The 288,358-nt window shown below is 35.2% G+C and overlaps 1 protein-coding gene and 2 long non-coding RNA genes across 11 annotated transcripts; 2 read left to right on the top strand and 1 right to left on the bottom strand.

Annotated features, from left to right (window-relative positions):
- Positions 1-72,943: 72,943 nt before the first annotated feature.
- LOC141573348 (uncharacterized) lies at positions 72,944-94,770 on the bottom strand. Its single transcript, XR_012499025.1, has 2 exons — positions 94,473-94,770; positions 72,944-73,123 (listed from the first exon to the last, which is right to left on the bottom strand). It is a non-coding gene; the product is annotated as an uncharacterized LOC141573348 (long non-coding RNA).
- On the top strand, positions 89,266-90,432 carry LOC141579367 (uncharacterized). The gene is made up of 3 exons (XR_012510573.1): positions 89,266-89,439; positions 89,871-89,935; positions 90,024-90,432. It is a non-coding gene; the product is annotated as an uncharacterized LOC141579367 (long non-coding RNA).
- Positions 94,066-269,714, top strand: BLTP1 (bridge-like lipid transfer protein family member 1). 9 transcript variants are annotated; one of them, XM_045514969.2, is made up of 89 exons: positions 94,066-94,325; positions 95,826-95,912; positions 103,189-103,241; positions 106,011-106,138; positions 111,913-112,029; positions 113,019-113,097; positions 114,228-114,292; positions 124,393-124,579; positions 126,275-126,356; positions 126,715-126,908; positions 128,920-128,999; positions 130,850-131,000; positions 135,233-135,389; positions 135,764-135,842; positions 137,955-138,046; positions 139,369-139,486; positions 145,084-145,239; positions 145,512-145,609; positions 146,576-146,754; positions 146,915-147,021; positions 148,009-148,214; positions 153,705-153,932; positions 154,743-154,880; positions 158,943-159,119; positions 161,921-162,049; positions 164,116-164,235; positions 164,935-165,215; positions 168,256-168,506; positions 171,095-171,353; positions 172,536-173,370; positions 175,004-175,074; positions 175,618-175,791; positions 176,289-176,409; positions 177,441-177,587; positions 177,982-178,109; positions 178,442-178,641; positions 180,907-181,104; positions 181,796-182,007; positions 185,081-185,232; positions 185,653-185,803; positions 185,976-186,128; positions 187,775-188,015; positions 189,024-189,166; positions 192,782-193,001; positions 193,433-193,591; positions 195,204-195,379; positions 198,083-198,258; positions 198,572-199,278; positions 199,714-199,959; positions 200,463-200,556; positions 202,436-202,486; positions 205,950-206,156; positions 207,625-207,863; positions 212,227-212,471; positions 214,607-214,712; positions 221,137-221,234; positions 221,950-222,135; positions 223,119-223,287; positions 224,845-225,056; positions 226,145-226,343; positions 229,817-229,876; positions 231,672-231,898; positions 232,654-232,854; positions 233,048-233,178; positions 234,439-234,562; positions 236,440-236,549; positions 237,198-237,288; positions 237,843-237,905; positions 239,995-240,248; positions 240,798-241,013; positions 242,214-242,394; positions 242,914-243,115; positions 244,839-245,000; positions 245,531-245,670; positions 247,082-247,283; positions 250,920-251,120; positions 251,876-252,055; positions 254,255-254,392; positions 255,094-255,351; positions 256,258-256,408; positions 256,810-256,967; positions 257,085-257,277; positions 257,488-257,705; positions 260,689-260,940; positions 261,623-261,826; positions 263,109-263,303; positions 263,746-263,880; positions 266,363-266,528; positions 268,991-269,714. In XM_045514969.2, exons 4-89 carry the CDS (start codon positions 106,042-106,044, stop codon positions 269,205-269,207), a joined length of 15,273 nt encoding a protein of 5,090 aa, XP_045370925.1. In that variant the 5' UTR covers positions 94,066-94,325; positions 95,826-95,912; positions 103,189-103,241; positions 106,011-106,041; the 3' UTR covers positions 269,208-269,714. The 9 variants fall into 9 exon arrangements, with proteins under 9 accessions (XP_045370925.1, XP_045370928.1, XP_045370922.1 ...); XM_045514972.2 differs by having other exon boundaries at positions 158,940-159,119; positions 242,914-243,010; XM_045514966.2 differs by having other exon boundaries at positions 158,940-159,119.
- Positions 269,715-288,358: the final 18,644 nt, after the last annotated feature.

The following is a 288,358-nucleotide window of genomic DNA, read 5'->3' as shown; positions in this document are numbered from 1 at the left end:
TCATACACTCTACTGTAGGAGTCCCCAAAGCATTGAGCTTGACATCTGTCCACTTTCTCCCCATCATACACCACCCTGAAAGTGGAGAGACTTTCCTAAGAGGGAGGAGATCACAGGCTACACCTCTCCCCATCCTATTTCTCAGCAATTTTACAACCACCCTTCTCCCAGCACACACACACACACACACACACACACACACACACACACACACACCTCCATGCTATTGTTAATCATAAGAATTGGGGAAGATAAAAGATTTTTGTCCAGATTGGTACTTATTTTTTGTACAATACTCAAATTATGTAAGTATAAAGGTTAGGGAAAAAATACTTAAATGTGTTAGGTAGCCTCAAAGACAGGATAATTTTCTCATATACTTTTTATTTTCAAGGAATAGTATGGAAGTCACTTTCCTCATTAAGATGGACCCCAGTTTTTCCAGAGTGGCTAAGGATGATAATCTGAGAAGCCATTCCCCAATCATATGCTTCAATGTAAGGTACTAAAAATCCTGACTTCTCTGGGCTAAAGGATTCAGGAATACAGTTACTTTATGGCTTTAAAGCTTATTTAATGTCAAGAGATTATTTTTTAATGTGTGGCACACCTAGACAGAAATAAATTGTTAATCACAATATTGACTATGATATAGGAGGCACCCTTCCTGAGTACTGACTCGTAACAATATCAGAAAGATATTTGTATCCATAATTGAGACCTATATGGGAACAACCAAATGACTATTGAGAATGAATGAACTGACTCTGGGGTGAGAACCAGATACTTTTGACCATATAGTTAATTTGGATTAAAATATTCACAATGATATGCATCCCATACAGTGGGTTTCTATAGTGTGGGCTCCTTTGACAGCAGAGCCTATGACAAGAATTCTGGTCTTGGTGGTTTATTTCCTCACCCCAGGAAAAAGAGGTGAGGAACAAGAGAGTAAGACAAGGAAAAAAGGAGAACCCAATATAGATGGTATTGTAGAAGTCACTGCTATGAGCAATAAGAGACCGGATTCCACCAGCAAGTCCACAGAATGTCTTGAAGACTGGAGGCTGGAACATTTATCCACCAGCTTGTGTCCCATATTGTTTGAGGGTTGTGTCTAGGGCTACTAATGCCCCCACACTCTGGGGCTTGTATGTACATGAGGTCAGAGGATGTCACCTCCGACAGACCAGGCCCCAGGGCAGAATGTGACAGGAGGGGTGAGTGAACTGTCCACTGAAGCTGCCGCTTGACATTGGAAGCAGGCCAAGGGGATGTGACCCAAGCACTGGAAAGATCTGCTGCAGGGGTTCTGTGAGCCGTTGATGGCTCTGCCTCACTGAGCAGTGGGTGACAGCCGTTAGACACCACAGCTGACAGCTGAGTCTCTTCTCCTCTGCTGTGCACACCTTTTCTTTGGATGTCCCACAGTAGCCACAGTGAGATGTTCACTACGTACTTCTGGCCTCTGCTTATGCCCTTCTCAAAAAACAAAAACAAAAACAAAAACTTTGATTTCTGACTTTTTGTTGACTAATGTGGACGAAAGTCTTGAGCTTCTTTCAAAGTGTTCTGTAAAATACTAGTTTCTTACTTATGGCTAGAGGTGGGGAGGGTATAGCTCAGTGGTAGAGTCCGTGCTTAGCATGGTTGAGGTTCTGAATTCAATCCCCAGTACCTCCTTATTTAAAAAGTAGTAAAATAAGTTTTATTTTTTTAAAAAAATTCTAAAAGATGTGCAGGACTCCATATCCAGCCCTCTCTACTCTGAGAATATCCCCAACAGTGTGTCAGCTGTGTTCTTTTTGCTGCAATCAGCCCACTCCATGCCCTGGAAGTGCAGCTATATAGGGATAGGGTTTTAAATTCCTTCAGGAGAGAATGGTAACTCTCCAGTAGGGATTCAAGCTGAGAATGGATTTAACTCTTTGAGAAGCACCAAAACAATATTTTATGCTCTGATAAGATACAACCTAAGCACATTACTATTTAACTATTTCATGTCTATCACTGTGTGGGCTACAGTTGCCTAAAGCTAATGTGAACAAATTTCTAATAGCAATGACTTCTGTGAACCTCATAAGATTTATATAATTAACACCATTCTTTGACTGTTTGGTGATCTTGAGTAAGGCACAGAATTTTGCTTTTTAGACATCAAGTCCATTGGTTCTCACTGGAGGTAATGTTGCTCCCCTCTCCAAGAGGCTTTTGACAAGCTCTGGAGACGTTTTTGATTGTCATGATGACATCTGGTGGGTAGAGGCCAGGGATATAGGTGAGGAAAAAGTGATTTTCCTTCTCTCCTTCTAAGTTCTCTCGGGGCCGCATAACAAAACACAGGTTAACAGAAAAAACAAAGTCAGTTAACATGTATACCTCATGTATATACAGAAAATGCCCAGGGAAAAATGAGTAACTCTCAGAGGTTTAAATTCAGGCTTAAATTCTATCTTCAGCTAAAGACAAAAGAGAGATGGTTGTGGGGAAAGCCAGTTATGGGGAGGTGACCAGGAAACCAGGGTAAACGAGAGTAAGGTTTGTTAGATTTAAGTCTGTGCCTTCTCCATGCATAAGAGATTCTGGTGATTTAGTCGTCTGGTGCAGAGAGGGAGACACCTTCCATGTGGGGATTTCCTTTGTAAATATATCCTTACAAAAGGGTAATCTTCTCTGTCTTCATAGTTTCTCCTGTGTCTGCTGTTTATCAAAATAATCAGCTCAAAATAATTATGCCAAAGAGGTGCGTTTTAGAGTGGCATGTTCCGCCCTCCTTCACTGCTAACGTTCTACAGCTCACAGGACAGCACCCACAACAAGGAATGGTCAGGTCCCCAAGGTCCACATTGCAGAGGCTGAGAAACTTCAGTCTAGAAACATTCAAATTTTACTTCTATTGATTTTTCGAAGATTAATACAAATCTCCTTTGTGACTTTACTGACGCCGTTTCACCTTTCGGGGCCTCGGTTTTTTGTGTCGGTGAGAACGTTGTACTAGATGAGCTCTAAGGTCACCTCCAACCCTGACAATGGGTGATGTTCTGAGTCTGCTCCGTCCATTGCTACGTTGGTCTCCTTAAGTCTTGACATCCTAAGATTAGCCTGTTATTGGAAAAGTGGAATGTAAATTAGAATTGATTGTTTAACATTTACTCTCAGCCGTAGAAAATTAATTATTGAGTTGCTGTTGAGATCACAGTATTACTGATTTAACTCTGTGTGTGATGAATTTTAAAATATGTAAAAGATTAAAGTCACAGCACATTTAAGACAAGTAAGAAATCATTTTTACTTTCCCAACCTCGTTACCCTTTGGCTGTGCATATCAGTGTGCTCTGTGCATGGTACCAAGACATAGATTCAGAAGGTGCTAGCATGGAACGGAAGCAGGCTTGGGAGGGCATTGCTCCTGGAGTCTTCGGAACAGCATCCTGGTGGTCTATGTGCACGTATTATGGTGCATTTAGCAAGAAGGGACCCTGACAAAGCTCAGTGGATCATTTTCCTTCTACCTCACGATGATGCATGTTCCTCAAAAGGAGAAAGAAAACCTGTCCCAGGAAGTGCCATTCAATTACTGTAACTAATAGTGTACTAATAGTGTAAATGCAGAGCTTATTTCCTTCTGTTAGAAAACCCTCCAATGAACAAGATCACCTAAGAAAGTGTCCTTGTAGTTCTTGTTGATAAGATCCAAAATATAGAAGACATAGTAACAAGCCTCATTAAGTCTGTGAATTAGTCCAATATAAGGAAGAACTAAGAAATAGGACAAATGGCAGGTCGGAATTGTCTAGCCTGGGATAGCTTCCTTCAATAGCCAAATTCCTCATCATCACACTTACCAGGCTCATGGGGAAGGAAGACCCAGTGCCTGTATTGCCTTTCCGTTTTCCAAGTCATCATTTCCCCTGCTCCTATGAAGGCCCTTGGAAGTGATGAATGCTCTTGTTGGTGGTTACAGTTTTCACTCCAACAGTCCTAGCAATGGACCACCACACAAGGAAGTAGCCACTCTGGGTTAACCCAGCCCTGGAGGCACTGCTGCACCTGTGCTGCGCGCTCCTGACTCATGCTGGTTTCATAATGCCCGCAGATGAGCTTTAAACTCTCAAGCTGCAGTGTCATGTCTGTGAAATTCTAAGATTCCAAAAAGTTTTGACAGAGCCTAATGCCAAGCCAAAACTCTTAAGATAAATTTTAACAGAGATGAATGTGAAATCTTGCATTTGGACCACCACCACCAGCAACAAAAACCTGACCACATAGAGAATGGAGCTCCAGTTTTATGGCAAAACATATGAAAAAGGCATGGACTTGAATCTTAATGTGTCCAAAAAATATGATGAAACAGATTAAAATTCATGCATTAGGCAGTATAATTAGAAAAATAACTCTCAATATAATGGAGATCAAGAACCTACTGGTCAGATTCACGTCCTGTTCAAGGATTTTCATTTTAATAGGAAGATTGGAAAAAGGAGAGGTCTTAATACAATATGAAAAGAAGAATTGTAAAGATACTGGGAGGTTTATCCTATAAAGTAGGGGACTATGGGGAGGTATGACAGCTGTCCCCCATTAGCAGATGCTTCCAGGGGGACACTTGGAAGGGGAACAGCCTATCTGGTTTTGCTTCAGAGAGCAGAACTCTCGACATTAGAAAGGTATAGAGACGTAGACTTTTTGTCTTAAAATGAATTTTCTAACGATTAAAACTTCTCAGTTATATACTTAATTACTTCACAGAGTGGAAATTCCCTGTTACTAGAACAGAATAAACAAAGATATTAGCAGAATAAGCAGTCACATATAATATACACAAAGCTCATAAGAACTAATTATAAAGAAACACGGTGATTGTTAGCGTTCACCTGTAATTATGACTGCCCCACTTAGAGAACGAATAATAGGGATTAGCTCAGGCTCTGGGGTCAGACTGTGTGGCTTCTAATTCCTCAAGACCCCCTTTAATAATTGGATGAGCTTGGAAAAGTTATCTTACCTCTCTGAACTTCAGTTTCCTCATCAGTGACGTGGAGATACCCAAAGTACTTATCTCATAGAGTAGTTTGAAAATTGATTTAGTTAATATCTATAAGTACATAGAGCTATGCCTGGCACAAATTAATGTTGTATAAGAATAACTATTAGAACATATGACTGAATCCTCTAGGACAAGCGGATGGATTGCTCAACCATGTCTGTGTGGAGTATCTCTCACCAATTTTCAGGCTGGTTGGAGGAATTCCACCTGCATCTTCATCTGTTTTTCCACAGCATGACAGATGGCATTCAGATGGAATTCCCTTTTTTTCCTGGGCCAAATTGTAGAATGTGTACTAAATGTTTTCTTGTCCAATTACACAAATTTACTGCCTTATTGGCAGTCAAATCCTTGAGGGGTAAGAGCTACTTGGGGCCATGTACATTTTTAGTTAGATTACCAGGTCATAGGACCTCTGGGCAGTGGTCACCAATTCTGTCTGTTCTGACGGCTAACTGTTTAGAATGCTGTCTCTGACTTAGCAGATCTATATGTTCTTTCAAAATTCGCTAAAATAGTATGAAACAAAATAGGCTAAGGATAAAGCCCTCATTCTGTTGTTAGTTAATTCAAAGCGATAGAGCTGATAAAATAGTGATGATTTACAAGTAGCTAAAGATGTCTTGTCTGTACAGCAAACCATAAATTTATTCCTGTAAGAGCCAATTAAGGTGTATTTTTAACTTTTAAGTACCCTACTGGCATTTCCCATTCACTTAAGTCTTCTCTGTCTTTGTTGGGTCAGCTCTTCTCTTTTAAGGTACAGATTTTCTTATGAATTATTCTACTCCATTATTCAGCTATATCAATAATACTTAAAAGCTGCATATATCCCACAATATTTATTTCCTTTACCCTGAGATACTAAAACACCGAGATTCTGATGCAGCTCTCTTTTATCATCTCTCCAAATGAGGTGACATTATTGACACTTCATTTGGACTTTGTTAGTAAATGTTCCCCCAAACATGATGGATGAACAGGAGATGCTGAATCAAGAGGCTGCTGAAGGCTAAGCTGCCAAAAGTATCAGACCTTATTGGCAGTTGGCACCTGATATAGTGAGGGTGGAGGTGATGGACTGAATGGGACCAGGCATAAGCTTTCTAAGCTATTTGTAAACAAGTTGATCAGTGTCATCTCCCTAACTTCTTTGAATCTTTGTGACTTACAGGTAATCTTGAAGCAAAAAAAAAAAAAAAAAATGTGGCTATAACCTTGCACCAATGTTTTGTCAGTGTTAATCATTAACCTTCCCACTTAGAATCTCAGGAGAGTTTTTATAAAAGACTATATATTAAATTGGGACAAAAGCAGATATCAGTCCAGTGGTATGCTAGTAAATGTTTAGCAACCAGCTCTTTGAGAAAAACAATTTTTGAGAAGCCCTGACTTCTAGCTTTTGCTGGTTGCTGTGATAAATACTCCCATGATGGCGGATTTCAAGCTACATGACATGACTGAATATGGAGTTGGGAAGAGGTGTTGCCCAGTCAGCCCTGGTGAGCTGTATCAACAGCTGAAAAATGCAAGTCATTGGGTATCATTCCAGGTCTTATCAGGAAACATTAAACATTATTTGGGGACCAGTGAGACATACTTTCAAATTATGACTTTAAGTCAAAATAATAATTTTCCTAATATATGGTATCATGTCTGAATAGATAAGCCACTATATCAGATTAATATCAGGTTGCTAAAGGCTCTGGAGTAAGATGGCCTAGGGTTTGGGTCCTGGCTTTATTGCCTGCTAGTGTGTAATCTTGAGTAAGTCACTCAACCTCTCTAAGACTAGTTTAAACATAATTATTATGGACTTAGCACAGCACACAAGTAAGCAGTTGGAAGAATGTATTTTGTGCAGGATGTATTGGTCAGGGTTCTCCAGAGAAATAGAACCAATAAGATATATGTGCATAGATACATTATGAGAAGATTTATTATAGGATTTGACTCACAGAATTATGGAGGCTGAAAGGTCCCATGATCTGCCTTCTGCAAGCTGGAGAACCAAGAGAGCTGGTAGTATCATTTAGTCCAAATCCAAAGGCCTGAGAATTGGGGGAGTTGGAGGTGATGGCTTAAGTGCTGGTCTGGGTCCCAAAGACTGAGAAGCAAGAGCACAGATGTCTGAGGACAGGAGAAGATGGATGTTCCAGCCCAAGCAGAGAGAGGGCATTTGTCCTCCTTTTTGTTCTGTTTGGGCCCTCAACCGATTGGATGATGCCCACCTGCGCTGGTGAGGTTCATCTTCTTCCCTCAGTCTGATTTAGTGATACAACCAGAAATGATGTTTTATCAGCTGTCTGGGCATCCCTTAGCCCAGTTAAATTGACACGTAAAATTAATCATCACAGAGGACCAGTCTGAGACTATTTCAAGTTTACAAAACTCATCTTGAAAAAATTGACAGCTCTAGGCTCTGTCCTTCCTAATCTCTCTTCTCTGTCTGTTCTAGGATCCTTTCCTAGAAATATTCCTCAAATCATCCACTCTACTCCAACTCTGAGTCTTTCTCCAAAATAGTCAATCAAAAACCTTACAAGTTTAAAAGTGTTTAAATTCCATAAATGCATTTCCTGAAAGTTTTCATGCTACTTCTATTGTTGTATTACTATAATCACACTGTAGTCATAAGAACAAATGATTTTTCTTCATGTGCCTTTCCCCTAGTTTGTTACATTACCATAAATTACTCATGGTTATAGTAAAAAATGAACCCTCTTTATTTTTTAATTCTTAATTATTTTTCCACTTTTTTTGAGAAATAACTGACATACATCACTGTAAAATTTAAGGTGTACAGCCCAATGGTTTGACTTCCATGTATTGTGAAATGATTATAGCAATAGATTCAGCTAACATCCATCATCTCATAGATACAATATAAAGAAAAGAAAGAAGAAAAGAAAAAAACCTTTTCTTCTTGTGATGAGAACTCAGGATCTATTCTCTTATCAATTCCCCTATATATTATACAATAGTTTTAACTATAGTCATTATGTTGCACATTACATCCCTATAATGTACTGTAAGTACTTATTTATCTTATAACTGGAAATTTGTACCTTTTGACCACCTTTCTCCAATTCTCCCTTCCCCACCTTCCATCTGTGGTAATCTGCTGTCTTTTCCTATGAGTTTGTTTGTCTTTTTGTTTGTTTGTTTTTAGATTCCACATTTAAGCAAGATCATACAGTATTTGTTTTTCTCTAACTTATTTCACTTAGCATAATACTTTCAAGATCTATCCATGTTGTTGAAAATGATAGGACTTTCTCATTTTTTGTGGCTGAATAATTTTTCATTAAAAATATGTATACCACATCTTCTTTATTTATTCATCCATCAATACATACTTAGGTTGTTTCCATGTTTTGGCTATTATAAATAATGCTGCTATGAACATGGGGATGCAGATATCTTTTCCAGTTACTGTTTTTGTTTCCTTTGGATACATTCCCAGAAGTAGAAGTAGAATTGCTGGATCCTATGTATGAATCATATGATATTTCGTTGTGTTTTTTTGAGGTTTTTTTTTTATATAGTATTTCTATTTTTAATTTTTTGACAATCCTCCAAACTGTTTTCCATAGTGGCTGTACCAATTTACAGTCCTACAAAGAGTGCACAAAAACTCCCTTTTCGTCACATCCATGCTAGCATAAGTTATCCCATTTTTTTTTTTTTTTAATGATGGCCATTCTAACAGGCATGAGGTGATACCTCATTGTGGTAATTTGCACTTCCCTAGTAGTCATGCTATTGGGTTTTATGTGTTCTTCATATACTTTGGTATTAACCTCTCATCAGACATATGGTTTGAAAATATTTTTTTCCCATTTCATAGGTTCTTTTCTCACTTTGTTGATGGTTTCTTTTGCTGTGCAAAGCTTTTAGTTTGATGTAGTCCCACTTGTTTAATTTTGGTTACTTGTGCTTTAGGTGTCATATCTAAAATATAATTTCCAAGGCCTAAGTCAAGGAGCTTTATTACTATATTTTCTTCTAGAAGTTTCATGGTTTCAGGTCTTATATTTAAGTCTTTAGCATAGTTTAAGCTTAATTTTTTGTGAATGATATAAGATAGGGGCCAGTTTCATTCTTTTATATGTGAATATTCCAATTATCCCATCACCATTTATTGAAGAGATTGTCTTTTTTCCACTGAGTATTCTTGGCTCTCTAGTCAAATATTAGTTAACTGTATAAGCTTGGGTTTATTTCCAGGCTCTTGATTCTTTTCCATTGGCTTATTTGTCTGTTTTTATGCCAGTACCACACTGTTTTGATGACTATAGCGTTATAATATCATTTGAAATCAGGAAATGTGATGCCTCCTGCTTTCTTCTTTCTCAGGATTTCTTTGGCTATTCAGGGTCTTTTGTGTTTCCATACATTAAATTTTGGAGTGTTTTTTTCCTCCTTCTGTAAAAAATGCCAATGGAATTGTCATAGGGATTTTATTGAATCTATAGATGGCTTTTGATAATATTGACATTTTAACAATATTATGTCTTCCAATGCATGAGTAAGAGTTACCTTTCCATTTATTTTTTATTAATTTCTTTCACAATGTCTTGAAGTTTTTGGAGTAGAGATCTTTCACCTCTTTGGTCAAATTTATTTCTAAGTATTTTTACTGTTTTTGATGCTATTGTAAACGGTATCAATTTATTTATTTTTCAGAAAATTCATTGCTTGTGTAAAGAAATGGTACTGATTTTTGTATGTTAATTTTGTATCCTACAACTTTACTGAATTCACTGGTTAAATCTAACTGTATTTTGGGTGAGTCTAGGTTTTTCTATGTATAAAATCTTGTCACCTGCAAATATAGTCAGTTTTACTTCTTCCTATCTAATTCTGATATTCTTTTTTTTTTTTTTTTTTTTTTGGCCTGGTTGCTCTAGCTAGGACTTTCAGTGCTCTATTGAATAGGAGTGATGCAAATGGGCACACTTGTCTTGTTCCTGATCTTAGAGGAAAAGCTTTCAACTTTTCCCCGTTAATTATGATGTTAGCTATGAGTTTGTCATATATGTCCTTTATTATGTTGAGATGTAGTTCTTCTATGCCTAATTTATTAAAAGTTTTTATTATAAATGGATGTTGAATTCTGTCAAAGCTTTTTCTGTGTCTATTGAGATGATCATATGATTCTTTTATTTCATTCTATTAATATGATGTATTACATTGATTGATTTGTATATGTTGAATCATCCTTGCATCCCAGGGATACATGTCACTTGATCATGGTGAATGATTTTTAATGTGCTGCTGAATTCTATTTGCTAGCATTTTATTGAGGATATCTGCATCTATATTCATCATTGATATTGACCTGCAGTTTTCTTTCCTAGTAGTGTCCTTTTATGGTTTTGGTATCAGGATAATGTTAACCTCATAAAATGAGTTTGAGAGTATTTCCTCTTTTTTGATTTTTTGGGAGCGCTTGAGAAGGATTGGTGTTAATTCTTCTTTAAATACTTGGTAAAATTCACCAGTGAACCTATTTGGCCCTGGGCTTTTCTTTGTTGGGAAATTTTTGAATCTCCTTACTAGTAATTGGTCTTTTCCAATTTTCTATTTCTTTCTGATTCAGTCTTGGTAAGTTGTATGTTTCTAAGACTCTTTTAATTTCTTCCAGGTTGTCTGAAATGCCTTTATTTAAGCATGCATCTCTTTAAGAAAACCCAATACAGATAATTAAAATTAAATAAATTTGAGTGATTATTTGCTGTACAAAATATATTCATTTTAATGAAACTGGTTCTTTAAATATCTAGCTTATTCATTAAGTAAACAATTATTGAGTACTGTTAGTGTCAGCCATTATTCTTATGCTACAAAAAGTGTTGAATGAGAAAAACATGGTTCCTACCCTCATGGAATATACTATCTAAACTTTATGTGCATTTAAAATAAAACTTACTTAAAAAGAAATTACTTCAGGAACGTATCTATTGAAAAAACCCAAAATATATAGTGGATATAAACCTTAGGCCACAAATTCAATTGTGCAAGACTTTGACTGTATTTAGTTTCAATTATTCAACCAACTTTCTATTTTAACCCTTAATTCCACTTAGATAGCAGCACGTTAACCTTGTCAACTCATTGTTCCCCATACCCCCTTCACAAGAGGAGGGGTGGTCTCAGTTTGAGGGCCTTCACAATGCCAGGACATGGGAGATGGCACAATCTGGGACATCCAGGTCACCACTGAAATGCTTTCTTCATTTCCTGTTCCCCTGAAAAATTATCAGGACCATCAGATGCTAAATCACACTAGATAACACTAGATAACAATTTGAAGATGCAGAAATATTTCTGCTGCTGTGTTGCCATGTGAGGCATGGAAGTTTCTATAAAGCTGTCCATGACCCATGAACCTGGAAGCTCATGCATTCATTCCTTATCTGGGTTTTTCTGCTGCAACCCTGGACTCTGCCCTAGAAGGAAATGGATCTTTTTTTTGGCCTATATTCTAGTCTATGATACTCTCCCTCCTCCCTTCTTCCCCAAACATACACATATTCACACACTTGGCAAGGAAAATATGATCTTCTTGAAAATGAGATAATACCTCAAAAGGGAAAAAAATTTAGCTAATATCACAAAACTATTTTCCCATATATAGTATCCAAACATATATAGTGCCTATGATAAAATTATTGTGAAGCAAAATGCTTGTGTGTACATCACTTTGAAAAATGATCTGCATAAGCTAAAACTTAAAAAGAGATGTGTAATAAATAAACATGCCCATAACTCTTCTTCACTGCCCTCTACTTTACTCATAAATAACAATACTCATAAAATTTCATCATGAGGAATTACAAACATTCCTAAAGAACTATCATAAAGCACATTTCAAAAAAAGCAAGGCATCAAAATAAAATGAAAAATGTACTCCTCCACACAGTGAATCTCAAATAAAAAAATAGAAAACAAAGTCTAAAAATGTAATATTAAAAACAATAGACAGGGGGAGGGTATAGCTCAGTGGCAGAACTCATGCCTAGCATGCGCAAGGTGTTGGGTTCAATCCCTGGTATTTCCATTAAATAAATACATACATAAATGTATTTACTTACTCCTCCCCTGCCAAAAACCCCAAAACAAACAAACAAAAGAAGACAAAAAGGGGGGAAAACCCATGAGACAAAACTATTTCAAAATGCTGCTCTGTGTGAGTGTAATTTATCAACGCCACCTCTTCCCATGGGCCGCCACCAGTGATTTTTTTTTTAAGGCAACCAAAGGGTCTATGTAAGGCCTTCGTGTGATTCTAAATATATTCAAAACTCAGGAGGAAAAATCTTTCTAAAAATGGTATCAACTCCAGAAAAAAGGTACAGCAGAATTTTTTTTTTTTTTTTAGCTCTCAGGCCTTATTGTAGTTATAGACTGTGATCCCAGCCTAGCCTGCACTGAGGAAAGCAGACACTAGACTCTAAGGCCAGAGCTGCTCTCAGGGTCTCGAGTGCTGTGTGTAAAATCAGAGTCTGACCCATTTTATGTCAGACTCTGAGCTCTCAGTCACTGCCTCTTATATTCCTCCTAGCTCACCCTGTCACCATCAGTCTGCTCCAGTTAAGCAAAATGCAATAATTGCACATTCTGTATAGGACTACACTTAATAATCCAAGAATAAACAGAACAGTATTACTATAGTTGTACCAGAATAATTTGATTAAACGTGAGGCTAACAGGAGGGAGATAGAAATTCATGAAGCGGCAAGTGTGGTGGGGGATAGCCCCAAGGCCTTTCTGGGACCGGGTGAATCCTGACCATGGATGCCAGGTCAGGCTGGATAGTTCAGCCTTTTGTCTAGTGAAATAAAAAACAAAGCAGCATATGTAAATATCTCTTTTGTAATCATTAGGAAACTCAATGATTTTAGGAGTCTGCTCCTAGCTAATTTGACCTCATGGTAAATGGACTCTGGGACAAAAATGGCTTTTCTAAAACGGCGGGAAAATTGCCTCCCCTTGTGCCCTGGATTAAAGCAGGATCTGTGTCTAGTGTGTCTTTGGGGTGGACTCCTTGGTTTCAGGAGGGAGCTCTTTAGGGATGTGATCCTCTGTGAGGACCTTGGGGTGGTCCTATTAGGGGTGATCTCTGCCCAAATAACCTCACACCAGGCTCTCAGGCTGTGAGTATCTGTTCAATAATATGAAAGGTATGGTTGGGATAGGGGAGCGGGATGTGAGTGTACAGAAAAGTTTTGGGTTGTTTTCCCTCCACTGGTCCCTCCGTGCCTCACCCATGCTGGTAGTTAAGTTCTTGGGGGAGGACTCTGACAGCTCTGACCAGTCCCAAGGTATCTGTTTAGGCAAAGTGAGAGCAAGGCCTGAGGGAGGCAGCAAGGGTTACTCTCGCCTCATCCATTTCTCTTGCTTCTATTGGAAGGGCATTTTTCTGCTCCCCTCCTAACAAGGAACCCCAGGTCTCCATCCTTCTGTGTCTCTTAGGAAGTGCCGAACTCCCGGTCATCTCTGCGCTCAGGGGACAAAGGAGAACAAAAGGGAAATCGCCATTCTAATAGGAGCTCAAGTTCATTTGACACTTACTACGTGCCACACGCTGTGCAGGGGACTTCTGCATTTGTACCTTGTTTCCTCACATCCTGTTGAATGGACAGGCTAGTGACTATCCTATTTCATTCTTGCAAAGAAGGAAAATGAGGTTTCCCAGACAGGTTAGGTAACTTTTCCAGGGTCACACAGTTCACAAGTGGTTGGCTGTGACTTGAACCTGGCACTGTGGCCCGAGAGTCCCCCTCCTAACCACACATGCTGTTGCTGACTCCTTGTTAGGAAATGAGGAGGGGGAGGAGGCTCCTGGGATTACCAGGGACATTTGCTGACCCCTTCATTTTCTCTTTTATCATTTGCTTTATTTTTATTTTTGGGAGGATGGGGAGATAATTAGATTGATTGATTGATTGATTGATTGATTGGAAGTACTGGGGATTGAATGAGAACCTCATGCGTGCTAAGCAGGCACTCTACCATTGAGCTATACCCTCCCTCTATCATTTGCTTAAGTTCACAAACCATTATTGAGCTCTGTGTGAGACACTGTGCTAGGCTCTTGAGGTATAGAAATGACAATGTAATTTATTTCTCTATATATGAATATAAAATGCTTTCATGTTTCCTTTTTACAGTTTATAAAGAGGTGAAGTAAGGCTAACAGAGGATAATATACCATTAAAAAATAGAATCCTAATTACATAATAATAATAGATTACTAATTACAGTCTAAAAAACAACTATTCATCAAAATTAAATTAGTTCTTTAGAGCCTTCATTACTTTTTTAAAGATTTGATTTATTGAGGAATAACATACAAACAGTGAAATGCACAGACATTAATTGTAACTTGGGTGCATTTTAACAAATTGCATACATCTGTCATGACTATTTTTTAATACAGAATAAAATATGAAGTGCATAAAACATGGATGCCCTCATTAATTAATTCTTTTATCCAGAAATATTCATTGAGTTCCTACTATGTGTTAGGCACTCAAAGGAATAGAGCAGTGAATAACAGTCACTGCCATTACAGCTGTGACACTGTAATTACATTCTACACAATGGAAAAAAAAATAAGCAAATGCAAAATATGTCAAGAACTGGTAAGCACAACAAAGAAAAATAAAGGGAACAGAGTGTTATAGGATTGGGGGAGGTTGTGCTATTTTAGATAGGATACTTGGAAAGGTCTCATTGGCAAAGAGACATTTGAGCAAAGCCTGAAGGCCATGAGGCATGCAGATGTCTGGGGATGACAGCATCGGGCAGAGGAGACAGCAGTACAAAGGCTCTGTGCTTCATGCCCAGTATGGCCAAGGACCTGCAGGGAGGCCTGTGTGGCTTACAGAGTAAAGACCCAAGAGGCGGTTAAAGGCCAGACCCTCTCCAGCCTTGTAGGATTTGATCCTAAGTGAGACAGAAAGCTTCTAGACTGTATTAAGGAGAAACGTGTTTTACAAATCTGACATGTTTTACAAAGGTCACTCTGACTATTGTATTTAGTGAATCAACTGAAGGGGAGGTGGGGAGAATGCAGGGAGGAAACTAGTGAAATAGTCCCTGCAGGAGATGATGGTTGCCTGGACTAGGGTGGCAGCAGGGGATGAAAAGTAGTGGATTCTGGCATGTTTTTAAAGCTGAAGTCAACAGGATTTGCTGATGGAGGAGATGTGCTGTAAGAGAGCCTCCAAGGCCATTCCTGCAGCTTTTGGTTGCAAATCATAATAAATCCAATTAAAAAGGGCTTAAACAATTAGAATATTTATTACCTTAATTACAGTAGGAGAACCCATTTTTTTCCATCTTCCTACTCAGCTATCCTCATGTCTACTAGCTTTCTTCGTGATCAGAGATGGACTCACCAGAAGCAGAAAAAGCCTTTTTCATCATTGTGAATCTTTGTCAGCAAAGAAGCCAGAAGTAATCACCATCAGATTCCTCCCATGGTTCATTTGCCAGAATTGTGTCATATTCCACCTCTAAGCCAATCATTGGCAAAGGAATAGACCCCCATGATGACTGGCTTAATCAATAAAGATTATTTAATACACATTACTATATATAAAATAGATAAACAAGGATCTACTATATATGTAGCACAGGGAACCATGTGCAATTTCTTGTGTTGAGCTATAATAGAAAATAATCTGAAAAAATATATATACATAGTATGTATATGCATAACTGAATTGCTTTGCTGTACACCTGAAACTAACATTGTAAATCGACTACTCTTCAATAAAAAATAAGAATTAAAAGGATAAGGATTATTTACCCAAATCGTGTGGGAAAGGTGTTATCAGAAAAAAAATGTTAAGTCAAAATAAAAGGTAGGGGGAATAGCTGTTTGTTGGAAAACCAACAAAATCTAATACTGAGTGATAACAATTCCAATCAACACAGTAGCGAACTACACTACCAGTTAGTCATATGTGTAAAGGAAAGAACACAAGATGGCAAATCAGAAGCTCTCTGTTACTACCAACTAGCTGGAGACCCTGGGAAACCATAGATGTTTTCTACATCTTTATTTCTTCATCTACAAAGTGAGGGTGTTTGACTGAATGCAAAGACTCCATTCTATGTTTTTAGCCTAGCACTTTGGACTATTAGAAACATAGTAAACAGAGTGGCTTACAGATGCAGTAGGAATTCAGAGAACAGAAAAATAGAATAAACTGTAAGGGTGCAGGGAAAAGAGGCAAGAACACAGGGTGGGTATGGGAGGGGTGGAAGACGGGGTAAAACTGGCCAGAAATAACAAACACAGAAATAGGTGCTGGAGGAAAAGCGAAGCGAGGGTACTGATCTAGAGAGGAGGCTGAGTATTGGATAATGGTGTCCAAACATACTGAGTGTGGTTGTATTTTTTGGAGCGTTTTGAAAAGCTGGCTGACTTGGTTCAAAATTTTCTAAGGGCAGAGACATGATAATATCTTTAAGAAGATTAATCTGACACTGAGCATTAGATATACCAATTGCATTATAAAGGAGAAAAAACTAGAGACAGGAAAAGCAACAGAAAGAAAGATGCATAATCCAAGAGTGAAATGGTGAATTCATGGTATTTCAGAAGAAGAGAAGAGCTAGAACATGTCAAGTCTGATTTTCAGTTGAAAGTTACCCTAAAAGACAATAAATGGTTGAGAATCCAGGCTCAGGAGTCAAATGGACCCAGATTAGAACTCCCGCACACCTCTCCCTGGCTGCTTACAAACTTTGGCAGATAACTTGAACTCTGTGCTCTGATTTTCTTGTCTGAAAAATTGTAATACTAATATTACAATACTAACCCATGGGGTTATTGGGAGGATTAAGTGAAAAATGACTACATAGCACTAGTACTATGTTTTGGAAATAATATATACTCAGTAAATAACGATGATTTTCATGAATATCGTTATTATTAGTGTGGGTGTTGTTTTTATCATTATTATTATTCAGCAGCAAAATTCTGGACACATTATTAAATTGAGAGCTTGTGAACTCCTAGAAAAAGTCACTGTAAGCCAATTTTTTTTAGGTTTGTTTGTTTGTTTACATTGAAATATAGTCAGTTTACAATGTTGTGTTAGTTTCTGGTATACACCATAGTGATTCAGTTATACATATATATTCCTTTTCACATTTGTTTTCATTATAGGCTATTATAAGGTGTTGAACACAGTTCCTGTGCTACAAGTAGGACCTTGTTTATCTGTTTTATGTATAGTAGTTAGTATCTGCAAATCCTGAAATCCCACTTTATCCCTCTGTTACCCACTTTCTCCCCTGGTAACCATAAGGATTTTTTCTATGTCTGTGAGTCTATTTCTGTTTTGTAAATAAGTTCATTTGTATCCTTTTTTTAGATTTCACATATGAGGGATGTCATGTGGTATTTTTCTTTCTCTGTCTGACTTACTTCACTTAGTATGATCATCTCCAGATCCATCCATGTTGCTGCAAATGGCATTATTTTATCCTTTTTTATGGCTGAGTAGTATTCTAGTGTGTGTGTGTGTGTGTGTGTGTGTGTGTGTGTGTGTGTGTGTATCTTACAACTTCTTTATCCAGTCATCTGTCAATGGACATTTAGGTTCCTTCCATGTTTTAAGCCAATGTGTTTTTCATTTCTTCCTTTGGTGTTTTTTATATTCATCATGCTGTACATTACATCCCTAGTACTTATTTATTTTATAACTGAATGTTTGTGCCTTTTTGCTGCCTGCATCCAATTCCTCCCTGCCCCACCACTTCTGGTAACCACAAATCTGATCTCTTTTTCTATGAGTTTGCTTGTTTTTGTTGTTGTTGTTGTTGTTTGTTTGTTTTTGAAGTATAATTCAAAACTATATTACTTCCTGGTATAGAAATACTGAATCCTAGTGATTCAATACTTCTGTACATTTCAAAATGATCACCATGATAAGTCTAGTTACCTTCTGTTACCATACAAAGCCCACACTGTATACTTCATACCTATGATTCATTCACTTTGCAACTGGAAGTTTGTACCTCAAAAACTCCTTCATCTCTTTGGCCACACCTGGATCTCATTCACCTCTCCTTGTCAGGACTCCCATCGTGTTTACCCTTCCCTTGTATTTCCACCACAGTTTTACCATAAATGTATACATCTCTAAACAACATTTTATTTAATTTTGCTTGTTTTTGTACTTTATTAGAATGAGGTTATACCATATGTAATTTTCTGTGACTTACTGTTTTTTACCATTTTTTTTTTGCAAAGGGTTGCAATTTATTCATTTTTTTCATTGTTTACAATATATCCTGTTGTATGACTATGCCTCACTTTATTTATACATTTCTCTACTGCTGGACATTTGGGTTGTCCCTCCCTTTTTTCTTTTTTTTTTTTTTTCTATTAATAACAGTGGTGCTGTGAACATTTTTGTATGTCTACTGGTGTGTATATGCAAGAGATTCCCCCTAAGGTATATATACCTACAGCTGGCACTCTGGGCTTATGATGCTCTGCAACCTTAGATAGCACCAATGTTTTTCCTGAGGGGTTGTACCAATTCAGACCGCTACAGCAATGTATAAAAGTTTTCACTATTCCATATTTTCTCCAACTTTGTGTTATCAGACTCTGATTTTCCCCTAATTTGTGGGATATAAAATATATCTCTTACGGTTTCAATTTGCATTTTCTTTTATTACTCAAGAGATTGGACATCTTTTCATATATTTTAATAGTTTTCATGTTTCCTCTTCTTTTGAAATGCTTATTCATGGCTTTTTCCCTTTTTTCTTATATTTGATTTCTTGTTTCTTTCATCATGATTTGTGACAAATCTTTGGATATCAATCTTTTATTCATTATATGTGAATTTGCTGTATTTTATATGCATAAATACAGTTGATGGATTTTTAAAAACTTCATGATTTTTTAATAAAAAGAAATTCTTAATGTTATCATAGTCAAATTTATCAATCTCACCTTTTATGGTTAATGCTTTTTTCATCTTGTTTGAAAAAATCTTCTCTACTCTGAGAGTTTAATGATATACTCCTTTATTTTCTTCTAAAACTTCTGTGTCGTATCTTTGGATCTCTTACTGTTTTTTGTGTATTGTGTAATATAGAAAATTCTATTTCACTTTTTCCCATGTGGATTACTTATTGTTTCAGCATTTATTGAATACTCTTTCCTTTCCTCAGTATATACAATGCCGTCTCTTCCATATTTCAAGCTTCTATGAAGTGTGAATCTGTTTCTGGGCGTTCTACACTGTTTCAGTGGTCATCTTGACTCTCTCTGCACCTAGGCACATAATCCATTACTATCACTTCATAGCATATCTGCACATCAAGTGGACTTTGTTCTTATTCAGGAGTCTCTTGGCTAATTTTTAGGACCTCATGGTTGCTTATAAGATAATTGAGCTACTTAAAAAGAAATTATTGAGGTCATGAATGAAATCTCATTGAATCTATAGATTAAATTGGAATTAATTAACAGTTTTGCAGTTGCAAGTTTCTTTTCCAAGATTTTTCATGATATATTTCAACAAAGTTGAAATTTTTCTCCATAAAAGGCCTTGCACATTTATTCTTACATTTATTCCTAAATATCTTATTTTTTGCTGCTGTTATGAATGGTATGTGTTTTTAAAAATTATTTATATTATTTTTCTGTGTATTGCTGGAGTATAGAAATCCAATTAATTTTTGTATACTTGATCTTATAGTCAGCCACCTTTCTAAACTCTGTTATTAATTTCAAGATATAAATTCTTTGGGATTTTCTGTGTCGCCACTCATCTCTCTGAATAAAGACATTTTTCCCCCTTCTTCCACCTTTCTAATATCTTTCACTTCTTTTTTTGTCCTATTGACCTAAAATATAATGTTGAGAACAAGCAGTGATGGTGATGTTTGTCTTATTTCTGATTTTAGAAGTTACATGTCCAGCATTTTATCATTTAGGTTAGTATTTCTTATAGGTTTCTGTTTTATACTTTTTTTTCCTGATCAAAGAAGTTCCTTTTTATTCCTGTTTTGCTAAAAATTCAAACATTAGTTACTTTTAATTTGTTAAAAGTTTTCCTTATCTATTAAAAAATCAAATAGTGCCTTTTCCTTTAATAAAATAATATAGTGAATTACATTTATTGATTTTTAATGTAAAATAATTCTTGCATTCCTAGGATAATTCAATTTGTTTGTAATACATTATTTTGATTTGGTTTGGTAGTATTTTTCCTTACAATTTTTTGCATCTGTGTTCATAAATATAATTGGCCTTTATTTTCCTTTTTTATGCTGTTTTTATCTGGGTTTGTATCAAGATGATTAATTGTCTCATAAAGTGTTTCACTATCACCTTCCATCTAATGTTGCTGATGAGAAATCTTACACTAGTCTTTTAGTTCCTCTTTCCACTCCAGAAGTTGTTAGGGTTTTCTCTTATTTGTTGATGCTCTAAAATTTTATAGTATGTCTAGATATAAAGAGTTTGTTCTTGGAGGTGGTAGTGTTTTGTGTTATATTTGGAATTTAAAAAAAAAACTCTTACTTGGCACTTGATGTGTTCTTTTAGCACAAGCACACAAGTCTTCCTTCATACTGGAAATTCTGTACTTATATGTAATAATATCAGAAGAGGCCTTAACATTTTTCTTTTCGTTCAGATTTACCATCTTTTTATCCTTTTGCTGCATTCTAGAAGAATTTCTTGTCTTGATCTTAAACTCATTAATTCATTCTTCAGTTATAGCTATTTTGCTACTCAAGCCATCTAGTCTTTTCTGTTTAAAGTCTTTAAAAATATGTAACCTCTAATTAATTCTTTCATGTAAATATGTAGTCTCAGTTTTTCTGACAGTTTCAAATGTATGAGCAAAAATTTGGATCAGACAAATCTAAATACAATAAGAGGCAAAAAAGAAAAAAGTTGGGGGAAATAACCAACTAGAAATTGTGCAAAGTACAAAGCATGGAAAAAAATTGGAGAAACGATTCTCAACATAATCAGTAAATCACAATGTGAATGTAACTAGCTTGTTAAAGAGACCAAAACTCTATGAAGTAAATTCAGCTACAAGCTGTTTATAAGAGAGATATTTATAAAAATAATTCAGGAAGTTTGAAAATAAAGATATAAAATAGATCTCACATGCTGTGAAAATAGAAAATTGTAATTACCATTTATTTTTATTTCATTCTTGATTAAATGGCAATTTAGTGAAGAACCTTGAAAGTAAGGAAGACTATTAACAAATGCTATGAAAATGAATGCAAATTGCTGAACTGAACAAAGCCTACTGTAATATGAATAAATGTAAAAATTTAAAGTAATTTCAAGACATTTACTTTAAGGGCACTAAGAAAATAAATATTGGTCAAGTTAAGGTGAACATCCTTTCTTGTCAGGTTTATGCTTACTGTACATCTTGCCCAGGTAAAACAGTTTCTGAGGCAGGGTGGGTAACTCAGTGGTAGGGCATGTGCTTAGCGTGCATGAGGTCTTAGGTTCAATTCCCAGTACCACTAATAAATAAATAAATAAATAAATAAATAAATAAATAAATAAATAAATAAATAAATAAAAACAAATAATGAAATTGAGTCTTTTTCTAAGACCATTTACAACAAGAGGCAAAGAGCTGTCTGATAATGTTGAGCAGTTTGTTTTAAACACCTCAGAGATGGTTGAGCTATGACCTTGAGACCATGAGAACTACTGTATTTGCTATAGGAACAGACTTGTCAACATGTTAGTCATAGAAAACCATGCTTGCTCACCTAATACTGTGAACTCTGGTTTAGGCATAAATTTTAGTACTAATCTTGTAATAAATAGCCCACTATTGGTATCTCATTGTTGCTGCTGAAACTAACAACGATTATAATAAAGACTGTGCAGATTTTCTCAGGATTAAGAAGAGAAATAAAAGCAGTGCTTTTTTCTTTCTTTCTTTTTTTTTTTACAGGTAAAGTAAATAAGTAACGTTTTTAAAAAATAAGTAAAAGCCTATTTTCATAAGTAAATAAGTGACTCAGGTTAACTTTTAAAATATTTTTAATTAAAAAGTTTTAATAGATAGTACATATACAGGGTTCCACTTTTATTAGTTTTGTATGTGGATGCATCAGGGTTTGCCTTGGGCTTCAGTATTCAGCCAACATGATTTTCAGCTTTTGCTTGGGCCTCAGTATTGTGGAGACTGAGCAACCAAATACCTATTTCTATGTCATTTATTATTCTATCCTAGGGAGGTTTCTGAAATTGGTGTGCATAAAGGGATAACTGACATGAGTTGGAAAGTCAGAGGTAATTTTATTATCTTGAAAGACATTTTTGAAGTTCGAATGCTACATCTCTGGATTCAAAATTGAATGATAAATTTTGTCTCAATTGAGTATATTAAGAATAAAAAATATAAGTAAAGGTAACAATCTGAAGTCTGTATATAGACTTTGTGGGACTGCTTCGCTGTGAATCCATCATTACCATTGACCAAATCTCCAAGTCCAGGAGTTGAAGAGAAGCTGTCTTCATCTTAGTTGCATCAGGGAAGAAGGCGAAATTAATACAACAGTGGCAATAGCATCATTTGCAGGACCTTACACTGCCAGAGCTGGCCAGGAAGGTCTCTTGCTCCCACATTCACTTCAGTTGAAAGAATGGAACTGGTATTAAAGATGTCCAGTATAATTTCCCATAGCTGCTGACTGTGCTGAAAAAGAATTATTGCCTCTGCACTATGATGTCAACTGGTAAAATGTGACTAATAAATTTTAATAATAAAATTGTAATTATAACATAAGTTCAATTATATTTCATATACTTATATCCCAAAAGGTCATTCTGCGATGATAATATTTGGTGTTGGCTGTGCGCTTAGTCACCTATTGATTTTTAACATGCAGCCATTCAGCATTTGGCCAAAATGAGTAGTCAGTGCCTCCCTATTTTCGTCTGTACTCTTCTAATATTTTTAAATGCAAATTCAAGCAAATTTTAGTATATATTCTTATTTTTCCCTTTCTAACATATGTACCACTCTGCACTTTAATATACTAGTTTCAAAATACAATCCAGAATCATAATTTTCCATGACAAAGGCAAATACTAACTAAAAGAAAGCTGTAGTAGAATACACATCATGTCAGACATAGTAGAATTCAGTGTGCAAAGTCTTAAAAGGGCAGAAAAAGAGATGTTTTATATTGGCAAAAAGCATAATAACCCATAAGGAAATAGCCATGAATTTTTATGCTTCTCTAACAACATGGCTTCAAAATATGCTAAATAAGAGTTGGCAGAGCTACCAGGAATAAGAGACACAGACACGGTCCTACCATGAGGTTCTTGCATACCTCTCCCAGAAAAGAACAGATGAAGTAAATGAAACATAAACAAGAATACAGAGAATTTGGATGACCCAATTACCAAATTTGCTTTAGTAGACATGTAGGGAAAAAGCATTGTACCCAACAAAGAAAGGATACACATTCTTTTCCAATACACTTGGAGCAGTCCCCAAAATTGCCAATGTATTGACAAAGAAAATATCAACAAATTCCAAACGTTTATATTACCTAAGCCCCATTTACAGACCACAATGCAATACCATTGAGATTCATAACAAAAATATATTCAGAAAATCCACATCTCTAAATTAAAAGAATAAAAACACTTCTAAATAAGTATTAACTGAAAGAGGAAATCAAAATGAAAAATTCAAATGATTCAGAACAGAACAAAACTAAAAGCTCTAAATATTAAAAGTAATATATAAAATCAATGAATTAAGCTTTCAGCTCAAGACACGAATACATGCAAAAGGTAAGAAGAAATTAATGAAAGAAAATTAAAAGTCACTAATAATTAAAATAAACTAAAAGAAATAACAAAAAGAACAAAAATGAGAAGTGACTACAGATATAGGGAAACATTTTTAATTATAAGAGAATATACTTTTATGCCAGTAATTAAAAAACCTAAATGGAGAGTTCTTATAATTTTTTAGGAAAATATAAACTTCTAAAATTGGCTCAAAAAGATATAGAAAACCTGAGTATTTTGAAATAATAGCCTCTCTTCCCCTGCTTTCCCACTGGTGGCACCAGGCCCAGGTAATTTTAGGTCGTTTCTACCAGGCCTCTAAGGAACAGACAGTTCTTTTCTTCCCCAGCAGTTTTAGAGCACAGGTAAACAGGGGAAGCCACATAACTCATTTCATGAGGTATAACCCTGATAAAAACAGCCCTCAAAGAAACAATAAGCAAATAGTATCCCATATGGATATAAATTAAAAATATGTAAAAATATTAATAAATTAAATCATATAAAGTATTAAAAATGGGATTTGTGTCTCTTAAAAATAGGACAAGTAGCATTTGTTCCAGGAATGCTAATAAGGTTCAGCATTAGACAAGATTTGAACCAATGTAATTCATTTCAGAAGAGATTAAAAGAGGAATTCATACAAACTTCTCAAGAGAAGCTGAAAAAGCTTTTGATTCAATTCAACATCCATTTATGAAATAAACTTTTGTAAAAGCAAGAAACAACCTTAACCTAATAAAGATTAGTGCAAAAACCCAACAGCAAACACCATACTTAATTTTGAAATTGGGCGGGGGTTAGGAAAAGGCAAGTGAGGCTTTCACCTCAGGCACAGAATTTAAGTGGGCACCAATAATCTCAGTAAACAAGATGAATAGTATTTTAATGCAATTTGAAAAAAATCAATGTTAATACAAAAAAAATCCATGATGGTTTTAGACTATGAAAATTTTCAATGAAGACAAGGGCAGTACCAAGACATGCTGGAGTCTGAGGTGAAAGGAGAACTATGTGCCCCTATATAAATGCATTTATGTGTTGTTTTTTCAGTGATTAATTTTTTTCTCCAGAACAGTAAATTTTGAAAAAAATCAAAAATTGAAAAGTAGATGTATTAAAACTCACAGTATTATTTTGTTTAAATATTTTATTTACACCAAAACCAGAATCCCATAATTTTCCTTTTCTAGCTTTAAAAGAAATCAGCATATTAATAATATTTTAAACTCCTTTGCTTTGCTTCTCTCATTTTCATTTGAGAGAATTGCCATTTTTGACAATTCTTCTTAGCCAAGTGGCAATCTTAAATAACCACTATTAGGATAAAAAAAAATTGGATGCAGAATTCCTAAATTAATAGAAAGGGGAAAATGTTCAAGAAAAAATTGAATCTTCACAGAAAACTCAGAAAAGAAGGAAAAAGGAGAATACCAAAAAAAAAAAGGCATCAAATAAGATAACAAGAATCAGAGTTAACATACTAATTCTGTAACAACTGTAAAATGGCTAATTTCTTGATTAGCAAAGATTACCAGGTTGAGTAAAAAAGGCATCTGTATGTACTGTTTGCAAATACTCATAACTAAAAGATTCCAGAACATCGTCAATTGATTGATAAAGAATATCAATAAGTGTAAGAAAACAAGATAGCAGGGTGGCAATAATAAAGTGAGAAGAAGTAGAGTTCAAAGTAAAATGCATCAAATGGGACAAAAATAAAATCTAAAAGGAAACTATAATAGCATTTAGCTTTTATTCAACTAACACAGATGTGAAACATTAAGCAAAATATTTCTTAAAAGGAGCAAAGGGAAATTTCACACAAGTCACAATTACAGTGGGAGACTAGCACACTTCTTTTAGACTTTGGTGGATGAAGTAAACCAAAATATTTTAAAATATAGAACTATTAAATAATACAACTAAGAAGCTTGAAATATATTCTACTCAAAGCCTATAATATATTTAACTCTACAGAGGATATATATTCTACTCAAAGCCCATAAAACACTTACAATAGTCAATAGTTCAATAAATTCTCAAACCAAACAGGACACATTCTCTAACACAATATAGTAAAACTAGAAATTTACAATAAAAAATTAACAAGCACACAAGACAGAGACTTTAGCAATATTGTGCTCTTCTAAATAACTCTTGGATTAGAGAAAAAAAATCAAACGTAAAATCACACACTGTTACACACAACTTTGGGTACCGTGTGCCAAGCACTCTTGTGGGTGCTGGGAGTTCAGCAGTGAACAGAGTTCCTCAGGGGTTTTTATAGTCTCCTGAGGAAGACAAACAATAAGCAAATAAGCCAATATTTTTATGTGAAAGATAAATGAAGGAAAGTTCCATGAAGGAAAATAAAACCAAGTACGAGTAGACAGGAATGGTGGTCAAGGAAGGCCTCTTTGAGGAGTTAACAACTGACCAGGGACCCAGGAATGTGCAGGAGCAAGTCGTAGACCTATATGGTGAGGGCACTCCAAGAGAAGGAAGCAGCCAGTGACCATCCTAATTGGGGACCAGCTGGACTAGGGTGCCGGGTTAGCACAAATGAACATGGGGAGAACGGCTGGAGAGGAGACAAAGGGCAGCGCATAGCCCCTTGTGGGAGCTCGGGTTTTATTCTAAATGTGACAGGAAACTATTGATGGATGTGATATGGGGAGGAATGTGATACGTACACATTTTTTCAGTTTTGTTTTGTTTTTTTACTTTATTTATTCTAATCGAGGTAACACTGGTTTATAACATTCTATAAGTTTCATATGTACAACATTATATTTTCACTTCTGTATACCCTCACAGGATGCTCACCACCAAAAATTTAGTTTCCGTATGACTGCCCCTTCCCTTTACCCATTTCACTCCCCATCGCCACCCCTTCCTCTCTGGTAATCACTACTCCTTTCTCTATGTTTACCTGTTGTTTTTGTTTAGTTTGGTTTGTCCATTTATTTTGTTTTGTTTTTTTATATTCTACATACGAGTGAAATCATAACATGACCTGTATTTTTAAAGAGCTTTTTCCGTCGGTATGGAAAACAAACCACAGTGCAATCGCCGTTGCAATTGCTGGGGTTGACGATGGTTTGGACTATGGTGAGAACAGTGGAGAGCGTGAGTGGGCGGGTTCAGGCTGTGTTTGGAAGGTAGAGGTAACATGGACTGGGTTAACTGGTGAGAACGAGGACTATTAAGGAGGAGCTCTATGTTTGTGATTTAAGTAACTGAATGAAGAGTAGTACTGTTCACTAAATTAAAAAATTAAAAATTTTAAAAGGAGAGTGGGGAGGGGACCGAGGGGAAAAAGAAGCAGTAAACTGAGAGTGATGTTTTTATTTATATCCCTTTGGAATTTTTTTTTTCCTCAGTGTGAGGCTCTTCATTACCGCTTTAGTGATGACCATGAAAAAACATGAATGTGCCTCAGATATCACCCAAGAAGGAAGAGTGGGTTTGAAAAATAAATAAGAAAATAAATAAAGAAAAATAAATCATTTACCTAGAAAGCAAGGACTAAGCCCTGAGTCACTTCAGCAGTTAGAGGGTGAGAAGATGAACAGGAGTCAGTAAAGAAGTTGCCAAGCAGTAGGAAAATTAGGAAAAGTGATATCTTGAAAGCCAGTGAAGGAAAGTTTCAGGATGGGCAGGGGTGATCGAATTCTGCTTCATCACAGGTGAGGACTAAAAATAAATGACCCTTGGATTTAGCAAAATGAAAATCACTGGTGATTCTGATAAAGGTAGTTTCAGCGTAGTGGTGGGCTAAAAAGCCTGACTACAAGAGAGAATGAAAGGTGAATAATTGGAAACAATAAATATGGACAACTATTTTGAGGAATATTGCTATAAATGAAAGCAGAAAAATGGTGAGGTCACTGAGTATATAAGGCCAAGAACTTCATTTAACATAGGAGATACTACAGCATGTTTATCTTGCTGTGTTATGTTACTTGGGAATGTAGTTAGGACAAAAATTGATGAAGTTATTTTAAAATAGTAATAATGAAATTGCAGTATATCAAATTCTGTGGGATTGGGATAAAGCAGAACTCAGAAGAAAATACTTTAGTATTTGAAGAGTTATTATTAAACATAAACAAGAAACAGTGAAATGAATTAAGTACTGAACACAAAAAGCTAAAAAAAAACAAAAATAAATAAGCTGAGGGAAAGGAGCAGAGAATTACTGAAGATAAATTGAAATACTGATTAATTTAAAAAGAACCAATAGATTAAATTCAAGAGCTGGTTCTTTGAAAAGACCAAGGAAATAAACAAGCATTTGCTAAATGTTCCAATAAGTGAGGAGAAATATACCATATTCAGAATTAAGAAGGAATAGAATCACAGATATAAAGGAAGTTGTAAAAATCATGGACAAATAATAATACAAAATACAAAATATCACTTGCCATAAGCTAGACACTGTTTAAATCTTACAACAACCCTGTGAGGTAAGTATTTTCCCAGTCCAATATTAAGATAAATTGAGCTGGGAAGAGGTTAAGAAATTAGCCCAAGATCACCTACCTGGTAACTGAGAGGCTGAGATTCAAATCTGTCTTGTGCTTTCTACACTAAAGCATGTATGTATGTATGTAGGCAGAAGCTTATGCCAACAAATAGGAAAATACAGATTTCTCAGGAAAATAAAGTACTAAAATTAATTAGAGAAAAGGTAGAAAATCCCAAAAGACCAATAACCTGGGAAGAAATTGAAAAGTCAGGCAGTTTTGATGATGATATGGCTGTTACTTCTTTTTGGGGAGGGTTTGATATTTGTTAGGCCTTTTGTCTATTCTGATAAAGGAAGCAGCCATGGAATGGTAGTCTTCCAAAGTAATATTTTTAGAATTTCATGATCCATTCCTTTTACTAACCAACTCACAGCTTCTCCGACCCTCTCCCTCAGCTCCAGCTCCTAACTCAGACATCAGTTGTTGGTGGGATGATTAAAGTTTCCAGATTTAGCAAATAAAAATACTGAATGGATGTCCAATTAGATTTATATTTCAGATAAGCAATGAATTTTTTAAGTATGTGTCCTGAAATACTTTGGACATACTTATCCTGAAAAGTATTTATTATCGGAAATTCCAATTTAACTGGGTATCCATTCAGTATTTTATCTAACAGAACTAAGGCTGATCCCAGGTTTTAACTTTGCATTGTGTCTTTCTTAAGTCATGGCTAGTCACAAAACTGGAGACTTTTCAGTGCCAATTTTTCCTGTCTTACTCACATTTCATCTATAAATTCCAGTTACACAGTGAATCTAAGATATCTGGTTTTATCCACTCATATATGGATCTAAGTTCTTAAATATAGACATGGATATAATTAAATTTTATTTTATTCCTGTCCATCAACTAATAGAGAAATCTATGAGTGTTTAACTGGAACAAGTAGACAAATAGGTTTTTTTCCAGAGGCATGAATAAGAAAGACAGAATTACAGCAGATGCATTTTCTGTATAGGCACCAATAACAGGGCCCAGAGAGCAGGAAGTGCTCCTTTTTAAAAGACTTGTTGAGTATGAAGTTAGGAAATGTGTCCTTAGGTGGTGCAAAGTGTTTTTGTCCTTACCATCCCATTTTAAAGGCTTGAGTTTCCCAGGACTCTCATGTAGAAATTCCACTGATTTGAAAAAAAAAAAAAGTCTTATTGGTACACAAACCTAGTTATGCAAATAGACTCTGAGGTTTAAGAGAAAGAACACGGCCTTTCATTGCAGTAAGGCCTGAATTCAAACCCAGGTTTGACTACTTACTAGCAGTATAATATTTTTTTAATATGTTTTTTTTATTTCAAAATTTTTCAAACCCACAGAAAAGTTGAAAGAATGGAACAAAAAAAACTCATATACTCTCATCTATATTCACTAAGTGTCAACATCTTTCCTCTGCACACAGACAACACACACACACCCACATTCCTCCCTTTTGCCAAGTCTTTTCATTGTAGACTACAGACATCATGACATTTCATCTCTAGACACCTCAGTATGCATCTCCCAAGAACAAGAACATTCTAGTAACCAGCCACAACACTATAATCACACCTAAGAAAATCAACATTAGTTCAATGACATAATTCAACATACAGCCCATACTCAGATTTCCCCGATTATCAAGAAAGTGTCAAATTATAGCTCTGCACTCCACCCTGTTCGGTATCAGTCAAGGTTCATGTATTGAATTGGCTCTTTTTGTCTTATTATGCTCCCTCAATCCAGAACAGTTCTCTGCTTCGCTTGGTTTTTTCCACAACATTGAATTCTTTGAAGAGTTCAGGTCATCTGTTCCAAGTAATTGTACCACATTCTTTTTTGGGGGGGTGTGTGTTGCGGGGTGGTAATTAGAGTTTGTCTATATGGAGGTACTGGGGATTGAACCCAGGACCTCGTGCATGCTAAGCACACGCTCTACCACTGAGCTTTACCCTCCCCCCAGTACCACATTCTTGATTGTTCTGATTCTTTATGAAAACTTTCCAGCGTGAGTACAGTGAGGAGAAGTCTAGTATCTCTTACCACATCGTGTCAGGAGGCACAGATACCATGGTGTCAGGCTTTCCATTATTGGCACTTTTCACTTGTAAAGGAATATTTTCCCTTTGGTGATGAGTAAGTAATTTGTGGGGTAATCATTTGAGATCATGTAAACATCCTTGTCTCAATAAATTTGTGCCCCCATGACTTAACTATTCATTAATAATTCATGTCTGACTCAGCTGTTATATTGTGTGTTATAAAATGGTGATTTTCTCATCTTATCACTCCTTCTACATTATTAGCTGTCATTGTACTATAACGGAGAACTATCCCTTTCTCTCTTCCTCTCCTTTTTTTCTCATATTACCGTAAATTTGTGATCCCTCTCTTTTTCAAAATTCACTGTGTTATAATGTATTACCATCATTTTTCTTTTTGATGCTGAAATTGTCCCCAATTTGGTCAGTGGGTGGCACTTCATGCTGGCTGCTGGGTCCTTTAGACACATCCCCATTAATCTTTGAGCACTTCGGTGCTTTCTGGCACAAGATGTTCCAGGCTCATCTTGTATTTGTACTTTCCTTGCCTCATACCTGGAACCTTCCGTTTCTCCAAGGAGACCTGGTTCCTTTTAATAGGAAGTAAGTTTTAGAAATCAAGACCTGGATTCTGGATACAATTATAACAGGATGTTAATTTTCTAGGCTCCTTCACCGAAAAAAAATGTATATGTGTGTGTGTGTGTGTGTGTGTGTGTGTGTATCTTAAAGTCATGATTTCATATTAATATGTACAATTGAAATCTAATACTATAGGATCCTTCTTCTTTATTGTTTTCTTTGTATCTGCTTGTTCCTGAGTAAAAATCCACTGAGGTTTCCAAGAACATCAAAATATTTACTCATTAGTTCTACCCAACATACACACAAAACAGAATTACAACAATACTACCACCAATAACAAACCTAATAAGTAGAATTGTAAAATAATTTGCAATGCCCTATGTATGTGACAAAAGTACACAATCTAGAGTATGCTTAAAATTTACTTGAATTACTTTTTTGTCTATATGGATATGGTATTAATTTCACATACTGCTGAAATCATTTGTTTCTATTTGTATTTCATTTTAGTGCTTGATTTTTCACACTTTTTAATTTAGTTTTATTTTTTAAAAAATATATAACATTAACTGAATCACTTTGCTGTACACCTGAAACTAACACTGTAAAACTACACTTCAATAAAAAATTAAAAAAAAATTTTAATATATAACATTGACATGTTTGACAATCAAAACTATACACAAAGCTATGCCCTTCACTAAGTCTCTCCAGGTCTCCTCAACCTTGTTCCCACCATAGACAGACAGATAGACGACAGACAGACAGACAGATAGATATTCATGTGTATTAGATCATCTTCTCTCCTGCACAAAAGGTAGCATACTCTATACATTCTTTTGTCTTTTGTTTTTTTCACTTAACATTATATTCTGGAAATGGTTCCATGTCAGTTTATAGAGGTCTTTCTCATTCTTTCCATAGCTAGTATGTATGTATGTATGTATGTATGTATGTATGTATGTATGTATGTATTAAATCATTATTTATTTAACCAATCTTTTATGAATTGGCATTTAGATTGTTATCATATTTTGCTATTACAAATAGTGCCACTGAATAAACTTGTGCATATGTTCTGAATCTGTGGACGTGTATATTAAGGGTAGATTCCTAGGAGTGAAGTTTCTGAGGCTTAAAGCAAATACCTGTTTAATTTTATTAGATGCTGCCAAGTTTTCCTTCATAGGGGTTATAACATTTTGCATTCCCACCAGCAATGGATGAAAGTTCCCTTTTTCCTACTGCCTGGCCAGTGGAGTGTGTTGTCAAGTTGCCCAATCTTGCAAGTGAAAAATGATAAATTTAAAGATGTTTTAAATTTAGAAGTGTAATCATAAGCAAGTTATTGAGCTTCTTTGAGCTTTAATTTCCTAGTTAAGATAAAAATGCCAATCTTCAAAGTTTGGTTTGATGACTAAGAGTCCATAGTAGATTTATGGATACATTAAAAAATCTATGACTTGGTACATAATAAATACTCAATAAGTGTTATTTATTATGTATTACTCTGTATTTAGTAGGCAGTAAATTTTGAAGTAACTTATTTATCTTAGTAAATAAGTCTTGGTGACTAATATGGAAAACTATCATTCTTATGATGGTAGAGAAAATAGAATCAGAGGTCTTAAACATCATTAGAGGCAAATAGTTATGTCATCTTCTTTAATTGCTTGTTAGTGACTTCTAGAGTGTTACATTAATAAGGATTACGATGACAAATCTTTGTTTAGCAGGTAAGAATACTTGATTGATAAGTTTTACCTCTTATGGGTATGAGTGTGAGGAGTGCACACACGTTTCCTATCACTAATTTGGTTAAATTCATTGATTTTTATAGTGAGGAACTGAGGGCAAATAGATTGGGATATGTTACAGATGATACAGCAAGTTAATATCAAAGTCAAGATTAAAAAATAAAATTCATAACTTCTAGTGTCATGCTTTTACCATTGTACTATAGCACCCTTCCTCCCTCCTTTTTCTCCCCCCTCCACCTTTCTCCTTTGGTCTGTCTCCCTCCCTCCCTCCCTCCCTCTCTCTCTCTCTCTCTCTCTCTCTCTCTCTCTCTCACACACACACACACACACACACAGAAATACCCTCAAGGTTTTTTTTGTTTACACAGTTGAGCTCTCTTTTTCTGGAGTAAAACCCTAGACTAAGAGTGTGTATGGATTTTATATTTATAAAACTTTGCCATAATATGGTTTAGGCTGGGGTTTGCCTTGTGGTGGTTAAATTGTGGGAAATCGTTGGCAGTTTGCACAGGGAGGTCCTTCCATGTTTGTATGGCATGATCACTCACCAGTCAAGTTCCTGTCCCTGGAAATGAGGAGACAAGCCATGGAGTCAAGGAAGGGAAAACGGTTCTCAAGTTCATGTTTGGGTGATGTAATGTGAATGGAAAACTGAAAGGTAAACAGCTTTTCAAATGGATAAAACTGATCATAACAGGCATCTTACAGGCCACTGAAGCATTGATTCTGTTCATTTTTACTTTTCCAAAGCACGAGGTCTGTTTGTAAGCAGAGGCAGTAAGTTGACATTCACTGTGTGAAAAGCAATATACTGGGCGGTGAAGGGTTACATGAAGAGTAGTCCAGCTGCAGAGGCAGAAAGTGAAAAACAAAATGACAAACATTTCTACCAAGCAATACATCAAGTGCAAGTTAATACACAGTTACGCCTTATCAAGCCATCACTTATCTGCCGATCTCAACTCTGCAACACAGCCTTAGATCCTGAATATGCAAAACAATTTCTGCTCAAATGAAAATACATGTTAGAAAATGTATGCACTTTGCCAGAACCAGCTTATTTAATCACAATTCAGAGTACTGTAAGGACTTTGGCTTTTATTCTGGGGTAAAGAAGACATTGCAGGGTTTGGAGCCGAGGATTAATATGACTGCCTTTGACAGATCACTCTGCCTGCCATGTTGAGAAGAGACCATGTGTAGAAGGGGTCAGGGTAGAAGTGAGGAAAGCAGGAGGTTATTGCAACCATCCAGGGAAAGATGATGGAGGCTTGGATTCACATGCAAAGAGTAGAGTTGGTAAGAACTGATTAAATTCTGGATATATATTGGAGATAGGGCCAACAGGATTTACTATTAGAATGCATGTAGGAAGTGAGAGACGGGGACATATGAAGGATGACTCCAGATTTTTTTGCTGCGCAAATATAAATATGGTGTTCTAATTAGAAAAAATGGGAAAGACTGTGGGAGGAGCAGTTTTGACAGAAAGATGATGGCTTTCCAATGATGGTGCCTTGGCATGAAGATGAGATTAATTTATATTCAATAGGCGTGGTTATACAAGGCATAACAAATAAGTGGTATATCATTACAGAAAATTTACCTTTAAAAAAGAATTTAGGTAACTAACCATTGGCAGTCAAAGAGATAAGCTTATGCCTGTGAAATGTTTCCCTCGTGTAGAACAGATCATCCCCTCACAAAGCCAGAAAAGTGAAAATGTTTTCATTACTAAGAACTGAGAGGACACAAAGTAAAGGAATAATCAGATTTAATTGGGCTAATTCAGGGAAAGTCTCCTGGAGTAGGTATTGTTTAACCTAGAAGAAAGATTTCTCAGAAGAAAGAAAGACAGAGGAATCTTAGAGATGGAGTGATTCTCCAGCTTGGAGAACTCAAGAAGCCTCCAGCTAAAAACTAAGACTATTGATTCAGGGAGGTGAGAGAGAAAATGGGTCCATGAGAGGCTCTGAGAGAAGGAGGTAGATTGAACTGATGAGACACAAGAAAGAAAAAAGAATAAATAGGCATCAGAAGTGACTTGTTGGGCAAATGCCCACTTCCTCTCCAGAAGGGTTGACCAAATTGTGTCAAAGTCACCTTCATGCCTCAATTAAAATTCTATCATTTTAAATGAGACTTCCTCTTCAAGCCTAGGAAGGGGTCATTATTCAGAAGGTATGAACCAACTGTTCATCACCTCCCATAAGGACCGGATGTGAGGAAAAAGAAGGATAAGAATTTCTTGCCTGTTATTAAATCTCAGAATGAGGTCCTGAGAACAATCTGCCACCAGATTAATCTTCTTAAGCACCATTTTGTGTCACTGGCCTTTGCCAAACTCCCATGGTTTCTGATTGCTACCAACTTGAGTCTCACCTGCTCAGACCTCTGTGGTTTGGCCCCAAAGTGTCTGGGCAGACTCGACGTCCGCCCCTCCTATCCACATGCCTAAAGGTCCAGCCAGTCTGGCTGCCAGTCTTGCAACATACGGCTTTGCTCATGGTGGTACAGTCTCTCCTTCTCCTGGCCTGTCTCCCATCCCAGCTTTTCCTTCTTCCATTCCTTTCAAGACCTAGCAATGCCTTTCCTTGTAATGCCTTTTCAGGGAGAAATGATATATATACATATGCGTATACATACACACACACACACACACACACACACACACACACACACACACACTATTTACTATATATAGCATTTATATCCTGCCTTGTGGCTTTATTGCCTGAACATATTCATTGATTCATTGACTGTCTCTGGTACACCTAATGTATCCCTCACAGCATCAAGGAGCCATAAACAAATGGATGATATTCTCTTGATACTTTCAGAAAATAAGGCAGAATGGTTTCACATTGGTTTGGAATAATATAAAGTCCTGATTAAGAGGCAAGGAAAAGATGAAAAATATTACACCCAATTAATGTTCACCAGTTTTTCCAGTTTGATATGCATGTTCAGTCTTTCTGTCAAGTGCCCAAGGACAGGTTTTATGGTGTGATATGTGCTGATTAACTCCAGATACCAATTTTGATAGAGAGTGTTTTTGTTTGTAGTACAGAAAACCAGCCGAGATGAAAAAAAAATCAGATGCACAAGATATATTCTTTTAGGTTATCTATGAATTCTCATCACCAAATACTGCATCTACAATATACCAAACAAATGAGGATGATTTGTATTAATAAATCAGCTGAAATTGGGAAGTGAGGAGGAAAGAAGGGGAGAGTAGGGAAGGGCTGGAGAGGGAGGGAAGAGTCACGTGAGGCTTCCTGGAACACAGGAGAGAAATGATTTAGTGCCTGATGAGAACTGAAGGCCTCCTACTTTATAAACCACAGTTTAAAGCATGAATATATTCCTCAAGCTTTAAGAAACGTTTGATTAAATGTTGAAAAAGTGCTCTTGTTTCACTCTGGGAAGTAAGAGGGAGATGACTCTGGTAGCGATGGCAACAAACCTGTACGTCATTAGTGAATAGTAACAAAATATGAAGACACAGAATTTCAAATCTGTCCAGTGGGCAGAGTGATTCAGTTTATTGATTGTAGCAATATGTGCCTAACTCTGCATGGCAGTAAAGTGTATTAAATTAAATTCCATTGGCTTACGATGTGAGATCCCTACACCAAAAGATTTCTCGTCTAACTAACCACTTGAGCATTTTGCATTTCCTCAGCGCTGGATGTTTTATAGCCAATCTGTGTTAACTGTGGTCATTTACTGTTGTGTTTTATTTATGATAATTCATTCAGGATGAATGGTCACTTGGTAAAATCATCTCGTTGGAAAAAACACTGACATTAATCACCTGATTCAATGCAGAGGAAAACGGTGCTATCATAAACATATACTGGCACTCCTTTCTTCTCATCGAGTTTTGAATTCCTAACTCTATGGCTAAGACCCTATATTTAAAAAGGAGAAAAAAAGAGGAGAAAAATAGTCATATGTGACAGTTTTTTTAAAAAATGCTGTGAATTTCTATCATTTCTGTCTTGAAACTAGTCTAGAACATTCTCATCATTTTTAAGAAGCTCTAAATCCCTACTTAGGTAAAAGTTTTTATTTTTATTTTCTTCCTTTTTCTTCCCAGAGTTTCAAACCATTAAGTTAACTAATTGACAAAATGTAATGTTTTATCATGGAAAATAATAGGATCAGTAATGGAGTAAGGGAAAAACCTAAAATATTCCATTTCAAAAAATCAGTCTACCTTCTGTATGGTTGTTATTCTTATGAGGATTTTTTTATCCTTAAGAGAGAGATCGTGTATGTGTTTAGATTAATTTTGCATTTTTGATGTTGTTTAATCTTCAGACCAGATGATTATCTTTGTTATCTGATGGGGTATTAATAGAACTGTTTGGTGACTACACTATAAATACTGGACCATAAACATGCTAATCTCACAAAGACGATTTAACGTGCAAATAACATGAATGACTAAGTAAAAACAGTGCCTGTATTAGATTTTGCACTAATTATAAAATAATTTAGTATCAGATCAGAATTAACTTTTCCCTGAATTAAATTCCCATGGCACTTAGTTGTCCATGGGTATGTATTACTGGCTGTCTCATTTCCTAGCAATTTGGAGAGCCCTGGGAAAGGCTGGAGCCCTACTGCTAAGCCAGCTGAATAACCACTCAGCCTAGAGCGAGTTCAGTTGGGCTGGAGAGGTGAGGAGAACTAAGTTAGTAGTTGTCTTCCTCATAACAAAAAGGAGAAGAAGAAATGGTGAAGAGAAATTCTCACCTAGCCACAGAGGCTGACAGTGAACATGCCAGCTAAGCAGGGCTGGCCACACAAAGCCTTGCCTATATAGAGGGGTAAGACCTGGAGGGAGGGCAGGACTTAAAGGAAAGCTAAGCAAAGATGTTAAGAGAGAATGGGGTGGACAGACAATGAGAAGAGGACCTAGAGAAGTGTGTTCTTACCATTCATGTTTAATCCAAACTATATGTGTATTAATTCATTTAGTTCTGTGAATAAGCTGAAAGTGATTAAAGAACGAAAAAAAAAAGTTCCTAGGCAGTTATGGGTTCCCTTGGCCATTTAGATAGCTTTAATTTCATATGATTTTAAATTGCCATTTAGACAAATATTTGTAGAATTGGAAGAACCAAATTTAAAAACTCTTATGTTCAACCTACTTAAAGCTGAATATGTGTGGTGCTGGCTTAGCCCAGTTGAGAACCCTTAATTAGTAAGCTTGATATTTGGTTTCCTCTGTTCAGTGTGTCACTTTTATCTCTTGAGCCTCGCTTGGAAGCTGGGACGCCAGAACCTAGGGTGAATCTGCCTTCAAGAATCAAGGCTTTCAGTCTCCTAAATCACTATATCCAGGCTCTGTCTGCTTAATCTGCTTGGTTGTTACTGATCTTTGTTCTCTCCACCTAAAACTTAATTAATAGAGTGAACACCTGCCCAGTAAGATGCGTCTTCCTCATAGTGAAAACCTGATTCAGTTTCTCCTCATAACAGTTTAATGTATATTCTGTTACATCCTGTGACTTAGCAGGAACATGAAAATTAAGAGTAGCAGGATGGGATAGAAGGAGAGATACTGATAGAAATTAAGGAGTCAAGGTGCAAGCAGGGAAGCAGATCCAACTTCAAATGGCAGGAAACTCCACCAGGTGCCACTGCGCTGCATCCAGAGAGCACAGTCCTGGCAGGCACTGGCTGTCCTCAAGAGAAGGAAGACCCAAGGAAGGGAGGGAGAGGGAGGCCATTGATGTATCTAGAACATTTCATTTCTCATAAAGGGAAAAAAGATGTAGTATAAATACAACAAAATGTAGCTATTTGTTAAGTCTGGGTGGTGGAGGCACGTGTATATAATAAGCCAGTGGTTCTCAAGATATGGTCCCCAGACCAGCAACGTCAGCATCGCTTGGAAATGGATTAGAAATGCGAATTCCCAGCCTCCACCCGAGACCTACTGAATCAGAAACTCTGCGAATGGAACCCAACAACCAGTGTTTTCACAGGTCCCCCAGGTGATTCTGGTGCATGCTAAACCTTGAGAACCAACGTAATGGAGTATTCTCTGTACCTGTCTATATGTTGTTTTAAATGTCACAGTGATGATGGGGGAGCCCTGACAGGGGTGCTGGTGGAGGGCAGCTGTGGGGAGAGGTCAAACTGGTCTGGTCGTAGGGCAGAGTTTCAGGAATGGGATCCTGGTGCCCTGCAGAGTAGGGGATGAGTGGTGGGCAAGGCTTGGTTTAGAACAAAAGTAAAAGGCAAGACGGTCACTTACAAGGAATGTTTGTTTAAAAAAAAAAAGGGATGGTGCTGGGCAGGTTAAGCAAGACAAAGTCTTAGGTACCGGATAAGGCAACGACCTTGTTAGCAGAGGTGCTAGCAAGCGGGGCCCCTTCAGCACTGGACTGCTTAGCTGCAGCAAAGCCGACTTGGTGCTTTAATGCCCAGGCTGCTAAACTCCCCTCCTCCCTCCCCTTCTCTTCTCCCTGGTTTCCTTCCCACCCAGGCCAGACCACAGGCAAACCTGCAGGTGGGGGCCCAGGGGCTTTGCAGCAATTGAGGGGCTAGGCTGGCCAAGGTAAGTCAAATGGATGCGTTTAGGTAAAACGTCTCTCTGTAACAAAACTCCCCTCTTTCCTTGCTTGTTCCAGACCTGAACAAAAAGAGCAAAGTTAATTTAAACAAAACAAAACAAAACAAAACAAAACACAACCCTGTAAAAATATTATTTCAACTGTGTAAAATATAAGTTTTAAAATGCACAGAATCAAAGTTTTCCAACCATCAAGGCCATGAATTAAATTTTCACAAAGCCTCCAAGTCTTCAGATTTGGCCTGAATTAACCTGGATGTTTTTTCTCATCCTTGGAGTTTCTCTTAAGAGTTGCTCCTCTCGTACGTACTCCCTCTTTCATCCCAGAAAGTTCTTAAAGCTCTTGGAGTTCAAATAAATATGCTGACCTAACACTCCCTGCCAAGACATTAGTACTAATGGCCTGGTCTGAAGAGGTTGCTGTATTAAGACACCAGAGCTTGCTGCTTCAGTCGTATTTACCTTGGTGAAGAATCCCTTACTGTTTGCCTCAGACAGTGGATGCTGAGAAGGAAAAAAATGCAGGGAGCTTGACTTTTTTTTTTTTTTTTGACAATGTCTAAACCTGATTTATTTAGATACTTGGTTTTAAAGGCTGTCACATTTGGAAAAGGTATCACACAAGGATGAGTACATCAGAGTGGAGCAAGTGCATCAGGTGGTGCTTACTGAACACTGCTATTTTTTATTTCTCAATTAATTCCATACACCAATCATATAAAGGCACATCATGCACATACAGCATACTTGATAGTTTGATATACCAAGAATTAATCTATATAGATAAGATTAATCAAACTTATTTTTTTTTCCTATTTTAGATAAGATAAAAATAAATTTAATAGATGTTCTGTTACTTTCTTCCGTGACTCAGTTGATTATTATATGTGCCCTTTGCGGTTCATACACAATATACCCATAGAATTTACGTGACATTTTTGAAAGTCCTTGCATTGTAGAAACAAAGTGTATAGTTTTCCCATAAAATGTAATAGAGTATAACAGAAAAATGGAAATCATTTGCAGACCTTTACTGGTACTACAAAACAATGAAAGTCATTTTTTAAAATTATTTTTAACGGAGTATAGTGGATGTAAAAATTACAAAGTTTCAGGTGTGCAACATAGTAATTCACAATTTTTAAAGGTTACATTCCATTTATAGTTATTATAAAATACTGGCTATATTCCAAATGTTGTACAATATATTCTTGTAGCTTATTTATTTTATGTATAATAGTTTGTACCTCTTAATCTCCTACCCCAGCTTGCCCCTCCCACTTCCCTTTCCCATCTGGTACTAGTTGATTCTCTGTATCTGTAAGTCTGTTTCTTTTTTGCTATATTCACTAGTTAGTTTTATTTTTTAGAGTCTAACTTCTTAAAATTACTTTTGAATTGATCACAAATGGCACATCATTGACAACTCACTATTTCTTCTAACAGACATACACCACACACTGAAGTTGGTAGAACCTGGTTGAATTAAGTGTTTTATTCCCTCACAGAGGTTGATTTAGCACACCCCAGAAATGTTTGTGTTGCAATTCTGTCATTTACAAAAGTATAGGAATAATATCATATCCCCTGACAGGGATGTCTAAAACCTCTGAGATCTACTACAAGGCAAGTGACTATCATTATACTGTATTAGAGTTATAATCAAGAACTGGTACTCATTTCTCTTTAACACATCAGTAAAAACAAAATTCCCAGGAAGCATGTCATATAAAGTTAGAAAATCCAGGGGAGATGAAAACATTCCAAAGTGAAAATCCTAATTTTGTAGCAATAAAAATTATTCTGAACATAAACTTATTGTTATGTTTGGTACGCAGAATAATGTCCCTGCAAAGATGCCCACATCCTAATCTCTAGAATCTGTGAATATGTTAGGTTACAGGGAAAGGGGATTGAAGGATGTTGATAAGTGGATCTTAAAATAGGGAAGTTATCATAGATTATCCACGTGGGTCCAATTTAATCACAACATCCTTAAAAGGGGGCAGGGAGATGGGGAAGGCAGAAGAATGAAAACCAGTGAGAAGGCAGCATGAGGGCTCAGCTTGAGGCTGCTGTCTTTGAAGCTGGGAAGGGTCCACAAGCCAAGGACAGTAGGTGGCCTCTAGAACCTAGAAAAGGCAAGGTAATGGATTTTCCCCTCAAGCCTCCAGGAAGAACACAGCCTTGCCAACACCTCAATTATAGCCCAGTGAAATGCATTTCAGACTTCCAGCCTCCAGAACTGTAAGATAAATTCGTGTTGTTTGAAGCCAGTAAATTTCTGGTAATTAGTTACAGCAACAGTAGGGAGCTAATAAGAGCTGGTTTCTGGGAGATACGGTGGGAAAATCAGAATCCCCATTATCTAAGACTGACTTTGGAAACTCACGCATCTTGCACACTGCTGAGGCAGAAGGGGAGTGGGTGGGCTCTCTGGGGTTATGCTGGCCATGTTCTTCTCTCAGTCTCCCTCATTGTGAGTCTTCTCCTTCTAGAGAAAATTCTGCAGGAGAGAAGAGCTGGGTTGGGGGTTGAAGTCTGAACCCTGACTTCTTAATTTGTAAATGAGGAGATGAGATCAGATCATCTCAAGGGAAAACCAAAACCTCTGAAATGCCCCAGTTCTGATAATGAGGAGATATGGATACGTAACTACATCCATCACTTCAAGTACAGAAGCCTTAAAACTTAAATCTGTATGTTGTCTGATTCCAAAGAGTGAGGATTTTGGATATGCTGCTCCATTTCACTATGTCTGAAAAGCCTGTGTTTTCTATATTAGAAAATAGCTCCTGTGGTTGATGTATAATTCCTCAGACTTGGGGTTAAAGTATAACTGAAGTGAAGCTCAGCAGGATGAGACTGTGTGGCTGGCAGTCACGTGCAGGGGGCGGGATATCTTCACGCAGATGGAGTTCTGGTCTCTAGCAGCGCCTCAAGTGATTCTGCTCCTGCAGATCTCCCTGTGCCCCAGCCACTGTACTTACTGAAGAATGAATGAATGAGTGAGTGAGAGAGTGAATGAATGAATATGCTGGCTTTTTGCTGCTTGCCTTATTTACCCCAGTGTCCATACGACCCATAAGGGAAATGGGAAAACACAGTGGCTGCCTTTGGCCCAACACACTCCTGATTTGCTTTCCTCTAGCCATGTTTTTTCTATCATATAGTTGTCCTTTAAAAAGAGACTTACATATTGCTTTAAAAAATATCATTCTAAACAAATTGCTTTAAAAATACCATTCTCATATGAATGAGATGAAGTAGAAAGTCATAAATCTATTTGAGTCTTACATCTAAAACAAATGAACATTTTTAAGAAATAAGGATTGAAAAAAATCAACCAAAAGAATTCTGCCCCAGACTTTCTACCTCAGACTAAGTTATAACAGCATGAAAAACTGACTCAGATGATCTGCATTCTCACACTTGCATTCTCTCTCTTCTCTTGCTAAGTGCATTTTCCACTTAATCTTCTATTCGTATAATTATCTGCATTCTGAATATTGACTCATGTGTCATGATTTTTTTCAGTGGCCTTTTGTTTGAGTAAATTGAGATTGGCTAGCTAAAATGCATTGGCTAATACCATAAAGCATATTTTTATTTTCCCCCACCATGTGAAACTAATATTACATCATCAGTTGGCCTTGGTGGATAACCAGAAAGAATAATGAGAAAAGAAAGCAGAGAACTGATTTTCAGATATCAGTTATTAGAGGATTCATTTCTTCCCCCCAAAGGACTGAGGAATTTTAATGTAAAATTTTTCTAAAACAGAATGAAAATTATTCGTGGAATATGACTAACAATATATAGTGTAAAAATTCTACCTCCTAGTTCAGTTTAGATCACTTGACTATCCTCCCAAAGTAAAATACAGCCTTAGGAAGAGCTCATTCTTTTTTTCCTATCTTGAAAGTTGCAGCCAAGTTAAGTGGAATCATACATTTCCTACTTTCCATTTCCCATGATGCTGGACTATTACCCAGGAAATAAACATGATTGAGTCTGTTTGTTTCCTAAAACCATGAGAAAAATGTGAACTGCTTGGAAAGTTACACTCAAGGGAAAAGACTCATGCTGAGATCATTGATGTTGTGAACGTGTTTGGTTACTTTTCTCAAGAGTCCACTTCTCATCACCAGATTGGGAAGCCTGCAGCTCATAGAGAAATAGCCCCTCCTGTCCAAGGTCAACAATTGAGGAAAAGGACCAAGTTTAATAGATCTCTTCAGTGCCCAAGGATGTTGACTGTGACAGAAATATTGCATCGATCTTCCACCTCTGTCAGCTTTACAGGGCATGAATTTTGATATTTTAAGTTTAATTTACTTGATGCCTTCAAACCAAATCAGACTTGGATTAAATTTCTTCTACTCCTCAAGCCGCCTTTGATTACAGCTATGGCCCAGCTCTTGTAGAGTTAATTCTTTGCTCAGCTTGCAGTCAAATGTATAAGTAAAGTGGCAGGCCATAAAGGGTTTTTTGGATAACTGCCATCTTGAGGAGAGGGAGTTGACAAAGAGGAAGAGAGGCGTTAGCAGCCTGTAGGGCAGTAGACAGAACAGGGGAACGATGTGGGAAGGAGAAAGGATTGGAGAGCTCAGTGTCTGAGACGTGTCTTAGGAGAACACGAGGTAGGTGAGGGAAATCCACAACCAATACAGTCAAGATGTAGAGCTCTCGCAAGGCACAGTGGAAGAGGCAGGGTATCTTGCTGGATTATTTTATAAACATGGCTCGCTGGACTAAAAGTGGAAACTGGCTGAGATGTTAGCTGGTTGAGAAGGCAGAAGCTGGGGAAGATCCTGACAGTTCAAACGAGACCTCAGCATTATATTTCACTATAGCTCATACTTCAGCGTAGATGCTATAGGCCTTGAAATGAAAAATGAGTGGCAGTAAAGAAGGGTTAAAAGAAATACTTTACATGTTGACTCGGGAAAAAAAAAAACTTCTTGAATCTTCTTCCTTCTCTTGAGAAAGATTTGTTAGCTCCTTCCTTGCGGTTTCCCTGCTTCTCGTGACGCATGGCTTTCTGAGTCTGGCTTTGCTTATTCGGAGCTTTCCAGCTCCAGCTGAGACTGCTGTAGCTCTCCGGGGCCCGAGTCCCTTTCTCGTGAATGTTGACTATCTCATATCTCCCTGTTACCTTGATCAGGTATCCTCCACCTGTTACTGGCTATTTTCTATTTCATAGAAAATTTCATAAAGGTAGAATCATGGTGCGTCGTATTCACTTAACCACTCATGATGTTACAACAGCTCTAGAACACAGTTTAGGGATATCTAAGTAACTAGTTAATTCCCTCAATAACTGTTGAAAATGCTAAAGCCCCTTGGTCTCCTTTCCATTTTATCATTGTCCAGAGTTCTTTTTAATATTTTTTATCATAAAATGGAGGTGAAGGGGTCCAGAATAAGCCACTGCGGCGTAAGAATTAATGTGCTGAAGGCATTTGAGAATCGGTTTTTCCTGAACTTTCTTATCTGCTTAAAAGCAGAGCCTTCCAGAGGGACTTCATTGTCTTAAGTCTTCTCCCTGGGAGGTTCCCAACCAAGGAAGTTTGGCCCTGATCTCTGGGGAGAAGTCACACACTATACACCACACCTAAGCAGACAGTGTCCTTAACAATCACTGTCCCCGTCTGCTCTGCTGAGGGCCCACTTATCTTTCCTAAAAGTCATTTGTTTTCTCTTCTCTTCTCCCTTTCCTCTGTTAAGATGATATGTGAGTCCCATATTCTCCCCACCTCCTTGATTCAGATTTTTCTGTGAACTCTCATACTTAGATGAGTAAATTTTGCCTTTTCTCTTGCTAATTTCTTTTGTCAGTTTTATTTGCAGGTCCCCTAATATGAACCTAAGACGGTAGTTTTTCTGTATCCTTTAACTGTCCCTTGTCATGGGGGTGGGGGTGAGTGTCCAATGTCAGCTAAACAAATCTGCCTGCTATTTGTTATGAGCACACTGATTTCCTACCTCTATTCCTTTCTGTTTTTACTCAGGAATTGTCCATCTCTTCTCTCTTCTCCTTTTCATTCTCTTCTGAATTCCAAATTCAGCCAAAGTGCTGTCTTAACATGAAACCTTTCATAAGCGTTTATCTAGCAATGACATTGTGTTTGAACCTCGATACACAAGGATTTGAACTTCCTACCCATTAACTAGGTGGATTTGAAAAGCTTAGTTGTCATCTCAGACTGTTTCCCTGTATGTCTAACGGAGGTAACACCTACCTAATAGGGTTGTTGTAAGGATTAAATGAGGTAATTGCTTATGTAAAAACATCTGGCATTTAGCAGTTAGTAAATAAACATAGGTTAAATTTCTTTTATTCCTCTACCTTCATACTAGATATTTGCATATGAGTTTTACCACTTACTGGATTTGTTGAAGTCAAGACTTATGATACGTGTGTGTGCATATATATATATGCATACATAAATACATACACCTGTGTGTATATGTGTATTTTACATGTATGTATACATATATACACAGATGTGTGTACATGGAAAGTATTTTTTGTTCAGTAAATGTCCAAACTAAGACCCAGAGAGAGGTTACGACTTTAACCTAGCTAATTTGTTGATTAAAGTTGCTCCCTTTTCTTTCACTTGAATAAAGCTGTTGTATATATGTATCCATATATAACCTATACCCTGAAGATATACATATAATGTGTTGATTGAACACCAAGGCCAGGAAGTTGGTACCATACTGGCACAAACTCTTGCTTCAAGTGTATGGACACACCACCAAGCCCACACTGTGGTCTGCCCGTTGGCTTCAGCTGGGCTGGCTCCGCGCTGCTGCTGGCCTGGGTCCAAATAAATGATATGGGCACTGGGGCAGAGCAGAGCACCTAGGTTAACCTGGGAAACCTAGGTAGGGGTAAACATGGTTTGAATCCTCATTCTCCCATTTCCAAAATAAGGACTTTGACAAAAGTGCTTAAGTTCCCTGTGCTTTGGTTTTGTCATCTGAAAACGAAGTAATAACAGTGCCTACTTCATAGGGTTACTGTGAGTGTTAAATGAGCCAGCACTTTAAGACCCTAACCTGGTATATAGTAAGCACTTAATGTTAGCTGTCAGCATGGTCACCATCATCATCATCATCATCTACTAGGTGATTGCACTTTAGGATTCGAAAGTTTGCTCAGGGTAAGGGTTTGATGTATTATCTTCTAGGCAGATACTCTTATTTAATGAATTTATTTTAATCATCATTTGGCCTTTCATCCAAGAAATATTAAATCTAAAGTCATGAGAGCTGTTATCTTCTCACAGAGCAAATTTTGTTTCATCACTTTGACTAACCAAATCTTAATTCATTTATATATTAAAAGTATTTTCCCCAAACGTCTGCTGTATATCACATAACCTCCGAAAGCAATGTTGCTGAATCTTTGACTTCAATTCTATAAAAAATTTCTGTGTATTACCTAGAGCCATAGATATCGTGGACCTAGTAAACAAAAGTAAAAATGTGACATGAGGTTTAGAAAAAGATTCTTGTTGGAAATACAGCATCCTGTTAACATGTAGCGCTTATGTGTTTTAAATGGACTCTCGCAAACACTCTCATTTGATCATCACATGAAGAGGAAAATATGCTATAATTTTTACTTATTACAAATAAGGATGACACCTGCACCCCAATGCTCATAGCAGCACTATTTACAATAGCCAAAACATGGAAACAGCCTAAATGTCCATCAACAGGTGACTGGATAAAGAAGATGTGGTATATTTATACAATGGAATACTACTCAGCCATAAAAACCGACAACATAATGCCATTTGCAGCAACATGGATGCTCCTGGAGAATGTCATTCTAAGTGAAGTAAGCCAGAAAGAGAAAGAAAAATACCATATGAGATCGCTCATATGTGGAATCTAAAAAACAAAAACAAACAAACAAACAAAAACAAAGCATAAATACAGGACAGAAATAGACTCACAGACAGAGAATACAGACTTGTGGTTACCAGGGGGGTGGAGGGTGGGAAGGGATAGACTGGGATTTCAAAATTGTAGAATAGACTACACTGTATAGCACAGGGAAATATACACAAAATGTTACGATAACTCACAGAGAAAAAAATGTGACAATGAGTGTGTATATGTCCATGAATGACTGAAAAATTGTGCTGACCACTGGAATTTGACACAACATTGTAAAATGATTATAAATCAATAAAAATGTTAAAAAAACAAAAAAACAAATAAGGACAGTGAAGGTCTAAGACAGTGGTCAGCAACTTCAGCCTACTTCCTGCTTTTCTGCAGCCTGCGAGCTGAGAAAGTTTTTCACATTAAAATGATTGTGGAAAAAAATTTTTTTAAAGTATATTTCATAACATGTGAAAACTATGTGAAATTCAAGTTTCAGTGTTCATTAGTAAAGTTTTATTGGAAGACCATTCTGCTCACTTATTAAATATTGTCCATGGCTGCATTCACACTACAACAGTGCAGCTGAGCAGTCGCAACAGAGACTCGATGTCCTGCAAAGCTGAAAACATTTACCAACTGTCCCTTTACAGAAGAAGTTTGCTGACCCCTGCTCTAAGAGCTTAAATGACTTGCTCCAAATCGCACAGCTTGTCAGTGATGTTAACAACTTGAACCCAGATCCTTTAGCTATCTCAGAAAATAGGCTCACTGACTAGATGTCTGTCTGCTTTTTAGACAGGGAAAAAAAGAAAAACAGGAAGCCAGGCTTCTTAGCTTCAATTTCAATTCTAAAATGCTTCAATTACGGAAGCACAGTAAGCGCAAGACCCCCAGAAGCAGCCTCTTGAGTGCCCCTGACAGGAGCGCCTCCTCCTCGCCACTAATCAGACAGCTCCCCTCCTCCGCCCCACGCGCTGCTCAAAGCTGAGGTGTGTCACCTGCAGGATGCTGATCTCGTCCCGCAGCACCATGGTGAGACTTACTCTTAGCCTGACCGCAGCCGTAATACTCGTCGCGTATTACACCCCTTGGTGCTCTCGTGACTAAGGAAAATCTACATAACGTATTATCAGTTGGAAAAAAGAAATATCATCAGCATATCATACCTTGATAGTGGCCTCTCTTTAGAAACTTTTTGGTTTTTACTGACAGTATCTGCCCTGCTTACTGTACATACAGAGAATGCTTTAGAAACTCAACTACTCACCTTTTCTGCTTCAAAACAGGATTTAACGGTAAGCTGACAATAACCTGAAAGACAGACTGGTGTTCTCAACAGGAAGCAGACCGTCAAAAGGATTTAAACAGGGGTAAGATGGCCAATCTGAGCACTTTCCCAAATTACTGTGTTAGGCCGTGGTATCCATTATTTTCTTTTTCTGTATGAATTCTCAGAAAATTGACAGCCATATCCCAATATAAATATATAAACTTATTAAAAACCCCAGTTAATTTTTGGATCACCCTAAATTTTGAAATAAGGCCAGTTCCACCCTCTTGGTGTCAGTGCTGATAGCCAAGAATTGATCTACTTTAGTGTTAGAAAACATGGTATGTAATTTCTTTCCCAAGTATTACACGGAATACTAAGACCAATCATCCATTAGGCTTCCATGTGCTATAATTTCTCAAGTATATTAATTATTAATGAATTTGTCAAGAAAAAAAGGCAAAACACACATACACTACAATAAGATCTCTAAGTCATAACAGCTATAAGGCAATTTATTTCATTATCATCATTAATAATAAAAGCCTATTAGAAAGACACTGGGCTTGATTTTCTACTAAGCTATCAGGGAAATTTCTGCCAAGGTAGTAATTAATAGCAGAGAGAATCCGTATGACAGAGATTGTTTACCTGCCTTAGTTAAACTTTGCGCCAGGTCATGAAGCCTTCCTAATATGTACAAAGCGTCCTGTGATTTATCTACCACTACAGATTCTGTTTTTAGGTTTTAATTTTGAAATAATTTAAGATTTATAGAAAAGTTACAGAAATACTGCAAAGACAAAAAAATGTCTACATACCCTTTACCCAGATTCCTTACAAGTTAACATTTTACATTTACTTTATCAGTTTTTGTAAATAAAGATAGATGGGTAAAATCATGTTTTTTTAAACTGAAGTATAGTCAGTTACAATGTATCGATTTCTGATGTACAGCACAATTTCCCAGTCACCCGTGTACATACATATATTCATTTTCATATTGTTCACCACTTGAGAATAAGTTATAGACACAGTGCTCCTTTGTCCCTAAGTGCTTCAGTGTGTACCTCCTGGAACCAAGGGCATTCTCTGTATAAACCCAGTACAGTTATCAAAATCAGGAAATTAACTTTGATACAGTTAAATTGGGAAATTAACTTTGATTTACAGATCTCATTCAAATTTTGTTTGTCTTACAAACATCCTTTATAGGAAAAGAAAAAAAAAAAGATCTGGTTTGAGAGTCAATGTAGGAGGCCAAATTGTGTTTGGTTTCCTTCCCTGTTTTGATCCCCTTTAACCTGAAATCTTCAGTCTAATGACTTGACACTTTTGAAGAGTCCAGGCCATTTATTTTGAGGAACATCCATTTGTAGATTCTGGCATTTCCTCATGATTAGATTCACACTGTTTTGAGGTGCAGGAATACCACAGAGTGAGGTTTGGCCCCATCTCAGTGCATTATATCAAGGAGATACATGATACCTATCTGTCCAATTATGGATATCAACCTTGAACTCTTAGTAAGGTAGTATCCACTGAGTTTTTCCATTGTAAATTTTCTATATTTTCTTTGTCTTGTGTGGAGTTACATTGAGACTATATAGCATCCTCTTTCTCATCAAACTTTCAACCAGTCATTTCTTGCCAGAAACAATTATTAATATAGAGATTGCCAAATGGTGATTTTCTAATTTCATAATTCCTTCTGCATATATTACTGTATGGAAGAGCCTTTCTCTCCTTGCACATTTATTTATCCGTTTACATTAGAAGCAGCAAGGACTCTTATTTTATTCAATGACTTATAAACCATTATTATCATTGCTTATTCTGATGAATAAACTGTTCTAGTCTTGGCTAGTGGAAACCTTTCTGCAACTTTTTGAAGTGAGCAATAAGGTCATCTAAACTACTTATAGTAATTCTGGCAGCACGTAAAGGGTGGCTCGGAAATATGAGATAGGAGTTGGAGATAAACTATGAGAAATGAGGGGAGCATTGGGTATGGAAATGATTGGATGGATTTTAGTATCTCTGGGGAGGGGAGTCAACAGGATTTGGAAACTGGGTGCAGAGGTAAAGGAAAAAGAGTTTTGGGTCTAGATAACTGGGAAGGCAGTGGTGCCACAGGCAGAAGCAGAGGATACAGAAGCAGAGGGGTTGCAATGAAGACAAGTTTAGCTTTCAACTTGTCGAGCTCAAGTCTACAAGGTTATATCCATGTGAAAATGCCCAGCACTTGAAAATAGAGACCCAGAGCTCAAAAGAGAAATAATCATAGAGGAGTAGACTTGGGAATTGTCAGAGACTGAGGCTTTGGAAGTTAATGAGCTCATGTAGTAGGAGGGTAAAGCCAAAACAGAAGTGAAGAGGGCCAATTTTAGGGGATGCCTACAATTAACAAGTCAGTGGTGGAGTAAGGGAAACACACTACAGAAAGTAAGCCTATCAAAGAGCGCTTTTTGATATACCATTAAAACCTAGATAAAAAACAATTTCCAAAAGGATGGAGTAGTTCATGGAGCCAAATTCTGAGATTGAATAAAGGATGAGGCCCAAAACTTGACACAGTGTCATCTTTAAGAGATCGCAATAGATCATTGTGGATAGAAACCAATTTACAGGTGAGTAAGGTGAGGTGAGGAACTAAAACAGTAAATATAATCTATAATTTTAAAATGTTTGGCTGTAAAAAGAAGATAGTGTCTTGGATGAAGCAAGAGGAAGAGGATTTTTCTTAGGATGGAGAATGTAACCATTGTTTTAGTCTAAATGACATAAAAGGGCACAAGATCAAGAATACAAGGGTTTATATTTGGAAAGCAGAAAGATGGGTGGATGGATAGGTAGATAGGTAGATAGAAAGATAGAAAAGATTTAGTATACGAAATTAATTCATGTGATTATGGAGACTGAGAAAACCAAGACCTACAGTCAGCAAACTGGAAAGGAGACTCAAGAGAGCCAATGGTGTAAATTCTAGTCTGAGTTCAAAGGCAGAAGACTGGTGTTGCAGATCAAGGACAGTCAGGCAGAGGGAAAGAATTTTTTCTTACTCAGCCTTTTATTCTATTCAGGCCTTCAGTGGATGGATGAAGCCCACCCACATTGGGGATGGCAATATGCTTTACTCAGTCAACTGACTCAGATGTTAATCTCATCCAGAAACACCCTCACAGAGACACCCAGAAATGTGTAACCAAACATTTGGGCACACTACGGTCCATCCAAGTTAACACATAAAATTAACTATTATGGTTGTCGATTAAAAATCTGAGAGCATAAATCTCTATGAATAAAATATTTGAACAAGCAGCACTTTCTTAGACTCTTCCTATGAAGATAATTTCCTCTTAGGTGGCTTTAACACAGATGGAAATAAAAATTAGACTTGGATAATTTACACGTCTTCAGAATTACAAGGTTACCTAAATAAGACCATTAATAAAGGCAAGACTGTGAAAAAGACAGTACTTCCCATAATACTCAGTGTCCTTAATGTATGTAAAAGACATGAAGAGTTCAGTGACAGGCAGCAACCTCCTGTGTCAGAAGAATCACCTCGGTTCTGATTATATGTCATCATCCATCAATGTATGAGCAAGTGGACAGAGACAAGAGACGTCCATTTTCAGCTACTAGGTTTTGACATTTTAAAATATATTCAATTTTTTTCTAACTCGCTGTTGGACTTTTAAATTTATTGCTCTAAACTCAGTCCTGTTAGGCAATTTTTATGTACTCAACAACTTTTGAGCAGTAGACAAGCAGGAACCATCAAACAGCTACCCTATGCCTTGTCCATGCTCTGTACAGGGTCATGTTCAAAGAAGCACAGCCCTAACCATCCCACCTCCGATCACTTCCCAAGTGTCGGATTTTTATGTTTTTAGCAAGTGGGTACAAAATTCATTTGAAACTCTCCTTTTGGAAAACGTTTAGTCTTCATTTAGAAAATTCTGTTTTCACGTGTTTTAAGTAGGCAGTTATGAGATTTTCTTAACAAGACAACAGTCACCTTATTTCTGGTTCTAAAGATAATGTAAGTGGTGATATTTCTTCATATCTGTTTTCAAAATGTCTCTGAGAAGTTCTTTTCTGATTCATTTTTTTCAAACATCACGTTTCCTTTGGCACAGATGGATTAGACTTTTTTTTAAGTAAGTGCTACAGTCAGTATGATTAGATGTGGTTATTTTAACCTCTTCAAGTGGCCCAGGGAAGCCTGTGCTACGAGTGAAGGATTTCTCTCTGACGTTTTGGTTTCATTCACTTGTGCTTGCTATATGGATTATTTCTATCTTTGATCTGAGGCTTCTCTACATGAATATTTTTGTGGCCACCTGTCCATTTTATGAAGACTAGTTAAAACTAGAGGATACAATCTATAAAGCCACTCATTTGGGCACACAGAAAACTAAACTTTGCATGTGCTGCAAACAAGTATGGGAGAATACCAAGTTGTAGCCTTTCTCCCTGCCCCTCCTCAAATGATCCTACCCTCTCCTCAGGATATAACCTATACCAGACCTGACATAGAGCCATCTGACAGAGAACCAGAGACAATCTCCATGCTAAATGGTAGAATCGCTTATTGTTTTCATCCCCTGCCCCTCGCTGGGAATTTAGCTTCATCTTGGAGTCATTGGTGGATCGATCCCTGTGAGGCCAAGGAAAATTCCAACTATAAATCACAGCAGAGACACTTATCTGTCACACCCTTCAGAGTGAAGCAATATCAGGGCCAACAAGCCGTCCTTTGTCTAATGTTGCCATCCTCTCATAACTGATGCACGATTTTGCAGTGGAACCTCTGTCTCTTTATTCTGCCTTACCCGGAGCTCTCTGCCTACATAGGAGTGGGTGGTAGGAAATAAGGGACTCAAGGAAAAGGGAAAAGAAAATCCTGTCCTACCACATCATCAAGGCCCAGCGTTTAGCATGTGCTCCACATTAAGTTGTCATAGTGATGTGCTGTTGACCTTTTTTGTGATCTTATTGAATGTTAGGTCCCTCTTAGTCTGTGGCAGGCACAGAATCAAATTTGGCCTGAAAGACCCCCCTCCAGCCCTGACATCCCTTGATGCTATGAATTTGCGTCCTTGGTGAACGCTGCCCCCGCTTGCCTGCAGTACTGTTCCTGGGTGACGTGCATGGGTCCAAGTCCTCACTTGCCCCCATGTCTCACTCTATCTTTAGTGGAATACAATAAGCACTTCAAAAGATGAGCCTGAAAATGGATATTCGTGAGAATTAGAAACAAATCACTGCAGGGAACTAACAACATAAAAAGACTTCAGACTGTGAGGAACTGAAGCAACAGTTCCTGTTGTGATGTACACAATGGACACAGCATGTGAGCAGCTATAAAAAACACTGGAGGAAAAGAAGTGTATCTATGAAAAACAACTTAAAAAATAACCACAGAGCTCTCAAATGCCTCATGTGCAGAGAGTGTAACTACTGCAGAAAAGTCTCGGGTCAAGAGAGGGAATCTGTAGCATACGCTTAAAGTTGGAGCCCAGAGTAAGCTTTGCAGGGCCTTGCCTGTCTCATGGTGTCCACAGATCCCTCTCAGTGAGACCAGAGGTCTTCTTGCTTCTGTCAACCCCCGAGAACTACATGGCCAAGGTTTCCACATCCATCCCAATGTCATTTAATTATAGAAAACTGGATGAGGAGGATGAGTAATCCAGACTGAGTCCTCCATCTAAAATAAGGCGTTTAGATTTGCAGATACTAACTAAGATACAAAAAATAGATAAACAACAAGTTTATATTGTATAGCACAGGGAACCATACTCAATATCTTTATAGTAACCTATGGTGAAAAAGAATATGAAAACGAATATATGTATGTTCCTATATGATTGAAGCATTGTGCTATACACCAGAAATTGACACAACATTGTAAACTGACTATACTTCAATAAAAATATATTATAAATAAATAAATAAATAAATAAATAAATAAATAAATAAAGCGTTTATTTCTAGACTAGTGTGTTAACAAAGTCAAAGTTGTGACATTATGCATAGGGGTGATTAATAAATCATTACATTGTTGCCATATTATTTTTCAAATGTAAACCTACATTGATATCCTAAAACAAGATTACTCTGAATTGAATGAAGAATGGAAATAAAAGTATAAGCCTAGAATCATCATTTAATATCATGTATGCCAATCCTTGCTATAAAGTGGCAGGGAACTTGGCTGAATTCCGTTCTTGTGTTTTGTGGAAGATAGAACTTGTGAGTGATGAATTTGGATATTTATCACAGGAGAGTTTTTAAAATTTTTAATTAAAAAAAAATTGGGGGTGGGGGGAGGCAGTTAGGTTTACCTTTATTTTTTTAAAGAAGGTACTGGGGATTGAACCCAGGACCTTATGCATGCCAAGCAGGCACTCTACCACTGGGCTATAACCTCCCCACCATTACAGATAATTTCTAAGCAAAGTACTGAAGGTGGGGCTTGAGCTTCCTTTAAAAACAAATTAGTTATATATGCCAAAAAGGGGTTATTTTAATTAAGGATCACATTCCTCTTGGGAAAAACTTTTTTTAAAAGTCACATTTAACAGATAAATCTGATAGTGATCCAGAACTTCCTTTTGATATTGAAAGAATAGCTCTTCCCAATTGGCTAACTAATGAGAAGTTTATTACACTGTGAGCTGGCCTTGAGATGAGTTAAGGCCGTGGGACCCAAGGCCACAGTCAGAGCCTTGAGATGAGTTAAGACTGTGGGACCCAAGGCCTCAACTACAGAACATGTTTGTAGTATGCAGTAAATAATTGCTCCATGCATGCGTCAATTATATAAGATTTAAAACAAAGAAAATAGAAGTACGCATGTGCTAGAGATATTCTGTAAGCCTAATGAACAAAGAAACTCAGACCACGCGTGTGCTGACAGAAAACAGGTAGAAGCAGGACAGGTGCATCATAGGTGCGCACCTCCCTGTGGCAATAAAGTGTTGTTAACCCCATGGTGTCTCCGGCTGAAGTCTGTCTGGCAGTATGGCAACTCCTCGTGCATTTTTTTCGTTTGGGCTGCTCACCTCCTAGAACCCCACGTCAGCCTCCCTAGGCTGACATACACTTAGTCTGTTTTATAATCATTGTAATCATGACCTCTAGATTGTAAAGTCCTCGAGGGCAGTGCCTGCACATTTTGTTCAGTGATTTAACAACGTTCGGCTGTTACAGTATTAAATAAGCTGGTATAGTATTAAATAAGCAAGGAATTTTTATATCACTTAGAATGTTTTCAGCTGGATTTAGTAGAAAGCTCATCTCAACCTGCTCAAGCATTAGAGATATGTATTATCTTACATAACAAGTAGTCCAGAGTTAAGGAAAGTTATCAAGTGTCTCAGTCACATTATCAAAGACCCACGTTCTTTCTTACTGTCCTCAGAATGTCAGCTTTTACTCAAAGGCCAGCTCCCTTCATGGTTGTAAGATGGCTACCAAGTCCCAGGCATCATGTGTAGATCAAAGTCTGATAGATAATGTGGCCATGTCTTCCCATGTATCTCTTTCTTAGAAAGAGAGGCATTTTTCCAGGAGTCTCTGTGTTACTACAAACCAGCCAAATATCAGCCCAGACTCAGGAATCTCAACACTTGGCAGCTGGGCTGAGAGAGGAATGGCCAAATGTAGTGCAGATCTGAATCACCTCAAGTCTGGATCTGCTTGAGACCATCACCATGGATTTGAGCACTTTTACGACAACTCAGCCCCGGGAGCTAGGGACAGTGAGCACTCTGCTTACCAGTGTATCCCTCATGTTCCCTCGTCTGTTGAATGCACAGTACCTTTTTGGTTTTTACCAGTTTGCCATTTTTCTCCATTCTGTCATTCCTGGAATGCCTACGTTCCACCTGTTCCCAGGTGTCTTTGTTCACTGCTGAGTCCGTGTTGCCTGGAATGGTGCTGGCCAAGTAGGAGAGGCTCAGTGATTGGGTCACTGTGGCTTCCAAGAAAGAGGAGAAGTAGCTTATGCAGAGAAATGAAGTGAGGGGAAATCTGAAGGGACATCACTGGGATTCTGATGCTATCCTGAGGGAAGGCATTCCTTGTACGGAAATCGGCTCTAGAGGACAGCACCCCGGGGGGTCCCATTCTCTTCTCAAATGGCAAGATTGTGCAAGTCAAAGAGAATCTTAAATAGCCAGGTGTGGTAAGAAAAGGGCAGTGGGTGACTCATGCTTTTGCATTCGCCTCAGTTTTATCTGTAAACAACAGTCGGTTCTTTTTGACAGAGGAAGGAAATTGCCCAGCTCCTAGATAAAGCAGACTGCCTTATTCTCGTCCCCAACCGTTTCCTCAGCTCTGCCAGTGTGAACAAGAACCCCTCCCCTACAACCCTAGCATGTGCTTCTCTTACTCCGTCCTCGCCAAGTGCACTTGTCCTTGGACTGACAACTTACTGAATCATGTATTGCTTTAATGCTTTTATTCTGCTCTATGTCCTCATCCAACTGTCTCAGATTCTAAATCCCAGGAAAGCAAGAAATGAGTCTACATAGCTGTCATCTTAAACAGCCATGCAAACACTAGGTACAGTTATGCACTTGCACAGGGTTTTAAAAATGATGGTGATGAACACTGAAATCTGAAGCATAAGGTCATAATAATAATCACTTCTCTAAACAGGGATTCTTTATCAGGGATTCATAAACTTGAGTGGGAAAAAAATTACATTTTTTTTACTATCTCTAACTGAAATCTATTAATTTCTGCAATTAATAATGCAGGGAACAAGTCCCAGAAGAATCAGCTGTACATGTGACTTTGTCTCCAATAGAGATGACAGATACTTTCACATCACATTACAGTTACTATAGCTAGTTCAAAATAATGTTTGCGCATCACTACTTTCAGAATGCCAGTGGAATCCATATTTTACCAAAATGAAAAGATTTCAGTAGTTATTAGGCTTGCCACTAAATCTTGCTATTTGATGTGTTAATAGAGAAGTATATGCATTATAAATTAGTTTTTTAAATATAGTTTGATAGCTATGTTTACTATCATTGAATATTTCCTTAGAAATTCTATGTATTCTGTTTTTCAAAACATATTTTGAGAAGCAGTTTATAAGCTTGGACTGTCAAAGTGTCCATGGCACACACACACCAGAAGGGAAGCTTCCCTTGATCTAAGCAATGTGCTTTACATAACTATTGAATCCTTAAAATAACCTTGTGAGCTAGAGATTATCATTCACCATAGTACAGGTTATGACACCAACCCTTAGAGCGATTGGTAATGTACCCAAAGTCAAAACACACACCCAAAAGGCAGCAAAGTAGGAATTAATCAGTTTAAGTCCAAAACCCATGCCTTAATCACCACACTATATCATATTTTCTGGGTATGGTGAGATTTGTATGCAAACAATTATCTTATTAATTAAGAGAGTGTTAATTTCTGGTGTGAAGGGAGAGCTTAAACATACTATCATCAGTATAAAAAATGACTTGTTATTACTGAGACTTAAAAGTTACATTTCAGATTACAGAAGTGATATAGGGATGAAGTGGTAGAACAAAGCAGGACCACAGAATCTTGCTCCTCTAATATCTAATTAAATGAATTAAAAATCAGTCTAAGAGTCAGGCAGTAATACTCATCTCTTGTTATGTAGCAGATACTGGTCTAGGCTCTGGGGCTATGGCAGTAAAACCAGAGTCCCTGCTCTCATTTCACACCAGCCCCAAATTCGACCGGCAGCAAGTGAACAGGGAAAGAGGAATAACCTCATGGAACAAGCTGGCTCTCCAGGAAAGAAGATCCTGCTAGAATGAGGTTCATTCAGACTCCAGACCCTGTGCCCACCCCCTAGAAGTAGTGCTCAGCACAGAGGATGAGGGTTCTCCTTAAATGGTGGCTGGAAGGTTGAGCAGGCAGGTCTGGGAAGTCCAAGAAAAGACCTGGTGACCTTGGCTCCTACGTACCATCACAGGACCTCTAACTGGCACTGGGGTTCACCATTTTTCAGGGCACAAAAAAATGCTTGAGTTGAGGTTTTTGCTGCTTCCTTTGACAAATATTTCTAAAACACAGACCCAAATGATAAGCCATTTATTCTAGGATCAGACAGCAGAGGTTTTAGGCTGGGGAAACAGGAAGTGCAAGAACAGATTTGAAGCATATGATGGTTAATTTTATGTATCAGCTTGGCTGGGCTCTTGGCTGGGCTGTAGTACCTGATTATTTAATCAGACACTAATTTACATGTTGCTGTGAAGGTATTTGGCAGATGTGATTAACATCTGCAATCACTTAACTTGAAGTAAAGGAGATTACCCTGGAAAACGTGGGTGGGTCTCATCCAAGCAGTTTGAAGTCTGGAAGAACAAAAACAGGTTTCCTAGGAAAGAAAGAATTTTGCCTCAAGACTACAGTATTAACTTCTGCTTATGTTTCCTGCCTGCCCTATGGATTTTGGACATGTCAGCTCAGTTGTATGAATCAGTTCCTTAAAATATATATGAACTGAGAGATTCAGAGACAGAGAAAGTAAGAGAAGTGTTAAAACATGTTTATAAATACATATACATACACAGACACACACTCCATCTGAGCATCAACCCAGCACTTGAAGAACCCACCCTGTAAGAGTTGCTGCCAAGAGGTAGCATATCATATTGATTGTTTCTCTGCAGAACGCTGACTGATACAGAGGGTTTGAGGAACAGAAGGAAGGCCATTGTTCCTGGGGCACAGTGAAAGTGGAGTGGGGGTTGTTGTGGGACACAAGGAGCAGCCCACACAGGGACATGGTGGTGCACACAGGTTAGTAAAAGAATTTACCAGAGATAAAGTATGGGAATAGAAAGGAGTCTATTAGGGTGCACTGTCATAGACAACAGAGGGTCACACAGATGTGAGGTGTCTGTATGAGCACCAAGGCGAAGAGCAAGGGAAAATTTCCATAGTTACGCTGCTGTAGGCAACAGCAGGCCACACAGGTGAGGGGTGCCTGCATGCACACCAAGGGCCGGTTGATGGGGTGTTTTGTAAGGTCGGGTCACAAGGTGCCTGATCGGCTTGTGCACAAGTCTGACTGGTTGCAGGTGAGGTAGAAGTTTAGTGTCTGTGAAGGGTGGTGGGGTTTTGACTGATAAAGTAGGCTGAAACAAGCCAGCCTGAGCATTACCTAGGGCTATTAGTTTGTTAGGGGAAACATGCCCAGTAAAGAATGTTCTTTATCTGTTGAGGGATCACAGGCAGATATCTGAGAGCCCAGAAATGGGGGTTGTTGGACTTTGAAGGACATCAGTGGGCCCAACAGGGTGTTACCCCAAAAGGTAAAGACCTCTGTTCTTGTCATACCTCAAGGACAAGTTTACAGTCGGGAGATGGTACGTTGTGTAGTGAAAGGTTTTAAAAGATTTATTTAAGAAAAGGAAAAGTACATGTCCAAGGACCAGAGGCAGGCTGATGCAAGGGAGGAAAAGCAGTGGGTTTTGTCTCCCCTTTCTCTTACACCCTCGCTTAGAGGTGGTCTATTGATAGATTGACGGCTCTTATCCCTGGAGTGCTTAGTCATGCTTAACCCCTTTGTGCGTGTCCTTACCCGTGGTGTACACAGAAAACCCAAAGGGGAAGCCTAAATTGCATTATAATACAATGAGCATTGGGTCCTGTCCGGTTAAGCCCTTTCTGCCACCATGCAGTCGTGGCGGTCACATTCTAACCGGTTTCTTGCTGGCACTTGTTGAGAAGTTAAGTCCCTTTATGCTGGAGGCGGGCATAACGCCATCTTCCGGACCATCCTCCCTCTCCTTCACCTATCTGCCCGGTGCCCCCACGTATCTAACTACCTAATAGCGTAATGGCTTGGTGGGAGAGTGATCTGCGATGACGAAAGGGAGGTAGGGAGCGGGGCCAGACTACCTCAGGCCTTGTAGATTCCACAAAACAGCAATCACAGGAGAGAGAATGAACAACAGGATAAGTGAGGAAAGAAATCAGACTTTTACAGGTCTGATAATTAAATCAGGTTTCTTGCCAACAGTCCAAAGGTTGACAACCCACTTTGTTGGTGAGGCTGTGTGAAAAGGAGCACTTTCACACATTTCAGGTGGTAGGGAGTGTGAGCCTATCTTACAAAACTGCATGTGTATTTATCCCTTGATCAAGCACTCCCAGTTGAAGGAGCTTACCCTGAAGACAAACCTTCATAAATATGCAAAACATAAATTATTTGCAGCATTATTTTTTGTATATATACTTTTTTATTGAAATATATTCAGTTTACAATGTGTGTCAACTTCTGGTGTACAGCATATCCTTCAGTCATAAACAAACATACATATATTCATTTTCATATTCTTTTTCACCATAAGTTACTACAAGATATTGAATATAGTTCCCTGTGCTATACAGTAGAAACTCGTTGCTTATGTATTTTATATATATTAGTTAGTATCTGCAAATCTCAAACTACCGATTTATCCCTTCCTACCCCCTCTCCCTCCCCCGTAACCATAAGTTTGTTGAGTTTGTTTCTGTTTGTAAATAAGTTCGTTTGTCTTTTTTTTTAGATTCCATATATAAGTGATTATTGTTTCTAATAGCATTATTTTTAATAGCAAAATATTGGAAGCAACCTCAAGGCCTATCTTAGGAGGTTGGTGTATAAACTAGTACATGCACACAGTAGAGTTCTATGCAGCTGTTAAAAAAAAAAGGAAGATTTCTATATATTGATATGGACTGATTTCTAGGTTACTTTGTTAAGTGAAAAGCAAAGGACAAATGAATATAGATAGAATGCTGCCTTTTGAATAAGAAGGAAGATAAGAGTGTATGTGTGAATTTGTTAATTTTTGCCCAAAAATGCAGGCAAAAAAAGCAGGAACTAAGAAAATACATATATATTTTTAATGGAGTTAAAGGGATAGAGATGGGAATAAGACTTCCTTGAGTATAAATTTTTACATGGCTTTGACTTTAAATTATGTAAATATTTTAAATAATCCCAAACATAAAATTAAAACAATGTGGTAAATACTGAAATATGCCCCCTAGATCTTCTTTCAAGGAATCACGGCTGCCCAGCTGTGGGGAATGCAGACCACAGACAGCCTCCAGCTGTCAGTTCCTTCAGGGTTTGCCTCAGCTGCAGATGAACCGCCAGTCACACCCTTCCTGGGCAACCACATCCTGTGACTGAGCCACAGGGGATGCGGGTGAAATGTTAAAGGTACAGAGCTCCCCCCCCTCCCCCAAAGCTGAGGCTTTATTTGGCTTGCATCACAGTTTGTCTTCTCACTTTTCCTAAATCCTGTTTCCTCTCCCTTCTCTTCACAGGTATTGATCTCTAATAAACACCCTGCACCCTAAACTCCATCTCAGCGTCTGTTTCCCAAGAACCCAGCCTGCAATTGTTGCAGCCAAGAGCTGGCTGGTAACAAGGACCCCTTCACTGGTGGCAGGTGGAGTGCAGCAGCCCCTGGCACAAGGCAGTGGTCCAATTGTTCACTGGTGATGAGTGGGAGGGGTGTACAGTGGAAGGAAATGCACTAACAGGTGTTCTGGATCTCCTCTGAGAAGCATAGAGGAGACAGTAGCTCTGAGGATTGCAGTACTGGGTGGTATTGTGAGCTCCACTGATGCTCAACAGAAAGACAGTGAAGAGCTGAGGGCCAGTTAAAGATTTAAAAAGCCTCTAGAAGCCCAGAGGCCTCTTTGTTTACATACAGATAAGCTCAACTCCTATAGGGAGAGCAGAGAAAGTTGAGGGTCGTGTTCAGACTTTGCAGTCTGAGTGGCTGAATTTCAAAGTTAATGTCCAACAATGTCTGTTACATCAAAGTCAGGGCTCTGGTGGGGAAAACTTGGGCAACTGACTCTGAGATGGAGACATCTGGGCTAATGCTTCTAAAGATTTTGACTCCCCTGAACCTTCTGAGCCTGTTGAATGTCCCCACTCCTCCCTATTAAAATCTAGCACTGCAGCCACTCTGGAAGAAATCACAGAGGCCTCTCTCCCACAAGGCAACAAGCACCCCCTCGAGATCTGCCCCCATCTCTGCTTCTGGCCTGTAGGCCTATAATTAGGGTTAAATCACAAACTAATACAGCTGGGAATGAGCTGGGCCTGATAAGGGAGGCCAGAAATGATACCCTAAAGGAGCTGCAAGACCATTCTAGCAGGTATTGGGAACTGGGAGGATATGTATTGACTGGATTCTGAACATGCTGACCAAAGGAAGAGTGTACTGACCAGGGAACACTCTGCGAAGATACAGTATCTAATAGCCTTCAAAGGCCCCGGAGATGGTGTAAGCTTACTCCTAAAATGACTCCTAGAGCCATAGAAAAACCTGCCCACCTGATACCCACATCATGGGCCACACTGAGCAGAGTTAAAATCCAGAGTCACTGTGGTAGACAGGAGAGGAAGGGACTAAAAAGATTGGGGAGGTGAGCATGCTTGGATGGATTTAGTATGATAATGAGAAGTCTTGGCAAATGATTATGTTCCACAGGGAGGTCCAGAGGACATGCCATTTACTAAGGCTGTGGAAGGAACTGGTGAGAGGGCCACCAGCATCCACAAAAATTTTAATGGAGGAACCTCCTTGTAGGTCAGGGCTGCTGGTTGTTATAGAACTTAGCTCACTGATAGGAATGAGGATGATAGAATCCCAAAAGAATAGAAGGCAGGGGGTGGCACTTAAGAGCCAGAGGACAGCAATTATTGTAATGGCGAGCAAGGTCAGGTTGGAAGTCAAGGGAAGTTAGAGATTATTAATAGAATCAAACACCCCCAGGGGTAAACTATGTAGCTTATACCAGCAGAAGCAATGAAGGATAGATGACCAAAGGCTGAGCAATATGATTACTTGCCCGGTTCTGCACTTGAGCCAGGTTTCAGATGAAAAACTAAGAGGTGTCAGGGTCCCTGGGAGAAAGGACCCTGTAACACAATGGCAAATAAACGTGGTGACGATTTCCCCAGTCTTTCCCTGAAGAGACTTGTGGCCATTTGTTTGGGTAACTAGGCACTTAGGAAAAGAAAATGTCCAGGTATTCAAGGTGTCTAGGTGACATTGTAATCTGGAGTGCTGAAGCATCATCATGGTCCCCTGTTAGGGTTGGAAAAATATTAGGGACAGTTAATGAAGTCCCGGTCAAGACCAGGCTTACACTGCGTTCTCTGAGTCCCATTGGTCCCAATGGTTCACACTCATTGGTCATTTCCCCAGTCCCTGAATTGAGATTGATATACTTGGCAGTTGGTTTAACCCTCACATTGGCTTCTTGATCCGCAGAGAAGGATAGAGAAGACCAAGTGGAAGCCTCTAAATTACCACCCCGCTACTGAGATCACAGAGGTAAAACACAGTATTGCTTCCAAGGGCAGCAGAAATTAGTGCTGCCTTTAAGACTCTAAATGATGTGGCAGTGGTGGTCCCCATCCATTTAATTCACCAGTCTGCCCTGCAGAAACAAGACTAGTGCTGGAGGATAATTATAAACTACTGTAAGCTCAACCAACTAGTATCCCCAATCACAGCCACCATGCCAGATGCAATAATCTTTACTGGAGAAGATTAATATTGCCTCATATATATTGATTTAGTGAATGTATTCTTCTCTATCCCAGTCAAGAAAGAGGATCATATGGAACAGTTTTACCCCAGACCTCTGTGAACTCTCTTACCCTCTATCATAATAAAGCCTGAAGAGATTTAGACCACACAGACATTCCACAGGACATCACATTGATCCATTACATTGATGGCATTATATTGATAAAACTACATAAACAAGAAGTGGCTAGTATGCTGGAAGCCCACGTGTCCCAGAGGGTGGATGATAAGCAGTATGCAGTTTCAGGGGCATATTATAGCTGTAAAATGTTTAAAATTTCAGTGGTCAGGATTATGTTGGAATATCCCCTCTAAAATAAAAGTCAAAATATTGCGCTTGTACCTCCTTCCATGAAAAAAGAAGTGCTAGGAGGCTTTGTGTTCTAAAGGTGAGATTTCCCTGGCCCTTACACTGAGTGATGAATGGCTGCCAGCTTTGAATACAGCTGGGAGCAAGAACGGGCTCTGCAGCAGACCCAAGTTGCTATGCAAGCAGTTCAACCACTGAGGCCACGTGATCTGCAGAACCTATGGTGTGAGGATATTAATGGTAGGAAAGGATGCTGTGTGGAGTTTGTAGCAAGTCCCAGTAAGGAAATCACAAAGCAGGGCCCATGGAGTTTTAGAGCAAGGCCATGCCATCTGTAGCAGAAAGTTATGTACCTGGACTGAAACATGGGCCTTATAGAGGTGAAATGCCTGACCATGGGGAACCAAGTGACCACACATCAGGAATTGCCTCTCACGAGAACTTACGAATGCGTAAGATTGAGCAGGCCAGCACAATCTCTTGTAAGATGGAAGCGGTACATTCAGCACTATTGAGCACAGTCAGGGCCAGAGGGTACAAAGCAAGCTGCATGTTCAAGTAAGCCAGACTTTTATGACACCCACCACTTCTCATCTCTCAGATGAAGGAGGAGGGAAAAAAAAATCTGATCTTGGTTTATGTATGGGTCAGCTCTACGTGTGAATGCAAACTAAGATGGAAGACAGTTGCACTAGAGCTCGACAGTTTTGAGGGAAAATTATCTCAATGGGCAGAGGCCTCAAGAACAATGCCTTGGCCAAGACAATCAGTGACAAGGAGGTCTGGGTTAGAAGCATATAGGTAGACATTTGGAAGTGTACACAAAGTGAAGAGTTTTATATCACATCTTAATGCCCCCCAGAGAGCTTCCTCTAGTAGACAAAGCGATTTGGCCAGTCAGTGTTGTCCAGTGAGTGCCCACCTAAGTACTGGTGTGAGAAGCACAGTATCAGTATGATATAAGACATATCAGTATGATATAAGACATATCAGTATGATATGTCTGTTTCCTGTCACTAACCGCTGAAATGACCTAGAAGCAATAATCCTGCAGTAGCAATGAATACATCTAATTCTCAGATCTTGGTTTTTAAAATACTGGTATCTATTAAAAAGGAAGCAGGAATCCTTGGAGAAATGGTTGACTCCAAACCTGAGACAGCAAAGGTAGAAGGTGAACCTGGAATATTTTTTCATACCAAAAAAGCAAGACTGCTCAAAAGGTCACAGGAGCCAGCCTGAAGGAGCTCCCACTGACTAAACTTGGGACAATCGAACGTCAAATTGAAAAATTATGCTAATGAATTATAACACATTGAATAAATGACAATCATAAGTCCATAGTATTCTTTTCTATATATGAGGGAGAGGAGAGGAAAAAGGGAAAATATTTTTATCTACCAAAAACCACAAGACAATAGATGCAGTAGAAATGGTAAGCAGGAAAATCACCATTTGCAGCCACTGCTTGACACAGGTAGGAATCAGTCGTGGATGCTAAAATTCATAGGTAAAAAGTTATTGGGGAATAGGATATTCACACAGTTTTCAAATATCATGCCACAGATTACTTATAAATTAAAAAGAGAGAAAAAAAAGATGTAATTTTATAATGGAGAGATCTGGTGGACACCAGGATAACCAAGTAATGTGTAACTGCCTCATCAGTAATGGAGTAGCTGATATTTTTGCCTCTTGTTGTGGTGTACTGAGAAAAATACAGCATCACTTATGCTATGCTCTTGCCAGAATGTTTTGTTTCATTTTATTTTATTTTATTTTTAATTTTATTTTATTGAGTTATAGTCACTTTACAATATTGTGTCAATTTCCAGTGTAGAGCACAATTTTTCAATCATACATGCACATACATATATTCATTGTCACATTCTTTTTCACCATGAGCTACCACTAGATCTTGTATATATTTCCCTGTGCTATACAGTATAAACTTGTTTATCTATTCTATGTATACCTGTCAATATCTACAAATTTCGAACTCCCAGTCTGTCCCTTATCCGCCCCTTCCCCCCCTTTGCCAGAATGTTTTATCTGAATACAACCATGAGGAAACAAATCTATTCAATCCAGATTATGGGACAATTTTACAATAGAACAGGCCTTCCAAAATGTCAATGATTAAAAGAAAAAAAAGTGCAGTATCTCTTCTATGTTAAAGATGATTAAACTCTTCTATAGTAAAGAAATGCAATACATGATCTTTGATTAGATCCTGGATCAAAACCAAAAAAACAACTGGAAGGCATATTTTGGAGACAATTGGAGAAACTTGAGTGATTGGACAGTGTATTAGATTAAAATGCTGTGTTGGTGTTAAATTTCTTTGGCATGAGGATGGTATTGTGACTATGTAACAGAATGTACTTATTCATAAGAGATACTGACTGAAGCATTTGGGGAGGAAGTATCCTGAGAGATAAAGGGAATGTGGCAAAATGCTAACAATGGGTAAATTAGACTGAAGGATAAAATAAGTGTTAATTTCATATTTGACTTCTCTGTTGGTTTGGAATTTTTTTCAAAATAAGCAGCTGGGGAAGGTGCCAAATTTTCAATGGTAGTGTGATGTATTCAAACACCGCAGAACTGATTTTGTGCTATTGGTACACAAAACAAAGCAATTTTAAAAGATAAAAAATAATTATGAACAGCAGTGCACAGTGGAGACAAGGCTGAAAAACAAATGACTGACATGGAGGAGAAGTTTCCATCAGTCCCGGTGATACAGGGGAGAAACACGGAGGTAGACAGGGAGACGCTGCCTGTGTGGTGCAATAGAACTTTCTGCAGCTAGAAGGAAAGTGATTTAAAAAAAAAAAAAAGAAGAAGAAGAAAAGTGATTCACAGAAATTATATGAACAGGACTCCCCCTGAAACTTAGACCATCTTCCCAGGCAGAGCAGGGCAAGAGGATGAGGATAACGGAGGGGAAGGGGAAGGGAAAGGCAGAATGAAGTAGTATGTGACCATCACTACCAACATTCTCTGCTCCCCTCAGTAGTTTGTGTAATTGCAGAGAAATGGTGCACAGACTCACTCATACTCATAAACCCTTTGTACATCCTTGGGAAAGGAGTGTGACCCTGAGGTCATCTTGGGACCTCAGTTGTCTTGGATTTTCCTAAATAACTCATCACTCCAACCATATTGCCACTAGATGTTCTAGAATTATCCTTTTCTCTTAAAGTTGTATCATGGTCCTTCCTCCACAAGCCCTGAAGATAAGCTCTGAAATATAAGCAGTGCATGCATTGGATATTGGAGATAAATTATTGAAAAGCCAGCATTTCCTGAGCCATTATAACTATGGAATTAAGCTTTAGAAACACGTAGAGCTTTCTCTTGACAGGAAAGAAAATTGGACACAGAAAGAAAATATACAACTTTATTCCTGTTGCATAAACATTTTCTTGTTATTAATATTTCTATCTCAATAAATCAAGGTGGAGTCAATAATGTAAACCTCTTACTATATATAAAATAGATAAACAACGAGGGCCTACTGCATAGCACAGGGGCCTATATTTAATTTCTTGTAATGAGCCATAATGGAAAAGAAACTGAAACTTTATGTATGTATGTATATGTATAACTGAATCGTTTTGCTATACACCTGAAACTAACATAAATCAGCTACACTTCAATAAAAAATAAGAATTAAAAAAAATTAATGTAAACCTCTATGTTTACCTGCTCTGGGGACAGTCATGGATTCCACTGTTGGTCTTCCATACTGAGGAGACTAACTCTTTCTAAAGAAAATGAAATTTTGTTTTCAAATTAGCAACCATGTCATTTTTTTGTGCTTTTCCTTGTGAATATGTTTACATATTTACACACTGGCTCTGGTAATTGCAATTATTTTCCTTTAATGTTGTGCATAACATTTCTCCACCACTGCAGAGAAAAAGAGTGTTGTTGGTCAGGTCTGTGGAATACGCGTGGCAAATACCACTAGCTCAGCAGTCCTTCTCCTTAAGGAGTTTCACCTCAAGTTTTAGGTGGGCTCATGTCTTCAGATACTTCCCCATACATTACACTTCATACCTGGGATGATAAAGGATGCTGGACTTCTCACTGAAATGAAAAAATAGATCCCGTCTTTTACGTGCTGTTTGAATGGTTGTAACATCACGCGTCCTTCCTCTTTTACGTTTCTTTCTACTCCCTCTCCTTTCACCCTCTGCATCACCCCATTTCTAAGGAAAGACGAGTCAGAGCTTTGGAAAGCAAGCGGTTCCAAATTGCATCCTATGGTTCTATTGCAGTCATGCTTGAAATGTTTCGTTCTAAATGGAATCTTAACTTACGCTAGTGAAGGTATTAAACATGAGTGATAAAACTCTTATTTTTTTCTTCAACAAGAATAAACCACAATTAGGCAGGAAAAGATTTTGTAATTAAGGTTGCCAACAGTTGTCTGTAGGATGGGGGCAAAAATCACCACTTTTGTCTCACATTTACATATACTAATTACCGTTTTAGCAAAATGTTTTGTTGCCATCTAGAGAATGTCTGACTTTTTAAAAAGTATGTTTTGATTCCATTCAGAAAAAACATCCAAGTGAGTTATTCTTTTTAAATTGATTTTTCTCACTGGAGCACAGAACAGAACTATGGAGGCTGAAACTCAGAGGAAGAATATCAAGGTCATAAGATGTTAGAGCTACAGCGGCCCTGGAGGTCGTTCAAAGCAGCCCTTTTTTGGTTCATGAAACCTGTACACAAGAGCCTCAGTGAGGTCAAGAACTGAATTGAAAATCCATCCTACAAAAATGGTACTAGAGAGTACTTGTTTTGCAGAGGTCTTGAGCTAGAAACTTGCAATTCTCTTTTGAAAACTATGGAACAGGGGAAGGGTATAGCTCAGTATTAGAGTGCATGCCTAGCATGTATGAGGTCCTAGGTTCAATCCTCAGTACTTCCACTAAAAAACAAATAGACAAACTTAATTATCCACCCCCACAAAAAAGAGTATATATCTATATATCTATATAGTATATATATAGATATATATTTTTTTAAACTATGAAACTGAGTCTGAAAACAGTCATCTGGGACAGTATTAACAAAGACAGCACTAAGAAGCCAAATTCCTTTTTTAAAACAAAGTAATTTTCTTTCTTAGTTAGTCTAATAGACCTGTTAGACCTTGCAAAACAGCCAGAAAATGCTTTTATTAGAAGAGCAATGCAACTCTTATACATAAGAATGAAATACTCCTATGTCTGCTGTGCATTTATAGTATTTGTTTTTATTTATTTTTCGGATGCCTAGGGGGCAGGGAGTTGAGCTAATCTTACTCCTCATTTCTTAGCACATTATCAGTATCTGTCCATATCCTTATATTCTTCTCTCACTTTAGGTCCCCATTCTAATTAAAGACATTACTAGGACAAGTGTTTGTATATTTATCCTTGTAAAATATATGGTACTAGATGCAGTGCTATTTTGATGTGTATAGCATTGTGCTATAAATCTCATTCTTTCTTTAACTCTTTTTATTATTTTTGATACCTATAAATTTGCTTTACATAAGAATAACTTCTATCTGATGTGTATTGAACCATGGTATGCATCTATCATATTTCACATATCCATTCTTCCAGCTCCCCACAATCACTAGCAATGCCACTATGAATATCTTCAGTAATACCCCATTAAGGACTTGTGAAAAGACTTTTCTGGGATGCACCAGAATGAGATCACTGGGCCACAGGTTGTACACGTACCAAATTACTTTGAGCACAATCAGATTGTTTCCAGAATGACCAGCACCAGCTTTGCACCATTACTCACCAAACCTCAGTATCATTCATCTTTCAATAACATGATAGTTTAGCACAGCTTATTTTTAAAAATTTCCATTTCTCTGGTTACTAGTAAATTCGGGATTCTTTTGTTATGCTTGTTGGACATTGGGCTTCCTCTTCTGTGTTTCTTCATGTCCTATGCCCATCTCCCCCTTACAATCAAACTTCAAATTATACCTTCACTTGGTTTTTATGGTCCCTTGTTTTGCTTTTTATCTTGATGACTAGTTGATTTTCAAATATCGCAAATATCTTTTCTTAGGCACTTGTCTACTGAAGTTACCTGTGGTGTCTTACCCTGAACAGAAATTGTTAATGTTTTCTTTAATTTCGATGTAGTCAGCATCCGTTTTTCAACTTATTGTTTGCCTTCAGGGTCTTGTTTAGAAAGCCTGTTCCCAGCCAAATATCATAAATACATCCTCCTATATTTTCTTCCATAAGCTCTATTGTTTACCTAGAGTCTACCTATTTGTATAGATAAGGTAGAAATACAGTTATTTCTTGATATAATGAACTACCTATCCCAACACTCCTGAAAATAGGCACTTTCATTTCTCCATTATTTTGGGGTGTGAATTTCATATGTTAGTTTAAACACACACACACACACACACACACACAAACACACACACACACACACACACACACACAATCTATTCTGTTTCACTGGCCTATTTATTTGTTCCTGTTCCAGTATTGCTTTGTTTTTACTAATAAGGCTTTGATTTAGTCAATACCTAGTAAGACATGTGCCTGCTCTTTCCTCTTGTTTATTGAAATTGACTTGGGCATTTTGGGTATTCTTTTCATCAATATAAAATTTATAATGAGTTTGGTGAGTTCCTCATACTGTCAGCCGTGTTTATTGTGGAGCAGGGGGAATTGCATTGAATTTATATATTAAATATAATTCATACTACGCTAAATGAAAACATGAGCATAGCTATCTCTTCACTCACTCAGATCTTTTATATCCTTTAAAATTTTGTTCACAAAGGTTTATGCAGTCTTTAATGCCTCGTTCTGTTAATGGTCTTGTTAATGGTGTCCTATTTTCTGTATTTCTAGTTGGAATTGTTTAATGTAGATATATTATAATATTTATATGTTGTGAAAAACCAAGACCACTGCTTTCAAAAGGAAACTAATTTTTATAGTAAATTCATGTTTGTAAAGTGAAGACACTTTAAAGCCATTGTGTGTGTAGGTGTCTGTCTCCTTCCATGGGAAATCCCACACCCAATTCTAATCTCCAATTCTACTCTGCTTAGGATCTCCATTCTAGCTTTTTTTTCCCTCAGTATTAAACATGCCCTTTAAAGAAACTAAAATGATATAAAGTCTTGCATAACCTCCATATTCACATACTTTTAAAGGTTTTCTTTCATTTGGATTCTTCTTACATCTGATCCTTTTCCTAACTCAAAAGAGAGGGGCTTTCAAAGTGCTTTTGGACCCAAAAGCATAAAACCTGATTTTACTATCTACCAATATTTGTGTCAGCTGCTAGGGAGACAATTAGTTTATGTAAACTGAGATGAATCATGTTATAAATTGTTGGGTTTTGTAAGAATTACTATTATACTTCAGGGAAAAAGTGGCAATGGACTGCTTCTGATAGCTGTATGAATGGGGTGATGATTCAATTATATGTTATTGAAGTGAGAGTTTATGGAAGAGGAAATATGATTAGCATTCAATAAAAGTGTACATTAGAGAATACATCCTTGGTGTATAGTAACAAGTAAACAAATGACTGTACTTAGTTCTAATGAAAATGTGACACTGATTTGTGACCTTGGCATTACTTAGTATGTTCCATAAAAATTGCTTTTGAGAATTATAGCTATTGCTGAGAAGTTTTCAATGGTAAGATGGGCAACATTTAAACTTAATGGGGACAGAGGAAAATTTTTAATTCCATTGTAATACTAACTGAAATATACATTTCCTGTGCCATTAATAAAGTCAAGAGTGTAACTTTTGCTGTTACTCACCTTTGCTATTACTCAGAACTTTGATTCTGCTAAGGAGAAATGATAGAAAACTCAAGTCAAATTTAGGAGATTCATAATTTTAGTTTGTCTATTTGTTAACTCAGCAAAAATAGAGTCAATGCTATAGGTTTTCTGTCTAGACAAGCTCTCTCCTAAGGTTTCTGTCTCAAAATGTCTATTCTCTAAATAACTTACACTTTCTCACAGATAAATTGTACTCATATTCCCCCTACCTCATTTTGTTACAGATGAAAAAGTTCATCATTCAGTTGCAATTGCATTTTTTCAGTCTATGGAACATATCCCCATTTTGAAACATTAACCTCTCTTGGCTTCCTTGAGAAGTGGTCTCCTTCTCACCCTCTTTGCCTCTTTGTCCCTTTGTCCCATTTTGTCTGAGTCTTCTTTCTCTGTCCCTGTGATGAATTCTAGAGAGTGGTACAGCTCAGTCCTGAGCTACCCTTTAATTTCATGCCCTACTTCCTTCCAGGGTGATCCAATGTACTTTCTTGTCTTTAGTTATTAATGATATGCAAATGACTACCACAGGTATATCCCTAGTTAGATGTAGAAGATCACCTTAAAAATGAAAACGCATCGAATAAACTAAAGAGTCAGATTTTTATTTAAAGACACAAAGAAGTATGAATGAACTAAGTTCAGAGAGGGACAAGCCCTTATGAATGAGCAGAAACCTGGTGCTTCTTCTTCCATCCTGGGAGATGTTTGCTGAGCCTTGAGGCGCGGGAGGGTGGAGGAACAAGTTTTCCATAGTCAGGAATCTGCTGGGACAAGGAGAAACCAGTTTTTAAATTTGTTTTTTCAAGTTGTTTTATTAAGAAGAAATCAGTACTATTTGTCCATTCAAAATACGTGATTCAGTGGTTTTTGATATACTTACAGGGTTGTGCAGTCATCATCACACTCTAATTTTAAAACGTATTTGTGGTCCCCACAAGAAACTCCATTCCTGTCAGAAGTGAATCCCCATCCCCCTCCAGCCATAAAAACCACAAATCTATTTTCTTTATCTATGAATTTGCCTATTCTAGATATTTCATATGAGAGCTTTGGTAGTTTGATCCAGTTCATATAAATTATCAAATTTCTGGGCATAAAACTGTTTGTAATACTTTTTGTTATCCATTTAATATACAATGGATCAGTAGTTATGACCCCTCTTTGATTTTTGATACTGGTAAGTGTATCTTGTCTCTTTTTTTCTTAGTTAGCCTGGCTCAGTCGAGGTTTATGAAATTTATTGATCTTGTCAAAGAACCAGTTTTTGGTTTTGGTTATTTTCTCTAATGTTTTTCTTGTTTCAATTTTATTGTGTTCTGTTCTAATTTTAGTATTTACCTATTTCTGCTTGCTTCCAGATTAAATTGCCCTTCTTTTTCTAATGTCATAAGGTGGAAGCTTAGATTATTGAGTCTAGATATTCCTTTTTGCTAATATTGTTTCAATGCTATAAGATTCCTTCTAGTCACTGCTTTTATTGCATCTCACAAATTTGATAAATTATATTTTCATTTTTACTAAGTTCAAAATATTTTAAAATTTTTCTTAGGGCTTCTTTTTTGACCCATGTGTTATTTGGAAGTGTGTTGCTTAATTTTCAAATGGGGTTGGAAAAATTTTCCAGCTATCTTACTGATTTCTAGTTTACTTCTAGTATGGTTTGAGAGCACACATTGTATGATTTCTGCCCAGGATTGGATCTATCTTGGTGAATATTCCATGTGAGCTTGAGAAGAATGTGTATTCTCCTGTTGTTGGATAGAAAATTCTATAAATATCAATATGATCAAGTTTATTTGTCATGCTGTTTGGTTAATTGTATCTGTACTGATTTTCTGCCTGCTTGGTATATCAAGTAATGAAAGAGAGTTCTTGAAGTCTCCCTTGAGTTCTTTGAGTTTTATCTCAATTTATTCTCCTACTGTTTTCAGGGGTTTATACAGATTTAAGATTGTTATGTCTTCTGGAGAATTGACCCTTTTATCACTCTAATGTCCCTTTAATCCCTGATAATTTTCCTCATTCTGAAATCTGCCTTGCCTGAACTTAATGTACCTGCTCCAGCTTTCTCTTGATTTGTGTTAGTGTAGGATGTCTTTCCTCATCTCTTTACTTTTAATGATTCCAAGTGTTCATATTTAAAGTGAATTTCTTATAGACAAGAAGTTGGGTCCTTTTTTTTTTTTTTAAATCTACTCTGACGCTGCATTTCTTTTCTGTATTTTCACTGGTGTGTTAAGACCATTCACGTTTAAAGTGATTATTGCTATAGTTGGACTAATAACCATCATGTTAGTAACTTTTTTATATTAATTGAATTTGTTCTTTATTTACCCCCTTCTTTTTCTGCTTTCTTTGGTTTTAATTAAGCACTTCATATACTTCCATTTGATCTCCTCTCCTATCATATCAATTATACTTTAAAATATGAGTGGTTTCCCCAGAGTTTCTAATATACATTTTAAACTATTCTAAGTCCACCTTCAACTAATACTACATCACTTCACACATAGTGCAAGTACTTTATAAAAGTATTTCTGATTTCTCATCCTACTTTTATGACATTACTGTCATTTTTCACTTATTTATGCATATGCTATATTACTGAACACACAGTTCCTATTGTTGCTTTAAACAAGGTATCTTTTAGATCAATTAAGAATAAAAAAATGTAATGCTTAAATTTACCTTAATTTATTCCTTCTTCAGTGCTCTTCTTTTCTTTATGTAAATCCAAGGTTTTGGTCTACATAATTTTCCTTTCCCCTGAAGAACTTCTTTTAATATTATTTGTAGAGCAGCTCTGCCAGCAATGAGTTCCTTGTTTTTGTTTGTCTGCAAGAGTCTTTTTCTTTCACTTTTGAAGTTTAATTTTCCCTGTATATATAATTCTAGGTCGGGGGCTTTTTCCTTTAAACATTTAAAATATTTCAGTCCACTCTTTTTTTGTTTACATGGTTTCTGATAAGAAGTCTGTTGTAATTCTTATACTTTTTCCATTTAAAGATAAAGTGTTTTTTTCTCTGACTTTTTCCTAGGTCTTCTCTTTACTTTAAGTTTTCTGTAGTTTGAATATGATATGCCTGTGTGTGTGTGTTTATTTGTTTTTGGTATTTATCCTGCTTGTTGGTGTTGTCTGAACTCCCTGGGTCTGTGTTTCGGTGTCTGTTATTAATTGTGGGAAATTCTTAGCCATCATTATTTCAAATATTTCTTCTGCTCCATTTTCTTTTTTTTTTATATTGCAAATACATCTATCTTATACCTTAACCATTTTTTTGGTTTTTTTTTTTTTAACTCTTTGATGTTTTGTCCTATTTGTTTCTTTCCTTTCTCTCTTTGCATTTCAGTTTGAGAAGGTTCTATTTACACATCTTCAGGCTCACTGATTCTTTCCGTGACTACTTCCACTTTACTGATGGGTCCATCAAAGGCATTTTTCATTTCTGTTAGTGTTTTGGGTTTCTAGAACTTAAAAAATTTTTTTTCTTAGAGTTCCTATCTCTCTGCTTGTAGTATCCATATTGTAATATAATGTTGCTTCATGTTGCCTACTTTTTCCATTAGAGCCCTTAACATATTAATCATAAGTATTTAAAATTCCCTGTCTGACATTCCCAACACCTGTGTCAGCCCTGTGTTGCCGGGCCTGCGTGCGTGGTGGAGAATGATTTCAAGTCGGCCTCATGTCTTGCTCTGATTGCTCCTAAGTAGGTGCAGCACAGTTGATGTACACATACCTTCCCGACCCCAGAGTTGTCTGTGATCTCAAGAAGGCTCTTCTTATCTGCCTCTTTCTCTGGCTCTTTCAATTAAACTTCTGGCTGCTGTGCTATTTTGCTTATACAAAGATGAACTGCCTTTTCTTAATTGTTCTCCACCAAAATCTCAGTTTTCAATAATGGCCTTAGGCATGGAGTTCTCCTCTCTCCTCCCAACAACGTTCCTTCAGGCAGAGCTGCAGAGCTCTTTGCCCTCAGGGACTGCCTTCTCCCCCAGGCAGAACCCCTGCAGCATTGCAGTAAAACTATAGGCAGGAAATTGCTCACACCCACCACTGGGGTGGGGGCAGGCCCTGGTTTTCTCAGCCTGCTCCTCCCAGTGTGGGCCCTCTTCCCCACAGCCAGCAAGGGCTGGATAGGTCAGAGACTTCATGTTTTCAGAGTACCTTACCTGAGTTAGGGTTTCTGTCTTTGAGGGGAAACTGTGTCTGGGAAGACAGATCCCGTCTGCTACTCCTGCCTGGAGTAGAGCTCCCATGGTGGGTCTGGGAAGGAGAAGAAGCACCAGCTGCTTGACCTCCTTGTGGTCACCATAGCCCCAGACTGGGAGCAAGGGAGAGAGGAATCTCACTCTTGGTTGCAAATGCCTGTGGTAGTGCTTTTATAATATGGAACTGAGGGTGTGTAGGTAACAGAGCAGATCATGGTTCATATATCCCAGGTTCTCACTGTTCTTACCCAAGATTTAGTGTAGTTTCTTGAGTGAATGTTTATTTGCTGTATGTCCTTGGCACCATTTCCAGAGACTTAGAATGATTGGTTTTTATAGTTGTCACCAGTTAAATCATTGTTTGGTTGGAGAAGGGGTCTTCTGAGTTCCTTACTTCATCATTCTGTAAGTCCTGCCCTAGCCATCCCATGGCCCCCCCTTTTTTTTAACTGGGGCAGGCATCCAGTGTGGTAAATTGAGGAGCCACAATAAAGGATTAGTCCTTACTACCAGGCAGGAGCCAAAGAAAACTGCTTCCCCATTTTCTCTTCCAGATGGATGGTCCCAAGGCACATTTCTTATAGCAGTCGTCAGGGATAGCCAGCTTTTGTATCTGCTCCATTTCTCTCCTTGCCTGTCTTCTCCTTTACTTCCTGATCCAGTGCTTGTTCTTAAGCCTCTGCCTTTGGTTCTGTTAAAACATATGCCATGCATTTTATCTTATTTCCTGCTTGATAAATTACATAGTTTCGGCTAACCATTGCATTGCATTATTATAAGTTAACGAAAACTAGCAAAAAATTATTGTTTGGCTTATAGATTATTATTAGGATGAAAAACATTTATATTAAACTATATGGTTTTAATCTTGATGGCTTTACTCTATTGGTATTATCCCTCAAAATGCATATGAACACACTCATTTGAATTAAAAATTAAGACTTTTACTTTTTTAACAGGAAGTCAGTCTGAGTTGGCTAACTGGGATAATAATGAAGCCTAACTTCACTAATTAGGTTCAGAGTAGACATTTTCTAAACAAGCTTAATCTGAAGCTCTAAGGTTTTGGCAAAACATATTTGAAGCACATAGCGTGATAAAACATTTTATCAAACATATTATATGGAAAATGTGCTGATGTTAATATTTCAATTTTCTCTTTTTTTGAATATAATGGGTTAAGCAAGGTGACTACATGAAAAAATATATAGTTAATATCATTTGAGTAATTTTGGTAAATTCCTTTTGGAATAAATGACTAATAACTAGAAAACACATCGTTTTGCAACTCAAGAGGTTTGTGATTGGTTTTTAATTCTAATTCATAATCAAAGAAATAATTTCTGATAATAGACTATAATTTTTTTTGGCACGTAACTCTGAAGAATTTCAAAGAATTAAGTGATATTGATGTAATAAAACTTCTTTCATCCCTATTTCCCTCTTCCTATCAGCAAGGTTTCTCAGAGCCTACATGAAAAAAAATAGGAATAATCAGGTCTCCTTCAAGCAATCAGTAAGCTTCACCCACAGATGTACTAATTGAGGAAAAACCACATTTTTCAACAATAACAGATACATTTTCAATACATTTTACTTCTTGTGTAATAAATTTTGTCAAAGTTTATAAAATAGTTGTTTTGGTTAAATGACTTTCACTAATTGAAATTATAATTCAATCCAGAAGAAAAAAATTAACTCTTACAGCTTTTGTCACATGAAATTTTAGGAATTAAATTTATATTTATTTTGTTGCAGAAAAGAAAGGTGTTCAAGAAAAGACTATTAAGCATTAAATATATATTATATTAGATAACATTCAGCAGGGGAAGTTGGTGAAATTACAAGTTCAGAAAGAAAAAAATGATGTAAAACTTTTAACTGTTAAAGAATTTGTCCATTTTTATTTTTAAGTGAATGATAGTGGGTGTAAATGACTATAGTATTTAGATCCCATTGAATACATTTTAAAGAGTGGTATAGTTTTATTTTTAAATGTCAGTATTTATGCTAGTCTGGAAAATTGCATCCTTTGCAAATATCTAAGCTTACAATGAAAAATTTAAGATGTTATGGTGTGAAGGGGTATGTTGCTTATGAAATCTTTTGGGAACACAAGAGCAAGAACATTTGAAGACCATTGACCTGGACCTAGCTGACCCGACCTACTTCACCACTTGGAATTAAGTGCCAAAGAGAAGGCATAGGACAAAAAGCCCCAAACCTGCAAAGTGACCTAGAACCTTGAAACAACCTTCTTTCTAAATAACTCCTGGAGGAGACAGGAAATAGCCTGAACCAAGATACATAGTGAGCCTTATAGAGATTGAAATACAGTATAAAACCAATTGGATTACAACTCTTTTTCAAGTCCTTCAATGGCTTCCCACTGAATTTAGCATAAATTCCAAAAACCTGATCACACACTACAACCTTGATACTCAGCTTTGTTGCATGGAACAGCAGCAGCAGTATCACCTAGGAGACTGTTGAAAATGTAGAATCTCAGATTCCACCCCAAACCTTAAAGCAGAATCTGTATTTTAAAAGGATCCCCAGGTAATTTGTATGTATATTAATGTATAAGGGGCACTGGTATACATGATCATAATGTGTTATAATTTAGACAATTAGAGATAGGTCCTCTTCCTCTCCTACATAGGCTTTATCACAAAGTATACGTTATTTATTAATTTTAAATTTTTTATATTGAAATAATTTGACTCGCAAGAAGTTGCAAAAACAGTACAGGAAGCTCTGTTCATCTCTAACCCAGCTTTCCCCACTGACATCTTACATAACCATATTACACTTTTAAAACCAGGAAATGACATTGAGACAGCAACTTATAAGTTTTTATCTGCTTATTTTGTCTCTTGATCGCACCATTTAAAGTTAAACCCAGTCATTCTGTATCACATTTGCTTGTTTGATTTCCTTCTTTGTACTCATATCTTCTACTCACTGTCTAGAACTATCTAATTTCTTTGTTTACTTGGGTGTTGTCTGTCTCCACTCCTAGGACACTGAAGGCAAGTAATTTGTTCAACACTGTATAACCAGCACTCACAACAGTGTTATGATTGTTAAGCGAAAGCACAGTAATTGCTTAATAAATATTGATTTGATAAATGAATGGATGGAGGGAGAGATCCAATTCCAAATATCATGGTTGATCTGTATGTTAGTAGTTGAGGAACAAACATGTTACAGCAATTAATTGTATGCAACCAGTAGACAAAAAGTTCTAGAGATCTAATTATAGCCAACAATACTGTATTACATGCTTCAAAATTGCAAAGAGACTAGATCTTAAAAGTTCTCACCACAAAAAAGAAATGATAATTATATGATGTGATAGAGGTGTTAGCTAAAGCTATGGTGGTAATCGTGTTGTATTATATAAATGTATCAAATCAACAAGTTGTATACTCTAAACTTATAGAATGTTGTATGTCAATTGATGATACCAAAAAAAAATTATAGAATTTATCAATTCTGATGACCACATTTTATTGTCGTCATATGTGAAATAGTGGGAAGGAAACATATAACTTCTGTTTCTTTGTCTACAAGACAGGAAAATACAGTAATTCGGACTTTGAAAACTCTTTTCTCAAGTCTATAATATTATCCTTTGTTGACATATTGTGATTAAATATGTGCAAAATGTCTTTAGGAGGAGGATAGCATACACTCATAAAGAAGTTTTTTCCAGGAGATAATTTTCAGTTCTGCCTCTTTTTAACTGGACATGGGCAGCTACTTTTTGAAATTGTATCAGAAAGTTGCTTTTTTCAGACAAGGAGGAAATGACACTGATAGGGAAGAAAAAGCATTTCAAGGAAAGTAAATTATGGTCATTATGCTAGTTAATATTGAAAATAGTGACTTTTACTGGCTTTGATTTTTACTGCTACCAGAGGAATCTGGTGTCTCTGCAAAGATGAATATTTTTGTTTACATCTTTATTTTCATAAATCTTGATACAATGTCTGCACTTTGGATTTCATGATAAGTCTGACTGCATTATAAACATTTTCTACTTAAGGCTTCATTTGAAAACTCCTTAACGAAACCAGTTTTCAATAGCTAAATACCAGGGCATATGTAGGTGTCAGTTTTGCACTACTTTTTATATTGTTTTTGAAAGACATCTGCTTTTATCTCTCTGCTATCCTAATTGTAGATTGCCATATCTTCTTGTGAGGAACAAATGAATTAATGTGTATAAAGAGCTTAGGAAAAAGATATTGGCACATGCTAAGTGCTCAATATGTAATATGAAAATTAATCAAAGTAAACCTCACTAAAATGTTATCAGGAGGCCAGAAGGGGGAGCTCTCACACACATACCACTTGACATCAATGCACATGGCAACAAGAAGGGACTTATTTTGCATCTCTGGCAGGAAGTGACACTACTTTGCTACCACCAGTAGGAATTAAAAAGACTTTGTCCTTGTCTGGCATCATCTCAGCCAATGAGAGACTGTCACAATTCAGCCATGAAAAGCCATTATACTTGGAACTCCCAGTTTCCCCTCATACACTGTTTAAATTCTTCTCTATGAAATAGTTTCCTCTCTGCTTTATCAGACTTATATGTGCTTCACCACTGTTGCATACATTGAACTGCAATTCTTTGCTGCTCCTAAATAAATCCGTTTTGCTGGTAAAAATAACTGGCTGTTGTATTGTTTTAGGTTAACATGGAGATCTGACCAAGATCCAGAGAAGAGCCACAGTGGGTACAGGTGTCGGTACCCACAGAGTCCAGTGAGTCCATTGCTTACTTGCTGACCCTGGAATTTGAGGGTGAGTTCTTCTGGATTTGAGCTCTGATCTTTTTGAGTTTTGAAGTCCTCCAGGCTTTAATTGGAATCTGTTTAATGGTGTTGTCCTTTTTTGTTAAGGCCTTGTTTTGTCTGTGACCACTCATTTGACATTTCAACCTGACTCTTTTGAATCAGGCTGGGACTGTGCTAACTTTCAGTCCAACTCCTTTTGGAACTAGGCTATTCCTGTTAGAACTGCGCTGTTCAGCCTTTGGCCTGACTCTTTAGGGATCAGGTTGCTCCTATTGGAAGTGTGCTGGTGTTTGACCTGCAAGCTGTTTAAGAATTATTATTTTGCTCTAGAGAAAAACCTATGAAAGATGGGATCCTAGTTATCTAAATGTTTTGAGGGTGCACTCCTTGCCCCCTTCAGGGAACCAGGTCAATTTTATGTTTAAAAACTGTGGTACCTCCTCTTGTGCATTTCTAACTAAATGGACCAACTTAACCAAAAGTGATTTAGAGCATCAATGGCCATCATGGGGAGCTTTGAACTCTCCAAATTTACCTTTCATAAAACTGTGTTCATTTGACAGCTATAGTTCTGAAATCCTCAAAACTGAATTGGACAACTATTTTGATTGGTATTTTGAGGCTTCCAAATGTTATCAGGTCTAAATTTGCCTCTCTGTAACATACAGCGGTTAAATTACCTGAGGTAAACAAACAATTAAAGAAGGACAAAATGGCTTCCAAAGCCTCATGTTTGTCTCCCCAGGCTTCTTTGTCTCAGGCCCTGTCTCCAGGCCATCCTCCTCCTCCTCTGACTCTATCAGAACCTTCCCCTTTAATGTTAAATCTTCTAAATAAAGCCCAAGTTTCTTTTTTTCAAATTAAATCCAAATAAAGCCCAAATTTTTTTTTAATTGAAGTATAGTCAATTACAATGTGTCATTTTCTGATGTACAGTGTAATGACCCAGTCATGAATATATATGTTCATTTTCATATTCTTCGTCATTATAGGTTACTACAAGATATTGAATATAGTTCCCAGTGCTATACAGAAAAAATTGTTTTTTTAATCTATTTTATATATAGTAGTTAATATTTGCAGAGCTACAGTAATCAAACTCCCAATTTATTCCTTCCCACCCTGTTTCTCTCCAGTAACCATAAGTTTGTTTACTATGTCTGTGATTCTCTTTCTGATTTGTAGATAAGTTCATTAGTGTCTTCTTTTTTCTTTTTTTTTTCCAGATTCCACATATGAGTGACATTATATGGTATTTTTTCTTTCTCTTTCTGTCTTACTTCACTTAGAATAACTATCTCCAGATCCATCCATGTTGCTGTAAATGGAATTATTTTATTCTTTTTTATGGCTAAGTAGTATTCCATTGTATAAATATACCACAGCTTTTTAATCCAGTCATCTGTCCATGGACATTTAGGTTGCTTCCATGTCTTGGCTATTGTATACAGTGCTGCTGTGAACATTGAGGTGCATGTATCTTTTCAAATTAGAACTTCCTCTGGATATATGCCCAGGAGTGGGATTGCTGGATTATATGATAAGTCTATTTTTAGTTTTTTAAGGAATCACCATACTGTTTTCAATAATGGCTGCACCAAACTACATTCCCACCAATAGTGTAGAAGGGTTCCCTTTTCTCCACACCCTCTCTAGCATTTATCATTTGTCGACTTTTGAATGATGGCCATTCTGACTGGTGTGAGGTGATATCTCATAGTAGTTTTGATTTGCATTTCTCCGATAATTAGCGATATTGAATATTTTTTCATGTGCCTGTTGGCCATTTGTATGTCTTCATTGGAGAACTGCTTGTTTAGGTCTTCTGCCCATTTTTGGATTTGGTTGTTTGGGTTTTTTGTTGTTGTTGTTGTTATTAAGTTGTATGAGCTGTTTATATATTCTGGAAATTAAGCCCGTGTAGTCTCATCTTTTGCAAAAATTTTCTCCCATTCTGTAGGTTGTCATTTTGTTTTACTTATGGTTTCCTTTGTTGTGCAAAAGCTTATAAGTTTAATTAGGTCCCATTTTTAAATTTTTGCTTTTATTTCTATTGCCTGGGTAGCCTGTCCTAGGAGAACATTGATAAGATTTATGTCAGAAAATGTTTTGCCTATGTTTTCTTTGAAGAGATTTATTGTGTCTTGTCTTATATTTAAGTCTTTAAGCCATTTTGCGTTTATTTTTGTGTATGACATAAGGGAGTGTTCTAACTTCATTGATTTACATTCAGCTGTCCAGTTTTCCCAACACTACTTGCTGAAGAGACTGTCTTTTCTCCATTGTACATTCTTGCCTCCTTTGTCGAAGATTAATTGACCATAAGTCTGTGGGTTTATTTCTGGGCTCTCTATTTTGTTCTATTGATTCATATGTCTGTTTTTGTGCCAATACCATGCTGTTTTGATTACTGTAGCTCTGTATTGTCTAAAGTCTGGGAGGGTTGTTCCTCTAGCTTCATTGTTTTTCTTCAGTATTGCTTTGACAATTCTGGGTCTTTTGTGATTCCATATGAATTTTATGATTATTTGTTCTGGTTCTGTGAAAAATGTCATGGGTAATTTGATAGGGGTCACATTTGATCTGTTGATTGCTTTGGGTAGTATGGCCATTTTAACAATATTAATTCTTCTAATCTAAGAGCATGGGATATCTTTCCATTTCTTTAATTTATCTTTAATTTCCTTAATCAGTGTTTTGTAGTTCTCCATGTATAAGTGTTTCACCTCCTTGGTAAGATTTATTCTTAAGTATCTGTTTTGGATGCAATTTTAAAAGGGAATGTTTCTTTACTTTCTTTTCCTGATATTTCATTGTTAGTGTAAAGAAATGCAACTGATTTTTGTATGTTAATCTTGTATCCTCTACCTTGCCAAATTCTTTTTTATCAGCTCTAGTAGTTTTTGTGTGGAGTAAAGCCCAAATTTCTTATGTTTCCTGAACTAAGGCCAATTTGTGAGCCATAATTAAAGCACTTCCTAAAGTAACTGAAGACTCCCTTAGGTTTGCTGAAAGCCTTTAATATAGTTATTTAAACCTACTAACCTGGTTTCTCAGATTTATATCACTTGGTGCACATGCTTGTTGGTGAAGGTTAAGCCAAACATTGGGTGAAACTAGCCCTATGGGAACATCCTGGAGGGGATTAGAAAAGCAAACCCCTACTGAAAACCTCATCAGCCAAGTATAGTAGCCTTTCCTAAGCCTGTTATGGGAACAAAATTCAGGCTTGCACACAAAATTCTGATGAAACTGTCCATGACTATTGTAATCAACTTCAGATTATCTTTAAAGAAAATTCTGGTCTTCCTTCAGTGGTTGGTTCCACTAGGGTAGCTTTTAACTCCATATTTATTAACAGGGTGAAGAGGGATGTTTCTCTTTTAGTTAAAAGGACCAGGATGAAATAGGAAACTATTTAGTTAATTTGGCAAATCAGGTCACTCACACCTTAGCTGAGTCACCAAAAAGAAAGACTACTAAAATTCTTAATTTTCAGCTTGGTCATTAGAGGTCCCTAAATAAAACCCCAAACCTTCTAGTTTCTGCCTGTTGCAAAGAGCCAGGACATTGGAAAAAAGATTGTTACAAATTTAAGTGTTTCATGCCCTCTAACTAGCCTTTGCAATGTTCTCTTAATTCCCAATGAGAGTGCCCTAAGGAACTACAGGGGCTCTACCCAATCCTCCCTGTTAATCAGCTCAGAGAAATAACTCTCCATATTAGGAATGAGTTTCTCTCTGTCCTAATTGACACCAGAGCCACACTCTTGGTGCTCAACCCCACTGCTATAAAACATCCCCTGCCTTGGAGTATTAAAGGAGTTCAAATAGCGGGGGGTGGGGGGGGTGGGGGGGGTGTCTCTAATAAAACTCAGCTGGTTCTTATCTCTGACTCTATTCCCTTTTGTTTAGTCCCTTTGACAATAGGCATCAAAATAGCCAACCAGGTGGATTAAACAACACTCACATCTTTTAATTGCTCTGTCTTTGATGGTGCTGGAGCTGATTCCGGAAACACGGATCATTTGTCCCTGTTGAATCAGCTATCACTCTCCTTATGGGCAACATCTCAAACTGATGTTGGCAAAAGTCACAGTGCACCTCCCATCAAGATTCAAGTCGATCCCTCAAAATCTCTTCCCAGAATTAATCAATATCCTGTAAATAAAGATGCCCTTTGAGATATAAGGCCCATAATAGAAAGTGTCAAGGCTCAGGGACTCATCGTGCACTAGTTCCTGTAATACTCCTATTTTACCTGTGGGAAAACCCAAGGGTGGAGGATGGAACTTTGTCCAGGACCTCCAAGGAATAAACAAAACTGTTATCCCTCAATGCCCAGTTGTTGCTAACCTCCACATGCCGCTAACATCCATTCCCCACTGGAAGCAAATTTTTCACTGTAATTGATCTGTGCAGTACATTTTCAGTATTCCAGTTGATAAGGCTGACCAGTGTCTTTTGCCTTCACCTGGGAAGGGTGACAGTATATGTGGACAGTAATGCCCCAGGGCTTCACAGAAAGCCCATCACAAATCTTGAGAGCTGATTTGGATGTAAAAAGTTTTCTGTAGGTTCAACTTTGTTACGATATGTAGATGATTTGCTTCTATGGCCTTCTTCTCAAACCTCCTCACAGGAAGACATTCATCCACCTGCTAAAACTGTGGCCCTACAGGGACATTAAAGTCTCCAAAGAAAAACGGCAGTTTGCTCAAACTCAGGTGCACTAGTTCTGATCTCAGAACAAGGATTATATTTGGATCCAGGTAGGCTTCATGGCATCCTGAACTTCCCCAAACCAAAACTAAGTGCTGATTATGAGATTTTTCTTGGGCTAACTGGCTACTGTTGAAACTGGATTTCACACTTCTCTCTTATGGCTCAGCCTCTATATGCTTTATTAAAAACCAGCAAACCTGACCCCATTAATTTGGGAGATCAAGATGACATAGCTTTTGAAGCCTTAAAGAAAAGCTTCATGAAACCACTTTTCCTTGGACATCCTAATTAGCAGCTTCCCTTTATCCTTTTTGTATACGAGACGGCAAAGAAAGCCCTTGAGGCCCATGGGGACCATCATTGACCCATCGGGCTGACAGCTGAACCCTGTGGCCCGGGGACATTCGTCTTTCCTCAGAGCCATTCCTGCCATTGCCCTTCTGGTAAAGGCCACTGAAGAGATAATCATGGGATCCCCTTTAACCATCTTTATACCCCATGCAGTAGAAGCCCTTCTAAATTTTTGTCACACTTAATACTTTCAGTCCATCACCTCACCTCTTATGAAATCCTTTTGCTAACTTCTCCTCATACAACTCTTTCACATTGCGATAACTGCCACTCTTCTCCTTCAAGGATGAAACCCCTCATGACTACCTAACACTGACGGATCACCTTTTCACTCCCTATAGTAATTTATTTACAGGAGATTCCTCTAACCAGTGCAGATTTTTCATCATGATTTTTCATGGTGATTCTTACCTAAAGGGAGAAAATGGTAAATATTGTGCTCGCATGCTATTGCAGGTCCTTTTGGTATCACTGAGGCAGCACGGTTACCTATATGGTTGAATTATATGCTTTTACTCAGGCCTGTATGTTAGCCAAGGTCAAGATGACAATCATTTATCTTGATAGTCAGCATGCCTTTGGAGTAGCCTATGACTTTGGGATGCTATGGAAACAATGAGATTTCCTTACCTCTAAGGGGGAAAAGATTAAAAATGGCTCTTATAACCAAAATCTGTTAGATGCCATAAACTTACCAGATGCCTTGGCTATTATTAGGATCTCTGGACATTCCAAGCTTGAATCCCTAGAGGCTAAAGGAAACCACCTCACTGATATTTCCACCAAAAACACTGCTGTCAAAGAAACCAATGGCCAAACTGCTTTCATGGTCCAAAGGGATGCTCCCTAAAATAACAATCTAGAAAAATTGATAGAAATGCCTCATAATTGGCCCCCTAAAAGGAAAAGTATATTGGAGATCTAGTAACTGTTGGTCTGATAAAAAGAGAACTCTGGTTCAGGCCAAATAACAAATTGGTCCTACTAGGAATTCTAAGATTTCCACTTCTTACCACTGTACATGCATTGAACCATTGGTCCACTGACAGAATGATAGCATTCATAAACCAATAGCAGTGGGAAGATATTAATAAGGCTGCAAAAGTGCCTGCTTTTCTTGTCCCACGTGGCCAGAATATAACCCAGAGACACCTGTTCATACTTCTCCCTGACATTGTAAACTGCCTAATGTACCATTTGAAGTTTGGCAAATGAATTTCATACAGCTGCCCCATCTCATGGACATAAATATGTTTCAGTCATGGTGTGTATGTTTTCTCACTGGGCAGAGGCTTTCCCCTGTAGGCAGGTCACAGCTTCTTCAGTGGTGAAAACTTTGTTAGAAAAGGTTATCCCTACCTGGGGAACACCTTCCAAACTTCATAGTGATTGAGGAACCCATTTTGCTGGTCAGCTACTTTGACAAGTCTGTGCTGTTTGGCCAGTTTTGCAACATTTTCACTGTGCTTACCATCTCCAATCCGTAGGGTTAGTCTAATATACTAACTGTATTAATAAGACCCAATTGGCAAAACTCATAGAGATCCACCAAATACTCTCCTTCGAAATCTCAGATTTATGCCTTTCAGAACTTGTAAATTCTAACCCTTTGAGATAGTCACTGGACACCCAGTGCACCTGACCTTTGTCTCTTTTAATCTGCAGCTGATTAAAGGAGATATATGTCAACATTGTAAAGGCCTAATTGCTTCTTTTGAAAATAACCATTCTCTGGTAGAGCAACCTTTTTACAATGTGCTCTTTGGAGAGGAAGACCTTAAGCATCAAGTCTACCTTGATTATTTCTGCATATCTAGGGCCTAGTCCAGTGTCTGGCATACCAGATATGAAATATTTCTTCACTGAAGTGAAGAAAAATAGAGACATGAAAAACCAAAATAAAGAAGACTTTGAAATAATTCTTCACGTTGTGACCTGAGGAACTGAGAGATGGTGATGGGTGGTTAATAGACTGTGGATAGGCTGTAGCTACAAAGGCAATAGGAAGAATTGATTAGAGAGATCAGCTAAGAGAGGAGGGAAAAACCTCCCACCCTTCAGCCTTCTCCAGAACACACACAAAATCAAGAGATAACTTACAAAAATTTTTAAAACTTTATACTTAAAAAAAAAAGAATGCTAAGAGAAGTGAACAAGAAAACAAAATACAAAATAAGGATAGCAAAAATTCTAGAATAAGGTATGTGGAGTGCGTAATTCAAAAGAGTGAAAATGAGACTAGTTCTAGGAAAAGATCAAATTTGTCAAGTGTTACGGGCTGAACTGTGTTCCCTCAAAATTCACGTGTTGACATCTTCACCCGCAGTACTCAGAATGTGACTGTATTTGAGACAGGGCTTTAAAGAGGCAATTAAGTTAAAATGAGGTCACTATTAGTGGTCTCACTAATAGTGAGATTAGCACAAAGAGAGACATCAAGGTCCTGCTTATGCAGAGAAAGGACCACATGAGGACACAGTGAGAAGGTGGCCATCTCATGTATGCATATGTATACATGTTATTTTACAGAATGTACCATTGACTGGAAATTTTACCTTTTGCCCTATTTAGTCTTTCGACCAATATGTTTTGAAAATCAATTTATTGGTTTTGTTTTATTTACTTATTGATTACTTTTCACATGTACACATATTTTTTGCTCTTCACCTTCTTTATAATATACATTGTAGATTAGCTCATACCAGTGCATCTAGAGCTATCACATTTTTAAAATTACTTTACAGATGTTTTTTGGCTAGTCTTCTAGAACTGCATATTTTTAGGAAGTTAATCTTTTACTTTTATAAACAACATAGTGATGGAAAGCTTGTACATTTTGGTCATGTGTGAAGCTGTCTGTATGATTCATTTCTAGAAGCGGAATTGCTGGGTCAAAAATTGCAACACTTAAAGTTTTAAAAAGATATTGCTGTGTTGTTCTCCACTGAGGCTAAATTAATTCATATGCCCACCGTCAAGGTAAGGGAGTGTCTGTTTCTTCAAATCCTTTCTAATACTGAATTATCAATTTTTGAGCTTTTTCTATTGACAAATAAATGAAATGGTACCTCAACTGTAGCTTTAACTAGCCTATTTCATTTTATGATAATGAGGACTGTCTTTTCTAGTGTTTTAGGTCAAATTTTATTTCTTTTTATGCAAACTCTATGTTTATGTCTTTTGCTCATCAGGCTATTGGTTTGCTTATTGTTTGTAGGACATTATATGCTATTTTAAAGTTCAAATCATTATTAGAAAACTGGCTTTTTTTATTATATCAAAAGATGTACAAACTTCCTCTTTCAAAATACATGTTCAGTTCCTCTCACTTTTTTATCAGCTTTATAGTGGGTAAAGGTGGTTTTCTTAAAATATATTTGACTTAAATATCATTACTTGATTTGTTCTAGCAATGGTGACTCCTGGGACACTGTGGCATGACAGAAGCTTGAATTGTGGACTGCATTGGCTGGGGGTAAGTGAAATGAAAGAAATTGGCAGGTTTATTGGGAAATAATATTGGAAACCATTAAAATTTTTTCTCTTTTTTTTTGTTTTTATAGACTTATTGATGTTACTAATTTTGTGCGTGCATGTGTGAGAGAGAGAAGGAACTTCATCTGGTATCCTGGTGTTATGAAAAGTATATAACAACTTGAGGAACACTCAGGTATGTACATAAAGAAATTGTGATTTTAAGAAATTATTAAATGAGAGTGAAATAAAAATCTGAACTAAGCATTCAAAACAACTTTAACATATTGAACTTGGCGGTATTAAATTTCTTTATGCATTAAAATACAGATAATATACTGCTTTGACATCATTGTTTTTAAATTATCTGTAAAGTAGTTGTGGTTTTACATTATTTGTTGTAGTACTACAATTGGAGAATTTTTTTTTTTTTAACATGGATCTAGTGTGGAGTAGTGAAAAATAATGGGTATTGGAGTGAGACTCTCTTGAATTCAGGTTCTGGTTTCACTTTCTAGCTTTAGTGACCTTGGGCAAGTTACTTAACTTTTCTAAAATTTCTCATCCACAAGTAGTATCTACACAGTGGGTTTGTATGAATTAAATGAAATAATATATATCAGGTATTAGCCAGTTGCCTGGCACTTACTATATATTTAACTTAAAAAATTTTCTTAGTATATACTTAATTTAGTTTTTGAAGCACATTTTATTTTACCCTAGAGTAAAGTATTTTCATGATAAAAGTATCAATGATTAGCAATCAACTAAATTTGGTTAATTTGGTGGCTATCTCTGTTGATTATTTTCAAAGAATTCCCTTTTATCTTTAAATAATCCTTTTACTATGCCTGGAATTACACCATTAGAGATTTATTCCATTCAAGCTCTTTAAACTTGAAGATATTTCTTGTTTTTAAAGTTTTTATAGAAAAATGAAATAACCCCCAAAAGGAGATGAGGAGGATAATTTCAGGCAGACCATGAAAGCCTGATTTAATCTGACTCAGAGGCTGGCCTTTGTATGGGAGCCTAGAGTAGCAAATGAGAGTAACCAAGGGGACAAAGTTGAAAGAGATATAGTTCACCTTGGCCCTGGCTTAAGGAAACAGCCCTCTGCAATGGGCCAAAAGAAATGAAGACAAAGAAAATTTCATACCTTTTTCTTCTTTAAACCATTAGACCACAAAGAAAATCTATACACAATTATTCACAGTAGCTTCATTTGTAATAGCCCCAAATGGGAAACAACCAAAATGTGCCTCAGTAGGTAAATGGTTAATCTGACTGGAACATCATACCTGGAATACTACTCAGCAATAAAAAGAACAAACTACCGATCTATGCAACAACTTGGATAAGTCTCAAAGGCATTGTGCTGAGTGAAAAAAAAAAATCAGTGTTTAAAGGTTATGTAGTGAATGGTTTCATTTATATGATATTCTTTAAAAATTTTTTATACAATTTTTAAAGGTTACTTCCATTTACAGTTATTACAAAATATTGGCTATTTTCTCTGTGTTGTAAAGTGTCTCTTTAAGCTTATCTTACACCCAATAGTTTGTACCTCTCATCCTCCTACCCTTATGTTGTGGTAAATATAAATTCTCATTTATATAATATTCTTGAAATGGTGAAATTATAGAGATGGGAGACAGATTAGCGCCTGCCAGAGCTAGGCGTAGTACAGGAAGGGGAGTAAGTGTGACTCAGGTAGGGGAAGGGGTAGCTTGAGGAGATACCTTTGTTGTGATAGAATAGCTCTTATTTTGTTTGCAGTGATGGTTACATGACTTTACATGTGATAAAATGACATGATCTATATATACACATGCCAATGTCAACTTTCTGGTTTTCATGTTGTACTATAATCATATAAGATTTAACCACTGGAGGAAACAAGGGAAAGGGTACACAAAACCACTCTATACTACCTTTGCAATTTCCTGTAATTATTTCAAAGTAAAAATTTTTTAAAAAGAAGCAAAAAGAAATCATTAGAGGGCTTCCACCATTAGTACAATTCTTATTGAAGTCTGTGGATGGAGACAGTTGCTGTTGTACCATTATTCTGGTGGCATGTTGGTGAAAAGTGAAAGTAGTTGGTAGACAAGTGAAGGGAGTAAGCCTCGTCATGAAAATTAGTGAGTCAAATGAAATGTCAGAGAGACTACTAATCATGACAACATTAAACACTTTTAGAATAGAAAGGCTTATAAAAGAAACACTTCATTTTTTATGATGCTGTCTAATGCATATCTGTAGTAACAGGGTGGGTCCTGGTCCTGGGGATGAAAGGAGGTACAATCAGAAACTTTGAGATTCCAACCATGCACTCAGTGAATTTCACCTCCCTCTCCCCTCATTCCTCTTAACTCTTTTCCTTAGCTCCAGGGAAATTTAGTTTCAGTTTAGTTTTTGATTTGAGGAACTTGAATGACATCTTGGTAATTTCTAGTCTGGAAAACTTGTGCTCAGACAATTTCCCTCTGGGAAAAGTTTCCTGTTTGACTGTAGCAAACGAATCTTTGTGGGGATCCTGGAGCCTTAGTAGGGAGTAAGGATTAAGAATGATTGAGATTCTTCCAAACTTTGCAAAAGACTACTGAAATTAGTTTCTCTGTGATGCAGAAATACACTCTAAAGAGTTAATTCAAGTAAGGGAGGTAGGTGTGTCCTGGTGGCAGGTGGAAGTAACTAAGATAGGTGTATGCTTTTCTTTTTTGGCTTTCATCCAGTCCTTTCATCAACCACTCCTGCTTGGGCCTCCATTTCCTTATATGCAATAAAAGTTAGTACAATTGTTCATGTATTTAACTTTTTCTGGCTTTATTTTATATTTGGCTTCACAGGTGTTCCTTTTGAGGAAAAAGTGGAATTCCCACACAAAAATGTTAGATGTGGTATTTCAGCCCAAGAAGGAAGTCAGAACTAGATTTTTAGGCACTTAGAATTTAAGAGGCAGTCTACTGTAATTTATACAGATAAATTAGAGTTTGGGATTCACACACACACACTACAATATATAAAATTGATTAAAAAACAAACAAACAAGGACCTGCTGTATAACACAGAGAACTATATTCAATATCTCGTAATAACCTAAAAAGGAAAAGTAATCTGAAAAAGAATGTATGTATCTGTATAACTGAATCACTTAGCTGTACACCTGAAATTGACACAACATTGTAAATCAACTATACTTCAATTAAAAAATGTAAAAGAAAACAAATAATAACAAAAAACAAGACAAAACCAAACCAGTAATGCTTAAGCGTATGAACTTTGGAGTCACACACTGCTTGGGTTCAAACCCTAGCTCTACAGTTTGGCAAGTTATTTAACCACTCTGTACCTTAGTTTTTCAGTTGTGAAATGGAAATAAACGGGAGTATTTACCTCACAGGGTTTTGGGAGGATTAAATGCGTCAATAAATATAAAGTGCTTAGAACAGTGCCCGGCTCATGCTTGACACTGTGTTAGCTACTGCTAGTATATTACCGTTTGCATTTCTAGTTGTCTTACGTGCATATTCCACAACTGCCCCAAGCAATCCGAAACCTTTCAGAGCTAAGACTGTTTTCCACTTTTCCTATTACAACTTGTACATAAGAAGTGTGCAAAATATTTGCAGTAAGTCTGTAACTCTAGGAAGTTGTTTGCTTTGGTTCACTCGCTAATAATATGAAGAGCCTTTCTCTTTAAAAGTGGTGAGCATCAAACCACTTTTCATCAATATAACAACAACAGACTTAGTTGAGCGATTCACTGTAGCAGCATTTCACACAATCAGGCTCCTTTTATTGAGAGAGTCATAAAAGTATTGCTCTCTATTCTGAGTGGATTCACTTCAAACCATAGCACTGGTCTGATTCTCCTTTTTGTTGGTGATCTGTCTATACCCGTGCTCGTCTGTCTCCTGGCCTCAAGAAGGCCATTCACTAACATTACTTGCGTGGGTAACAAAAAGGTTTTTCAAATAACGCCCCTAACCCATACCTCGAGGTCCAGATTCTGCTCCCAGCCCGGGAGGGGGGGAAGGGGCGGGGCGACCCAACTCCTGGGCGGGGCTCGAGTGGCGTGCCTCGAGGCGCCGGCCCCGTGACGTATGACGTTACCAGTTGACGCAGCCGCAGTGCCACCCGGCTCCAACTCGGACCCCTCCCATCCTCCTCCGCCCCTCTGCGTGTCAGTGCCTGGGGTCCCCTGGCCAGACTTCGGGCGGCGGGCCGGGGTGGCGGGGCAAGAGGGTGTGGATGCGGGCAGCGCTAGGCAGGCCGTGTCCGGCTCGGCGCTGCAGCTGCCTTCGCCGCCGCCGCCGCCGCTCAAGGCCCTCGGCGTCCCCGGAGAGAAATCGGAGCGGTTCTGGGCCGCCCCGGCGCTCGCCCAGGTGAGGGGACGAGTCGGGCTGATCAAGGATTGGGTGGGCAGCACTTTCCCCAGCGTCTCTGGACCTCGGCCTGGTCGGAGAGGTTTGGCTTCGTGGCGGCAGCCTGCTGCGGCGTCGACACATCTCTAATTCTTTTGCCATCCTTACCTGCATCAGGGCGACTTGTACACCGGGTGTCAGAGGTCAGTGAGAAGGCCTGGAAAGGCCGTGGCAGCCAGATGATTGGGGTCTCTAATGCAGGAGGAGCTGGTCCTGTGAATGATGATCAGGTGGGTGGGCGAGGCCCACCTGCCGTTGTGTGGGAAGGACTGCACCTGCAAGCGCAGGCTTCAGCCTTGTTAGCAGCACGGGGCTGCAGGAGATCCCATACTGCTTAACGCAGGATCGATTTTGGACCAAGGGCAGTGGAGCCTTAAAAACCTTCCCTTTGCTCCCCAGGCGTGGTGTGTTTTGCATTCTGAATTGGTGCTTGCTGAGTCTGTGCTATGGAAGAGTACATTTCAGCGGAAACATCTTTTGACTAAAGGAAGGTGAAGGGAAGTTGATTTTCCTTCAGCAGAATTGTCCCCCTCCTGCCCCTCTTGCCTTTAGTTTTGACAGTAGCAACTTAGGGACGCTTGTTAAAGGGAAAGAGTTCTTGTAAATTTCCTCTGTAAGGAAATCGTTGTTTTCCATGACTGTCCAAGAGTCTAAGTTTCAACTGGTTTCATGTTGCTGCTTTCAACTCTGTGTATAGCAATGAGCCTGATTTATTTTAAGTTAACTGGATACATGAAGTATAAAAATAGACGAATTAACCCGAATATTTATCTTATAGAACTAATGTGTGGTACATGCTTTATGTGTGTATATTATGTCATTTAATCATCGTAACAATCCTATCACGTAAGGCCTATTATTACTTTTATTTTATAGATGAGAGAACTAAATCCCACAGCCCTAAAAAACAAAACAAAACAAAAACTTGTCTAAAGTCGGAGCTGTGATTTAGATCAGATAACTGGACTCCAGTTTACAGTCCCCTAATCAGTGTGCTTTGCCACTCCCAAGAATCTTGAGAAATTATAAGGTGGTTTTCATTGATTAAAACTGTGCTGGGTGCTGGAAACAGGAAGGAAACAGAAGTACCATTCTTGCCAGCAAGGACCCAATAGTTTGAGAGGACAACTTTTTTAAGGTGACGCTTGGAGTATGTTTTAAAGGTAGGGTTTGACCTGTGGAATCCTCTGACTACAAAATCATGCTCTTTGCATAAGTACAGTCAGTGGTTTTGAAATCTTTAGAAGACTTTGGAAATTGTGGTCATATTCTAGTTTTAGGAGTATTGTTTATTTGGAAACTTTAAAGAAGGAAATGTAATACTGGAGTAATGTTAAAGATTTTCCTTGTGTGTGTGCGTGTGCAAGTGCGTGTGTAATCAAATCATTTGATTTGAAATGGTGAAACTGCTGATAAAGCCAGAATATCTTGTATAATTAGTTAAAATGGTGTTCTTTTCAGGTTTGTTAAGATGCAATACTGCAGGCAGGCCTTCTGAAGATCAAGAAAAGGAAAAACAACATTACAGACTTTGGAAAAAAAACTTGGGTAAATATTTTGGGTTTTCAATTCAAGCTCAGATAGAGGAAATCTGACTTTCTGCTTCAGTTGTCGTTTAACCGGCTTAAATGGTCTAGGAGTGGGGGTGGGGTGGTGTATAACATGACCTGTCATTTTACCTGACTTTTGAATTATGCTATGTGACTGATAGTTGAGTCATGTGCTTAGCTTGTGTATTGGCAGGAGAAAGCCAAAGGAAGCATTAGCTTGATTCTCTATCAGGTGTCAACTTTCTTTTTCTCTTTTGCTTGCTCATTAATCTGCCCATTTTATAAAGGATTTTAAAAAGAAATGAAGAAAATTAGTTGACTTTTGGTTTGTTCTTCATAGAATATTGTGTATGGTTGAACTTAAGTATGCTTTTCACTATGAGTCCTATGGAGAATAGTGGAAGACATGGTTAAACATGATTAAGAAAATCTTAGTTCATTTTATAAATATTCATCGAGTACCATGCATCAGCCATTTTTTCAGGCTTCTAGTAAGAATAGTGATCATCAGAGTCCTGGAGGGTACTAGAGTAGTGAATTTTTTTCTGGGAGGTAATTGTGAACCTGTACTTCTTTAAAAAAAGTTTTATATACAAGGATGTTTTTGGTTTATATAAAAGACTAAGAAAACAGCACTACTCATATGGTAAATATTTTCATTTGTAATAAACCTTTCATGTTATTTTAGTTAATAAAAGAGAATTTGAAGATAGAGGAATGAGGGAGAAGAATTGGTGAAGCATCATCATTGACCAAGTTGGAAGGGATGGAATACAAGGATGCAGGTCAAGGGTGCTATAGATGGACCTCTGTGGAGATAGGAGAGAGGAGGTGGTGATGGTTATGGATATGGATAAATTTGAAAGAAGTAGAGTAGAGTTTGTGCCACAAAGTTCTTACAAGACACTCCCACTTATGATAGAAAGAGGATATGTTTCACTCACGTGATTGGAGTTTTCTTGGTGTGGTATTGACTGACTCCTCATTTAGCTTAAGATGGCAGGTATGAACCATCAGGATAGAGATACCTGTGGATATCTTAAAAAATTACCTTTCTTCTACACTTATCTATTGCAGAGTAAGAAATTATCCCAAAACTTAGTGGCTTAAAACATTTATTATCTCAGTGTTTCTGTGGGTCGGGAATTTGGGAGTAACTAAACTGGTTGTTTCTGGCTTTGGGTCTTTCTGAGGTTGTAGCCAAGATCTTGGCTGGGACTTCAGTCACCTAGTACTCATTTGGGGCTGGAGGATTTGCTTCCCTAATGGCTCATTCACATGGCTGTTGGCCGGAGGCCTCAACGCCTCAACACATGGACCTCTCTGGGGCTTCTTAAGTGTCCTAACAAGGCAGCTGTCTTCCCCTAGAGCAGATGATCCAAGAGAGAGAGCAAGGAGGAAGCTATGATGCCATTTTTGACCTAGTCATACACCATTGCTTTGCCATATTCTTTAGAATTGAATCACTGAGTCCAGCCCACACTTGGGAGGGGAATGAATTAAGCTCTACCTCTTGAAGGGAGGAATATCAAATAATTTTTGGACATATTTAAAAACTGCCGCACACCTTCTATCAATTGTCAGTTTCTTTAGGGGGCAAATAAGCTCTTTAAAAATATGTAGTTACAGCATTTCTGACCAGGTGAAAGAGAAGTACAGAAAAGTGGGGAGGTGGTTCAGTCAGATATGGCCCACTTTACAATATGGCCTCCTTTGCAGCTAATTAGGCTCAATAACTTGATGTGTTGCCTCTTTGTAGTTAATTTTAAAAAGTGATTGCTGACCTTTGATTTAGTAGAGGAGTCTTTTAGGGGAAAAAAAGCCATAGTGGGCAAAATATGAATTTTTTTATATCAAAATATGGATTTTGGTAACATTCAATATTAGCTCCTAAACTAGAATTTAGAGCTGGAGGGTAGGAACTTATTTTTCATAGTAAAGAAATTGAGGACTAAAAGATAATTACAGGCTGATTTCTATGAACATATATAAGAGGCAATATAACACTAAACTCTGACTCTAAAACCAGGCTGTCTAGATTCAAATCCCAAATCTGCCATGTCTTAGCTGTATTTGTGCCTAGCTTCTCACTTCTCACTGTCACAATTTTCTCATCTGTAAAATGGGGAATTGTAAATAGGTAGTTACTGTTATTTCTGATGATTAGATGAGTAAATACACGAAAAGTGCCTGGCACATAGTGAGCAGTGAGTTAGTGTTAGCCATTTTGTGATAGATGTATCTCATCATTATAATGGTGAGTTAATACTGTGGAATGAACATTTTAAAGACTAAGATAGCATTGTCCAAAATGTTTACAGTCTAAACTTTAGACTATTGACCTTATTGTATTTTGTTACTTTTTATGTAAATGTAAAATATGTTTCTATCCAGCTCCATATCCATTTAAAATACTGTGTCAGATGTCACCAGTAGTATTGTATAAGGCCATATCTGCTTAAAACTCCCTGAAGCAGCCTCTTTTTGTTATAGTATGTACATGAAGGTTGAATTTCAATTGTAGCAATGTTCTCAGCTCACAGGAATTGGCTGTTAAACGGATCTGTTGGGCTCTCTGCATAGCACCAGGCTAATAAAAAATATTGTATTTGAACTTAATATGATGGGTGTTGGTAAAAACACATGTCCAGTTTCTTCCTCCCTCTCTCTCCGTATTTTTAGTGGGTGAGTAGTTTGAATATGTGTTGGGTGGGGTTTTTTGATGTATGTGACTTAAGGCAGAAGGTAACAGAAGATTAAGGGCCAGATAAGAAAGTGGAAATACTAGTTTTATTACAAGGAACCTTCTTTAGGATTTTACTCTGCTGATGCCAGCCTTTTAAAAGTTTTATGCCTTCTGGTGTATCAAGATGGAAGGGACATACAGAATTCTTGATTAAAAGAATTAACAGAAACTTGGAGATTGTGTTCACCAGCCATTACAAAAAGTGAAAACAAAACTCCACAACTCATTAATTTATGGGATATAGAAGTGGGAGGATTAAGCTTTTCACTCATGGCAATTTCTGTTGATGTCTTTGTATACCGGCCACATTGAAGAATGCACTGAAGGTAGTAATTACTTCTGGTGGAATATTTAGAGGTGGGTGATATTTAGAAATCATGATTTCCTGTTGGAGAGGTTGAAGTTAGCTCTTCTGGCCCCATTATTAGTAGATATGCTTTGTACAGCTTTTAGAGTTTTGTTTTGTTTTGTTTTTTGTACTTTTTATGAGTGTTTAGGTGAACCAGCATACATTTCTGTCTATGTAAGTGAGGACTGCTAAAGTGCAATATTTTTGTTGGATGTTATGTCTTCTTGGACATTAAAAATTCTTCTGTATGTAACGTGAAGTTACATTTGCTCAGTTTGCTAATTCATACTGTTTAAATCGTTGGTCACCATATCTGAGTTAATACTTCAGCAGTGGTTGCCTGGTGACCAGTATGCTTCGGTATTTGATCTGCTTTTAAGAATCTCAATGGTATTTGTAGAACTATGTTATTCATATTAACTTAGTACATTTTTGATTGTCATTTATGTCAACTAATTTCTTTTGGTTATAAATTTCTGTTATTTAGTTAAATATATCTTTTTCTCTTTTATAAGAAATGAGACACATTTTAGTCATTGTTTGCTGGTATGCTTTTTTTTTTTTAGCTTTCACCTTGTGTTGAACTGATTTTTTAAAAAAGAACATTAACGGTAGCTTAGTTACCACTGAGAGTGTGTTTCTTGTTAAGCACTTTGCTATGAGTTTTATGTTTGCTCTCTTAGGAAGAGAGGACCATTTTACCACTTGGAAACAGGCTCAGTGAGATTCAGCAACTTGCTCAGGTTATCTCACAGCTAAGGAAGGGGTGGAGGGAGCTTTCCATTTCAAATCTGCTTTAAAGCCTACTCTGCCAGGATAGCAGAGGACTTCTGTTATTTCTGATTGAGTGTTATTTTACCACCTAATTCTGTTGGGCTTTAGAGTTAGCTAATTAGGTGAACTTGTGTTTGTTGCATGTAGAATTCTGGGGCTGAAAGGGACCTGGAATGACTAGCTAGAGAAAAGAAATACCTAATATGTTTGACTTAAGAGGGTAATTGTCTATTTTGTTTGTTTAAACGAACAAAATAGGACATTATGTAATTTTACTTTATGTACACAGAGCTGCCGACCCTGGCCAAATTTGTTAAGGAAGCTAAGTTTGCTTTTTTGGCTCACCATTTCCTTTTTAAGGTTTTCCCCATCTTGGGAGATCTTGGGCCTTTTGTGATATTCCTGGATCCTGTTTGTTAATGAGAAAAGTAATTTAATGAATTAATTTTACTAATAACTCATGATAATAATTAATGATGGCTATTATTGAGATACTGTAAAGATATCTTTGCATTTAAAAAGGAAATATTGGTTGGTACTCTATTTGAAGAAATAGATGGTAAGATTTAGGGCCTTGTATCCTGATGAGCAAAATTTTTTAGGTATAGAGGGCCCTTCAAATCACTGTATGCTCAGTCAGTAATACCAACCTTTTTATACATTCCAGTGCTATCTTAAATGTAAACATTTACGCATGTCTTTTATGTGAGATGTTCAATTGCAGGTACTTCTGTTTTGTATGTTTTATTTGTGTGACATCATAGAATTGGAAGGAGCATCACAAAGTCATTTGTTTCAGGCCCTCTGCCTTTAGATTGGTGAGTGCTCGGACTACTTGAGCCATTGTAGAAACAGTTCAGATGAATTAAACACTCTTGAAAATTCACTTTGTATAAAAATGTTGTAATCTGATTTATATTTTACTTTTGCTTTGGGGATGTCATTATGCCATAGGAAAGGTGAGCCATCTGTCTAGGCAGTTCCTTTGGTATTTAATGAGACCGTTGGGTCAATTATCTGGCTTCTTAATTGTTAAAGAAGACTTAAATGACTTTGAAATTGGGACCCCTACACAAGTATCTTAAAATAATTTCTTATGTATGTGCAGAAACCAAACTGACAAGTTTTCAAGTAGGTACATATTTTGTACCAGTAAGTATAAATCAGTCAAGTTTGGCCCATGGATAAACAATGCAGAAATGTGTACAAAGTACATACTTCACAGAATTTCTGGTATACAGAATGCTGCTATGTGCTAATAGGTATTCAAGCTTGATGATGAAGAGAATATGAATGTTGATGAAGTTCAAAAGAGAGCTATAAAGCTGATTTATTTTCTAACTTTTAAAACCCATGTAGTTTCCTTTATGGAAAAGGAACTGTGATTAAATTCAGAGAACTTTAATGTAATTGTCTGAAGATCTGTGAATGCCTTTTGTACAAATAATTATGACTTTATTGTTGTAAGAGGGATTTGAGTATGATTAATTTTTCTCCTTCATTTTTGTTATATTTGGAATTAGGTTATCAAAGTGTTGAATATCCTCTTAAACTCAAGCAAATGAAAACTAAATTTTCTTGAGTGTGGAAGAGATCACTTAGGAATCTCTTTGGCCTTGAATACAGTGGAAATACTTCCTTATCTTTGGCAATAACTCATAATTATGTACTTTTTATAATGATGCATTTTTTTCATTCATTTATGAAACAAGTATTTATTGAGAGACTACTGCATATCAGGAACTTCTCAGATATTGCACATTTAAGTGAGTAGGGCAAAGACATTGGTAAAGAGTAGTTAGCTGTCCAGTGGGAGAGACAGACGTCTAAATTGATAGTTACAATGCAGTGTGATAACTGCTATAATTACCACTGTGGGCATCTGGAGCTCACTACCACTGGGGAACTCTGGGAGACCAAATAAAATATGCCTCAGGGTTATCCCAAGCCAAGAGCAGGGAAGCTGCAGGTGTTTACCCACCAACTTCCTAGCCATCGTTGACATTAACTCTGGCATTTCTGGCTCACTGTGAGGACAAACTGAGCATGTTCATGCAGTCAGAAAGCCTCCCACAGTAGGGTGTTACAGGTGTTCAGAATGAATAATCTTCCTGTGTAGAGGTGAATGTCAGCAGTATATGGGCAAGACGCCAGTGGCATTGGTTACCAGTATCAGGCATTTAAACAGAATATTACCTACTACATGCCCAGCGTTGTTTTAAATGCTTTGCATATCTGAATGCATCCATTCTCACTATATAACAGTGAGGTAGGTACTATTAGTGACCTCATTTTACAGATGAAGACGTAGAACGCAGAGAGCTTAGATAACTTGCCCGTGTTCAAGTTACCTAACCTCTGTAATGTCAGAACTGGTATTTGAGCCCAAGTGGTCTGGTGGAGTCCATGCTGTCAGTCCGTATAATGGTCTGCTTTTGGAACAATCCAGTATGAAGCAGGACCTTTTGATTGTACTGTTTTCTCTTGATAACTACTTCCTCTTTCTCCCTCCCTACGGTGCCTTTCCTTTTAGTGTTCTTTACTTCCTTCCTTGTTTGTAGCTTACCCCTCCCGCTTTTCTAGAGCAGTACAGCTAGTCTTCCTTCCATTCTTACACACTCAAGGCTATCAAATCGAATAATTCTTGCTAAGATGTTAAGTGATCTTTCTGATGTTTTGATGGAGGCTTTGAGTTTGATATTGCTTGGTATTTCCACTTTAATTTTTAAAAAGACAAGGATTTAAGAACTATAGAAAGACATGATGGTGGAATGACAGATGATCAAGTTGATACTTTTGGGTTGGGAGTCACCTGTTCCTTGGCCATAGTTACAAGGAGAGGCTAAAGATGCAAGAAAAGCCCCTTTCTCGCCTGTTGTGTCCTGTCTTCCAGCCACCACCTTCCCTTTTTCTTTTTAAATTATGAAAGTATTACATGTCAGTTTTAAAACATTTAAATAATACTTAGTTATTGAGAGTATAAGTGAAAGTCCTTCTTTATTCTTCTTCCCCCAAATCTCCCATTGCTTCTTAGAGGTAACCACTAACATCTTTGCTAATGTTTTTGCCAATTAATAAAACTATGTACATATATACACACCATATATATGTACATGTATACGTACTGTATGTATATATATACATATGTGGTATATATGTGATACACAGAATGGATAGTCTTTTTTTTAAACATAAGTAGAATACTATACGTCTTGTTCAACTTGCTTTTCCCCTGCTAACATTACATATATTCTGGACATTTCTCTGTATTATCCCCTATTGAGCTATTTTATTCTTTTAAAAAGGCTTCATATCATTTCACATGGTAAGAGTATTTCATACGGTAAAAGTTTTATTTATTTAACAGTTTTCCTATTAATTGAAATTTTTTTTCTATTTTCTCAGTTTGACATATAATGCTGCAGTGATTGTCCTTGAAAAAACATCTTGGTGTCTGAGTAAGTATTTCTGAGAAATAGAGCCTTAGAACTGAAATGCCCAAGTCAAAGCATCTACATTTTCATAGGTTCTGATAATTGTTCTTCTCAAAGGCGGTTTACTCCCATCAACTGTGTCTGAGTGCTCCCACCAGCGTTTGCCCATACTTCTGCCAATATAGTTGTTTGTAATCTTTCTAATTTTCGCTTATATGACTACTGGGTAATAAATTGTGATTGTCCCCAATTGCAAGTGGTATTCTCTTTCTCTGTGAATTGCCTGTTTGTATATTTTCTCATTAAAAAAAAATCAGATTATTTGTATTTTTTGTATTGATTTGTAGAATGACCTATTCCTGTAGGACCAAATCAAGATGTGGAGTTCTATCTTTAATAGTCTGTTGATGCAAGTGTATTTTCGTTCCTTTATGCTAGTGGGAGAGAAAATAGGTTGAATGTAGTATTTGAAAAGACTTTACAGGTAATTCATTTTGAAAAGTAGTCTTTTTTGGAAAGCCTATTTCTAGAAATGGTGGCATTAAATTAGGAACTTCGATAAATCTCTAGTTGGTGCTGTGTTTGATTAAACTATATAACATTTTCATACTTTTCTTGAAATATCACTAAAGTAATAATTGCCACACTTTGTTTTCTAATGTGGACAGCAGTTTTGAAATGAGCACCATGGATTTCAGGAAGAATGAAGAGAGTAGAGATGAATCATGAAAATATTGAGAGGACACATCTGAAAACATGTAGATCAGTGTTACTTTCTTATCTAATAGATAAAAGTACCATTTAAAATGATATGATAGTTGAAAACAGTGGCTTTGTTCAAGGATGTCACTGGTACTGTGAATACAAAGATGAATTAAACAGTCTCTATTGGTCATTATCAGGAGAGAGGCAAGATAGATTTAATTCAGGTTATGCGTCTTTGGCAGGGATGCCATGGAAATGACGCTGTTTTCTTCTATTAAGAAGTGTACAATTTTGATTTATCCCTGTATTGATGGTGTTTACTTTGATCACCTAATTAATTGCCAGCTTTCTCAGAGTTCCTCTTTTCTCCTTTGTCATTAATAATTATTTTGGCAGTTATTTGAGACAATTTGAGTATCCTGTTACTCATCAAAATTTAATTGATTGTATTTGTATGGACTCATAGATTTGTTTTTATTAAGTGGGTTGTAATTTACTACTCTTATTTATTCTGATGATTAAATTATCTCAGTTTTGCCAGTGGGACCCTCTTCAGGATGGTTTCTGTTTCCTTTTGACATGTTCCAATCATTCTTTGAACATTTCTTTCCTTTCTGGAAAACAAGGTTCGCCTTGACTTACCCTGCCTTAGCTGTGGAACCAGCCATTTCTTCAAGGAGCCCTCTTAATAGAAAATGGTTTTTAGAAGCCAAATTATCTCCTCATTTTTACTGGTGTTGCTGCTCTCAGGGCTTGTTAATAAACATATGCATATGTAAATTTACAACTATATTTATTTCTATATCCATTTGTATTGAAAGCCACACCTCCAGTTCTTATCCAACACCACAGGGTTAATTCTAATTTTCTCCCTTTATGTGTCCTCTAACAGTGAGAAACTTGACTCCCATTTTTCCTGTTATGTTTACTTACTTGGTTAATCCCTTTGTTCACACACTGCATGGGCTGTCTCCCAGGTGTTTGCCCTCCTTATCCTGCTCCTGCATCAACTCATCACTCCTGAGCCCTCTTGCATGGAAGCCCTACTTGTCCCTTTGGGGTCTGATGCCTTCCTCCTGGGTTCTGACCCCCTGCACCAGGCAATCTCCCTGTGCACTCTCACCTGGGCCTTGACACCTTGAGCTGGACTGTTTCTCCTACCCCTGTCCCTCCGTCTGGATGCCCTCTTCCTCCCACTCAGGCCCCAGCACCCTGCGCCTGACCTCTTCCCTGCAAGTATGATCTCCTCAAACTACTATGGTATTGATACCCTGAAATACTGCCACCGTTCCACTAGCCTCTTCACCACACAGGTGGATATTTAATTTACCCCTACTGGACTCTGACATCCCACTCTAGGCCAGAGGTTCCTGTCCCTCTCTCCCCATGTGCAGATGCCTGCTTTGCCCTGCTTCACCTTATGGCTTTTAGACTGAACTGTTCAGGAAGGGAAGAGGAAAGGGAACAACCAGTTTATTTTTTATTCCATCTTTCACTTCATGAAGATTATGCAGTAGGTTCTTACATGCATACATTTTTCATGTCTGGTCACACTTTGACAGTATATTGTAATTTATCCTGAGCATCTGGTAACAGGAGATCTGCTTACTGTCCATACTATCCAGAGTGAATCCAAATTAGGAAGATTGTTTCCCCATGGAATAATGAGAATACATAGCTCATGGGGGTTAAGAAGGCTTATTATAACTTAAATATGAATATATTACTAATGGCAGCCCTTGGGACAAGTCTAGAAGAGTTTGTCTAATGTAGATGATCAATACTTCCTCCTTACTATTGTAATAAATATCTTTGATTAGGTTTAAGAACAGTCGTGTCCCTCTTATTTTAAGCCAGAGTATAGTAACTGAACCTGAGTCTATTCAGACCTAGAATGGTGAAATCAGGTTATTGAAATATGATATATTGTTTTATATTTTATGTAGAAATGTGGACATGTTTGTTATATTTTTGTCTTATCACTGAAGAAACAAGAATGTGATTTAATAAACTTTCACATTTGTTAAATTCACCTTTTTTCTCCCTTATATAGATTAAATTCTAAATTTAACCTTTCAACTCTTTCAGGCCTTTAGATGCTTCTGGAAAAACTTCAGTAATGGATCAAAGGAAGAATGAGAGTATTGTTCCTAGTATCACTCAATTAGAAGATTTTCTTACAGAACACAATTCCAATGTTGTTTGGCTCCTTGTTGGTAAGTAGAATATAGTTTTTTGTACTTTACTGTTTTTTATGTGTGGATTAATAATTGCCAAGTTTTAATCAGTGGTTGATTGAAGCCAGAATGCTTACATTACCCTTAGTTTATTTTTTGGAAAGAAGGTTTTATTCTATATTTCTGTGAATATTTGCTCTGAAAACTGCTCTGGAAGGCTCTTTTCCTTAGATTGTCTCCTTGTCTGATTTAGGGAAGGTGGGATGAGAAGAAAGACACTGCACGTGTCAACTTATCTTTCCTGCTTCAGGTCTACTCCTCCATTCCCCATCCCAACACATACACACAAACACTTTTAGTTGTTTTATTATAAAAGTGATAAATCCTCATGGTAAATACGGTTTTGCCTAATTAATCTCTTCCCTCACTCCTTACACACTTAGCAATGGGCTTTTCCAATATAATTTTTTTGTCTTATATTCTAGGTCTTTTCTAGGTATATACTAATAATAAAAAAGAGTGTATCATTAAATTGCAGACAGAGGGAAGGAATATGAGTGAATAAGTGAATATGAACAAATGAGAAGGAGAAATACAAATATAATACCAAGGAAAGGAGAGCTTACTAAAGGCTGTTACTGCCCAGGAAGTTTTTGTGGAAGAAATGTATTTTGAACATTATATTGATTTGAATTCCAGCATAGGAATTAGAAAGGTATAGAGAGGAAAGTAGGAAGGGTAAGATGGGGGAAGAGAGGAAAGGGAAAGTGATGATACGTACTGAGCATCTTCTGTGTGCCCCGTACTGCGGGCATTCTGAGTATGTTGTCTCGCTTAACGCTCACAGCAGACTTAGGAAGGTAGGTGTCATTTTCTTAATAGCATGTTGGGGAATTGAGGCCCATGGGGATTAAACAACCTGTACAGCTGTGTTTTTCTGAGTGCAGGCTTATGCTTTTTTCATGACACTACAGGATGTGTAGAAAGGATACGGATTCACTTTAGAGGTGAAGTATATGTAAGAGGAATTATAACGATTCGTGATTTATAGGTAGGATCAGGTTACCATTTAAACTTCAAATTACATTTTTTCTGATTGATGAAAGTGAACTATTGAAAATTATCATTAATGAAAACTCAACATTAAATGCAATGCAAAACACTTGTATGAAGTATAACTTCATAAAAGCAGCATTGAAAATTGCCTTTTAGTTTAATTACAGGCAGAATTCTTTATTTCCTATGTGTCTCCTGTCACCTAGAATTTCTCTGACTTTTTCACATTGTATACAGCTCCTTTCTTTAAGGCAAAAACACAGTAATGACCAGAAAAACACTGAGGGATTGTTTAATCCTTCTGTTTTACTAATGGCCTTAAGAGTTTTAAGGGGGTGGGAGGACGTGATACAATAAAAAGGCCACAATTCTCAGGTACTGCTTGGAAACTTACTCTCTCAGCAAATACTTTTTGCCTTTCTGAAGGGCCCATAATAACCTGCTATTCACAGAGTGATTGACAGTAAAAATTAATACAAAATGAGTTTAAACGTAAAACATAATGTCGTATCATCAAAACAACTGTTCAAAAGAATTGTTGTAGAAATATTTTTTATGGGCAAATCATAGCACTTGCTACATCAAAGCTATTATCAATCTCAGCTACCTTGAGGAATGTTGTATTTTGACTCTCAGGGACTGCTGCGTTTTATCTGTTAAATAGTTTTTAAATTAAAAAATTTTTTTTCTTTTTTTAATTTAAATAGTAGTTTACAATGTGTCAATTTCTGATGTACAACATAATATTTCAGTCATCCATATACATACATATATTCCTTTCCATATTCTTTTTCATTATAGGTTACTACAAGATATTGAATATAGTTCCCTGTGCTATGCAGTATAAACTTCTTGTTTATCTCTTTTATGTATAGTAGTTAGTATCTGCAAATCTCGAACTCCCAATTTATCCCTTCCCACTCCCTTTCCCCTCTGGTAACCATGAGTTTGTTTTCTATCTGTAAATCTGTTTCTGTTTCGTAAATAAGTTTATTTGTGTCTTTTTTTTTTTTTTAAGTTATGGAGTTAATGTGATGTTGCTGAAAGGTTACACATGTTTAATTAAATTACTTTGTTCTAATCTAGAAAACAGTTATACTTTTTAAATGAATAAGTAGAAAATTTATCAAAAAATGCTTTCTTGTGTTTTGCCTTTGTATATTCATGAACTAGGTTTTTTGGGGAATATTATAAATTTTATACATGACTATAAACTTTCCATGAAAAACAGTCAAATTTAGAATATCGTTTACTGTAGTATATTTAGTGGCATTCTTTAAAAGTAGGTAATTGTCTTATCAGTTACAGCAAAATAGTATAGGTGGTCTATTTAATACAGAGATATGCCTTTAAGTACAATAAAGTTCTTTTTTCAATAGTTTTTTCAAAGCAGAGACTGTTGATTTAAAAAAAATAGTTACACTATTTATAAAGTAGATAAACAAAAAGGACCTACTGTATAGCACAGGGAACTATATTCAATATCTTGTAATAACCTATAATGAAAAAGAATCTGAAAAAGGAAAAATAAACAGTGACTTTTCTCTGATGTGAAAAAATCAGTTTTCTTTCTTTCTAAGTGACTGTAGCCTTTAGGAAATAGCTTGGGATTAAGCTTTTCACCTAATAAAGGTAGATTTTTTTCAGAATATTCAGAAATATGGGTAATTTGATAGGTATTGCATTAAATCTGTAGATTGCCTTGGGCAGTATGACCATTTTAACAATATTGATTCTTCCAATCAAGGAGCATTGTATATCTTTTCATTTTTTAAAGTCCTCTTTAATTTCCTTAATCAGTGTTTTATAGTTTTCCGTGTATGTCTTTCACCTCCTTGGTTAGATTTACTCCTAGGTATTTTATTACTTTGGGTGATATTTTAAAAGGGATTGTTTCTTTGCTTCCTTTTCCTGTTAATTCATCATTAGTGTAAAAAAATGCAACTGATTTTTGTACGTTAATCTTGTAACCTGCTACCTTGCTGAATTTTATTAGTTCTAGTAGTTTTTGTGTGGACCTTTTAGGGTTTTCTATATATAGTATCATGTCTTCTGCATATAGTGACACTTTTACCTCTTCTTTTCCAATTTAAATCCCTTTTATTTTTCTCTCTTGCTTGACTGCTGTGGCTAGGACTTCCGAGACTATGTTGAATAGGAGTGGTGATAGTAGGCAGCCTTGTCTTGTTCCACATTTTAGTGGGAAGTTTTTGATTTTTTCACCGTTGAGTACTATGCTGGCTGTAGATTTGTAATATATGGCTTTTATTATATTGAGATATGTTCTCTCTATACCCACTTTGGTGAGAGTTTTTATCATAAATGGGTGTTGAATTTTATCAAATGCTTTTTCTGCATCTGTTGAGATGATCATGTGGTTTTTGTCCTTTCTCTTGTTGATGTGGTGTATCACATGGATTCATTTGTGTATGTTGAACCATCCTTATGTCCCTAGGATGAATCCAACTTGATTGTGGTGTATAATCTTTTTAATTTGCTGTTGGATTCTGTTTACTAATATTTTGTTAAGGATTTTTGCATCTGTGTTCATCAGTGATATTGGTCTGTAATTCTCTTTTTTGGTAGTGTCTTTGTCTGGTTTTGGTATCAGGGTGATGGTAGTTTGATAGAATGAGTTTGGGAGTATTCCCTCCTATTCAGTCTTCTGAAAGAGTTTGAGAAGGACTGGTATGAGTTCTTCTTTCACAGAACTAGAACAAATCATAATAAAATTTATATGGAATTACAAAAGACCCCAAATTGCCAAAGCATTACCGAAGAAAAAGAAAGAGGCTGAAGGAATAACCTTCCCAGACTTCAGACAATACTACAGAGCTACATTAATCAAAACAGCATGGTACTGGTACAAAAACAGACATATGGATCAATGGAACAAAATAGAGAGCCCAGAAATGAACCCACAGACTTTTGATCAATTAATCTTTGACAAAGGAGGCAAGAACAGACCATGGAATAAAGATGGTTTCTTCAGCAAATGGTGCTGGGAAAACTGGACAGCAGCATGTAAATCAGTGAAGCTAAAACACTCCCTTACACCATACACAAAAAAAAAACTCTAAATGGATCAAAGACTTAAACATAGGAAAATAAACGTCCTAAAAGAAAACATAGGCAAAACATTATCTGACATACATCTCAGCAATGTTCTCCTAGGGCAGTCTACCCAAGCAATAGAAATAAAAGCAAGAATAAACAAATGGGGCCTAATTAAACTTACAAGTTTTTGCACAGCAAAGGGAACCATAAGTAAAACAAAATGACAACCTGTGAAATGGGAGCAAATGTTTGCAAAAAATGAAACTGACAAATGCTTGATCTCCAGAATATATAAAAGCAGCTCATATGACTTAATAAGAAAGAAAACTAACAACCCAATCCAAAAATGGGCAGAAGACCTAAACAAGCAATTCTCCAAGGAGGACATATGAATGATCAATAGGCACATGAAAAAATGTTCAGTATCACTAATTATCAGAGAAATGCAAATCAGAACTACAGTGAGGTATCACCTCACACCAATCAGAATGGCCATCATTCAGAAGTCCACAAATGACAAATGCTGGGGAGGCTGTGGAGAAAAGGGAACCCTCATACACTGCTGGTGGGAATGCAGGTTGGTGCAGCCATTATTGAAAACAGTATGGAGATTCCTCAAAAGACTAGGAATGGATTTACCATATGACCCAGTAATCCCGCTCCTGGGCATATATGCAGAAGGAACCCTACTTCAAAAAGACACCTGCCGCCCAATGTTCATAGCAGCACTATTTACAATAGCCAAGACACGGAAACAGCCTAAATGTCCATTGACAGATGACTGGATAAAGAAAATGTGGTATGTTTATAGAATAGAATACTATTCAGCCACAAAAAAAGCAACATAATGCCATTTGTAGCAACATGGATGTCCCTGGAGAATGTCATTCTAAGTGAAGTAAGCCAGAAAGAGAAAGGAAAATACCATGTGAGATTGTGCGTATGTGGAGTCTAAAAAAAAAAAAAGAAAGAAAGAAAGAAAGAAAGAAAAGAAAAAGGCAAATGAACATAAATACAAAACAGAAACAGACTCATAGACATAGGATACAAACTTGTGGTTGCCAGAGGGGAGCAGGGTGGGAAGCGACAGACTGGGAGTTTGAAATTTATAGATACTGACAGGTATATGTAGAATAGATAAATAAGTTTGTGCTGTATAGCGCAGGGAAATATATACAAGATCTTGTGGTACCTCACAATGAAAAAGAATGTGACAATGAATATATGTATGTGCATGTATGACTGAAAAATTGTGCTTTACACTGGAAATTGACAGAACATTGTAAACTGACTACAACTCAATAAAATAAAATTAAAAAAAGAAGAAATAAGAGCATTCTCTTCCCAGAACATTTTTGTGTATGTTTAATAACTAAAGCACTACAAAGTAATGAAAAAGGAAGTAGAAAAAAAGGTAAGCAGGTGTACTTGAAACATTCTTTTAATTGATCTGATTGAAATCTATGCTCTTCTGGCTAATGACTAAAGAGAATGAAGAATGTTGGATAAAGTAGAATCAACCTCTGGTTTTGAAAGTTCAGGTATTAAATTGTAAGAGAACACATTGCCATATGGAAGTAAATGCTGTCATTTCTGAATGTGATAAATGATCTTTACTAACAAGTTTTTGTTAAGATATTAAGGTGATAGAAAGGAAACATATAGTGAGATCCACTTTTTGCTTTTTTTTCTCCCAACAGCTACCATTTTGTCCTGTGGATGGATTATTTATCTCACATACTATAATTCTCGGAATGTTGGTCTTATTTTAACACTGGTTCTTAACAGGTTATACAAGCATGGCTATATCCATATTGGTAAGTTTTGAGTACCTTTTTTTTTTCTCTGTAATCTTGAGATGTATATTGTAAATTTATATTTTATAAACAGATAGTAGGGGTAGAAATTTACCTTTGTTTTATGAAGGTTAAACTAACGAATTTTTTTTCTCATATAGCACTCTAGACATGAACTACTACTTGGTCCTTTTCCTCATTCTTATTTCTTAAAGTGTTTCTAAAATTACTTTTTGACTTTTTTGCTTCTAAAAGATACTCATTAAAATCATTCGAAATAATCTAGACACATATAAAATATAGAAATAGAAATTCCTCATCATTCCACTATCCAAAGAAAATTTCTAATGCTTGATGAAGTTTTGCTTTGTTGTTGGTTTTTTTTTTAAGTAACTGATATCTAAAATATCTGTAACTGTAAGTGGAATCATCTTGTGTGTTTCATTTTCCTGCTTTATTAGTTTAGTGTCTGACTACTTACAAGTGGGTTGTTTGCAGATAGATGGCAGGGTGTTTTAGGAAGCTTTTTGCTTTGGAAAGCCCTAAGCGGCTGGAGAAAAGGAGTGAGAAGTCACCTAATAGAACCTTTCTAACCTTCCTTAGAGTTGAGTACTTCTGAGGAGACATAAATAAAAACTTCTCTCAAACATAAGTAGTCTTAGATTAATTTGAGGCAATTGAAAAATGATGAATTAGTTGCTGCTTTGGGTTTATTTAATGAATTATGTCTAATTAAGTGAATTACCCATATGAAGGAGCTATTTAAACTGATGTCCTCATGTAGTTACTTAGCAGCTTAGTCCATAGTGGTAATATGTATGGCACTTTGTTATATTTGAGGAAAAAACGGTAGAAGATTAGTAAGGCTGTAAGGATATCAGGAAGGGAGTAGGGAGAGAACGTTTAATCACTGAGTAAATTGAATGCTCAGATTATCTTAAGCTTTAAGGCCTCTGCTATCTTTCAAAACAATTACATTAATTGCTGTTGGTTTTTTTTTCCCTCAACAGGCTCCTTTTCTTTCTCTGTTCTGTCTGGAAAAGTCATGGTTCGTGAAATATATTACATTACAGAAGACATGTCTATTAGGTAAAATAAATAAATAAATAAGTAAAATTAAAAAGAATCCATCCTAAGTAAACTTGAAATATGTATTGCCTTTTCATATTAAAAATGTTACTTTTTCAAATAAAATTATAAATTAAAAATCATTTTTTTCAGTGAGTAATACCTGGTGAGTTGATTTTTTAAAAAAAATGTTTCCATCAGTGGATTAATTTAGCTAAGTGAGGTTCAGACTGGCAAATTTATTGACTAGTAGCTTATAGAATTGAATAACCTCATTTTATCCCTAGTTAAAAATTGAGCTGTAAGATTACTTTACCATTTTTATTGTAGAATTCATTTTAGTCATTTGTTATATAAAACAAGGACAGGGATGTTGATAGCTCTCATCCAGTAACTTCTTATTATAGGTGATAAGTTTTTAGAATTATTTAGCCTTTATTAGCAATTCTAATTTTACTTTAATAAGGAAATGCAGATATGAATATAATAAATAATTATAATTTATATGTTTCATGTATTTTCTCTTCGGTAAGCCTTGAAAGAAAAGCTTACTGTATTTTTTTGATTTTCTTAAAATTTGTTACTTAGGTAGAACTTGAAAGTGTTGAATTAGTTGAGATGTGTTACGGGTTGGCAGCACTCACACCTCACTTAAAACAGTAGAGGCAACTCTTTGTGAGTCTAAAATTATTTCCAAATTAAAGGTAAAAAGTAAAAATTAAGAGGCTGTCATTCTATCCTTTTGATATGAGGTGATACATCATTACAGAAAAGAAGGAAAATGTTCAAGTTTTCCCTTACTGTGCTAACATTTCACTTTAAATATTTAGCTTTTAGTTTATATAAATTTAACACTATTTTTAAAATATCATTTAAAGAAGAAAACATTTTCCTGATAGCACTTCATTTTCCTGTTTAATGTAATCTGGTATAGCAGTTTACCTAAATAGATGAATCTGATTTAGAGCTATGCAAATTTTCTTTTCCTTTCTTACCTGGATGATTATGAAACATCTAGGTATGCCAGTGTCCTGCTGAAAACTTTCTGCATCTCCTTATTATAAATTGCTTACCTTTTATAATAACTATTTAAAAAGTGGGTTAAGTAAATTGTTACTTATGTTTTCATTTTTGTAATTTATCTTGATTAGAATTCAAGATGGATTTATAATTTTTCGGTGGTGGAAAATGTATAACCCAAAGCAGAAGCAACATGGTGAGTTTTCATTTTTTTAAGAATCTGAAATCTTCAATTATATAATCAGAATTTTCATTCGTAGATATAGAAATATTTCACGTTTTGTTAATAGATAAAAATATTTTTAAAAGTTTTGGAGTTTACAGGACTCTGATTTTAACCCCCCGTGGCTGAAAATCCTTCAGCAGCTTTCCTCTGGCATGGTCACATTTAGTTACTTTAACCTATTATTTACTTAGGGTTATTCTCACTGTGACCCTTATCCACTTTTCTAGACTTACCTCCTACTATGTCTATGGACCTAACCCCATACTGTGGTTAAAGTGGCCTTCCTAGCACTCTTTAATCATCCTACTAAGACACTTCTCTACTTTTCAGCTTCTGCGCCTTTATTTGTACTTCTACCTGAGACTGCTACTAATTCTCATTTATTTACTATGGTAAGGGTGAGAAAAAAAGAGGAAATACAGACTCTAGACTCCCTTCTGGTTCTGTTCTGTATCAACACAATTTAATCTCAGAATATTTTCCTCAAATCTTCGTTTCGCAGCTGTAGGTGCTCCTGTCTGTGCCCCAACCCCCTTGCTCTCCATTAACCATACCAGTGTCTTCAAGGAGAATAGATCTTGTCTTTACTTTCAGAGTTGTGATTCCTCAAATTTTTGATCTCAGGAACCTTTTACATTTTTCTAAATTATTGACATTCCCAAAGAGCTTTTATTTATGCAAGTTATATCTATTTATATTTATTACATTCAAAATTAAGCCTGATAATTATAGAAATGTTTTTATTTCATTAAAAAACTATAGTAAATTCATTACATATTAAAATAAATAACAAACTGTGAAAAATAACTTTTTGGAAGCAAAAAATTAGTGAGAACAGTGATGTTATTTTATATTTTGTAAATATTTTAAATGTCATCCCTTACGGAAAATAATTGAGTTCTCACCTCTGCTTTTATATTCAGTCTGTTGTACTATATATACTTGATGTAGCCTTTAAAAGATTCCATTGTCCACTCATGGGAGAATGAGAAAAAGTCAGACGTCTCAGTATAATAATACTATCAGAATAATTTTGACCTTGTGGTTCCCCAGAATGGGTCTCAGGATCCCCTGGAGGTCTGTTTGATAATTACTATTCTAGGAGATTTTAAGTGGGGCCTGGAGTATGGGGTCAAAATAGGATGAAACCCCTCCACCTTTTCTTAGCTATGAGGGCCTTCTGTGTTTCTGGCATTGAGATTCTGAAATGGTGGTTGGTTCTGTATAACTTTGGAACTTTCCAATTAAATGTTGGGCCTGTGTGTGTGTGTGTGTGTGTGTGTGTGTATGCAAGCTCACCTAGGAATGTTTCAAAACTTACCACAACTTTGAGCTGTCCTAAATTATTTTAGATTTCACTGTTGTTTCACTACTCTTTAGTCTTTTTTTTAAACTATCATTCCCTTGCTCCCACATATCTTTTGTCCCTCTTATATAATACATAAATATTATCTACCTTGAAAAGGTTGGCATTAATGGGTTAGAATTTGGCATCTGTATAGTTAATGAAATCAATTACTAGAAAGAATAATGGCCAAATTTCAGTCTTGAAAAGTTTTTCTAAAAATTAGAATTATTTTTAGATAATTTTGAATAGAGACTGAGTGACTTCATATAATAAAAGTATTTTGTGGGACTTTGAAATAGGCCTTTTGCAGTCTCTCATCAGTAACTGAGAATAGCTGTGTGTTATTACCAGTCTTCAGTCTGTGATTTTTAGAGTATCAGTTGTTAAACCAACCATTTTACCTCTTTCCTTACCAGTTACCGTAAGCATTCTCACAGGAAAAAAAAAAATGTTCTTTAGATAGTCAGTATATTAGTGCACTGGGAAGCTTTTAAGTTTTGGCTTATTATGAAAGCTGAATAAATTCAAAATTTTGAGTCACTTTCCTACACTATTAATCATGTTAAATATTATGGAGAGAATATTTTTTATTTTTTTATTTGGCTGTAAATCTGAAAGGTGGCATTTAAGTAAAGCTGTCTTACACTTTAGAAATGGCTAAAGCTCACTCCTTAGAGCCAAGTTCTTTTGAGTTCAGTCCCAGCTTTTAACACATTCACTTAACTTTGGGCAGGCCCAATATTTCTGCCTCTGATTTAGTTTAAAAATTCCATCTAGTTTGTCCCTTAGAGATAGATTACTTTAGGAGAATATTTTTCCTCAGCATGTCATGCTTTGTTAATCTTGCAATCTGTTTGTTAGATGATTTACTGTTTTAACTTAATCTTTTATTTTTATTTTTTTACATGTTAACATAAATATTATTGTTAACAAGGTTACAGTGGAGCTGAAACAAAGTTCTCTTCATTTGTATAGCTTGTTCGAGATTATTTTGAAAAACCTATTTGTATATTTATATTAGAAATTTGGTTCTAAAATTTTTTAGAGTTTTAAAATGGCATGTGAACTGATAAAACTTTAGGGAGGTGGGTTGAGGCGGCCCATTTGACCTGAAACCACCCCATCCCATGCTCTTTACCCCAGGATTCCAAGGAACACTGTTAGGAAATGACCGATTTTTCTCAAAATCCATTATCAATTTAGAAACAACTAATATTCTCAAAACTCCTCATTTTGCAGATGGAAAATCAGAAACGCCTATGATTATAACTGGTAAATTCAGGACAAAAACCCAGGTCTGCTAACTTAATATATACTATATACTATGTACTATATACTATACACTATATAATACAAGGAGTCTAGTGCCCCTTCTATTATAAAACAGACTTGTGGAATGTGGCCTAAGTAGGTTCTTGGAAATTCTTATCTATAAACATTTATGACAGCTCATGGGAGGAACAAAGACATTTGTAGTATCCAGAAGCAACTGCAATTTTTAAACTAGGCCTAATGGGATTGCCCACTTCAGAATTTTCTTAAGACATGGGGAATATGATCCTAAATTGTTTAAAAATTTTTTTTGACGAAAATAATTACTTCATTTTATCGTGAATTGTCACATCTCCTTAAAGTGGATTGCTGTTCCCCAAAATATATGGATGCAGTCAAGAGTAACTGACCTAAGTTCTTTAGGAAAGAGGTAACTTTTGGTAATAATTTTTAGCTAATCTAACATATTTATTTTGTATTCATTTTACTGATCATTGTGTTAAGCTGGAGGAGGGGATAGAGAAACATAAAGAGGAATGGGTGTTATCTGAATCCATCTGAGAGAACCACATACAATTATAATTAAAGGAGAAAGGGAGCAGTGTGTGTGTGTGTGTTGAGGAAAAATTCTGAGAACCATCCTCAAAATTACCAACTTTGGTATGGACTACTTGGTGTGGTCCCAGCAGGTTTGTGGTTTGATGATGTTTAAAGTTCTGCCCATTTGTCAGGAGGCAGAATAGTAGATGCAGGGCTGCTGGGAAAGTTCCATCCTTTAAGCAGCATGCATGATGATGATGGTGAGTAGGATTATGTCAGGCAGAGATGGAGTGGAGAGGAGGGTAGCTCAGATGGAATAACTGGTTTGACCGATGGCATTGAGGTTGGAAAACAGGGGTGTGTTTAGGAATTAACAACTCCATTTGGTGGTAAACAGAACGTAAAGGAATACTAGGGGATAATTTGGAAGTTGTGTTCTGGAGGATATTGAACACTGGCAGCCACTGCCATGAAAAGTTTTGGCGCACAAGAGTGACATGAACTTAGCTCATTTCAAAGGATACAGCAAAATGTAATCTCACTCCTTCAGATTCATAACCCCAGATTAGCATAAATAGCTCGAATATTGGCCCTTTCTTGGCTGGCTCTTCCCTGTTATTTCCTTCTGTCTTGAATTCTTTCTGTCACTCTTACTGTTAACATAAACCTGTCTCTGTGCTCTCTCTGTAACTGTTCACGATGTAGAACAGAAATATTATAATAATTTTTGGATATTTTGTGTTATTCTTAATAGTCATGAATATTTAAATTATTTTGTCTAGATTATTCTTTCTCATTTTTGTATGCCAGACCTTTGACAGTTAACCAAGCAGGAAGTAGAGATGTTTGACGTGTTTCCCAGTGGAGAATTTAGAAAACTGGGGCATGTGCCTGAATAGATACATGGTCCCTAGCCTTCCAGGGAATAGGTTAAGGGGCTGTCTGTGGGTAAGGCCAAGATTTTCATTAGGAAGTTTTAGAACTGCTCTAATAGGAGAAAAGAGGGGTATTGCTTGCTGAAACTATTGTACTATAGAGCTTGGTTGGGATAATTTAAGCCAGGAGCAGATTTAAAGTTGTCATTTGTCCAGTTTAACCCATAAAAAAAGAGAGAACAGAACACATCTAATTCATTTACCATAGAATTTGTTGTGAAATATTCCCTAGGTTATGAGTTAATGATCTGTTACAGATGCTTGTTGGCCAATTAATGAGGATATCAGTCAAAATTTTTTATTTTGTTTTTAGGATAGTTGAATTTGAGAGATTCTTTTGGAAAATAAATAGCAGGACTAGTTGCCTCTTAACATATGGTTGTATATCATAGTGTTCAAATGCATACTAGTCTGACTGACTAGGCACGCATCCTTCTTATCCAGAGGAATTCTTACATTGTTAAGAAGTGAAAGGATGATGGTAATGTATGTTCTGTTATTTTGTTGCTTAGAAGTTTCAGCCTAAGATAATCTAGTACTTTCAAATCCCGTTTGTTAAATACATAAAGGAAATAAAAATCCCTAAACAGGTTTTAAAAGTTCAGTAGACTGTTTTGTCTTTGTACTAAGTATTGATTCTAAAAATTGCAAGGCCTTGGCAGCACTTTTGCACTTTAGATTTTTTACTGCAAATAGCATGTGTTCCAATTAGATAATTAAATAAGTGCCTTTCTCCTAATTTCCCTTAGGAAAACAATTAGCTATTTGCTCAGGAGACTTAAGCTGTTCTACAACATTCATTTATTTTTTCACCCATAAATTAATTGCTCATTATATCAAGAGCCTTTTATGTCTGTACTTATATCTTTTGGGTATGTTATTGACAGATGAATTTGGGAAGCCCATTATATGAATGTGAGATGACAAGGAGTATGAGAAAAAGATTTCTGCCTTCAAGGGTAGAACAATATTAATGTAGAGAGGAGATTTAAAAGAGTCAATTGATTATACCTTTCTTAAATTATATATAAATTAAAGTTTTCACTTTGACTCCCAGTGTCAACAGAATGAATGAAACCTAAAAACTGCTTTTAAAATTTTCAGGAGAGATAATTGTCAGTGAGAAATCTAGTGTTACCAGAATTTAACAATTAAATACTGCATTTAAGGTATGAATATTGACCAATTTTTTAAAATAAAATACAAAGAAATAACTGGACCCTTTTGATACATTTCTATTTTCAGGGATTAATAACATTTTTGCTTTTAAAATAGTCATTACATTTATTAATATAATTAATAAGTAGTTTTATTTTGCGATTAAGAACCAGTGTTTAGAGACCTGAATTCTAGTCTACTTCTTAGTTATATAATCTTGGACTCTGACTGCTAGGGTTGTTGTGAGGATTAAATGAGATTATATGAGTAGAGCGCCTAGAACGAACAGAGCAACCATTCAGTAGAGATGAGCTGCTTTTATTATGATGAACATTATATCACATTATGAAGTGAAAGATTATTTAAAAAGAAGAGAGTTCAGTGTAAATCAAAAGTGAATACATAATTTTTATGACTAGAAAGAACTTGACCTGGAAAGACAAGGGAATTTGTATTTATGGTGTACAAGCATCCTACAGGTAGATAGAGGTGTTTTCATTTTATAGATGAGAAAAGTGAGGCTCAGAGCCGTTAAGGTATTTGCTTTAGGTCACAATATTAGTGAATGATATTACAGGAATCCAGTCTGGTATCCTTTCTACTGTTCATTTACTGCCTTTCTATGGTTCCTGGAGAGTCTAGTGTAGAAGTCCCAATTTTTTTTTTTTTAAAGAAGCTGTGTGTGTGTGTGTGTGTGTGTGTGTGTGTGTGTGTGTGTGTGTGTGTGTTCGCGCATGTGTTTATAGATGGGAGACAAATGCCTGTGGAACCTATCTGTCTTTTGGGAAAGTGCTCGTCTGTCTGCTAAGGGAGGTGTTCATTTATGAGGACGCACCCTTCTGATCTGGGAAGGTGTCCCTGTCTATGTGTGGGGTACCTCTGCATGTGGGCTCTGTCTGTACATACTTATGTCTGTGAGGGGAATCCTGTGAGTGTGCTAGTACCTACGCACGTGTATCTGCATATATGTGGCTCTGTGAGAGGATGTGTATGGGTGTGCTTTGTGAATGGTTCTGTGCTTGGGTGCATGAGTATAGCTGTGTGTGCTTGCCTTTCTCTGCAAGGGCGTGCCCCCTCTGTAAATATGTGCCCACCTCTCTGTGTGTGCTTCTCCCTGTGTTTCTGTCTCTATGGGTGTGCTCTTGGGCCACCTGTCTCTCTGCATCTGTGTGTATGAGGGATGGAGGTTGAGGGATGGGGAGGGTATTACTGTACAGACTACTCCTGAGGATGACAGAAAGCTGGGGTTACTAACAGAAAAGGTCCTGGCAAAGACTCTGAAGAGAGTACAGGCTATGTAAGCTTGGAGATCAACCAGGCTTAGAGATCTGATTTACTGCTTAATCATGTAGCTTGCTAGCTGGAACATTAGTAATGCAAGTAAAACAAATAGGAACAACAGAACAAATTTAAAAAGTGGGATGTGAACTCAGCTAAATCTTTCTCTTTTAAAATAGAAAACCAAAAGCTGCTTTTAAATGCTTATAGATTCTCTATTCAGTATTTTTCTAAAGTGATTTTTGGAAGGAAAAAAGTGGTCTAGGCGTTTTATTCAGTCTTACTTAAAATTAAAAAAAACCATTTATTATTTCTGTTTAATGATTTAACATATTTATTGAGTATCTTCTATGTACCAGGCACTGTTGCAGGAACTGGGGATAGGATAATGAACACAACAGGAAAAATTCTTCTCAAATGGAGTTTATGTTCTAATGGAGGGAGGTGATAATCAATAATAAATAAAGCAGAAAAAAAATTTGGGAAAATGGGTAGGGATTGTTGAGGGGGTCTTGCAGTGTTTTAGTATTAAGTATTTAGTGTTTATCATTTTTTTTCAAAATACTTTCAGAGATGAATACCTTTATCCTTGTACCTTGTTGCTTTTAGGAAGTTAATGTGGCCATATTATTATCATATCAGTCATATTGAAAGAAGAGAATCAGTTATGCATGTCTAGCAAGTTGGAGATCAAATTGAGAGTAGTCCTGTTTCCATTTTTATACAGACATCATTTGTGTATTTATCACTGCTGATCCAATTAGGGGCTAGTTTAGACTCTTATTTTTTCCCCATTCCTGCTTCTGTAGCTCATTTACCAGCCTTTATAGCCTCTATAATGCATTCCTAATGATAAAGGAATTTGTATTCAGGGATCTTGGTAAACTGTGCTGAAAGTAAATTTGAAAACAAATGACTTGAATGAGTTTGAGGTAAATTTTGATTGAGTTGTTTATGACCTTGAAGAATTATATAATAAATTCCTACTTGTATAACTCAAAGTGGGAAAAGAAAAATAATCTACTTTGCATTTATTATGCTTCCACATGCTGGGTTTTCAAAAAGTCTAAGATCTATTTGTTTGTGGATATTTTTATTTTACTTAGGGGTATGATTTGTAATAAGATGCTCTGTTATTCTTTCACACAGATGAGCCCTTCTGTGTATTAAGAATTGTTCTAGGCACCAGGGATACAACAGTGAATAAGACAAGTTTCTTGTTTTACAGAGCTTGCTTCATTCACACTGGGAAGGATTCAGATAATTAGCAAGTAAATATATATAGCATCGAGGAATGAGTGAGGAAAATATGGCATTGAGGAAAATAAAAGCAGGGTCAGTGGACTAGGGAGTGCTGGTTTGCAGGCAGGGTGCTGTGTTACATAGGGAAGTCAAGAAAAGCTTCATTGATAGGGGACAGTTCAACAGAAACATGAAACAAGTAAGGAAATGAGTTATTGTGAATACCTGGGGGAAGAACATTTCCTGGTTGTTCTTTTCCTGTTTCATTACCAAAATGGAGGCCAGTTTACTTGGAGTGAAGACCAAAAGGAGAGAAGAGTGAGGATCTTGTAGGATTTTATAGGTCACTGAAAGGACCTTGGTTTCAATCTGGGTGAGAGGAAGCCATCAGGCAACTAGGGAAAAGGAGAGTGACCTGATTTTAGTCAGGGGTTTGAAAGATCTGGCCAACGTGTAAAGCACAGGCAAAAGGGGAGTAAGGGAGGCTGTTGTGTTCAAACATGTGCAAGTCATTGTGGACTTGGGCCCGAGTGGTGAGAACTGGCTGGATTCTGGATATATGTTGAAAGAAAAGCTGACAGGATTTGCTCATCCTATCTGGGACATGAAAGAAAGAGAGCGGTCACATTTTTGACCTAAACAATTGAAAAGATTGACTTGCTGTTGATAAGATAGAGAATATTGTGGAGTAGTTTTGGGTGGGAAAATCAGGTGTTTGGTTGTATGTGTCAAGGGTAAGATACCTGTTAGACATCAAATTGGAGATATTTGAGTAAGCTGATGGATGTTTGACCCTGACATTTTGGGGAGAGGTCATGGATGATACTGAGGAAACGTTTAAGCCTAATGATGATAGAGATTGACTTACTTACTTAAAAATGGATAATGATATTTATCATTATTAAGTCTTAGAATACTTCATATGTATTAAAAAAATAGTGCTTCTTATTTTTATTTTAATTTTAAGAATTTGACTTACAGCAAGAAAAAGGGGCAGACACTTTATGTAATAGCTTAGGGGACTGTCTTAGTTTTTAGTCATTTGATAAATCTAAAAAAATAGGAGAGAACATAGGTTAAGCTATTTTAAAAATATCAGAAAAGTTACAGGCCCTAAACATTAGTTTTTTGAAAGATTGGATTTAGTTTTTTGAAGGATTGAATTTATCTTTTTTTCTTCAATTGTTGCAGGAAGTGAAGAGGGAAAAAACCTAGATTGGGGTAGAATTAAAAGTATTACTGTGTAAGAAATGAATGTTCTGATTCATTTCTCTTAGTTTATTTTTAAAATGGAGTGGCAGGCATTTTTCATTTGTTAATTTAAACTAAATTTTATATTTAGTTACGGTGTTTGACATTTCAAATGTTTTTTGCTAATGAGAAAAAATTGATTTTGGTGAAATTTGATACCTTACTAAAAATATACACCTCATATTTAAACCACAGCCTAAGGTACTGAAAAGAAAGTTAATAGTAATTCTCTTCACCCATTTAAAAAAATTAAACTGTTCTGACTGGTCATATCTAATTTTAATTGCCTTTCAATTGAATTTGTTCGACAGAAATAAAAACAGATACAGATTGAAGAAAAGTCTTAAAAAATCCTACATATATCATACATAACAAAAGAAAGCACTGACTCTGGTACTGTTCTTCTGACTCTTTCTGGCTGACATGTGATGCACTGTCATAGATTATTTCCTCAGTAGAAACAAGTGCCCCATCTGTCACTTTATAGATGGGTTTACTACTTACTGTTGTTATATTATATTTAATGTAATTATATCTTTTATTTGAGATTATTGTTTGAAGTCTACAGTTCATAAAATCTTTGTTTTGACATTGTGTAGTTTTAAAAAATAAATTAGTATATGAAAAATTTCTATGATGCAAAAGTTCAAATCTGTGTGATGTTTAATGCATCATACTTGAACATTTTACTATTTATATTTTAGCATAAACTTATGGCTATAATGCGGTAAAGTTTTACTCTGTTAAAGGCACTTTGCTGTTCTTAGCATAAAATCTTTAAATTTTGGTGTTATACAACCAGAATCTAGAAATTAAGGTTGTCTTTAGAATGCTAAATTGAAATACTATATTAACATCAGCTTTTTTCTTTCTTTTGCTAGTGTTTTATTATTTTAAAATTTTGATTCTTTTTTATCACAGAATTCTATTTAAAATAAATCATTTGAGTTACATCTGCTGTGGAAAAAGATTTGCTTAAAACTTTGACTAAAGTTTTTAAAAAGTTGACGGAAAACTTTTTTTTTTCCCTGTAATAACGTTTTTAGATCCAAAGGCAGAGACCAGATTGTACATCACAGTCAATGATTTTGAATTTCATGTCTATAATCGTTCGGATCTTTATGGACGTCTTCAAGAATTGTTTGGTTTGGAGCCAACAATAATTCCACCTAAGAAAGAAGATGATAAAACACGAGAAAATGGAAGAACAAGAACCCAGTCCAAAATTGAAAGGTTGATTGCCACACTTGACTTTATTATTAATCTCCAACGTTCAGACATTTGTTTTTTTTAAAGTATCATTGACACTATTCACCTAGACACAGACTAGTCTTTCTTTGTAGGTTAGCCAACACTTTATTCTTACAAATAATTATATAATTCTCTAAAAAATTCAAATAATACAGAATTTTGTAATGTAAAAAACCAGTCCTCATCTACTGCTGCTCACCAGTTCTACTTCCCTCCCATGTTGTTAACTACTGCTGTCAGTTTGTTTTTTTATCCTTTTGAGTGCACATACATATATCTATACACATATATATATATATATATACATTTTCAATTAAATATTTAATGGATAGTATGTCCCAGGCACTGGGATGCTATGACAACTGTTCTGTCTTGGAATTTATGGCTTAGTATGGGAGTTAGAGCAGTTACTAGGCAATTTTAGAGCAAGAAGTATAACATAGGGTCAAGAATAGAATTCTGTAGGCACACATAGAAGGATCAGGGAGGGCTGGAACCTTAGGGGTGAATGAATTAAGCAAAGTAGATGAAGAGTCTTCTACAGAGAAGAAACTTCATATGCAACAGGGAAGTTGTTTCCTGAGGCTGGAGTGGATTACTTGAGGCGGGGATAAATTAGACTAAAATGGTTAGCAGAGTCCCGGTGTTAGAAATTTGGCTTTACCCCAGGCAACAATGTTGTGTTGTGATTGGAGGGAGGTAAGATTGCAGGCAGAGAGACCAGATAGAAGGATGTTGTAACAATTCAGGGAAGAGGTAATTGTCAACTGGGTTGTGAGCAGAGGGCAGGGAGAGACGTGGCTGGATTCCAGATACAGTTAAGGCAAATGAATACTTAAGAGAGTGATAGATTAGATATGGAGAACGAGTAAGAACGATGAGTCAACAATGAATCCAAAGTTCTAATTTAAGTCATGCTTAGTCAGGGAACCTTAGAGAAAGAGGAGATTAGGGGAGGTAGTGAGCTTGGCTTTGACTTTAGTTTTATGCACTGAGGGCTACCCTAAAACTTAAGTGGCCTGAAAATGGCTTTAGAAGTGTGACTTAGGAGTTAATCAGGTTATTCAAGTGATGGGCCCTGAGTTTTCATATGAAATCTTCAGTGAATTGCTGTGAATTTTTCGTTTCTTGAATTTTGTGTACTTTGTATATGGCCAGTTTCTTTTTTCTTACTCTTGATACATCATTTTCACTTTTTGAGAGGAAATTATTTTGGCACAAAGTGGTGAGGTTAGGGAAGGAGAAAGGTCAGCTTCATTGTCAGAAGTGTTTAAAACACTTAAAACATCAGTGACTTGTACTTTGGTCATTTTTGTTTTAATCATAAGTTTGGCTGTCTTGTGAAATGTTGTAGTGTAATGGGCATAATGGTAGATGTAATGACAGCATATCCTAATTTATACTTCTGTCTGTAAGCTTGTCATTCTAAAAATACAGTTTTGTTGTTAAAGCTTGCCTGTGTAAAAATTGATACACGAAGAGTACATTCTAAGAGTACTAAATGTTAGGGATATTAGTGTTCTGTTAGATGGTCATCGTTTTGCTTACTGAGCAGTCATTTAGATGTATTTGGAAAGGTACAGCTGGTATTAATAATGTGTATTGTGAGGAGTCAGCTCTATTCTCAAGTATTCAAGTTTTTTTTCCTGTATGTCAATTTTTGTCATTTCTTCTCAGAGTTAAAGTAAAAACAGAATCTCAAGACCCCACATCTTCATGGAGATCACTTATTCCAGTCATAAAGGTCAATGTGAGCACAGTAAGTAAATTTTACTACAATTAATGTTTGATGGGTTAATAACAGAATCTAATTTTCACTTAAGAAGATAATTTTGTGGAGTTTTTTTGGTTCCATTTTTCAGAAAGTGAAAGAATTATTTCAATACCAGTACCATTTTAGCACAAATATATTAGACCTTAAAGGCTATTTATTTATTTACAAGTGCTTAAATTTCTTTAAATACTGGTCTAAATTGGTCAGCAGAGTAATTTAAATAGTATAGAGTGCTAAAGTGGAATCATTTAGTAGTTACTTGAAAATGCTTGTTATTAGGTCAACTAAGGAAAAATAGTATGGCCTGAATAGTATGGCATAATATCTCTTATCTGTTTTTTAGGGACGTTTGGCTTTCGGAAATCATTACCAGCCTCAGACTCTATGCATCAATTTTGATGATGCTTTCTTAACTTACACTACAAAACCACCTTCCAGTCATCTTGACCAGTTCATGCATATTGTGAAAGGAAAGCTTGAAAATGTTCGAGTCATGCTGGTTCCTAGTCCGAGATATGTTGGTCTTCAAAATGATGAGTAAGAAAGTCATAAAAATAACAAATAACTTCTTTATATCTAGTGTAGCTATCATTTAGAATCTTTAGCATCCTTTTAATTTTTTTGCTGTAAGTTGGGCAATAGGTATATTTCCCTATTAAATCAATTGGTAATATTCCTGTTTTATAAGATAAATGGATGTGTTATCCATTGGTAAACTTCTATTTTAATATTTTTCTATAAGCTTATAAGTAATTTTTCTATCTTTTTCTCCTCACTGTATTTGGGAAACTTATTTTGGGCAGTTAAGCTGTGATGTTTGTATGTTAGAAAATACACATTACAGGTAGGTTTTTATTTTCAGAAGGGATGGATAAATAGTAAATTCAACAAATACATAGTGGAATACCATTTGAGTTAACGAAAAGTTAAAAATTGGATAAGAATTACTCTTGGAAAACTGATGAAGTTAGAACAGTTTTGGAACTTGTTTGACATTTGAGTCCCAGTCAGTTTTCCACGTGGCTTTCCTGACTTGCTTTCCTTCAGTGAAGTAGCTGCTTGCATTTAGGAGACACAGAGTAATAAGGATCCACATTAGCGTCACCCTCACTGTGATGGGATGCTTTCATTCCAGTGAACTGGAACCCTCAGGTAATAGCAGACATATGACTCCCATCTGGCCCCAGGCAACGTGCTCATGAGTGAGATGAGTGCTTTTGTAGTCTTTGTTATTCTCAGTCTCTATTCTTTTTTGTGAAGAAGACTCTATAGGAGACTCTATGATTGAATTTGTGTAATTTAAGTATTCATATGATGAATTTCCACTATGTCTCAGCTTTTATTTTTTGTGTGTAGGCAATATAAAATTTGAGGTTATGAGACGCACGATTGTTCCTTTCTGGTTCCAGCTTTCTGGCTAGCTTGCTGTTAGAATTTCTAGGGATTGGCAAGGATGATAGAGTCATTTTCCCTACTTGACTACCAGAGAGGCTGTGGGTCTACCTGGTTTCACTCTTCAGGATCACTGAGTTTGCTGAGCATCTTCTGGAATGTGGGCTACGCACACAGTTCTGTATTTATGGGTACAAGTTGTAATCCTGAATAAATAAATCTGTATTTCTGTGAAAATTACTAGAGAGTAAAATGAAAAAGTGATCTGTTATTAATTTGTATAAAAAGATTTTAAATTATATTTTTCCCTCTTCAAAAGTAAGCATGGAGATTAACTGATGTAATTATACACTAACCTTTGTTGTTTAATACATATTTAGAAGATGATGGCTAAATCTGTGTATGTTATATTATCTAATGATTGAGAGGTTAATTTTTATGCGGATGAAAGATGTTGTGATGTATGACAAAGAGAAATTTGTTAAAGCAAGTAAAGATTAACAGTTTGTGGGAAATTAATTGACAGTATGGAAACATTCATTCCAGAATTTGAGTTCAAGATGTTTGCTTTAAATTTAGTTCAATTTATTTCAAGTTGATCAACTAAATATTCTTAGAAATAGATAATATAAAATTGTTAAAAATGACCTAACATTTTTTCTTATTTAATGTTTCTGAAAGATTGTACTTTATTTTACAGACATATAAAATGATATTTCTTATTATTTTGTAGTGTTATTTATATAAAATGGTTGAGTTTTAAGTCTAATTTTAAATATTTTGTTGCAAATGCAGAATATGATTATTCTGTTCCAGCAAACATTGTTCTTCCATCGTACTTAATTAAACTTTGATTTAAATTGATTTTTCTCATTCAGAACTTAAAATGAAACATGAAAAACAGATTTTTTTTTCCTTCTTGAACCAATTTACTGATCAAAAATTTTTAGTACCATTTTATTATATAGTCTAATATAGAAAGCAGTTATGGAACAACTTATTGTATATGTGAAAGATGTTTTCCCTTTTCAAGATGCTGCACCTGATTGCTTTTTAGTTTTTTTGTTTGTTTTTGCCTATTACCATTTAATTAGAATAGTGAACATTTTATATTTGGAGATGTACTTAGTTTGCGTTTCCCCCCTCCTTTGTATAGACCGCCAAGATTAATGGGAGAAGGTTTTGTGGTGATGCAGTCAAATGATGTTGACATCTACTATTACATGGATGAGCCAGGTATTATTTTTTGAAAATAAGTTTCATAGCTGCAATTCTGTTTCTTCTATGAAACGCTAATATCTAATAATATTTTAAGTCTCCCTACTTAGGATATAAATAAACATTGATAATGGCAAATGTAGATGTAAGAATGCCTACCTAAAAAATATATGTGTCATTTGTCAAAAGTTGAATATTATGTATCAGATCAAAAGAGAACAGTATAGTAATCTTTCCTTCAAATTCCATTTTCACAAATATACCTCAAAAATTGTGAATGCAAATGACCATGAGAGAAAACTTTTAGAGAATACGGTAGTAGTTAAGGAGTTCATGCTGGCTTAGGAAAAAAATCACAGTGAGTTAGATTTGAGGCTTAAATATTAAGGATTGAAGTCCAGCTAGTTTCAGTATTTCACAGGCGGCCTCAATTTTATAAAAGCAGCTAAATACTGAATTTTTAGCCCTTTTTTTCTAATTCTCATTTTTTTTAAATACATTTCAGGAGGCTTATGAGGTTAAAATATTTTCAAAATTAGGATGTTATTTGCTTTTTTTTTTAAACCATGTTGTACTAATGATGCAAAAGATATATGGTGGGTAAAACCGCTGGTGCTTTAACACGAGTCGAGGCAGTGGTTCCAAACTGTATTAGTCATCACTGCCACACACTCACAATAAAAGTAACAAATGCCAGTATCATTTTACAGTGTTTTTGATCAAGCAGTAAAAATTATTTTCATCAAATCTTGACCCTTGAGTGAACTTTTTAATGTTCAGTGTGATAAAATGATAAGTACATAGACTACACTTCTGCTGCATAACAAAGTACACTTTTATTTTGTGAAAAGCACTTGTGTGATTGGTTCCAAGCTGAACTATTTGCTCTTTTCATGGAACACCAGTTTTGCTTGAAAGAGCAACTAGGGACAAACTATGTTTCTGAGTTTTCATGTGAAAATTAGAATTTTTAAATTTGGGTCTGCCACTATGCATTTGATGACTTTTCTGATGAGACCACTAGTGATAGTAACAATATGATTTTTTAAATGTTTAATGAAATTTGTCTATTTGGAAAAAATATGCATGTCTCAGTGAACCAATATTTTCCAGATGACCAATGTATGATGTTGGTAAAAGATTTATTCAAAATGCAAGTGAGATCAGTAAATTTTAACCTATCAGGGTATGAAAATTTGAGTGATATGATTTTAGATTCCATACTGCAGGTAATCTTTAAGAAATTATCATTTGTTGAATTTTGGTGTGGTGTCAAAGAATATCCAAAATTATCTGGAAAAGCTATTAAAATATTCCTCCTTTTTCTGCCTGCCTATTTGTATGAGGCTAGGATTGAAGGATTTTCTTCAAATCCTTGAACAACAGATTAAATGTAGAAAGTTATGAGAATTTACCTGTTTTCTACTAACCTGGGCATTAAAGAGATTTGCCAATATAAAAACAGTGCCAGTACTTCTCACTAAATTACTTTGTTTTAAAAAATATGGTTATTTTGATTTAAAAATATTTTCATTAAAAATAGAATTAAAATTCATTTATTTTCATTAAAATACAGTTATTTTCCACATATTTTTATTACATTTTATTAAACGTTTCATTATGTCAATGATGAATGAGTTTACTTTAAAAATAAATTTTAAAAATATTGCTCAGTTCAGATTTTGAATACAGTATATTTTTGATAGGATATAGTGCAAAAAAAAAAATCCAACTTTGGGATCCTGAATAATTTTTTAGAGTGTAAAGGGTTCCTGAGATCAAAAAGTTTTTTAGAACTGCTGATCTAATGAAACGTTTTAATGGTTATTTTAATTAACTACCTTCATATTGTATATTCTGCATTACAGGACTTGTTCCAGAAGAAACAGAAGAAAATGTTGAAGGAGAAGTGAGCAGTGAGGATTGCAAATTACAAGATTTACCTCCTTGCTGGGGACTAGATATAGTTTGTGGTAAAGGAACAGATTTCAACTATGGGCCATGGGCTGATAGGCAGAGGTACTTGATTAAATTATATTTCTATTAAGTCTTTCAAATGTATTGGGATAATAGTATAATTTTTATTAAAAACTACCATAGTATTTTAGAAGCTATTTTATTATGCAGGGTGAGATGTCACTAAACAGTTTAATCCAAATAATAACTTGTTTGTAGAGAAATTGGCAAAAGCAAGTTTGCTCTAAAGAAGCTAATTCATTAGAAAAGTGGTGGATGAGCCACATATTTATTGGTTCCTTTGTTTTTACTTTCGTATTTAATCAAGAAATATGCCAGAGATTGGTGGGACTATGGAGATTCAGAGATAGAAGACATATATAGTTCAGTTTTAGGAAAAAAGAAACAAAAGAGTTTTATTAAGTGCTATAATACAAATAAGTAAAAAGTCTGGATGAAGAACTTAGAAAGATACTGTATTAGTTTACTAAGGCTCCCATAACAAAGTGCCACAGACTGTGTGGCCTAACAGAAATTTCTCATAGTTCTGGAGGTTAGAATTCCAGAATCAAGGTGTTGGTGGGATAGGTTACTTCCGAGGTCTGAGGGAAGGATGTGTCAAGCCTTCCTCCTTGGCTTGTGGATGGTCATCTTCTCCCTGTGCCTTCACATGGTCTTCCCTCTTATGTGTCCTGTAGGTCTCTGTGTCCAAATTTCCTCTTCTTAGCAGAACACCAGACATACTGTATTAGGGCCCACTCTGCTGACCTCATTTTAACTTGACTACCTCTCTAAAAACCCTGTCTGACTATGGGCAAATCTGAGGTCCTGGGGATTAGGATTTCAACATAGAAATTGTAGAGGGACACAGTTTAGCCTGTAATGGGTTCATAACTCATACTGAAGATTAGAGGAGAGAAGAATTGGGGAGTGCTATTTGGTATAGGTAACATGTGAGTTAAATTCTGAAAGATAAGTAAAAATTAGCCAGGAATGAAAGGGAAGGATAAATAATCAGGGCAAGGGAAGAGCTCTGCAAATGTGTGATGTGAGTGGAGAATTGTCTTAATAGGTTCTGCAGGTTAAGAGATTTGTAGGTAGTTAAGAAATACATAGATTTTATACTGGAGGTAATGGAGAGTGAAAGATAAAAAGCATTTTTTATTTCTTAGTTTCTGTTAGTTTTGGAATAATTTAAAAGTTGTTAATGTATTATGAACAACTATCTACTTATTGAAGAATTTTAAACAAAGAAGGGGACATTTACCATTAATTATGAGGGAACATTTAAATTTTTATGTAAACAGACATTGTTTAAAGATAGTTTAGTTTTTCATAAACTAACTTGAATGGAGAAATACAGGCCAGATCAGTCACTGAAGCAGATATTACTGGGCCATTGATAGACTAATAAGAGAGCTGATACTGACTTCTTGATATACTGTCTCTTTTCATAGTTGTTTTAAAAAGTACTTTCTACCTAAGATTGTTGGAAGAGTTATGTGCTTTGTCAAGTACTACATTCTGTTAATCTTGGTATCTTTAGTATATAGGAATACCTGCTCCATTAAGTAGTTATTTACATATTTGACAGTTGTGTGGTAAATGAAAAGTAAATGTGTTATTTGAAAACTTGCAATATGCTAATACTTCATTAAATTCTAGGTTAGGTTATTAAACTTGAAAGTAAACAGAGCTTAAAATTTCAGATTAAAAGACAAATACTTTTCAAATTACTGGACTTAAATTTTCCTTTTATGATGAAGTTTTTCCTTTTATGATAAAATTTTTCCTACACTAAGCCGTGCTATGTTTACTATGAAATAGTTGAAAATGAGGGTTTTTATATTCCATTAAATGACATTTACATTTGTTATACTTGAAAGGAAAAAATTAAAGCAGTGTTTTAACACAGACATAAAATATTTTTGCATTTCTAGCACTTGAGTAAAGTGTGATTCTTCTTAAACTATATTCACTTTTTTTCATTTAAAAAAGTATTAGGCTATATTTACATGAAAATCCAAGCTAAAATTCTTTCAATATATAATCATATTCACTTCTAAGGTGATATTTTTGTAATATAGAAAAAAGATACTGAAGATAACATGAAGGAAAAATTTGCTTTACCAACTCCCTGCAGTAGATCCTGCCACTGCTAGGAGAGAACAGCAATACATTTCTTAACCTGGACTTAAAAAAATCATGGAGAGAAAAGAAAGGAAGGAAGGAAGAGGGGAATTTATAACATGGGTTTAGTTTCCTTATGTGGATAATAATAGTATTTATCTATTCCCTTACATATACAAATGGTCATTTCCTCTTTTGTAGCCATTTCCTTTTTCTTCCCCATATTGAATTTCTACACAAATATGAACTGTAATCAGAAACGAATAATTAGATTAGTTTTCTTAGCATCAACCTATTAATGTAAGAAATAAAGGAAGAAATCACAACTATTTTGCTATTGGATAGTTCACTTGGCATTTTGAAAAGTTTTTGATCATGTAGCATGACCTTTTAGCTTGTAGATTTTGATGTCAGTTCTCTTACCTTTACATGATTTTCTGAATCTTTAAGATACTCAACTTTTCCTTCATGATATTTTCTTTTCTTTTCTTTTTTTTAATAGACTTTATTCTTTTAGAGGAGCAGTTTCAGGTTCACAACAGAATTGAGCAGAAAATACGAAGAGTTCACACATAGCCCTCCCCACCCACACATATAATACTCCCCTATCCCTCATCAGTGTGGCATATTTGGTACAGTCGATGAACCAACATGGGCACATTATTATCAACCAAAGTCCACAGTTTACATTAGGGTTTACTCTTGATGTTGTACATTCTATGGGTTTTGACAAATGCATAATGACATGTAGCCACCAATATAGTATCATACAGAATAATTTCTTTGCCCTAAAAATCCCTTGTGCTCCATCTATTCATGATGTGCTTTTTAAGAGTTTTCATGATGGAGTTAAAATGCAAACTTCATAGATTTGTACTTAATCATTAATGATTATTATAATAATGCAAACATTCCTGACATTGTCTAACTTTTCATTGCTGTAACTTAAGTGCTTTCATTTATATTTTCACACTTGATCTTCATAACGCAGTGAGAGGTACAAGGACAGGTGTGGTGAACTCATTATACCTGTGGGAAAATGGAGATGCATAGGGGTTCAGTGAGCTGGGCAAGACAGTGAAGCTTTAACATCTAGAGCCAGCCCTTCAAATCCACTGCTCATTTCATTGTATCCTACTACCCATTTACTAGTCCATGATCATCTAATGATCAGATGGATTCTTTGTCTTTAATAGTCTCAGTTCTATATATTTGTGTGTCTTAACCAAAACATTTGCAGACTTAATTTTCTTTTCATGTACGTTAATTTAATCACTGCAAGTTAAAGTCTGTGATGGGTCAGTTTGCAAATTTTGTTGTGTTCATCTAGTTTTTCCCAGTCAGTTTATTCCATGCAGCATTTCCTGTTACTGGTGACTCCTTCCTCAATTCTTCCTGTTTAAAAGTCACAAACTGGCACCTTTTTTGATTGTATGAGTAACATTATTCTAATTTTTACTTATATAGAAGACTCTGAATTAAAAATTTCTTTTTTTTTTTTAATCTTTGTCAAATGATAAGGGGAGGCAAATACATTAGATTCTTACCCACCAAATACTTGTTTACTTGTTTAGAAATCTATTGCTCTTTGGACTCTTACTATTATAATATTGGTTAAAAATAATGATTATGAAAATCATAGAAATAATTGCCATTTTTTTTCCATGTGCCACATACTGCCATGTCTTTTTCATGTATGTTGTCATTTAATCCTTGGATCTATTCTGTGAAACCAGTTACTGTAATCCTATTTTACAGATGAGGAAGCAGACATGTGTTCTCAAAAAGGTTCAAGTAACTTGCCTAGAGTGGAATGATGGTTCTGATTAAACCATCTTCCTTCAGGTCTTTCTTTGCCATTTGAATAGGATGATGTACTTGTAGAAAGTCTTTAATTTCTCAGATATCTCATTTGATAATTGTATATTTATTAAGTGCTTAAAGCCCATTGATCTCTGGAAGTATAAAACATTGGAAAAAACAGTCTTTCATTTTACTGAAAGTATAGTAAGTTTTATTTTGTGACTGATTTTTTTCCTATTTAATTTCTAATTGTTAAATGAGATAGCGGTGATAATATAAAATTATAATACTGGTTTTGGTACTTTATTAGAGGTAATTTTACTTGAATAACATATCACTTTTCTTTCTTCCTCTTTATATAGAGATTGTTTATGGAAGTTCTTCTTCCCACCTGATTATCAAGTTCTCAAAGTTTCTGAAATTGCACAACCTGGGAGACCAAGACAGATCCTTGCTTTTGAACTACGAATGAATATTATTGCAGATGCTACAATTGACTTGCTGTTTACCAAAAATAGGGTAGTTATTGAAATAATATAGTAGAAATAGTATTTAAAATTTAAACATTGTTTTCCAGACTGTTTTTCTGGTGACTAGTCCTGTACTTAGATTCATTTCTATGTGCTTCCCCTCTCCACTCCCCCCAATAATTATATGTGTGTTACTTTCATTAGGTGCCAAATAACAGAAAAAAGTTAGTTAATAATAATAGACTTTCATACTGTAATCTGACTTATTTTCTCCTTTATATCTGGCTAAATTGTTTTAGTATATTTTTGGTATAAATTTGAATTTTTGCTCTTAGGAACTTTTAATGCCTATTTAATATTATTGATGATTAAATTTTGTCTGTGATAAAATGTTTTATATTATTTAATTTTTCCTTTTGGTAGGAAACAAATGCTGTGCATGTAAATGTAGGAGCCGGGTCATATTTAGAAATTAATATTCCAATGACAGTTGAAGAAAACGGTAAGCTACAATGAGTATTTTTCTGTTTTAAATGATTAGTAGTGCAATAATTAATATATGGATAGTGTCAATCCATTTAGAAAAAAAGTAATGGGGTTTTCTTTTTCAGTTTTCTATTATATTTTGATGTGCCTGTAATTAGTAAATACTATATAATTATTCATACACCTAGAGAGAAAGGAAAAATGTTTCACTCAAGCTAGGTCTTATTATTCTATGCTTTCATTATACCTTATACTTCTCCTTTGTAAGACTGCACATAATTTGCTTAGCATATGTTTTTCGTGTTAGTCTGTTGCTCTGTCAGAGCAGGTGCTGTGTCTTTCTTTTCACTGGTGCATAGACGTGGTGCTGAACCTAGTACCTGGCTTGTGGTCCATGGACAGTAATCGATTGATTGACTAATAGGCTTTGTTTTAATTTATATCATTAGTAAATTTTTGTCAGAGAGTAACTGGGTACTTTGACTAGCACAACTTTAAAAAAGCAAAACATTTCCTATTTAAAATATTAAATAATGCTTTGATAGCTGTAGTTTCATCTGAACTAATATAGTCTAAATTCATTATGCTTTTGGAATTTGGGCTCTCGTACAGGTTCATCAGTAACGTAATTAAATACCTTTTGTTAAATTTATCAAAATGTTATATAACCTTCCTCATTTCTCCTTATTCTTCCCATTCCTTTACTACGTTTGTAATTGAGAGCAATCAGAATAAAATTCTGCTTCATTTATTCACTTTCTTGAGAGTACAGAGAATAGCAACATACTTTAAAATCACTAACCAGCAATGTTACTATTGCTAAGTATAATTATAGAGTAATGTTTATGTAATTCTTGGCTCTCTCTTCTTGTTTTCTGTCACTCATTTTGTTGCTACTGTAGCAGAAAGCAGGCAGAGGAATTGACTAGATTCATGGGCTTGCACATAAAGGTAGCAGTTGAGTTTGCCTGCTTAGATAATTAATTGAAAAAGTGACTGAGAATGGCATACAGTTTCTTTCCCTGTAACTGTGGGGCTATTTCAGTGAAGAACTAAACTTTATCTTAGCTACTTTTAAAAGAATAACCATAGTAAGTCTTGAAGCAGAGGCTTGAGATTCTCTAGGATTTGGAGTAGTCACTTGGAAAGAAGCATCTTTTAGGACAGCCTTAATTACTGATGTATAGGATCTGTACTTCTATAGGGGAAAAGGCAGTTGGGGATTGCACAAAATTGAGAGTGGTTTGGTCAAGGAAGTGCTTCTACCATTTTTAAACTGATGGTCCACCTACGAAATAATATTTGTACAATTTTCTTTGTACAATTGTTGGTGCACTGGGGTAAAGGGGCCATCTGAAGAGTAAGGGATCAACCTCTTGAGCATATATCTATGATGAATTCATGGGAAGTACTGCAGCACACTGGTTGTGGAACTGAACGAGTGACGTTTCCAGGAAAGCCCAGACAGATTCTTAGTAAAGGTTGGGTGATTTTTAAGATGACTGTCTTCAAAGGGGAAAAATAGACTTAGGTCTTAGACGGTAACAAAATATAACTCAAATACATTTAAAACTTTTCAGAGATTCAGGTGGTTGGGAGAAAATTGCCCAGAGCAGGATACATATTGAATTAGCCATATAATAATGACCATAGCGTTACTGTTCACAGGAGGGCAGTCCATCAAGAAAAGAAGTGAAATCTCTGAATACTTCTGCTTTTATTCAGAATGGGACTGTGTTATTTGGTAACTGTCATTATGTAAGGAATAGCTGTTGTTTAGAAACTGTCATTACATAAAGAGGAGTTGAAAATGATGGAAATATGCACTGTTGGGTCAGTGAAGGAATAGACATGGGAGCTGTCTTAAGTAGTTGCACACTATCATTTAGAAAATAGACTTGTAGTTTTGCTCTGGAGAGCAAAATCAGATAACTGTTACATGGAGATGGAACTTTTTTCCATCAGAGCTCTGTGAAGTGAAAAAGGTTACATTATTCAGGTGAATTTGATAGTGACTGATCACCATTTTTCAGGAATTCCTTCTTTGGGTGGAAGTTGTCTAGTCCAAAATTTTTAATTCTATCTATATTTTTTAGCTTCTTAATTTTTATGTTTTCACTTATTTTAGGTTACACCCCTGCAATTAAAGGACAGCTCTTACATGTTGACGCCACTACCAGCATGCAATACCGGACTCTTTTAGAAGCAGAAATGTTAGCAGTAAGTCTAGAGTATATGGTGATATACATAATACATAAAATACAAATTTGGTTTTAATTTTTTAATAGAAAGTTTTAATGACCAGAAAGTCATCAAATGGTCTGTCTTCTCCCTGAAGAACCACCAGGTGCTCTTGGCCCTGTTTTGGGGAAGAGGAGTAGATTCCCAGTGCTGTGGACTCCCTTTGGCATCTCTCTGTTGCTCTTCTTTTGGGGGAAATGAATAATAAGGCAATGATACATGGGTTTTTTGCCTTTTAAATTGTGGGAAGTTACTAGAATATTGTTTTTAAACTTCATTGTATGACTAGACTAACTCTCTCCTAAGCTATAAATAAGGTAGTTTTTTATGAAATGTTTTCTGGCCCCATCAGAGTCTTTCTCAGAGCTTAATAATTCATTGTGTTTTTACTTGGTGAATATGGTAAAAAGAAAAAACTCTTACTGAGACCCAAAATTGCTCCATATTAGACACGGAATAAATATGGAAATGTTCATGATTAAAAATTGCAGATTGGGGGCTCATTAATCAGACATATTATTTTTTATTAGGGACAACAAAAATAACAACAATAATAGTAAAAGTCACTATGTAGAATGATATTCAGAGAGAATTCTTTTATATTAGATGGTATCATTAGGTCCTTAATTGCTTGTCTAAACAAGCATATTTACATATGATATATGTACATTTAGACAGAAATTTTGCAATTACCAAGAATGTATTAGATAGTATAAATATATATTAAATTCACATATTCAGCATTTTAATGAATTCCTGAGCTCTTGCTGATAAATAGTGCTGTGCAGTAATGCTGTTCCTGGTCAAGCAGCTCTTGCTTTTGCAAAATTGCCAGCCTTTGGCAGGTGGCATACACCACAAAGCACCATGTCAGATTTATAACTACTGTGCTGTCAATTGAGAAGCCAGGAGGCACTGGTGGCCAAACTTCTGTGTGACAGTATGCATTGCACTCCACCCTCCCTGACCCAGAGCCTCTCACTTAGCAGATTAGGTTTGGGGAAGAATTAAGGAAATTCACTGTTAGTTTATTTGTTTAGCTACAGTATCAAAACTGTAGCCTGATTTGTTCTTAAAAATTTTTGACCACATCATGGCTTAGTATTTCAAGGAGCTGGATGTAACCACGGATACTGACCTTTAGCCACAGCCATGTTAAAATCTCTAAGGGACCTTCTGTTCAGCTCAGTAGGAAAATAAGTTTTAATTACTCACCAGTGTGAGTGAGTTCATTTCTAATGCTGTTCACACAATGTCACATTTTAGGCTCTAAACATTTTTACTTAACATTTGGTTTGCAGTTCCACATCAATGCCAGCTACCCCCGAATATGGAACATGCCACAGACATGGCAGTGTGAATTAGAGGTTTATAAAGCCACCTACCACTTCATCTTTGCACAGAAGAACTTCTTTACAGGTAATTTTCTAATAAGTATATACACAATGAGTTTTATCACAATGAACTTGTTTATATTCCATAAGTTTTGCTTTTAGATTCAACATAGGGATTTGATGACACAATTCATACTTTTTTACCTCTGTACTTCTTTTGAGGTCAAGGATATCAAAGGAGAAATTTAAATATAGATATTTTGTGCTGTCTTCTAACCCAAACAAGGAAAATATGAACCCAAAATTGAGCTAGGAAGGAAGTGAAAGAACTCATCTTTGTATCAGTCTAGTCGAGGATAAGATGGGGAAGAGGAGTCAGTTCTTTCTCTTCATGAAGCCATCATCATGGTTTCATTATTTTGTTTTAATTATTGTTAACCACCAATAGCATATTCAGGTAGTCAAATATGTTATATTTGTATTTGGAGCCCTCTTAACTCCTTTCAGTTGGTATGTATAATTGAGTTGATGCTTTCATTAGTTGGAAAAAATTCTTTCTTGTGGCATATTATAATAGCTACTCTTATTTTATGATTATGAGAACATGTAGTCTTAGTCTCTGAATAACATAAATATTACTACATAATATGATATTTGTTTGACTGATTGCTACATTTATCTGTTCATCCATCCACCCACCAGTTGTTTACGAGCATTCTGTGCTGAGTACTGTTAGATATTTGAGGGTGTAGCAGTGACTAAGATAGTCACAGATAGTCCTGTCTTGACATTGCTTACTAGCAATATGATGTTGACCAAATTGCCTAATTGTTTAAGCTTCAGTTTCCTTATTTGTGAAATAGGGATAACATTTTCTAACCTAATTTTGCTATTGCTAGAGTTTTGGCCTTTATAAATATGTTCAATCATAAGCCTTTTATGTTTGTTTTTTTATTTTGATCAAGAGTCTTATCTTGGGGACTAGATAGAGTGATTCTGCATTTTTGGAGTTGCATTTATTCTTTATGGCTCAAGTCAGAATCTCTGTAGTAGAAATTTTGACAAAGTGCCTGGCAAGTTAAACTTTTCTCATTGAAGCTGAACACTGAATAAATACTACTTAATTTAGATTTATTAAAAAAAATAATAGCTAAGACTTACAAGGTGTACTAGTGTTTCTCTTCTAAGTAGGTTCACATATTAAATCATTGAATCCTCTTAACTCTCTAAGGTCAATTTTATTGTCATTATCATAATTTATAGATGAGGATAATATTACAGAGTGGTCAAGCAGTTTGTCCAGGGTTACATGACTAAGTTGGTCAGACTAGAATTCCAACTCAAGTAGTCTGGCTCAAGAATCTCTTTTTGTATAGATAGCTTCTTTGCATAGCCTTTTCCCTCTCACTTAAGATTTTGTAGTTTTTCATTTTGCTAATCTTTTAGAATAGATTCCACCCTTTTCTTTTCTTTTAATTTTTTATGATAAATTATTCAGTTTATTTAAACCTAAAGGAAAAAACCCTGCATTTTCACGCATTCAGTTCTTTACATTGCTTTCCTCTAGAATGTCATAATCTCAGACTTTAGCAGTGCTAAGACTAGTTGGAGGATAAGTATAAATTCCTCAAGATTTCAACTTTATTTTGTAATAGCACTTTTATTTAGACTGGACATTGATTAAACAACCAAGTACACATTTCCTAAATTACAACTGTGTTTTTCCTAAATTATTTTCTTTCTCTAACTCTAATCTTTATGCTTATACCTATTGAAATTCACTTTTTAAGTAATTCTTTTCTAAAATTTGTTAGGGGAAATTTTTAAAATATGGACAGGTACAAAGCTTAAAGTCTCATCTCCAAGATTAGCAGTTGTAACATTTAGACGTATTATTTCTGAAATCTTTCTAGGGTCCTTTAAAAACTTTTTTATTCTTTAAAAGGACACTGTCAGAGAATGATATTAGTTTAGCCTTGGCAAGGACATTCTTGGTCATAGTGTTTGAATTGTTTTCTCTTTTCTTAGTTTTACATTTCTCTATTGACAGACTTTTGCAGAAAATAAATTGTCTATTTGATGTGAGGGAATACCTACTATTCCTCAAGAGCCATTCTCATGCCAATTATTAGTGAGATGAAATTGTTCTTAAGAGATTTCAATGTGGGATAAAGATAGCTTCATGATAAATAGAACATAGAGCCTCAGGAATGAAAGATACAAAACAAAGGCAGAAGTGCAGTCTTTTCTGTAGATAATGAGATTGACTTAGGTTTACTCTGATGAAGAGGAGAAGACAATATAACAGTATCGCAAAGCTTCAGTACCAACTGATGGACATTTTATAGGGTGTTTGCCTATCAACTTAATTATAAAGTGAGTTGTAGATGGGTTTTTTTCCAGACTTACATTTAGATTACCAACTTAACTTTTAAAATTTGTTGTCTACATAAGTAAGGCAGTCATCAAGAGAGTGCTTCATTTTTCTAATAAATTTATTTGGTAAGACCATCTGGTAATGAGAGCAGCTTTTGGTTTAAAGAGAAATACATATTGGAAATAGTTTTTGGGGTTCCTACTGAAAATAGTTTGTTACTATAATTTTTAGTGTTTATTAGTAAAGATGTTGTATAAGCTAGTAGGGAAACCATATTATGGAATATGTTAAAGTTTTAGGTAAGATATTGAAAAAAACTAGTAAGACTTGTTAAAATAGAAATTGGCTAATAACTTTATAAAATTACATTGGTTTCCTTAGATGATTAGTAGATTATTTGAATTTGTGTTTATTAGCAATTATATCTGTCTTTTAAATAGAAATGTAAAGTAGATAAACACAACCAATGTAAGTTGAAAGTTTCTTATGAATAATGATTCAGAACAAATAACCCATGATCTCAGCCCACAGAGAACTTAATAGGGGTATTGCTTATGGGCATTTCTTTATTTACCAGTCTCAAGTATATTGGCATGTGCACTAGACTGAGACAAATAAAATAGTACATAATAGTATTTATATATATTGAGTGCAAGCAAGAATTGTCAAGCTAACAAATGCATGTAAGACATGAATACAGAGGAAATCACTACGAACTGAAGGTAATTAGAGAAAGTAAGGAAGGATATTAAGATCTGAAATGGTCTTTGTAAATGAACTCAGTAACATTAACTAAAATTTGCATAGTATGTTTCCATAAAACATTCTAAAGCATGTTCATTTTTATCATCTTCACAACAACTCTAAAAAAGGATAGCTGTTATTGTTACCCCTGAGTTAACAGTGAGGAAATTGAAGAAACATTCAATGACTTGGGCAGACTCATGAAGCTAGTAAGTGGAAGAGACATTTAAGGACAGTTTTTTGACTGTTAGATCCTGTACTCTCTCTCTAGTATCATGCTGTTGTTAACCTTCAACAAATAGGTTACCACAGAATGTGTTTGTTAGATAGGATGAATAGTTTGAGTAAAAGTGCAGAACCAAAGGTGTTTATGAGGGAGAAAAGTAAGAAAATCAGCTTAATGAATGATGAATTTGTATGGTGTCATTGATTAACTCCAGAGATGACTTTTGGTCATCTCCCAAGTACTGAACACTGTGTTAAAGAATAAAGTTAGACAGTAGGGATGCAGTCAGGGTAGGTAGGATGGTATGTAGAAGTAAAAGTTTAGAAGTAAGCATAGATACTATGAGGTATGAGGAACTACTGTGATTGCTTGTTAAATGAAATAGAAATATATTTGAAGTAAAATTGATAAATGGAATTTTCCTTTCTGTAGTCTTAGAACAGGTTCATAGCCATATTACATTTATTGTTGATATAGTACAGCTCTACCTCTTTTTAATATTAATTTATTACAGAAATTTGATATTAAATATATTATTTTGCCATTTTATTAAGAGGAATTTCTAATATATGTACACAAGTTTCTATACATTGCAGCTAAGCTTTAAATGAGTCCATATGTTATATAGCTTCTGATTTCATTACTGAATCTATATTTTTCAGTTTAAAAATTTCCTTTAAAATTCAAAGAAAACTACTTTAAATTTTTAATTATTTTTGCCTGTTATTTTTCATAGAATACCTGTAATAAGTGCTACCATTTGTGCAGCTCTTAACCTTGTGGCAATTTCTGTGCTAAAACTTCACGTATATCATCTAAATTCTCATAATAAGTCTGAAATTGTCCCCATTTTGTAAAGGAGAAAACTGATAGCATTTAATCATTTGTTAAAGATTACATAACTAGTAAAATGATACAGACAAAATTTAAACCCAGGACTATCTGGTGCTAAGAGTTTATGGTATAAAAATATTACTTTCAATTGTTCTGTCTCTCAAAGTTCTGATTTTATATGCACAGCACTGTGTTATGTACTGTGAGTATACAGAGATGAGCTTGACACGTCTAGGAAACCATTTATTGAAGGACATTATCACTGGGAGTACACAATGCATGCAAATGATGTGAATGCCAGAGAGAAAAGTAGAGGAAAGCACCGTGATAGAACAGGGCTAACTTCTTTATATAAAGAGCTTTTGCCTGTTGAGGTTAAAAAAAAAAAGGTATAAAAGGATAAGCAGACTAAATATGTGAACACAATTTTCAAAAGCAACAAGTAAATCATACATATCAGCAATACAGTAGTAAATCAGCAAACAAGGTGATTGATTGGCTATAATTCTAAGAAGGCCAAGTCTTTATTCTGTTCCCATTGTATTTCCAGAGTCTAGAACAGAGTCTGGAACACAGTAGACACTCTGTAGGTATTTGTTTCGTGAATAAAACAACATGAAAAAATATTCAATCCTACTTGTAATTAAGAAATTCAATTAAGTGAGATATCATTTTTCAGTTACTGATTAGCAAGCTCCATCATCCCCCACCCCCATCAAAAAAAAAAAAAAACAAACAGAAGGAGAGAGGTAGAAAGAAATATAATGCAGGAGCAGGTACAGTGGAATAGTTCAGCATACATTTCTAGTAGCATAAATGGATACACTACTCTTGGAAGCAGTCCTGTAATTTATAATAGCCTTGAAAAAATTCATGAACTTTGACTTAGTAAATCCCCTTCTGGAATCGAACCTGAGAAACTAATCCTGAATATGTAGAATATCTTGCATGAAAATATACATGCTAACATTATATATAACAAAAATTTGGAAAGAGTCTAAATATCTAAGTACGGTAAATGGTTAAGTAAATCTTAGCAAATCTCTTTAATGAACATTATTAAAATTTTTGTTAATGTGCATGAAATAACATGGAAAAGTTTTGAGTTCAGTGAAAAAAAGTAGTATCTATAACATGTACATCTAGGTAGTGTAAAAAATCTACATAGGAAGGAAAAAACTAGAATGAGATAGATCCACAATGTTAGATATTTGGGAATTGGGGTATCAGGTGATTTTTTTTCTCTTTTATTTTCTAAAGTTTCTTTAAAAACATAATAGGTATATGAGACACATAAAAATTTAATTTGAAACTGTGATTTGTAAGTAAACATCTTTACTGTCAAATCATTTAGGTATATCTTAATCACCTCTTAATATTTCAGTATAAAAGTTCTTTTTAGTTACAGTAGAAAACTGCATTTTTGCTGTTAGAATATTTATGTTTTGTTTTCTTAATTTCAGTTAATTTTACCTTCTGTCTCCCACCCGAATAATTTTAGATTTAATTCAAGACTGGTCAAGTGATAGTGCTCCAGACATTTTTTCATTTGTTCCATATACATGGAATTTTAAAATCATGTTTCATCAATTTGAAATGATTTGGGCAGCTAATCAACACAATTGGATTGACTGTTCCACTAAACAACAGGAAAATGGTAAGTACTTTTTAAAAATTAGATTAAGTATTCTGTTCATTAAGACAAATACCAACAAAGAAAATTGGTATTGATTTTGTAGTTTTTACTAGATACTAGAATTTTTTTTTTCCCATTGTCTTGTGAGACTCAGAACGATTTCAGAACTTGTACTGAACTAAGCATATTATCTTTAATTTTGTTTAGGTGTGTATTTAAGGCAATTTTTATTTAAAAAATTAAAAATTTTTTTAATTAAAAGTAAAATTTTTTTTTTCTCTTTTTTTTTGCAGTGTACTTGGCAGCCTGTGGGGAAACACTAAACATTGATTTCTCTTTGCCTTTTACGGACTTTGTTCCAGCTACATGTAATACCAAATTCTCTTTAAGAGTACGTATAATTGGATGCATTGTTTATTTCTCAAGGTTTATTAATACGTTTGATTTCCCAGTGGTTATTTTAACTCTCCTGTCCATCTTGTTGCCACCCTGAAGAATTTCAGCTTTCCTTTCCTCCATTGTTCACTAACTTCAGTGTCACAGAATTGCTGCTGTTTCTTTTTCGTAGTTAACTGTAATGTTCTGCCATTCCCCTAAGTTTCCAAGTTCCCCTAAGAAGTTGGGCAATAATTTAAAAAGATACGTGTACCCCAGTGTTCATAGCAGCATTTTCTTTTACAGTAGCCAATATCTGCACTTACGGAATAGGAAACTAAGGAGGCAAGTTTACGTAACTTGTCATGTAGCTAGTGAGTGGCCAAGTTGAAATTTGAACCCAGGCAATATAGCTTAGGTCTCCATTCTTTTAATCATTCCACTGTGCTGCTTGTTAAGAAACCAGGCATCAAGATGAAAAGATTAGGGGACCTATAAGGAAAAAAGTGAAACTGGGTGAAGATCCTTTGATACAATTCTTAAAAGCCAGTTGAGGAACCAAGACTTACTAGAATCAAAAGAGACAATCATATTTTAAAAATCAATAAAAATACAGAACATATTCCACCTGGTCTTAGTGAGATGATTTTTTATTTTTTATTTTATTTTTTTTTCTAATTACATGTGATAAATCCAAGGATACCCATGGAAGATAACCTTTTAACTTTCCTAGAAACTAAACTATTTATTTCTCTGATTTTTTTCTTGATTATTCTAAGTAGAATTTAGTTTTAGTTAATGTAAAATCTTATTCTAGTTACTTACCAGACTCTTCTGTGTAGAAGCTGCCATTTCAATTTTAGGTTCATTTTCTTTTGAATTTATTCACAAGATTATTATAGATAGGCTATCCTGTAAATAGTAACCTAACAAATTTATGTACCTGTTTTATTACTTTGGGTTATTATAAACTATTTTTTAGGGAGAAGATGTTGATCTTCATTTGTTTCTACCAGATTGCCATCCTAGTAAATATTCATTATTTATGCTGGTAAAGAATTGCCACCCAAATAAAATGACTCATGATACTGGTATTCCTGCCGAGTGTCAGAGTGGCCAGAAAACGGTTAAACCAAAATGGCGGAACATTACTCAAGAAAAGTAAGTACATGATATTAGTAATTAAGTATTTTGTATAGAGAAATTACTCTTCCAGTGCTTTCAAAAAATAACAATAAAATTTGATTATCTGTAACTGATGTCTGTATACAATTAAAGGAATAAGCACCTGACTAAAAACTTTATTTTTTACTCTTCAAAGGGCTGGTTGGGTTGAATGCTGGACTGTCCCAAGTGTTATGCTTACAATTGATTATACATGGCATCCAATTTATCCACAAAAAGCAGATGAACAGCTAAAACAGTCATGTAAGTGTTTTTGTATAATTTGTGCTTTAAAACATCTGGTGTTATAATTGGTTATCATCAGAGATACAAAAAAAGAAATTTAAAAATTTTGGAAATGTATCTGTTCTTTTGACATAATTGTATACATTTAAAATCTTTTAAGGGTTTCGATATAATTATAGCTGACTTTCATTGAGCATTTATTATATATCAAATATGAGGCCAAACTGTTTCCTGGCTTACTTTATCTCATTTAATCCCTAAAGCAACTCCATGAGGTAGGTATTATTAATGTCATTGTAGAGTTAAGGAAAAATGCTTAGAGAAAGTAATTCTCAAGGTCTGCTGAGCTAGAAGCAGTAGAGCTGGAATATGAATCTAGGTGTATGTGAATCTGTATATTTAAAGTCGATTTTGTGAAATGTTAGTTTCTCTAATGCATTTTGACAACTGTCATACTATTTATAGCTTCCCTGAGGCTTAAGTGTGTCACCTTATTGGGATCCAAAATAAAATTGAAGTCAAGTGATATTTTCTTTGTATTTTTTTTTCCAGTGAATTTTTTTCCAGTTTTAGAGAATAGTTTTTATAACTTTCTTATATATTGAGCTTGGTAATGTCACACTGCATTTGAATAGCTGTTTATGTGAAAATAACTTTATATTTTAATGTCCAAGTATAGTTAAAGCCTAATTGTGACACAGATTTACAACATATGGCCAGAACTTGATGAGAATGTTGCCTTTTTTAAATAGGAATTTTTCATTGATTCTGTGTAGTCTGATTTATGCATTTTCATGCATATTTGAATAAAGTCCATTCTTTATTGCATTCTTAATTATTAGTCTTTCAGCTTTGTTTTCATTATATACTATAGTTATTTTATCACTATAAGTTGCTTTCATATTTGCAAAATACAGAATTTCTTAGTGAATAGTTTTTTGAAGAACTTCTAAGAGGTGTTTTTCTCCCTCCCCCAAACATTTTTTTCCCTTCAATTTTTTCCAGTGTCAGAAATGGAAGAAACAATGCTCTCTGTATTAAGGCCATCCCAGAAAACAGACAGAGTTGTTTCTTCTCCCTCTGCTTCTTCACGTCCACCTATTGATCCCTCAGAACTTCCACCTGATAAACTTCATGTAGAAATGGAACTTTCTCCAGATTCTCAGATAACTCTTTATGGACCTCTATTGAATGCCTTTCTGTGTATAAAGGTATGGTTTTTAAAAGAATTTTCATATTTTTAATCATAGGCAAAGCAATTAACATCTAATTGAAATTGAGACCTTTTAAAATAGCCAGTCGGACGATTTAAAGTGTTGAGGATATAGTATGTAATGTTGACTGGACTTGTGGTGTTAGACTCAGTTACAAAATTATTTATTGAAAATAGTGTGCTCCTCAGTTTATCTTTTTTTTTTTTTTTGAGCAATTCATATATTCTGGGAATTGTGCTGATAGCTAGAGATAGAGATGCTCTAACACCTATTCTTAAGAAAATAAGCAGGGGGGATATAGCAGGATAGACATACATATGGACAGCTTTAGCACATTGTAATTAATGGAGCAGTAAAAGTATAAGAGAACCTTGTTATCTGAGGATAATTGTATCAGGAAAAGGCTACTTCAAGTGAGTCCAATAAAAACAAACAACTTTATTTCACGGTAAATAATAAGCAAAGATTTGTTTGGAGCTGTATCTTGAAAATTGAAGCAAATACGTGAAATGAATTCATTTCAGAGTATCACAAATATATGCTGTGAGGAATATGTACTACTTTAAGCAGAACTGAATCAAGTGTTGATTCACTTTGGTATAATTTTTCCACTGAAATTGTATGATTGCATATTATGGTAACACTTTAAGGTTGCTGTCTATAGCATGATTATGAAGAGAGGCTATTTTAAGAAAAATATTTGAGCACTTTTTCAGTTTTCTAAAAGTCATTTTTCTTCTTTTGATACTTAAATCATACTTCTAAAAAGCCCCTAGCGAGTCATGACAAATTCTCGTTGATTTACTCTTCTTTGTAGGCAACTTCTCTAAGCCTTCCGAATTCTCACTTATCACTGATAGTTTTACCTGTGATTTGAGCAGTTAGCCAACATCGCTTTTAGCAACCTGATGAAATTTTGCATTTTCCAGGATTTTGCAGATACATTTTGCTTTAGATTTCCGTTGTACCATTGGATGCTTACTACAGCTGATAATCAGAGAGACTAATTGTCCAAGCATTACCAGTTATGAAGAGTAGAGTTACTTGTGGCATGGGGTGTTTGTGTGAGTCTAATTTTATCAGTGCTTACTTATTTGCTTCTTTTTGCAATTTCACAATTGCAGAGGTTTGGCTATTGAACCAAGGTTAGCAAGGAATCTCATAAAGTACAGTAACAGGAATAATTAATTCTGGAAAGGGTCTAGGATGAACAAGGTTTGCCAGGGAAGGAGTCAAGGTTTGTTAGCAAAGGGTCTCTGAAAGAAATGCCAGCCTAACAAGCTTTGAAGTTTCATAAAATCTCAATATTTAAGTTACTATATTACATTTACTAAAAACTACCATAAAGTATCAGATTATATAATTAAAGGTAAAAGACGCAAGGGAAAATGTGTTTAACATTTGTGGAAACATATAGTTTCTGTTTGGTTTTTACCTTTTGTTCACCTAGGATTTTAGAGATTCTTGGAGGAGTAATTCTCCAGATTCAAAGGGGAGAAACACACACACACACACATTTTTTTCTCTGTTGTGACAATTTTTTGGCCTAATACAGTCTTCAGATATTTCTCCCAGTATATTTTCTTGGGATTGCATGTGAATAACTTTAAAGTATCTAAAATGGAATTTTCAAGCTATAATCTCCCTGAAGGGGCTGAGTTATATTTTAATTTAAATATAAACAGTGATTCAGTTATCAGGTGAAATGGTTTTATTGATATAATACTACTTTTGAATACTACTAGAGATGTATTAACTCTAGTTTTTGTGTTACCTCATGTACTTGGAACCTCAGCTTTTTTAATTAAAAAAATTTCATAGTAATACGTAAACAAAAATAAGAGGACTGTAACAAAGAACACAGACCCAAAGAAATATATGCCTTTGTTTTAGACTTCTTTGTAAATTCTATTCCACATATGTTACCTATGTCAGTAGTTTATTATGACTATGCATCACAGATTTTATTATAACTTTTGGCAGTGTCAAAGTTTGTTACACTAAATATTACTATTTGTATTCATCAATTTAATTTAGAACTTTTATGAAGTATCTACTGAAACAAATGTAAGATTTTTAAATTTTGACTTATTATATAAAATAACCCAGTGAACTCTCTGCTTCCTTTTATTAGGAATATATGTAAGTCTTTAAGCTTGTTTCTTTTCTTTTCTTTTCTTTTTTTTTTTTTCACTTGACTTAGTGTCATGCTGACATGGAGATGTTATCCTATCTTAAATATCTCTATTACTTTTTTTTCCATTGGTTTTAATGTATAACTTCTGTTCTACTTAGTATCAGTGTTAGAACTTTAAAACTTTCAGAAGTTAGGTTTGAGATATGAATAATGTATGTATGTATATATAAAAGAAAACAGAATATGAAAATGCATGTAACTGAGATTATATTTTTCTTAGTTGAAAATTAAACTCCAAGAAATTCTAAAGGATACACTAGGAAAAAAAAATAAGTTGCCCTATATTTATTTGACTATAAAATTGACTTCCAAAATCCATAAAAGAAACTAGGCCTGGCATTATTATTACAAAGAATTCTAAGAGACTATAGTGAATGTCATTATAATTTATGAGGACATTTTATGGAAATGAGGGATCTTCTGAAGATGTAGACAGCATACCAACTCTAAGCCCAAAGTCATTTTAATCATATTAAAACTTCATGTCATTTCTTATGTTGCAGACATAAGGTTGGATAGCAGTACCACTTATATTACTTTTATGAATTGATTTCTATTAGTCTCATTACATTTTTTCTTACTGTAAGAAGGAAATCTGAACCTCAATAGTGATAGTAAATCAGTGGCAGCAAATAGTAACCGTGGATTAAGGGTGTATATGGCGTATATGTTTTCCTTATTGAAAAATGTTTTCGTGGGGAATATAGCCAATATTTTGTTATAACCTAAATGGAAGGAAACCTTTAAAGATTGTATAAAAATAAATATTTAAAAAAATAGTTTTAGTGGTCTTGAACAGAAGACTGGCTATCAAGTTTCCATTTTAGAAAATTTAATATTGGAAACAGTATTTGTATGTTTTTTCCCCCTGCATTTCTGATTTTATTTGCCATCTTCTTTTAATTATTGTTAATAATTCCTTTTTAAAAAAAATTTTTTTTGAGAAATGAGTATCATTAGATAAACATGAATTTTTAGTTGAGGGAAAATGGAAGTCTCTTGTTACTTGAAGTAGGTTCCTTGACACTCATGTAGAAAAATATCTCTAGGAAAATAAACTTTCAGAAGACTCTTTAGTAAATTGAAAATGTAGCTTATTTTATCATTCTTAAAGTCATACATGCTACAAACTTGACAAGAGAACACACTTTCCCAATTCTGTAAGTCCATGGTATTTTTCTAGGATTGTTTAAAATGGAAATAGAATTTTTATTTCTATTTGTAAATATTTGTGTACATTTACTAATGTTAAAATACTATAAAAGTTTGCCATAACATATTACTACTTGCCAGATACTTCAGTTAACCTTTTAGTAATTTTTTTAGTGAATTCTTGAGAAATAAATGCTTAAAATGGAATTCACTTATTAAAAACCCCCACAAAACCTAAATCAGACACCCAACATTAAACAATAATAGCCTAACTTTGAAAGAGTTAAAATTTTAAAAGTTCTTTCTGTTAATAATGTTCAATAGATACAAATGTGTTAACTCACATAAGACTCCTAGTGTTTTATAACTCTTTAAAAACAGTCATTGACACATTTAATACACTTTAGCAAATGTCTTCTACTATGTTGGAGATTCAGTATTTCCTAAAGAATCTGATATGAGTTTCTGTTTTAGATAATTAAGTGGAGATGAGTTTAGTAGCAAATTGAACATTATACCCAAGACAGTCTTCTTTTAAGTAGTAATCTACAGGTATCTTTTTTTTTAAGGTTAAAAATTATAAGATCCTGCAAGGGAATCTTTTAAAAATAAGAGATTATCAGGCTAGGATTATTAAAAATTAGCAAAAATAAGTATAACCTATTTCTAATGATTTGTTGGTAACTCTTAGTATGTTGAAAGCTAATAAGCATGCATAGTGTACGTTGACTCCTTAGGTCAGTTGTGTGGAGGGAAGATGGGGCAGAGATGATTGAGTCTGGAGGCCATTTGCAGATAAAATTACCAATGGAACTTTTCCATTTTCCACCTGTCTCTGGTCTCCATGACCACTGCAAACCTACTGAACCCATCTCCAAGACTGGGATAGCTTGTATATTTTGAAAAGGCTTCTCAAATGATCTAAGGGAGAAATACTGCTTAGAATATCTAGGTTTTTAATGTTAGTTAAAGTCAATTAGACATTTATTTTTAGTTTTAAAATTTTAATGTTGGAATTTAGGATAAAAACAATATTTATTTACCTTTCTATTTGTGCTTGAATTTGTCCCTGCTTCAGAGTTATATAAGCACGATTAAATCACGCACTTCCAAATAGGACCTGTATTATTTAGAGGCAGATAACAATAGAGAATAGAGGAAAGAACACCAGTTCTGAGACTCAACAGATTTGGGATTTTAAGGTTTGTCCTGCCACTCACTGATTAACTGAATGACCTTAGGCCCTTCAGCATCCTTTCCTATGAAAGGATATTAATTAATCTGATGTACAGAACCCTAGCCAGAAAATAAATGTGTCAATAATCAAAATGCAGAATTTACCAAAATACTGACTTCGTTTTAATATTGAGCAAATATATTGTTAAAAATATTAACGAATATTTTAACAACTTTTGATTACTACTGACAGATCAAGTAGGGAAAATTTAAATTCAGAATCAATGGGAAGAAAAAATAATTCCAATTAAAAAGAAATTTAAATTCTGATTCTAGAGAAACCAGAATATTGAGCTGAACTCTTCTGAAATTCTGTTGCTTAATAAACCATGATGAACTATGTGACAGGAAGTTCTGGTAACTGCTTATTACATGTTTTGCCATCAGTAACCAAAATTGGACATTCTGATTAAAGCTTTTAAAACATTCCTGATAAATATTCCAGCTGGAATATATGAATTACAGATTTAGCTAGTTGGATTTAGCCATATTGATTTTTAGTGCATTGATCTGCTTTTCTCAAAGGACGTCTCGGTGTTTTTGCCTCAAAACTCTGAGAAGCACAGATTGAAAACCACTGAACCTTACAAATCTTCATAGGTTTCTTTTAGGACCTAAATTGTAAGTTTTTGCTATAATTGGAGGTGGTGTTATCATGAAGTTTTACTATAAACTTCTGTAACTTTTGTGGGGTTTTTTTTGTTTTTGCTATAGAGTATTTATTTACTAAGCAGCCAAGTAAGTGTATGTCTTAAATGTATCTTGTTTAGATTTTAAGGAAATAGACTGATGCTTCTAATTACATAAAATAGGGTTAAGGAAATGCTTAGTTTACCATTTTAGGTGAAAAGTTATTCTTATATATATCTCTTTTGATAGCAGTTTAATCTTAATGTTTATAGGAAAACTACTTTGGAGAAGATGACATGTATATGGATTTTGAAGAGGTTGTATCAAGTCCTGTTCTGTCACTGTCAACATCGTCCAGTTCTGGGTGGACTGCTGTTGGAATGGACAATGACAAAAAAGAAAATGAAAGTTCAGCCAAGTCAATTCATCCACTTACCTTGCGTCCCTGGGATATTACTGTACTTGTTAATTTGTACAAAGTTCATGGACGTCTTCCTGTTGTAAGTGTTTACGTGTCAAAATAGTCTGGAGTTTATCATGAAATCCACCCAGCAGAGGAAACTATGTATGTGTGTGCACACACTTACATAAAAAAAATTAAGGTTCAAAAAATTTCTAAATTTATTCTTTTATCTTGGTAAAGCTAGTTTATTATTTTTTCATAGTATAATTACTTGATCATTGATAATTTTACTTTGTTTTTCTTCTTTCATTTTAGCTCCTTCTTTGTTGTTCTGTGTAATTTTAGAATATTTTGCCATTGCGTTGAGTTGCTAGGTTTATAGTTAACATGATAGATTTTCTAGGACTTTACACTTTCTTAGCCTTTATCTTTAACTCCAGACCAGTTTAGGGCCTTATGGTGGACCTATTACAAAATCGAGATTCAAGCTGGACCCTGGAGGTTGAATTATGTCAGAGGTTTAGATCCAGCACAGTGTGCTGGTTTTCTCTGAGGATGACCCTTGGGCCAGTTGGGGCTGACTTGGAATGAGATTATATTGCCCAAAGAACCCATGGCCATTGGAGCCAGGCCAGATAGGGAGAGGGTGGCCCTAGAGCATAGTGCTTGCATACGTACTGGTTCCATGTCATGTACCTAGGGTTGCACAGCAGAGAAATCACCTCAGGTGCTTAGTAAACCTAATGCCTTTACTGGGATACAGAATAGTTACCTTTGTCCATAAGCACTGCTTCTCCTTTTTAGAAATCAAAGTGTTTTAATTATATAAGTGTAATTTTTATTTTCCTTTACTTCCTTGGTTTTCACTTTTTCTATATCCTGATTATGGTATTTTTCTTGACTTTAGCATGGAACTACTGATGGTCCAGAGTGCCCTACAGCTTTTTTGGAAAGATTATGTTTCGAAATGAAAAAAGGATTTAGGGAGACCATGCTGCAGCTTGTCCTGTCGCCCCTGAATGTGTTTGTTAGTGATAACTATCAGGTAATGTGAAAGTGAGTTGTGGTAGAGACTTAGAGATTTGTTATTACTGTTTATGGGTTCAAAACAATGTGTTTACTTCTGTGCATAGAATATATAGTTCCTTAAATTAGAGACCTATTAACTAAGAAGTTTTGTATGTGTGTACATATGTATGAGAATTGTTTTTTAAGAATCTTAGTTTTTTCTTTTCTTTCCCACTGTTCCTTATATATGTGATCCCAAAGAATTATATTTTATATCCATTGTTTTTAGAAATGGAAAGAAGTACTTTTCAACTTTCTCATATATTTACTGGAGGGGAAAAATTAATTTTATAAAATGTTGGTAGATTTTGTTGAAAATCACAACCTAAGTGTTAATATTAACCAGGACCATACATCTTGAAAACATGCATATCTACATGGCCAATAATTTATTATTTTCATCTAACGTACTTACAAGATAGTTTGTTAATTCCTTCAAGATATCCCTGAGGCTCTTTGGAAGAGAACCAGCGACATTCATCAATTGGGGATATTTTGCATTCCTGGGTAGATTATCACTTTATTATTATTATTTTAAAATGCCATTGGTTTCTCTTGGTGTCTACCACTACTTTAGGGTTCTCCCCTACTTTTAGTGAAGTTGTGTGCTTTGGAACTCTGATAAATTCTAATGCAAAGCAAAGTAAAATTATAAACAGGAGGATGACTCTAACACCCCTAAATCATCAATGGATGATAACTTACTATGGATTCTATGTAAAACTGATCATCTTATTTAAAATAGCATACCCCCTTTTCACTCTTTTGCCATAACTGACTGTATTTTTTATAGAATTTTAATAATACTATCTATATATGTATATATTTATATTTGATGTAGCTGAGATCATAGTAGCTAAAACTTAATACTTAACATGCTTGTTTTTGTCACAGAATGTGTTTTTTTTTAACTTTTATTTCAGAAGAATTATAGATTTACAGGAGGTTACAAAGGCAATACAGAGTTCCTGTGTTTCCCCCATGTTGATCTTTTACAGAGTTATGGCACTGTATCAAAACCAGGACATGGACATTGGTACAATATGTGTGCATAGTTTTGTGTCACTTACCACATGTGTAGATTTCTGTAACTGCCACCAAAAATCAGGATGCAGAACTATTCTCTAATCACAAAGATCTCACTTGCATACCACTTTTATTTTAACTTGTCGCATGAAACCTTCTCTCTCTAATTTAATGGGCCATTAGAATTGGTTGTTTTTTATTTTGGGAGGTGAGTGTGTAGAGAGGAAGTCTATCTCCTTTTTTCAGTCTCTTGAGGAAATTAATTAAGGTAAAAGGTAACTATCTTCTTACGTCAGGGTTCTGAGAATCTTAGGTGAGTATCTCTGATTTCTTCTGAGTTCCTGGTGATACTTCAACTTCTATTTTAATCACTGCATTTTCAGAAGACTTTACTAGATATAAAAAAATACATTTTAGTAAGCTTATTCTGAGGGTTCACAGTAACCCTAATTATAGAATTATTGGCAAACTTGTACAGAGACCAAAGTGTAAAGTATGATTTATTTGGTGATTAGAAGAGGAATTGATGGAGTGGTGATAGCAAGGCAGTAGTAGAAGTACTGGTGATATTTTGTTTCCTGGATGATTAACACTTCACATAGTTCACCCTGAAGACAAGTGTAGTCTATACATATTCTCGTGGAATTTGCTTAGCTACTCACCTTGCTTACATTTTATAGAGCTAGCATTCCTAAGAAATACCTTCTTCATTTGTCTCTGCACTAAGACTCTTTTATGGTGGGAACCTTCACTCTGTGACTACTCTCAGAGACTCAGCTCTGGGTCACTCAACTGTAGCTGCTTATTCCAAGTAGCAGAGCTTCTCATCTCAGTCTTAGTGCAGAGCTTCAAGGTTAAGGATCTAATGCAATGGGTGGATTATTGTGTCTGACTTATGAGGAAATTGCAAACTTTTTACCTGATCATCTGATGATGTGTGTTAGTTTCTCAGGGCTGCCGTAGCAGAGTACCCCACACTGGGTGGCTTAAAACAGCAGAAACGTATTCTTTCATAGTTCTGGAGCCTAGAAGCCTGAAACCAGTGTATTTGGCAGGGCCATGCTCTCTCAGACGACTGTAGGAGAGGATCCTTCCTTGTCTTTTCCTAGCTCAGATACATGTGTGGGCAGCTCAGATACATGTGTGGGCCCTCTGCATTCATGGAAAATGCATTTGGATAGTCATTGTGATAATCTGTGTGGCTAAAAATAATAAAAATAGATAAGCTGAGTGGCAGTGACAGATAAAGTCATTATGCCCTAAACCTCCCCCTCTGCACCCCACTGTCTGCCTTTTTCCCTCTCTATCTCCCTCTCTCGCTCTTTATATACATACATACATACTATATATACACCATAGTTTCTTTATCCATTCATCCACTGATGGACACTTAGGTTGTTTCCATAGCTTGGCAAAACCACAATCACCTCACATCTGTCAGAATGGGTATCATCAAAAAGAACACAAATAACAAATGCTGGTGAGGATGTGGGCAAAAGGGAACCCTTGTGCACTGTTGGTGGGCATGTAAACCGGTGCAGCCACTATGGAAAACAGTAGGGTGGTTCCTCAAAAAATTAAAAATAGAACTGCCGTGTAATTTAGCAATTCCACTTCTGGGTAGTTATCCGAAGGAAATGAAAACACTAATTCAAAGAGATACATGCACACCCACGTGCAGTGCAGTATTATTTACAATTGCGAAGCTATGGAAGCAACCTATCCAGGGCTTTACACTGAGAATTACTGAATCTCAGTGCCAGAAGTGATCTTTATTGATGATCCTCCCCAGCTCCCTCAGATAAAATATAAGGGAACTGATGCCTGGAGAGATTAGGTGATTTTATATACTGTCACATGACTTAGATGAAAATAAAATAAATGTATCAGAAGAGTTTCTAAAGCTATTATTATCATCAGAAATTTAACATGACCTTTGAAGAATCCCTTATGAATTAGATTTACTATCCTTAAAAACACTTTTTTTTACAAATGCATTTCCCAAAATTTGTGTTGAAACCAGGCCTGTAAGGTGGCCTGCACATACGCACTAAAAAGACTCTCACAGAAAAATTAAGGAAAATAGTGTCAAGTGTAAAAAGTTCTACAAGGAGAGGTATAAGGTGCTTTGGTAGCATGAATGGTCTTGAGGTATGATCATGATAAAATTTGCCTTTTTGAAAGATCTCTGTGGTGGTTTTGTAGAATATGGGGCAGAGAGATGTGAAAGTGAATGCTAGGAGGCTTTGAAAAGGTCCTGGTAAGAGATCATATTATTTGTACCAGGATGATAGCACTGAAGCTGGAAGAAACTCAGTGCATTTGTGAGAGACTGGGAGGCAGATTCTGTAGAAATTGGTGACGGATGGGTAGAGCATTGCCAAACTTACTTGATTCTGTGTTCCTAAAAACAATCTGTGGAACTAGTGTTCCATGGAATACCCTATTTTAGGACATATCTTTTAGCTTTCTGAGTAGGTTTTAGAAATTTTCTCTTTGAAATGTTGCTGCTTTTTAGTTGTGAATATGTAATTATTCTCTGTAAGATCCTTTTTCTGTTTACATAATTATGAAAATCTATATGGAAGATGGCTTTCTTCATTTGTTTTCTGTTTTATGGTTTTAATGGTCTTTGTTCTTCCATATTATTTTCTTCTTTTTAATATTTTAATCTCATGATTCCTGCCTTACCACAAAAGATAGGCCTCTTTTTTTCCCTGTCAGACAGAATTCTTGTTTTTTTTTATTCATTGAGGCAGTTATCAATCAGAGATCTGCATTCTTTTAGGACTTTGCTGTCTTGCTTTACAGTTGGGCTCTTATGGATATTGTCACTAAAGAAGCTTAACTCAGACTATTTTTATGAGTACAAGGTTGTGTTAGGAGCTTGTGGATCCCAAAGTCTTACTTCCCAAATAGCACGTTTCTACTCTTTGTCTATGCGAAAAACAACTAAAAATTATAATGCTGACTTTTCTTATAATTCTTACAGTCTTATTATTGCTTTCAGCAGCGACCTCCTGTGGATGAAGTGCTCAGGGAAGGTCACATCAATTTGTCGGGTCTCCAGCTGAGAGCACATGCTATGTTCTCAGCAGAAGGTCTTCCTTTGGGAAGTGATTCCTTAGAATATGCATGGTTAATTGATGTGCAGGCTGGAAGCCTTACAGCTAAGGTCACAGCACCACAGGTATGTTCTCTGAAGGCTAGCTCCTGACTTATTTTCTTTTTCCTTTACTCATTCATCTCCCCAAGAATAAGTTGTATGCCTGTTTGAATTTTCATTGCATTTCTGCTGACCATATGGAATTTTCTTAGCAATAGGTAAGGCACAGACAAGTTTCACTTTTGGGCTACATAAAATCAATGGGTGTAATGTTTTATAGTTCTGGGTAATACTTTCAAGAATTCAAGACTTTCTCTGGGAAAAACTCATGATGAGAAATTTCTGGAAATCAAGTTATATATTATTAAAATTATCTTACTTGGCTCTCCGCTGTTGGAACAATCTTGTTTTCTCAGTGCACAGAATAATTCTCTAAGAATTTTACCATCCTGTATATTTCTTTCTTTCTTTTTTTTTTTTTTTTTTTTGCAGGAGGACGATAATTAGGTTTTACTGTTTATTTTTAGAGGAGTCACTGGGGATTGAACCCAGGACCTCGTGCATGCTAAGCATGTGCTCTACCACTGAGCTATATACCCTCCCCCTTCTCTTGTATATTTCTTAAGTAGTATTTGAAAGTAGCATTTATGATATTAAGGTGGCATGATTCTTATTTGTCATGTCCCAAAGCATCATCATTTGTACCTGCACTTAGTAACGTGGATACTGGTTTAGAAAAAAAAGAATTTACTGGTAAGTAAATCTGGTCTAGAGTGCTAGTTGTGATCCTTTTGGATACATTCCTCTTTCCCCTCACTGTCCTACTCAGTCTTTAGAAGATGCCGAGGATTTAAGGATTACAGTTAGCCGTCCTTGTCTGCAGGTTCCACATCCACAGGTTCAACCAACCATGGATTTAGCCAAGTGCAGGTGTAAAACCTGTGGATATGGAGGGCTGACAATATTTAGAAATTGACCATTGAAATTTAGTTGAGCAGCCATATCACTGTAATATTTCACCTGTTGAGCCACATACGGACATACCTCATTTTATTGTACTTCACAGCGTTTGTGATTTTTTTCTTGCAAATTAAAGCCCTGCATCAAGCACATCTGTTGGTGCCATTTTTTCTGACAACATTTGCTCAATTTGTGTGTCTGTCTTATTTTGGTAGTTCTGGCAGTATTTCAAACTTTTTCATCATGATTATATTTGTTACGGTGATCTGTGATTAGTGATCTTGATGTTACTGTTGCAGAAAGATTATGACTCACTGAAGGGTCAGGTGATGCTTAGCATTTTTTAGTAATGAAGTATCTTTTAATTAAGGTGTGTGCATTGTTTTTTTAGACATAATGCTGTTGCACACTTGATAGACTACAGTATAGTGTAAACATAACTTTTACATACACTGGGAAACCAAAAAATTCCTGTGTCTTGCTTTATTGTGATATTTGCAATACTGCAAATTTATTGCAGTGGTCTGGAACCAAATTCACAATATCTGAAGTATGCCTGTATTTGTAATGTTCCTACTTATCTTGGCATTTAAGAAGACTGGAACGTGGTAGAAATGTATATACTCAATTTTTAATAAAAGGTTACAGAATGGGTGTGAAACAAAATTTAGAGGAGGGTAGTGGCAACAAGCAGGTGAATAAAGACTCTAGACACTTTGAAAGAAATTGTTGGGAGGGCATTTAAAATTAAGATTCTAGAAATAATAGAAAAATGAATGGAATTGAAAAGGGGTATTTAATATAAAAATGAATGAAAAGAAATTAATAATAATGGATGAAAACAAATATTCAATGCTCACTACCCTCATAACTATCTTCTTCTTACCTGCCATTTTTTGTCTCTTATATACACAAACTGAAGCTTGTAACAAAATCATTTGTTCCCAAACAAGCATGCAGTGAAGCCATGCTGATCTTCCTAGACTTGACACAATTCCTTTAATCTAAGGATTGCTAGAATCTCAAACACGTTGCCCTTTTTGGAAGATGAAACATTCTCCTTCTGCTGCACTAGAATCTTGGCATCACTATTTCCTGCAAGGTTCATAAATCCATAAGTACTTTTGGTGTTTATTCCATTTTTTATATGTTTTAAAGGTGAAATTCATGTTTTTTGAAAGTTGAAGTTATGTACTTTTTTGGAGGGGAATAATGTCATGTATACCCATGTCTCAGTGTGTGTATGTATGTATGTATGTATTTAAGTATAGCCAGTTTACAATGTTGTGTCAATTTCTGGTGTACAGCATAATGTTTCAGTCATACTTATGCACACACTTATTTGTTTTCATATTCTTTTTCATTATAGGTTACTACAAGATCAATGTGTTTTGTTAACAACTCTAATCAATTATAAAATCAAGGTTTTTTTAAGAAGACTCAAGATTTGATGAAAAATTGATGTATACTTACTTAAGCTTATATTGCATAAAAATGCTTTAATCTTCAAAATACCTGATTTTCCAACAGTATAGTTTAATAGATACAAATTTCACATCAAAGCTTGATTTATTATTAGGTGCTTTTCTTTGCAGAGGATTCCAGTTAGTCAGTCATGTAAGAAGAAAAATGTAACCTTAAAGAAAAATACTTGCTCTAGAAATTGCTGAAGTTGAATTTTTCAGTTGAAATGAGTTTTCATTTTGGCAAAGCTTTTTGTCATTCACAAATGAAAAGTAACTCAAGCTTATAAATGATGTCAAGTTAGAAAAATCATGATATTGGCTAACGAGTAGAGTATGTAGCAGATATAAGGCACTGTTTGGGTTCTTTCAAGCTGTATTAATATCTTGATAAGCTTTTGAACTCTGAACACTTGTTTAGAATGCTAACAGTGTTGTCAACCTGTCGTGGCTTATTTGTAGCTGGCTTGTCTCTTGGAGTGGGGGCAGACATTTGTCTTTCATGTGGTATGCCGGGAGTATGAACTGGAAAGACCAAAATCAGTAATAGTATGTCAGCATGGAATTGATCGTCGGTTCTGTGAATCCAAGGTATGTTAACAAATATGTTAGAAGTATTATAAACATTAATCGTTTTTCAAAATGAAAGGTAAGAGATATCAGCTTTAAATCAAATGCATATAATCATCGAGTAAACATCAAAGTTAAGGTTTTTCAATTAATAAAATTACTTTGTAAATTCAGCGCCTCTTGTTATTTTAGTTGTAAATATCTAAAATATGAAGTAATTATTAAGATATATATTCACAGATGGAGATATTGTAAAATTATATCATATCTCTTACAGTTTTACTGTTGACACTCATGTGTTATTGCATTATTAACACTCTTTGGGATATGGCTGTGTGTTTATGTAGATTTAGAAATTGAAGGAAGAGGAAGGTTAAATTCCTTACATCAGATTGTTTGCAGACCTTTCTGGAACATACCTGTTCTCCATAATGTGATAAGATATGCTAGGCATTCCCTGAGCTTCCTGACTCCAAATCTTACACTCTTTCCACAGTATTACACTACCATGACTAAGGCTTATTACAGTACCTTCAAGAGGGTTGTGAACAGTAAATTATAATTCCTAAAATGATACACAGTGGTAGTGAGATGTAGAGTGTTATTATGTAGTAAATACTGTTCTTTATGAATTTTGGGATGGGGGACATTTTTTTTAAGCGTGCTTATTTCAGAAAACCTGGAAAACATGGCTGCTTCAAAAAAGAAAAATAACTTATTCTGCTACATAGAAATAGCCATTGCCAACAATTAAGTTTTCTTTCTAATTTCTTTCCAATGTGTCTTTCTTTTTTCTTTTGTTATAGGAACTATAATTGTTTGCTAGTATATTCCTGTGAATTGAAAGTAATTAATTCTGCTTTTAATTTTATGTCCCAAAAAATTATAACCTGTGCTTATTTACAGACAACAAGGGAAACAACTGTAGTTGGTAATAAAATTATTTTTTTCTTGTTATAAACACATCTCTAGTCTCCAGGGAATTCGTTCTTTAGTCATTAATTTCTTCTAGATAATTTGTACATGCTTGCAGGCATCTCCTCCTCTTTTTTTTTTTTTTTAGTACTCAAAGGTTTTAGGTTGCAATGCAATTTTTTAAAAATCAACTTTATTGAGGCATAATTTACCTTCAATAAATTCACCCTTTTTAAGTTGCACAGTTTTAATTTTGACAAGTGTTATATATACTGGTATAATTTTCACCACCACTGAAGATCTAGAACATTTCTTTCACCTTAGAAAATTCCTTTTTGACCCTATGCAGTCAGCCACTATTCCATGTAACCACTGATATGCTTTCTATCATTTTAGATCAGGTTTTTGGGTTTTTTTTCGGTCTATTTTGTGTGGAGGAAATATATTCGTATAGAGCACTGACTGTCTTGCAAGGCACCTGCTTTCTAGTCCTGCCTTTGTCACTAATGAGCAGGGTACAGACTATTGGGCTGGTAATTTACTCAGGGCTGCCATTTCCCAAAGAAGTTCATTGAAGTTGGTGATGTGTACGTTTTCTTCCAACCTAATCATGACCAAATCTATGTTTTGAGGAGTAAAACAAAAAGAAAATTTGTGTGGATTTTCCTAGGTATCATCATAAAATTTATATTTCATATACTTGTGGATGTGGGTAAAAATAGTCATGTGTTTGTGTGTGTGTGTATGCATGGACTATGGCATACTCTTTAAAAAAAATTACAAATTTAAACTCCTATACAGTTCTTATAAACCTGTGACATTGTTTATCAGTTTACTTCGGCTGTTCTTTTCGAGTTTCATTAACAAGTTATATCTGTATTCTGTCAGTTTAAAATTGCCACTTACCACTTTTGAGTGAAAATGGCGCATGGTTACTTATGATTAGTTTTCTAATCAGTAAGACTTGATTGAATTGCTGATTATTTTATCATTAAATATATATATAATTATAGATGTATATCCTTTATCATTATAAAAAAGTGAAATTTAATTGAGTGATATTTTAAAGTACACATGTATGCAGAATTTTGTTTATTTAAATAAGCAGATTTTAGTATCAAAATAATGAATAGATGATGAAGAATTAAATGTTCAGTGCCTTTTCATTTTAGCTGAGTTGTATTCCTGGGCCTTGTCCAACTTCAGATGATCTGAAATATACTATGACTCGTTTAGCAGTAGATGGAGCTGATATTTATATTGTGGAGCATGGCTGTGCTACAAATATAAAGGTACATATTTGCCTATTTCTTGACCAGTGTTAATTCTTTTTCCTTTTTACCAAACCAAACCTCCATTTCTTGAAATAAAACACCTATTTATAGTTTACCATCTCACAGAATACAACAAAATTCCAGGGGATAACTTTATTTTTTACTCATCCATGTTCTCTTCCAGTCTTATTTTTTTATGGCATACTTTACTACTTTTTTACTTTAACTGAATTATTATAACCTTGTTTTATGGCAGGGACATACACTAGTAGGTTGCTTTTATGGCAGGAATGTAAATTGGTAAATTTTTAAAAATTCGATTTGAATGCCTTTAGGTTTTATGCATTTATATTTCCTATCTGTCTCCTGAAAACATTTGTTTGCCACTTCTGCTTTAAGGGTTACTGTTTAAAATTGAGTCTTGTTAAGATTCTGTGATTTCATTACTTAACTAGCCTTCTAGCTTTTCTTTCTTCCCTGATTTTTCTTTGGCTTTGTGTTCTTTTTTTTTTTTTTATCCTTTTTTTTTAATTGATTGTTATCTTTATTCTGTTACATTTACCTCTTCTATTTCCCCATTCTCTTTTTTTCCTTTCCCTTTTCTTCTTCTGTTTTTCATGCAATTTGAAATAATTACCAATTCTGTAGTCTATTGTAAGTTGCTTAAAAATACAGAAACTTCAGTTCTTTTTTTTCATTGTCTTCATTCACCTTTAGATGGGTGCAATTCGGGTTGCAAACTGTAATCTCCACAATCAGTCAGTTGGAGAAGGAATAAGTGCTGCAATTCAGGATTTTCAAGTGAGACAGTACATTGAGCAATTGAACAATTCCAGAGTTGGACTTCAGCCTGCAGTGCTGCGGAGGGCCTACTGGCTTGAAGCTGGGTCAGCCAATTTAGGACTCATTACTGTTGATATTGCGTTAGCTGCTGATCATCATTCTAAGCATGAGGCACAAAGACAATTCTTAGAAACTCATGATACCAGAACTAAGAGGTAAGTGAAATTTAAGAATGGTAATAGTCTCAAGTCTAGATAAAAATTATTAGATAATTGCAGAGGAAATTCTACTGTTAGGAATGGAATAAGAACATCTTAAAGACCTAATATGATTGTGCTGGGTACATCTCAATGACTATTTAAGGGCCTGATATTTAAGTAATTACATTGTATATGTCATCTCTGATGATGGTGTGGTTGCTGGATATAACATTATTTTTTGATGTGTTCCTAAGCCATGCTGTGTATGTTAACAGTGAAACAAATTTAAATTACTGGTCCTCAAGTAACATTTTGTAAAGCATTACACCCTTTCTCTCTCACCACAGCTCTCCTCTTCCAATTTGTCATTCGTAGAAAACACCATTGCTAATCACCACTTCTTCTATGGTACTTCTTTTGTAGGCCTTCACAACTGCAGAGAAGAGTAAAAGTACCTAAAGCTTAAGAAATGGTCCTTAAAAAATGATTATATCTGCTTTTTAAAAAGTTGCCGAAGTTCATTTGTGGAGAATATTGTTTAAAACAACTTTGGTTTCTTTGTTTGCCCTGAAAGCTGTTAGTATGAACAGAGTGCCTGTTCTGATAGATCAGGTGGTGGAGCAAAGTGCTAGTGAAGCTAAGGAGGTGGCTCCGTGTGATTTAAGTGGTTCCAGTTGCCTCGTTTAGGTTGGTTTCAGTGCTCTGGTTTGTTAAGAATTGTGAAGGGTTTGAGATTTCATCCTACTACAAGCCAAAAAATTAGCCTGCAGTTTCATGAGTGCTGGCAGAAGGCATTAGAAACCTGGTAAGAGACAGAGGACTATTACTCACTGCAAAAGCACTGGCCAGAGTCATATGTGTTTGCAGTGGTTCCCTGTGCCCTCCAAGTAGTATTGCCAGATAAAATACAGGATGCCCAGATAAAATTGAACTTCAAATAAACAACAAGTATGGGGGAGGGTATAACTCAAGTGGTAGAATGCATGGTTAGCATACACGAGGTGGTGGGTTCAATCCCTGGTACCTGCTCTGAAAAAATAAATAAACCTAATTACCTACCCCCCCACCTTGCCAAAATAAAAATAGTTACATAATACAATAATAAATAAATATTTTTTAAAAACCAACAACAAATAAGTTTTTAGTCTAGGTATGTCCCAAATACTGCATAGGACAAGCTTATTTTTATTTGGTAAACCTGGTACCCCTATCCCTGAGTCCCATGGGGGTGACAGAAGACCCATGATAGATGTTTGCATACTTTGGGATGCATTACAAAAGAGAAACACTCAACTTAGGGATTCTACCACTGTTGTAGTAAGTGGAAGCAAGCCTGCTCTTTTCCAGGATAAGACACTACCTCATCCTTTAAGGTTGCTCACTATCTGCACAACCCTGAGAAATGGCCTGGTCAGAGCCTTGCATTCTTGGCATATCTAGCAAGAATGGGTAGGGGTGTTTAGGGCCCACGGTGAATTGCCTCTCCCTACACGGTAGTTCATTGATCTTCAGCTTTGGCTGCCTTAGTGCATGTTTGATTCCCAGAAGTTTTGGGGAGTAGGTATTTTCACTTATGAAATAACTGGAAAAGTTACTAGACTCATAGACCATTAGTTTCATTAGATCAGTGTTTCTGAAGAGCATAGTTCCCAAACCACCAGCACCAACATCTCCTTGGATCTTGTTGATAATCAGGCCTTCCCAGACCTCGGTCAGTAACTCTGGAGGTGGAGCCCAGCTCTCTGTATTTTAATGAGCCCTCCAGGTAATTCTAATGCAAGCTGAAATTTGAGGGCTAGGGCACTGGTTTATATGAAGATAGGGGACGGGAGCCTCCATTTGTTGTGCAGCTTCTGTATTCCAGATTTTGCATCAGGTGCTTTACGTATGTTACACATATTTTTCCTTCTGTGTTATCTAGACTGACGTTCCTCTTCTAACGTCATATATTTATTCCTTCACTTTGAATTTGATATAGTCATTCCATCTCATCTTTCACATGTCATATATTTTTTGAAAGATTGCCCCTGTTTTCTTTGTCACAATGCCCTGTTCTTTTCCTCAGAGCACTTACTGTTATTTATGTTCATATATTCTTGTTGGTGGCCTGTCTTTGCCTCTGTCTGTAAACTTGATATGGATAGGCCTATATCAGTTTTGCCTGGCACAATACAAAGTCCCTAATAGATATGTTCAAGAAATATAAATGAATGAATGTAAAATGAAACTGATAATACCTATTCTGTCTTTCTAGTGAGATGATGCATGTGAAAATGCTTAGAAAAATGGACTATTAATATGAAGTTTTATTATTTAATGTAAAAAAAGGAATATATATTTCCCAGATTTGTATTAAATAATATTTTTTAAGAAAAGCAGGGAGTTAAAATAAATGCTGATGGTTTTGTGTGTGGGTCACTTACAGAACCTGAAGCATTTTTATAGACATTTACTTTTATTGTCTAAATTCTTAATAGTTCATTCAGAGTCCTTATTACATGATTACTACAATTTTTTTCTCTAAAATATAGAATGGTGCATTATTTTTATTTTATTTAAGAAATATCTTTCTTGCCCCATATTTATAATATTTTGGTGTACTAAATTTACCATATAAAATAGGCTCTGAAGTGTTAAATATAATAAATTATCTATTAAGCATAATGTATACTTATAGTTTGGTATATTTTTTAGATTAATATTTAAATTTTTTGTTCTTTTGAGAATGTTTACTGCTGTTTTTAAATTGGATTTAAATGTTTAATTTTTTTTTTTTTTAGCTTTTTTTTTCTTTAGTATGTTTTATCTCTTATTATCGTTCCTACTTATTTTCATCTCACTGTGGTGAGACTTTTTTTTGTTTGCTTGTTTTAGAAAGGCAGAATAATTGAAAAGATACTTACCAGTAAAAATAAATCTGTGTATTTATGTTTAACTTGTCTTTTGAAAATATTAACAATTAAATTCAACTGATTATCCGATCAAAAGTTTCTCATTTCTTAATGAGTTTTTGTTACATTATTCTTTTGTCTATTTCGTTTTGCATTCTGTTTAGGTTGTGGTTTTTGTGGCCAGATGATACCCTGAAGAATAAGAGGTGTAGGAACAAGTGTGGTTGTCTTGGTGGCTGCAGGTTCTTTGGCGGCACAGTAACCGGCCTAGATTTCTTCAAGCTTGAAGAGCTGACACCTTCCAGTAGCTCTGCATTTTCAAGCACGAGTGCGGAGTCTGATATGTATTATGGACAGTCTCTGCTGCAGCCTGGAGAATGGATTATTACCAAAGAAGTTCCCAAAATTGTAGATGGTAATGTGTTGTCACTTGTGCTAATCTTTTACTGTCTTCATCCCTGTGCCATTCTGAGAGAAGTTCAGTGTTACTTTGTTCAACTCAGTTTTTTGAGCATTCTTATTAGTATAACATCTCTGTTTTGCAAGTGATTTAACTAAAGCCAGATAAGACTAATGAGTTTTTCAGAGTTGTACAGGGCAAAAATAGGTCTACTATTCAGATGTCCTGTTGTTAACGTGGGTGATTTTCCTAGCTCAGCTTACCTAAACATTTCCTTATAAATCAGTATTTCCCTAGAACCCAGATTCCAGAGATATACTTGGGAATAACTGTGCTTTGAGGTATTGGTTGTTTTACTGGCTTATTTTTCTAGGACAAACTTGTCAGTAGTAATATTTATACCGTCGGCCCTCATGGTATCAACTACTTTTACAAAATATTCTCTTATCACTAAAATTGTACATGTCAAGAAGAGAAATGTGGTCTTTCCTTAAAGCCTGTAGGATAACTTTGCCAATACGTGAGTTTGGTATGAGCAGTGAATGGTGGCTTTAGGTATATTAGATTTAAACTTATCTAGTGTTTTTTTCTCCGAAGACTTCAGAAATGCATTTTCCTTTGGGTTTCTTTGTTGTGTATTCCTGTAATTAAGTGCAGTATTTATTGTTTAAGCTGCCCCTGATGTCAGAAAGTAAGATGTAGAAAAGTCTTCATATTTCACCAATATTTAGCCTTTTTTTCCCCTTGATCCATTAACAAATGTTAACTTACCTCTGCCTATTGTCAGTAGGCAAAGATAGGAAAGAAGTAGTTTTAACTCTCAGAGTTTATCAATTTCCCATGTGTAAGGAGCTTTTAGAGGAAAGAGCTGGGCTACCACATCTGCCAAATTCTTATTTGAATGATTTTTCACTGAATATTAATAAATTTGTACACGTTATTTTAAGGTTGTTTGACTTCAGCAGTTTTACCAGAATAAGAGCAATTATCTTATAAAATCAGTAAACACCAAAACTTCTTGACATTTAAAGGACAAGGAAGATGCTAAGTGAAATTTAACTTAGCTGTCTTCTTATAATATTACTTTCCCACATTTGAATAATGTTTGTTTTTAAAATTTTCATACACATTTCTTATTTCACCCCCAAGCTACCATATGATTTCTTTATTTTTCCTGTTTATAGTGAAGTAGGTGAGGTTCATCACTGAGACTGAGTTGCATGAAGTCATACAGTCATGTACATGGCTGAGCAGTAACTGGAATCAGGGTCACTGAAGCCACTTTAGTTCTTCCCACCGTACTACAATTGTCACTTATGATTTTGCTTGATTTTCTAACTTGCAGATCAAAATGTAACCATCAAAAACTCAAGGAATAAAATCTACAGAGAATTTACACTGGATATAAAAGGGGGAAAATAGCAAATAACAGTGAACAAAGGAAATTTCATTCTAATTCTTACAATGTATAATGAGGAGTGTCTATATCTCCTAGTGATTCTCTCAGGAGTGACTTGTAATTGGTAAATTGCTGTAAGCTTCTTGTGCAGAGAAGATTGGAATTAGTTCCTACATAAGTATCTGACTTTCTGATAGTTCAGTTTTCCAGGAGCCAAGTATAGATACACAGTATCAGGATAGAATCAAGGAGGGCATATTGGTAGAACCAAAAATTTCCTTGAAAGGTCAGTGAACACTAATTTTCTATCACTTAAAAGTGAATCAAGCCCATTTTTCTTTTGAAAGAGATGACTTTTTACCCCTTAAGTTCCATTTAGAACCGCATTCTGCTTTGGGAGATTTTTTTCTCCTATCAGCAGGTTCCTCTTTCTTGGGTAGCACAAGGAGAGGGGAAGCAGTGCAATGGTTGGTTTTTGGATCTAAGCAGCTGTCAACTCTCCCTTTATCCCTCCCCACTCCCAATTTACATAACACATCACAGGGCTCTTATAAAAGGCTGAGGAAATGTCAGATTAAAGAAGGCAATGACAACTGAAAGCAATAATATACAATCCTAGATTGGATCCTGTACTGGAGAGGGCAAAAGTGCTTTAAAGGATATTATTGGGTCAATGAGAAAATTGGAAAGCACATGGTAGATTAGATAACAGTATGATATAAACACCAAATGTACCAAGTTGATAATTATACTGTGGTTTTGAATTACTCTTAGGACATAATTGTTTAACTATTTAGGGTGAAAGGCCATGATGTCTGCAAATTACTCTTAGATGGTTCAAAAACTATTATGTTTATTGTATATAAGTAGAGCACATTGGGCAAAATGTTTAAAAAAGGTAGTTTCAAGTAAAAGATTTTTGGTGGCTTTGTACCACTCTTGAAAGTTTTTTAAGTTTGAAAATTTTTCATATAAATAGTTTAAAAAAAGAAGAAAAAATTCACTGTCTATGGACTCTGGAGTCATACTCATGTTGGTATCTTTCTGTAGTGTTTAGCACATTCCTATGTGCAATTAGTTACTTGTGCTTTTTAAAAATGATTATATACTTAAAAACGGAGTTGGATTAAGTTCTCGTATTTTTCATAAATTGCTTTTGAAATTATTATATTTATGTAACCTACTTTTTTGTTCATTTGTTTAGGTAATGTGAATGGCATGAAGAGGAAAGAATGGGAAAACAAATCAGTTGGAATAGAAGTAGAGAGAAAAACTCAGCACCTTAGTCTTCAGGTACCATTACGATCCCATAGCTCATCCTCGTCCTCAGAAGAGAACAGCAGTTCGAGTGCTGCACAGCCTCTGTTGGCCGGTGAAAAGGAAAGTCCTTCCTCTGTCGCCGATGACCATTTGGTTCAAAAGGAATTCTTGCATAGTTCGAAAAGAGATGATGGCCAAGTAAGGTCAGTATGCAGTTAGATTTAGATATCTGATCATAATAGGATTGTAAGTGCTTAAAATTATGGTGGGAAAAACTTCTCCCCTCTCAGCTCATTCATTGTAGAAAATTTTCTCTCCCCCAAACCTATTTTTAAATGTCCATTTGATACTGTTTTTCTGATTACAAAAGTAATACATATATATTCATTCCAGATATTTGGAAAATACAGGAATATTTCTTGTCATCTCACCACTCAGAATGAACCATTTTAACACGTGGATATTATCCTTCCAGTGTGGTGAATATTTTTTGGTCCTCCTCTTGGCCCCTTGATAGTTGGCTACTCACTTCTTAAAACAGACTTTCCTCTTGACGTGATAGCACGTTTCAAATTTTCTTCCCATCTCCTTGTCTATTCCTTCTCAGTCTCTATTTCCATGTCCTGCATTTTTTTCCCTCCCTTTCTTCTTTCTCTTCCTCTTTCAGCCTGCCATTTGTTAAATGTTGCTATCCCTCAGAACTCTATTCTGTACCCTTTTCTCCACTCACTGTACTGTTTTCCTAGGCACTTTTAGTAAGTGTTTGGCTTCAATTATGATCTATAGCTAACATCTTATACATGTAAAAGCCCCATCCAAAACCTTGGTGCATATAAGCCTAGCTCCTTTCTTAATGTTTTTACATGGATGTTTCATGGAGACCTCAAACTCAACATATAACAAATGACCTTGTGCCTATTATGCTCAACTTGTTCTGCCTCAGTAAATGGCACTACTACATCAGTTGCCGAAGTCAGAAATACTGGGATTATCTATGATTTATTTCTCTCTTTTATTTCCTCTCATTTAATCAGAGGTCCCTGATATATTTTGTTGGACAAGCTTTTAAAAGATATGGGGGAAAAAACTTATAAATGCTTTAGTGTCCATGCATTATGGATAGAAGATTATACTCTGGGTTTCTTTCAGTTTTTATTGTGTTTTAAGCTGCCTTAATTTTTTTTTTGGAACTATATGGGATATGAACACATACTGTGCTGTTTTGCTACTTTGTATATATGTTTTATTGTAAAATTTTACATTTGCCTTTATTTGTAAAATAAATGATTAAAATTACAGAAAGGATTTTATAAGTCCTTCTATTTATACTTGGAGTAAATTATATGGTATGCTGTAAATGGTAATAGTTTTGCTCTCTGTTTTAGCATTCCTACAGAAATTTCAGGAAACAGCCCCGTGTCTCCTAATACTCAGGATAAGTCAGTAAGTCAATCTCTGAGATCTCCTTTGAAACGACAGGCCTCTGTATGTTCCACCCGACTTGGAAGTACCAAGAGCCTTACTGCTGCTTTTTATGGGGACAAGCAGCCTGTTACAGTTGGAGTCCAGTTTAGTAGTGATGTCTCCCGAAGTGATGAGAATGTCCTAGACTCACCAAAGCAGAGAAGAAGTTTCGGTTCATTTCCATACACACCATCAGCAGACTCTAATTCCTTTCATCAGTATCGATCAATGGATTCCAGCATGTCCATGGCTGATAGTGAAGCCTACTTTTCTGCAGCTGAAGAATTTGAGCCCATTAGCAGTGATGAAGGCCCTGGAACTTATCCAGGTAGAAAAAAGAAGAAAAAGCAAGCCCAGCAGATTGACTACAGTAGGGGTTCCATATATCACAGTGTAGAAGGACCACTTACTGGCCCTGGAGAAAGCATTCAGGATGCCCGAACTCTACCTTTCAAAACTCATCCTTCCCAAGCTTCCTTTGTTTCTGCATTAGGTGGAGAAGATGATGTTATAGAACATTTGTATGTTGTAGAAAGTGAGAAAACAGTAGAGAGTGAACAGATTACTTCTCAACAACCTGTGATGAATTGCTATCAGACTTACCTTACACAGTTCCAGGTAATTAATTGGTCAGTGAAGCATCCAGCCAACAAAAGAACCTCTAAGTCTTCGCTGCATCGGCCTCTCGATCTGGATACACCAACCAGTGAAGAAAGTTCATCATCATTTGAACAGCTTTCTGTTCCAACTTTTAAGGTATGAGCCAAATCATTAGTTTCAACTGATAAATTTATTTAGGAAGATGAGTATTACTCTCTTGATCATTTTAGCTGCCTTTCTGAAAGATAGAATTCCTCAAGTCATGGCTTCATACATGACAGTAGGCCTCAGGGTTATTGAGGAGTATTATAAATTTAGGCATATAAAATTGAGGAATAGTTTCAGACTTGATTGTCACACTATTAAGAATTAACATATAGTCTGTGTCTCCATTGTGCTGTAAGGTTGTCTCTGAATTCATATTTTCTGTGTCTTAAAAGTAAAATTTTGAAGTTCTTTTTAATAATTAGTGTTCTTTCTATTAATCCATAACTGCTTCTATGCAGATCCAGTTCTCCACACTTAATATTTGAGATCTTATAATTTAGTATGAATTGATTATTGTCCATCTCTGTAATATATTCTGTAAATTGCTTTTTAAAGGAAAGCTAAAAAGTCAAAATATTTAGTAATAATACTTAACATGGAAGGATTTTTATAGAATTATAAATTTTAAGAGGGCTTTTTATGATTTTAAAGACCAAAATTGAGCATATAAAATCTTATTGAACTGATTCAACAATTCAAGAATCTTATGTGGTTTATACTTACATATGCATATATACTTATTTTAAAAAGACACATGCACCCCAGTGTTCATAACAGCACTATTTACAATAGCCAAAACATAGAAACAACCTAAATGTCCATCGATAGATGACTGGATAAAGAAGCTGTGGTATATTTATACAATAGAATACTACTCAGCCATAAAAATGACAACAAAATGTCATTTGCAGCAACATGGATGTCCCTAGAGAATATCATTCTAAGTGAAGTTAGCCAGAAAGAGAAAGAAAAATACCATATGATATCACTCATAAGTGGAATGAAAAAAAAAAACAGAAGACAAATGAACTTAAATATAAAACAGAAACAGACTCAGAAACATATAATACACTTGTGGTTGCTTGGAGAGGGTGTGGGTAGAGATAGACTGGGAGTTCGAGATAAGATACTGACAGGTATATACAGACTAGATGAACAAGTTTATACTGTATGGCACAGGGAAATATAGTCAAGATCTCGTAGTGGCTCATGGTGAAGAAGAGTATGGGGGTGAATGTGTGTGTGTTCATCTATGACTGAAAAACTATGTTGTACACCAGAGATTGACACAGCATTGTAAACTGACTATAACTCAATAAATAAAAAGAAGAAGTAAAAAATTGAACTAGTCAAAAAAAAGTGTCTAAACGTTAATATACTCATTTAAAATTCAGATACTTATTATATACTACTGTGTGACAAGCATTTGATGTTCAGTGGCGAGGGTAATGGACATAGTTTATAGTTTGAAGCACTTGGCTTTTAAGCTTTCATTGTATATAGTCTTTTACTCTCATTGCTGAATCTTTGCTGCCCTGCTCTGTTGTTTCTCTGAATAATCAGAAAATGAAATTGCCAATTGAATATTTTCTGAATTTATCTGTTAAACATTTATGTCATATATCAAAATCATATTAACAGGGTAATTTGGATATTCACAAATATGAGCTGATAGCATAAAATTAGAGAATAATTAATATTAAAATTCTAGGCTATAAGTAATGTTTTTATATTATTCTAGGTTATCAAACAGGGGCTCACAGCTAACTCTTTACTAGACAGAGGAATGCAACTTTCAGGATCAACTTCAAAGTAAGTTAAAATTACATACTTTTGAGGTTTAAAGTCATCTTTCTTGATTATGAGATAATGTAGAGTTTATTCTGAAGAATAGCCACTCTTTACTTGACTATAGTCTTTATTTTATGAATAAATTGCCCCAAATAACTCAACTCTGTTGTCTGTCATGGCTTTGCCTACTTGTATAAAGTCAGTAGCATTTCTTTTAGACGTACTATGCAAACCATAACTTGGCATGTCAAAATTAGAAACTAACAAGAATTCAGTATTGTAATTTTCGTATTTTGGAAAAGCCTAATCAAGTAAATACATTAACAAAATTTTTTGTCATTTGATACATTAACCATCTTTGATCAGTTTGTATTTTAGTGCCTCATTTGTCTTGTCCTCCAAGAGTATTTGGGACGTAAAATATCTAATCCAATTTCATGAAATTTTTAAGTGAAATAAATATAAGTTTAAGTTAAAATCAGTGTAACTCATTCTAAGGAAGCTCCAATTTCTATTCTTTTTCATGGTCTTTTTAATATATACTTTGCTTGTTAAATTGTATAGTACACCATATACTCCTCTGGATAAGAAAGCCGTTGATAACACAGATGATGAAACATTAACAGAAGAGTGGACCCTGGATCAGCCAGTCTCTCAGACCAGGACAACAGCCATAGTTGAAGTCAAAGGAACCGTTGATATTGTACTGACTCCCCTCGTGGCTGAGGCTTTAGACAGGTATTAATTTTGTCTAAAAATACAACTACTATTTTATAAAATAATAAATGTATGTAATATGGTTAGTATATGTGATATAATATTTTCATAAAAAAGAATGTTGATGATGGCTATTTTGATTGAACAAAAATGAAAATATGTTTTAAAAGGTCTATATTTTAGTTATCATTTATTACTTTTTCAGCCTAAATAATTATGTATTGCAATTTTATAATCATTATATTGCATTATATTTTTTACTTTTTGATTTTGGGCTGATGAGCATAAAATGATCAAACACCCAGGAACTAATTATTAAGTTAGATATTCTTACTGCTGTCTAGTTAATGAAGGAATAAAGCAGAAATTTTGTTCTGCAAGGAGATTATAGTCTATCTAGGGAGACAAAAGTAATGTGAATAAAATCTGGTATGGAACAAAATGGAATAATTTAGATAGACCAGATCATAGTATTAAGTGATATTAAAATGTTTCATTTACTGTTTTTCTTCCCACAGGTATATTGAAGCAATGGTTCATTGTGCCAGTACCCGACATCCAGCTGCCATCGTAGATGATCTCCACGTCAAAGTCCTCAGGGAAGCTGTCCAAAATAGCAAGACTACCTTCTCAGAAAATGTAAGAACTTTTTATTCAGTGAGTGTGGCAAATTGAGTTTTCTTCACATGCACATAATATCCAAAGTTGAAAATACTTGAATATGTTTAAATTTTATTAGATGTTTAAACTGGAATACATGGACATTCTATATAGTCTTTATATGTATGGCACTGGCTCCGTAAGAGATAGCATCTATAATTATACTATGTATTAAGTAGGAGTAAAATATTAATTAAAAAGTAGTGTTATTTTTTCTTTTATTTTGAAAGTAGCTTAATCCTAAGCCTTTCCTAAAGGGCTTTGCCTAAGTGAATGAGCATTCTTTAGGACTGGTACATTCATTTTCTAAGAAAGCAGAGCTGCATATTATTTTGGCTTTCCTCTAGAATTAGATAACTTGTATCTTAATATTTTTGAGATTATTTTTGTTCACCTCAGGGAATCCAGTCACTCTGCTGGTGTGTGATATTCTAATGCTGTACTCCTGGTCATGAAGCCAGTTTCTTAGTGGTCATGTCCTGGTGCTCATCTTGTGATTGTCCACTTGACTTTCAAATTTATCTGTATCATATTTGGACTAGGGATCAGAGGCAAAGTGAAGGTGACGCTGATTATTTTTAGTGATCTAGTTATTCAAAATATATTGGCATTTCGTGTGATAGGTAGTTGGGGTCAAGGAGTATAAATCAAAAGAAATTTGAAAATATCCCCAGCCAGCAAGGAGCTAAGTATCAGAAACCAAATCTGCTCTCAAGTAGGTAGAATTTAGTGATCCTAAAAACATACCTATTATTATTACCATTTTTTTTCTGTCTGTTTTTGTGTGGGCTAATTTCACTTTATTATGTATCACTCCTCTCAGCCCTGGGCTGCCAGTCTATTTTCTAGCTTTTCTTAGGTTTGGACTTTAAGACTAGGGGTGCTGAACCAGATAGCAGCTGGTACATAGATGGGTATAGAGGAGCACAGTGAACAGCAAGCTGCTGTTGTGGATGATGTGGAAGTTATGAAAAGTCTGTGACATAATAATTCTACCTCAATCTTTTTAGCTATCTTCCAAACAAGATGTTAGAGGAACAAAAACTGAGCACCCTACCATGGGAATGACTAACCAAGGACAAGCACAGACAAATCTTACAATGAAGCAAGATAATGTAACAATTAAAGGTCTACAGGCTAATGTTAGCATCCCAAAGGTAACAATTTAGTATTTTAAAAAATTTTCTGAAAGAGAATATTTTGGTGGTTTTTATCTTTTGTATTTGCTAAACTGAATGGTGATGGAATAGATTGTAATATCAAAAATATGTATTTTATTTCCTTGATGATCTAATATAAAGAATTAATGTAATGTAAATAGTTTACTTAAGCAAATTGTTGGATAATATTTACTAAAATATTTCACATCCATCCAGTAAGAATTTAATTATTATTTTATGAGAGTCTGTATTTATAAGCTTTGCCCTCATTACTCTCAGACACATAGATATACCATTTCTAACAGTAGTTTTTCATTTTCCTGTGTGTCTTATGTTTAAGTGATAACTTTTTACTTTTCACCTCTGAAATATGTGACATTTTGTGTGCTAGGTGAACTTATGTTTGTTACAAGCCTCAGTGGAAGAATCCCCAAGTACAGCTCCTAGTAGAAGTGTGACTCACGTTTCCCTAGTAGCGTTGTGTTTTGACAGAATTGCTACACAAGTTCGTATGAACAGGTAAGAAAGATCTTATTAATTTGAGCCAGGATTATCTTGCTGGGTGTAAAAGCAAGCCTTAATCATCTTTTTAATGCATTTCTGAAAATTCTAATATTAAAACTCAAAACTACTATTGGAATTTCGTATCTCGCTTTGTAGATTAGCAAAGTAGGTTTTAAAAAGTTTTACTGTTTTTATTCATACCGTCTTTCAGTAAACACTGAAAATTTTGTTATTAATATTGGTTTAATTAAAACAGTGAAATGGTTTAAAGAAAACACTAGTTAAATGTTTTTACTGGACTATATTATTTAAATGTTAACCATCATATTCTGTCTTTTTTCATAAAGAGGAGTGGTTGAAGAGACTTCAAACAATGCAGACCCTGGGAGAACATCAAATTTTGATAGGTATGTCCATGCCACTAAGATGCAGCCTCAGTCATCTGGATCTCTCAGGTCAAATGCTGGAGCAGAAAAGGGCAAAGAGATTGCAGCCAAGTTAAACATCCATCGAGTTCACGGGCAGCTAAGGGGTCTTGATACAACAGGTAAGATTCTACAACATGGTTTTTCTTTGACATGTGTAAATGTAAGAGGATTTTACAAAAGAAAACATAATTTTTTCCTTTGAATATTGCTATAATTTGAGTATTTTATAAGAAAGAGAAAAGTATTTCTGTAAATATTGAACACATGGTGTTTAGCTATACATTACTCACATTCTACACAGAATGGAAGGTAAACTTTGGTAGGAAGGTATGTGATACGGAAGTCCCAAATTAGGAACTGCTTCTGTCTCCCATCTGTTTTCTTCGTGGTACCTATTTGTTCATTGTAGAGCAGAGATGATCTTTATAGTCTTTCTTTTAAAATTACTCTATTGGCAAAGCTTTGTTAAAAAAGAATTCATTGTGATATCAAGGATAGTCAAATCTGTAAATATAGCAGCAATAAGAATGATAGACATGGTTGTGCTTCTTAAAAGTCCCTGTGAGGTAAAAGAGAAGACTAGAGATATCATGTATCATTTCAATATTTTTTATTCACTTTGGTGCATATGCTCATTTAGAGGCTAAATGATCCTAGATTGTCAGAGACTGAACCCAGAAAAAATTGAGTTTACTTGTCTTACTTGAAATGATTGCCATGCTGAAATCTGCATGATAGGCTGGTGACCAGTCCTGAATGAGCAAATGATTTCCTTGAATGTTCTCACTGTATTCTGTAGGCGCTGAAGGTTCCATGGTTCCTGTCTGCATCCTGGGTCTGTATAACTGCTGTGGCTTTCTCAAGGCTTATTTCACCATCCTTATGTTTGAGGCCCAAGGATTTTACCTGAGAGTGCCAAAAAAGAGATCTTTCATGACTACCTGAGATCTGTAGTCCTAAAGCTCATTCAAAATACAGTGGCTTGAGTATAAGAGACATTCTCAGCTCTGTAGTTTGCACTGGTAGCCAGTTTGCACGTGGGTGTTTTATTGACCATAAGCAGTAACTGAATATAATTTTGAAAGGCACATCATCCAAAAAAAAAATGATCAAAGACAAAACTCCCAATAAAATTCCAAGGTGGATATTGTGTAAAAATGCAGGGAAAAAATGTAAATGTCTTTGCATATGTGTACACAAAATATCTGTGAAAGGAGACTCAATAATCTAATGATACTTGTTACTTATAGGGAGGAGAAGTAGATGCCCGAGTGTGGTGATAAGAGGCTTTTCGTTGTATACTCTTTCATACTTTTTGGAACTTTAATCTATGTCAATGTATTATTTAATAAAAATTTTTAAATAAAATTCAAGTTAAAGCCTCACTTTATACCGTACATCAGAATAAGTTCATGGAATTAAAGACAAATATAAAAAAAAATGAGAACATTATAGAAACTTATAGGTGAAAATTTACTCTCTGTTCAGGGAAGACTTTCTAATCATAAATTCAAAATATAGTATTTTCATATGATGAAATATTATATAGCTATTAAAATAATATCTTTGAAGCATATTTAATGAACTGAGGAAATTATCATGGTTGACTGTTACATGAAAAGTGGGGACCAAAGCTGGGTTTTTATTTTTTAAAATGATCTCTAAAGGGCTAGAAGGAAACTTTCTTCAAATGTAAACAAGTTATCTCTGGGTAGTGAATTTACATGTGTTTTTTAATCTTCTTTTTGCTTTTCTGTACTGATTAGCTGTATTCAGAGAAAGAAATAGAAAAAAGTGAGATAAAATAAAAACCTCTGCCAGACACCCAGGAAGTTAGTTTCCATATTGCATATTGAAAGCGATGGAATTATGGTGATATCTGTGATGAATTGTAGTTATATAAAATATATTGGCATAAAGCAGTCTTTTAGAAAAAGCTGTAGTTTTCCTGGAAAATAATGTTTTTCCTAAGGCTAGATAACTAACATTTTTTTTTTTTTGTAAAATGATGAGAAACTATTTAAAAATAGTTTACTATGAAACTGAATTATTCAGGAGCTTTTAACTTTAGGTTTTGAGAGTACCCTGTAAGCTTTCAGAAATGAATTTACCCTGTCTCTGAGCAGTTAATTTGCTAATTATGGAACCTTGTTTTCTTCCTCTTACTTCAACATGATTCTGGCACTTATTTTAAGTAGTAAGACATTAGGCAGAATTATTTTAGAAATTAGTTGGTTCATTTGTTTATTTTTCTTTTTGGTAGAATACTGAATTATCTTTTAAGACAACCACTGTACCAGATGTTTGCATTATTTGTTGTTTTTTAAGAAAATATACAAACCTCTGTCTTTAAAAATGCTCATTTTGTTTCCTTCTGATAATAGATATCGGTACCTGTGCCATCACTGCTATTCCCTTTGAGAAGTCCAAAGTTTTATTTACTCTTGAAGAGTTGGATGAGTTTGCTTTTGTGGATGAAACTGATCAGCAAGCTGTTCCGGATATAACTCGAATAGGTCCCAGCCAAGAAAAATGGGGTTGGATAATGTTTGAATGTGGACTTGAAAATTTAACCATAAAAGGTAAGCTTTTTTTTTTTTGAATTCTACTTAAGCTGGGAACAAATTGGTCCCACATTGCTGAAATATTTTGATCATGACTTCAATAACCTGAATCAGCGTTTTCAAGCAGAAGGTGTGGTACCTGGGATTATTTACTAGAAGGTGGTACCCTGCCCCAGCTGTATAAGTGGAATTTTATGAAATTGTTGTGTGATTCAAAACTAGCAGAGCATCTAGATGTACAAAGCCTCAGTGCCTGAGCAAAACAGTGTGATTCAGAAAACATTCCTGAATAAATATGAAGCCTCTTAACTTTTGGAAGTTTGTGTTTTTGGAAACTGGAGTTTTGATTTAGTAGAGCCTTGCCATATAGGATGAAAATACTGTAAGTCCTTTATTCAGTGATACTGACTGGCTTACATTTATTTTCTTTTACAATATTGACTAATATAGTAAAATAGGCAGGCTAAATTGTATATAAACCTTTTAGGTTTAGTCATATCCTAGTAGTATGCCTACAATTCATAATAGTATATGCCTACAATTCATTACCTGATAATTCAATATTGTATCACTTTTATAGATAGGAGCAAAGTTTTGGTGAGAAAAAAACTTTACGAGATTTTTATTTTTTATTTTTATCTTTATGGATATTGAATACAGCATTGAGACATCCAGTACTTTTAATAAGTAAATTCTTTCATTTTTATAGGAGGAAGGCAGTCTGGTGCTGTTTTGTATAATACTTTTGGAATTATGGGTAAAGCAAATGTCACCGAAAGTGGTGGAGTGCTGACATCCAATAATTCTTCTGATTCTCCAACTGGCAGCGGCTATAATACTGATGTCTCTGATGATAATCTTCCTTGTGACCGAACAAGCCCTTCTTCAGACTTAAATGGAAATTCTGTTTCTGATGAACAAGTTGGTGAATTTCTAATAATAATGATAATTTGGGAAAATAAAACAGAAAACCATATACCCAATTCACGTTTAATTTCTGGAGTATATTTGCTTGTCTTTCATAGTATAGATTTTGCTTAAATGGTAGTCAGGGCCTCTTGGTGATTGTATTCTACTAGAGTATAATTGCCAAAAGGCAGGCATTGCATTGTAGATACATGTATAGCCATCATAGTACCTTGCATAGTGCCTTGCTTATATTAGGCACTTAATAATATTTGTTGAGTTAATGAACTAATAGAATTTCAGAAAAGCAGGCTTTGTGTTTATGTTGTTTGAAGGATTAGCAGAATTCATTTTTAAATAAATAGTTTTGTTACTCATAGTATTTCACATAAGTTTAAAATATTTTTGTCAATACCTACCTATTTCAGTTAGAAGCCTGAAGAATATCTTATATGCAGCTCATTATTTTTATTATGGTATTATTTCATGGTGGTGGATATTGTAACAGCCATATCTAATAATGAAAATATTCAAAATTCTAGATTACAGAATTGTTGTGCTACTACCCGATTGGTGGCCTCAGGCAAGCTTTTTTTAACTTCTCTTAAGTTTCAGTAACAGGAGTATTGTAATGATAGTGACCTTCTAGAGTTGTGAAGATTGAAGGAGGTGGTACATATGGAATATGGAAGGCTTAACTTTGGTGTCTAGGGCATAGTGAGAACTTGGTAAATGTTGTTCTTAAACACACAAACGTACATATGTACAATTCTGATCATTTGAAAATTAGACCAATTGAGGAGGAAAGAAATTAACTTTTAAGTAAGAAATGTCATGGGTGTCTACTATTCATAGGCATGATCACCTCCTCAGGTTTCTGGAGATTTAATTTTGAAACATTTATTTTGATTTGATGTATAGTCCAAGAGTTTAATCACAGTCTTATGAGGCCTTTGGAAGTATTTGAGAGGTGGGTGGGTATTAGCACTTTAATTAAGGAAATTAAAATATATAGCTGGACAAAGAGCTGGGAAGAACTTACCTGTTCTTTCCCTCTCCTTCACCCACTAAAATAGTTGACAGAATGTCAGGTGTCTTCCTTGATTTCCCTAATCCTGTTCTCCTTGCTCAAAGTCCTCAAATTTTGTAACATTGCTTTCTTTGGTCTCTCTGACTTTTCTTGGTCCATTTCCTGATACAGTTCATTGTCCTTTTTAAATATGTGTGTTCTCCCCACATTCTGTTCTTGGCTACTCTTCTTGCTCTTTGTGCATCCTTGCTTCATTTCCTAGTCCAGCTCCATAATTTGTTAACACTGCTTTCCCATTGGTTATGCTTTCAGCACCAACCCTTCACCTAAGCTTCAGAATTGTATCCAATAGTCTTTTAGGTATCATCATTTAGATGTATTATAGGCACCAAAAATTCAGTCAATCTAAAATCAACTTTATTACTACTTTACTTGCTTATTACGTACAAGTCCCGCTCCCTTTTTTAAAGTTCAATTTCCTCTAGACTGTCTTGTATATATTTGTATACTCAGTGCCTGGCTCACAGCCCTTGTTTGAAACACACTGAGCCATATGTGTTTGAGAATTTAGATGTTTTCTTTTAAAAGAAAGGAAATATGCCCTACCCCTACGTTGCCCCTCCCCTCTTTCCTCTCTTACACTAGTAACCACTACTGTGTTCTCTCTGTTTCTTTTTTTTTATTCATTAGTTTGTTGTACTTTTTAGATTCCACATATAAGTGATTTAGAGATACAAATTATCATGTATAATAAGCTACAAGGGCATACTGTACAACACAGAGAATATAACCAATATTTTATAATAACTATAAATGGAGTATAACCTTTAAAAATTGTGCATTAATATATTGTACACCTGTAACTTATATAATATTGTGTGTCAACTATACCTCAGTAAAGAAATATTTTAAAAATACAAGCAAATATGATGTGTTTGCTAAATGCTGCATAAACTCCTAGTGGAATCTGAGATAGTACTGCATATTGAAATATTTGAATATTTCTGCAGCATGACATTAATAAAAACACCAACTGGGATAAACAGTCTCTCATCAATTCATATCAGATTTTGATGCCACATTTATAAAAACAGATTTAGATTTTTCAGAATGTTGTGGATTTTTGAATTGCAGATAAGGGAATGTGGACTTATATCTAATGTCTGCTAACTTTAAAATTACTACATACCCTAGTAATTTTAAAGACAAGTTCACATTGTCTTTTAACACTTAGGGTTTAAAGCTATTTTTTGGATACTCTTCATTCCTTAATCATCCCACAAGAAAATGCCAGTCTTTTCTTTATTTTGACCAAGAATATCTGAAAATGAATTAGAGACCTGTAAACAGATGTAACAGGCAACAGACCTTTTTGTTTCTTTAACATTATGTTTCTTACCTCCCTGCATTTTGAAGACTGTTGATTACACAGTTAGGAAATATTCTTATTTGTCAGATTCAGGCTTACTAGCATGTAAGATAAATAACTCTACAATTAAAAATTCTCAGTTATTTGAACATAAGCTATAATAGTATTTCTTTTTATGGCACTTTATTTGGAAGTTTGAAACATGTTGTTAAAACAGAGTGAAACAAAGATTGCAGTAGGAAGCAGAAGTCCTTAATGCTATCACTCATTCTCCCACTTAATAATTGGGTGACCTCTGCCAGGTCATAAAATTTCTTTCACTTTCTTCATCCAGGAAAACAAAACAAAACAAAACAAAACAAAACAAAACAAAACACAATATCTCTAAAGAAATGTGATTGAATGACATGATTAAGAGAAACCCCTTAGTTCTAAGATCTCTGGCTTATGGTTTGTTAAAATGCAGTGGTTTTTCAGACTTTGCTTCTTAGAGCTTCAAGGATCCATAGGTATTTCTCAGGATAAGGGTTAGGCTGAGCAAGGTTTACGTTATCTTTTTTATATCAAGGTGTTACCTATAGAATTTGGTTTGATGGAAAGTTTTTATGCTTAATATGTTAGTTACCTTCTGTGCTAGTGGTTTTAAGGGTCTATACATTAATAGGTTTGGGGTATTCTGTTTTATATAGGATGAAGGAGTTGAATCTGATGATTTGAAAAAAGATCTGCCTCTAATGCCTCCACCTCCAGATTCATGTAGCATGAAGTTGACCATCAAGGAAATTTGGTTTAGTTTTGCAGCTCCCACCAATGTGAGATCTCCTGCACATTCATTTTCTAGGTAAAAAGTTAAAAAAATATAATACTATCCCTTGATATTTCTTTTGTTTAAATGACATACAATTCTGTTTCATGTATTTTTTTTGAAGTGTTTTTCTATTAGATCTAGTATTAGGGTTGCCACTTTTTTCCCATCTTTCCTGCTTCATATTTTGTGTAAACATTATTCTCAGCTTTTTTGACCCTTTTTCATTTCCTAGGGTTTTAGTTTTATTTTTACACATCACCTCTACTAGGCTTTTATATTTTTCTTTCTTTTCTATTATTTTATTCTTTGCATTATGAACTTGTATGTTCATAATTTATCTGGTGGTCAGAATAATTTTGCCTGGATAAAATAGCCACTCAGTACAGTAGGTACAGGAGATTGTTTGAAATACAAATCTTGACAATTGTTTTTATAATTTTTTAATTTTTAAAGGCAACTGAACCTTTTAAGCACAGCGACTCCAGCTGTTGGTGCGTGGCTTGTTCCTGTTGATCAACTCAAGTCATCCTTAAACAAATTAGAAACTGAAGAAACCTTGAGACTTTGTGCTGTTATGGGATGCATAATGACAGAAGCATTAGAGGTATGTCTTTGAACAACGCAAGGCATCATACAAAGTTTGCTGTAGACAGTGATCCCTTGCTGTTCGTTGTTGTTGGAAAACATCAGACCTGCAAGCTCTTAATTACTGGACACCTTGTGTTTGTCATAGCTTTGCTCTCTCATTCTAAATCTGTGGTTTTTTCTTTTTTCAGAATAAAAGTGTACATTTTCCCTTAAGAAGTAAATACAACAGACTTACAAAAGTTGCCCGCTTTCTCCAAGAAAATCCTTCATGTTTACTGTGCAATATACTACATCACTACCTGCACCAAGCCAATTACTCCATCATTGATGATGCTACAATGGTGAGTTACTGGAACTGTATGTTAGCTTTAAAAAAGCCTCTATTCTGTTGAGTAGCCATTGACCCACAGGGTTTGAGATGCATATAGGAAGTCCAAAGGAGAAATTTGGTTAGAAATATCTCTTTGCTTGTAGACAAGATTGGACTCAGATGAATGGTTTGGGAGTTGCCGGCATGAAGGTGTTGGAAGCTGTGGATATGGTTGATGTGTTGAGTGAGAAACTGGTCAAGGATGGATCCCTAAAGAATACCAAAACTAAAGGGGAATGGAGAGGGTGCATAGAGGTACACAGCGTGCTGAGGAGGGACAGGAGAGGTAGGAGAACAAGGAAAACAGGTCTTGGAAGCCAAGGATATAAAGAATTTCAAGCAAGAGAGTAATCATTAGAGTCAAATTTCAGCAAAAATGCTTAATAAAATGAGGACTGCTTAATGATTGAAGGGAGAATTTATAATTGTCTGAAGTAAATACACTGTATCTCTGCACCAGCAAAGCCCTATGAAAGATAACACATCATGATTAGGGCGCTTAGAGCTCGAGGAGTCTTCCCCTCTCCTCTCCAAGCTTCTGGTCAATAGAGAATACACAAGAACCTTTAGCCAAAGTAGGAATCAATGTATCAGTATTACTAATGTCCAGTCAAGCTCCTGATGACCTCTAGTGAAAGAATCCATAGTAAATTACGGATTTGATAAAGGTACTTAGACCTGAGGCTGGTGTAGTGCTTTCTACTCTCAGCTTGTGAATTAAAGACTGGGAGGTCCATAGTGCAAGGTTAATTTGCCCATCTAGTCACAGGCAGAGAAACTAGAACAGAGAAGAGGGCAGGCATTTCCTGTGGATGGATGCACTGCTTAGATGTGCTTTCCATGTAAGAGGAGGAAACACAAGACGACTTGTGAGTCCAGGAATGAAGGGGCAGGCTGAGGAACCTGATGTTCCTCAGAATGTGAATGAGGTGATTCCTGTCATCTAATGAAGGGCTCTCTTCAGTCAAAGCCATTACTGTAGCACAAGGAATTGTAGGAAAGGGGAGGGAGAGGAAGTGGATATTTTCCTCTTAGGCTGAGGCTCCAATAGGCAAATTTTCTTTCTTTTAGTCATTACCATATGGAACAAAATATATTCTAAATTATGTAACTGTTACTGATAAAACATTTAAGCTTCAAAGTGGCTATAAATCCATCAATGTCCCACATTTTACTATAGTAACTTATTATTTTAGTGTTAAAATGGAGGTGGTTACCTAATCTTTGAAGGAAATAATTTCATTTCTTCTTTGCTTAATGAGTATTCCAAGTAGCACAAAATACATTTAATTCTTCAGTTGAACGAAACAGGTAAAGTGGATTGAATGCTTCTTAAGGAGAATCCCAGTTTTATACCCCATGTTTAGTCTCTACTCACCTGGTACTGCTATGTTGCTTATGACAGAAAGATGCAACATTGTGTTCCAAGATTGAGTTCTGTAGTCAGCTTGAAATACTGACTCTTATGTAACCTTAGACAAATTACTTAATGTGTAAATTCTAGTTTCCTCATCTCTAAATGGGAGTTCTGAGATTTAAATGAATGTATGCAGAACACTTAAATAATAACTTTTTGTTATAGGAAGATTACTCCTAACCATTTAATTGTTGTCATAGAGTGATGGCCTTCCTGCTTTGGTAACTTTAAAGAAAGGCTTAGTTGCACTGGCAAGGCAATGGATGAAGTTTATTGTGGTGACACCAGCCTTTAAAGGAGTTAGTTTACATCGACCAGCTCAGCCCCTGAAACCTCAGTCAGCTGTGGACCATGAACATGAAGATGGACTTGGGCTGGACAATGGAGGTGGTCTTCAAAGTGATACCAGTGCTGATGGAGCAGAATTTGAATTTGATGCAGGTAACTTTGTAAATATTTTAGCCAGATATCATGTACTTGGTATCCAAATACATGTGATAATTTTAATAACTTTTGTCCCAAATATGAAATTTTGCCCCAAATGTGGTCCCAAATTTGAAAATGTCATGGCTTAGTTAAGTGTGATTTGTCTTAGTCCAAATAAATGGTAATAATGTTGGAATCTTTATACAGACTTGACTTTTAAGTTTAATTTTGTGAAATACATTAGATTACTTCTCTGATCTACCCAGTACAGTTAACAGGCAATCTTTGTATAGCTAGAATGTTTTGAGTGAAACACATGAATTTCTTTTTGAAATTTATACTTGTATTTGTTTACTTATCATGCTCCTTATGCCAGTCTTTTAAAGATTTGAATTTTGCGTGGTGCCTGTTTGACTCTGATTTTGTATAGTGTTTAAAGTTGTGCATTCAGCCTGCAGTTCTGTCTCTATAATGGCTGTGCCAGAACACAGGTAGTAGATATGCGTTTCAGAAGTATATGTGATATTGATATTTAATACTTTACATACATAACATTGATATATAATACTTTACCACGCTTTATTTTTTTAAAAAGTTTGTATTTAACAAATGAATATGCTTCACGAATAGGCTGTATTTTATTATTTATTTTGAAAAATTTCACGTCTGCACAAAAATGGAAAGAATCGTGCAGTAAACATCCCTTCTAATTATCAGCAAATGCCTAGGTTAATCTGTAAATGTTCCATACTTTCTTCGAGGTAGTTGAATTGGTTTTTGATCTGTGTACCATTTGGGTGGCAAATGTGAAAGACTGAGTCGGAGCTATTTGTTCCTTTCTTAAGACTGAATGAAAAGATTGGAATTTGATGATTAAAAGAAAGAAGAGTGAATATTATAGTAGAGCCCACAATTAATTTGTCAAGAAATTTGAAAAGTTGAGTTTAGTTACACCACCAGGAACATTGGAACTGATATTTTAGGAAAATGGTAATCTATTCTTATTCTTTTGAACTGTTTCAGCCACAGTCAGCGAACACACAATGCTCCTGGAAGGGACAGCCAACCGGCCTCCACCTGGTAGCTCTGGACCTGTGACTGGAGCTGAGATAATGAGGAAACTTTCTAAGACTCATACCCATAGTGATTCTGCATTAAAAATAAAGGTACATTGTTGCTGTTTTAGGTTAGAGTTACTTAGACTTACAGAAAAGACCTAAACTTTTGTTATCTCAAATGTAAATATTATGTATTGACCCTAAATATTCAAATAGTATTTTTATGTTGAAATTAACATGATTAGTAACTTTTAATTTATACATTTCTTTGAAAATTATGTCAATAGTCAGTATTTAATATTGAACAAGGACTACTTTAACTACCAAGCCTTAGGGCTCTCTTTTCAATTTATTGAATATTGTTTTCAATAAAATACAATATTGAGAATGTTAGGTCAGCTTAGAATTATTAGTTTTAACAAGAAGTTTTATAGGTAGTACATGATCAGTATATAGTTTGAGTTAGGCTATTTTATGATTTTAATTACATTGTTTTGTTTTAAGAAGTGTAACCAATGCTTGATACAACATATGTATAGCACAGTGGGTGACTAGCACACCAGGAGGCAGACTGCCTTGGTTTCAGTCCTGACTCTACCACTTAGTTTCTTTGAGACAGAACAAGTTTTTAACTGCACTGTGTGGCAGTTTTCTCGTATGTTAAAATGGAGATTATAATAGTAACCTCCTTCAGAAGGTTGCTGTTAAGAAATAATTGAGTTAATATAAGAAAAATGCTACAATACCTGGTACATAGTAGGCATTTAATAAGTTATTTGTTGTGTTGTGACTTACTTATTTTTTGGTAGTTTCCTTTTCTGAGTACTGAAAACAGCAGAATGTTAAGATTTTAACTTCCTTTGACAGTCTAGATATAATCTTAAATTAATACCAAGAATCTATTAGGAAAATTATAATTTTGACTATATTAAAATATAAAAATTTGTACACAGAAAAAAAAAGTATTGTAAACAAAATAGAAAGACATATGAAAAAGTGTTAATTTCCTAATATGTAAGATCTCTTCCTAATCACTTAAAGGGCAAAGCCAAATATAAAAGAGTTAAAGGCAGTTCACAGAGAAATACATATACACATGTGAAAATGCATTCTCTTAGAAGTAAAGAAATGAAAATGAAATTGCATTTCCACCTGTCAGATTGAAAAAACTAAAAGTTTGATAGTAAATGTTGGTGAAGATATAAGAAAACAGACACAAAGAGGCACAAATTCTTTGAAGAACAGTTTGGCAATTTTTAAATATAAAATTTTAAAGGTAATGCCTTTTAACCCAGTATGTGCATATCCAGGAACTGATTCTAAAGAAATAAATGCTCTTAGGTACTCAAGGATATATATCCAAGAATGTTCTTTACAACATCATTTGTAATAGGAAAATAATGGAAACAACACAAAGGACTAACCATTTGAGGACTAAGAGACTAGTCAGTGTACCCTCATACAATGCATATTATGAGGACTTCAAAAAGATAAAGTAGATCTCTAAGTAGATATGGAATCATCACCAAAGTACACTGATTAAAGTAAAAATAAAGTATGGGACAATATGTATCTGTGTGTCAAAAAAGGCTAAAAATATATGTGTGCTTATATAATCAAATTATTTATAGAAGGATAGATAAACGGTTGAGAGGACTTCTGGGGGAAGGGATATAGTAGACTGGAGCTCAGGGGATACTTACTTTCTATTAACTAGTCTTTTGTGCTTTTGAAGTTTTTATTCTGTGTGTTTTGCCCTTTTAATTAAAACATTTAATGATGGTTTGATACACATTTTTTTAAAGTTTGGACTATAAAGCTTACTCTATTTCTGTAGTATAGTTACAAGACCAGCACACTTTAAATTCTCAACCTCTTAACCTGTCTCAGACTTTTTTCCTAGTTGACAGTTTTTCCAAACCCTCTGATCATGTTTAGGTCTTTGCTGTTAATGCTGTTCTCTCTCAGAAGTCTTTTTGAGCATTGTTTATGGATTACAAAATTTCTCCAAAGACTTGAAATTACAAGTGCTTTGTTTAGATCTCTGCCTTTCAGGATCTTTCTGTCTGCATAGTCTGTCTGTCTGTCTGTCTTTCTTTCTCTCTCTTTCTTTTCTTTCTTTCCATTTTTTTTATTGAGTTATAGTCATTTTACAATGTTGTATCAAATTCCAGTGTACAGCACAGTTTTTCAGTTATGCATGAACATACATGTATTCATTGTCACATTTTCATTGTCAGCTACCACAAGATCTTGTGTATATTTCCCTGTGCTATACAGTATAGTCTTGTTTATTTATTCTGCATATACCTGTCAGTATCTACAAATTTTGAACTCCCAGTCTATATAGATCTTCCCACCCTCCTCCCCCTTGGCAACCACAAGTTTGTATTCTATGTCTATGAGTCTGTTTCTGTTTTGTATTTATGTTCTTTTTTTTTTTAGATTCCACATATGAGCGATCTCATATGTATTTTTCTTAATCTTTCTGGCTTACTTCACTTAGAATGACATTCTCCAGGAACATCTATGTTGCTGCAAATGGCGTTATGTTGTCAGTTTTTATGGCTGAATAGTATTCCATTGTATAAATGTACCACATCTTCTTTATCCAGTCTTCTGTTGTTGGACATTTAGGCTGTTTCCATGTCTTGGCTATTGTAAATACTACTGCTATGAACACTGGGGTACAGGCATCTTTTTGAAGTAGGGTTCCTTCTGGATATATGCCCAGGAGCGGGATTCCTGGGTCATATGGTAAGCCTATGCCTAGTCTTTTGAGGAATCTCCATACTATTTCCACAGTGGCTGCACCAAACTGCATTCCCGCCAGCAGTGTAGGAGAGTTCCCTTTTCTCCACAGCCTCTCCAGCATTTGTTATTTGTGGACTTTTGAATGATGGCCATTCTGACTGATGTGAGGTGATACCTTATTGTAGTTTTGATTTTTATTTCTCTGATAATTAGTGATACTGAGCATTTTTTCATGTGCCTATTGATCATTTGTATGTCTTCCTGGGAGAATTGCTTGTTTAGGTCTTCTGCCCATTTTTGGATTGGGTTGTTTGTTTTTTTCTTACTAAGTCGTATGAGCTGCTTATATATTCTGGAGATCAAGCCTTTGTCGGTTTCATTGTTTGCAAAAATTTTCTCCCATTCCGCTGGTTGTCGTTTTGTTTTACTTGTGGTTTCCTTTGCTGTGCAGAAGCATAGTCTTTCTTTGTACTGTTTTAAACTGATCTGGAATTCGAATCTTAGACGCAACAGGACAGATAGAGATTTGACAATTGTGTGTTTTTTATTTTTTTGTTTTTCCTTGGAGAATTGCTGGAAATTCTTTTTGGCATATTAGAGCTGTACAGAGAATCTAGTCTTAACACAGAAATTCATTATCAGAGTCCTAAGAAGGGTAGTATAGTATTAAGAATTTTGGAATAGAAGTCTTGCCACCAGACTCCCTCTTCTGATTTTAAAGGGAGTTAATCATTGTAATTAAGTGAATGATCATATAAACGCTGTCCTTTGTATTGTACTATAGAGTTATAAAACTTTATTATATACATTTGAGATTCACTACAATTCTAGTAGACACAGACTGTTTAGGTAGACACAGTAGTTTTAATGTGAACAATAACTAGCAGTAATAAAGACAGTGAATAGTCGTGGTTATCAGCAGTCATTTTTACATGCATAAGAAAGAGCCCCATGTTGTTCCTTTTGTAGGGCATTCACCCATATCACTCTCTGAGCTATACCAGTGGAGACACTGCCACGGATTCTCCGGTGCATGTTGGACGTACTGGGGTACCAGTTAAGGAGAGTCCAAGGAAGGAGAGCCTACTCAGCTACCTGACTGGAAGCTTCCCAAGCTTGCACAACCTCCTGGAAGGGACTCCTCAGAGAAGTAGTGCAGCTGTGAAAAGTAGCTCCCTAACAAGAACAGGTATATCCTTAGTTTTGACAATTGTAAGTTTACTTCTGTAGGTTGTTAAGAAAACAAAAGCAGGACGTAAGTTTATTTAGATAAATACTTTGGTTGCATACCTGGTCTTTTGTATTACACCTTATCTTTTAGAAAGTATTTTGGGAAATTGTTCTGTTTGTAACTTGTTGGTATCTCGTGCCCTTAGTTTGCTGTCAACCTAGGTGTGGTGTGGAATGCTGTCTAAACCAGCCAACAGTGAATTTCCTCCCAATATAATAAAAATAATTTATTTATTAATGCCTTACCATCCAAGTACTAACATCATGCAGTAAGTTTAAAAACATGTGCAAAAGGCAGATGATTTAACCTGACTTTTCAAAAATAATTACATAAATCACATTTCCTGCTCCGTAGTACGTAAGTAATACTAAATATAACTTTATTTTCAGGAAATACAATGGCCACTGATATGTTATCTGAACACCCCTTGTTATCTGAGCCATCATCTGTGAGTTTCTATAACTGGATGTCAAATGCTGTGGGTAATAGAGGAAGTGTGATACAAGAATCTCCTGTTACAAAATCAGGACACAATAGTCTTCCAACAGGTATTGAGCTGTCAGATCATTTCACTTAACTGTCTGAGTAACAGTTATAATGTAAAGTTACAGAAAAATCCTATTTTTCAGAAGATGATTAAAAAATCTCAAACGTTTAAGTAGTGTTTAGTTGAAATTGGCCCATTAATGAAATGCTTTTGATAATATTGCAATTGAGAGAGCCATAAGCAGTTGTTCAGTGTTCTTATGGAAAAGCAGATATGTCAAATGTCAGATGATATATAATTCAAAGAGTTTAAAACTTCCATTTAATGTGGCTGGTTTAATTTTCAAAACACAAAAGGGAGGTAAATGAAAAAATGTAAAGTATAATTACAACATCATGTACCTACAGTACAGGAAATATTTTCAGCTTATCCAGATTCCTCTGAGACATAATAACTAGTGTTCTTATACTCTTTATAGTCACTTAAATATTTAATTGAATTTAAAGGAATAGTAAAAGGAATAAAGTAAGATTCTTGACCTCAAGGACGGGGAGATAAATGAAGAAAATTTTATTAATTTGAAAGAAATATTTATAAGTAGCAGGAAGACTGGTAGGAAATTCACAGAGAAGTATTGGTGGCTATTTCTAGTAACATAAGTGGAGCCACCCTTTCTTTTTTATCCTTTTTCTGTTTTTCTATTTTTCCAAATTTACTAGATGTATTATTTTCTTGTTAAGTATATATATGTATATACACACCCAAGCACACATATGTATATATATATTTTTAAAGAATATGTGAAGTAGTCTTTGATTCTAGTTAGTGAGGGCAGCTGAAATTAATCTGTGTAACAGGTGTTTGGGTCACTAGTTAATTCTATTCAGACAGAAAATATGAAATTAAGAAAAGTGATTGAAATATGACTACTTAGTCCGTCATCTTTTTTGCTGGTCTGTGGGCCACTTTTGCATTTGAAAGTGATCCTAATTCTAACTCTAAGAGCACAAGGACTTGCTGGTTTTTAGTATCAGTTCTTGGTTGAAGAAGATAGAAGGATGGTGCGTCCACCAGCTCAGAGCACTTTTGTGGAGCTAGTCTCACCACTGCACAGAGTTTCACTTTCAAGAGAACCAGAAAGGAACTTTTCCTCTCTATCACGACTCCTTTGCCTGGGGAGTTAAAGGATAAAGGAAGTACAGAAGAAAGAAATAGTGCCGTTTCATTCTCATTCTGCCTCGGGAAGGCACAGTTGGGAAGAAATTTATATGTGGGGTTCTGTGACACCTATGGCTTCTGTCCTGCTGCAGCTACTCTTTGTAGCCCTGCTACTGTCTGTAATGCTGTTCTTCAGTGCAAAGCTGATGGGGTATCAAGTGTTTTTCAAAGATCTTCCAGCCCTAAATTTGTATATTCTGGTCTGACTGACTCTTATACATATTTCGTGTATGAGAATGACTGATATATCCTGAAAATTTAGTTTAATTTTAGTTTTTATTAATAAATCATGTCTGTAAAATAACCTGAAAGTGCTGGGGTTTTTTCTTCTCAATTTAAATGGTCTGGCAATACTATTATAGTACGGGCTTCATAAGTTTACTTTGCTGTGTCCTTGTATGTGGTTTTCATTTCCCAATAATTTAGATTTTATTCTTGAACATTTACTCTGTCAGGTGTTGCACCCAATCTTCCTACAATACCCTCCGCATCAGATTTCAACACCGTCTTGTCTAGTGACCAGAATACTTTGGATGGGACACATTCTCAGCATAGCACGAGTCAGGATGATGTAGCAGGTGTAGAAGAAGCCAACCAAGGGTTTCCTGCTGTACAGCTTGCTGATGCACAGGTGAGCTGGTCTGTTTTCCCTAATTATAATAACCCCTCACTAGGCAGTAGTTAGCAACTGGAAGCATCAAGTATGTGCACCTTGTAATTCTAGTGAAAATCTTTTTCCTTGCCTCTCTGCCTAAAGCCTTCATGAAGAAAGGAGGAGCCTTTAGAAAGTACATGTATTAATTATAAATGCAAATTAACTATCTATAGATACTCACTAAACCAAAGAGTGGTATGTAGTTAATTGTCTCATATAGCAACATTTTTGTTATTTGGAGCTACAAACTGGCTAAGTAACATGACTAGAAAGTTTAATTATTTCTTATAGTCTTTAGTGCTATGTTAAGAATGAGTGAGCAGTGGGGAGGCACTGAAGATTTTGGAACAGAGGAAAAAAGTACCTAGGACTGTACATGTAGAAATATTGTATGGATAGCAGTGCTTTCAATGGATTGAAGTACGGAAACTAGAGATGAAAAGATGAGTTAATGAAGTAGCTCACAAAGTGGTCATGAAGCTCTTAGTTTAGATGGTTATGGCTTTGATAAGGTAAAAGAGAAATACTGTGGAGGTCTTATTTAATTGACTAAATGTAGAAAGTGGAGAACAAAATCCTTTTAAAATGTACTTTTTAGCTTGACCACAAGGCAAATGAGAGAGTGGGACATGGGTATTAAGAGGTACTACTTTTTCAGGATGAAAGCAACTTGAGCATATTTGTGTACTTAGGAAGAATTAGGAAGGTCCTGATCAAAAAGAAAAAATAAAGCAAGAAGGGTACACTGACAGAGTAGGACTCAGAGAGGGACGAGAAGTGTTGGAATTTAGAGTCATTTATGGAGGGAGATGCTTTTAGACATAAAAAATACTTTTCCTTCTGAGAATTTTGGGGAAGGCAATAAGGACAGTTCATAAATGTACAGGTAAGTATGCAAATTAGTAGCTTCAATTTTCTCTCACAATAGAAAGTGATTTATGTTAAGAAATGTGTCAGGTACTTTTAAATTTTCTTGAGATTTACTTCACCAATACATTGAAGTACTTTTTAGGGACTCTCACTTTTTTTTTTTTAAAGAGAGAGAAAAGAAATAGTTATGTTTGTTTTGGCCTGTATATGCATTCATTGTATTTAGTAGCATTTGGTACACATTTTTAGAGCTACCTCTACTATTTTACATATAAGAGTCTAAAATCTATCAGAGACATTAGTATTAAATAATAAGATTTAAAAAAAAAAACTGTGTAAGGTGATTTAGACATATGTGAAGGTTGGAGTGAATCTGAAAGAGAGCTCACTCACCACAGACCCCTAGAAGGATTCCCAAATAGTGCTGAGGGTCTCGTTGTTTAGGTTAGTGTTCGGGTAGCAGTTAATGCAGTTATATCATTTCCTCTCATTGTCCTTAGCAGCTCAGCTATAGGAGTAGAAGCAGACGTAGGAAGAAAAATGAGGTGATAAGACATAATATACAGTCTAGGAAGTTGCTGAAATGGAGTTTAAGCCAAGATTATTCGGGGAAAAGAAAGTCACGTCACTTTGGAACTAAAGCATTCGTTGAGTTATCTACATGGTGAAAGAAGTCATACAGAATGATAAATTGGGATGAGAAAGAAAAGAACCAAAGTCCCTGGTAGGTTTGGAGGATTAACTAGGGGGCATAAATAGATGACAAAGATTCGGAAAAGTGAAGGACAGTTTGAACTTTGAGGAGGAAAGAGTTTTTCCATTAGGCTACAAGAGCAAATCTAAGATAGAGTAAACCCAAGAAGGAGTATGCCAAGCAAATATACAAGGTAGACAGAAATTCTCCCTAAGTTTCCAATGTTGAATAAAATTGAATTCTCTCATTCCAGGCTTTCAGACCTTCAGGAAAGTAGCCAATCTTCCCCAGCACAGTTGAGATGACTAAGGGACAAGTGCAAATGTGAACTTGGGTCTCAGTGCACTTGTCTGTTGTCTATTTTGATAGCATTTTCTAAGCTTCAGGATAAGATCATTAAGTGAGAATGTATAGTGAAAGGGTTAGAAGGGGGTCAAAGAAAGCATTGGATAGACAGCATCTATATTTAGGATGTCGAAGGAGGAAAAGGGACCATGCAGCAGAGAATGAATCATCAGAATGATTAGAGTGATCTACTATTGAACACAAATAGTTGCTTCTATCTGCGTTAGCTCTCAGCGACTATGAAATGCAGTTAACCAGATTGATGTATTTCCATAAGCATTATACAATTCTTCAAATGTAAAGGAAGTTCTTTGTCAGAAAATACAATACATGTTAATTTATGTTACAGCCAAGTCATACCATTTAAAAATAGATGCTTATATGAAGTGTTTTTATATTAACACAGGAAATTGATAAACTCTTGTGAATCTTTTATACCATATTCTTATGGAAACATGATAGATATTCATGGCTTTTTTTAAAAAGCAAGTAGAAGGATTTAAACTAATTCATATTTTTATTTACCTTGTACTTTCACTCAGGCAGGATCAAGGAATCTTTGTATGATTAATTTGAAGATGAGTAGCATATAATAGGTTCTCAAAAATACCATTAAGTTTTAAGTTATATTAGAGCTATATTTATTATACAAGACTTTTTTTTTTGCTTTACATTACAGTAATATGTCCTGAGGTAGAGTGTAAGAAAAAAGCCACAGTAAAAATGATGGATTATAAATTGAGCTAATATAAAAGTATTATGTCTTTTAGGTTGTTTTCAAACCTCTTCTGAGTCATACAGGGATCCAGTCACAGGATGCAATGCCACTCTGCTACCGAATGTACTTCGGAGAACATCTTTCATTTTCAGGTACTTTGGACTGCCTTAGAGCAGATATTGTGGATTCCGACACAGCCAAAGAAAGAAAAGGCAAAAGAGCAAGAAGGTATCTTGCATTATTGTTGTTTTTATGAAAATTTTGTGCAAAAGATATATTAGCTGTTTTTTAACTTTGCTTTCTTCTAATGCCAATGAGGAAGTAATTTTAATAGTTTAATGAGAAGACAATTTCCATTTAACAGAAATAGTGGCAACATTTTCTTAATAACCTGTTATATGAGAATCATTTAAATGGCTTACATTGTATTTCACTTTGGAGATTATTTTGCTCATCAGTTAATAAAGATTGTAGTTCTGGAAAAAAGGAAATAAAATCTTGTCATTTTCTTTCTTTCCTTTTTTTTCTTCACATTTTTTAGGCAAGGCCAAGTGAATCTTCCTCCACTTGAGTTTAAACCAGCATTAATGTTGGAAACCTTTAGCATCAGTGCTGTTGTGATGGAAAAGTCTGTGTGCACCCCTCAGAACTCTACCAGTGCTCTTTCTTTTCATGATCTCAACAAGCGTTACTACAATACCTTTCACTGCAACTTTACTATTTCCTGCCAGTCAATAAGCCAGCATGTAGATATGGCTTTAGTTCGTCTTATTCATCAATTTAGTACAATGATAGATGACATCAAAGCGACTCAGACTGACATTAAACTCAGCAGATATACAGCTGGGTCAGCTTCCCCAACACCTACCTTCAAAACCAGAAAACATCGGGATTTTCGCTCCTCTGACTTCAGCCGTAGCTCTAGAGGAAGTCTTAATGGTGGCAATAGAGTAAATAATGCAAAGAACAAACGGACCAACAATGAGAATAACAAAAAGGAATCTCGGAACAAAAATTCATTAGGAAGATCTGAAAGAAGAACTTCAAAAGTGTCCAGGAAAGGTTCAAAAGATGTGGTGGATCATATGACTATCCATATGGATGACTCTGATTCAATTACAGTGTCAGAGCAAAGTGAGCCTTCAGCTGAGTGCTGGCAGAATATGTATAAATTGCTTAACTTCTATTCACTTATCTCTGATCCAACAGGAATATTGGAAAAATCTTCAGAAACATTTGGACCAGCAGGTAATGGATATTTTTATATTTAAAAAAATTTCTGTTTAGAATAGCAATAATACTAAGAAAGGCAGGTTATTTGTCATTGTTTTCTTAATGTTGTAACTGGATAATTGAAATGCAGAGAAATTGGCAGTCACTCAGGAGAGAAGATAGTAACGGTGATTAGATATTCTGCTACCCTCTTCCCATCCTTCCTAACCCTTACACAGTATGCTCTTAAAGAATTCCAACAGACCTTTCAAATGCTTTCAGATGCTTTCAAATATCTGACTGCTATTTATTTTCAAATATGACCATGGGGAAATGTTGAAACATTTTAAACAATCATTTTGGTGGGGAAGAGGATTGAGAGGGCTGGTTTAAGTTTAGACAATGTTTGGAATGTCCTTCCTTTTTGCAGTTTTTGTATCTAAACCCACATATTTCCATTTACTTACAAAGGAGTTCGGAGCCCTACAGAACCAACATGTAAAGTTGTGTTTGAAAACGAACAAGACAGTAACAGTTTGACTAAGACGCAGAGGAAACGTAGCTTGGTAACTTCTGAGCCTCAGCATGTTACTCTAATAGTGTTTGGGATTGGCATGGTGAACCGCACGCACCTGGAGGCAGACATTGGCGGGCTAACAATGGAATCAGAACTGAAGAGGATCCATGGCAGTTTCACACTTAAGGAAAAAATGAAAGGTAGGATGATGTTCTAACACTGTAGTGCTGCTTTTCGGAAGAAAGCCAACGCCATGTCTCCAAAATTCCTGCTTGGCAATTTTTCTTCAGAAAATGGCACTTCCCATTTGTATGGATCAGGAGTGCTAGTTTGTATAGTTTCTTTTTCCTATTCTTAATGTTTTTTAAATTTTTCTAAGTATTCTACACTAAGTATTACTTCTGAGATTTAAAATATCATTAGGCTGTTTAATTTCATTAGGCTCTTTAAATGCATGAGTGGCATGTTAAACTATGTATTTAGCATTATTCCAGTTTTGACATATAATAGATATGTATATATGAATACACAGAAATAAAAAACTTCAAGGAAATTTTTAAAAAGTAGTTACAAAATCATTTAAATTTTATAACTTTAAATTATGTTTTGTTAGTAAATGTATTATAAATAAAATGTAATTTTAATATGAAGTGCAGTTATCCGATTTCCAGAATTCACATAATTATTTCTTCTCACATTTAAGATGTTTTACATCAAAAGATGACTGAGACATGTGCCACTGCTCATATTGGTGGGGTTAATATTGTGCTGCTTGAAGGGATTACACCAAATATACAGTAAGTATGTTTATTATTTTCTTAAACTTATTTGTTACAGTTTTATAACTTAAAATTCACTGGCTAAATCCCATTTAGTTCTGAGATTTACATACATAATATTCTTACATACTTTGATTGTCATTGAGAATATCACCAAATGAAATGTTTTCAGAAAACATTTCTTCCCTTTCTAAAACTAGTTTATTACCTCCCCTACCATGCTAAAAAACTGACTCCCAGTACAATTTAAGATTGCATAACAAGAAAAATGATTACAGTGCAAACTTCAGTTAAACATATAAGATGCAAAAGCTCACAAAATTCAAATAGTTAAGTAAAACAAAATTATAGTCAGAGATTAGAGACCCTTGATTTTATGTTAACTAATCATTACCCATATTCATGCTGAGTTTCAAAACTTCCTCTTGTCACTTTTTTAATTAGAGAATTTAACAATAAAGCCTAAGAGACTTTTCTAATAGTATAGGTAAGCTTTCTATAGTGAGTGTACCATTCCATACTGCTTTTCTTTTGACTCTGCTCTCACCTTTTCTTTATAAGTTCTATTCTTGGATCTGTCCAAAATTGTTCTGATAATAATTACCTTTATATGTGATATTTAGATCAGCAATCTGTTGTCAATATATTTAGCCACTGACTTTGTTCATACACTTGGGAGTATATACTTTCATTCCTCACATCCTTTCAGTGGAGCAGTTTCGTGCTTTAACTACAAAATGTATTTTGATAATTTAGGTCAGATTTTAAGAATTTTCTCATTCTTAATATTATAACTGGTTAATGTCCTACTGCCATCCTATAAAAGCCTTGATCATGTTAAATATTGACTAAATTCAACATCAGAAAAATTAAATATTTGTTGTATATTGACTTGTTTCAGGTCTATTCATTGTATTTCAAACATGGATAATGTGGTGATTGTCTTGGGGAACAGTTCCTGAAATGGGTGTTTAAGTCTTGCTGGAGTGGTTGGGACCTATAAGTCTAGAGCCAAAGAGTACATTTCATTATAGCTGCCTAGCTGGTCCAGATTGCATTTCCTAAGCTGTCTTTCTAAAGACCAGAAAATTCCAGGAGTTGTGAGAGTCAAGATCTTTTCTGATCATTCACTGTGGGAGGAGAGGTATTATTATGTAGTAATTATAATCTAAAGAAATATCTACTGTGGACCAGGAGCCTCACATACATTATTTTTTTAAATCCTCAACACAATCCTGTTAACTGGAGTTGTTTTATCTCCACTTTACAAAGCAATAAATTGAGATTCAGAATGATCAGGTGTTTTCCCAAAATGGTTAAAATCACAGTCAGTAAGAAGAGATGCCTGAACCTGTGCTTTTTTCACCTTGCCATAATGCTTCTGCAGACAGTCATCACAGACCATGGATTTCATGATTCTTTTGTTGACCTAAATTTAAAGTATTATGGTTACCTATTCAAAAGAACAGATTTCTTTAGGTGTCTCATGTGTTTTTTACTCTATCCTCTTGAATCTCTTTATCTCCATTATCGATTAGCTCTTAAAAAAAGGGCTTCAAATAGTCTATAAATTTGTAAAACATAATATTTATAAAACAGATTTTTTAAAAAGTATTAGTTTTTTTTCATTAAAAAAATAAAAGTTATTAATTACTCACTGCCAAACTCTAGTAATGTTAAGACTTTCTGGATTTATTCTTTGGCTTTTCATTTGCAGTTTCAATTAGAAGGAAACGGAACTTACAAAAATATAGTTGAAAAGATTCTTTGAGGGAAAATTTTAACTATGGGAAATAAAAGCTTTCCAGATGATTGGTCATATTGTAACTAATTTATGCATGATTGTTTCTTTGCTTCCTTTTTGTTTTCCTGCTTTCTCTTGAATCTTCATCTGTAGACTGGAGGATTTTCCTACATCTCCTACAAGCACAGCCAAACAAGAGTTTCTGTATGTCATTATTACTCTTTTTCATGGGCTTTGTGATTAACATAGTATTGAATAGTTTTGAAGATAAAATATTTAGATTAGCTGCATGGCTGTGAATGTATGTAGTTAGTTATTATGCTATAGCTTTAATATAGATCCTTTTATAGATTAAAGCTTATTGATATTCAAGGAAAACACACAGGTAAGGACAATCTTTTTGGTAATTCAGTTTGTTATGCCATTGAAAGACTGTAACACTGTAGTGTGTGTTGAACACTGATTATTTCTCTGGACATTTTCTATAAAATTTGAATATGCTGAATAAATAGATGAATCTGTATATTTATTCCAGGCTGGTAAGATTATCAATACCTGGTGAGATTTGTTTCATTGTGTATTGATAACAGACCATCAATCAACACCCCTTTGTTGGGATTATCTGTGATCTATATCACTTAATCAGCCAACTAGAAGTACGAAAAAAGAATAAATTCACTAGTATTAAATTAGAAAATTGATTGTTTTTTGGAAATCACTCTTCCATTTTAGTATTAACAGGTATAGAAAAAGTACTTAATTCCACTTCAGTAGTCATAGTAGCTAGAGAAGATTTATTGTTTCTCTTCTTTTTATCACTGAGTTCTCTGGATACATATATGTATAAAAATTAATACTATATGACTTTAGAGGGGATGCTTTTTAATGGCTGAAGATCAGATCTTCATCCACTCAACAAATTAGGTTATTAGGCTACATAGATAGTATGGCCTGCACACTGTGTTAGGTTTCAGAGATACAACAGTAAGCAAATGAGAAGTGGTCCCTGTCGTGATATCACTTAGAGGCCTACTCCCTCCTTTTTTAGGGCTTCCTGCTGACAGAGGTGACATATAAGTTGAGAAAGAAAGTTTGAATGATTTTTAATAGTTAACTAAATAACACGTGATCACAACACTCTCTGTCCCTGCCTCTGCAGAGATTTTCAGGCAAAACTGAATTGAGGCAGGCAGCATTGGCCAGGGGGCATAAACTAGTTTACTTCCTCTCCCTGCCTCTGAAATTTGGCCCTGTCTGCTAAAGTAGGTGGAGTAGGGGTGGAGACAGAGTAGAAATAATAAAGCCTCAAAGTAAATTCTCAAATCCTTCACTTAACCTGATGCATACAAAGCTGGCCTACCTTTAAGGCCCTATTGCCTGGACATAGGAAGAAAAAGATAGGGAAAGTCCTTGACCTGTTAGGCACTGCAGCCATTGTAACTTAGGTTCACAGTGGACCTAGCAGAACCTTGTCAAATAGACCACCACTGTCAATGAATTCTTGAAACACAATTCTTGGTCACTTGCCATGAACTTTTTACATATATGAGGCATGCCTGGCATGCTATAAGTTCTTATATTCTTCTCTTTAGATAGATTTGACCCATTCTTTCTTGTATGAAAGTCTTATATATACTACATGTTTTATGATCTAGATTAAGTGACAACTATTTCAAGAATTAAAATAAAATTGTGAATAGATAACTCATATTGGCAGCTTGTAAATTGTTGATGTCCTCATTCTGGGTCTCCTTACATCTTTAACATGTACAGGTTGACAAGAGTTAATCAGACATCCTCTACAGTGTCTGGCTCAGTTTGATCAGTGTAGGACTAGATCCGAGGAACATTATTCATGTTGTAGTCATGGGCGTCATTTACATAACCTACAGTGTGAATATTGCCCTCTGGAGCTGAGCAACACAGAACCCCCAAGTCCATAACGTACAAATTTCCACTGTTGATACCACAGTAGGACCTACACTAGGAGGGCAGTGACAGCCCCATAGCTTTCTATTCTGACATTTGGTGTATATTGAAAATCGAGGGTTGTCTGTGTACTTATATAATCAAAATTAATATTTAAGCAGACTTCTATAGATTATAAAGGTAAAATAGAGAGATAAGTGTACAGTTTCTTGACTGTCATGATAACAGTACTTCTTGGAAAATGTATGTTTAGTTTCATTCAGTTTGTGGATATTGTTCATAGTTTTGTAAAAAGCCCTTTGCATTTCAGCACCATCTAAGTGTTCTGGCTCATATTGAGATTGAATTTAAGATGGAATCTCACTGATGATAAACAGTAGCTTTATTTACTAAAATAGTTAAGATTCAAAATTCAGTAACTAATCAGAATCCCAGAATCTACCTTCATGCTTGCTAGAACAGTTCTATAGATTACTTTTTTCTTTTTCTAGTTAGTGTTTGTTTCTGAGAAATAGTTTTCTTTGCATAAGAAAGCAAATATAGTTCTCTAGTAATTTATCATTTTTGAATTTTGTATAATACCTGGATTTCCCTGTCTGTAAATAATCAGGACTTCTGATAGAACCACTTACACTTCTCGAGGTTTATTCTAATGGAAGTTAAATGTAATGAACTGATTCCTTAGATACTTGAGACTGTAAATAAATTATTTGTGAATCCTCTGTAGCCTAAGTAGAGATAAATGTGAGCTGACATATAGTTAATATGAAATTTGCATTTTGTGTGTGTTGCTAAATCTCTTGTCAAGCATCCTTTGCCCATTTGAAAGATAACATTTATGTTAAAAGCTATCCTTCTACTGTCTGGCCTTTAATAGTACAGTTCATTGACATGAACCTTTTCCACTGTATGTCAAGACTGCTTCATCATGGCTTTTACCTATATGCTTTATCACATGCTATCTGTGGAATTCCAAGGTTGTAGTGTTGAGTTGTTCTTCTGCTGTACTTATTTCTGCTCATTCATTTAACAAAATTCATTCAGTGTCTGTGATGTTCAACATACTGTTCTAAGCACTGGAAAGAAAGAACATGAAATCAAGAAAGACAATATTTCTGCTTTATATCTGTACCAGTAAAGCCTACAAATTTTTAATTAAGTAGTAGCTACTCATTACGAATTAGACTTCTGTCATTTCTTTGCCACTCTCTGAAAATTAAAAAAAAATGGAAAATGCAAGTTAAATTTCTTCCTTCGTATTAATTTCTTTTAATGTGTTAGATAATTGTTAGATTAATTTCTTTGGCTGATTAGATTTTAAGAAGTCTAGTGAGTTTTTTTTTCTTTCAATCTTCCCTGTCTATACTTTTTAGGGGTTGTACAGATCCCTAAGATAAATTGAAGAAAAGAGGAGTTCTGAATGGGGGAGAAAAACAAAATGGAATTTTGTGTGTTGTGTATGTGTAATATGTCAGTGTTCATTCTCTTACATGTCAGCCCATACATGCATTCTTCTGTAAACTCTAGGAAATAGAATAATATTTAGTACAAACAGCATAAAATGTATTTAAATATTTTTAGAAAATATTTTTTCTTTAGTATGCTTTAAATGCATGAAAAATCTTAAGTCATTTACTTCATTGAATGATTTAAAAGCATTTGTCTTGCTCTCAAAATATTTTTTCAAAATTTCTCTTTACTTGGCCATATTTTAATGATCCTCCTTCTCCATTGCTAGAACTGTAGTGAAATGTAGTATTGCCAAGTCCCAAGCCCTGTACAGTGCCCAGAGAGGGCTGAAGACTAACAATGCCGCCGTGTTCAAAGTAGGAGCTATCAGCATCAACATTCCCCAGCACCCGGCCACCCTACACAGCATGATGGTCCGGAGTTCTCACCAACTGTCTAAGCAGATCTCCGATCTCATCAGACAGCCTTCCACAGCGTAAGTTATTTACTTAAGTTCTGTGATTCTGTGTAGTATTTTATGTCATTCTTTGCTGTGTTAACAATAGTTTGGAGGAAGACAGAGGGTTTAAATCTAAATAGTGACCATTATGGATAGTGGAGGAGGTTGAAAGTAGCTAAACATGGTTGTAGGAGAATCGTGTTGGATATTATTAAAGTACTCTCTCATGAATGAAGTCAGTTTTTGATATCACATCAGTAAAGCTTAAGAGATTTGTGGACCTCATAAAAGGTACTAATAAAAAACAAACTGATAAATTCTAGGACTATATCAATCCTTATGTGCTTCAAACTCATTGAAATTTGTGACTGCATAGGTTTATAAAATTGCAGTGGACATTTATGCCCTATGCATGGTTTTGTGCTGTCCTCTGTATGAAATATTGTACATGGTTCAAGGCAGGATTTGATTATGCTATATAAATACTTTAAAGGCAGTAAATTGGACATTTGCACAGTAACCTTTATTCCCTGGGTCTGCATTGCTGAGTTTTATTCCTGGTCTCCAAAGCTGTAACTAAATGAATAACTAATAAGAATATAAGTAACAGGTAAAAATTTGTCTTGTTATGTTTCCTCTTTCCCATCCCATAAGGTAGAAAAACATTAGTGCATTTTTTGATGGTGTCGTAAAGCAGTGGTTTTTCCAATTGTTCTATCTAGAGCTTTGCTTTTGATAAAATATTAATTCATGGTTGTTTGACAAAGTAGTAATAATTTAAATATGCTTCTCCTTTCAATGGAATGTGGAATCCAGGATGTGTACATGAGCCTTAGTTATAAAATACTCTAGGGAATTTTTCCTTATTAGAACATATTAGCAGTAAAGTGGAGTGGTTAAAAAAAAAATCACTCTGGAGTCGGACTGACTGAGTTCAAATCTAATTTCACCACTTTCTAGCTATGCTTCCTCATTTATAAAATGGAGATAACAGTACCAACTCACAGGGTTTTGCGGGATGAATATAAATGATATAAAATGCACTAAGAACAGTACCTGGCACATAGTAAGCACTTGCATAATTACTGTTGGTGTTGGTGGTGGTATTATTTGTACTGGTAGTAATAGTAGTGGCAATAGTAGTAATAAGGTTACAATCCACGGTAGAGTGCATACTGGTTAAGTCATGGAATTTGGAGTCAGACAAATGTGAGTTTAAACTTCAGTTTCACATTAGTGATATGAGTGGCCTTGGCAGTATAACATTCCAGTTTATATTGTTATGATGACTTCTTGTTTACTTTTTTCTACATCATCATTTTTCAGTGGCTGTTTTGAGGAAGTCAGTATGATCTGCTATTGGAAAGAAAACATCTGTTCAGTTTATTTTTGCTATTTTTTATTGAGAATTCTAGTTTTACACAGTTTTTGTTTTTTATACAATTTAAATTTTATTAGTAGCTGCTCTAATTGTCTTTTTAAAAAATTTTTTTTTGCTTTATAGCCCACAACCTGTAAAAGAAGATATTGCAACCCCACTACCTTCTGAAAAAACCCCAACAAGTGTTAATCAAACTCCTGTTGAAACAAATGAATTTCCTCAGCTACCAGAAGGTTTAGAAAAGAAGCCTATTGTCCTTAAATTCAGTGCCATGTTAGATGGGATAGCCATCGGAGCAGCACTTTTACCATCTCTGAAAGCAGAATACAAGATGGGAAGAATGCGAAGTCATGGAATGACAGGTAGCGTTGAATTTGGAATTCATTCTTAAAATTTCTGACTGGTTTCAGAAATTAGTAATATTTTGGTGAAAGGTAAATTTGGTTTTATTGATTTTATATGAAAATTTAGATAATTTTAATCAAAACACTTTTAAACTTCATTAATGATGTTCTTAAAAGTATCAGTCCATTTCCTTGAATGACCAGCATGGACCCTGCTTTCTTTTGAACTCTTTGGAGTTATCCACTGTTGAGACCATTTCCAACTTAAACTTAAGTTGAATAAATTTCTACATCTGTTAGATTCTTATAGACTGAATAACTTGGTTTATTTTCACATTGAGTGCATTTTGCTCAGATCAGAGATGTTTGACTTTTTCAAAATAGCTACTTTTATCAGATTTTGTGATCCTTATATATCCTCTCCAAAAGCACTTTGCATTTTTATTCTGAAATGTATCATATACAAAAGTGTGTCAATTATATACACACAGTTTAAAGAACTGTAAATTCACCAACCTATTACACAACCTAAGAATTAAAACATTATCAGTAGTTTGAAGACTCTTTCAAGGAATATTTTCATTATCAGATAAAATTTCCCATGATTGCCTGGTGAATAACCACTGTCAGGTATTTTGTGTTACCCATTCCTTTGCTTTTCTTTATAGTTTTACCACATATGCACATACTCATAAATGACTTTGTTTGCTGTTGCCTCTTTTAAACATTCATATGGAGTTCCACTAATGTATTTTTTAACTTGGAATTTTTTTTGTTGTACATTTTGTTTGAGATTCATCTGTATTCATTCATGTGTCTTTGGTTCATTCATTTTTCCCTGAAATTAGTCCATTTAAATGATTATATCACAGTTTATTTATCCATTCTGCTATTGATGGAGCTTTGGCTCATTTTACTTTTTTGCTATTAAATTTGTTCTGGTGCACATGTGCAAGAGTTTCTCAAGGGTATTTACTTAGGAGTGATACAGTTTAGATTGTAGGGTAAATGCACCTGCAGTTTTACCAGGAAATGTAAAATTGTTTTCCATAGTGCTTGCGTCCACCAGTATTTACTCTCCCACCAGTATTAGATGAGAGTTTCCACTGTTCCATGTCCTTACCAACACTTGTTATTATCTGACTTTTAAATTCTTGCTTCTCTGGTAAATGTGGAATGGTGTCTCATTGTAGTTTTAATTCATGTTTCTGTAATTATTAATGGAGCTGAATTTTTAAATGTGATAAAGAGGTCCTTATATGTTTTCTTATATGAAACACCTGTTGATGGTTCTTACTTGTTTTTTGCCCATTGTATCAAGTCATTTGAATTTTTCTTGGTTTACAGGAATTCTTTGTACATTTTGTATATTAAACCTTTGGTGTTAATATATTCAACATACATTGTCACCCAGTTGGAAGTTTATTTCACATTTTTTTTAATCTACAGGTAACTCTTAATTTTAATGTAATTGAATTTACCAATATTTTCTTGTTTTACTGTGTGTTTTTATGTCTTGAAGAAATCCTTCTGCTCCCAGGATCATGAATATATTCTCTTATGTTTAATGATAAATATTTTGAAGTTTTGCTTTTCATATTAAGTTCCTAATCTGTATGGAATTGACTATTTTTTTCTTTAATGTGGTTTGGAATTGTATGCATAACCAGTTATCTTGGCATCATTTTTTGACTCGTCTGTTCTTTTTCCAGTGATAGATAATCCGACTTTGTAATCCATTAAGTGTTTATGTATGTGGGAGTCTATTTCAGAGATCTCTATTATGCCTGTTTGTACCAGTGTCATATCAATACCTGACTTTTCCTTTTTTTTAGAACTTGTCCTGGTTATTTTTGGCTTTTTTGCTCCCTCAAATACCTTTTAGAATCAGTATGCCAAGTTCCCTGAAAAAAGCCTGTTTTGATTTTTATAGACATTTAATTGAATATGCAGACTTACTTGGGGAAGAGTTGAAAATATTGATTGATATTGAGAATTGATATTGTATTTAACCCTCTTTTTCCTGAATGTCTACTTCTCTGTTTCTTTAGGTCTTGAAGAAGACCTATGTTTGTCTACAAGTTTTAAAATTTTTCAACTTAAGGTTTTTGTGTATCTGTTGCAAGATATATCTCTTTAGATACCTAGGTATCTTGTTGTTGTTATTACAAATAGTATATTTTGTAAAATGGCATCTTAAACTAGTGGTGGTGTGTACAAGTGTGCTTGATCCTTTTATGTTAATCTTATATTCAGCAGCCATGTTGTGCTACTCTATTATTGCTAAGAAGAATCTCTGGAGTTTTCTAAGTAGATATTCATACTATATGCAAATAATATTTTTGTTTCTGCCTTTCCAGTCTTTATGCCTTTTTGTTTCTTTTCCTTACTGTGCCTCTACTACAGTGTTCAATAAAAGGGGTATTTTGGGCATGCTTGTCTTACTCCCATTTTTTAAGAGAATTAATATTTCACGAGTAAATATGGTATTTGCTGTAGGTTTTTGCTGGGTTATTTTTATCAGGTAAAGAATATACTTTTATTATACTTTAAAGTATATACCTTTATTCTTAGTGTGCTAAGAGTTTCTATGAATAATTGGTGAATACTTGTTATTGGATACTTTTTTCTGCATCCATTGAAATTAAAATATTTTTCTCCTTTATTCTGTTAACATGATAAATTACATTAATCATTTTTTAAGTCATATATATATGTATATGTGAATACATACACATACATATATAAATACATACATATATGTATGTATTTTTGCCTACCCCCTAGCATCTTAGGTTTTCTTTATTAAGAGGGATTTTCTGAACATGTAGATCTTTTTGTTACCAGAAGCAGAAGCACTCTAAGTAAATTTCCCTATTTGGCAGTGTCAGAAGTGTTGGGCTTTCAGATACTGGGCTAACAGTGTCGAACTCATCGTGGTCAGTTATTCAGGGCATCCATGAAATACAAGAGTCAACAGAAGCAGCAGGTCAGAAGTCAAATCTGCAGTTTAGAACTAGGGAGATATAAATATTTAGGAGCAAAGAAAGCATTGTCAAATATCCAGACAGATAAGAACACATAATTCTTCTGGATATGAAGGAAAGGGACAAAAATACTAAATGAATGACTGCACTAGTAATAAGGGATGACCTGAGGCCTAGAAGTACTTCAGCCTTGTGTTTTTAATTTGGTAATGCTGGTGGTAGAAACAGTGGTGGTAGCTACTGTGGTAGACAGTCCTCACCCCTTGCAGCCTGCAAGCCACAGTCAGTGAGTCTGCTGGACTGGAGTAATGAGTGAGAGGAGATCAGAGCAGTCATGACCTGTCTGTCCTTTCACAGTTGCATGAGTTGCTGAGAGAGCTTTTTTCTGTTTATAGATAAACTCATTCCAAGTATAAATATTGTATACTGAGTGAGTACAGTGAATGTGACATATAGAGATGATCTTTAGTATTTTGAAAAAAAGAATTATTTCTGGCACAATTGAGAATACCAGGAATATATAATAAATTACAAATATAGGCAAAATAAGCTATTTAATGACGTTTGAGTGGAGAGAATTGGTATGTGCAAACAACATCAGTAGATTTTGTTGGTTGGAAAGGAACATGAGCCTATATCTTAGACAGTATATGTAACGGGCAATAAGAGATCTTGATTTTAATAAGGTTTCTGCTACTCTTTAATGCTCTCATGAATAGTTGGAGGAATATTGCCTGAATAATAGTACAGGTTGTGTATTTATAATTGTTTGAACAACTACATGCCAAACTGTTGATTTAAGTGTTTAGAACCAACAGTAAACTAAGACTCATACCATATCCTTATTTGGAATATAGCGCCATTATTAATTATTGCTAAGGTGAAAGATACGTGTGTTTGTATAATTTTATACTTGATGAATATTTTCAGTGAGTGTGATTTGACTTGACAATTTCACTTTCCTTCCATACTGAATCAGGATCAGGAGGCAAATTATTAACTGCTAACTGTTTTCTGTGAATAAAACACTCTGTGAATTAGGGTTTTGGGTTTTTTTTTTTTGCACTCTTGTTTTAACTTTTTTTTTGGTAATAAGCTCAATTTCTTTCTGTTCTACCTTCTGTGAAGTAAAGAGAACATTTGTAAGTGTTTCTCTAGCACCTAACACAATGCTGTTCATAATGATACCTGCTGGCTTAATAATACTGCATGATTCTTTATAGTAACCATACATATATTTAAAGATAGGTAATATTTTATAAGCAAATTTAAAATATCCTTCTTAAATATTTCAACATAGTTTTTGGGAAAAGCATACATTTTTCTTAGACTCCATCTATGGAACAGAGTAAGGTATTGAACAAATAAACAGTTACTTTTCTTATTTCTTACAGGTGCACAGACCAGGTTTACATTTGAGCTGCCAAATCACAGACTGCGTTTTACTTCAAAAGTTTCTGCCACAGATATGTCAACCATTCCACCTTCTGCTAGTCTTAACCTTCCTCCTGTTACTATGTCAGGGAAATATATAATGGAGGAGCATGACAGTTATTCAGATCAGGTGTGGAGTATAGATGAACTGCCTTCTAAACAAGGGTACTATTTACAGGGAAATTATCTGCGTTGTGTGGCCGAAGTAAGTTCAGTTTTTAGTTTTCTTACTCTTTGTAATTTAGGAGTTTTGATGCTTTAGGTGTACCAAAATGTGTAGTAATCCAAATTTTTAAGACAAGTCATCAAATCATTTATTCTTACAGAATTTTATACTTAATCTGGTGTGTGTGTGTGTGTGTGTGTACATATACATATGTATGTCTCTCTCCTTAATAGTTTTATTTAAACATTTTTTTTTTGTTTTAGTTATCTTTGAATTTATATTTCTTACATTGGGTTTTACATCTATCTGTGCAATATTTTCGTGATTCATTTGATTATAAAACTAATGGCATCTAACATTTGTCAAGGCCTTTATATGTGTTGGCTTGTACAGTCCTTAAATCAATTCTTTGAGGTAGTTAAATTCTCATTTTAAAGGGGTAGAAACAACCTTAAACAAACTTTAGAGTAATGATAAAATAATTACAGTTAGAATCACAGACTAATTTCTTTACTAAGGGAAGTGGAAAGCCAGCATATCTGATTCCATCATTATTTTTTCACTTTATATCTGTGCAGCTGTCACAAGTTTAAAAAACATTTGGAAAAATGTTTTCATTTGATTTGTGGTAAGCACGACATTTGTTATCATCCTAATTTGATACAGGAGAAAATTGAGGTTAGAGAGATTAAATCATTGTCCGTCAGTCTCCGGACTATCCAATGCGAGATGGAGGGGTCCCACACTGTGCTGCCAGCTTACTTCATCAGTTTGTAGAAACAATTGCAACCTTATCAAAATTCAATTAGCCAACTATTTGTTTTATAAATTTTAGTCTCTAGACTATGAAGCATCTACAAGAATGCTCTTTGGCTTCTTTGCTAGAATATTACAGCTCTGTAAGGCATATTTAAGGCTGATTTATCTTCTTTAGACCCTGCTTACCCTAGTGCCTCTCTAGGAGTTGGGATTTCAGAATGTGAAAAACAAGCGTCCCCAAAAAACAGTATACAAGATTCTAGAAGTCAAATACTTATTTACTAAAAGATAGGTTATAAAGTGTATTTCATTTGTGCTTTCTACTCTGAAAAATAGTGTCCCAAATTCTAGTTTAGCAATGCTATTATTAACACTTAATTTGACAGAAAAGAAAACAAACCTAATGCAATGTATTGCATAACTCCTTACTAATATTAGCTATTATATAGGTATAAAGTTTGTAATTGGGAAAGAACATAATCCCAGGTTTACTCAGAATGCAGTTAATTACAAACATTTGAAGGAATCTAAAGTTGCATCTCTCTGAGAGGTGCCTGTTTTATTATGGCCTGAAATAGATGCTTGTGAAATCACCTTTGCCCATTTGGTACTACTCTATACAAAATAAAAGTGCCCAGTGCAACTTAGACTTTATGTGACTTCTCACTTAAGAAGAGATTGCTAAATCTGTTTTGCTTTTAATTTTTGATCAAAATATGAATGCTTTCAAATAGACAAATGTTGGACCTTTTGCCTTATTCATAAGGATTTTTCAATCCATGTTTGCTTTATAAAATTCAACTTCAATTAGGGCCTATTTTCTCTTTAACCTATTTATTAACTAATTCTTGCCAGAAATTTTAATCTTTATACTAATCATAGGGCATGTATTATAGTAAAACTGATTGAGTATATCTGATTTGCTAATTCATTCAAATGTAAGCTTCATGAGAGCCATAATTTTGTTGTTTTTATTTACAGCTGTAACCTAACGCAGTACACAGAGTAGGTGGCCAATAAATGTTTGAATAAGTATATTTACTTCCACTTACACTTGTCTATGGTTCTAACACTACAACAGGGGTCATTAAAAATAAATATTACTCTACATAAAATATCAGTTTTGAAAATTAGCATTTACACAGTTAAAGTGTAATTTTCATTCATTTTCAAAAGATTTCTCATACTTTTTTGGCTACTGTTATTTACAAAGCTAGGGGGAATGGCTCATAACAACGTCAGGCCAGTAGAGTATTGGAGAATCTGAATAATTTTAACCCGTCTTCAGTATATTAGTTTCAGGTGGTATGTAGATAATTAATTGCTTTTCCTCAGTTTGGAATGACTTATTTGAGATGTATTTAAAACTAATATAGTCCATAGTGTTAATCTAATATTCTGATTTTGTTTGGCAGGTTGGTTCCTTTGAACATAATCTTACAACTGATCTTCTAAACCACTTGGTATTTGTACAGAAAGTGTTCATGAAGGAAGTTAATGAAGTAATACAAAAAGTTTCTGGTAAGATGATCTGGTTTCTTATAGAACATATAGCAGGGTTTTATTATCATTGGCTATATGATGTTCCATGTATCAGTAGTATGAGTATCAATCCTATCATTTAGATAAAATTGTTGAGTAACTCCCTTAAAAAAATCCGCATTCTTTTTCTGGCTTTCTCACTCACAGATTCTTTTGCTTATTACTTTCGTTATGTGTAATATGTACATTTACAGTTTATAAACTAAGCAAAGCTCCCTTATGTTTCCCTTCTTAAAGAAAAAGCTTAGTATGTATCTACTAACCATATTAAATTAACCTTACTCATTTGGGGACAAAATTTAGATCAATATTAGCTTTCGATTTTAACCTCCAGATGGTAACTGTATACTGGCTACATGGTAAATTGTCTGTAGCAATTCTTACTATGTTTTTGCTATTCCTCAAGACATTACAGTCGAGTTTCTTAATCACTATTTTGTGTTGTAACAGGAAATGTATGTTTTTAAGAATATTTAATTGATTTTTAATTTACAAGATAAAGTAGTAAGAGAGTGGAAAACAAGTTGGCAGTATATAACAATTCTTGAGGCTAAATATTTCCAGTATGAATGTAGTCATGTTAAAATGATAGTTAAGCCTCATCTATAAATTGGTATCAAGAGGAGATTCCTCAATGTTGATAGATAAATTCATTCATTTAACAAATTTATTAAGTATTCAGGTATTCAGTTATAATTGTGATGAGTTCTCTGAATGACAAGAAGAGGGTGCTGTGTCTGTGTCAAAGGAGAAACTGACCTAGTCTAAGGAATGGAAAATGCTTCACAGAGGAAGTGATATTCAGAAACTCATAAGTGAAGTCTCATTTGACAAGAAAGGATAAGTAGAGAAGATTGAGGCAGAGCTTATGAACCAGTATTTGATAAGGTCCTGAAGGAGAACAGAACTTAAATTATGTAGCAGCTGAGTGAGCCAGAGGTTTTCCTGGTTCTCATGGGTTGGTTCTGGTTGTATCTGAGGTCAAGGAGCTCCTTAATGATCACACTGAAGAGGCCTAACAGAGCTATAGAATTGTACAAGTTAAGTGTAAAATTCAGATAAATCAGTGATCTTGGAATGTTTCTGAAAATGGTTGAATACAAATCATTACAGATGAGATGAATATATAACCCTTTCTGCCACTGAAAGTGTTTCTACTTGGGGAACATGCATAGGTTTTGATGTGACCCATTTACCTGGTTAAAAATCACATTTGAACATTGTCTATAATATCAAAGTTAAGAGTATTTCAAGTTGGTAAATTTTTATGAGTTTTAAAGAATATTTTTAAGTCTGCTATTGATGAATGTGTATAATTTAAAAGTGAATAGACTCTTCCATAACTAATCTTGTATCTCTTATGGTAAAATCTAGAATTATAGAGCTCCTAGTATTAGACTCATACTGTAAGCTGCCCCTGAAGTGGTTTTGATGAAAGAGAAAAGCTTTTCTTAACCTTTGAATTGCAGTCAGTTAGGAGTTACAAGTAAAGTATATCCCTAGATCAATGAATATTGAACTGCAAAAGAAAACTGGATGTTAATATTCTAACCTTGAAGATTTGCTAATCACTGTGAAGAATAGAGAGATCAGATTATGATGCCAAAGTCACTGAGTGACTAGGTCTGTTCCCCGAACCATTCCTCTTGACTGTAGAGAAAGAATGAACCCTAGGAAAATACCTGAAATGTAAGTCGCATATCATCCAGCTGGCCCAGGGGCCTCATGGAGCACAGATGTTCCATTATCCTTTCAAAACCAGAGAATGTAACAGATTGTTGAGAAGGGATACTTTGAACCCTTGTAGCCAGATTTCTTAGTATTCTAATCGTTGTGTTGCTTTCCTTCTCTCCCATAATCTTCATGATTGTTTTCCTTATTTATTTCTTGTACTTTTTCCTCATGCTTTTTCTTCATGTTACCTTTAGCTTTAGGACATTTTCTGTTGCATACGAATACTCATGTTCACAACCATCATCAAGTATGTTAGGAAAATTCTTTTTTGAAAAATCAATTTTTATAATCTTATTGCCCATGGATTGCTTGGGTTTCAGAAAGATGTAGGTAAGCACTGTCCTACTAAGCAGAAGAGATCTGTTTTTCAGTATGTATATATAATGGGAAATATATGTATAATGAGGTTACCTTCTTACAATTGGACCAGGTGTATATTTAATTTATAATGAGGTTAAAAAACTGTGGTGTTAATGTGACTAATAGTGCCTATGGTAATTTACTAAAATTATTGTGTAATACATTTTGTAAGAGGCAGAGCTTTTCTTTCAAATTAAAATTTTTTTTTCTGAAACTATATAAAAGATACTCAAGGTAGTGACAGCTGAACAAAACAAATAGGCTTTTTAAAAATTAGGCTATTTTTAAAGCAGTTTTAGGTTTGTGGCAAAATTGAGGGGAAGGTGTAGAGATTTCCTAAATACCCTCTGCCTTCAGTCACGCATAGCCTCCCCCATTATCAACATTCCTACCAGAATGGTACAGTTGTTACAACCGATGAATTACATTGACAAAACATTATCACTAAAAAGCCCATAGTTTAATGTTTGCCTTGTACGTTCTTTAGGTTTGGACAAATGTACAATGACATGTATGCCCCTGTATAGTATCCTACAGAGTAGTTTCTGCCCTAAAAATCCTCTGTGCTCTGCCTATTCAACCCTCCCTTGATTGCATCCAGGTTTTGGCCATTATGAATTAAGCTGCTATAAACATACTTATGAAGGTTTCTCTGTGGACATAAGTTCTCAGCTGTTTTTGGTAACTACCAAGGAGCATGATTGCTGGGTCATGTGGGAAAGTATGTTTAGTTTTGTAGGAAACTGCCAAACCATCATCCAAAGTGACTGTACTATTCTGCATTCCCACCAGAAATGAATGAGAGTTCTTGTTCCTCTTTGTCTTTCTACTGTTTGGTGTTGTCACTGTTATCAATTTTGGCCATTCTGATGGATGTGTAGTGGTATCTTATTGTTGTTTGAATTTGCATTCCCTTGATGACATGATGTGAAAAACCTTTTTATGTGCTTAATTGCCATCTGGATATCTTCTTTGGTTAGGTTGTTGTTAAATCTTCAGCCAATTTTTAAATCAGATTGTTTTCTTATTGTAGGGTTTAAGAGCTCTTGGCATATTTTGGATAATATTCCTTTATCGTACATATCTTTTAGAAATATCTCCCAGTCATGGCTTGTCTTCTTCTCTTACAGCAGAATTTTTAATTTTAATAAAGTCTAGCTTATCAATTCTTTCTTTCATGGATTGACGTATCTAAAAAGTCATCGTTGTACTGAAGGTCATTTAGGTTCTCTCCTATGTTATATGATTTTTATACTTTTCTCTTTTACATTTAGACTTGTGATCAGTGTGAGTTAATTTTTGTGACAGATTTAAGGTCTATATCTAGATTCACTTTTTTGCTTGTGGATGTCTATTTATCCAGTGCCATATGTGAAAAAGACTGTATCTTTGCTCCATTGTGGTGCCTTGTGCTCCTTTGTCAAAGATCAGTTAATTGCATTTATGTGGGTCTATTTCTGAGCTCTCCCTTCTGTTCCGTTAATCATTTTTGTCTGTTATTTCTCCAGTAACCACACTGTTTTGATTATGGTAGCTTGTAGTCTCGCAGTCAGGTAGTTTCAGTCCTCTAGTTTTATTCTTCTCCTTATTTTATTGGCTATTCTGGATATTTTGTCTCTTCACATACACCTTAGAATAAGTTTGTCAGTATCCACAAAAACACTTGGTAGGATTTTGATTGGGATTGCATCAAGTCTATATAGCTAGTTGAGAAGAACTGACATCTATCTTTGATCAGAGTTTTGTAGTTTTTTTCATATACATCTTGGACATATATTGTTAATTTATAATTAAGTATTTCTTTTTTTGAGGTGCTAATGTAAATGGTATTGTGTTTTAATTTCAAATTCCACTGTTTATTGCCGGTGCACAGAAAAGTGATTAGCCTCTGTGTATTATTAACCTTGTATCCTACAACTTTGCTATAATCACTTATTGGTTCCAGAAAATTCTATGCAGATGATCAGGTCATTTGTGAACAAAGAGTTTTATTTCTTCCTTCTCAATCTGTATATTTTTAATTTCCTTTCCTTGTCTTACTGCATTAGCTAAGACTTGTATAATGTTCAAAAAGGAGTGGTAAGAGGGGATATCCTTGTTCTGTACCTTCTTAGTTGGAAAGCTTTGAGCTTTTCACCATTGAGCATGATATTAGCTGTAGGTTTTTTGTAGATATTCTTTATCAAATTGAGTTCTCTATTCCTAGGTTACTAAGAGTCTTTATTATCAATAGGTACTGGATTTTGTCATGTGCTTTTTCTGCATCTTTTGATATGATCATTTGATTTTTCTTTAGCCTGTTGATCTGATGAATTACATTAACTGATTACCTAATAGGAAAAAACTTCCTATCCCACCTATATATGATCCCTGTGATGATGCTAAACTCAATATACATACAGGAAAAAAAGGAATCATTTTAAGATGAATCATTTAAGATAGAATATTTGAAAGATAAACATGCAGAAAAGTTTTTATAATAAGGGAAAGAGAAGACGAAATAGAAGTTGTATTTTAAAATATTAGAAAATATTATTTCCTTAAGGCCACAAGGCCTGTGGAACAAGTGGTCTATTAATAGGAACTTTAGGCGGAGTGGGGCTGCCCCTGGCGAACTGGTGGAATAGCTGCCCTCTCCCGGCTGCTGGGCCTGGGAGCGGCCTCTGCTGCCCTAGAGGCGTGACTCGGGTCTCCAGGTGAGCTTGCTCCTGGGAGGCGGGGGCGGCGGCGGCCGCAGCAGGGGGAGGGGGTCCGTTCCAGGGAGCTGCTCCATTTCTTCTCTCCCTCGCGGCCTGGGGGGGCGACCTGGCCTGGGGGCGACCTCTGCCCGCCGGAGATTTGCCTGAGGACTCCAGCCAATCCTGGGGGCATCCTCTGCTGCCCAAGAAGCCGGATGCCCGTCTCCAGGTGACCTTTTAGGTTATTGGGTCACAGATTGCTGGCACAATCATCCCTGTTCTCAAACGTCTTTTAAACTTGGGTGAAGTGATAAGTAGGGGAAGAAGATGACTTACTGAAAGCAATGCAGAGTCTCCCGAGAAGAGATTCACACTGAACAGCTTTGTGTCAGACTTTGGAAGACCGCTGGTGCCCACGGTGTTATCTGGCAGGGCAATGACGAATCAAGGTCCCTCTTTCACTGCTACGTCAATGAAGTGGACCACTTGGACAAGGCCAAAGCTGGTATCCCAACCATAGCCCTTGACAGTGATACTCGGCTCCAGGAAGCCATCAGATGCAGCAGGTGGCCAGAGGAGGAGCCGAACAGGCTCATGAAATGTGACATCCCCAACTTCATCAACACGGACCAGAACTCTTCCTTTGGGGAAGATGATCTCCTGATTTTGTAAACACCGATTGTTCTAGAAAATAAGCCAGTTGCCCAGACCTCACACAAAGACTTGAATTGAGAAATGTGCTTTGTCAAGTGTCTTTCTGAAGATGTGAAGTCTATTTTTGTATGGCAGGAAGTCCCCTTTCACAAAATTGTATGTGTTTGTGTCTGAGAGAGAGAAATCGAGACAGACAGAAAGACGAAGAGACAGAAGAGAGCCCCCTCAGAAGAGAGCTAGTTGAGGTTCCCAGTGGCCTGACCCATGCACCAGATTTGATGTAGGAACTGTTCCACCGAAAGAAATCCCTTCGCCATAATATCTTTTGAGGAAAATATTATTCTTTAAGACTCTAACACTAAATCGTAGAACAAAGCATGGAACATTTCTTGTAGTTAATACCTGTTCATGCAAAAAGAAACTTGATATTTTCATTAAAGAATGTTGATTTTAATAAAAAAAAAAATAGGAACTTTAGTCCCAGGGTCCCCTGTCCCCATTTTTTTTTTAACGTATAGGTCAAACTTTTATTGTCACACTTTTTGTTATTAGCATCTGCTGCCTTATTTTTCATTTCTCCACCTTTATTTTTTTTTCATTCTTTTTTTGTTTATAGCACATATACATATAAATGATAAAGGTCACATTTTTGATTGAAGAAATGAGTTCAGTGTATTTTTTTCCCTCAGATATATTTTCTGAGATGTATAGTCATGTTTGGTTTAATTATATGTAAAAAAATTTAATTTAGTTCTTACAAAATATTCTCAATAAATGTCTATATATGCATTATTATCCTGATCTTACATACATCTGCCTCAGTGAAATGTGACAGGGCTAAAATTCCCTGTTAAAGATTGAGTTAATGATCAGTAAAAAGAAAGTGTTTTGTGGTTTTTATTTTGAAAACACACAAAGTAGTTATTTTCCTTTTTAAAGAAATTGCTTCTGGCCTTCAATTATTTGACCTCTTTCAGGTGGGGAGCAGCCTATTCCCCTTTGGAATGAACATGATGGAACAGCAGATGGAGATAAGCCTAAAATTCTACTCTATTCCCTGAACTTGCAGTTTAAGGTAACATAAATAATAATGCTTCTTTAACAAGCATTTTTCTAATCAATTAATGTATGCTGGAAAATACATATGTTACATGAATATGCCAAATAGAAAATAAAAATGAAGTATAATCTTACCCACTGAGAGAAAAGCTCTAACAATTGAATATCCTATCTTCTTTTTGTATTTAGATATATGCATATACTTATGCATTTTTAAAAACCTCGAATACCATTGCATGTCAGAACATCTACATCCACTTTATTTTCTTGAATAGCTGTGGTATATATTATGCAGTTGTAACAATTTAACTGCTTCTTTCTGATGAACATTTTGATTTTTTTTCTAATTATTGCTGTTATAAATTACTCTGCAAGAAATAGTTTGTACACTGGTCCAGTTAACAATAATTAATAGAAACCTTACTATATCCAATATTCAAGATATTCTTAAAGATCATTCTTATGAAATAGTTATTTAATTGTAATGTATTCAACCCATGAACAGTCTAGATTTTAAATACAAAATACTGAAATGAAACTTAATAGCTAAAAAAATTCCTACTAACATGAGAAATTAAAAGAATATTGCCAGTCTTTATCAGCTCATTAGACATCCTACATGTGTTTTAAAACCTGGCTATTTTATTTATCATATATTGAAAGATTTCATTTTAGTGGATACACATTATTGACTTAGGATTCTTTTTTTCTCCTAACATACAATCTGCTAGGGTATTCAAGTAACGGCCACAACTCCCTCAATGAGAGCTGTGAGATTTGAAACTGGATTGATTGAACTGGAACTTTCGAATCGACTTCAAACCAAAGCTTCACCAGGAAGTAGCAGCTATCTGAAACTGTTTGGTAAATGCCAAGTGGATTTAAATCTGGCATTAGGACAAATTGTCAAACATCAAGTGAGTGCAGAATATGTTGATATTAGAACTGTGGCTTTTAAACTTTGTATATCAATTTGAACTACTTTTAGTATTAATATACTTAAAAAATTATTTAGTTTAAGTTCCTAAAATTTCTGGTTGTAAATTCTAATGAAAAATTGCTTAATAGGGCCCTTAATATTTTACCTTGGATTTTCATTGAGTATTTTGGCAGTAGATTGTTCTGTGCAAATGCAGTCAAATGAAACTTAATCTAGTATCTTCATAAATATTTGTTTATAATTTTGTTAAACATTATTTTTTATTTTAACATTCTGTACTTACATTGGTCAGTCCTTAAAATGTTACTAAGTTTCTTAGTTCCCCTGTTTGATAATGGCAAATTTTGCATGTTAAACTTGTCAAGTTAAAAATACATATATATGTGCGCAACAGTAAATCAGATTCTGTTTTATAAAAATTAACTTTCTTAGCTCATCAGAGAATTTTTTATTGTTGTTTTTGTTTTTGCTAAAAATTATTATGTGGATTTTAATCTTTTTTCCTTTAATTTGAAGAACCGATTAAAAGAATACCAGTCACACTTTCAAAACTGAATGGCTATATTAAAGATTATATGGGGGAATAAATGAACAAAAGTTTCATGTCATCTCTAGAAAAACAGTAATTTTTCCAAATAGAAACACAATTTGAAAGGAAAGGGGATCTAATTATCTTGAAACATTTAATATATTACCATTCAGAATTTGGACCTAATCCTAGTTTTTGTATGAAATTTATGTATGACTTCATATTTATTTCTTATATACCTATTCATACTGTATATTAATTTCAAATGTTTATAGTACAGAGTATTAGGAATGTATCATTGATGATTGAAACTGAGAAAAGTGTACTGTAGTTCTTTTGGTGAACAATACTATTAAGTGTTCAAACTTTTAGTTTCTTTAAATGAACATTTTCCATTGTTTTATTTTACTGAGTTTTTAATTTCATTTCAGGTTTATGAGGAAGCAGGTTCTGATTTTCATCAAGTTGCCTATTTTAAAACTAGAATTGGATTAAGAAATGCCCTCCGAGAAGAAATCAGTGGTTCTTCAGATAGGGAAGCTGTGCTTATTACCTTGAATAGACCAATTGTATATGCACAGCCTGTGGCCTTTGACAGAGGTAAGATAAACCATCAATACTATCTTACTAGATTTAGAAATGTTTTGGTAATGCTAGAGAAAAAATTATCTATAGTTGAGCACCACGAATGCTTAACAGCTAAATGTCTCTAAAATTTGAAACGTGACCATCCAGAAAAGGTTTCTCGCTTATTCTTTTCAGTTTTTGAAGTTATTTTACTTTTTAAAGTTTTTCGCTTCCTAGATAGGAATGTCTGATTCAGTATTTCAATTGTAATGCTAAGTTTTTTGGTTTGGATAACTAGTTGCATTTGTCCTGGTGCTATCTTTATTCATTTAGTCTATAAACATTTATTGTTTACTGTCTAGAAGGAGAATATGAATAGGGAAAGCAGGATCTCTGCCCTCAAGGAACTCTCAGTGCAGTGGGAAAGAGAGCAAAGTAGACTGCAGAGTGGAGTTACATGTATATCTGCATCTGTGTATGTAAATCCTGATATCTGATGCAGCCTAACTTTCCCTCTGCTGCTTAGAGGAGAAACTAATTTTCCAGATTGTACTTGGAGTTAGGAGTTCACCAGCGGGAGAGGAAAGGAAAGCTTGTCTTATTTATCTCTGTATCTGAAGGCCTAGAACAGTCCCAGGCATACAGTAAGAACTAAATAAATATTTGCCAAATGAGAGAGAACATGAATGAATATATATGATCACAGAGGTATAAGAAAAATACAGCAGCAGCTTTCATAAAAGAAAATAATGGGAAATAAGGCTGAATGATAGATAGGGTCTAATTACTGTTAATTGGGTGAATATGTTGGAATTGTATTTTAGAAGTAATGAAGAACCATTTATGAAGCCATTAAAGATTTAAATTGGTGGTGGGCATTGGCAGATGATAAGATCAGTTTATTAGAAAACCGCCCTTTTGGCAGGGTTATGGATAAGATTTAATTTTGCTAAATCCAGTACACAATTTTTTTCATTTCTCGTCTTACCGACCTCTGGTCCGCTTTCAACAACTCCTTAAAGTACTTTCTACTCTTTGTGTCCATGACATAATACTGCTCTTTCTTCTACTTCTCTGCCCCCTTCATCTTTATCTCCTGTTTAGGCACCTCCTTCTGCATACTGCATTAAATGATGGCTTACCTTACAGTTTCATTGTTGTTACAAACTCAGATGTCTTTGACTTCTCTCTCTAAATCACATCTTCTTAGTGTATATTCCTAGTACTAAGTACCTCTCCTTCAGAAATTCTTAACTGTAGTAAGAATAAGCTCCATAAAGTCAGGTCCCATGTCTGTTTTTGTTTGTTACTCCATCCTAAAGCCTAGCATTTCACAGATAATTTGTTGAATAAATGAATGGACCTGGATTTTCTTTTCCCTTCTCTCATTTTGCAGTTGCCCCCTTTCTGCTTTTTTCATTAGTCAAGTTAACTATTTCCTCTTAGATCCTTTCTAATTCTAATGCTACAATTTTCTGGGAGTAATTTTTATTAAGCAACAGGATTTTGCAGCTATTGAGGTTTACTTGCTAGTATAGCCTTACAGTTTTGATTTTAATTTTCTTTCTGCCTTGTCTTAATTATCAAAAGCTGTGCTGTTTTGGCTGAATTATAAGGCTGCCTATGACAATTGGAATGAACAGCGAATGGCCCTACATAAAGATATTCATATGGCTACAAAGGAAGTAGTAGATATGCTGCCTGGTATCCAGCAAACATCAGCTCAGGCCTTTGGGACTCTCTTCCTCCAACTCACTGTGAATGATCTGGGAATCTGCCTGCCTATCACAAATACTGCACAGGTATGAAAAATCAAATCATAGTCCATACTCATCATTTTTATGTATATAGAGTATAACAGTGACTTTTCCACAATAACAGTTTATAACTTGAATTTTAGTAAATAACAAGATTGAACTCTTTGAACTATTATTCATCCACAGTGTATTCAATATGAATCTCATGAAACTTTTCTGTGAAGCATTCTGATGTGCCTCAGAATAGTAATGAGATTGATAGCCATGTAATAAATCTTAATTTTTACTTTGGAAAATAAGTAGCTTAATTCTCAGAATTTTATTATTATTTTGTATTTAGCAAAGACATCTTTGGCATATACTTATTAATAAAATAGAAACAAAGGACATTTAATAAGAATACTATTTAATGTTTAATAATCTCAACTAAAATAGGGTAAGGAATTTCAAAATTCTTTTAAACTGTAATATTTAATGGTAATGAAACTTCCAAGTTATGTGTACTGGATAAAGGAAAAAATTTACCCTTTGTAATTTAGTACCAGTACTCAGGGAGACATATTTGCATGCACATGTGTATGAGAGAAAAGGCCATGGGCCCCTAACAGGCCGTGAAGTTACAATTATAACAAATACAGAGATTTATATTTTACTGTTAGAATTTACCTTAAATAACCGGTAACTAGTTGTTGAATGAATCTAACTTTTAGTATTTTGTTTGGCAAGACAATGTTAAGAAAAACTCTGGGTTGAGAGTTGGCAACGTGGTATGTTTGTGCTTCAGGAGTTGAAAAATGATATTTTAATGGCATGATGAACAGAACTCAAAAAGGTTGTACACATCAGGGGTGGTTGTCAAAATGAGAATGTTCCCCACAGCTAAAACAGAGGGTTGAGATAGAAAAGTAGATAATTAGCCTTATGTAAGTTTAGTTTTTTAAAAAATGTACACGGTGAATGCATTTCACTTGAGCAAAGTAATTTTTTAAAAGTAGGCATCCTTATAAGCTGCTTTTTAATGAAGCTCTCTAGGGTTGTCCCTTTCTAAATGTTTGATCCTATGAGTCATGTGAGATTTCCAAATTTTAAAAGTTGTACCTTTTGTCTCATTTCTTCTTTAATATATTTTGCAGTCTAATCATACTGGAGACCTTGACACTGGTTCTGCTTTAGTACTGACCATTGAAAGTACTCTCATCACTGCTTGTTCTTCAGAATCTCTAGTTAGTAAAGGGCATTTCAAAAACTTTTGTATCCGTTTTGCTGATGGCTTTGAGACATCATGGGATGACTGGAAACCAGAAATTCGTGGGGACCTGGTGATGAATGCCTGTGAGTGTCTTTTATCTTCTGTATGAGGTTTAGAATTTTTAAAAAGTAAAAGATAACTCCAGTGTCTTCATTAGTTAAACTAAATAATGTCCAGATGTATGAATGTTATTGAACTTTGTGAAATAAAGCCTATTTCTAATTAAAGATACCAGAACATATTTGATAAAAACTGCAGCTTTCAGTAGTTTTGGTAAGTAAACCAACTAGATATTCTTTTTGATGGTAATAACATCTGAAGTTTTGTTTATGCCCTGATTTCTCCTGTAATTGATTCATGAATGACCAGGTAAAGCATCTTTTTCCTGTGGGGATCTTGAAAGAAAGTGATAAATGTGTAAGATCCAGTTCATCCTATAACATAGTATTGGATAACCAGGAGCAGGAACTCCAGCCATAATTATTATTGACATGAATAAATTCACATGTCCAAATTTGTAGGATACAGAGTGTAACACGTGTGGATTCCTCTGATTCCATAATACTCAAGGTTGGAAATAAATAATCTGTGTTTATATGCTATTTTGAAGGTACAGGGGTTTATTTTTATTTTAATATTTTAAATATAACAGAGTTGATAAGACATCATTAATCTTAACAGTGAAGAGAAATTATATTTGAGGAATTAAAGGTTGTGAACTAAAATTCCTCAGCCAATCTGTAAACCAGAATTAATGCTTAATTATTTCTCAGAATTTGGTATGCCATTGTTCAGCAATTTTTTTCCCCTCTCCACTAGAAGAAAATCTTTCTAGTGCTGGGTTTTATTTGAGAACTGGGAAAATGTTCCATTATTTTTACATCAAAAATTGAAGTTTTAGCATTCAGTGTTGGCTAAAATTTAGATAATACTTTAGGTGAAATTCTTGGTTTTGAATGCTTTGCATTTAGATAATTCATAGGTAAAATACTAGTATTTCCGTTAAACATTTCAGGTTACCAAGAAGACTTGGTATCAGAGTACTCATGCCTAACACCCAAAAGACCAAAAATAGACTTCATCAGGAATCTTACAAATAATCATTTTACATGGTGGTTATATACATTTTTAAAAGTCACTATTACTCTCTTTTGTTTGTGTGTGGTTTTTTTCCTTAAAATAAATGTAAACCTACTAATTTTTATGAAGGTGACATTTGTTGTCATTATAGTTGTATTGGATAGAATATATTTGGAAGCAAAGGAAGGATATCATTTCCTTAACAGTTTAAACAAAGGGAAATGCATAAGACATGTGCCTCTAACTCAAAAGGAAAAACACAAGACTAAAAAACATGAACACTGGCTCAGCTCCTCAGTGTATATTAGACCAACAAAGTAGAACACTAATGTGCTGATAATCATGATAATCATAATTTATTTTGTGTTTTGGAGGGTATCAAGTGACTTGTTTTTGTAAAATGCATATTATTTAGTGCCTTGGGAGAGTGGCAAAGGAAATGAGTAGAGCAGTTGTTGACATAATGATAAGAATTCCAAATGATAAGTTTGCCAAGGTAGTTTACTACTTTGTAGTTTTTATTAGTTTTTATTGGGTATAACTGACATTTAATTTTTTAAGGAAAGAGAATTGAGTTTAGGGCAAAAAAATAAGTAAAAGTAAGATTATGCCTTAGGCTTTTTTTTTTTCACAGATTATTTAAAAATTATGCCCTAGAAAAAAGACAGCCCAATTTAATTTCCTCTCTAGGTGACAGTGTTTTTTGGGAAATGCAGTAAAAATTAGGAAAGACGATCTATAGGAAGGGTTCAATGGACCATGTAAGTAGATAGTAAAGATTAGACCCTTTTTATTAATATGTATTTACAAACCATTGAAAGTTTGAAAAATTCCAAGCTTTCTGTTAACACCTGGGTAACATTTGGTTGTAACAGCAAGAAAATTGCCATCCTGGATTCTGGCTGGTCCAACGCAGGGACCACGGGTACCATGGGAAAGAGCCCAATGGGTTTCTCTCATCTCATCACTTTCAGGATTTGGATCTACTCCTAAAAATTTTAATGTTCCTTATTAATTCATTATGGCTCTGTATTCTGTAAATTTATATAATTTTTTAAACTTAATTTTTAAAAATTCTCTGGCACTTCTTGGGATTGGAAGTCCCCAAAGTTTTCTATCCTTTTTGAATTTACTAGTTCTTCCTTTCACTTGGCCTTAGTTATTCTACTCCTGTTCAAGGGTTTTCTTTTTATTGTAGAGTTGTTAGATTTGAAAGGGTAATGTGGGGTTTTTTTGCTCTGATTTATAACCACACTATTAAAGGTGAATTGGGCAATCTTTTACCCCAAGATCTAGTTCTTTTTTATAATTTGTGTGTGAGGCACAAGTACCATATGTTTCAAAAATATAATTTAGATTTTAAAGTTATTGGCATTGGGGAGGGTATAATTGTGGTAGAGCATGTGCTTAGCATGGATGAGATCCTGCGTTCAATCCCCAGGACCTCCATTAAAAATAAATAAACCTGATTACCCCAAAAATTTAAAAATAAAGTTATTGACATTACTTTTAAAATATAATAGAAATTGTCATTTAATAGATGCTTTTCCCCAGAATACATTATAGCATTTCTATAACTCACATTTGAGTAACAGTTGAATACTAGTTTAGGTTATGGAGTGAACTGCAAAAAGACATTTCATTTAAGGTGTACGTAATGTCAGGTTCAGATTGAAATTGGGTTTCCATTAAAGATTACTGAGAAAGGGTCTTAATTCTATCTTTAGACTTTACTTTGTTTAAAAGTTGTTTCAAAGATGGTATGTCTTTACTGATTAAAATTGTTGATTTAATTAGCCTTTCTTTTTAAGCTGGAGTTATCTGATTAAAGCTAAGTAGTAGTAAATGTTTCAAAGTTAAAGTCAGATATGTTCTGGGGATAGGACCATGACCTTAGGAGACTGACCTTATTAGATTGACAGTATGGCAGTCAGTCATCTTTTTCTCATAAAATGATCCTTGACAAAGTAAAACATAAGGCTGGTGAGTCATGTCTGTTACCTAATGTGGCAGTTCTTAGTTATCAAAAAATCATTTTTACATCATTTACATTCTCAAAGTGCCATTCACTCATAATGGCACAAATTGTCATAGCATCAGGAAACCACACTTTCAAAGTTGGCCAGGTATTGTCACTCAGATAAGGAAATCACATGCAGAATGTAAAGCTAAAGCTGCAGTTAAATTCTTTTTCTTTCTTTACTGAAATATAGTTGATTTATGATATTATATTAGTTTCAGGTGTATGCAGTTAGGTTCTTAAAAATCAGTAAGAATAAAATATTGTGAGATACAAAATAGGAATTACAAGTTATCTAAAGCAGTCCTTTCATTCCCCAGATGAGAACTGAAACTTGGAGAGGCCACTGATCCTATTTATATTAAGATAATCATCTTTGGGTGAAAAATTGCAGTACAATATGTTATTGCGAGCATAATTTTATTGAAGATTATTTTGGGGGTGATTTTTGTGCAGGTGTAGTTCCAGATGGTACCTATGAAGTATGTTCCAGGACTACAGGACAAGCAGCTGCTGGTAAGTTCGCATTTGGTATTACTTTTGCTATATATGTCAGGTAGAATCTGCTTTTGCATCTATTTTTTCTGCCTTTGTATTAAAGGATCTTTTAACTAAACAAATTCTGGTATTCCCTAATGTTTAAAAACTATTTTGCAATAATATTAGCATATTTTTATTTAGCAATACATTAGACACCATCAGTGTACAATATACAGTACAAAATGTTTTGGGAAAGACAAAGATGATTAAGATATACTTTCTATGCTCTATAAATTTAAATTCGAATAATGGAGTTAGGGCCCTGTAACATAACTGAACTGCAATAAGTGATAAGTTCAATAAAATATAAAATTCCAATTGCTGGTGAAATTTACAGGAGAGAGAAATTTCCAAATTTTGAAGGATACTGAGATGAGAGAAAGCTTTATAGAACAAGCACTTAAATAAGGACTTGAAAGATGAATAAAATTATTTCCTAAGCAAAAACTGGAAAATATGAATAGAAAAAAATCAGGCAGAGAGAATAATAGGTGTCATGATGTCAAAACACAATGTCTAGCTAGAGTTGTTCAAATTGGCTAGAATAGAGTTATATGAAAAAAGGATGGGAAAAAGCTTAAGTCCAAATTAAGAGTTTGGACTTGATTTGGTGGACAGTGAGAAAGCCACTGAATTTTTCTGAACAAGAAAGTAGATGGTGACAGTATCACAGGGACAGGGGTCAGAGGAGAAAAACCCAGGAACCTGGTTAGGACATAACTATGGATATAATAACCTGTCTTGACTAAGTGTAAATTTGTATTATTTTGCCTGGTATAAAATTAGGGTATGCTAAACGAGATATTTATTTAAGAGCTCTTAAAATGTTGAGAAGGGTAGAAGCTGATTAAGATTAGTAGATTTCCTCTCTCTCCTTACTATTCCCTCTTATCCTCCCAAGCCTAGTCTCAGGACTCATCGTAAGTAAATTGTCTCAGAAAGTATGCAAGGCCTGCAGTCCCCACTGATAGAGAACTGAAAAGCCTAGGAAATTTCCAGCAGTAATGTTAGAAGGAAAAGGTGATGACTGAGGTAAATACATACTGGGAGAAAGGTCACATAAAAGTCTTTGTCAGGACTCTTGTTTGTTAGTGACAACAACCCACTCCAACTAGCTTAACCAAAAGGGGAAACCTATTAAAAGAATATTTGCAGATCACAGTTACACTTAACAATAGCTATCTTAGGGAAGAGAAGGAACCAGGGCAATGGAGGGGCCCTGAGGAACCACTGGAAACGATCTCAGCTGCCACCTGGGCTCTTTCCGGCTCTTGTCTTTGCTTCTGTCTGGCTGCTTCATTTTTCTTTACTGCTGACCTCCTTACACATGGCAGGAAACATGGCTGCCAACAGCTCATGAGCCTCATTTTCCCACCCTCAGTCACTAGAGAGGGACCAGTCTTTTCTCAAGTCCAGGGGAGGATTCTTAGTTTTCCAACTTTGACCCTTACCTGAACTAATTATCTAATACATTCTGGTGCATGAGGAAGGGTCATGCCAATTCCTGCTATAGCCATGGGAAGGTGGATCAGCTTGAGGGCTGGTGGGAGGACGAAGTCCACAGGGCACAGGAGGAAGAAGGGTGCTGCACAGAGGGCACCACAGATATGATAGGGAAATCAATCCCATAGTCTGATGTTTCTGACAGATCTAGCTGTGAGAGACATTAATCATTACACAGGGCCATCGTCCATTTTAATCCTTGAATGTAGAATTATTTAACTTTCTATACTCAGAACTTACCAAAAATGCCACTTCTTTATTTAAACAGAAAGTAGTAGTGCTGGAACCTGGACACTCAATGTATTGTGGAAAATGTGTGGGATTGATGTCCACATGGATCCTAACATTGGCAAAAGACTCAATGCTCTGGGCAATACCCTTACGACACTGACAGGAGAGGAGGACATAGATGACATTGCTGATCTAAATTCAGTGAACATAGCTGACCTGTCAGATGAGGATGAAGTTGACACTATGTCTCCCACTATCCATACTGTAAGTAAACCCACTGTTAGATTTTTTCAGGACTGGCTTTTACCCTAAGAAAGGGATATTACTAAATCAGTGTTATTTGCTGTAGTTGCTAATTGAGGAAGGAAGGGAATGGTGGTTTTCTGTGTATACATTTATATAATATTGTTTTTTACTTTAATAATATTGTCTTTCAATTGAGTTCCTTGTTTTATAATCTACCAACCAAATTGTGCATTAACCTACAGGTAACGTATTAACATTGAAAGCAAAGTGCAAACAAATTTTTAGGGACAGAAAGTAGATTAGTGGTTGCCTAGGGCTGGGAGAGTCTGAAAGGTTGGGAGGGGGAATGGGAAGAGACTGATAACAGTTATGAAGTTTGTTTAGGGGGTGGGGGATGAAAATGTTCTGAATAGATTCTGATAACGATTCCACAGCTTTGTGAATATACTAGAAACTACTGAATTAATACATTTTAAATGGGTGAATTTATGGCATGTGAATTCTATCTCAGGAACTATGTTTAAAAATGAATGTCAAAAGCAAAGAGCATGCACACAAAAGGAAGTATACATTTAAAAATATATATTTCCATCTATACTGTACATATTCTTTAGTATCAGATTATTTGGTAGTTAAAAAGAAAGTTTCTCTCTGCTTTTATTCCAGTATTGATTTAAAAAGACTTTTGAAACATCTTTTAACTATTGTATTCTGAAATAGTTTTGTTCTTGGAAAGAAATTTTTAAAAATTAATGTTACTGTTTATCATTTAGAGTTCAGATGGAAGTTCAGTAAGTGGAGATGGCCACAAGCTCACCTTTGGGCAGCGACTTGTAAATCACCTACTAGGCCTGAGGCGCCCACATCAGCGCTATTCTGTTCCTGCAGAGTATCTGTGTGACCCCGAGATGGGGGCCTCCCCTCAGTCTAGCCAGTCCCATTTGAAAGCATGCAGAGCTCACTCATGGGGAAACGTAGGTAGCAACTAAATAGATTACTTATGAAAATGAAGGGATTCGAATCACTGGAGAATTCCAATCATCTTACTTAATATAGATGGCTTTGATTCTTGCATGCTTCCTTGATTTAAGGTGTTTTTTCTGTGATAGTATAGATTTGCTGTGTGACCTAAGGGTGTTACTGACAGACATGCTTTTGATTTTTCAGGAAGCTGTAGATTATCGAAGACAAGGAGCATCTTGTAGCCAGCCAGGAGAACTTAGAGGAAGAAAAATCATGAAACGTATAGTGGATATCAGAGAGCTGAATGAACAGGCCAAAGTAATAGATGATCTTAAGTATGTATAATGATTTTTAATTTAATATAGTATTCCCTAATAATAGAATCAGGATTTTAAATGTGAAGGAAACTGAATTTGTGCCAGTACAACTCCTTTAGTTTATAAGTGAGATCACGAAGGTCAAGAGAAGTTTGGTGATTTGTCTGAGAACATACACTCATTAGTGATAAAGTTAGAAGTCCTAGTCCAGTGCTCATCACAACTTCATTTTTGAGCAGTTTATGACTGATTTTATGTCACATGCATGCATCTCTACGTCTGTGTACATACATGTGTCTTCATGTATGTATATAAATACATGTGTCAGTATTTTGGTAATATTTTGGGAATGCAGATTTTTAAGAGGGGAAACAACTTTCGAATTTATTAAGCACCTATTGTGATTCTGACATATGACCTCAATTTAATCCTCCCATCATTTCTGTGAAGTTAGATGGCATTATCCAAACTTTATAGATGAGAAAACTGGCTTGAAGAGGTTAAAGAACTGGAATTTGAACTTGTGTTTGTCTGCATTCAAATTTCATGCTCTTCTTGCCTGCTTATATTAGCAGTTTCCTAGAACTGAGGCGAGGGTAGAGTGAGTCAAGAGAAGGGAGTAGGTGGTAGAAGTTTTTTTCTTTGCCTGTTGCCTGCTAGATAGTACTGACCAGGTAACGCTTCCTCCGTAAGGCTAAATATTCTTCTTGCCAAACTTTGAGATTTTTGTTTCCCCAAAAGGTGATAGTTGTGCCTCATCCTTTCTAATTATATTACCCCTGTGTCTGTGTTTTTCTTGCATTCAAGGGTTACACAAATATATGCATTGTAAATGAAGGTATTCCCTAAAAACTTGTCTGTAAATTACTTATGATACAGTGATTCACATTTTCCTGTTGACTTACTTTACAGTTTGAGTTTTGTTCTCAGGGGAAAAAATGACTTGAAGCAAAATATACTTCCTCCCTAAATCTTACCTGGGGCTTAAATTATATGTAGAATTTTACATACAGATAGTCTTCTGCAGAGTGGGTCCATAGCTTTCATGAGATTATCAAAGAGACTTTTGATGTAGAAATAGGTAAGAGTCATTTCCTAAAATGTTAGTGAAGCTTTTTTATAGTTTTCTGGATATGAGTGTTAACTCTGGAGGATTTTGGTCTGTTCATACATAATCTTTGATATTCTGATAAGTGAAAGAATTAAAAAGGAGCAAATAAAAATCACTCTCACTTTGTCACCTCCTTATGCTAATTGCCACATTTGTTTTGCATCCAGAAAATTAGGTGCAAGTGAAGGAACCATAAACCAGGAAATTCAACGTTATCAACAGTTAGAATCTGTTGCCGTGAATGACATTAGAAGAGATGTTCGTAAAAAATTACGGAGGTCCAGTATGCGAGTGAGTAAACATTTAAGGAGAATTTTATTAAAGTAGACTGTTTAAAATTTTTACTTTATTAAATTTTATGATGATACTTATGTTGTTCTCTTTCTTCCTCCATTGCTGGTGATAACACTTGATTTGCATATCCCATATCTACTATGTACCGAGCACTATTTAAAGTACGTTACATTTAACAATCCATTAAATCCTTAAAACAGCCCTACATGGTAGCTTGTATTATTTTCCCTGTTGTAAAGATGAAGCAACTGAGGCACAGAGAGGTCAAGTAATTTGACCAAGGTTATACAGCCAGCAATCCCCGTGGAGCCAAGATTCAAACCTAAACAGTGGGACTCTACAGTATATGTCCTTAGCCACTGTGTTTTGTCTGCCTTTCATAAAGTCATGCTTTCTTTTTTATATCTAACTCAAATGTGAAATCTTTTGAGATGTCCATTCTACCCCATCCCACTTTCCATAACTGACTACTCTTGCCACTACGTACTCTCAGCACTTTATGTTAATTAACTGCATATTTAGTTGTCCGTACTAGAGTTTGAGTCTCTTAAAGGAAAAGTTATTTAGCTTTGACCTTACTATCTACCACATTGTCTGGATTGAGTCCAGTTACTAAACAACTGAAATAAATATATAGATAAATATACTATTAAAATACAGTAGAAAATAATTCTAAAACTTATTCAAATGGAGGTAGGTTCCTTTGGGTCAAAGTGGTCTTGTTAGTAGAAAAACTAATAAGTGGGTTCTTAGATATATTCATATTTATATATAATATTTTCAGCATACCCTTCATCTTTTGTTTTTTTACCAGAATAAGGTTTTTGGGTGGCACCCCAGTACATAAAAACAGATAAAAATCAGAGCTGCTAAGGTCAAAGGAAGGGGGAGAGGTTGCAGGGATCCAGGATTCATTGTCTTGAATTTTCTTTGCTTGGTCACCACCAAATTCCCAGCAAACCTCATTTGAATACTGTTCTAAATTATTTAAATTAAGAATAAAATTCAATTTGAGCTACTAATAACTGGCTTCTGATAGTACTAAATGGATAGTGATGATCTGTAATGCATAACTCTGTTTAAAAATTTTGCCACTATGTACTTCATAGTCATACAATAAAACTAAAATATTGCTTGCGTACTGTTTATAAGGTAGGTTATACTTGGTAATTGACAGTTAAAAATAAAACTAGGTAGAGAAGATTAGGGAAATTACTGAAATTACATGTGTGTTCTTAACATTTGTGTCATTTGGTATTTCCTCCTCAATTGGTTTAGACTTTAAATCTCCATTGTATTAGAATCTTTTTTGTATCTAGGCCCCCAGCTACAAATTTGGAGAAGAGGGATTTGGAGACAAGAAGGGTGTTTCAGTCACCACTTCCTTTCCTGTCCTGACTTCTGTCACGGGGTGCCCTGGGGTGGTTGGTGGTCGCTCTCTCGCCCCCCGCCTCCCTCCCCCTTCCCTTATCTCCTCTTCTCACCCCTCCCCTTACCTAAGTTCTCCGAGAATCTTGCCTTTTAATTCTCATTTTTGTTCTCTCCTTTCTTATCATTTCTTTTTTCTCCCCTTATTTCTGTACTCCTCACCCCGCTCCCAGTTTTTTTTCTCTTTTCTCTCAGGCAAGAGCCAGTGGCTCATGTTCTCATTGTACAGCCCTCCTAACTGATGCTCGAACTAAAGAGTAGCTGATTCCTGCTGCACTTTGATCTAAGTTGTTAAGTGACATTTAAAGTTGCAATTTAAGATAACTTGCTATTGATCAAGGGAAGACAAGCTAACTTGTTTAATAGTACAACATTTTATTTGACGTCAGATATTACAATAGTAAACAACTGCCTAAAGTCACCCTTTTTCTCTCCCATTTCATTAGGCTGCTTCTCTAAAGGATAAGTGGGGTTTGGGTTACAAACCAAGTTACAGCCGATCGAAAAGCATTTCGGCTTCTGGAAGACCACCTCTTAAGCGAATGGAAAGGGCAAGGTAATAAATATTTCAACCAATGAAAGAATAAAATTGCTGACTTCTTTACCAAGGTTCACTACTGATTTATTGTGTTCTAACTGGGGAAATTACAAAATTAAGCTAGCAAATGGACCTTATTAGTCAAAGACCAGTAATAGGGGATACTGGCAAACTAAATTTGAGAAATTCCTCTACCCCATTTATACCACAGTGAGTGTGCTTTTTAGTAATGAAGTACATTGCTATTTAGACAAGTTTATGTGTAAACTTACATACTATCCAAAGAAATGAATATTTGCATATTAGTAGCTCGCTGTGAATTTGTCATTTTAGGAAAAGGTATGATTGTACACACATTTAGCATATGAAAAGATGGAAATTTTACATATTATTGAAGAAAACTATAGTTTTACTAGTAAATGAACATTGTAAAGTAAGTATAAATCCTTTTTTATAAGGTTTAGTTTTAGAAAATCTTGTGCCAAAGCAATGAATTTCTTTTGTGGGATGCTAAAGGTTAAGAAATGGAATACCAGAAGTTCAATCCTTGGATAAGGTAAATATTTAGAAACAGAATGTTAATGTTATTAATCAGACTTTATAAAGTCCAGGGATTTTTTTTGAACGAGAATGTTTATGTTTTATAACTTTCTATTTTACTTACAGTTCCCGAGTGGGAGAATCTGAGGAGCTCCCGGAAATCCGCGTGGATGCAGCATCTCCTGGACCCAGAGTCACTTTCAATATCCAGGATACAGTAAGAGATTATTTGTTAGACATACACAGTGCTAATAATTTTTAGGAATTACAAAATTATAATGGTTATGCAGTTTCAAAATACTACCTACCTACTGTGAAAGTGTCGATTGTGATGGTTGAAGTGTCTGTACATTACCAAACGGCAGGGCACCGCCTGCGTGCGGGCACCGGAGAGCCATGCTGCCGGTGTTCGTGTTTTGCATGTAGAATAAAGACTCCTCCACACCGCTTGCTCATAGGTGGAAATGTTTTGTTGAATAATTTTTCTTTCAAGTGCAAATCCACATTAAACCAGGTATTTTACACAGATATAGATGTGAAATGTTTGTACTTTATGTATTTTTATTATTTATGAATTTTAGTTCAGAATATATATAGATAATAGCAGAAACCAGAAATAAAAAGGTCAGCTTCAAAGTTGTATTCTAATTTTGTAGCATGTTAAAGTTTATGTTAAAATGTTTGTTCTGTTTTTTGTTTATTTGTTTCTTTTAAAGCATTGTTTTTTATTTTTCATGAATTTTTATAAGTTTTCTTATTATTTTAATTAAGTTGAAAAAAACAGTATGGGGAAGTACACCACAATCCAGCTGTCCTGGGGAAGGGTATTTTCAGGTACTTTTTAAGAACAACATAAATTATGCTTTAAAACTAATTAACCACTCTCAAAATCTGCTTTCAAATATCTTCCTCTCATTTCATACTAAATTCAGACCTTGAAGATGCTTTACATACAGGTTTAAGATTGTTTGAATATTTTTCATCATGTATATTTCATATGATCTTGCATGAATGTATTTTACTTCTGTACTTCTTTATAATTTAATAGTAATCACTTGATCTCCAAAATTAAAAAAGGATTAAATCAGCTTACCAAATTAACTCAACCAAATCATAAGCCACAAACTGCTGTACCTTAGTTATTCACTAGTTCCTGAGTGAATCTCTTTTTCCTGCATTCAGCTACAAAATGAATCTTTTCTTTAAGAAAAATTAGTTACCTAATTCAAGCTAGAATCAAATCTATATCAGAACAACAAATTAATCATTGAATGTTATTTATTTTGAGTCACTTGTATAAAAAAGCATGTATAAAAGCAACCCATAAAAAAATTATGAAAATGTGGAAATTGTGCTACACAATCATTTATAAATTGAATTAACACCTTTATAAGCCACATATTTTCCCTAAATAAAAGTTATAAAGTAAAATTTAATTTTAAAATTGAATCTGTACAGTAGGTATATAAATCTTTATCTAGGAACTTTCTGTCAAATTACGTTTAAAAAAATGAAACTTATTCCACATTTGTTTTCTTTCCCTTCCCCCGCTCATTTAAGAAAGTCTCAACATATATCCCATAGTTACACTGAATTTAGTCAAACTGAATTTTGTTTTAGAACTGTAAGATTATAATATAGTGACCTTGACAAATATGTCCTTTTTTTTTCCTAAAAATGAGCTTGGAAATAAATCATTTACAGTGAATTAAATGGATTCTACTAATTAAGTGATTATTTTTTTCCTGTCCAACATTTTAAAAAATTGGGATATAATTGACATGTAACATTATTTTCAGGTGTACAACATAATTGTTTTACATACGTATATATTTGTGAAGTGATTTATTCCTAAAAGCATTAGTATTTGAACTGATTCAAGCCCTATTTTTTAATAGCAATATATGCTATCTATAAAGAATAGTATATAAAAATCAGAAGTTACAAAGTAGATCATTAAGGCATAAATAGAAAATATAAAGCAAAGGGATATTTATTTATATCTATATCTAGATATTTATATCTATAAACTCTTACCACAGTTTTAAAAATTTAGTATTTTCTGATAAATAAAATCTGATTTACTTATTTAGTAAATAATTGTATTTTATAAAACATGAAGAAAAGCTAGATTCTGCAGATGTTTGAGATTTTGATTATGGGATTTCACTCTGCATCTGATAGTAGCATCAATAAATTTACCCTGCACATTACACTTTACAAAGGCTTACCACATTCTCAAAGGGGTATGCAAGCAGCTCTCACAACTGGGAAACCAAATTAGGTCACAGGAAGTTTTGGGTTTTTTTGACCTATTTAAATACAGTAGCCTCCTGGTGCAGTTAGTGACATGGTATTTATACAGACTATTCACCTTAAAATATAGAATTCTTAGCTTTGGTTGATTGATATGCTTTATTACATAACTATTTGCACATCTGTCTTCAACCCAATAGGGGCCCATTTTTAATAGAGTTATCCACAAAAAAGTATCTAGAAGCTTGAAGTATGTTCTGTACAGACACTGCATGCTCTCCCATCACTAACTGCTCTCCTGCCCTTCTACTTTTTAGTTGATCACATTGTTTCTTTTGTCTCCACAGCATGTTTAATCTATGCTTTAAAGAATTGCAATATATATGTACTAATTAATATGATGATATATGCTTATGTAAAGTAAAATTTCACTCTTAGTTTTTCATGTGTCAGTGGTGTGACTTTCTGTGGTTGGAACTTCTGCTTCCTTCCTTGGTGTGCCATTTCATATGTTCGTAAAGCTGACCTTTCTTTCAGATCAGAGTAAGGAAATTCAACTCTGAGAGAAATTTTAAATGCTTAAAACCTATCTTTTTCTTTTTCTTTTTTTAACCAAAAAGAAGTTTATAATGCAAACCTGATTCATGTTTTCTCTTTTTACAATCAGTTTCCAGAGGAGACAGAACTGGACCTTTTGTCAGTAACCATTGAAGGTCCATCCAATTACTCATCAAATAGTGAAGGATCATATTCCATGTTCAGTTCTCCCAAAACTCCTGGAGGCTTTACACCAGGCATTGCTTTTCAACCTGAAGAGGGCCGACGGGATGACAGTTCATCTTCTACCAGTGAAGATTCCGAGAAGGATGAAAAGGATGAAGACCATGAGAGGGAAAGGTTTTATATTTACAGGAAACCCTCGTGAGTAGCCTTTTTCTTTTAAGATCATTAGGCAGTATTTTAGAATCTAGAACTGAGCTTAAAGCAATTTTTTACAGGAAAAATATCTTAAATATGCCTAGCCAGAGTGAGACTAAGAGACTTATCCATGGTTTACTAATATGATTTAGTTCCATATGGCATTATTTTTTCTTTCCTTGTTTTTCTTTTAATAAAATCTAGAAAGTAGCATTTAAACTTTACAATTTGCCCAAATGAAATCTCCAAAATGTGGAATGTAGTTCATACACTGATATCCAGACTCCTTAATGGCAGTGATGGTGCCTGTGTCCTGAGCACGTAGCACATTGCCTGGCATGTAATAGTTACTCATTATGTACCTGTTGAATAAAATGTGACTCCATTAAACTAAGGAAAATCTTCAGTTAGTATGAGCTAGTTGAATAATTTGAATTTATGATATAGTAAAATTTATTTATAGACTATTGCTCACATAACATGATGGAAAATAGTTTGTTGAAAACTCTTCCCATTTTACTGCAATGTAATGACCAGCTGTTCTTTCTCTAGACACACATCTCGTAAAAAAGCAACAGGCTTTGCTGCTGTTCATCAGCTATTTACAGAACGCTGGCCAACAGCACCAGTCAACCGAAGTCTTAGTGGCACAGCTACAGAGAGAAATATTGACTTTGAACTTGATATACGAGTTGAAATTGATAGTGGAAAATGTGTGCTCCACCCAACCACCCTTCTACAAGAACATGATGATATAAGCTTGAGAAGGTAAGATATTGTTCAGAAAAGGGTACATATAAGTTAATTTGTCAGAAATAATATTTATGTGTCACTAATCAATACAAACATTTTCCTCCTACATCCCCAAATGCAGATTTAAAGAGTATATAATCATAATTGGAATGTTTGCGTGTTTATTTGTATAACATACTATTTCTTTAAACAAACGTATATTTTCTAGTGATGAGAAATGGACATGTGATTTAGATTCTAGCAAATTTTTTTAATTAAAATAGTTATATCTTTGGAATTCTCCTAAACAAGCATGAATTTCTCACTTAGTCTCTGTTCTTGTATTGTGCACATTTCCATTTCAAATAACAGTACAATACTCAGAGATATCTTGTTATTGGGAGTTTTGATGAATTCATAAAGATATAAGAAAGATTGGGAAACAATTGCACAGAGAGGCCTTAAGAAAATGCAATGTTGTTCAGGCTGTAACTGCAGCTTTACCATTTGTTTTAATCGTTTAAGAAACAGTGGTATAAATAGGCTTACGGTTAGATTATTTTTTCTCTGAATTTTTATTTTGTTTTTACTTCCTAATCTAAAAAAGAATTATAAGAAAATAATAACATTAATGACTGAGTGGATGGGTAGGGAGTGGGTGGAGATGTAGATAAAACAAGGAAGCAGAATGCTGACAGTTGTTGAAGCCGGGAGATGGATCCATGGGGTCTATTCTACCATTCCGTTTACTTTTTTTATGTTTGAAATTTTCTATAATAAAAGATTTTTAAATGGTCTTTTTGTCTAATGAGGGTTTTATAAAATGAGAAGATAAAAAGACACTCTAAACAGTTGAATTCTTATAATAGTGATGATAAAAAGAATGACTGTTTATTTTTGGTTGAACCACAATAAACCAAAATAAATTGCCCATATTCAGCTGTTTTTACCTGTGTAAAAGGCAATTTCATTTGGTTCAACCTAATGTGCTCAAGTGAAACAATTGTGACCTCAGGAAAGAATAAAGGTAACTGCCCTCAGTAGTTATGGAACATAGGACAGAAGCATTGTCTGTGCAAGGATCAACCAGTTTAGCTAGAGACACTGATGAGCTTCCCTTTCTCAACTTTATTAATATTTTACATTCTATGTACTGTATAAATGAAAGTCTGATTTTAAACAAAATAAAAGGAGAGAAATGTCTTTTAAAAAGATAAAGTATTTTTCTATTTATAGGAGTTATGATAGAAGTTCCAGGAGTTTAGATCAAGATTCTCCCTCAAAAAAGAAGAAGTTTCAAACTAATTATGCTTCCACCACCCATTTAATGACTGGCAAGAAAGTGCCATCATCTCTACAAACAAAGCCTAGTGACTTAGAAACAACAGTATTTTATATTCCTGGAGTTGATGTAAAGGTAAAAACCTATTTGTCTAGGATACGGGATTAGGTTATTAGTAGCCATGTTTATCTTCTATCATATATGTTCTTCCTTCACCAGTTACATTAAAATGAGACTTCCTGAAGTTTTTCTCTGATACAACCATATTCTGAATACGAGACTGTCTAAATTGGTTGCCCTTTTTTCCATGAAATGTTGATAAAAACAAGTTAATTCTCTTTTTTATTCATTGATATTCATAACATATTTGTCAAACCTTGCCTAGTGCAACTTTAGTAAACAATTGTTTTTTTAGACTATAGACATACACAATCCTAGAATGTTAAGCTAGAAAGAATTTAAAATACTATCTGGGATGACCTTTTTAATTTTAAAAATGAAAAAAAGCTAATAAGGAACTTGCTGGTATCACAGAGCTAACTTGTAAAATCTTCTGGCTCCTGGACCTATGTTCCTTCTACCACATTTTTGTATATTTCTTGATTTTCCTCATCTGCATACTTTTAATTTGGAAGTTTTTTTGCTTCAATACAGTTGCATTACAATTCCAAGACTCTAAAGACTGAATCACCTAATGCCTCCAGAGGATCTTCTTTGCCAAGAACACTCTCTAAAGAGTCCAAGCTGTATGGTATGAAAGATAGTGCAACATCTCCTCCTTCTCCTCCTTTACCTTGCACTGTCCAGAGCAAGACTAACACCTTACTTCCTCCCCAACCCCCACCTATTCCCTCAGGTATTTAAGGAAAATATACTTTATTTTTAATTTTTTTCATAAATTAATTTTTAGTCATCACCTACTTGCTCTATTGAGATTTTCAAACTCACATGTTTAAGGAAAAAGGACATAGACTTATCAATAGTGACTGTACAAAATTCGTATATGGAAATGTGGGCCAACTGCTTTTGGCTACTTCTCAAATTGATATGACCTTAGAATATCAGTTGTTAAACTTAATATACTAAATAGTTTACTGAATTTTTTAGATCCATGTATATTTAGAGAAAGTCTTATTTAGTTCAAATTTGAGAGCGTATGACCTAGATGCAAACATCAGACATATACCTTTAAGACAGAGTTTATTGGATTTAACCACATTTATTAATTATCTATAATTGCATAAGAAATTATGCAAAACTTGGTAGTTTATAATCTCAAAAACAAATTTCGGTGGGTCAGAAATTCACGAGCAGTTTGGCTGGGTGAATCTAAGCTCACGGTCTTTTATGAAGTTGCAGTCAAGATGTTGGCTAGGGCTGCAGCCATCCAAATGCATGACTGGGTCTGGAAAATCTGCTTCCATCATATCCCATTCATGTGGCTGGCAAGCTGGCACTTTAGTTTCTCCCCACATGGGCCTCTCCACTAGGCCACTTGAGTGTTCTAATGACATGGCAGTCCCTCAAAATGAATGATCCAAAAGAAAACATGGCTGAAGCTGCATTATCTTTTATAGCTTAGTCTCAGAAGTCACATATCATTACTCCCACAGTATCTTACTGATCACACAAGTCAGCCTTATACAGTGCAGGAGTGAATTACCCAAGGGCACAAATACCAGGAGGCAGGGACCACTGGAAGCTATTTTGAAATCTGGCTATAACACCACGTGAATTATATCTTATACATGTAGTAGAATTTCCAAAAAAGGGAGTATTGGACTGGGCAAGAATTATTTGAAAAAGCTGTATTTGAGAGATGTAACTTGATACATAATAAATCTTTTAAAGTAGCCAGAAATTATGATAATAATGCCTAATGTTTTTATTTCACTTTTAAATTAACAAGTTACATGAATGTCCATTAAGTGCGGGACAGACATCAGCCCTGTTTTATACAGGAAGAAAGGTAAAGCTCATACAAGGTGAATTTCTTTCTTAGGTTTACAAACTAAAACATGTCGGACTTGGAAACCTAAACCAAAGTTAGCTACATCTTAGCTCTTACAACCACTCTATTGATTGGAAATACTTAGTCAGGTGGAAGAAGAGAGAGATGCAGCCCGTGTAGGGAGGCAGTATAAAAATATACAAGGTAAGACCAGCAAGAACATAGGAAAGCCTATAAACAATGATTTTTTTCCTCACTTGCCACAAAATACTGTTCGTTACAGGTCTCTATGTCTTACTTCTTAAGTGGACAAAATAATAAAAGATGAGAGACTAAAATAATACTGAGAGAGTTAGCAAAGTATAAACTTGAAAAATTGAGCCAAAATTTGTGACCTAGAGCAAGTAGGAACAACTGTTGTATTTATATACACCATTAGTCATCTCTGAATTCTAACAATAATGTATCGTCATTTCTATCAACCTATTTTTATTGCATTCTTCTATGATTTTAATTATAAGGTGCTTCATCCAATTAAACTGTCATATAATTCTGATTTCTCACAAAATTATCATATGTTTTATGAAAACTATTTATTAAACTCACTTCACATTTGTAAATGTTCTAGCCAAAGGAAAAGGAAGTGGAGGAGTGAAAACAGCCAAGTTATATGCCTGGGTAGCACTTCAGTCATTGCCAGAGGAAATGGTTATTAGTCCCTGCCTATTAGACTTCCTGGAAAAGGCTCTGGAAACTATCCCAATTACACCAATTGAAAGGAATTATACAAGTGAGTGTCCTCCTTATATACTTGCACATCACATGTATTCTGGGGTCCTGCTACTTTAGAAGCATTTCTTAAAGCTATTATATATTACTATATAATATATTCAATGATAAATATAAAAGAATTGTAGAACTGAAAAAGAACTTGAGAGGTCATCCAGCTTTCATTTACAAATGAAGATACTTAAGTCCTGGTGGTGTTTTACGATTCTCCCACAGCCACAGCTAGTTAATGACAAACTTAACATCCCTAGGTCCTAAATTAGTGTGTCTCTTGGGCTGGAAACTCCTTGAGGGCAAAGGCATAATTACTGTTTTCTTTGTACACTGTTTGGTAACAGCTGGGAATCGGAGTTTGGAGGAATGAGTAAGAGATTTGAACAGGGAAAGATGTCCAGACTGATGGGCTGTGGAAGCCAGTCTTTCTGTGTATTTGTACCCCTGATCTCAGTACTAGCATAAGAGAAACGGATCTTTCAATAAATAATTTGCCCTTGCCCTAACAGTAAAACTTAAAACTAAATATTTTAACAGCTGTCAGCTCACAAGATGAAGATATGGGACATTTTGAAATACCAGATCCTATGGAAGAATCAACAACATCATTAGTATCCTCTTCAACATCTGCTTACTCTTCCTTCCCTGTAGACGTTGTGGTTTATGTACGAGTTCAGGTAATATAGTCCATTTATTCCTTTTTGCTTTAAAGAGAAGCTTTTTTCTTAAGTTTATTTGAACACTTAAAATATTATTTCTCTTAAAAAATTTTCTTAACTGTGAGTTCATGGACCTTTAGCATGCTTATGATATTCGAGGTTGCCTAAACCTCTGGGAAGTATATGTACAATTTTATGTGTTTATTTACTTTTCTGCTGAGGAGCTTCATAGATCTTCTGCGTTTTCAAAATTTAGATCTTATACTTTTGTGGCAAAAGTGAAAATATGTAAGTTAAAACCCTTTTTTAGCATTTTATGCCTTTTTTTATTATGGCACCTATTATTCTTGTCATTATGGTCATTTGGGGGCAGATATAAAGCAAAATTGAGACATTAAAGTCACATTAGTATCTTTGTTAGATTTTTCTGAGAGATATATAATCTCTATTTAATATTTTATTCCAAAATTCACTCCTATCTGTAGGTCTTTAGGAATATAGGCATACCTCAGAGACATTGTGGGTTCAGTTCCAGAACACTGCAGTAAAGCGAGTACCATGAATTTTTTGATCTCCTAGTGCATATAAGTTAAGTTCATATTATACTGTAGACTATTAAGTGTCCAAAAGCATTATGTCTTTAAAAAAAAAACACCAATGCACTTACCTTAATTAAAAATAACACCATTGGAAAAATGGCACCATTAGATTTGCTCAAGGTAGGATTGCAAAAACCTTCAATTTGTGAAAAACTCAACATCTGCAAAGCACAATAAAACGAAGTATGGCATATTAGCATCTGATTGAGTCCATTTATTAAGGAGGATTTGACTTGTATCCAAACTTCAAGGTGTAGTTTACTCCCAATTAACATTTTATAATCAGTCTTAAGAATTAAAAAAAAGCAAACGGTCATCTGTTCAGATTAATTTGTACACTAGCAATTTGGTCAAAAGAGCTTCAGTCTGATCTTCTCTGCCCTAGCTTTTTTGAAGATATGATAAAAACAAGTAATGAGTGAGGATTTGAGAGTTTATAAAATGAGTTATTAATGCAGTAGCCTTTTAAAATTTTTAATATAAAGGAAATTACATCTTTAAAGGACTTGATTATGAACAATATGGACATAAATATCTTTAACATTCTGAATCATGTAAATGTCTACATATTTACTGCTAAAAGATAGTTCCCCAAATATTTAGAGTTTTTAAAAATGATACCATTTTATAAATACATTTTGGTTAATGTATCATGTGTCTATTTGAAAAACTAGGACATTAAACATAAAATTCTTTTAAGTGTCAAATAATACTGGTATATGTAGACTGAAATCAAAATTGACTGTACTGTTTGAAGTCCAATGGGAAATTTTTTAACCATCTAGTTCCTAAAAGCTTTTTTTTTCCTTTTGGCTTCCCACACTTTCCAGCCATCACAGATCAAGTTCAGCTGTTTACCAGTGTCCAGAGTGGAATGCATGTTAAAGCTGCCATCCCTGGACTTGGTGTTTTCTTCAAACCGAGGAGAACTAGAGACTTTAGGGACGGCGTGCCCTGCAGAGACCTTCCCCCCCGGAGCTAACGCTGCTCAGAGTGGAATGAAGACTTGTGCAGGCAAAACTGCAACGCCAGGTGCGGAAACAGCCTTTGCTTTACCAGTAATTGATGTATAGTCGCAAGTAAATATGGAAAAGGAGAATGTTTGAGAATTAGAGTATTTATAGACAAAAACTATAGTAGATCTAAGTTTTGAGTGTATTTTGTCACAAGGGAACGGCAGTTGTATAGCGTTTTGCTGTTGGCTTGAATGTGCGTACTACAAGTGCTGTGAAGCGTGAATGATGATATGGTCAGGTACTTTTGAATGTTTTATTTTATGCTATATTTTTACATTTAAGAGTAATCAGTGTTACATACAATAAATAAGAGATGTATTATCTTGTAAGCATTTCTTACCACACTGAATTAAAATTGTATCAAATATATAGTTTTTAACGGTAAATTTTGTTATCTAACTCAAATGTCTGTTTCATAAAAGGTTTAGTTTTTAAAACAGAGGCTCTGATGATTTTTTGATGAGATAGTCACTCTTCACTATATTAAAACTCAGTGTCATTTCTGCCCTAAAAATCATATAGAGGTCACAAATGCCAGTAATAAGATTTTACTGGGTATTTTTGATGAGAGAACTGATAAGAGAACTGACATTAAAATAGCAGTTCTTGGGGGAGGTTTTAGCTCAAGAGGCAGAGTGCATGCTTAGCATGCACGAGGTCCTAGGTTCAATCCCCGGTTACCTCCATTAAAAATAAGAACAACTAAATAAACCTAATTACCTACCCCTTCAAATAAATACATACGTACATACATACATACATAACTAACTAACTAACAATGGTTAACCAGGGGCGATTCTGTCCTGAGGGGATATTCAGCAATGTGGAGAAACGGTTAAAGCAAAACATTTGCTCTGCTCTGTGAATCTCTGAAAGTTTTCACAACAAAACAAGAAAACAAAAAGTTGATATTTTAGAAACATAGTTTTTGCCAATGCCACTGCTCACTGTTTTGCACTTAGCTCCAAAATATTGCTGTTGAAATTGTGTTGTAGCCAACATATTGAAGTGGCATTGCTGGTTTTTGAAAACATTTTTCTGGTTATAAAATTAACACATAGTTCATTACAGGAAATACAGAAAACAGAAAAGTACTAAAAATGAAAATAATACCTCTTTATCATAGATAACCAGTATTATCATTTCCTACCTGCTCTCCAGCATTTTTGTGGCAATACAGTCTTTTTCCCAAGCAAAATTGAAAGATGGTCTCTTCTGCTATATAACTTTAAAAAGTTTTAAATATAAGTTTTCCCAAATTATTAAATATTTAATATCTAAGATAACTTTAATGACTGCATGATATTCCATTATTTTGATCATATATTTGAAATTTCCTGGACTTTTTTTATTTTGTAAATAATATTGAGATGAATATCTTTGTATATAGACATTTTAAAACATCCTTAGGATAAATTCTTAAAAGCGTAATTCCTGAGTCAGAGTGTGTGAACATTTTTAAGGTGTTTGGTAGGTTTTACTCTCTAGTAAGATGATAAGATTTCTGCCATCTTCACCACAGTGTGTGGACTCCACACTGTATTCTTCCCAACATTGTGCTTTAAATTTATTTTCAGTCATTGCTAATGTGGACTAAAATGGGATTTTATCATTTTAATTTATATTGCTACTTTATTGGCTATTTGAGGGAGGGGGATAAATATGTCCGTGCCCATTTCTCTGTTGGGATATTCACTTTTTTCTTAAGGGCAAATGTTACAAATTATTAACACTTAAATTATTATAGCAGTGTATATGCACTATGGTAGGAATACGTAGTGAAAGGAATATAAAATGAGCAGTTATTTTTTATGCCCACATTTATTTTAGGAAATAAAAAAGTGAAACAGCACCCATCATTTTATCATCATAAAACATGCAAGAAGGAATGATGATGAGAATAAATGTATTAGAACTGTGGGTTATGATAATGTCTATTCTTTTAAAGGATCTTTATTGAGCTTTACTGAGTTCTGGATCAGTGCTAAGGGTTGGATGTACTGTAGTGAACTTAGCAGACATGGCCGCTGCTAGTGTGGAACTTCAGTTGCATTTGGAGAAACAGATAGTAAGGAAACAAGTATATTTTAAGTGGAAACATGAAGTAGGTGAGTGTGAGTTAGCCAAGCAGAGAGTTGGGGGAATAAACACTCCAGGTACAGAGTTCAAAATGTATGAAGCAGGAAAGAATCTGGCAACTTTGAAAAAGAAAAAAAAAAGTATAAGTGGAGCATGGTGAACTAAGGGTATACTGGCATGAGCAAGATTTCGATAGATAAGAAAGAGCCAGATCATGCAGGGAAGCCACTGAAAGCTTCAGTAGGAAAGTGGACGTGATTATGATGTACACTTCTAGAACACTAGTCCAACTGCAGTGTGACAGTTGATTGAAGGAGAACAAGAATGGAAGGAAACAGAGTAGTTGGTAATTTCAGCAGCTCACAACTGATCATTGCTTAGGCTGGAATAGCAATGGTAAGATGGAGGGAAATGGACAGACTTGATATATGTTACTAGAAATGATACGGTGATAAATTTCATAATAGGAAGTTAGAAGTGAGAAGGAGGACAAACAACTCCTAGGTATCTGGTTGAGCTATTTGCATGGAAGTGTTACTGGAGATGGGAAATACTGGAAGAGTAGCAGATTGGGGGAAAAGATCAAGAGTCTAGTTTTGGACTTGGTAAGCTTTAAACCTGTGACCTGCTCTAATGGGATGTTGCAATATATGAATATATGTTGCAATATATGAATCCAAAGGAAGTCTGGTCTAGAGATATGTGTTTTAGAATCATCAGCAAAGTCATCTAATTCTCTGTTTAGATGGTCTCATATTTTTTAATTTAATTTAATTTATTTGTTTTATTTTTATTGTAGTATAGTCAGTTTACAGTGTGTCAGTTTCTGGTGTACAGCATGTTTCAGTCATACAAATACATACAAATATTCGTTTTCATATTCTCTTTCATTATAGGTTACTACAAGATATTGAATATAGTTTCCTGTGCTATACAGAAGAAGCTTGTTTATCTATTAGTAACTGCAAATCTCAAACTCTCAATTTATCCCTTCCCACTCTCTTTCCCCCTGGTAACCATGTTTGTTTCTATGTCTGTGAGTCTGTTTCTGTTTTATAAATAAGTTCACTTGTGTCTTTTTTTTTAGATTTCACACTGTATTTTTTATTTTTATAGCATATTTGGAATTCACCTATCCGTGGTGAAGAGAAAGAGATCTTTAACTTTGTGCATTTGTGTACCTGGCTCTATTTCCATTGTTCCTATGGAAATATGGAGTCCTGCTGTATGATTTGAATTTTTTACAGTTCGTTCTCCTCCCTTTCTGCTTAAAACCCAGCTATTTTGTACCTCTTTGACTGCCTGCTTCCAATAGAACAAAGGAGAAAAGAAACAGGAAACCATGGAGTTGGCCAGTCATATGAACAAATAATTGTTTCAAAGATGAACAGAATATTTCCAATTAATTTCCTAAGTCCTCACTTGCATTTCAGGATTTAAATCTATTGATCAGTTAATGTTTGACTTTCATTTTATTTGCAAGTCATATTTGGTTCTTGAGACTATACTAGTGACAGGTTTTTTAAATTTTCTGTAGCTTATAAATATTTTGGATTTTTTGTGTTCACTGTAGGTTCATCTGGATTAGGCAGCCCTCTTGGCAGAAGTCGGCACAGCAGTAGTCAGTCAGACCTGACCAGCTCCAGCAGCAGTTCATCGGGTTTGAGCTTCACTGCGTGCATGTCTGACTTCTCTCTTTATGTATTTCATCCATATGGAGCAGGGAAGCAAAAAACTGCTGTCTCTGGCCTTACACCTGGATCAGGAGGATTAGGTATACTTAGCATGTTTGCATCTTTTTCAGATTTATAGCATCTTTTCAAGCTTTGATCCTTGTAGAAATCATGATACCTTTAATAATAGATATAAAACAAGATCAGAAACTTTATTTTTCTTCTTGATACTTTCTATCCTGTCTCTAAGTAATAAGTAGAAATATCAAACAAGTAATGCAGATAAATTAATTATATAGGAAATTTAGAACTCAGAATATTTTATAAGTGATATATACTGTACAGTCTCTTTGGATATAAGAAGTTACTTATGTTATTTAAATGTTTCACTAAATCACTTCCTATTTGTATAAAAAATTATATTCTATGAACTGTAAATTTTTAGAGTGTACATCATGTTTCTTAATTTAAAACTCAAATTCCACTGGCATTTTAGAGTGCAGATTTACCACTAAAACTGTATAAAAAGTTGATATTAGTGAATGTCTCTTCACTTATATAGATAAATAATAAAGACACACTCCATGTCAATTCTAGTTTTTATTGGAGAGATGTTGCAAAAATCATCAATTATGCTTATGGGCTTGCACCTATTAAACTATTGTTAGGAATTCCTAATGCTTATTAGGTCATTCTGCTTAAATTTTTACCTCACTTAAGTGATTTTAATTGATGGCATATTCTAGTCTATTCGATAAATTCATGTAACTAGATAGTTGTGTATATAATGTATGAATATATATATGTGTATGTATGTGTGTGTTCATGTGTCTGTGTTTTGTTTTGTTTTTTAAAGGAAATGTGGATGAAGAACCCACTTCAGTCACTGGTCGAAAAGATTCACTCAGTATAAATCTCGAGTTTGTGAAAGTGAGTTTGTCTCGGATAAGGCGTTCAGGAGGTGCCTCGTTTTTTGAAAGTCAGTCTGTAAGCAAGTCTGCAAGCAAAATGGACACTACACTAATAAATATATCTGGTATTCAATTTTATAGTTTTTAACTAAAATATTGTTTTCCAGAATTAAACAAGGGCCTCCTTTTTAAGTGTTTAAATATTAAATATGTTTAATAATATTGTTTATGAAAAATTGATTTAACGGAGAGAATTAACAGTCCAGCCAAGTACTATCTCAGTCCAGGTAATCAGTGTTAGAAATAGGATTTCTAGATAAATACATAGAAATATCACCTAAGGGCCAAAATATGCCTAATTAAATTACTGAGCTGCTTCTTTACTTCTCTACCATGAATTGGTAAAATTTCTGACTTTGTTTGATTTTTAAATTATAAATTCTTAAAACACTAAGGAGGAATGAGTATTGAAGATTTTTTCCTTGGTGTCATCAGATCTTGAGTTGTGTGCATGTGCATCACTAGCTTTATAACTAGTTACGTAACTGTGAGCAGATCCCTTCCTCATTTTCTTTACATTGTGATATGAGTATTTAGAATTAGATACATGTAGAACATTTTGCAGAATTTAGAGTACTATGTGAGTGAAAACTTTAAAAATTATTAATCAAACAAATACAGTAAGTACCCTCAACCCACTCAACACAGTATCTGTTTGGTCAGTGAACAAACATACATTGAGCCTGTATTTTACAGTGAACTTGTGCCAGTCACTCTGCTAGGTGCTTGAAGGTGCAGGCATGAATAAGGCAAGGTCTTGTTAGTGTACAGATAAATTACACTGCAGTGTGATAAATCCTATAATGGAATTTACTTAATGAAGAGGAAGCAATTAAATTTTGATCAGAGAAGGCTTCACAAAGGAAATGATATTTGGGCCAGATCTTCAAAATTATGTAGGAATATTCTTGGCTATAGCAATGTGGTATTTAATGGCATAGAAGCATCAAAAAATATGCTTTTGGTTCATACTTTGATTCAGTGAGACTGAAGCACAGGTATAACTGAACATTTAGTTAGTTGTAAAAAGTAGGTGGGTTCCAGGGGGAGAGGGGAGTTGGCCAGAGGTAAAGCTGGTAAAACAGATTCAGGACATGATCGTGGGGAGACTCGAATGCCAGGCCAAAAACAGGGTTCTGATCTTTTGGGCAGTGAGAAGCCTTTAGAGGTTTTTAAGAAATAGGATGACAACATTGTCCCTAAAGATGACAATACTGTATTGTATACTTAAAAAAAAAAACAAAACAAACAAACCCTGTTAAGATTGTAGATCAAATGTTAAGTGTTCTTACCACAAAAATAACCAGAATTATATATGGATTATAAAATAATCTGTTTACATTAAAAAAAGGAATGATGCTTCAGATTAATGTTTTAGGAAGAGAGTTGATAGTAGAATGAAAAATGGGAGCGGAACAATACTTGAGAAGTCTGTTGAAATAGACTAAATAATAGGGTCTTGGAATTGTGATGGTAGAAAAAAGAGAAAAGGGAATGGTTTTAAGAGGAGTAAGAGAATCCCAAAGTTTAAGGACAAATTGTATGAGGAGCAGTAGAGGAGACAAGGATGCCTCCAGCTTTTTAGTTAGGTGACTGAAGGGACATTGAGGTCATTAACTTAGAAAATAAAGGAAGTGCCTAAAGGACATTGAGGGGGAAGGGCCCTGTTGGCAGTTGGCTGATGGACTGTGTGGATATGGGCTCAGGCTGGAATAGAAACTTTAGGTTTGGGAGACATTGGTGTGTAAGAAGAGAAGCTGTGGTGGAGGAGGGCAGAGCACATACAGCAGGGGCAGCAGAGTGCTCAGAGCAGAACTCCAGGAGACGGCCATCAGAAGCTTTCAGACTGACAAGTTGCTGCTTTTTGTCTAAAAGGAAAACTGTAGGTCTTGCCATACAGGTTTGCAGCTACTTTTGAGGAAGTATGTATTCCAGCTCATTCAGATTCAGTTCCCATATTTGAGAGTTGAAGCTGGAAGCTCTAAGACCCTCTGAGAATTTCAAGATAAAGTGATAATAGAATTCCAGGTTGCCCTCCTCACCTCAAAAATGGAAATGGAACTAACAGTGCTAGAATATACTATTTTTATTATTTGTGGGAGGCACACATTATCACTTACTAATCATACTGTGTAACTTATTTTGGTATTTCATGAATTGTTACTGAATTTTAATTCAGTTGTGTAATATTATGTCATATTATACCTTATGAAAATATTAAAGGTTTTGGTCATCTGTTCTAACAAATTTTATATATGCCTCAGCTGTTTGTGATATAGGGTCTGCTTCCTTCAAATATGATATGCGCCGACTCAGTGAAATTCTGGCGTTTCCAAGAGCCTGGTATAGGAGAAGTATTGCAAGACGCCTGTTCCTCGGAGACCAAACTATAAATTTGCCAAGTAAGTTTGTTATGTAATTATAAATTATATTTGGGCTGCTTTTAATTTTGGTTACAGTCGTTAAAAGATCCACGATTGATAACACAAACTTTTTCTTACTTGATAAGTTGTACCATGCTGTTCATTCACTCATTGAGCAAATATCTATTGAGCCCCTTTAATGTGCTAACCACTGGTAATGCAGTATTATTGGAGGTCACAAAATGCTCTCTCAGGGATTAAGCTCAGTTGATTTTTATTCTGTGATTACTCTGTAATCTTTGCAAAATCTAGAAGTGCAGAAATACATTTAACCAAGTTAATCATGGTTCATTAAGCATGGAAAACAAAATGTTGGGGATGTGCTACCATACTGCATTTTTTCTCTTGGACTTAGATATTGTTGTAGTATTACATTAATAAGTGAAAGGTAGACTTAATGACATAGTTGAAGATATCAGAAATCTGGGCCTCAGTCTATTCTCTCATCTGTAAAATGGGAACAGAAGTTCCTGTCCTGCCCTTCTCATGGAGCTTCAGGGAGAATGAAATAAAATGACATGCTGGATTTTACTTTGCAAACTGTACACTGCTGTATAGTTGTCAGGTGGAGAACTGGAAGGACTGTATAATGTGATTACAGAAATGGTGGAGTGGCAAAATTTTATAATATGGTGATTTTACCCTGTTAATTTTGTTTTTGTTTTCTGCTTTTCTATTAGCATCTGGCCCAGGGACACCTGATTCCATTGAAGGTGTAAGCCAGCACCTTTCCCCTGAATCATCAAGAAAAGCTTACTGCAGGACCTGGGAACAGCCTAGTCAGTCAGCCTCCTTCACCCACATGCCTCAGTCACCTAATGTGTTCAATGAGCATATGACAAACAGCACCATGTCACCAGGGACAGCAGCACAGAGCCTAAAATCCCCAGCTTCCGTAAGATCACGGAGTGTGTCTGATTCTTCAGTTCCCCGAAGAGGTAACAGTGATTCCTTCATTATCAGTAGCCCTTGGAGGCCCCCAAAATAAAAATCTTAATTAGTTACTCCCAGATTTCTGCCCCAGCTAAAGGGAGATAAACTCTTGCAGGTTTTTAGGGAAGACGAAGGAGAGGGGGACAGGTAAATCCCAAACCAGACAATAAATACTTCACAGTATTTGCCAGCAGAAGGGACATCTGGATGGCTAGTAGCTTTGAAAAGGGATAGGGAGGGAGAGGGGAATGAGCATATTGTTAGCATGCTCCATATGGTACAGCTATTTTTAGAAGTAAAATAAACCTACAATGTCGTAAAAGATATTTGATACTGAAAAAGTTAATCTTGACGTTCATTCAGTCATTCTTTTATTCAGCCAGTATTTTTTGAACATTCTTATATGCTCAATACTCTACTTGTGTCTAAGCATATAAAAATGATGTAGTTCATGGCACAAGGTAAGAGTGGAGTATAATGAGCAAATGCAGGATTCAAGATATACAGAGTCCATAAGAACACAGAAGACAGGCACCCCAGCCAGCCTCTGCGTTTCAGAATGGTACCTGCCTCCGAAGTTTTCTTTTTGGCAGCAGCAACTTAATGATTTCCTCCTTTGTTAAGAAAATTTTAGAGTGATGAATGATCTGTATCCCATGCACACCAGAATTTCCTCATATAAAATGGAGGTCATATAGAACTTTATGTGTTTTCAAGAAGTAGGGCTGGCAACCTTAATAAAAATGCAATAAGTACTTATTTTAGAGGCAATATAACAGCTATTAACTGATAGGTTTTAACACAAGAATATCATAATTTTACTGTTTGGATTATTGATAAGAGTAGTTTCTGCTTTGTAATTGGCTGAGCATCTATCTGAATGAACGTACATTTGATTTTTCTGTTTTTAGATTCGCTTTCAAAAACATCAACTCCTTTTAACAAATCAAACAAAGCAGCAAGCCAACAAGGGACCCCATGGGAAACACTTGTCGTGTTTGCTATCAACTTGAAGCAATTAAATGTTCAAATGAATATGAGTAATGTAATGGGAAATACAACGTAAGCTATTCAGATACAAAGAAAATATATTTAATCATTAGTTTTAATTTTTCTCATATTGTAAAGCAATTCAAAACCTTTTTTTAATACTGAAATGTTTGAGACAGTAAAAACAGCAGATAAGATATAAATTGCTTTATCTTGAAAGTAGTTTCACCTTAAAGATACTGTAATATAAAACAGCATGAAATGTTTTCTAAAAAAACCAGAAAATTTTAAGAAAAATAGCATGATTTTCTAGTTAAGAAGAAAGCTTTATCATGTAAACGTTTACCACAGTTTTTAGAAGAAATGTATTGTTTCATCATCCAACCTTTTTGAAATCATCTAACTCCTGTTTTATTTAATTCATGACATTGGAAGCCATATGTCTAATTAATAACCCTTTTTCTTTTTTACAGTTGGACAACTAGTGGTTTGAAGAGCCAGGGCCGTCTGTCAGTAGGAAGTAACCGAGATAGAGAGATAAGCATGTCTGTTGGTCTGGGAAGATCACAGTTAGATTCTAAAGGAGGAGTAGTTGGAGGGACCATAGATGTCAATGCTTTGGAGATGGTTGGTATGTTGAAATTTTACAACTGAAAAATGTATTTTAAAAAAATATTTGAAAATTGATTTTGATGAGTTTTTCCCATTAGGCATTTCTGTGACTAGTAATTTATTGTTTCTATATTAGCTCATATTTCTGAACATCCAAATCAGCAACCCAGTCACAAAATTCAGATTACTATGGGTTCTACTGAAGCTCGTGTTGATTACATGGGCTCAAGTATCCTCATGGGCATCTTCAGTAATGCTGATCTCAAGCTTCAGGATGAATGGAAAGTAAATCTGTATAATACACTGGAGTCAAGCATGACTGATAAAAGGTATTTAGTAAACACTTTTTCAATACTTTACGTGACTGTCCTTAACCTGTTTTCTATCATCTAGTGAGAAACCACAAACCATGTTTCCTGCAAAATGACTTTATATCATACAATTAATATGAATGAAAAGCTGTTGGGAAGAGAATTTTTCTTGTGCTTTTAAACCGTCTTCTATAAGATGTATGATAAAGACTCTGTTTTATGCTTTAGTGAAATTTTTGTCCATGGAGATTTGAAGTGGGATATTTTCCAAGTAATGATATCAAGATCAACTACACCGGACCTGATAAAAATAGGAATGAAGCTCCAGGAATTTTTCACCCAGCAGTTTGACACCAGCAAACGAGCTCTGTCTACCTGGGGACCAGTTCCTTATCTTCCACCTAAGACAGTGACTAATAACCTAGAGAAAAGTTCACAAGAACAATGTAAGAGTTAGAAGACTAAGACTTTATACATGCTTTATCTTTCACTAAGTATGTGTTATGATCTTAATTTAAAACAGTATCTATATACTTACAGAGTGATCCATATGCTCTTTATCCTTCTCACTCAGCAAAGTGCCTGATTTTCTACCCACCAGTGGAATTAGAGGTCATCATTTGGGAAGTCATTCATTTATTATCTCCTTCCCCTGCCACAGCTCATCTACAACCATACCATTACTACAAATTGCATCACGACATTACAAATGAATCATATTATTGCAAATTACAACTAATGATAATATTTTCTTTGTATCTGAATAGCTTACATTCTATTTCTCATTACATTACTCATACTCACTTGAATGTTTAATACATACAACCATAATCCATGCTCTTGAATACAAATTATGATAATTCCACGTTCTGGTGGAATTATGAGTGATGTCATATTAGACAGATTCTTGTTTTCACTCAGTAACTTAATCAGCAAACATTTATGCATCAACCATGTTCTTAAGTACTATTTTAGGCATAGGGGATCTACTAGTGGACAAAGTTCCTACCTTCATAAAGCTTACATTTTAATGGGACAGACAGACCATAACTAATTTACTGAGTAAGTATGTAAGATACTTTGAAGTCGAGAGAAGTTCTGAGAGGAAAAAAAAAAAAAGCAGGGAGGATATAGAGAATGATAGCATGTGAGGATAGCTATTTTAGAAAGAGTGGTCAGGGAAACCTTTTCTGAAGTGAAAGAGCTAGGCTAAAATCTGGGGGAAGAGAGTTCTGGGCATAGTAGGCTATTGAAGTGTGCAAAGTTCTTACAGTCAGGAGGAAACTTGCTTGCTTGAGGATCAGAAAGGTGGCCCACTTTGGTGGAACAGAGTGAGAAAGCAGGAAAATGTTGGAAAGAATTCATAGAGAAAAGCCACAGGTAAGATTTTTAATATGATGGGTAACTTGGAGAGTTTTGAACAGATTTGATATTGATTTACTTTTTTAAAAAATAGTCCTTTTTAAAGCATCACTCTGGCTGCTGTGTGGGGAATTTACTAAGGTGGTTAAGAATGAAAGTAAGGAAACCACTAAAATAATTATCATTACCATTGTTACACACATAGTTACATTACCATTGTAAACAGGACATTCTGAGAGTACAGGCAACAGATGATGGTGGCTTTAACTAGAGTGATACACGTAAAAGTGAAAAGTCAGAAGCAGGATAATTTTTATTTTTTCTTTTTCAGTTTTATTAGGGAGAATTACTAGAGTTTGACTGCACATATACATTATATTGCAAATAAATATAATATACTGCACATTTTTTTAGTTTACATATATATACTGATCATTATTTCTAAGAACAGGTTAGAGCTTTAGCTTTTTAAAGTTACATTATTACCAAAGGATAATTTTTATTATCACAGAAGCAATACATATGCATTGGAAAAATAATCAGAAAATATATACAAGCAAAAAATAAAAACATCACATTCCACCCAGAAATCATCACCGTGAACACTTTAGAGCATATACTTTCAGATACTTTTCTATGCGCCTAAATACATGTGTACTTTTTACCAAATTATTATTCATATTGTTTTGTAACCTTTTCCAATCAACAACCTCCACCTTTCCATTTTGCTAATTATCTCCTCTAGCGTTCTCATCCACAACTGACCTGAAATTATCTTTACAACTGGTTTGTCCAAACCAGTATATTCAATTTAAGTCACAGATTAAATATGGTTATATTCCTTGCTCTTTTAAAATTTAGTACAGTTCTTTTTTTAATGACCTCACTTGCTGAAGAGACTTGGTCAGTTGTCCTACAGAATGTCCTACCTTCTGTCCTACCTTTCAGTTGCTTGCTTGTGGTTTCATTTATCTTGTTCTCCTAGTCCATGTGTTTCCTTTAAACTAAAATTGGCATCAGGCATATACAAACAGAGGGCTGTTTTCCCAAATGCCTGGACTGGATTCTTCAAAAAAGTCCTTGTGATGGAAAACAAACAGGCTTAGGGAATGTTTTAGATTAAAGGAAACCTCTAAAGAGGTATGCCAACTAAATACAATGCATGATTCTTGGTTGGATCCAGAATGAGAATTGTGGAAAACAGACAAGAGGATATTACTGGAATAAGTAGGAAATATAAATATGAATTGTACAGTTGACCCTTCAAAAACGGGTTTGAACTGCACAGGGCCACATGCAGATTTTTTTCAGTAGTGAATACTATGGTACCACGTGAAACGTGGTTGGTTGAATCCTGAAGAACTGTGGATATGGAGGGCCAACTATAAATTATATGTGGATTTTCAACTGTACAGAGGGTTGGCACCTCTAACCACCGTGTTGTTCGGTGGTCATCTGTTTATCTGATTAGTTCTCAGAATTTAATATGCATCTGAAATACCTGGAGATCTTATTAAAATGCAGATTCTAATACAGTAGATATGGAGTGGTTAGAAGAGTGAATTTCTAACAAGCTCCCAGGTGATGCTGACACTGCTGGTCTTCAGACCTCACTTTGCAGCAGCAGCAGGGGTATAAAATAGCTAAAAATGCTTAAAAATCAGGGATCTGCCTTTGATTTCTAGACTTCTAATCAATGGTTTACTTAGCCTCTCTTCTGCTTCACTTGAAGAGTCTAGATGAAATAACTAGTTTACAAAGTTACTGTGATAATTGTATAAAATTTCATGGAGGCATTTTGTAAATCATTAATCAGTGCAGAAGCATTCATTGTAAGTATTATTAGCAAGTTGCTACTTTCTTTCGTTCTGCCCATCCTTGTGCAGCATCATTTCCCAGAGTGTATCTTGATTAGCTTCTCTTAACGTTAACCAGGTGCTGAATTGTTGTTTTCTTCCTTATCTGAGTCACTTCAGCTGTAGAGAGTAGCCACCTGCTGCCTTCCCACCCACCATTCAAGATGTTCATGAGACACTTGAGAATAAGTGGTTTTTGGTTTTCTTGCAGTGCTTGATGCAGCTCATCATCGACACTGGCCTGGAGTATTGAAAGTGGTGTCAGGATGCCACATATCCTTATTTCAGATTCCGTTACCAGAAGATGGAATGCAGTTTGGAGGATCAATGAGCTTACATGGAAATCATATGACACTAGCTTGTTTTCATGGTCCAAATTTCCGTTCAAAATCCTGGGCCCTTTTTCACTTAGAAGAACCAAATATTGCTTTTTGGACTGAAGCTCAGAAAATCTGGGAAGATGGTAAACTGACACACATTCAACTTTCACTTTTTCCCACCTTCTCATATGATTATCTTTGACAAAGTAATTTTCCTTTCTCATATTTTTTATCTGTTTTTCTTATATTTCTGAAGTTCATCTCTACTTAACACATAGCTGATGTGTGAAGGAGTTTACTGCCAATGAGTCTATAAAGTCTGGGGCATGTTGAAGAACTTATTTCTGTACTTGCCATGTTACTATGTTTCTTACTCAGGCAATTAAAGTTTTTGCTGCTGTGGCCGACCATAGCCATAATAGTAGTTATTGTAAATATTTCTTATAAAAACAAGAAGAGAAGACCCAGAGTGGTAGTATTAGGAAATTACTTGCCAGTCTGAACTATTTTCAGACCTTCTATGCACAAGGGCATGCTTTTTGCCTCTATTCATAGTTTCTTGTAGCATTAATTTTCTACTCAGTGGTTTCTTAATGATGAAGGAAAAATGGTGGATGCTCTTCATCTTCTGGGGATAAATCCATTTATAACTAAGAAAAAGTATCTGTGATTTTTCTCACTTATTTTTACTCCTCAGTTTTACAGCCTTCCCTATCTAAGTATGACTTACTTAGCTAAATCTGTTGCTGTTAAGGCACAACTCTCTTCTTGCATCTATCTATCTATATAGTTTGTTTACTTAAGAAACTTGTTTTTCCCCTCTAGGCTCCAGTGATCATTCTACATACATTGTACAAACACTGGATTTTCATCTGGGCCATAATACTATGGTTACCAAACCGTGTGGTGCTTTGGAAAGTCCTATGGCAACAATAACCAAGATAACAAGGCGCCGCCATGAAAATCCACCCCATGGAGTAGCAAGTGTGAAAGAATGGTTCAATTATGTTACAGCCACAAGGAATGAAGGTTAACAGTTTGATTCTTTGGAGAGCTTGATTTTGTTTTGTTCTATTTTGTGTTTAGAATTTAAGTAGAGGGAGACTTTTCATTTCTTTAAACAAGTTTCATTTTACTCCTGCTGCCATAAGTAACAGTATTAGTGCATGCTTCACCACCCTAGTAGTGCATCATCTCATAGATAAATTATTTTAGATGTAACTTAAAACTGTAATTGTAACTATATTGAATGAGTATTTTTGTAGTAATGTTCACATTGGAGGTTTGGGAAAGTTGTTACACAACTAAGTAATAGCATACCACAACCTTAAGGGTCAGGATGGCTGGAATAAAATGAAACTAAGTACTATTCTTATGAAGTCATAAATTTTAAGAAAGTGCTTTGATGAATTTTTTTTCATTCGATTAGATTCACCAGTCCTGTAGTAACTGCAGTCATGAAAATTGTTATTCTGTGATTGTTTTTGTGTTAGAGTTTACAGTAAATCTTTTACCAGGCATTTTATCTGTATTGGAAAGCTGACTAGATTGAGACATGTTGGGAGTTGAATGTTTTACTTAAAAATGACCTCCTTTCAGAATGGAAAAGAAGGTGGCTTGGGCCCCATGTAAAATAATTGCTATGCATAGGCAACCGCAGGGATTAGAGACTATTAAAAATGTCCTGAAAACAAAGCAGGATAAGGAAGTATATTAGAAGATTTTGCATGTACTGACTATAATACCTTCCAAATAGACACTTCAGGGAAGGGATACTATGGAGGGTTATTAGCATACTGAACTGCCACCTGTGTACCAGAAAAGTGCTGTATTTTTATAACCCTAAGGTAACTATAGCATATTATGTTGGGGAAAATCGGGACTTCCACCTGGTTTCAAGGTCAGGATCCTATTTAATCATAAATTCTGTAATAGTATTCGATCTATGGAAAACGTTTCAGCTTAATGAAACTCTTAAATTTAGATATGAATTCAGTTGAAAATAATACTGATTTTAAAGTTCAAGATACAAAAACCAAAATGTACTGGATTTATCCAATCATGTTATAAAGCTTTGGTATTGAGAATAGTGATACATATATAAGTGTGTCCATATTTATGTCTATGTAGGTATATAGGTATATAACTAGTCTCAAAAACCAAAGCTTTATATGGCTCTATTTGTTTAAATGTCTTTATTTTCCAATTTTTGAAATGATAAAAGTTTTGTGTATCAGTGTCATGAAAACTGTATGTTTACCAATGCCTAATTGGTTTAATTTGATTCTTACTGTCTTTATTATGCATGTAGAGCTAAACCTACTTCGTAATGTTGATGCTAATAACACTGAGAGTAGCACTATGGTGAAGAATTCTAGTTTGTTGAGTGGATTCAGAGGAGGTTCTAGCTACAATCATGAAACAGAGACTATCTTTGCACTACCAAGAATGCAGCTTGACTTCAAATCCATTCATGTTCAAGAACCACAAGAACCTTCATTACAGGGTATGTGGAAAAATAATCTTTATAGTTTCTTAAGTTACTAAGAAAATTCTAATGGATCTTCAAACTGCTTTTTTTCCCCCAGAGGTTATTTTTGTAATATAATGAAATTGATTTTCTGGGTCAATTAGATTTTCTTACCTGCTGGACGCCCTGTGGCAAATACTTCAATCCATTTATGCCTCTTTTTCTTCAAACGGGACTAACAGGACTTCATTTGTCAGGTTTTTATGGGGAATAAATGGCATATATTCAGAACGTGCTTAGTAAACAATCATAATCATTCTGTAAATCACATACAGGATCTTTTTTATAGTTGTATTTAAGTGGATGCATTTACACGGACCCATGTAAATCCCTTATTAACATGGGCCCATGTAAAGGGAACAGGAAGGGACTTATTCCAATAAATCTGTGACTACAAAAGAACTTTTTTCCATTGCAGATGTCAGTCTGAAGCCAAAGGTAGAATGTAGTGTGGTGACAGAGTTCACTGACCACATCTGTGTGACAATGGATGCTGAGCTCATCATGTTTCTTCATGATTTAGTGTCGGCTTATCTTAAAGAAAAAGAAAAAGGTGGGTAACATTCTCTTTTTTTCCTTTCAAGCTTTGGGAAAGGCAGCTCTTTAGTACCATTTGTATGGATTTTTATGGTCTAATAATAAAATGAGTAGAAAGGGTCTACTTCCTCCATAAGTTACAAATATCAATAAATAATGTTAGTAAGACTGTATGATAGACTTTCTGAGTATCTGCTAGGTACACGGCACTCTTTTTCTAACCAAGCCTCAAACTGGTGTATACTTTACAAAATGTTTCCATATATGTTATGTACATTATCAGGTCTTGTAAGATACTCTTACAAAGTTGAAGGAAAAGAGAAAGCCTCTTTGAAGAAATATTGCTAGTCAAAGTGGAGTGACTAAAGAAACAACTGTATAGTAAAGTTAGCAAGAGTTACATACATAATTGGGAAAATGGAATTAATAAGAAATCTATTTGGAATGCACAGAACATTTTCTTTTTATAAATAAATTATTTAGACTTCAGTGGTGTTGTTTTGTTTTTATGAGCTAGCTAACATTGGTTTACTCAGTGGAAATTTAAATGTTTGCCCACTAAGAAACATATGGTGACACTAATATCCATATGGAATTGGTTGAATATATTATGGTGTGTCCATATAATGAAATGGAATACTCTATAGCTGTTTAAAAGAATGAGGCAGTTTGAAATGTCATGATATGGAATACTCCAGAAATGCATGGTCTTTATTCACTCAATAAACATTTACTGCACAACTATATGAATATATAGTGGTAAAACAACAGATGTGATTTGTTTTTAATTGCTTGGAATAGATGTAATTTATTCAGGTCACAATATAATACTACATTTTTTTCCATGAAAAAAGAAACACAAAATTTGTCTTGCAGATATTTCAAAATAGCCTCAGGATGAATGTGTGAAGAAAACAGACAGGTTATGAAATGACCATGTTGAAAGAGTACAAAAGTAGCATACATAAATTGAATTGCTCTTCCATTACTATTCATCTAGATGTGCCACAAATTAAGAGTGAAATCAATAATGATGGCTGGAAGAAATCTACAAGTCATTCAAGTGAAATGGTTGAAAGCATGTATTAGGAAATATGTGGAATATACATAGATCCAGCTTTCACATAAAGCAACAACACATACCAGTCACTGTTAATCCTCTTGTTTTTCTCTCTGCCTTAATATTTAAACAATGTGGAGAAACACAGATTCTAGATAAACCTATGAAGTTCAGAATTCTTTTTCTAGTCTATCTAGATTTTAAAAGCCTGCTAAATTTCTCTCAGGTATTATGTGAAACCTTTGTCATTTTATGAAATATTGTGTTCTGCCATGAGCTGTGTGTTTCTTAAAAATATATATATTTTTATATAAATTGTTATAAAACATTTTAATGAGAAAAGAGAACTAGGGGCTTAATTATCGGACTTAAAATAATAAAATTACTATTTATGGGGATTTCAATTATAAGTAAAAATATTTTAATAGCTGTAAGTATATTTTGTTTTTAAAAACTAAAAGCAAGTAGTTTTGGCCAAAAGAAACATAAACATGCCTCAGAAAATTCTTAATGGCGTGTAAGACTAGGCATACTCAACATACTTCTGGAACATCAAGATAAACTGTAGCACTGTAACCACCACCAGTAATAAACAAAAGCAGAGCACCAGAGCAGGCAATAACTGAAGACATCTGTATTCTGATGCGGTGTGATGGTACAGCTTCATTCCTAGGTTCATTCCCAATCAATACATTATCCCACTGTTAATTAACAAAGTTATAAGCAGAGCTACATAATACACAGCATATTACATAGTTAATTATTTTATGCCCAGTTTGTGTCTTGAAAACCTGTGCTCTATAGAAATGCCATATTTATTAAAAAATGATCATATGAAAACTCTCAGAATTTGATTTTAAGTATATTTATGATCACCAATTTAAACACTTGATTTTTCATAAAACATTGAGTTCTCAATTATAAAAAGATCTTAACAAAAACCTCGTAAGTTAAACCACTGTTCAAATATATACATAGCCATTAACATATTAAAACCATTGAGTTGTACACCTTAAATGAGTGAACTGTTATCTCAGTCAAGCTGTTAAAAAAAGTCATTTACCTACAGGCATTTTTTAGGAACCCTACAACTGTCAATTTCAGAGCTCTATGCCCACTATCAAATAAATCTCAATATTCTTTACCATTAAATTTAGGCACACAAATATATGTAAAATATGTGCTATTATTCAAAAATAAATGATGGTATGTTATTTCTAATTCTTGTAAGAGAATAAAATAACTTTGATATTGTCGTCCTCCAAGAAATACCAATAATTGGCACTTTTTTATGGTTTATTTTAAAATATTAGTTTTTAAGAAATGTAATTAAATGAATAAATAAAATAAATGGAGCCAATTACTTTATTCATATTAGTGATTTAAAATAAATTTATAAGATACATGTCTGCAATATTAATTTATCATTTCATTATAGCCATTTTTCCACCTCGGATTTTATCTACTCGACCAGGACAGAAAAGTCCAATTATTACACATGATGAAAATTCCTCTGACAAAGACAGAGAAGATAGCATCACTTACACTACTGTGGACTGGAGAGATTTTATGTGCAACACATGGCATCTAGAACCCACTCTTAGGTAAGTAGTGGGTGTATATATTTACCTATTTCCTGTGGGATTATTATGAGAAAAAGGTTATAAATAATGCAGCAGGTTAAATACAGTTTACCAAAGAATATTTTTATAAATTAGTCACTTACAACCTCTACAGCTTCTGACTGATATTTTTGCTGCTCCTTTCTGCTTTTGTAAGTGCTTCTAGGCAAGGCAAAAGGAGGACAAACACTGTGAATAGCTCAGTGCTGATTAGCTGTCCATTGTGTGACATTCTCTCGATCAGTAAAATACGAGAATAACTCTGCTTTCACAGTTGCTATTATTTTTTTCACCATCTCACCAGGATGTTATTTTCAGGTGTTTGAGGTAGCTACAGTAAACTGTTTTATTACTTAAGTTTGGGAAGATGCAGAAGTTATACATCATCATTAAGGAAACGTTAACAATTTCTCACATATGTCATGACAGTGTAATAGGACCTACAGTGTCACAGTGTCTTTCTGTCTGCAAACTAAGTAATATAAAATCATCCTGAAATGTCAAATGTAATGATGTCAGATTCAGGGTCTTTTACTGCATTATGTTCTACTACAACCATGATCCCAACTTGTTTTCATATCAAAATTTCAAAAGTATATTTTTAATTTTAATTATATTAAATTTCTGCTATAACTAGTAGTACTTGCTTTGTGTGTCCTTTGTTTGTGATTTAACACAACTTTCCTATTTTTTCCCCTTTCCTCTTAACTGCTTTGTTAATCAAATTCTAACTGTCTAAAATCATGGAATAATGGTATCAAAAAAAAAAAAAACAAAACAAAAAAACTCCATCACAGTCCCACACAGTATTCTGCAGAATGATACATATTTCATTTAGGTAAGGTTATTATTCAGACATATTTATGCCACAAAATCATTCTAAACTATTAAGATCTCCATTATTCAGTGTACTCCTTGTACAAGCAGAAAGTAGTGACTTTGTGTTAGTAATTTGTATTTAATAAAACTTGTTGTAATCAAATCAATAAAACACTTTGGTATTAATTAATGCTACATGTACTCATGAGAAATATTAACAGCATTAATACTTAGGAACAATATTAAAATATTGCAAAGGTCCTAATGCAGAAAATTGTTTAGTATTTGTAAATCTAAAGAAATATAATGAAATTGACTAAGTATATTTTAATTTAAAATGAAAATAAAAATAGTTGTTTGCCACAAATACACTTACTTTTTTAGCAAATACCAAGAGACTAGTTAACTGATAAAATATTGTGGTGAAGAATGTGATTAAGAGCTGTGGCTCTAAGCCCAACTTCATAGCATAGTAGCTGAGTGACCTTGGCTAAAGGACCTAACTGTTCTTTCTGCCTCAGTTGCCTCATATGAAGAATTTGGAAAACGGTATTACCTATCTTCTAGGGTTGTTACAGTGGTTACATGAGTTAATTAATGCAAAATGCTTATCTTATAACTGTTAGAGTTTTAGCAGACCAATGCTTAATACCCTCCTTTTCCCTACCTAAGTTCAGGACCAACTGAAATATCAAAAGAGAGGCATCTAGGAATCAGAAGGACAGCTTTAATACTGCTAAAGCTGATAACAGGGAATGTGGTTTGGTGTCAGGCAACAATGTCTTTCTACTGCAAAGTCCAAGTTTGAACTTACCTACAGGGTCTCAGTGATGCAGAACTCAAGGGCGGGGTGTGGAGGGTGCTAGAGTTGTATAGTCAGAGGCCCTGTGTAATCACCTAGCCACAGGCAGCAATGAACACTCTTGGGCTATTTAGGGACCTGTCCTTGAAAAACCTATGGCATGGAGGAAAGCTTCAAAATGAGTGGTTCCTAAGAGTAGGTAAGAAGGAGAATACTGAACTATCTATTCAGTTCCTCTGTCAATTTTTCAATCAGATAAATACAGGGCAGAGAATGACCAGGAATGTTTCACTAATGCTGTTCCTCTATATGGAAGGACACTGAAGGAAGAACCATTTTCTCCCTATTCTTTCTAACATGTTTAGCACATAGTAAACTCTAAGTAAATTTTAGCCTTTTTTCCCCAGCTTTATTGAGGTATAATTGGTAAAACAGATATTTTAAGTATACAACATCATGATTTGATACACAAATACATTGTGAAAGGATTCCTCCCATCGAGTTAATTAACATCTTTTAGAAAGAACCAGACATCCTTGAAAGGTTTACGATAACCATGTAACTTAAGAGGCCTAAAATAAATTAATCATAATGAAATTCACTAAATTTGATTGCTGTGTAGGCTTAAAGGCACTTACAACCACATACTTTTTGAGTGCTATTACACTGAATCCAAGAATAGTAGGTTAGATAATCAGTTGCACCTAGTGAAAATATTTTGTCTTGAGCATATTATGGAGGCTTAGTGGTGTTACTGAACTTACTGTCAGGACTGTGCTAGGGCACTGTACTCTTTACTAATAATAATTTATAATTATTTTAGATTAATTTCTTGGACTGGAAGAAAGATTGATCCAGTAGGTGTTGATTATATTCTTCAAAAATTGGGCTTTCATCATGCCAGGACTACTATTCCTAAATGGCTTCAAAGAGGAGTCATGGACCCACTGGACAAGGTTCTGTCAGTCCTTATTAAAAAACTGGGTACTGCATTACAGGATGAAAAGGAAAAGAAAGGAAAAGACAAAGAAGAACACTAAAAAAGTAACCTGATCTGTGAACAAATTTTGATTCTGTCTGTTAAGCTTTTATTACACTGGAGTGGTGGGGTTGTTTGTTGTTTTGTTTTTTGTATAGTAAAATTATTTTAAATATAACTTAAAAAAATTCTAATTTTGTGGCCATTGTATTAAAAGTTTATAAGTTAACCTGTTTATTCTAGTTCCACCATTCTTATATACAGTGAAGTATTGCATGATAATGTAAATTTTGTGAAAAATTAGATTAAAATACACAAATCTGCTCAGTAGGGTTTATAATTATATAATGTGCAATATGACTCCTGCATCTTCAAAATATTTTCGAATAACTGTGAACTTCCTTTGTTATTGGCCATAACTTTTAGAAAAAATCTTGTTGATAATGTGACTTTTTTGGTCTTTAATTGCTTTTTCTTTTTTTTAAAATGTAGACTTGTATAAATACCTATTTGTATATAGTATGAGTAATTGTGATGTGAATAAATACCACTAAAGTATTGTTTGTAACTACTGGTTTCAGTCTGTGTTTGAGACTTTTCTTTTATAGCTTATTTTTATAATTAATGATGCTAACCCTGTGTCGGTTTTCATAGGTATCACAGAAGATCAACAGAAGGTAATACATACTTATTAAAATTAGCTCAAGGAGGATACAATTAGGGAGAGGAACAGCAGAGGCTTCAGAGATATTAGATATTCTATTTCTTAAGCTATTAGTGAATACACAGCTATTTGCTTTATTATACTATATTCTTTATATGTTTATATGTATTCTTTGTGCCTATGAATATGTATAATGTAGTATACATATTCAAGTATAATAAATAAAAAGATTTTTAAAAAGAATAGCAAAATCTAAAATAATATTCAAAGGTAACTATTATACTGTTCATCACAACTCAAGTTTGAAATCTAGCCAAGTCAATACGGTTGGTTTAAAGGTTGGGTAAACAGTATAACTGAAGAACTATGAGGTAGAAAACATCTCAAGAAAGCCTCTGGTGGAGCCTCTTGCACTTAGGTAGATAAGGCATTATTATCTGGGCCAGATTAAAAACAATTCCAGAGTGAAGATACTTAGCGGGGGGGGGGGGGGGGTTGTGTGTGTGTGTGTGTCTCTCTACACACACAGTGTCAGTAGAGGAATTAAGAACTGCTAAGATCACACAGCAATTTAGTAACACAACTAAAACCAAAACCCTAGTGTCTAGAGTCACTATTTTAGAATAGAATACACAATTTTTTATTCTTTCTGCTAGACAATCTTATCCATCATCTGCTTTATCACTATATCCCCCCTAGTCACCCCTACAGTTGGAAGCTATAGGTACATTATTTTTATTAGTCAAGCTTACCAGAGAAGTATCTAAGATAGTTACTTCATGAAACAAAATAACTAAAAAAAAATTGGGGGGGGAGAATATTTACTATTTTTATTTTTGCAACCCTTTGTGTAAGTTTCAAAATTTCTCGAATGGAAAGGTGAAAAAACAAAGGCACAGGCGAAGAGGCCAGGGTTGCCAGAGCCCTACCTGTCATCTTGGCCCGCTGGATCAGTTTTGCTTGACATTGTGAAAGGATCAGCATCTGGTTGGTAAAATAACCAAATCCTGCAGTTTTAGCCCACCCTCCCCACCCCCACCTGACTGCCTTGTACCAGCTTCATTCCCAGTGTCTGGCTTTGACTTGGGCGTCTTTCCTGTCGGCAGTGCCTTTCCTTTTTCTGTCTATCTGGATCTTGCCTAGTCTTCAGAGCCTAGTTTGAGCCCCTTTCCTCCATGAAGCCTTCCTGGACTGCTCCAGCTCATATTCCCTGACAATACCACATATGTGTCCATGTGATAGTCATTAACACTGCTTTTAACACTTCTCATCAGTTGTGTCCAACTCTGTCCACGGGTGCACCTGGTAAGACTGTACTTCCTAGCCCCTGGTGTTGGGTGGGATCATGTGACCAGTTCTGGCCAATAAATTGTTGTCTCTTCAGAGCTAAGCTCTCTTTTTCTTTTTCTTTTTATATTTCTTTTTTTATTGAGTTATAGTCATTTTACAATGTTAAAATTAGTTTCTTGAGTCATAATTGACATATTAATTCTCTGCTTCAAAGAAACAATGTGCTACTAAGTTTTAAATGTTAAAAATTTCCTATGCCTTTAAATATTATAGAAATGAGATTACCAAAAAATGACATAAGTATAAATTTTATCTCTGGTACTAACCGTGATAATGCTGTAAAAAGAAAAGGGCAATTTAAAACAAATCTGTAACTGTTCAAAACTTCTGTGGCTCTATTAGACAAGCTATGAGAAAGCCGTATTTGTACATTGCTTCTAGGAATGTAAACTGGAACAACCCCCATGGAGGACAATTAGGCAACAGCTGTTAAAATTACAAAGGCATATAATCTCTTACTGAACAATCCCAATGCTGGATATATCCATGTATGTGTGAAATAATTATGTAAGAATATTTATTGCAGTACTCTTCATACTAAATGGTTTGAAACAATTCAAACGTCTATCAACAGAAGATAGGTTAAATAAAATATGACAGACCCACTTAGGTGGAATAATATGAAACTGTAAGAAAAAAGAATAAGGATGCTCTCTGGTAGTGGACAATAATCAGCTTATTTTGCACATGAAGAAATTGAAGCTCAGAGGGCCAGGTAACTGACCAAGGTTAATTGTCTTCAAGTTTTTAACAGAAGTCTTCTCAGTGAGGTATTCCTTAAATATCCTATCCGAAATTTTAACTCCCTTCTCTATAAATGTATTCTCCTTTCTCTGCTTTATCATTACCTTTTAGCACTTCTCACTAACATTGTATAATTTTATTTATTTATGTTTTCATTGTCTCACACTACATTGTGAGCTCCATGGAGGCCAGGATTTTTTTTTTTTTTTTCTGTTTGTTCACTGTTGTATCCCCAGGGCCTAAACCAGTGGTGCATGGTAGACACTCAATGTATTTGTTGCCTACATTAGTGAATGGATGAAAAAGCAAATGAACAGCAATGCCTAAATTAAAACACTGTGCTAACTCTGAAAACTCATTACTTGGTCATTATCTAACATTGCCTCTCACATATTCATTATCTTCACCCACTTCTTTCTCAGATCTAAATAATTTTTATAAACATTCTTTTGAAAGAAAAATGGAAAATGGCTAACTGGTAGATTACAGGGGCAAGAGTAGGAAGCAGGAAGACCCGTCAGAAGGCTACCACAAAAGTCGCCAAAAGAAAGAATGGTTGCCTGGACTAGGGTGGTAGTAATGGAAATGGTGAGAAATGAACTTTCAGGACATGTTATAGAAACAGAGTCAAAAGAACCAAATGTAGACTAAGGCTTGGAAAGAAAGAAGTCAATGATAGTTCCTGGGCATAGTCGGGGTAATTATATTTATTAGATTAGAAATTAAAAAGAACATTTGTTTGTCAGGCCAAAGAAGCTCCAAACCAAGGCATGTGAACTTCAGGCCCATGTGCCCCCTTGGCTCTGTGTCCTTGTTCACAACCTTACACTATGACCTTGCTCCTGGGTTTTGGGCTTGAGCAACTGGGTTAATGATGGTGTCATGTATGAGATGAGGATGTCACTATCATTCCATTTCCCATAGCTTTCCTTGCCAAATAATAAGGGCAGTCATGTCAAGTATGAAGGATGAAAGTTCAACAGCTGCCAAAATGTCCTTCAAGTTATACAGTGTATTTTGGACCATTTGGTATTTAGTTAAATGTATGTCAATATGTCAAAATCGGAAAGCAAGGATTTAAATCTGGTGTATTTTCATGTATACAGTAGGCAATCAATCATTTGTTAAGAGTGGTATTTATATGGTATCAAATCTGAGGAAGTTTACTTAATACATAAACAACATTCACATAGCTTTGAAATACAAGATCATTTAAATTACACTGAAATGCCTTAAACACTAAATTACTTAAACTTTTTATTTTACTGTATAATTCACTGGGAATTTTATGCAGATTATGTGGATTATTGGTCCCAGAGTCTAAGTCAGATAAATCTTAATTAAAATTTATCAGACTCTGGCTGTATGAATATTGTAATCACTTAAAAAAAAATAGGGCCCAAAACATTATACTGTATTGCTACAGCCTTCACATGCTAAACTTAACATGCTGATTGTGGCTGAAACCAAAAAGGAAGGGACAATAGGTATAAATTTACCCAGGTAAAACAGGTCAACTATGGTAACTGTAAAAGCCAGCCTGTAGCAGGGCCAGAATCAGGGTAGTTGGTGTGTTATATCATTCTTTTTAAATGTACCCAAGATAAAATCCTAGGAATTTAAGGCTCAAAATCATTCATTTAAAAATATCAGAGAACTAAAAGTTTCAGCTTGGAGAGGTAGAGAACTGGTAAAAAGCACTGTGCTCATCATTAGAGTAAAAAAGCTAGACACACTGTAAATTAACAATTTTTCTTGAACCCATCAGAAAACTGAGGTCACAGTGTAAACAACTAACACGAAATCTGAAGAGAGACAGGCATTAGGATAAATAGGACCTGAGCATTTGCTTACTTGGGCCACATACTCACAAATGCCATACAAGCTAATAAGATTCAGCCAGTAATTTTTAACTAATTGTTACAGGCTGAGCACAGGCAAGAGTAAGACTGTGATGCCCTGGGGGGCCAGACATAGGGGATTTTGTGCCTTCCCACAAGCTTTCTCCCCACAAATCCCACAAGATGCTCACAGGGTAAATCAAGGTGAATCATGAAAAAGCTTCCCCTATGGTGCTGGCTAGAGACTGGGAAGAACGGCCACCACTGAAACTCAGCCCAGGTCTATATCCTCTATATCTCCTAAGGAATAAAAATTTAATCTGCAGAGGAAAGGCAACAAAACTGTTGCCTGAGGCCACTGGTGCAAAGTCACTGAAACTGGAGGAGAATAAAAAGAAAAAAAAAGTTCTACCACTAGGAGAACTAGTCCCAACATTACATCTGAAAAAGAGTAGGAACTTCTAAATGAGTATAATACAGTCAGAAACTTGGATCTATATAAAGACATGCAGAGTGTTGAAAGGGGAGTAAATGAGGATAACAAAAATATCTTTCTTGTTTTTAATTGCTATAAAAGATAATTAACAGTGTAAAGCAAAAACCAGAAAAACTATCAGTATATTGTGCTTACGGCATATAAAGGAGGAATTGGGACTATAATAAGATAATACTCACATGTTAGATGTTATAATATCTGAAGGTTGACCTAGTTTAAAATTACTGTAAATTCTAGGGCAACTACTAAAAAAGTTTTTAAAAGACATAAATATTAAGTCAATAGACAAGATGAAATGGAATCATAAAAATGTACAATTAAACCCAGAGAAGTCAGGGAAAAAATGGAATAGAAAACAGCTAACCTTAAGATGAAAGATTTTAATCCAACCACATTAATAATCATTTTAAATGTGAATTGCCTAAATACACCAGTAAAAAACACAAAAGATTATTAGATTGAATAAAAAAGCAAGAACTAATTATATCCTAACAATAATAAATTCACTTTATACATACACAGAGACATTGAAAAAAAAAGGATACATATTATGAAAACACTAACCAAAAGAAAACTGAAGTAGATATATTAACTTTAGGCAAAAGAACCTTCACAACAAGGAATATTATCAGGACAAAGAGGGATGTGACATAAGTGGCCAATTCAGGATGACATAATAATCCTACATGTGTACACACCTAACAACAGAATTTCAAAATACATGAGGCAAAAACTGATAGATACTAAAAGATAAATATATCCACAACCATAGCTGGAGGTATCAACATGCCACTCTGGGTAATTAACAGAACAAGTAGGAAGAAAATGAATAAGAATACAGATGACCTGAACGACACTAAAAGCCAACCTGACCTAGTTGGTATTTATAAAACACTCTAACCACCAACAGCAGAATATAGATGCTTTCCAAGTTCAAATAGAACATTCACTTAGCCGTAAGACATACTTAGCCGTAAGACAAACTTTAACAAATCTAAAATAGAAATCATACACAGTAGGTCTCAAACCATAACAGAATTAAACTAGATATCTGAAAAATGCTTGGAAACTAAACAACACACTTCTAAGTAAGCCAAGGGGCAAAGAAGAAGTCCCAAAGGAAGTTTTAAACTTTTTAAACTAAATTAAAATGAAAATATAGTGTATCAAAATTTGTGGAATGCAAGTAAAGCAGTGCGTAGAAGGAAATTTATAGAATTAATTCATATTAGAAAAGATGATCTGAAATCAGTAAACTAACCTTGGAACTAAAGAAATTAGAGAGAAAGTAACAAATCCAAAGCAAGAAGAAGGAAGGGCATAATAAATATTAGAGCAGAAATCTATAAAATTTAAACAGGAAAATAAGAGGAAAAAAATCTGTAAAACCAAAAGTTGCTTCTTTGAGAACATCAATAAAATTGATCAACCTCTAGCCCAGGTAAAGTAGATGCAAGTTACTAATATTAGAAATAAAGGAAAGGATATCACTATCCCACACATATTAAGATAATAATTAAAAATTATCTGGCCATAAATTTGACACAATTACACAAAACTTAGATGAAGTGGACTAATCTTGTAAAAGGTGCAAAATACCAAAACTCATCTAAGAAACAGATAACCTAAATAGTTGTATATTGATTAAAGAAATTGAATTTGTAGTTAAAAACCGTCCAAAAAATTTACTGGAAAATACAAAACAGTCAAGGAAGAAATAATAGTAATTCTACTTAATCTTCTTCAGAAAGTAAAAGAATACTGAACACTTCCCAACTGATTCTATGAGGCCAAATTATCCGAATACTGAAACCAAAGACATCACAAGGAAAGAACACTATAGCCCAATATTCCTCATGAACACAAAAATCCTCAACAAAATAGTAGCTAATTGAATCCAGCAATATATAAAAAGCATAATATGTAACACCAAAATGAAGTTCACCCCAGGAATTCAAGGATGGCTCAGCATTTGAAAATCAATATAACTCACTGTGTTAACAAACTAACTTTTAAAAGAAGATCTCAATAGATACAGAAAAAGCATTCAACAAAATTCAACATCCATTAATGATTTTTTTAAAAGCTTCACCAAATTAGGAACAGAAAAGACTTTTCTAAGCTGAAAAACCTATAGCTAATAATCATACTTAACACACTGATTGCCATGTCACCCAAATCTAGGTGACAGTTGTGTTTCCTCAGAGGCCCCATCACCCAGATATGGGTGACACTTTCCTTCATACAATTATGGAGGTTTTTACAAGTAATTTGCAACAGTTTTCATTTGTAATACAAGTATTTAATAGTAACAACATAAAAATATATATACAGATAAAAAATTTCTTTTGAACAAAATTATACATTACATTATTTTCTTATGATATTCACTAAAACAATTTATACAAAATTGCAGTGTTTTTGGACAACTAGGACAATATATTCCTGTCTTTTTTACATCTCTTCTAGTTTTTTGTCATTCCAAAGTTTGCCTGCTTTTCTGATAACAGAGAACACACATTCTTCTTATTTTGCTTTGCAGATTTTTGTGAATTTGTGAATTGCTTCTGCTTTGTCGCTTTGCATATTATTGAATGTAATATTTGGAGACTATAACCATTCCTTAACTAAAAGTTCCCTATCTGATATTTTAATCTTTTTATTTGCCTTTGCTGGATATACAGTATGTGCACTTATGACAGAAATACCAATAAGTAGATGTAGTGCTAATTTCTGGTACCATTTAATACTTTTTCATAACATCACTGCATATGAAACCATCTGGTCACTTCTATTGATTTCACACGTTCCTTTATTATAATCAAGTATGGCTAGTGGCTTCATTTTTGTAAGATTGCGGCGACGAGCAGATGAATTTGAACCAGTACCATAATGGTTGTGTGTTTTGTCGAAAGTATTCTTATATCCTGAATATCTTTCCATTTCAGGATGACAATTCCATTGTCATCTTCTTGCAAAACCATTTCACCTCTTTTTAGTGGATGGACATAACATCTTTCAAAATAAACTTATTGTGCCATACAGTCCCAACAACATGAGTTTTCAAACGAAAAATTTCAGGGCCAATTAGTACCTGGTGTAGAAGTTATCTACATACAAGGTATGTCCTTCATTCAGTAATTTTTCTGCAAGCTCACTGAAAACATTTTGAGCTAATCCAATTTGCCTGACTCCACTATTCTCTCGTCCAGAATATATTTTTATTGACCATGTATAACCTTCAGTCGAACATAACTTAAATAATTTTATTCCATATTTGTGTGTCTTATTTGGTATATACTACCTAAACATAAGCTTTCCCCTGCAAGGAACCATCATCTTATCAATTATGACATCTGGGCCCAGTGAAAAAGTTCTTTGATAATTTTCAGTCTAAGAATTAATCCATCAATTATCAACAGTGATATTTTTCCAAATCTATCACTTCTTTCAATAGCTTCATTATTTGCAAAGTGCAAATCTGATAATAAATCAAAATGATCACGAGATATCATGGTATGTGGCAATGCGAAATTGTAAAGGGAGTTTTTTGACCAATATTTAGTTATAAATATTGGTTTCTCACTAGACCCATCCAAATCAGAAGAGCAAGGAATTTTTTAATTTCTTCAGAAGTAGGTTTCCACCTCTTAATTTGACTATATTCCATATTTAGATATTGAAGTAATTTTTGTTCTGCATATGTTTGTCTCCTTTACCAAAAGGTTTAGTATTTCACTATCTAAAGATAGTGAAAGAACTTCACCTGAGCTGGTATCACAAGGTAATTCTGTCAGAAGTCCACTTTTTCCTGTAAATATAAACGACTTGTGTCTGCCACTAAACTCTTTCCACTGAGTATTGTCCAGTAACATCATCATCTATTTCTTCCTCTTCTACAACTAATTGTTCTAAAACCTCCTCAATGTTTTCAACTTCAACATCACCTTTCTCCTCAATCTCTGAGATTGAACTTGACAAAATTTTATTTATGTATCTTCTTCTGACATGGATCACTTCATCAACACTGCTAGGACTGCTGTCAACTGTATTTTTACATTGTCTGACAGATACTGTAAGGATAAGAAAAATCACAGAATGATACTGAAAGATGCACAGACTCTGAGATGCAGAATAAAACTGCTGAGCCAAGTCAAACAGAGCAGGCCAACGAACAGAGTACCATTCTAAACAACCACTTATCTACTGGTTCTACTAGTCAGATCACACATCATTCTCAAGCTAATGAGTATCAAAATAATGCCACAGCATCCCAGACTATTCTATTACCTGAATTTATTCCGTGCAGAATAATGACATTCCAAAAAGAAATAAAATGGTGAAGAGGTCAAAAATTGAAAACAAGAAAAAAAATTTTTAAACAATTCCAATTATACTGGAAAAATAAACAGATTAAGTATAAGCACATATATTCACACTGTGGTGAAGTGTGAATTTGGGCCCTGCAGGAAACACACTCAATCCACAGTGGGAGATCAACGTGTTAATGATGAAAGAATAAATTTTTTTCCTTTAAAATTCAGAATAAGGCAAGGATGTCCTGATTCACTGCTCCTCTACAACATCATACTGGAAGTTGTAACCAGTGTTTTTAGGTAAAATAACCTTCACGTAAACATGTCAAAGTGATTTTTGATAAAGGTGCAAAAGAAATTCAATAGAGGAAAAACAGTTTTCTTGAATGGTGCTGAAACAATTAAATGTCCATAGGCGCACACACACAAAAAGAAGCCGGACATAAGCTTAACAACTTATACAAAAAAAATTAACTCAACTTCGAAAAATATAAACCTAATATAAAACTTAAAATTATAAAATTGTCTAGAAGAAAACATAGGGGAAATGTGTGACCTTGGATTTGGTGATAAGTTTTTACATACAATACCAACAGAATGAACCATAAAAGAAAAAATTGACACAGAAATACCTCATTTTATAGAGCTCTCCTTTACTGTACTTCATAGATCCTACTTAGTTTTTTTAACAAATTGAAGGTTTGTGGCAACCCTGCACTGTCAGGAGATGGTTAGAATTTTTTGACAATAAAGTATTATGCACATTTTTAAAGGCATAGTGCTATTGCACACTTAACAGCCTACATTATAGTGCAAATACAACTTTCTCATGTACTGGGAAACAAAAAATTTGTGTGACTCACTTTATTGTGATACTTGCTTTATTTCAGTGATCTGGAACTAAGCTCACAGTATCTCCAAGGTATGCCTGTAAATCAGACTATCAAAATTAAAAACTTCTCATCTACAAGGACACTATTAAGAGAATACCCAAGCCAGAGACTGGGAGAAAATATATGCAAATCACATATCCAATGAAGGGTTTGTATAAAGAATCCATAAATACTCTTCAAACTTAATAAAAACTTAGAAAAGAAAATTTCCATTTAGAAAATGGGTAAAAGACTTGAACAGATACTTAACTAAGGAAAGTATATGGATGGCAAAGATATACGAAAATATACTCAACATCATTAGACATTAGGGAAATGCCCATTAAAACTACAATTAGATACCACCTCATATCTACTATAATGGCTAAAATAAAAGTTAAAAAACTAACAAAATACCAAATGCTGGTAAAAATGCAGTGCAATAGGAATTCTCATTTATTGTTGGTGGAAATGAAAAAATGTTATAGTCACTCTAGAAAGTTTTGGCAGTTTCTTCTAAATTTAAATACATACTATGGACTGAATGTTTGTGTCTCCCTAAAATTCATATGTCGATACCTAATTCCCAATGTGATTGTAATTGGAGGTGGGGCCTCTGGGAAGTGATTAAGTAATAAGCCATCATGAATGGGATTAGTACCCTTATAAAAGAGACTCCAGGGGAGGGTCAAGATAGCAGAGTAGTAGGACCACGTGCTCACCTCTCCCTGTGACTACAACAAAACCACAACTGACTGCTAAACAACCATTGGGAAAAAAAAAAAAAGACTGGAACCTAGCAAAAGAGATCTTCTTCAACTGGAAACATAAAAAGGGAACCACAGTGGGATAGTAGGAGGGGCATGCTCATGATATAATTGGGCCCCATGGCTCCCGAGTGTGTGACCCACAAGCTGAAGAACAATTAAGTCACAGAGGCCCTCCCATAGGAGTGAGAGTTCTGAGCCGCACATCAGGCTCCCCAGCTTGGGGTTCCAGTATTGGGAGGAGGAGACCCTAGGACATCTGGCTTTGAAGGCCAGTGGGGCTTAACTCTAGGAGCCCCATGGGACTGGGGGAAATAGAGACTTTCATTCTCTTGGGAAGAGTACACAGAATCTCATACATACCAGGTCCAAGGGCAGAATCAGTGATTTCATAGGAACCTGGGCCATATCTGCCTGCTAGATTTGGAGGGTTTCCTGGGGAGGTAGGAGAGGGCTGTGGCTCACCCTGGGGACATAAAAGCTGGTGGCAGACATTCAGGGAGTGTTCATCTACAAGAGCTTTCCTGGAGGCTGACATCCTGATTGGATCATTAGCACCAAGACCTAGCTCCACCCAATAGCCTGCAGGCTTAAGTGAAGGACAAATAACATACTGGGAGGGATTTCAGCCCCACAAACACCTCTAGACATGCCCCTAGACATGGTCCTACCTATTAGAAGACCAGGACCAAGCTTCACCCAGCAGTGTGGAGGCACTAACTCCTCCTGCCAGGAAACCTGCACAAGCCTCTAATCCAGCCTCATCTACCAGCAAGCAGATACTAGAAATAAGAAAACAACAACCCCAAAGTCTGCAGAAGGAATCCATAAACACAGGCCAGACACTACCCAGGGACTGGATGGATCCTGGCCCTAGGGTGACAAGAGAGGAGAATAAGGCTGGGACGCATAGGATGTCTCCCACAGAGGGCCACTTCTCCAAGGTCAAGAAATATAACTAACCTACCTAAAAATACAAATAGAAAGACAGACAATATGAAGTGGCAGAGAAATGTCTTCCAGGCTAAGGCAAGGATAAAATCCCAGAAGAAGAAATAAGTGATAAGGAGACAGGCAACCTATCCAAGAAAGAGTTTAGAATAATGATGGAGAAAATGTTCAGAGAACTCAAGAGGAATACAGATCCAGAGCAAAGTTTTTAGCGAAGAGCTGGAAAATATAAAGAATACACAGAGTTGAAGAATAAAATTACTGAAATGACTAACATACTAGAAGGAACCAAGAATAGACTAAATGAGGCAGAAGAATGGATAAGTGAGCTAAAAGACAGTGGAAATCACTACTATAGAACAGAAAAAAAAAAAAGATGAAAAGAAATTAGGATAGTTTGAAAGAACTCTGGGATAACATGAAGCCTGCAAACTAATATTTGAAATATAGGGGATCTAGAAAGAGAAGAGAGAGAGAAAGGACCTGAGAAAATTTTTGAAGAGATAATAACTGAACACTTCCCTGACTTGGGAAAGGAAAGTCAAGGAAGCTCAGAGTTCCACACAGGATCAACCCAAAAAGGAACATACCAATGCACATAGTAATCAAATGAACAAAAATTAAGGATAAGGAGAAAATATTAAAATCAGCAAGAGAAAAGCAACAAATGAGATACAAAGGAGCTTCCAAAAGGTTATCAGTTGATTTTTCAGCAGAAACTTTATATGCCAGAAGGGAGTGACACAATATATTTAAAGCGATGAAGGGGAAAAGCTTAACAATCTAGAATACTCTACCCAGCAAGGCTCTCACTCAGATTGATGAAGAAACCAAAAGCATCACAGATAAAAGCTTGCAAATAATGTGTTTTGATCTGAGTTCTTAAAACAGAACTTGATACAGTTTTAGATGCGAAGGGGATGGTAACTATCATAGGCCATCTTAATTACCCAAAATAACTGATTTCTCCTAATTCTCAAAGATCTTTATTTAAAAAATCATCCACTTGGGTGCAGGTTTGCCATGATAAGGCCTTATGAATTAGTGCTTAATACACATTTGTTGAATAAAAGTAATATTCAAAATGGGATTAGCCAGTCACTAGAAAGTCATTTTTATTGTAGTCCACCTGGTATGAGAGAAAGAAGTCACACATAAGCAAGGGGAACTCTAGAATGAATGTTGTGGTGTTGGATTACAGACAAAGATAAAGGTACAAACACATCTTTATGTATAGATACCAAAATACAAATGTGTCTGTATATATGAGTTAGTATTTATTAGCTCTGTTCTCTGTGCAGGCACGGAAGCAATGACACTTCAATAGCAACAAGTACCACTAGCTCCAAGATCTTAGCTTCTCTTTACGATTATCCAATGAAAAATAACCAGGGTTTCCTGAAGAAATGGCCAATTTTAGGTCTGGGGCATGAAAAATACAAGCAACTTATAGTGCCAGAAAGTAAGGAAATACTTTTTTTTTAATGGGGAGATGTCAAAAGGGCACAGGAGTCAACATGAAAGAGCTGCCGAAGCTGGGACATCAGAGCAACAAAATAGTAACAGTACTGGATTATACCCATATAATAATTTTAAAAATGACTCCAAACTGGTGTAAATGACTGAATATACATAAGGGAAGGGGACAATTTTTTCTTATAAATATTACAAATAATAAATGTAGAAGGAATGAGGGAAATAGAAAATCACCATTAGAACATCATAGTAGAAGTTCTGGTTCAGATGATGAAATAGGAAGATCCCAAACTCTCCTCCTCCCACAGACACACCAAATGTACAGCTACATATAGAACAATTTCCTCTGAAAAAACCCACAAAACTAGCTGAGCGACGCCTACGCAATGGGCAACCAAAAAATCCCCACATCTACACAGGCAGAAGAGGCTGAGACACAATCTTGCCATAAACCCCACCCCTAGTGTGGTGGCACACAATCAGTAAGGAACTCACAACTCCAAGCTTCTGCTCAAGAAGAAAGGGTTTGAATCCTACATCTGACAACTTTGAAGACCTGCACCTAAGAGATGAGCCCCTAAAACATCTAGCTATGAAAGCCAATAAGGCTTGCATCCACAAGACACACAAAGCCATAGTGAACAGAGAAACAGTCCTGAAAGGGTTTGCATGGACTCACTGTGACTACATCCTAGGCCCAGCACTGAGGTAACTGACTGAAACATCCAGTCCTTCTGTAAAAGAGGACTATTTGCTTATCGTAAAGCTTTGGGCTAAGGAGAAGGCATCTAATTTAACACACATCTAGGGGTCTACCTAAATACTCTCCAAAGATCATAGAGGCCAGCAGGCACCATCTTTGTGTCCTCCCTCTGCCTCACCCCAGGTCACAAGTACCTCCCAGAAAGGAGTTCGTGCAAATGTCTGGTGCCCTAGTTTTTGTGCATAACACCCAGAGGTCACCTCGTGATTGCCTGACTCTGGTGAACTCAGAAGGGCTTATGTTCACAGGTCCCACAAGACTGTAACAACAAAATTATTAACTGGCTATCCACCCAGGGCACAGTGGAGAAGCAGCAGACTGTGAAAGAGCCCTATTAGTTTATCTTCATACTGTGGCCTGAGGGGCAGGTTTCTACTTAAACACACATATAAGGGCCCACTGCAATCCTCTCCAGAGACCAGGGAGGCTAGGCTGGTGGCACTATCTTCATGTCCTCCCCCGCCTCACCCCAGATCACCAGTGTCTCTCTGAGAAGCCTGTGCACATGTCTGGCACCCCAGAAGACACATCTCTTAATAGCCTGGCTCTGGTGGCTAGTGCATGGGTTGGGTTCATGGGTTTAATGGGATGGCGGTAAACAAAGAAAAAGTTCTTAATTGGCTATCATCCCAGACTCAGTGCAGAGGGGGCAAACAGAAAAGCCCAACACCCAGTCTCCCCCTGAAAGAGGTATATTTGCATACTTTCAAAGTTTCTACCTCAGGATTCAGCTTTCGATCAGACTAAATCTAGGTAATGACTAAAATCTTCCCTCCATTGGGTCACTGATAGATCTTGACACACCCTCAACTATACGGAGGCACTAAGAACAAACTAAACTACTTAGACAACCACAAAGTTTTTGAGAAGCAACCATGAATGAGCTAGGGAAGGGCTGAACAATAACGTTCATCTCCTACATGAGGCCAATCCTTTAAGATTGGAAGAGGTGGCTGTTTTTTCTAATGCATAGAAGTGAACTGGAGACTCAAGAAAAACAAAGAAACAAAGGAATGTGTTTCAAATGAAAGAACAAAATAAAACCTTAGAAAAAGTCCTTAATAAAAAGGAAGATAAGTGATTTATTTGAGAAACAGTACAAAATAAGATAAATGTTTACCAAGCTCAGAAGAATAGATTAAAAAAGTGAGAACTTCAACAAAGAGATAGAAAATACAAGAAAGTACTAAATAAAACCGACAAAGCTGAATAATACAATAACTGAACTAAAAAATACAATAGAGGGGTTCATCAGACTAGATGAAACAGCAGAAAAAATCAGTGTACTCGAAGACAGAGCAGTGGCACTTGCCTAATCAGGCACATGAAAGTGGACGACTATCTAACACCATATACAAAAATCAACTCAAAATGGATTAAAGACATGAACCTAATAAGACCTGAAACCATAAAACTCCTAGTAGAAAACATAGGTGGTAAGCTCCTTGACTTTGGTGTTGGTAATGTTTTTTTGAATTTGACATCCAAAGCAAAGGCAACAAAAGCAAAGATAAACAAGCAGGACTGTATAGGACTATAAAGTTTCTTCACAGGAGAGAAAACCATTAACAAAATGAAAAGGCAACTTACAGAATGGAAAAAAAAATATTTTCAAATCATATATCTGATAAGGGTTTAATACCCAAAATGCACAAAGAACTCATGAAACTCAATACCAAAAAAATCAAACAATCTGATTTTTAAAATCGTGTATACCAAAGAAGGTACAGAGATGGCCAATAGGTACATGAAAAGGTGTTCAACATCACTATCAGAGAAATGCAAATCAAAACCACAATGAGATAACCACTTCACATCTAATGGAACAGCTACTATCAAAAAGACAAGAAATAACAAATGTTGGCGAGGATGTGGATAAAAGGGAACCCTCATACACTGTTGGAGGGAATGTAAATTTGTTCAGTGGCTATGGAAAACAATACAGAGGTTCTGCAAAAATTAAAAACAGAATTACCATATGATCCAGCATTTCCACTACTGGGTGTTTATCCTAAGGAAATGAAAACCCTAACTGGAAAAGGCATCTGCACCCCCATTTTTAGTGCAGCATTATTTATAATAGCCAAGACATGGAACAACATAAATGTCCATCAATGGAGGAATAGACAGAAAAGATGTGGTATATATACACAACTGAATATCATTCATCCATAAAAAAGGGAAATCTTGCCATTTGCGACAACATGGGTTGACTTTGAGGGCATTAGGATAAGTGAAATAAGACAGGAAATACAAACACTATATAATTTCACTTAAATGACGTCATAGATACAAAGAACAGATTAGGGGTTACCAGAACCAAGAGGTAAGAATATCAAAAGGCACAAGCTTCCAGTTATAAAATAAATAAGTCCTGGAGATGTTATACACAGTATGGTGATTATAATTAATAATACTGTATTGTATATTTGCTAAGTTAGTAGATCTTAAAAGTTCTTATCACAAGAAAAAAAAATTGCAACTGTGTGTGGTGATGAATGTTAACTAGATTTGTTGTGGTGATCAATATGCAATACACACATATACCAAATCATGTTTTCCATCTGAAACTAATATAAAGTTATATGTCCATTATAGTTCAATAAAAAAGAAGAAATTTAACTGAGAAAACGTATCTAAGAAAAAAAGAACGCCACAGTAATAACTGCTTCAGGCAAAACGAAAATTAGACTCCAGGGTGAAACAGGATACGCGCATAGCCTCAAATTATCTCTCTCAAAATATTTATAAATATGGTGGTTTTAACATATGTGCACAAATTCTGTGATACTCCTCTCTCCAGGAGGTGGACCTCTATTTCCCTCCCCTTGTGTGTATGTCGGACTTCCTCCTAACAAGAGTATAGAAAATGGAAAACAGTAACTTCATAGTGGAAAAACCTGACAGACACAACCTTTACCAAGTCCTCAAGGTTAGCATTGCCACTAACAGTTGATATCACATACTCTCTGATATGCCACAAGATGTGCACCTGACTTCTGTAGCAGTCTTCCCAAATTATCCTTAACTCTTGTATAACCATAAGAAAACATCAGGTATATGTAAATTGAGGGTCATTTCACAAAACATCCAAAAAGGACTCTTCAAAAGTATCAAGGTCAAGAAAAATAAGGAAAGACTGAAAATTTATCATAGACCACAGAAAATTAAGGAGGCAAGACCAGTAAGTGCAATGCAGTATCCTGGACTGACTCTTCAACAGGAAGTGGACATTAGTAGAAAAACTGGTGAAATATGAATAAAGTATATAGTGTAGTTAGTAGTATTGCACCCAAGGTTAATTTCTTAGTTTTGATAAATGTATTGGTGTGCAAGACGTTAACATTAGGGGGAACTAGATGGAAGAATATAGAGAAACTTTATGACTTTTCTATAACTCTAAAATTATTTCAAAATAAAATATTATACATATATGCTTTCTAAGAATAATTTTTAACCATTCCTTTTACTTTTTGAGCTTCTGTTTCTACTCAAATTTGACCCTAATGTAATTATATATTTTTGTACTTTTAAGTTTTACTCACCATCCTTAGCATACTTCTTGGCACTAACATTTTAATTTTTAAATTTCCTATAAGAAAAAGATTATAAGTGTTAAAGGGGGAAAAAGCTAGGTTTTTATCGTTACAATTATTAACGAGCACTGGATCAAAGCAACATAACACATTCTGATAGTCACTAAAGAAAAATATGCCGCTTTTATTGAAAATACATTGCGTAATGAAATAAGGCTGTTTTTTCCTCCCATTTAGCCCATGTATCCGTAGATGGATGCCATTCCCATCAATTCTATTGCTGTTTTCTATTTCTTATTTAAAAGTGATTTAATCCTTGAGAAACCTTTACCACACACAAAAAAAATTAGAGGGGTATTTAAATTTTGTTATAACAATGTCGGTCAATTCCTTGACGTCCTTGTGGACTACATGCCAAAACTGGTTTAGTAATTTACCATTTAAAATATTTTCAGCGATCTATCGACTAACACCTCCACTAGGGCCTCCTTCAACTTTCACAAGAGTAAAGAATTGAGGACACCTACATTGGGTTTGTCACTTCTATATTAGAGCCATTAGCTCTGAACGCCCTCACCTGTTTTCATGATTGATTATTCTTTGCTTGGCTCCACCACTGAGGCTCCTGCAGGAGTCCAGGGTGTTTTTTTCTGAAAACAGGAGAGACACCGTGAGGCCAAACCTTGTCCACAGGTGCAATCTTTGAGAATAATTGGGACAAAGAGAATAGAAACCACCCACACATATAGGTTTCCCTAGGACAGCCCCCAAGCCCACTAGATAAGGAGGCCGCGTTACAGCGCTCTGTCAGGACGGAGAGGGAAAGGCAGGGTGAGAAGGAGGTGTGTGCGCAGGGCATCAGCCAGGAGAGTGACTAAACCCAACTGCGCGACTTACCCACCTTCTCCAGCACCGAAGGTGGCCAACAGGCCTGAGCACCCACGCTACGAGACCCGCACGGGCATTACGTGGCCCTGAACGTGCGAGACGCTCGCGTCGCACAACTTGGCGACGACGCAGGCCGTGGAGCGCGGCAGGCACGCGCTGGCGCATGCGCAGGGGTGGGAGCGCGGGCCGCGGAGGCGGTTGGTGATTGGATGCGGCAGGCGCAGGCGCGTCTGACCCGCCCCTGCAGCGAGGCCGCGAGACCGCTTTTGAAAGACGCAGCGCTGGTCGCGTGGCTTTCACGCCAAGCGGTCTGAAGAGAGAGGTTGAGGCCATCCGGGAGAAGCAACGGCGTCGTCGTCAGCGGCAGGCCGGCGAGCCCCAGGCCTGCGGCCCTGTCTGCGGCTCAGTCAGAACTACCAGCCTGCGGGGTCCGGCCAGCAGGGCAAGAAGGACAATTTTGGTGGGTGGGAGTTGGGGAGGGACTTGGGAGGCTGCCAACAGGCCGCTGCGGGTCTCATGTTTTTGTTTTCTTTTCTTTCTTTTTCCCT

Source organism: Camelus bactrianus, chromosome 2 (assembly GCF_048773025.1).
Source record: "Camelus bactrianus isolate YW-2024 breed Bactrian camel chromosome 2, ASM4877302v1, whole genome shotgun sequence".
NCBI classification, from domain to species: Eukaryota; Metazoa; Chordata; class Mammalia; order Artiodactyla; family Camelidae; genus Camelus; species Camelus bactrianus.
This window is presented reverse-complemented; position numbering and strand designations above follow the sequence as displayed.

What these genes read in the sequence shown, in the direction of transcription:
- BLTP1 (XM_045514968.2), top strand. Translation starts at nt 106,042, where the DNA reads ATGGATCAAAGGAAGAATGAGAGTATTGTTCCTAGTATCACTCAATTA. An exon ending in AGTAATACAAAAAGTTTCTG is followed by an intron (nt 214,713 to 221,136) that starts GTAAGATGATCT and finishes GACCTCTTTCAG; the next exon opens with GTGGGGAGCAGCCTATTCCC. An exon ending in GAGCTCACTCATGGGGAAAC is followed by an intron (nt 232,855 to 233,047) that starts GTAGGTAGCAAC and finishes TTGATTTTTCAG; the next exon opens with GAAGCTGTAGATTATCGAAG.